The sequence below is a fragment of the Cupressus sempervirens genome, chromosome 8, assembly GCF_028749045.1.
Source record: "Cupressus sempervirens isolate cs-2001-9-10 chromosome 8, ASM2874904v1, whole genome shotgun sequence".
NCBI classification, from domain to species: Eukaryota; Viridiplantae; Streptophyta; class Pinopsida; order Cupressales; family Cupressaceae; genus Cupressus; species Cupressus sempervirens.
This window is the reverse complement of record NC_143125.1, coordinates 530,702,958-530,991,315: the sequence shown is the minus strand read 5'-3', so window position 1 is coordinate 530,991,315 and position 288,358 is coordinate 530,702,958.

Here is a 288,358-nt window from a genome sequence, read left to right as displayed (position 1 = left end):
CCCATAGAAAGTGAAGGCTATCCTTGAATGGACTACTCCGAAGAGTGCTACAGAGATAATATCTTTTAATGGGCCAGATACTTTTTATATAATGTTCATAAGAGGTTTTAGCTATATTTGTGGACCCTTGACTAAAACAATGAGAGGGGATAGGAAATAATTTAAGTGGACTGTAGGAGTAGATAAGAGTTTATTTGTTGAAATAGAAAGTTACAGAGCAACCTATTTTCATATTTCCATATTTTAACAAGGTGTTTCAAGTCGACTATGATGCTAGTGGTACTACAATAGGAGTTATTTTGAACCAAAAAGATAGACCTATTGCTTATTTCAGTGAGAAGTTGAATGATGTCCAAAAGAAAATATTCTATTTATGATAAAGAATTTCATGCTATAGTTCATGAATTAAAGAATTGGAAGCACTATCTTCTTCCTAAGGAGATTTTTTTGTATACTGATCATCAAGCTTTGCAATATTTGAATAGTCAAGGAAAATAATAAAGGCATTTGAAGTGGATTAAGTTTTTGTAGAGTTATACATTTATTTTGAAAAATAGGAGTGGGAAGTCTAATATACTTGTAAATTCTCTTAGTAGAAGAAAATTTTTGCTAACAAAGATACAAATTGAGGTGGTTGGGTCCAAAGAACTCAAGAATTTGTATCCATAGGATCCAAATTTTGGCGAAGCTTAGAAGGCTTGTACATAACCTTTTACACTTGATAGGAAAAAGTGGTTAGATTTCATTATCCAAGATGGCATGTTGTTCAAAGGAAGTCACTTGTGCATTATTGAAAGTTCTATGAGGGAGAATCTCATCAAGGAGAAGCATAGTGAAGGATTGGCTAAACATTATCAGAGAGATAAGACCATTACTTTGTTTGCTGAGAATTATTATTGTCCATAGTTGCAAAAAGATGTGAAGAATTTTTTACAAAGTTGCAAAGTATATCAGATGGAAAAAGGAGTGAAATAGAATACTAGGTTGTACAATTGATTACATTATAGGTAATGAATACCTATACTAGAGAAGCTATGGGAGGATGCCAACTTGGATTTTTTTCTTGGATTAATAAGGACTCAATAAGGGTATGATTTAATTTTTGTGGTGGTTGATATATTTTCAAAGATTTCATGTTTCATTCCCTAAAAGAAGACTAGTGATGTTGTTCATGTGGAAAAGTTATTTTTCAGAGAAGTGGCAAGACTCCATGGTCTACCAAAGAGTATAGTTTCAGATTGAGATACCATTTTTTTTACATGTTTCTAACATACATTGTAGAAGAAATTATAGATAGATTTGAAGTTTAATTCATCACATCATCCATAGATCAATGGACAAATAGAAGTTGTGAATCACAGTTTGGGAAACTTGTTGAGATGTTTGGTTGGAGATAAACCAAAAAGATAGGATTTGATTTTACCATAGGCAGAATTTGGATATAATAATTTTACCAATAGGAGTATTGATAAATCACCATTCCAAATTATGTATGGGAACATTCCCAGGAATGCTTCTTAATTGAGGCAATTGGATAAATGAGAGATAAGTAGTGTTGAAGAAGAAAAATTTGCTAAATACTTGAAGAATATCTAGGAGGAGGTGAGGAAGCACATTATTAAGATGAATACATAGTATAAAGCTAAGGAAAATGTGACAAGGAGATATAAGGAATTTCATACTAGAGATGAAGTCATGATTCATTTGAGAAAGGAGTATTTTCTAGTGGGTACATATAACAAGATGAAAATGAAGAAGTTTGCACATTGCAAGATAATGAAAATGAATGATTCTAGAAGTGCTTATGAAGTGAAGCTTCCTACTAAACTAAATATTTAACCAGTATTTAATATCTTAGATTTGATAGATTATGATGAAGGAGGTGATGGAGTTGAAGTGGCAGAAGTGCAGTGGAGTATTCCAATAGCTAGTTTGGCTACAAAGGAGATTGATGAGATACTTGACAGTCATGTTAGAAAAAGTACAAGGAATAGAACTTATGAAGAATACCTGGTCAAATGGAAAGGGAGGCTAGTAGAATATTAATCATGGATAGTAAGGGAGGAGCTTAACTAGTTTGGTTTTCCTCAGAATACCCAAGACATGACAGGGTCTCTTCTTAAATTACTCTAGGTGTTTGACGTAGGAGCATCCTGGGTGTAAGAAATCTTGCATCAAAAAAAAATATTTCATTTAAATTATTTGAATAAGGGTTTTCTTAATGCAAAGTTATTTTTTGTGGAGGCTTTATACTTAGTAAGTAAATCACACAAGCTTAGAATGTCTTAATTCTAGAGTTGGATGTTCATCTTGGATATATCATTCTACTAGTTGAGGCTCAGTGCCATATCATGAGTATTCATGGATTTACTATGGAATTTTGGTGTACAATTTTGGTATAAGAATTTTAGGCTCATTTTTGAAGGCCTAAACCTACCTGGATGAGGCCTAAACTTCCAAAAAGGGTTATTACATAGACTATAAGGCCTTCCTAGTTACAACCATTATAAAGAAGAATACACCATTACAAAGAATAATACATCTCTAGACTCAAATGTGAATTTCCATATCCTAGCTATTATCCATTAGGATACTCCATCATGTCTCCATTCAAATTGATGATTCAAGACAACTCAAGACTCTCTAGTTATACCTAGTCAATCCATAAGCCATCTTGATAGGTTAAACTAAATAAATACTAGACCAAATAAGACTATAGTTGTCTTGGTAGATAAGTAAATAAACTTCTTAGTGAGACCAAGAACATGACAACACCAAGAACAAGAGAAAATTATAAGCTCACTTTGTCAAGCAATGAACCAATAGATAACCAAGCCTACTCATTTAGGAGGAACAACCAAAAAGTAATTGATCTCACTTAGTGAAAGAAAACTAGAATAGTAACCAAGCTCGCTCAATGAAGGAACACTAGAGTAGTAATTGAGCACTCCACTAAATATTCTAAATCATTTACCAAGTATACCATCTTAAATTGGATGTACTTTGAATTAATATATTTTACTCCTCTTTAGTATATTTTCATTTCATATTCACACCTTAAACACACACTTGATTTCTTTTCTTCTCTTTCTCCTAGGTGAAACTACGATAGGACCTAATAAATCCTCTTTGATTTTCCTCCTTCACATATTCACTACAATAGGACCTAATCTATAAGTATCCTCTCTTTGAACTCAAAATTATAGATTGGATCTCTGGACAACAATCATACACACTTATTCCATCTCTGAGCCTTACTGGTCTAGAACCTAGATAGGAAGACTGTAAAGGTCAACCTTTTAGACTAGGTTGACCCAATCCAAACAAGGTCGACCTAGGTTGGCCTACTCTAGGGGTTTCCCTTGATTAAAGGCTTAGAAAATTTTGACTCCTCTAGTAAAATTATTCTTGTGTAGTTGACCCTTGCAGAGTAATTTCATGAAATATCCTTTACAAAGGCATTCAAACCCTCATTCATACATGAGAGAAGAAAGGAGAAAACACTTACAGACACCCCAATCCAACTTAGAGAAATTATTGTTGGAAACTACAATTGGAACAATTATTGCATTGTCATTGATGTTAAATCTATTGGTGAGACAATTTTCCATTTAATCTAAATGTCATATATATATTATTGATGAAGAGGATTTAAGAAGTTTTTCATAACACAAACATCTAGAGGAAAGGTTGAGTTATGAAAAGGAAACTATAAATGGAAATTTGATTAGTTAGAAATTATAAATTGACAAGACAAAGTGATTGTTTAAATCATGCTGATAGAGGAGAAGACAATAATGTTCAGTCTTGAAAGCATGAGCAAAGATTTATCACTTATGTAGGCTTGACCAAGAAAACATGTAAAAGACAAAGGAATTTTGATGAACATGCTAAGTGATGCTAGTGTCAACCAAGCCATAGTAAGTGCTAAGAACATTCAATGTTGACTAAGCATCAATATCGACCAAGTGAGCGTGTTGGTGCTAAGCAAGAAGTTTTATAGTGACCAAGTAATCCAAGTGTTAAAACTTAGTATTGGTTGATGAACAACATTTTAATTATTTGTGAGGAATTATAATTTCTAGCCGACTTAGTTGATTTATTGGGATATGGAAAATGTGTTGAAGATAAGGATTGATGAGTTGTAACATTTAATTCTAGGAGAGGATTAGGTAAGCGATCTAAGAGATGAATTCAAGGAGAAGTTTCTAAAAAAAGAGAGATGTATAGAATAGCTATTGGATATATTGTATCTAATGGATTGAATTGTGAACCTTAAGATCTATGGTGTTGATTAAGAAGTAAAAGATCAAAACTACTTATTTAAGGAGGTACATAGATTAACTTTAAGTGTATATATGCATAGAAGAGTGTATAGTGCAAAGCAATTGTGTATGTGTGAACGAGTTCTAGAGAGTTGGAGCTATTATTGATTTTGTTGATTGGAAAATCTAAGAAAAACACATAATTAAGTTGAGAAGAAGTGAAGGGTGATTTCTTGAAGGGTTTCCAAGAGAATCTAAGATTCAGATGACAATAGAGGCCATTTAGTAAATCAATATGAGAAGATGAGTAGAGATATGAACATGTAAAATGGTGCAAGAGAACATTTGTGATAGTACATCTAGTAGTGGTAGGAAGATGGAATGCTATTTTACTAATGTAGAATTTTGTTATGAAAGGAAGTCAGGTGGTGATAGGAAGATAGAATATAAAATTATTAATGCAAAAATTTATTGTGAAAGGAAATTTGGTGGTGAGAAGATGGAAATATGCAATATGAGTAAAATGCAAAAGTTTTGTGATAGGAAGTATGACAACAATAGGAGGACAGTATATTAAAATGCAAAATTTTATATCATGTTGAAAATATTTATAAATGTAGGAAAGAAATCTATACGATGAATGTGCCAAATGTAATGAAAAATATTTTCTAATTGAAAGGGAATCCAAAGAGTCATGCAACTGGCAAGAAAATGAATAGTCATTTGTAACTACCCAATGTAATTATAAAGGGCATGATCAATAGAGAGAAATCAAGATAGATTAGAGGGAAGAGGAAAAATGTAAAATTTATCCCACCCTCTGGCTGTTGATAGTCATGGTGATAGTTTTAGTTGTTTTTTAAGTATCTGTAGTAAATTTTAGAGTTCTATGTTATTTTATTCTCTATTTTTTGTTATACTCTCTATGGCTCATGTTCATAGTTCACATTTGAATTTGGTTTATATTGTCCATGTATTTAAATTTCTATAAAGAAGAATATGGTCAATTCAAGTTAAATCTAGGTAGGAAAGTCAATATTGTTATAGGAAGTCAAATGAGTTCCTGTGGCATCTCTACACATTTGTTAATATTAAGAGAGAAAAATAATGTAAATTTGAGTTAAGTAGAATAATCAATCCTGAAGGTGTATGAACCCCTTGAAACAACTTAGTTGAGTGATTAATTTCTTCTTGAGTTTTCCAAGGTGAGGCTGTGCATCATTTTTGGTATTAGAGCTCAATAGAAGATTTGGGAAATAGAAGAGTTTATGAATGGATATTTTTAGTGAAGTTTTTGTGGTTGTAGTTGTTTGTTCAATTGATGCAAGAGGTGGACATGTACGTCTACCATGAGGGACTTATAAGGATTTCCAAGATGTTTTCCAAAAGTCTTGGGGAGAGAGGCATGAAAGGAACTCTCAGGTGTGGCACATAAGTTGTTTATGTGTGTGTCAGATGCAACACTAGAGGAGTGGACTTTTGTTTGGAGGCAATCATTACAAATTTTAGTGATGAGAATCCTAGTTTGAAGAAATGGTACAGTAGAGACATCAAAAAAAGTGAATAGGAAGAGGTAGAGTTTAATGTTTTTGTAGATTTCAGTCAAGCATGTTTCCATGGGACATGGAAACTTTTTGAATTTGGGAGTATGGTGTAGGAGCACATCTGCAATAGGAAGTCTAGCAGTGACAAGAAGATGGCATGTTGCATTACTAATGTAGAATTTTATTACAACATGAAGTGAGGTGGCAACTGTGTGCAAAAATTTTGTCACACTTCTATGAATCATTACATGTAAGAAAACTCAAGAATAAGCCCTCACAAATCGATCCATAGCTCTCTACTCATAGAGTGCAAGGGTTTGCAATGGAGGCCTTCAGTTTGACCTATTTTTGTGCCCATGCAAGTACACCATGAGATGAGAGATTCAAAGAGGAAAAGCAAGAATGCTAGTCTCCATGATCTTCAAATATGCATGAAAATAAGATCTAATCTATGAAAGCAAAATCTAATCTATGTAAAATTTATCCCACCCTCTAGCTATTGATAGTCATGGTGATAGTTGTAGTTCTTTTTAAAGTATCTTCAATAAATTTTAGAGTTCTATGTTATTTCATTCTCTATTTTTTGTTATACTCTCTATGGTTCATGTTCCCAATTTACACTAAAAGTTCGTTTATGTTGTCCATGTATTTAATTTTTTGTAAGGAAAAATTTGGTCAATTTAAGTTAAATCTATGTAGGAAAGTCAATATTACTACAGGGAGTCAAATGAGTTCCTATGGCATCTCTGCACATTTGTTAGTATTAAGAAATAAGAATAATGTAAATTTGAGTTAAGTAGAATAATCAATCCTGAAGGTGTATGAACCCCTTGAAGAAACTTAGTCAAGTGATTAATTTCCTCCTGAGTTTTCCAAGGTGTGGCTCTACATTACGAAGTGAGTTATACTTAATAGATCAAACCTTTTGTTACTTTTTAACCACTTTGAATAGTATTTGAAATCCTTTAAGCAAGGTTGACCTAACAGACATAAGGACTGAACAGTCTATGTAAATCCTTTAACCAGGTGACATTCTAATAGAATGTTCTAAAGTCATCTAATAAGGCCACTCCTAATAGGGTGATTAAATCCTTTAACAAAGTCACATTAACATTGTGTATTGTAACCTTTAATAGGGTTGGCTATTAATAGGGCTCACTTCAAAAGAGTGAAAATTAGTGACATGTTGCTAGTGGTTTTTTCCAAATTGGCTTTCCACATTAAATCCTAGTGTCAAACTTGTGTGAATGTTATTACATTGCTTTATTGATTTAGGTTTACATTCTACAAGCTTTTTAATTTAAAGAACAATGAACAACAAACTAATGTTGCAAATAGTTTATAGTAGAGGCCAAGCAATGAAATGATAATATCTAAAATTGTTTGAGCATTTGTTTATTCAATTGGTACATCTCAACCTTGGATAACTAATTCACCCCCCTCTTAGTTATTCTAAGTATTCTAACAATTGGTATTAGTGCATTGGTGCTTGTAGAGAGAAGATTGAAGATACTCAAAGCTAAAGATCATGGCATATAAGAGAGAGGTACCATATCTGAACAAATAAAATTTTCTTGCATGAAAGAAGTTGATGAGATTACATATAGCTAGTATTGGTGATGTTGCATTAGATTTTCTAGACACTAAATATGTGGACATAACAACAATTCCTCTGACTGTTCAACAATTGAAAGAAAAGAAAGAATATTATTAGTTAATGTTGGGGATTGCTTCAGCCCTATGTTATGCCAAGTTTTATGACCTAAAGGAATGCTGATCCTATGGAAAGACATATTGTTAATTAGTGACAAACCACTTAAGCTATCCAGGAAGGTTGGTTAATACTACAACCAAGATTTCCATTAGGGAACATATTTCAGTGTAGCTTTAGCAGATGAAGGTTTACTATGCTAACCAAGCTCATAGTATAAATCAAGTCATTCAATATTTTCAATGGAAATAGAGTTCAAAGTGATAGTTGAGCTCCTTATTTGAATTGAGCTAACTATTTCTCCTATATCACCTAAGCGTTACAGTGTCACTTGAGCTCACTGTATTTCCCGAGCCTCAACAGAAGATCAAGTGCACTATATTGCCCAAGCATCAATATTTGTGCCAACCTAAAGGTATAATTTTATTCTTATGAAGATAATTCTTGTGTGAGCTAGATTGGTATGAATTTATTGATTGAAGGGTATATAAGAGAGAAAATTTCATTTTTCTAAGATGTAATACATGGAATATATGGAATGAGATGAATACTTAAAGACAAGAAGAAAATATGGAGTAGATTAAGTAAGAAGGCTTCAAGGCTATATCAAGAGAAAAGAAAAGACTCATTTATCATAGTAAAAGAATCATATTATTCAAAGGATATACATCAGAAAATAGAGTTGCAAAGCAGAGATCAAACAATTGATTCATCCTAATAGATGCATCCATTAAATCCTCTAACCAAGTGGACTTAATAGTCATTTGCTAAATCACTTAACATAGTAGATACTTCATTATATTTTAAAATCATTTCACAAGGTGGACCTAATAGTCCTTCATACTCCTAATAGAGTAGATTACTAGAAGTGATCAATTGTAAGCCCTAATAGGCCAACTTTTTTACTATGGTAGTGAAGCATTGTGGGTGTCATCCCCATCCCAATTCTACCTTCTACTTGGAGGGTTTCTGAGGTACCAAATCTTGTGTGAAATTGTTAATGGTGTTGATTTATTTATTTCTTTATATTCATGCATGAAAGTAGATTAGATCATTTAAATAAGTAAGGAAGAAGTAACATTTGAGGGAATGTTTAATTGGTTCTTGATTCAATCCCCCCCCTCTTAGATATTTTTTTGTCATTACATTTCCAACAATTGGTATCAGAGAAAGGTTCTCCTATCAGAGGCTTAACAACATGAGAGTAAAGGTTTGAGGAAATAGAAGTGTACAAGTTAGAGAAAGCTATTGACAATAAAAAATTAGATCTACACATGGCTATGGAGCAAGTCAAGAAACTCAAGGAATGACTGACTCACTCTCTAAAAAGATGAAAATAATTGGCTACACAGATGAATGAAAATATCTAAATTGAAGAAAGAATAAAAGACCTATGCAAAGAAAGAAGTTCAGAAGAAGCAGATGCAACCATAGAAGATCTTCTAGTAAGGGGCCATTCTACAAGAATAAATGAGAAAATTGAAAAGAGAACAAGAAAGCCACTCTGTCAGGCTATGTGAAGTCATAGAAGAAAAGAAAAAAGCATTAAATGACAAAAAAATGAAAGATAAAGATAGAAGACTACTTGCTAGAAGACTAAAGGAAAAGAGCAATGAAGTTCAACAATTATCTCAACATCAAGAAGACATGGCAGATTAGTTAGATGATGCAAAATAAGGAATCACTAATTTGAGAGTAGAAAATGAGACACTCTAGAATGAACTAAGAGCTAAAAAGGAACTCAATGACAGAAGGTTGAGATTACAAGAAAGTGTGAATCAAATGTATGAGAAAATATTGAATAGAGTAAAAGGCACTACTAGCTAAGGATATACTAATCAAGGAGATTCATCAAAACAAGGAGCACATAAGAAAAAAAGGCCTACATACAACAATTGTGGAAAAATAGGTCATACATTAAATATTTGTTGGCCTACATGCAACAATTGTGGAAAAATAGGTCATACATTAAATATTTGTTGGAGCAATACTATGCAACCCAAGTTAAAAGGTCACTATTATAATTGAAACAAGTATGGTCACAAGTAAAATGAATGCAAAATAAAATCAAATTTTGAAGCGAATTACTTTACATGTCACAAACAAGGTCACAAATATTCTATAGTGCCTACCCCTAGGTCGCATTTTTGTTATCATTGTCAAACTCTAATAGACTAGTTTTATGTCGATGGTTAGTAACATTATTTTCAGATTATTAGATAGTTTTAGATTTAGTTTATTATATGATGAGATCATTTGGTATTCTATATTTCATGTATGTATGATAATTATTACAATGTTTGCAGCTATTGATGATGATTAGTTAGATGATTTATTATCATATGTGTTTTCTCATGGATATGTACCCCATACTTGCATGTGTATGGTGTGCATGTTTGTTTCTTGTGTATGGCATTTTTGATGTGGTTAAAGAAGGGAGTCGTAGTCACCTGCTAGTCGGGATCTACATGATGCACCACTTCCTGCCATTACCTGTTTAGCTTAATATATATTATGTATGTACATGGGTGGGTTTTATGCAGGTACTAGGTATTGACTTCCTTGAATTGCCAAGATGAGCATACCCTATTGCATTATCTCAATGGTAAGAGAGGGGAGATAAATTCTCAAGTCCAAATCGCAACCCTTTAAGCCATTTTTCCTAATTGAAAATTAGGACAAGTATCTGAGTCGAGTACCCTTTGAATACATTAGATTAAGTAATTCCTGATATTAACCCCTTAGTCTGATTTTGTATGTGTTTTGCTATGATGAGCTTTTGTATTTTACTTTATTAGTCTTTAGTGTATTTTCTATTAATTAAGTCTAATTAAAAGATTTAATTAATGATGTAATTAAATGGAAAATTAATATGATATTTTAATATTTATTTTTATTTAATTAATTGGGAAATTAATTAAATAAAAATAATTAAATTTAAAGATTAAAGTTATAAGTTTAAATTTAGAATGTGATAATATTTATTTAATTTAATAAGAATATATTTAGAGTACATTTTTAAATAAGTGTTAAATAATATTATTATTTAAGTTGATAAATATTTTATCAATTAAGTTTCAAAAATAAATGTAAAAGTGGAAAAGATATTAAAATATATTAAGATAAAACAAGTGGATTTAATAAAGTGAGTGCATGAGATTTAAAATTAATAAATTAATTTAAAAAGAAGTAACGTGAATATTGAATAAATTAATGTGCATTATTTTAATATTTATTCACATAGGATTATGGAGCTGTTGGGAGTTGTCATGTTGACAACACAAGAGTTTGCACTCTAATTATGCACGTGTTGTCTACACTTAGGAGTTAGCATATTATTTGAGCACATGGTGTCTACAACATTCTAGACACCTCATCATCTTTATCTTCTTATCATGGAAGTTATGTGCTTAGTTTTCATGCTTATCTCCTAGTTCTTTCTAGACACATTCTAGATGCATCATAGAGGGCTTTAAATAGAGACTCTCCTAGTGTGTATGGACAAGCTTAGATGCGTTCGACAAGCTCATATGCTTCTACATGCTCATATGCTTCTACAAGCACTTCTAGTCACTTGGGGGTTTCGGTTGGTTTGATTCTTGGAGGAATGAAAAATGTTGGAGAATGAAGGAATTTTTCTATGGACTTCTAAGGCATAGAAAATTAACATCAATATCCAAGTGCACTCATGATTTTCACATATTCCATTTGCACTCTTTCTCTTCCTAGTTTCATTGTGTCTATTATATGTGTCTGAATATACTCCATGAACAAATCTTCAATCTTGGAATTGGAATCTAGATATGTATGTTAATTTTTATTTGGTTGCAAAGAAACATTAGGAAACCCTAGTTTTATTTATGAAGGAAATTCATCACAAACTACCTTGTCGCTACCCCTTACATAGACCTAAACTCAGACATTCATAACTTTTTATTCAGACCAAATTTATTCAATCACTCCAGTTAGATTTGTTGCAACTTGGCCCTCTCTAACATATTTCAAATTCGGCTCGATCCAAGGTTCATTAGGGAGATATGGCCCCTGTACTGGAACTGTTTTATTCAATGACAGTCAGTCTTCCATTTTCCATAACCAGAAGTTCTTTGTGCTTAAACTTCACAAAAATAATCTATCAAAGCATTGAATGAATTAAAAACTAAACCAAAATAGATCTAAGACATTTATAATCAAGATTTAGAAATTGATTCAGGTTTGGGTTCGAATTAAAATAAAATCTTATTATTATGCATTAGTTTTATATGATTTATTAACTAATCTAATTAAATCAAATTTAATTAAAATTAGTTAATAGTAGAAGAAGTGTAATTAATTATTAGTCAATTTAAGTATATGGATTTTTAAATGAGGGTAAATCAAAAGAAACGAGATATTAATAAGTGGAATTAAATAATTGAATTATTATCAATGAGGATTATTTTAAATTATTGTCCTTGAAGTGTTTAAAGGAAATTGTAAACTAATTATTTGAAAGTTGATAAGTATTATTTTTATTATTTGAATAATGGGAGATGCTCTTGGAATTAAGGGAGTTTCATTTAATTATTAGAAACATTGATTTTAGGAAAATAATGCAATGATTTTATTAAAAGTCAATGAGAATTAGTTTAATGATTTAAATGAGTAAATAATTATCTTCTAATTATTTTAGAAAATTGATCTAAAATAATGAAGGGATAATTCTATGTTTTATTTGAAAAGATGAATAGGTTGACTTGGAGATTAAAAGGAGAATCTTATACACTTGAAATGTACTTGAAAACAAAAAATGAAACCTAATATTTGGCTTAACCATGTGATTGTGAAAGAAAACTAAAATATGTGTTTGTATCTTGTTCTTTATGCTATTCATGTTTGGGGTTTGGGTGGTCCTAGAGTGTTGACCAGTTAGTATGTCTACCAGAGGCTCGAGGGTTATGCGAATGTGATGGCATGTTGATATCATTTGGTCTCGATTCTTTTAAAACCCATACATGGTAATGTGATGGAATGCTCTATGAGATGTTATTGCTTTCTAGTCTTCTTATGTGAAGCTAAGGTGTATGTATTTGAGATACTTGACTTAACCATTTTTGAGTCATCGATCATTTATCCTTGGATTACTTTCCAGTCACCATTATGGGACTGAAGTGTTGATTTATTTCTTGATGATGTCATGTTGTGACATGTTTTGACTCAACCATTTTGGAGTCTTCGATCAGTATGATTTTGAGATTTTTTGGTTATTGAGAACCAATGGATACTTTTGATTATCAGTGATACCTTTAGTTGCCAATAGAGAATTGTTGTGGTCATGATTATCTATGGATGCTTTCCATGTGCTCATGGAGATTTAATGCTCTTATTGTGGATTACCTTTTGGTATTTTTCCAGCCATTTATATAGGACTGTGTTGATTTTGTGATTTATGATTCCATGAGCTTAGGGTAGGTTATCTACTTGTAGTGTTAGGAAGTGGCTTGCAATGGGGGTCGGGGCCCTAAGTGGCTACCAGGGTAACTCATTGTAAGTTTTTTTAATAAGTGAAAATATTTACACTAAATGGGGATTAAATGAACCTAATAAGATAATTGTATGTTCTTGCCCATGCCTCGAGTGCTAGTACAGATTAGGATGGGAGTAGCGAGAATGCTTGGTTGTGACCTTGCATTTCGTAGTATGTCTTATCTGTACGAGAGGATACTAATGGTTGCACAGGGATCACTAGGGGGCTGGGGTCTATTGAGAGACTACCAAAGTAACTCTAGTGTAATCTATGTGATGAAACTTTCCAACTTGCATAGTAGGTTTCCTAGGTGTTTTGTGTGCCTCTGGGATTAGATGTCAGTTTTGTGTTGGAACCTTTGAGTTAGTATACTTTTAGGATTCCTAGACTTAGAGAGTTTTTTTGCTATGTGTTTTGATAATATGTTTGGGACTTGAGATTATCTCCTCAACACGGTGGGAGTGGGCCATTTAGGTTCCACACGGTCGAGTGGTAGTGCTTTTTCACTCTTACCATTTGAGATCTGTCTGTAAACACTGTGGTTGGAGCATTCTTGGTTGGTATTTATCTTCATTCTATTCTTGGATATTATGATGGATGTTATTTATTGACATGTTTCTTTATATTGATGATTGGCATGTGATAGATGATGTTATCTTCTTTGTAGGATCATCTTATGCTTTATTCTTGCATGTTAGATTTCTTTATGCATATGTTGTAGCATGTTATATTTCCTTCTACATATGTTGTAGTATGTTTTAGGAGTGACATTCCTACTATGATAATACTGATGATCTCTTTGGTGACTTGGGATGTTACGCACAGGGGATGGCTAGGGCCCATGATGGTCTAATGATGCTATTGACGATTGGGAGGAACTACACACTTAGATTAGTTGTGTTTAATGATGTATAGAATATGGTTTCATTTACTTTATTGCACTTGTATCACGGTCGATGAGGATGATGTAACTTTATTTTTACATATGTATATTCTTTTAAGCCTTTCATACCCTGTGACATGTATAGTGGATGATTGAGCATTCCGAATAAGCATTTGGAATAAATGTATATTATGGACTTTGGACCTTTAATTATTCTTTCATGTGGATGTGGTAGTGGTTAAACTTAGTATTAATTAAATTAAATGTGACTCAACATCTTGGGATCCTTAAGGAATGTAACCTATTATGTATGTTTTTAGTTGTATGTATGTTATTACTTCCGCTACTATCTATTTGATATGAATGGTTAATCTTTCATGTTTAAAAAAAAAAATTGTTTGGAAAACTTAGTAAAACTTTAGGTTAATTCTTTTGGATCCCTTAGTGGGGCATTACATATTTAGAGTGTAGGTCAAGTACTCAACACAATGGAACTAGACAAGGAGCATAAATTGGTTGGCACTGCAATAAATGGGGAAGATGCCATCATTGTGGAGAATATGGAAACATTGGAGTAAATTGTATAGAGACTCACTTAAAAAAAAGGAAATACCAATATGAGATGTTATATATACAAAAATATAGTTTACTTGGCAAGAAACTACATGAATAGAGATACAAAAAATAATGGTGAAGAAAATAAAAGAAAGTCAAAGATTAAATAAATCAAAACTCAGAGGAATCATAAATAGGTAAGGAAATAAGAGGATAGCACAAAGAAAAAAAATAAAGCTATCACCATCCAATCCAACAAGTTTGGTGAAGCATCCACATCCAACTAGGTAGTCAAGGAGATCACTAGAATTGAGAAGTGAAAAATATATTACATCAGTTCCATGTGTGCAAGAAGAAAATTCAAATCAGCATAGTAAGATGCACAAGGTCAAGAAAAGGGGTTATTCTTTAACTATGTTACAACTTAGTTATAACCAAGCTACCTACTATCTTTGAGGAAGATGGGTTAGATATTAGTTTTAACTGAGCCATGTGATGATTAGTTCATGCCGAGTTTGAATGACTTAAACAAGCTATTCTACCTACCACTGTATAATGCATTTATGAGGCCTTAAATTTTAAAATTTTTGATAAAAGGCAAAATGAAGGGTTTCCTTTCTTACCTTACATTTAGTTTTTAGAGTGATTTCGAGCTCCCAAATGATCAAAAAGATTGGTGTTGAAGTGACATTGCACAAAGAATTTTTAGTTGTTGTGAATTCATCTCTTACCGAGCATTATGGAATCTAGCTCCATTTTGAAGTTGAAGAAGGGTTATGAGATGTTGGTGGAGAATGTAGTCTATGAGGCACCCAAATTAAGCTTTATCCAAAAATTACCAAGAAAAAGGATCTAATGGAAGTGCATTTAGCTATACCACCAAAGGTACTATTGGTCAATGGTATTAGATTATTCTATCATTGCTCTACTCAAGGATTAGGTGCATTTGATATGAATGAAGTGTATAATGCCCTATGTGATAATGGAGTCCTAAAGCACGAACATAGACACTTGGAAATCAAGGGTTCAACACATGTCCTATACATGCTAAAGGATTTTGAAATTAAGTACGTTAGATACATTCTAAGCAGAGTTCATGACATGTCCTTTTGTCTTGAGAAACCTATGAAAATCACAAATAAGATGATTCATTGAGTTGTAGGCTCTCCTATGGTGGACAGACCCAAAATGACCAAAACACTATCACATGGTGAACTGGCCAAGAAGACCCTAGTAGAATGGGATGGCAGAGGAATGAAGCTAAACAATGTCACTGACATGAAAATCAAATTTTGGTTTCATGTCATTACAAACAAGATCTATAGCTCAAAACAATATTCCCTCTAAAGAAATTGACTTGTCTTACAAGGTAGTGAAAAACAATCTATCCTTTGACCTTGTTGAGTTGTAGTTGAGTAAACTAGGAAAAAACATGGAGATCATTCAGGGATCAAAGACAAATGTGTGTAAGTTTGGATCTCTCCTTTTTTGTTTATTTTTCTATGTTTAAAATTTATTTTCATCAAAAGGTAGTGTGGTGTGGAGTAAGGACAGACCAATAATCTATCAAATTAATGATTTCATAGAAGATTTAGAAGAAAATTTTGATGGTACAATGAATGCATATTTTGAAAACTTCAAGGAGAAAATGTAGATCAAGTATAGAATACTTTAGCAATTGGTCGAGAAATATGCTCTAGATATTTGTTTCTTAGTTGATTGTGATAATACTCATATTCAAGTAGTCATACATAGGACTACATGGGTAAAACCATTGGGATATGAAGTGAATATAGATGAAAAAAGAAAAATCATAGAGGATCTTTTGAATAAGTTTGCTGACCCCAAGGCAACATACTTTTGTACTTATGATGAAGCCAAGACCAAGATATCTCTAGAGATAGAGATTCTTCAACTGTTGAAAAGATGGAAGAAGAGGATGGAAATACTAAAGAAGAAATTAAAAAATAAATATGAACCTCTTATACTCACTAAGGGTAAAGGTGAAGATGAAGAAGAAGAGGGATAAGAAACTCCAAAGAAGAAAGGAAAACTGATCATAAGGGCACTAAAGATGTGTTACAAATTAAGGTTGTCGTTGCACCAAAAGGTTAACCTTTTAATGCCTAATAAAACCACTAGATTTATAGAACATAGGAGGTGGTTAAGCCATGTCATGAATCCAAAAGGGGAAGGTCGGTGGTTAGTCCAAAAGTCCCCTCCTCAGTGTTACCCAAGTAGATTCAAACATGTGACGAAGCTTTGATACCACTTGTTACAAACTAGAGTTGTCGTTGCACCAAAATATTGACCTTTCAATGCTTGATACAAGCACAAGATTTATAGAAAATGAGAGGTAGTTAAGCCATGTTATGAATCCCAAAGGGGAAGGTTGGTGGTTAGTCCAACAAGAATGCAACTACCCTTGTATTTATAGCTACAAGGAAATCCAAGAAGATACTGAAACTTTACGATGATGATGAAGAAGAAGATAACACTCCTATAATCCAACTAAAGAAGCCCCCACTATCCTTTGAGTAATAAATGAAGAGACTAAGAGAAGAAAGTGGTATGGAAAAATTTAAATTCATCAAGTATGAATCTAGATGTAAAGAATAATAAAATAGATAGAGGATGCTCTAGTAGAGAAAATGGAAAAATGGAAGTATGATCCTATTGAGCTAAAGGACCAAGCCCCTGATGTTGTATTAAAGGTAGTTACATAGAGATGGACAAATGTTGTAAAAATAAAGAGGGACATTAGAGAGAAAACTCTAAAAGGCATCATGCCTAACTTGTCAAATGAAGAAGTAAAGGAGGCCATGAAAAGTCATTATAACAAGAAGAATCCAAGATTCAAGGCATTTCAAATTTTGACAAATAATATTAAAGATGTTGTATGGTCGACAACAAAGTTGTGGAAAACCATTTTTGAGGAAGAAGGTAAAATAAAGAAGGATGAAGAGAAAGAGGTACATACTATAGAAGAGTAAAATACAAAAATGATGGCAGCTGCTATGATTGCATCTCTACCCTCCACTCTGAACCAGGCCATTGCTAGATCGAGTGTAGAAAAATCAAAGAAGAATGAACAAAGTCTTCCATCCACCCAAGTAGGAATCAAGTTGTAGACTCAATATACCTCTATGAGAGATTTAACCAAGTAGAAACCAAAGGATGGAGACAAGATTTATAAAGTAGGAAAGAAGAAACTAAGAGTTAATCAAGTGGAGAGGAGAAGAAGGATGAGGGAAAGATAAAGCAATCATTGTTTCTCCCAGTGCAAAAGGAAAGGACAAAGAAAAGATCTCTAATGAGATTAACCCTAAGACTAAGATTATGATTCCAAATTGTGATGGAGACACAACCAAAAACTAGAATGAACACACAGGAAAAGGGAAAATATTATTATCAATGAAAAATTTCCCTATGGTTTTACAACAATATGATTTCAGAGAAATAAATCCTCCACACAATACCTTCTCTCTAACTCCACTAAGTGTTGCCTTTACAATGCTAGAAATGTTCTTAAATAAGCCCCAAATGGTTTAGGGTTAGGAATACATTCTAGAATATGCTAGTTGGCATCCACTACCAAAATAGAAGGTTCCTAAAATCACATTAGAATTCGTTGAAAATTAGAAGAATCCATAAATGGTAGTTGAACTTTTGAGAGGCATAACTTTTGAACCGTAGCTCTGATTGACGAACCATTTACATTTCCAGAAAGCTCTCAAAGTGCTCTATAGCCCTATGGACTAGCTTCACTTGTCCCCCATTTTTTAACCCTATACGAGGCCATTTAGTGCCCCATATCTGACTTTGAAGTGCTCTTAGGAGGTCTCCAAGAATCAAAAATTTGTAATAACTTTCTAACCATGAAGCCTTTTGACTTGATTCTTTTTCTGGAGTGTTCTAAATTAAAAATATAGCCACCTCTTCAATTTACACCCTCTAACTCACCATAATTATGGCTCAATTACATAGTCCTATTTTTTTGGCATTTACACGTATCCCAAGGTGCTTAAAAACTCTAACCCAGAACACTAATAGTGGAACTATGAGAGTTGGAACCTTTATTTGCCCCAAATGGGTATCGAAAAATGAAAACACATTAAATAGAAACTATTTCTAAGAATATTTTTGGGTGATACAGGATTGCCCTTACACCACTGGATGCTTCTGCATCAAACACCCAGGGTAGATTGAAAAGTGACCCTGTCACTTTATGGTAGAGGAGAACCCAAATGAGCAACCTTTGCTACTAATATCCAAGTTAGTACTCTATTGGTCATCCTTTCCACTTCACTAGCTACTCCTCATATTGCCTATTTTTGGTACTCCTACCCACATGACTATCTATAATCGCTTCTATCTCCTCCTTAAAACTAGGAATTGGACATGGTTCCGGCATCAAACCCTCATCTATGCCATCATCATGATATTTTGTTAAGTCTGCAATGTTGAAGATAGGAGAAATATGAATCCCATCTGATAACTCCACCTCATATGCATTTCCGGAGTCATGTTTCTTCAAAATTTTACAAGGGCCAAATTTCTTCATTTTCAACTGTTCCTTTTGTAAGTGTACCATAACCATATCCCCTACTTGAAACTCCTTATGTCTCCTCATTTGATTAGCCCTAGCTTTATACTATTGTTTCATCTTAGTAATGTGTGCATGGACCTCCTCATGTAGGCTCTTGATATGTTCAGCAAATTCTTCGGCCTCGGCACTTGTCCTCTCCCCTTGCTCCATCTTTCTCAATTCAAGTGCAGTCCTTGGGCTACTCCCATACACAATTTGGAATGGTGATCTACTAGTACTCTTATTTACAGAGTTATTGTAAGCAAATTTTGGTTGTGGTAGAATCAAATCCCACCCCTTGGGCTTATCTCCCACTAAACACCTTAGCAAATTGCCCAAACTTCTATTTACCACTTTGGTCTATCTATTAGACTGTGGATGATGTGTGGAACTGAACCTCAATTTTGTCCTCAACTTCTTCCATAAAGTCCTCCAGAAATACCCTAGAAATTTAGTATCTCTATCGGAAACAATACTCTTTGGGAGACCATGTAGTCTCACCACCTCTTTGAAAAAAAAAATCTGCAATATGTACAACATCATGAGTCTTGTGGCATGGGACGAAATGTGCCATCTTGGAGAACCTATCAACCACCACAAATACTCAGTCATTACCCCTTTGTGTCGTCAACAATCCAAGAACAAAGTCCATACTTATGTCCTCCCAAGGCTTTGATGGAACAAGCAATGGCTAATAAAGTCTAGTATTGTGACTAAATCCTTTGGTTGCTTGACACACTTGACAACTCTACACAAATTTCTTCACATCTTGTGACAATTAAGGCCAAAAATAATGTTCTCTAAGAATGGCAATGGACTTATCTTGACCAAAGTGTCCTACCATTCCCCCACTATGTTTCTCTTTGATCATGGAACTCTTTGGAATGCATAATTGACTACCCTTGAACAACATACCATCCTGAATCAATTAGTCTAGCCACTTGGTTCTATCAATAGTAATAGGTTCTCTACAAGCCTTCCATGCTTCAGAAAAATTAGGATCCTCAAGGTATAGATGCTTGAGCTCATCAAACCCAACCACTTCAACTTGCATTATTGTAAGCAACAACTATCTCCTACTCAATTCATCTGCAACCTTATTAGACTTTCCACTTCTATGTTTCAACACAAATGTATAGCTCTGCAAGAACTCTACCCACTTCATATGTCTCTAGTTCAATTTACCTTGGCTATTTAGGTACTGCAATGCCTAGTGATTAGTATACAAGACAAATTATTTTGGCAATGAATAGTGCCTCCATTTCTTTAAGGCTTGAACTATTGCATAGAACTCCTGATCATAAACAAAATACTTCTTCTTTGCATCATTCAATTTTTCACTAAAATATGCAATAGGCTTACCTTCTTAGCTCAATATAGCCCCAATAGCACTACGACTAGCATCACAATCTACTTGGAACACTTTATTGAAATATAGAAGTGCCAACACAGGTTGCTCTATCACCTTCTTCTTCAACAATTCAAAACTCCTTGCAGCTATTGTAGTCTATTTGAACTCTTTTCTATCTCTCCTTATTGTTTCAATTAAAGGTGCACATATGCCACTGAAATTCTTAATGAACTTTCTGTAAAAACTAACTAGACCATGAAATGATCTTACCTCAGTAGTAGACCTTAGAGTAGGCCATTCCAAGATGGCTTTTACCTTTTTTGGATCCATTTTGAGACCCTTAGATGTACAAAAAACTCTAAGTAGACTAACTCCTTTTTTACAAAGCTACACTTCTTCAAATTAATAAACATTTTCTCTTCCTTCAAACTTTCAAGGACACTAAAAATGTGCAACAAATGTTCATCCAAAGTCTCACTGAAAATTAAAATATCATCCAAATAGACAATAACAAATTTTCCTAAGAATTTCTTTAGTACCTCATTCATAAGCCCCATGAAGGTGCTTGGTGTGTTGGTCAGTCCAAAAGGCATGACTAACCACTCATATAGACCCTCCTTGGTCTTGAATGTGGTCTTCAACTCATCTCCTTCTCAAATCTATATCTAGTGATAGCCACTCTTGAGATCTATCTTTGTGAAGTACTGAGCTCCACTCAAGCAGTCCATAAGATCATCCATTCTTGGCAAAGGAAACTGATACTTGATGGTTATCTTGTTTATAGCTCAAGAGTTAGTGCATATTCTCCACTCTCCATCCTACTTTGGTGCCATTACTACAAGTATTGTGCATGGACTTAGGCTCTCCCGAATCAAACCCTTCCTCAATAGCTCCTAAACCTCTCTATTTAGCTCCTTAGTTTCAATAGGAGTCATCCTATGAGTAGCCTTGTTAGGAAAACTAGCTCCAGGGATTAAATCTATCTGATGATTGATCTGCCTTACTGGTGGCAACCCTTCTAGAACATTATCAAAGATGACATCTCCATAGTCACTTAAGAGGCCTAAAACTTCAGGTGGAATTTCACTGCTACCTTCCTTATCTCTTCTAGGAATCAAAGCATAACACATACACTAATGTTTAATACCATCCAAAAAAGTTTCTTCCAAGACATATTCTAGCACTACTACATACCTTTTCATCTTCTTTTATCATGGGCTTCAGTTTGTGGTGAACTCCATCCTTGGTTAAAGAGTATTTATTTGAATGACCATCATGTACAAAATGTCTATCAAATTGCCACAGTCTTCCCAACAATAAATGGCAGGCATCCATTGGAATAATATAACTTCATCATGGTAACTCCCAATCTTGAACTTCACTAAACATTGTTCACTAACTAGGACCTTATGATCATCCTTCACCCAAGAAATCCAATAGGGTTGGGGGTGTTTCTCCTTTGGAGCTTTAGCTTAGATACCATCTCTTTAGACACCAAGTTGTCAGTGCTTCAACCATCAATAATCACATCACAAAACTTATGCTTGCACTTGCACTTGGTATGAAACAAACTCCTCCTTTGTCCAAGTTTAGTTTCACCACTTAGTAAGACCTTTTCATTTATGAGAACCTCTCCTCTTTTTGCATCCTTATAATGTGATGATTGTGCATCTTTGTCCACATGAGAAACCCTTGCTTGACTGTTAGCCCTCCTATCTATCCTTCCTTGTCGTTGAGGGCATTCAAAGGCACAATGACCTTCTTCATTACAATGAAAATAGGTACCATGGAAGCCTCCTCTTCCTGATCCTTGTCCATGTCCTCTACCTCTTCCTCTCTAATCTCCAAAGTTTTGATCATGGGAGTAGTTGAAACCCTCATTTCTCTAATTTCTGCTAGTACCCACATCTTCATTTTTCTTTTGGGTCTCATTTCGGCCTCTAGATGACTTGCTGTGGCCCCTTCCTCCTTAACCACACCCTTTTTACCTTCCTTCAAACCTTTTATTTAGCTTCTCTTCAACTCATAGGGAAAACTTAACTGGTATGCCTCTTCAATGCTAGTCATTCTAACCAAACTTAACTTCTCTTGAATGCTAGGTCATAACCCACTGAGGTAATGGGCAACCTTCTCCTTATTAGCTTCTATGTGCCTTGCCCTAATAAGAAGTCAATAAATTTCCTCTATATATTCCTAGATAGATCTTCCTACTTGTTTTATCCCACCTTGTGATTTTATCCTTTCCTCTTCTATTCCTTTCTAGCTGAACCTCTTGCCACCAAATTTTGGCATGGCCTTTCATTTTTTCCTTCGCAAATTTAACCCTCTCAAGGTCTCTGATATCCTCATACTCAAAATACTCCTCTAGTTTATTGATCCAATCGATCTACTCATCTAGTTTAGGGTTCCCAAAAACATACCCACATCAGTTTTAGGTCTTTTTCCAAGCTTAGAAATGGCACTAAAAGGCCTCTCCTCTACCTGATTTAGGACTTCCCCTTCGCATTCCTCTTCCTATCCAATTTCTTCTCCTTCATTTTCTTCCTCACTTTCATTGCCTATGGCAACATTCAGTCCTCTACAGATCTCCTCCTGCAATGCTTGAACCTACCTCTAGAGGGCTCTAACCTCCTTAGGATTAAAAAATTTGACCCTTCCACCATGCTCTCTTCATGGAGGCATCTTCTTGACTCAAACCCATAACCACACAGTCTTGGTGCAAATTGCCTCATAGTCGGTGCTTTGTCTACACACTTAGGAAAACCTACTCTAATACCACTTGATGGAGAGACAACCAAAAACCAAAATGACCAAACCAGAAAAGGGAAAATATTATTATCAATGAAAAATTTCCCTATGGGATTACAAAAATAAGATTCTAGAGAAAGAAATCCTCCACTAAGTGTTGCCTTTACAATGCCAAAAATGTTATTAAATAAGCCCCAAATGGTTTAGGGTTAGGAATACATTCTAGAATATGCCAGTTGGCATCCACCACCAAAACAAAAGGTTCCTGAAATCGCATTAGAAGTCAATGTAAAATTAGAAGAATCTAGAAACAGTAGTTGAACTTTCGGGAGGCATAACTTTTGAACCATAGCTCTGATTGATGAATTGTTTACATTTTTGTAAAGCTCTCAAAGTTCTCTATAGGCCTATGGACTAGCTTCACTCATCCCCCATTTTTTGGCTCTGTACAAGGCCATCTAGTGCCCCATATCTAACTTTGAAGCACTCTTAGGAGGTCTCTAGGAACTAAAAAATTGCAATAACTTTCTAACCATGAAGCCTTTTGACTTGATTTTTTTTTGGAGTCTTCTAAATTACAAATATAACCATCCCTCCAATTTACACCCTCTAATTCACCATAATTATGGCTCAATTACATAGTCCTATTTTTTTGACATTTACACATATCCCAATGTTCTTAAAAAATCTAACCCAAAACACTAATAGTAGAATGTGAGAGTTGGAAACTTTATTTGCACCAAATGGGTATCCAAGAATGAAAACACATTAAATAGAAACTATTTCTAAGCATATTTTTGGGTGATATAGGATTTCCCTTACACCACTAGATGCTCTTGCATCAAATTGTGATCAATCCAATCTCACTTCTTATTAGATGGAGATCCTAAGTGATCTATGGAGAAAGAGAGCACAAAAAAGAAATTTAAAGCCAAAAAAGAGATAGAGGAAAAGTTCTTGAAGACATTGAGGAAACATTTTTGAATATTATGCAAATAGAGGTAAATAATAAGGCCCCCATTATTGAGCAATTAGTTGATATTGTACATAAATTCAATAAGGATATAGATGGCCAAGATAAAATTTTGAAAAGGGAATAGAGAAATTTTGAAAATAAAGTTTTGGAGAATATAGAAAAGAAAATTTCTATTGATCAAGTGGAACCATCCACTCTTATTGGAACTCTCGAAGGAGTTGTAAATAATGTCATTTCCTTGTTTACAAAATTATTTGATACTTCAATTTTCACCAAGTAAATAAAATACAAATTGACCAAGATTGATGGAGATATAAAGATCAGTGCTAGTCAATTAGTGCTTGAGCCAAGTTCCATCTCCAATCATTTTGTGAAGGATAATTTTTTGATAGATTTGCAAGAAGAATTTTTGAGGGAGAAAGTCATAATAAGGTAAACCATATCAGATATCTAGATTATGATACGTCCTCACATGTATGTTAAGCACAAACATTTGGCACATGCAAATATATTAGTACATGATATCAACTTCTCAATTGCATATCTCATAATGGAATTATCAACTAAAATCCATATTGAATTGCACATCTTGAAGGTACTACAAGAAAAATAGGATAAAAATATGTCTTTCATTTTGAAAGTGCATAATAATTTCCTCACCCATTTTTGTATTACCTTATAAGTATATGTTTCGGCATTTGTAAAAAAAACAAAGTAGAAAATATAGTATGTAGGAAAACAAGGAGGAAATATGTAAATACAATATGTATGGAGAAAATTTATAGAGGAACATGTATATGATGAAGATTTTATTGAAGATTAGATGTTCAATCAAACAATTTTTTTTTTGAAAGATCCAAATTCAGATAAGTTGTGACCAAGCTAAAGTTTCTAGTTCAAACCGAGTTACAAAATGAAGCACAACCTAAGGGGGAGTTTATAGGAATTCCTTTTTATCGAGATTTTTTTGATTACTAACATAACTACTCAAGATAGGTGTTTTTGTCACTAATTCCAAAGGGGGAGATTGTTGATCCTATGGAAAGACATATTGTCAATTAGTGACAAACCACTTAAGCTATCCCAGAAGGTAAGTTAATACTGCAACTGAGCTTTCCATTAGAGAACATATTTCAGTGTAGCCCAAGTAGATGAAGGTTTACTATGTTAATAGAGCTTTACTATATTAATAGAGCTCATAGTATAAATTGATTCATTTAGTATTGTCAGTGGAAACCAATTTCCCAATGTGAACCAAGTTTATAGTGTTAGTTGGGTTCTCTATTTGAACCAAGCTAAGTTTTCATCCTAAATCACTTGAGTGTCATAGTATCACCTGACCTCATTGTATTTGCCTAAAGGTATAATTTTATTCTTATAAAGATAAATCTTGTGTGAGTCAACTTGGTATGAAGTTATTGATTAAAGAATTTATAAGGAATACAAATTCACTTGTCTAAGATGTAATACATGGAATATACGGAATGATATTAACATTTAAAGAAAAGAGGTGAATATGGAGAAGATTAAGTAAGAAGGCTACAAGGAAATATAAAGGGTAGAGAAAAGCCTAATCCATTATAGTTAGGTGATCATATTATTCAAAGAATCTACACCAATAAATAGAGTTGCAAAGAAGAGATCAACTACTAGATTCATCCTAATAGGTGCATCAGTTAAATCTTCTAACTAGGTGGAACTAACAATCCTTTGCTAAATATCTTAACAGAGTAGATACTTCATTGTATTGTAAAATCCTTTCACAAGGTGTAGCTAACAATCCTTTACACTCCTAATAGAGTAGATAATTTATTATTACAATAGTGAAGCATTGTGGGTGTCATCTTCACCCCAATTTTACCTTCTACTTGGAGGGTTTATGGGTTACCAAATCTCATTTCAAAATGTTGATGGTTTTGATTTATTTATTAATTTATGTTTTGTCATGAAAGTAGATTAGATAATATAAATAAGTAAGGTAGAAGTAATCTTTGAGAGAAATTTTAATTGGTTCTTGATTCATCCCCCCCACCCTCTCAATCACTTGTCATTAAATTTCCAATAAGGAATGCAAGAATTCAAAGGAAATGTGGGATAAACTAAAGACCATCTATGGAGGAGATTAAAATATCTTGAGAGCAAAATTGGAAATTTTCAGAGGTAATTTTGATGAAATGAGAAAGACAAAAGGTGAGAACATAGCACAATACTACACAAGAATTAAAGAAGTTGTCAATGCTATGAAAGGAGCCAATGGAAAGATTTAAGATGAAATAATAATCGACATGGTATTGAGAACTCTGCTTCCTATTTATGCTATTAGGTTTCTACAATACATGAACTAAGATATACACTAGGTAATAACCTAACTCTAAAAGGTGTAATTGGTAGGCTTACTACTTTTGAGATGTCTAATTTTGATAATTGCACTCCTACTACTTTTGGTTTCTACAATACATAAACTAAGATATACACCAGGTAATAACCTAACTCTAAAAGGTGTAATTGGTAGGCTTACTACTTTTGAGATGTCTTATTTTGATAATTGCACTCCTACTACTATTGAATATGCTTTTAAATCACAATTTGTTATTAGCAAGAAAGGAATGAGAAAACATGTGAAAAATGATAGTGATACTTCTAATGATGAAATTGATGAACTTGAGGCAATGATAGCTAGGAGATTTGGAAGAGGCAAAGCAAAATGCAAAGGTAAAATTCCTATAATCTATTTTTTCATGCAACAAGGTTGGTCATATTACTGCAAGGTGTCCTAGCAAAGAGGAGAAAGAAAAGAGAGAAAGTAAAAAGGAAGAAGAGATGACTGAGACTTCAAGAAGAATAAGCATTATAAGGATAAAGGTAAGAAATCTTGTTATATTGCTAAAGAAGAAATTGATACAGAATCTGAAAGTAATGATGAAGAGATAGTCTATGTTGCTATGAAAGAATATTTTGATGAAGATGAGAAAACTACTTTAATATCTTATATGAAAAAAAGTGATAGATGGATAATTGATAGTGGTTGGTTTAATCACATGACAAGTGATAGAAGTAAATTTGAGGACATTGGACCATAAAAGGGTGGTTGTGTAAAATTTGGTAATGATGTTTCATGTCTTTTAAAAGGAAAAGGGACAATTCAAATAATTGATAAAATTAAATGTGACAATGTTTATTGGGCCAAATGACTCAACTATAATATATTAAGTGTTTCATAGTTAAAAAAATAAGGTAACAGAGCTGAATTAAACCTTAGAAAGGCCAAAATATTTGATGTTGATGATAAATTGATTGGAATTGGTGATCAAACAAGAGGTAACTTTTTCTATCTAGATTTATCTGATGAGACATGTTTGTTTTCACAATATGAAGATATTTGGTTATGGCACAAGAAGATATGTCATGTAAACTTTGAAAATTTGGTTAGAATTGGTAAAATGAGAAGAGTGAGAGGTTTACCAAAATTGAAGAAACCTAGCGATGCTATTTGTAAACAATGTCAATTGGGAAAAATGACAAAGTCTAGTTTCAAGAGAAAAACATATTCATCTATTGACATTTTGGAGTTACTTCATACTAACTTATGTGGACCTATTGGAAATATGTGTGAATCTTATATGTACTCCTCTATGATTGGCTATGAAATATCTGTTGGTAAACACATAGCTCTTGTAGATCGTGGCACTGCTGATCTAGCTTCTCTTGTATTAACTATAGCTCTACTACTAAAGGCATAAAGATATTTGAGTGGAGTCTTGGATCTTGTCTCCTTGCATATCAAATCTATGAAGTGGAAGGAATCCTTGCCTCTATGTCCATGTCCATCAAGATGTCCCTTATGAAGGATCTCCACTCCTCTGTGCTAGTTGCACACATATTTTATTAGTCATATATCTTCTATCATACATATAATCAATCTATTCTATTCTTCATATATGGATCTCCTTCCTGGAACTTGGGATCAATGTATCAAATATGGGTAGTTGGGGGTGGTTAGGTCATCTCTTTGTGCTCTTCTTATCTAGTCCTAGAAGGAGGGGTCTCTATCTAGTCTCATGGTGTGCAAGATCATAATTATATGGATGCTATAGGAGATGGCATCCTCTCTACACTAATTGTCCATCATTTCTCCCCAAGGTGGAGCCTCATCATCATCATCATCATCATCCTCATCCTCATCATCATCATTACTCTCATCTGTGTCTCTTTTTGATACTCTTGAATATGGACCTAGATAACATGTTGGGTAGTCATTTGGGAATATGGGTCTCACACCCTCAATACTGAGATACTATAGATAATCCTTAGATACTCCTTCATCCTCCAATATAGTGGGCACCTCTATATCACTTGGACACTTGGTATCTATTAATGTCTTATCATCTACTATTAGTCAATGTCTAGTCCTAGGGATGTCTATGTATCTAGCTCTATATGTTTATTGAGGAAAAAATGGAGGAGGACCCTACTAAAGACTGGAAAACTGTAACACTCTATCATAATAGTAGGGCACTACTATGTACTCATGTCTTCCCTCTAAAACCCTCTACTACTATATCCATCTTATCTATACTACTAAGTCTAACCATGCTATCATGAGATAGTAGGTTCTCCAAGTAACATTAGTAGATTATAACTAGTCAAATATGATCATCTAGTATAATATGTCTCCAACCTACCAAGGATGGCTTAGTGCATAAAAATACACTCTCGGTGACTTTTTTGGTATCTTGGTTAAGAATCCAGATGATCTAGTGCATGTGAAGTACTTTCTCAAAGGCCTACACTTGTAAGAGTGTAGATGTTGTAAGACTTGCCTACTGATACCTCACAAACTTCCATATCTCATAGTATATATGTGCTATCATGCTCTATCCCCATGCATAAACTATTAAATATCTCTCCATATGTCAAAATATGTGCTCTAGAGGAGTCGGGAACATCATACCCTTTGTATCAGTTATGAGACAAGTGGTAGTCTTGCATAGCATAATCTTCCTCAAAAAAGGTTCTCATCCTAGGATGATGAACTTTAGGCATATGTAGTTTGGTCTTCATCTATCTCTATATTGTATGCCCATGTGGTACTCAAAATCTATTACGATCTCTACACATGACCTTTATCCTTGAGGTCTCTAATAAAATGTTACATACATAAAGATAATAGGAATGGAAAAATTGATCTTAAAAATGATGAATGTATATTCCTAGGATATTCCACCAAGAGTCAAGCTTATAAGTGTTTGAACTCTAACACTAATAAATTTGTGTAAAGTGCACATGTGAAAGTTTATGAATACATAGAAAAAAATGAAGTTTAATGTAAGACAAAACCTTAAGATAACAACTCATTAACATATATGAATGATAGTGCTCTAGGAACTCCACTTTAATAAAAAATTAAAGCTACAAATCCTCAATAGACTAGGAATGCCAAGTTGTAACAACTAGTTGCTAAGCAATAGACCATGGGTGCTGAATAATAGATAAATGTTGCTAAGTCACAAACATAGGAAGAACAATAAATAGGAAGGCAATGCTAAGCATATAGAACCTGAACTAGAACCTAAACAAGAAAACCCAAACTAGAACCTAAACAAGAAAGAGACAATGAGATTGAAATTATTTTTCAAGATGAACATGTCAAAGAACAAAGAAGAAAATAGCCCATGTTAGCAAAATATACTAGAAGACATCTTGCACATGAAAAAATCATTGGGGATAAACAGTATGGTGTTATGAAAAGAAAAAGACTCAAAAGTGATACATGCTTACTTTGTAAGTTTGAGTCCAAATCTATGAAAGATGCCTCAGAGAATCAAAATTGGATACAAGCTATGAATGAAGAAATTAAACACATTGAAAAGAAAAAAACATGGTCTCTAGTACCTAGAACTAAAGAAAAAAATGTTATTGGAACAAAGTGGCTATTGAGGAACAAGGTGAATGCGCAAGTTGAAGTCACAAGGAATAAAGCTAGATTGGTATACAAAGGATATGCACAAGAGGAAGGTTTTGACTATGGGGAAACATTTTCCCCTGTAGCAAGATTAGAATGAGTTAGAACACTACTTGCATACTTGCATACTCTTCTTATAAAGGATTTAAGGTATATCAAATGGATGTCAAAACTTCATTTTTGTATGGGATACTCAAGGAAGAAGTATACATAGAACAATATGTAGGATTTTTGGACCCTAACAAGAAGAATATGGTATGCAAGTTGCACAAAGATTTATATGGTTTGAAACAAGCTCCAAGAGCATGGTATGAAAGATTGCATAACTATTTGGTGAAGATTGGTTTTGCAAGGGCAAGTGATAACAAAACTCTATATTTGAAGACTAGAAAGAACAATGAGGTATTGTTATCTAAAGTTTTTGTTGATGATATCATATTTGGGGGAAAAGAAGCATTATGTAAATCATTTTCTGATGAAATGAAGAAGGAATTTGAAATGTCAATGTTTGGTAAGATTAATTTTTTTGTTCGTTTACAAGTATATCAAATGAAGCAAGGTATCTTCATTATTCAATCCAAATATATTAAGGAGATACTGAAAAATTTGGGATGGAAGATTCTAAACTAGTGGGTACACCTATGATTATTGGACACAAACTATATAAGAGTGATGATTTTTCTGATGTGAACTAGACACAATACATATCAATGATTGGTAAACTATAATATATTGTTCATAGTAGGCTATATATTGCATTAGCTATTGGGAAATTTTATATATTTTCAGCAAGTCCTAAGGACAATCACGTGATGGAAGTAAAGAGAATACTGAGATATCTAAAAGGAACATAAGACTATCGATTGCATTATAAGAAGAATGATAAGTTTGAACTAAAGATATTTATTGAATCTGATTGGGCAAGAAATTTTGATGACAAGAAGAGCACAAGTGGTGGTGCATTATTTCTAGGAAAGAGACTAGTCTTATGGACAGGCAAGAAGCAAAACTACATTTCCCAATCAATAGTTGAAGCTAAGTATGTGGCTGTAGAATTATACTTTTTAAATCTCATTTGAATAAAATAATTGTTGAAAGGAATGAAGGAAGAGATTACTAATCCAACGGTTATCTATTGTGATAACAAAAGTGTCATTAAAATATAAAAGAACCCTATTATGCACACAAAGACAAAGCATATTGCTATCAACTATCATTACTTAAGAGAGCTAGTTCAAGAAAAAGAAGTGAAATTGGAATATGTGAACCCAAAAGAGAAAATTGTTGACATAATCACTAAAGCTTACCTAAGAATTCTCATAAATATCTTAGAGGTAAACTAGAAGTGATTTCCCTAGACCAAGCTACTTAAGCTATAGAGAAGAATTTCATCAAATATGCTGAACAAACTATCTTACACATTGATGTAGACAATTATACTTTAGGAGTTTCCTAAGGTAGCAGTGGAGAAGACTAAAAATATAATAGAATAGTCATATTAAGATGATACATGTAGAATTCATACCTAGCATGAAATTATCTACATAATTAAGATGTATGAGCAAGAGATAGTGTCTTTGGCATTGTTATCAAATAGGGATAGATTACATGAGAAGAAGAAAAAAAATTAGAGGGAGAGATTGAATAAAATATTATAGAGGGATAGATTATCTTCAAAGAGGGAGAAATTGGATGCTACCAGAGACATGTTAAGTAAGAGGGACTGACTACTTAGAGGGAGTTCGTAAAACTTTAAAGAAGTTTTACAAGTTCAAAGATACATTTGAATGAAACTAAGGATATTAATAAAATAATCTAATAGATCGATAATTTTACTCAAAGTCTAAACAAATTTTGATTGTATGGTAGCCTAAAGTATTTCTACAATATTTTTATTGAGGTGTTACCATCAATGCCAAAAAGGGAGATTGTGGCAAACTACAATTGGAACAATTATTGTGTTGTCATTGATGTCAAATCTATTAATGAGATAGTTTTTTATCTAATCTAAATGTCATATCTATTTGATTGATAAAGAGGATTTGAGAATTTGTTCATAACAAAAGAATCTAGAGGAAAGGTTGATTTATAAAGAGGAAACTACAAACAAACATTTGATTAGTTAGAATTTGACAAGATGCAGTGATTTTTGAAATCATGTTGATAGATGAGAAGATAGTAATGTCCAAGTCTTGAAAGTGTGAGAAAAGATTGATCGCTTATGTAGGTTTGAATGAGAAATAAAGAAAAAGACTAAGGAATTTTGATGAACATGCTGAGTGATGCTAGTGTCAACCAAGCCATAGTAAGTGTCAAGAAAATTGAGTGGTGACCGAGCATCAGTATCGATTGAGTGACAATGTTGATGATAAGTGAGAAGTTTTATAGTGATTGAGTAATTTAGTAATGAATGAGTGTTAGAACTTAGTGTTGGCCAAGCAACATCATTTTAATTTTTTACAAGGAATTGTAATTTCTAGCCAACTAAATTAACTTCTTGGGATATGGACAACATTTTGAAGATAAGTATATATGAGTTGGATCATTTAATTATAGGAGAGGATTAGGAAAATGATATGAGAGATGGATTCAATGACATTTCTAAAAAAAGGGAGATAAACAAAATGACAATTAGACAAATTGTATCTAATGGATCAAATCATGAACCCTAATATCTATGATGTTGATTTAGTGTAAAAAGATCAGAATTGCCTATTTAAGAAGGTACATAGATAAAATTTAAGTGTATACATGTGTACATGTGAAGAGCTATTACTGATGTTGTTGATTATTGAATCTAATAATAAGGCTCAACTCTTGGGGTTTCCATTTATTAAGTGCTCATAAATGTTTAACTCCTCTATTAAAATTCTTCTTGTGAAGTTGGCCCTTGTGGAGTAATTTCCTATAAAAGGCATTCAATCCCTCATTTTTACATGAGAGGAGAAAGGAGAAAGCACTTGTGAATATCCCAATCTAACTTGGAGCAATTACACGGTGAAAGCATGGGATAGTTTCTTATTCTTCATTGTATGGGTGCTTATTAATCTTCATGAAATATACAAAGGATAATATATCAAACATGGATTTGCAAAGGGATCTTGAATATGGTTAGAGTAATTTAGCCTTTGGGGTTTGCTATTATTTTCCATCATGCTTTAGATCTAATTCTTTGCACCTTCATAAATTTATATAGATTATATTTACATGCACACTTACATGCTAGGGTTTCACTCATAGATTAGATTCTTAGCATTTTAGCATATTTACATTCTAGATCTACAAATCTAGGATATACACATACACATGATATTTTTCCTAATCGATACTCATGGAGGTGGAAAACACCAAAATGAGGGGTTGACTAAGGAAAATCCTTTATAACAACCCACACAAACAAAAATTGTTACATATTTGCAGGATATCAGAAAAAGGTTTACAAATCTAGAAACTACTTTTTTGGAGCTTTATGGAAAAGTCAATTATCAGTTGCTAGACTAAATCAACCTTGTTGTAAGAAATCTTCCCATGTTGATCTATTCTTAGCCTCCATTCTCCATTTTTGGGGATACTTTTGGGTTTCATTCTCTTTTTCATTTTATTCTAAGTTTCATAGTCAGAAGTTCAGAAATAGTTAAGATCTATGAGTTTTGAAGAAAAAATATATATTTCTCTTCATAGTTTGAGGTGATTACCTTATACTTTATTTTCCCTCTTAGACTATATCTACTTTCATAGCTCTATTGGTCTATTTGTGTGTATTTCATATCTATATTTTTTATATCTTTTGTTTAAATTGTATGAAAGAGAACTTGCTAATACTTCCCTGGAAAGATTCTAAATTTTGTATTGGCATCCCTATATCCTCTTTGGGGTCTTGCTAATAAAATTTAGGGCTTATCAAGAGTTATTCTTACAAGCCCCTCTATCTCTTCTGTTGAATGGCTTAGAGAGAAATTGTTCAACTTGCTTAGTCTTATTTGCATTGTTTATCCGTGGTGCCATTTTCCCCCTAAATATTTTGGTGAACCTAACATGAACACCTCCTTTTGTTTGACCTTGGTAGTTAGATATTTCTTTTATGAACTATATTAATAAATTAAAATACAAAAATATGTTGTATTATTAGGATTAATTTACATTTTACATGTTCTTGAGTAATATTTCTTTTTCTTCAAGATGTGTGATTCCTTTCATGAGTATTTTGATGATGTGTCTATTAGTAAACCTTTAAAGGTGTCTAGTAGTGAAGAGTCAGATGAAAGTAATGAGATCTTCATTGAATCCATTCCTCCTACAAATTCCTCCATATATTTTATAGCCAACCTTTTCAATAGGGTTATATCATGGCTTCCTATGGGTGATATTGTGCATAATATTAAACCTATGTGATTCTTTCAACCCCTTATCACTCTTAAAGGATATCCACCTCAACAACTCATTATCACTCTTAAGGGAGTTCCTCAGGATGAAAATCCTCGTATAGTCCTTAAAGGGAAACCTAATTACACTTTAGCTGCTCATACTTATCAAACACAGAATAATCTTTAGCTGAATATTCTAGTAGCTCCTACCTCTTTACCTCTTTCTCAACCGATGATTCCTCAAGAACTTCTCAACCTAGTTCCTTTGGAAAAGAGTATGATTTATTTGAGTAGTTATGTGCTACACCTGCTAAGATCTCTTTATGGGGTATTCTTCAAACATCCCCTACTTATCATGAAGCTTTGCTAAAGGTTTTATCTACTCCTCTTGAACCTCCACCTAATCATGATAACATTATTTCTTTCTTAGAGTGTATGCATGTTATGCCTTGTCCTCTTCAAATTGTATTTATTGAGAATTATTTGTTGCTTAAAGAAGTTCAAGAACAATATGATGCTCGTATGGTTGTAGTCTTTATTAATGGAAATCGTATTCAAAAAAATTTAATTGATAATGGGTTGGGATTGAATGTTTGTATCTTGGATATGTTGATATCTATCAATGCTGATATTTCTACCATGAAACTAGATAGTCCTCCTATCCATGGATTTAATGACATTGCAAAGAAAACTTTGGGATTTATAACTCTTTTTATTAAAGTTGCTCCTATTGTATTAGATACTTTGATTCATGTGATGTCTAGACCTCTTAACTATAACTTTCTTTTCAAAAGACCATGGTTACATAATATGCATGTTATTCCTCCTACTTCTCATTGAAAGGCTAAGTTTATCTATGAAAACATGATGTATAATCTTCTTCTGAATGATAGACCTAACAGTTGTTATAATTTTTAATCTTCTAAGGTTCCAACACCTAGAGAAGAGAAACTAAAGGATAAAATTGATATTAATAATTAATTAAGTGAAGAACCTTTGTCTTCTTGATCTAAAGATGATTAGGGATCTTTAAATTTTAATCTGATGTTCACTAGGGAATATAAGGTCTCTAATATCTCTGTCATGAAATCACCTAAACAACCTAAGGATGAAAAAATTATTTCAACTTTTCTTTCTAAAGAACTAAGTAATAACTTGATCAACTTCTTCATCTAATGAAATCATTGAAACTATTAAACCTGATGGCCAAGATGTAGTTTCTTATGATGCTCCCTTGACTATCTCTAACATGGCTGATCATTATGGTTTGGGATACCATTTTCTTCCTAAACAAAGGTTTCATGCTCAAGGATATGGAAAAGTTTAACAAGGAGTACAAGTTCCTTTATCTAATGATGGTTATGAACATACTTATGGTCAATGATATAATCCTTATAAGCACCCTTCTTTCTTTCCCACTATGAATCATACTTGTAGTGTCTTGTTGAAGTTATCAAAACCACATCTTATTACATTTTATTAGTCACCTTCTATGGATTTTTTCTCCTCTAATGATGCCCTGGCTAACTTATGAAGCACATATGAATATTTTCCTTCTTTCTACTATTATAAGAGAAAACTTTATTATTTGGATATAAATGGTTATTTTGGGGAAGAAACTAAATTAGAACAACATTTTTATCCTCTTTCTTCCATGGATGAAGAAAAAAGAGAAATCTTTTAATGATTGAGACAATATATGTGCTTTTTGATTAGGATAATTCTAAAAAAGTTATTAAGATTGGAAAATGTTTCGATGAAACAGAACAAAAACAACTAACTAGGCTTATTTTGTAATTTTTTGATATATTTTCTCTAACTATTCTAGTATGCCTGGTACTGATCCTAAAATTATCACTCAAAATATAGTGTTGATACCCAATGCTAAATCTATTAAGAAGAAGATTTGTAAAATGAATCCTAGCATCACTCTTCTTGTTAAGGCTGAGATAGAAAAAATCTTGGACACTAGTTTTATACATCCTATGGATTATTCACCTTGGATTTCTAACATTGTAGTTGTCTCTAAGGGCAAAAATAAGATAAGGATGTGCAATGATTTTCTTGATTTAAACAAGGCTTCTTGAAATATGACTTTCCTTTACCAAACATTGATATGATAGTGGACTCAACTATTGGACATGCATTACTATCCTTTATGGATGGATTCTCTAGGTATAATTAGATTTTTATTTCTTCTTATGATAAATATAAGACCAATTTTATTACTCCTTGGGGAACACTCTATTGGGTAATAATGCCTTTTGGATTAAGAAATACAAGAGCTACTTATCAATGAGCTATACTTTTGATTTTTCTTGACTATATGCATAAGATTGTTTAGGACTATGTGGATGAAATTCTAGAAAAATAGGTGAAACATGATGAAAATGTTCCTACTCTTAGATAGATCTTTGAGAGAATAAGGAAGTATAAAATGCTTGTGAATCCACAAAAATGTACCTTTGGGGTTGAAAGTGGGAAGTTCCTAGGGTTTATTATATCTAAAAGAGGCATTGACGTAGATAGAGAGAAAATTGATTCTATTGTCAATATGCCTTATCCTAACAATATCTCACAACTTTGTAACTTACAAGGAAAGATATAAACTATTCATAGGTTTATTTTTAACCTAGTGTATTATACTATTCCTTTAACTTTCTTTCTTAAGAAAGATTATAATTTCTATTGGAAGGAATATTTTAAGCTCCATTTCAAATAATTTAGGACTTATCTTGTTAATCCTCCTATTCTAACAACTGACTTACCCTAATAAGCCATTTACCTCCTTAATGCAGAAGTTAATGTTTATGTTATGTTTGACCTTCAAAAAATCTCTTTTCAAAAATAGAATTATGAGGATGACTTACTAAATAGGTCATGCTCTTAAAAAATTTTTATTTAAAGTTGATATCTCATAAATCTATTAAAGGGAAAGCCTTGACTGATCATTTGGCTAAGGCTCCTTCTCCTATTTCAAAAATAGTATCTATTGAGTTTCATAATGAATTCACTTTGCCTATCAATATAGATGAGACATGGGATTTATATTTTGATGAATCTAGATGTCAAACTAGATCTAGAGATGGAGTTATATTGATACCCACATCTAGGAAACCTATTCCTTTATCTTACAATTTTACCTTTTCATGTACTAATAATGTTGTTGAGTATGAAACTCTTATTTGTGTTTTGAAAATGACTTTATTCTTACACATTAAGCACATTAAGATATTTGATGATTAAAATCTTATCATATGATAGATTAATAGTACCTATCAAGCTAGGAATGATAAATTTACCAAGCACCAGGATCTAGCTATAGATCTTCTTGAAATTTTTTTTTCATACTCCATTTAGAACCTACCTTGAAAGGATAATTAGCATGCTGATGATATGGCTAGTGCAACATCTCTTATTACTTTAGAGGAGGGTGTGTTAGATATTCAATTCACAATTCATACTATGTTTGAACCTATGATTTTATATGATACCCCATCAAATGTAACATGTCTTAACTTACATTTAGATGAGTGGTACTCTCACATTTATCAATACCTCAAATAAGGATCTTGCTCTAAGTCTAGAACTAGAACTTATAGGAATAGGATTCATAAACTTGTAGCTGAATATATCATCCTTTATCATGTTATTTTGAAGAGGTCTTATGATGGTCCTCTTCTTAGACATCTTACAATATTAGAAATCCCTATGGCTTTGCAAGAAGCCCATGCTAGATCATGTGGGGGGTACTTTGGCAAGAAATCCTTAGTTAACAAACTCCTTTAGATATGATATTATTGGATAACTATAAAACAAGAATCATTCACCTATGTTAAATTTTTTTCATAGTGTCAGCACCATAATAATATTATTCATACTCCTACGCATGTTTTGCATTTTCAAGTTCTACAATGACCTTTTAGCATGTGGGGTTTTGATCTTATTGGCAAGATTTCTCCTCCATCTTGTTAAGGATATACTAATATTCTTACTAATACATATTACTTCACTAAGTGGGTATAAGCCATACCTTTACATTCTACAATTATAGATGAAATTTGTGACTTTATCCTTCAAAACATTATAACTAGATTTCGTCTCCCTACGACTATCATTTCCAATAATGGAGTTTAATTTTTTTTAAAGGAAGTTAATGCATTTTTAGAGAAATATTTTATTCACCATAATTTTTATTCTCCTTACTTCCCTAAATCTAATGGACAAGATGAAGTTTCTAATAAGGTTATCAATAAGATCCTTTAGTAGGTAGTTAATAAAAATGATAAGGATTGACACACTCAATTGATTTATGCTCTATGGAATTATATAACTGGTGATCAAATTGCGACTATAACATCTACCTATAACTTATTGTATGGAATAGATGTGGTAACACCTTTAGATTTAGAGATTCCTTCTTTGTGAGTTTCTTTGAAAGGCATAATTGACAAGGATACTTTTCAATAACATTGGTTACAAGAGCTTGATCTATTGGATGAAAAATTAATCAATTCTCTAGAACACATCATGGATTCTCATTAAATGATGAATAAGAGATATACTAGTAAAGTGATTGAACACTTTTTTTCCATAGGTTATTTAGTTCTTTATGAGAATCAAAGGAATGTAAATGGCTTACCAAGTGAAAAACAAAAGTTTAGTCCTAATTGGTTAGTTCCTTATAATATTAAAAAAGTATATGGATCTGGTGGATACAAAATTGTTGATATGATTGGAATGCCCTTTAAGAAACCTATTAATATCATGCATTTATGTCATTATTATATTTAATCATTCACTTTTATTTATGTTGAGTGTGTTTACATCTATCCTCTTTTGTAATATAAAAAGTGATTGTAAGAATGCTAAGTACATGATAACTTCATTTCTATGTTTCTTTCTTTCTATATTTAATTAATTAGCTATGAAAATTAATCATAAGAAGGAATAGTAATACATGGTCAATAAATCATCAACTAATTGTTTTGGTATACATAGTATGCATTAGATACAAAATGTGCCCTATATAAAAATAGTACAATCAACTCTCATCCATAGGATGGTGAGATACCAATCGCTCTACTCTATGATGAGATGATGGAGTTTTCTAATGGGTAGTCAATAGATATGTGTGAATCCTATATGTACTCCTCTATGATTGGCTATGAGATATGTGCTAGTGCACACATAGCTCTTGTAGGTCATAGCCTTGCTGATCTAGCTTCTCTTGTATTAATTATAGCTCCACTACTACAAGCATAAAGATGTGTGAGTGGAATCTTGGATCTTGTCTCCTCGCATATCAGATCTATGAAGTGGAAGGAATCCTTGCCTCTATGCCCATGTCCATTAAGATATTGCTTATGAAGGATCTCCACTCCTCTATACTAGTTGCACAAATATTTTATTAGTCATATATCTTCTAGCATACATATAATCAATCTATTATATTCTTCATTTATGGATCTCCTTCCTGGAACTTGGGATAAATGTATCAGATATGGGTAGTTGGGGGTAGTTAGGTAATGTCTCTATGCTCTTCTTTTCTATTCCTAGAAGGAGGGGTCTTTGTCTAGTCTCATGGTGTGCATGATCATAATTATATGGATGTTATAGGAGATGGCATCCTCTCTAGTGCTTTTCTACCCTTAGTGGTGTATCTTCCCCACACTAAGTGTCCATCATTTCTCCCCTGGGTGGAGCCTCATCATCGTCATCATCATCATTAATCTCATCTATGTCTCCTTTTGATACTCTTGAATATGGACCTAGATAACATGTTGGATAGTCATCATGGAATATGGGTCTCACACCCTCAATACTAAGATACTATAGATAGTCTCTAGATACACCTTCATCATCCAATATAGTGGGCACCTCTGTATCACTCGAAAACTTGGTATCTATTAATGTCTTATCATCTACTATTAGTCAATGTCTAGTCCTAGGGATGTCTATGTATCTAGCTCTATATGCTTATTGAGGAACAAATGGAAGAGGACCCTGTTGAAGACTAAAATATTGTAACACTCTATCATAATAGTAGGGCACTACTATGTACTCATTTCTTCCTTCTAAAACCCTCTACCTTTGTATCCATCTTATTTGTACTACTTAGTCAGACAATGCTATCATGAGATAGTAGGGTCTCCAAGTAACATTAGTAGATTGTAACTAGTCAAATATGATCATCTAGTATAATATATCTCCAACCTACCAAGGATGGCTTAGTGCATAAAAATACACTCTTAGTGAATTTGTTGGTATCTTGGTTAGGAATCTAGATGGTCTAGTGCATGTGAAGTACTTTCTCAAAGGCCTACACTTATAAGAGTGTACATGTTGTAAGACTTGCCTACTGATATCTCACAAACTTCCTTATCTCATAGTATATATGTGCTATTATGCTCTATCCCCATGCATGAACTATTGAATATCTCTCCATATGTCAAAATATGTGCTCTAGAGGAGTCAGGAACATCACACCATTTGTATCAGTTATGAGACAAGTGGTAGTCCTACATAGCATTATCTTCCTCAACAAAGGTGCTCATCCTAGGATGATGAACTTTAGGCATACTTAGTTTGGTCTTCATCTATCTCTATATTATATACCCATTTGGTACTCAAAATCTATTACTATCTCTACACATGACCTTTATCCTTGAGGTCTTTGATAAAAATCCCCAAGGTGACTATCATCTCTCCCACTGGTAAGTGGAATGAGCATGTAGTCTCATCCCATATCTCCATCATTGCTAGAAGCATACCCCTATGAAATCTCACCCGTGGGTGTTGTGCTACCCAATATAATCTTGTATCCCTAAGTATTTGGTCATTTGATACTCTCAAATTATGGATGTTCTCTCAAGTGTATATTATCATATCCAACATATAGTACCCTCTCATGACTGGTGTATTCTATAGAAGCATAAAACAAGAAATCTATCAGTTCCACATACCAACTCTGCAATCAACCTAGTGTACATCTAGACTAGGTCAACCTCATAGGGACTATGTTAATCACTTCCCTAGGACTAGGTTGACCTCCTCGAGGACTAGGTCAACCTCCAAGGGACTAGGTTGACTTTTCTTTGGGCTAGGTCAATATGACCTTGGAACAACCTGGATCCCCTCAAGACTAGGTTGACCTGACCTAGGACTAGGTCAATCTCCCCCTTTTGACTCTATGAATCACATCTATGACTAAATATACACCTGTGGACAAAGAAATGAAAAGAAATGTATGAAATTATAGATCCCATGCTTACCTCCTCAAGAGTAGAACCATCCAACACATCATATTAGAGCACCTCCATCTGTGTGGGCTATAGTAGTTAATGTTTTTGAATCCTTCTTCTATCTTCTTCTCTCCTTCAAGAAAAAGGTAAAAAATTAAATTTTAAAAGGTATCATGAGCTTATATGACATTTTTTTAATGTTATATTTTGAATATGTTTTATAAAATACTAATTTGCAAGTAATACACCTATTTACTCTTTCCATCATATCTTGACCTTGGTAGCTCCAATTTCTTCATAATCATAGGAGTTGGAATCATGATTTAGTTACCTAACCTTCCAATGCACTCTTAAAACATTTAAATTTCATATATTAGTTCTTTTGGGGCTTCTTGTCATAACCTTTTATCTATAATTTGTTGTGTTTAACGTGATTCCTTCTTTCACCTTTTCTAAATGAGCAAGTTGAAACAAGGGAGACATGGCTATCCACAAGCTTCAAGATTATCCTATAGTAAGTCATAAGTGATTTTTTATTATCATGCTAAAATTTGTTTATTTAGAATGAGGGTACTAATGTTTTCTTGCACAGTTTGAGCATATGGACTTTTCTATATGCTTTTAAAAGGCTATGATTATGTTTTCTTAGTTTAGACTGCATATGCATTTAGTGTCATATCTTGTTGAAGGGGAGGGATAAATGAAATATCTTAAATTGTAAAAACTTGTATTTAAGACCTTTTAAATCTTCTTTAGTGTTTTATATTTCATAGTCACACCTTAAGCACACACTTCACTTTTTTCTTCTCTTTCTCCTAGGTAAAATTGAGGTAGGAGCTAACAAATCCTCCTTGATTTTCCTCCTTCTTCACATGTCACTACAATAGGAACTAATTTGTGAGTATCCTCTCTTTCTAGGTCCTTGAAATCATAGATTAAATCTCTAGATGACATTCTGACACACTTATTCCATCTTTGACCCTTACTAGTCTAGAACTTGGATAGGAAGACCTTGAAGGTCAACCTCTTGGACTAGGTCAAACTAGGTCAACCAAGTCTAGACTAGGGTAACTTAGATTGACTTGATTTGAACTAAGTTGACCTAGGTAAGCCTATTCCTAGGTTTTCCATCGATTAAGGTCTCATAAATGTTTAATGCCTTTGGTAAAATCCTTCTTGTGCAATCGACCCTAATGGAGTAATTTCACAAAATATCCAATAAAAATGCATTCAAACCCCCATTTTTACATGAGAGGAGCAAAGAGAAAGCACTTTTGGACATCCCAATGTGACTTAAAGAAATTTCAAGGTGAAATCAAGGATTAGTTTCTTATTCTTCATTGCAAGTGAGGTTATTATTCTTCATCAAGCATTCAAAGGCGAATATACCAAACACGGAGTTGTGAAGGGATCTTGAAGATGATTAGAGTAATTTAGCCTTGGGAGGTTGGTATGATTTCTACATCATGCTTTAGATTTGATTCTTTGCATCATCATACATTTACATACATTTTAAATACATGCACACTTACATGATAGGTTTTACTCACTGAGCAGAGTCTTAGCATTTAAGAATATTTACATTCTAGATCTACAAATATAGGATATGCACATACACACATACACAAAATATTTTTCCTTACAACTATTCAGCGAGATCAAAATCACCAAAATGTGGGGTTGACTAAGTTAAAGCCCTTTATAGCTACCCACACACACAAAAATTTATTACAAATTGGCACAATATCAATGAAATGTTTACAGATTTTGAACCTACTTGTTAGGAGCTTTCTAGAGAAGTGATCAATTTCATCTCAATTGACTATGTCAACCTGATTGTAAAACATCTTCTTAAGTTGACCTAGTCCTTCAATCTCAATTTTTAGGGAGATTTCTAGGTTTCATTCCTTATGTCATTTTATTCTAAGATCCATGTTCAAAAGTTCAAAAATAGTTCAGATGCACAATTTTTGAAGAAAACTTACTTCTTCCTCTTCACATTTTGAATTGAGTACCTTATCCTTTATCTTCCCTCTTAGCATATATCTACTTTTAGATCTATATTGGGCTATTTGTGTATTTTTCATATCTACAATTGTCATATTTTTTGTTTACATTGCATGAAAGAGAACTTACTAGCATACTTCCTTGGCAAGCTTCTAGATTTTGTATTTGCATCCCTTTATACTATTTGGGGTATTACTAATCAAACTTAGGGTGTATCAAGAGTTATGCTTAGAAGCCCCTCTTTCTCTTGTATTGAGTATCTCAAGGAAAAATTGTTCAACTTTCTTAGTCTTGTTTACATTGTTTAACATTAGTGTCATTCCCCCTTGAACATTGAGAACCAAAAATTCTCCTATATCAACACCACACTCTTTCATGAATATTCTTGGGATGTTCAAAGAATTTAAAACCATTTACTTGTCATTAAGTTTTATTACCCATTAGTTAATTTGTTTATCACTTGTTAGAACCTCTTCACACTGCCTTATCATTTATTTCTGGGTTGGGGTACATGAGAGAAGCCACTCCACATGTCTACCCTATATAACCATGCTCATCATACAATGAGTACCCATAGGCAATGTGAATTCCCAACTAACCCTAAATAAATAATACTTCAACCTTCCTAAACCTTATAGTTCAGGTCTCACAAGATCTCATTATATGTATGTTTACATGCTCATGTATAGACACAACCAAATTCATGAGAATAAAGATCCAAAATAAGGGTTGGATGAGAAATGCAAATAAAACACCGAGTACAAAATACACCCAACCATGCATATTGTCAGGAGTACATATTCAACATGAATGCCAGTGCACATAAGGTAAAACCAAGCTTGGATTGGAAACCTAGCAAACATTACAAATCTAGAACCAAGATATGTTACAACAAATACCCATAAAATCTAGGTGGCATAGAAAATGAGACAACATAAGGATTGCTCAAAAATTAAAATTTTTGAAATCTAAGAAAATTGAAAACTCACTTCCTAAATGGGGTCAACACCTAAATCTTAAATAAAATTTGAGCTATGAGCTCACACAAAATTTTTAATAGCATAACACCACAAAAACTTACAAATAAAAACCCCCAAATCTAAGAAATGTTCATCCCCATCCAATAGGAGTAAATTAATCCATAAAATAGAGGGGAAAACTAGGTCTCATCATCCAACTATTCAGCAATAAAAAATGCAAGCTAAAATGGAGAGAAAACAATAAATTAGAAGACCCCACCTCAGCCAAAAGGGAAATGCAACCATAAAATAAGGAGACCACCAAATTTGATGAAATACTAGACAAAGTGAGTTTCCCTAGCTATGAATCCAATGTGACCAACCTCAAGATGATCCATCAAGCTAATCTCATGCAATAAGTAAAAAAATAGTTTGCTATAAGAGGGTTTGAGAAAATTGCTTTGAAAACATGAAATGATAAAGTGAATAATGAATTAAAAGACATCATTTGCTAACCTAAGCACTTTTCCATAGTGGCTTAATAATTAGATTATTAAAATAATTTAATAATGATATGACCATTTTTCATAGTTAAATTAGGGAATTCCAATTGCTTAGAATTCAACTATAGTAAATTAATAAGTAACTTAAAATAAACTTAAATCAATTCAAAATTTCCCTTCAAATGGTTAATCGCATTAACATAAATTTTTTCACAACAACTATAGATTCCTAAATGCACAAACACACTCATAGGTCTAAACACATATGTATAATGAATTTGGGTTTTACCAATTAACTGAAGGGATTATTAATTTATTGAAATAGAGATGTTGCCAATACATGGATGACATTGGCTTCATATGAAAGACCATGTGCCACTACCAGGAAGATAAGTCATATATAGTAAACAAATGACATCAAGTGTAGATGTACAATACATATATACATATATGTATATATATACAAATATATATGTATATTTATGTATATATGTATATTTATGTATATATATGTATGTATATATACCTATATTTTCAGAGATAAAGATAGTAACTAAGAGGGGAGGGGCGAATAAGTTACCACAAAATAATTCCTTGTCCCTAGATGTTAGATCAAACTTTACATTTATAATGCAATTTTGTCTAGCTTATTTATAACTAAGATCTTATAGTCACTCAATTAACAAAGCAATATTATTCTTTATACTTTATTGATACCCCAGAGGACAGACAAAATTTTTTTTCTAGGATTCTGTGTTGTGGAGTGGGAAAGTTTCCCTCTACTTATCTTGGGCTTCCTTTGGGAATGATTCCTCCTGACTCCTTCTAGAATGGTATTATGGATAGGTTGAGCAAAAAGTTAGTAGGCTAGAAAGGTGCCACTCTTAGCCAAGCTTGCAAATGCCAACTGGTTATATCCACCCTTCAGAACTTTCCTATGTATGCTTTGAGTCTTTTTGTGATTCCAGTGAAATTTGTTGAGAGGATAGAGAAAATATAGAGGGATTTCTTATGGATTGGTGTAGAAGGGAAACAAAGATATCCTCTTATTGCTTGGGACAAAGTTTGTCTCCTTAAGAAATATGGAGGTCTTGGTATAAGGAAGCTTACTCATCTAAATAAGGCTCTTTTGGCAAAGCAATTATGGCATATCTTCAGTAGCATTGGGGAATGGAGAGACATTTTGGTTAACAAGTATATTAAGAGGCCTTCAATTTAGCTCACCCTTTTTAGTGAGGATATTCCTAGAGGATCTACTATCTGGAATGGTTTTTTGAAAGCCAAGGACCTGGCTAAGGTAAAAGTATATTGGAAATTGGAGAATGGGGAGGATATCCAATTCTGCTTTGATAGTTAGCTTATTCAGGGTCCCCTTATGAACAATCTTGTCTATGAAGTTTGGGTGAATCACTATATTCAACATATTGGGCTGAAAGTCAATAACTATAGGAATGACCAAGGTTGGAAAGATCTATCTATTATCTCTGAAGATCTAAATCCAATCATGTTAATGTTAAATTCTATGGCTCTCAACAACAAGAGGGATGAAATGATCTGGGGGGACAATTCCAAAGGAAACTACTCTATTGCTTCAGGTTATATGGCTCTTTGGAGCTTAAAAGAGAAGGGCCTCATACCAAAAACCAATATATTGTATTGGTTGGCCCTGTAGAATAAAATCCTCACTTAGGATAACCTTATAAAAAGAGGATAGATTATGCCAAGCAGATGTGTTTTATGTAAGAACTAGCTGGAAATAGGCAACCACTTGTTCATTCACTATTCCTACTCAAGGGAGGTTTGGGATTTCCTTATCCAAGACTTAGGGATTAGTTGGTGCATGCTAGATAATCTCCTAGATTTTTTCAGCCAATGGAAAAATTTGTTCAATCTATCTGTTTTGCAGGAATTAAGTACCTGGATCTTACCTCACTACTGTTGGAGCATATGGAAGGAGAGGAACAATAGAATCTTTAGAGACAAAGAGAAGGCAGCCATAGTGCTCAGGAAGCAGATTTATAAAAATATAAAGGAAAACTACCTAGTAAGGAAGGGTATCGAAGTAGGTGGTAGAAAAATTAAGAAGGAAAAAGCCAAAATGTTAAAAAGATAGGAAGTCGAGTGGCTTCTCCCCCCAAAAGGATGGCATAAAGCCAAATTTGATGGGGCCTCCAAGGGAAATCCTAGTTCCTTGAGAAGTGGAGGCATAATAAGGAATGAATTTGGTGAGGGAGTAGCGGCCTTCTCTCTCCCATTGGGCTTCCAAACTAATCACTTTGTGGAAGCAAGTGCTGCTTGCCATGTGGTGAATCTGGCTTTTGAAGGTGGAGTTACTAATCTTTGGCTTGAAGGGGATTTGAATAAAATTATTAAATGTATTAATAGAAATTCTCATTATTCGTGGTCAATTGCAAATCTACTTGAAGAGACACATGAGACTCTTGCTAAATTTAATAGAGTCCATGTCACTTATGTTTTTTGGGAAGCAAACCCGATGGCAAATTGGTTTGTAAATAAAGGTGTCAAATCTAACCAAAAGATGACTTGGCAATTGGGAAAGAGTTTTTTAGTGGATGTTAAGAGCCTAATCAAGATGGATAAGATCCAAGGGAGTACAAAGGAGATAAATTTGCAATTATGACTAGGAATGGTTTTTTGGGAAAGGGTACAATCCATAAATGTTGTATTGGAAAGTACAAGAGGTGGATTTTATTACAATTTATTCAACATGCTTTATGGGTCATTTTTGGAATATGCAATCTATGCTACTATAAGGTTAATTTCTTCAATTTTTTTCTTAAACATAGAGGTCCCCATTAGGTGGTGAAGTTATAGTGTGTCGTGCTTATGAGAATTGTGGGAGTGCAAAGTGTTGAAATGGTGGGTGAAAGGTGCAGAAAAGAACTAGTGGGAAAGATGGAAAAATGGACAAGTAGGGACAAAGTGTGGGATAAGTTGGAACTAGGCAAGATTACAAGATATATCATGAAGTTGCATGGTTTTGATCAAGATGTGACTCATAGCATGGTCAGCTCATGGAAGGACGATAGAGTCAAGGTGAATGGGTTTTCATTTTTGATAACGAAGGATGTGATTTTGACTGTAACTGAGATTCTGATGGAGGGTTTTAAGTTTTTTAGGGACAAAAAACTCTCGACTAATGCAGTGAAGGACTTCGTTGAGAATTCTAAGGAGTTAAATGCCCTAAAAAAGAGTGATACATAATATGATCTAGATTCCATAATGAAACTATGGAGGTATGTTCTATGCACTATCATCGAGTACATTACTCTTGACCCTAGGTTTGATCATGTTCATATCAACCATTTTTTTCTTTTGAATCATTTTCAGCATGATAGTAAAGTTTCATTTCCTTTCTATTTGTTGACTTCCATGAGCAAGGCGGTGTCTAGCTTCAAAAAGAAGCCCACTGTTAACCCCGCTTTGCATGAGGGGCTGTTATTGGTTATCTATGAGCACTTTAAGGCTTAGATGATAAGTAACATCCCCTCATAGGCTGGGAAAGAACAAAATGGTAGCTCAAGCTACTCCTCTAACTCAAATGATATTCAAACCATTAGCTCTAAGGAAGGGTGGTTAACTTTCTCTGGTAAAAGTGTTATGCCACATGATAAGAAGTTCCCCTCTCTCATTAACCCTAGTAGAAAAAGCCCAAGGGTTCATGGTTAGAAGATGCTTGGGAATGAGGAGAAGGACTACAGTAATGAAGAGGACATAAAGACTAAAGATGAGGATAAGGAGAAGTAGGAGGAAAAAAAGGAAGATCAAGGTGGGAAGAAATGCAAGCAGGCGAGATTGGAGGATGAGAGGATGACACGAGAACTAGATATATCTTCACTACTTCTCTCCCTTGTCCATCCTCATGTCCATCTAGATGTGCAAAAAAAAGATAGCATTGGAGATGACGGGAGGGAAGTGCTGGCCAAAGATAGGAGGAAAGCCTAGAGGAATTTTAATGTGAGGACAACAAAAATGGGTATTTTCAGAGAAGTGATGAATCCCCAATTTTTTGTGGAGAACCAAGAGGAGCCATGGCTTGAAGAGCTAATTAGCCTTGCAATTATGGCAATCTCTGATAATGCTAGGGAAACTAGGATGAACCTTTTGAACAATGCCCACAATAGCATGATTAACAATTTTAGGTCAATCAAGTGGCTTTTTCATGAGCTAGAGAAAGTTAAGAAAAAGGTGGGTCAAATGGAAGGAGCCAAGAATTTGAAGGGTCTTGAGAAAAGGATAGACGAAGATGATAGAATTAGCCTGGCAGAAAGGAGGATTCTCAACCTAGAAAATTACAACCACAATCTGTTAAGCTAGATGATCTCACTACTCAACTCAATAAATGACAATATCCTATCTTTAATTGGTTTTTTTAAATATAAATTAATTTTGGGGGATGAGTAAGGAAAAGAAAAGGGAAAAGCTAGATTTGATGATGAAAATACCATGGGTATCACTTGCATCTGTCTGGACTAGGATGCTCACAGGACTCATTAGCAGAAGGCTGAGGAGAACCAAATGGCCTACGAGGTTGCCTAGGTCATGCTGGAGCTAGAAAGAAAGAATGAGGATTAGCTCTTTTTTGTCCTTTTGTTTCTAGCTATTCCTTTTTTGTTTGGATTTTTTCCCTGGCTTTTGTCTATTTCATTTTTCAAAAAACTGTATGGCCTTTCCTATGGCCTTTTTTGTTCAGCTGGGCCTAGTGCTTATTATCAACCTTTAGACTTACTCTTTTTTGGTTGGGCTTTTAACGCTTATTATCAACCTTTTTTATGTTTTAAATCTTAGGTTTCAAGGTCCCTATAAAACCTATTTATCTAATTTAAAAAAAAAAGAAATCTTATGAATATTAATCTATTTAAACCTTTACTAACTTACTTGCAGAAACATAAAGCATAAAGAAAATAACATGAACACAGATGACACCAATATTTAAAGTTGAAACACAATTTGGGAAAACCACCATCCAACTAGTTACAATATTTTTCACTCTTCTGAAGTGACTCCTATTAGGAACCAACCTTGTTAAATGTTACAATACATACTATTAAGTATGATCATGTTAGAGGATCTAGATCACCCTATTAGGAGTGATCTAGATAGAGGTCTTTAAACACTTCAAAATCAAAATGTCACCTTGTTAAAGGATTATAAATATGACTATTAAGTCAAATATATTAAGAGATTTCTTCATTGCTACAATGAGTAGAAGGTAACATTAATTTCACCTGATTTATGAAGAAACTATCTTTGCAGATTCATATCTCTATTTTGGCTTTGCCTCTAGATCCATACCAATCATAATATTCTTTGCAACTTATCTTCCACACTTTCTTTCTCTTCCTTTTCCTTCTTTCACATATCCATTTTTATTCCATATTCCTTATATATCTTATTCTCACTATTTGATCTTTCATATATATCATAAACATTGATAATTTGGCTTGAATACCCTTTCAAATAATCATTAAAAATCCAAATAGTCACTCTCAATCGGTTAATTATTAGACAAGTGTATTCTACTATTACTTGGGTCAATATTGGAATTGAACACATAGTCAACACTAGGAGTCCTTCGATGCTTGACCACGCAGTTAATATTGCATGCATGATATCCTTCATTAAATAACTACTTGGTTAACACCAAATGTTCTTCATTAACTAACTATTTTTTTAATAATAAATATGCTTGGTTAACATTGCAAGTTCTCCATGTTGAAAATAATTGATTAATTGTGTATTGTCTTTGATGTTACAAAGAACATCATATCATTTCTAGTCAATGTATGTCAAGCTCACTTAGGCGATAAAGATAGTTTTGTGTGTCTTTTGTGCATTCCATAGTTTACCTAGTTTAGAAGATAGTGTCTACCGAGTTCACTTATTCATCAAAGAAAAGTTTGAAGAAGTTGAGTGTTAACCGAGCCCACTTGGTTAATGAAGAAAATGTTTGATGGAACCAGTGTTAATCGAGCTCACTTAGTTACCAAATGAACTTTGTGAATATATAGTGTTAAGTGAGTTCACTTGGTTAATACAAGAAAATTATTTTTGAGTTAGTGTCTATTGAGCATGGTTGGCTAATGAAGGATTTTCTTGTTTTGACATATTGAGTTTAATTGATTTAGTTATTATTTCCAGGGAAGATGAATATTAAGTATTCTAACTTGTAATCAAGCTGACTTGACAATGCGTAAGATATAAATACAAGGTCAAGTTGAGGATTGAATTTGGTGGAGAAAAAATAATAGAAGATTTGATGATTCTTAGAGGAAGTGAATTAGAAGGATAAGCAGGATATCCTTGTTGAGCTGCAAGGATACATTCGATCAAGAAGGATCAAGTATTCAAGCTAGAATTGAAATCTATAATCAATAATTTGATTGCATAAGAAATTAGGTAATCTCATTGTTAATTTCTAACCATTATAGTAGTGATCTAAATCTCTTAACCAAGTTGGCTTGATAACTATTTGTAAATCCTCTAACCAGGTGATGTTTCTATTTAAAGTGTCTAAAGACCTCTAACAAGGCCACTCCTAATAGGGTGATTAAATCCTCTAACAGGGTCACACCTAATAGTGTGTTTTATAACCTTTAATAGGGTTGGATCCTAATAAGGCTCACTTCATAAGAGTGAAGATTAATAACTAATTTCAATTGGTGGTTTTTACCAAATTTGGTTTCCATATTAAATCTTGGTGTCACTTGTGTTCATGTTATTTATTTAATGTGTTTACGACTAAGTTAAATAAGGATAATCACATAAAACATCTTATGATTTGTATTTTTTGAGTTACTACTATTATTCAGTTATCGCTGAGTTGTAGTATTTTCTAGTGTAAATCGAGTGCATGTGTGTTTGCCAAGTTACAATAGAATATAGTTTAATTAGATTTTTTATTTGTATTGACATCTAAGGGATTCAAGATATGTTTTTTTAGTAACCAATTCACCCCTCCCCTCTCAAGTACTCCTCTTACATTTCCAACAATTGGTATCAGAGCTTTTGGTGCTTGCAGAAAAGGTTTCAAGGACCTAATCTAAAGATCATGATATCATATAGAAGGGAGATTTCAAAGTTGAACAAACATAACTTCAAGGCATGGAAAGAGATCATGAGGCTACATTTGGCTACCATTAGAGATTTAGGGCTAAAGAATATAGATGCCAAATACAAGGCTCCTACTAGAACTATGACTATTGAAGAAATTACAGAGACGAAGAGTCATAATATGATGATGATTGATATTGCTTCATCTCTCACCTATGCCAAATTTGATGAGGTAAAAGATTGTGGAACTACTTATGAAATGTGGATCAAGCTAAAAGCCATCTATAGAGGAGATAAAAATGTAAGGAGAGCCAAAGATGAAAGTATTAGAGGAAAATTTGATCAGATGAAAATGAGAGAGGATGAAAACATTACAGAACATGTTGACAGAATCAAAGCCAGTGTCAGTGCTATCAATGCCTATGGAGGAAAAATTGATGATGTAATAATGTTAAGAAAGGTACTCAGAACCCTTCTTCCTATCTATGTAGTCAAAGTATCTGATATTCAAGAAATGAGATGTGATCCAAATAAAAATATAAATTTGGATGCTCTAGTTGGAAGATTGAAAACATTTGAACTAGATAACTATGATAATTATATTCCTAATTCTAGCAATCTTGAGTCTGCATTTGAAGCCAAGGTATCACTGATGAAGAAAGCTAAAAGATCTAAAAGAAAACAATCTAAAAGTGAAGAGAAAGATAGTTTTGATAGTGATCTTGAAGCTAATGAAGCATTTCCTCCAACAAAGTATCCCAAAGGCAAAGGAAAGTATAAAGGTAAGGTTCCTCTCATATGTTTCTCTTGTGAAGAAGTTGCACACATTGCTACAAGGCATCCAAATAGAGAAGACAAAGATGAAAAGAAGAACACAAATTTAACTTTAAGGACCATAAGAAAAAAGGTAAGAAATATTATTTTATGGATAAATATTAAGATAGCAATGAAGATGATGAAATGGTTTACATTGTTGTAAAATATGAATCTAATGGAAAAGGAGATTAAATGGCACTTATCTCTCATGTTAGAAAAAATGATACATGGATCATTGATAGTGGCTAGTCACATCATATGACTGGTGATAAAAAAAATTTTGAACACATGGAATATTATGATGGTGGTAGTGTGAAATTTGGAAACAATGAACCTCATTGCATAAAGGAAAAAGGTTGTATCTCACTAACCAATGAACTTATATGTGATAATGCTTATTAGGTTGAAGGACTAAAGAATAATCTAATAAGTGTGGCACAATTGAATAACATTGGAGTCAAGGTGGAATACATGAATGGTAAGTCCAAACTAATGAATGGAGAATGAGATTTGGTTGGGTCTAGTAAATAAATAAAAGTTAACCTATTCTACCTAGATCTTAGTGAAAATTCATGTTTTATTGTTCAAGTAGAAGAAGTTGCTTATGGAATAAAAGGTTGTGTCATGTGAAATTTGATAATCTTGTCAAGAGAAGATAGAAGAGTTAGAGGTATTCTTAGTTTGAGGAAACCTGATATGGGTCTATGAAAAAATTATCAAATTGGTAAGATGGGCAAGACAAGCTTCAAAAGAAAATACCATCATTTAGAAGAAGTCTTGGAGCTAGTACATATAGAATTATGTGGACCTATTAGAATAGAGAGCTATAGTAGATATAAGTATTTTATTCTATTTTTTGATGGCAATTCTAGAATGATGACTTTAATGTATCTAAATAAAAAATATGAAGCTTTTCAAAAGTTTAAGTGGTATCTAGAAAGAGTAGAGAAAGAAACTGGAAAGAAGCTAAAATGTTTGAGATTAGATAGAGGTGGTGAATTCATTTCCACTGAGTTCAATGAATTATGCAAGAACCTTATTGATAGAAAAAGAGTGTTGTAATCAAATACTGCAAGGAAGTAATCAATACTGCAATGCATACCTTGAATAGAGTTTAGTTCAAGAAAGACTCAAGTCAAACTCCTTATGAAATATGGTATGGCTTCCAACCCAATGTAAGTTACTTGAAAGAATTTGGTAGAAAATTTTATATCTTGAAGGAATCTAGCAAATGTAAAATTTGATGTCAAAGGTGATGAAGGAATATTCCTAGGATACTCTTGCAGAAGGAAAGAATACAAGTGTTTGAATCTAACTACTCATAAGATCATAGAAAGTGCACATGTGAGAGTTGATGAATTTGTAGAAAAGAGTGAAGAGGAAAGTAGTAACTAGTGCAACCTAACTCACAGTCTAAAGGTTCTAAGTTGTAGTCAAAAGCTACTGAGCTAGTACCTTAACAAACTAAGTTAGATGGACCTGAGTCACAGATAGTGGGACCCAAGATTGATATAGAAGATCATGAAGAGGTTAATGGAATATGTTCTAAATCCAAATTACTTTTTTTAGCAAGATATGTCAAAAGGCACCATGCACCTGGTCATATACTCGATAGACATAGAAGGTCAATCCATACTGATCACTTTCAAGTAGTCTTGAACTCAGTTTGCACTGATGACTTGATAAATACTGTGAAACTTGTCATACAAACTGAATCACTTGTTTACCTCTACATAGCTTGGTAAACACTATCACCTCAAGCTCAATATAAATTGAGTCACTTGGTTAACACTGAGTAGCTCAGTTAACACTAGACTTGCATCACATAAATTTCAAACTCGGTAAGCACTGCACAACTTGATTTGCACTAGTAAACTCAGCATACATTGAGATGCACGGTTTACATTATTGATTTTCACTGTAACTGTAATTGCTCAGTAAATACTAGAATATGTCCAAAGGACTTGGTAGCAACTGTAGAACTTGGTGACAACTGAAATGCTTGGAAAACACTATTAACTAAACAATAGGCTTGGTAGATACTTACAATTTGAATAAGTGTATGTCACTAATAACAAACTTGACTAATATGCCAACAATCTCCCCCTTTGGTATTAGTGATAAAAACACTTATCAGCCAAAACTAAATTCAAAAAGTTTCCTACATACCTTTATCCATCACCTAGTGATTCTTAGCTTAGTAGAGTATACTATTTTTGAGATTTTTCAAAATTGGTTTTGTAAGATATATATCTGTACATGGTAAGGTTCTTTCATATAGTATACTATACATCTTCTTGCTGTATACAACATATATTTATTTTACATATCTTTCTTTGCCATTTCTTTTACAACTTATTACATTTTCTCCCCCATAACTTTTTAAATCTTTGTCCATCTATCTCCTCCTATACATCTTTCTCATATCTTCTTATTCATAGTATATACTCCCCCTATACATATATCTTTCTCCCCCTTTTTGAAATTAATGCTAGGGTAAAATTTAAGAAACCCCCTCTAGAAAAAGATATAAATTATTGGTGAATCTTGCATTATTTTGAAAAACCAAATTATTTTTTTGGGCGAATCTCTTAATTTCTTTATTTTAAATATTATTTACATTGGCGATTATTTTGGAATCATAATTTTTGAGTAGAAAATATTGGTGAATCTCAATTATAATAGGAAGTTTGCTAATCATAGAATATTACAAATCAAAATTGAACATGTTTTATCTCATGGAAAATATGAGGATAATTACATTATATTTTAAATCAATAGTGAAAACTAAATATTGGTAATATATTTTTAAAGTAACTAATAATTATGATAATTATTGGTGAATTAACTTTAATTTCTTTTATAATATATAATATTTAGTTGAATCAAATCTAATCATGTATCGAATATTATGGAGAACCTTTGAGTTTAAATTTTTTAATAAAATAAATTATTGAGTGATTTAAAATATTTTAGAACTAAATTTAATAAAAATGTGGTGATTTAGGTTGCATTAAATTACAAATATTCACCACTAAAAACACCCTAATTAATGCCAAAGATTTATTCTATTTATTTACATGTTAATGCAAAAATGAGATAAAAACTCTAAATGTACCTTGAGTATGATTGCCAAGGTCTTGTCCCAGTCCTCTTGCAAGACCTTACTTTGTGTAGTACAATTTGTACTTCTGTAGACAACTCTATCATATGGTCTGCTATGAAGAAGTTGTTGTCATGAATGAGAGTTTAAGAATGTGCACTTTGTTTCTATAGTGCATTCATGTTGGGAATAATCATATCCTATACATCTATTAATGTAGATTTGATCCTTGCTTCTTCTCTAAGTAGTTTAGCTTGCATATCTATCAAAAACCTTATTTTCTTGAAGTGTGTAGAAAGTGAACTATGGTCAAGTTGTAACTATTGAGTGCTTGCCTTAAGGTCTTTATCTATCTTGGACAACTTGCCCTTTATTTCCTTGGTAAAAATAGAAACATCACATAGCTTACCAAAAAGTGATATACATTTGTACAAGATATTCCAGAGAGCCCAAAATTGTAGAAAATTCTATTTGATAGATAGCTATTTATTGAGAAATGTGCTCCAACACTTTATTTTAAAATTTCTTCTCTACCTTCTATAATAACTTATCCTATCCATTAGTATCTTTATTGAACTTTAGGACTACCTTTACTAATTGATACAAAATTGGCTGTGAAGAATCAATGTCTACACTTGCAGCTTCTATCAAAATACTCTTGGCATCCTCAATAATTTTAAAATCCTTATCTCTTTCCTCCCTTAATCTCTACTATTTGGCTTTCTTCTAGGAGGAGCTCAACAAATGTCTACATTTTGTCTAGATTAAGCTTGGAGATGTCCCAACTAGGGATTACAATTTCCTCATCTATGTCTATTTCTTCCTCCACCTCTTTTCCTTTACCCAAAAAATTTGTGCTCGGTTGAGCTTTGGTCTCAACTGTCCTTGCACTTATTGCTTGTGTGCCCAGAATATAAATAATTGTAGACTTACTAGGACTAGTTGTAAAAACTAATACTACACTTATTGAAGGAATACTAATAGAAATACCTAAAGAATCCAAAATTGATGTGGCAATCATAGATGTGTCCAAAACTGATGTAGCCAACTTGGTAGAAGAGGGAAGAGTCTACAGCTCAATAGATGAAGTAGAGGCCACTTCAATCAATGATGTGCTAAGCTAAATAAGAGCTAAGAGTGATTGGATGTTTGGATTGTCACTACTAGGCACAATTAATCTTGCTAGGGCTATCTCCATGCTTGATGTTGTCACTGGTTTACTTGGAGAGTGATAAAATGAGGCAATGACTAATACAACTATCTTAACTAGATCAGTTTCCTCATCGTCTTGTGTTACTTCCTCGGTAGCCTCTTACTCTTGTTCCTCTTCATTTTCTACATTATCAAAATGTGTTGGCTCTTCATCATGTCCTTCTTTATCCTTTTCCTTATCCTCTTCATCATCATCATCATTTATATTCATAGCGAAATCACTTGGTTCTAGGTCTTTCATGATTGCAGGGGTGATCTTGAAATCCAATGCCTTCCATTCACCATGAACTAGCATGTCTGAACCTTGCTTTGCCTTTTTGCTGCTAGATGCTATCTTCACTCGGTAGGGTTTGAGAGAATTCAAAATCTTTTGCTGACAATTCACTCAAATCTCTTGGATTCTCTGGAGATCACAATTATCAATAGCTCTTGAGAATTTCACAGTAACAATGACTTTGATTCCATGTATTTTATCAAAAAAATTTCCATAAATTCTTTAGTTTGAAAGGTAGATCGATTGGCATCATGTTGATAGTCTGTCATCCACTTCTTTGCATTGAACACTCGGTGAAGTCTTCATGATTCAATAACCATATGCATCTCCATTACTTCCAACCTCACTTTGGTAGAGTCTATGACCGAACCTTGCTAAGTAGAGAAGGTAACTTGGTAGACACTAGTACCCTTTTACTTGGTGATCCCTTTGTATCCTAAATACAAATTTGGATCATTTTGTTCTTTCAATCTAGAATTGTTTTGAATGTTTTCTTTAGTAGCATAGTTCCAGTTTCCCTTGATAACTTAAGTAGAAATGGTAGAGTCACCCAATTCTTGAGTGACTTGATCACCATTTTTTGGACTTGTATCCTTGGTAGACTTTGGAACCCATTGTTGTCTCATCTATTTTCAGATGTTATCAACCTTTGCCTTCTTTTCATCTTCTATTCTACTAGTATTCATACAGTTCTTGGCAAGATGACCAAGTTCTATACAAGTGAAACATCTTTTAGTGGTATCTCTATTCCTCATATGATGTTTTACACAATTTATTCCAATGTGTCCAAATTATCCATAGTAATGACATCTACACCAGGTGTTGTAGTCCTAACCAAATACTGGTTTCACAATTTTCCCATTAGATTCAATATCTTGGTTTTGCATTCTAATGACTTGTGTCCATGTTTCTTACATTTGTGACATTTTCCTTCAAATATTGGTTTCTCTTTGCATTCATTAGCCTTATTCCCATGCTGATTGCAATTGTAGCATTTTCCATTGAATTTTTCTTTTCCATTGCTCCAACATTTTTTATAAGTATGACCTATCTTACTGCAGTGATTGCAAGTAGGTCTTTGATTCTTTTGAGCTCCTTGCTTAGATGATTCTTCTTCTTTTGTATATCCAAATCTTGCTTTTCCTTTCTATCTATAGAAATTTTTCTCATTCAATTGATTCATGTCTACTTGAGATTTCATCATTCTTTCATTGACTTACCTTTCAGAGTTAAGATCATTTCGTAATCTTTCATTTTTAGATCCTAGGCTCATGATTTCTTCATTTGCATTGGAGAGCTAATAAATAAGGTCTCCTTGGTTAAGGGATTGGTTATGGATTTCATTATTCTTTGCTTCGATGTCTTCTTTTATATTGTTCTTCTACTCCATGACTTTACATACCCTTACTAGTTGAATTTCTTGTTCTCTTCTTAGTTTTCTTACTTCTTCTTGTAGGGAACCATCCTTTTCTAGGAGTTCTTTGATTTCTTCATTGGCTTCAGTTTGATTATTTGAATGAAGACCTTCAACCTTTTCTTCAATGTAGAGATGATCATTCATTTAAATTGTAAGTTCTTTTCTTCTTTTTCAAGCATTGAGAGAGTTATTCCTTTTCTTTTTTGAGCTAGGCAATAGCTATTTCCAAATCTAGCTTTTTAGTGTCAATACCTTTGTCAATTTTGAATATCTCTGTGGCTTTCATCTTTTCTCAAGTTGTTAATTTTTTCTTCTAAGAAACACAATGCTCTGATACCAATTGTTGTAAATATTCTTAACAATTCTAAGTTACTAAGAGGGGAGGGGTGAATCAATATCTTCTAAAACTTCTACAATTTTAACTCTTAATCCAATAGTCCAATTAGCATTTAATCCTTCACATATAATCTAATCTGATTGTATGCAAAAAGAACTAAAAACATGAAAGCATTCATAACACTTTGACACAAACATTTGGTGACCCAAAAACCTTCCAAATAGAATGTAAAATGGGGGTGAGGATGATACCCAAAAGCTTTAATACTATGATATAAAGTTGGCCTATTAAGGGTTACATTGATCACTTCTAATGATCTGCCCTATTAGTAGCAATAAGGACTTCTAGGTCCACTTTGTGAAAGGATTTACAAACATACAATGAATTATGCACTCAATAAAGAGATTTACAAAAGAATATTTGTTCTACCTTGCCAAAGTGTTTGACTAATTCACTTGTTAGGATGAAATAGTAGATGATCTCTGATCTACAACTTGGTTTGTTGAATGAGATTCCTTTAAGTGTACAAATCACCTTGCTATGATAGATGAATCTTTACTGCTCCTTATACTATTGTAGTCTTTGTAATTCACATTTTTTGCTCTTCTCTTAAGATTACATATGCACCATTACTACTCACATTGGATGTGACGCAATACACTACATATGTACCAATCCAATTATGCAAATTAAAAAGTCACCCACTATACAAGTTTACAAAAATATTACAAAGTCATCTCAAGTGTAGATACTCGAGCTCTAAAGACTGACTCAGTGAAGTTCTGATACTCGGTATCCACTATTAATGCTCAACATTTTCATATACTTGCTAGATGTAGAAGCTCAGTCCATACTGATCACTTTCAAGTAGTCTTGAACTCAGTCTGCACTAATGACTTGGTAGATACTATGAAACTCATTATATAACTAAATCACTTGTTTACCTCTGCATAGCTCGGTATAAATTGAGTCACTTGGTTAACACTGAGTAGCTCGATTAACACTAGACTTGCATCACATAAACTGTGAACTCCATAAGCACTGCAAAGCTCAGTTTGCACTGGTAAACTTGGCATAAACTAAGATTCATAGTTTACACTACTAATTTTCACTATAACTATTACTACTCGGTAAATACTAGAATTTGTGCAAAGGACTTGGTAGCAATTGTAGAACTTGGTGACAACTGAAATTCTTGGCAAACATTGTTAATTGTAAAATAGGCTTGGTAGATACTTACAATTTGAATAAGTGTATGTCACTAATAAAAAACTTGACTGATATGTCAATAGAAAATTTCATGTGTCTATCAAGCATTCCAAAGTTTTCCTAGTTCAGAAGATAGTGTCTACAGAGTTTACTTGGTTGTCAAAGGAAAGTTTGCAGAACTTGAGTTTTAATTGAGCTCACCTAGTTAATAAAGAAAATATTGAATGGAACCAGTGTTAACCAAGCTCACTTGGTTACCAAAGGAACTTCGTGAATATACAATGTTAACCAAGTTCACTAAGTTAACATAGGAAAATCATTTCTAAGTTAGTGTCTACCGAGTATGGTCAACTAACAAAGGATTTTCTTATTTTGGTCTATTGAGTTCAATTGATTTCATTATTGGTTCTAGCCAATTGGGAAGATGAATATTAAGTAATCTAAGTTGTATTAAAGCTAACTTGATAATGTGTAAGATATAAATATAATTTCAAGTTGAGGATTGAGTGTAGTGGAGAAAAACATAATAGAAGATTTTATGATGCTAGAGGAAGAAAATTAGAAGGATAAGCAAGATATCTTTGTTGAGCTACAAAGATACATTCAATTAGGAAGGATCAACTATTCAAGCTAGAATTGAGATCTACAATCAACAATTCAGTTGTATACGAAATTAGGTCATCTCATTGTTACTTTCTAACCATTGTAGTAGTTATCTAAATCTCTTGATTGAGTTGTCTTAATAGCTATTTGTAAATCCTCTAACAAGGTGACATTTCTATTTGAAGTGTCTAAAGACCTCTCACATGGCCACTCCTAATAGGGTGATTAACTTATATAATAGGGCCACACCTAATAGTGTATTTTGTAACCTTTAATAGGGTTGGCACTTAATAGGGATCACTTCAGAAGAGTGAAAATCAATAACTAGTTGCAATTGGTGCTTTCCCCAAATTGGGTTTTTATGATAAATCTTGGTGTCATTTTATTCGTGCTATTTCTTTTATGATTTAGCAACTAAGTTAAATAACGCTAATCATAGAAAACATATTATGATTTACATTTGTCAAGTTACTATTGTTATTCAGTTATTATCGAGTTACAATAGAATACAATTTAATTAGAGTTTTGATTTTTATTGACATCTAAGGGATATAGGATATATAGTAGTAGTAAATGATTCACCCCTTCCCTCTCATTTACTCCTCTTATATTTCCAACACTCCATTGCTAAGTTAATACTAACATTTGTGTAACATCAAATCCAACATACAATTTCAAGAATTGTCTCCAATAGTATATATACATACATATATACATACACATATACATACATATATATACACACACATATATACATATATACATACATACATCTAATTAAAATTTCATGTAGTGAAACATTTAATTAAATTCATTTAAATAGCTCATTAAAATCATTGCAAAAGTTCATTGGAAGAAAAAGATATATATCTATAGTACATTCACATCACCAATGAATCCAACAATATCCATAATATACCCATAAACAAAATCTATGTCTGAACACAAAAAAAAAAAAAAAGATATCATCATAAAGCATCATGTCACATCACTAGCATCATCATGTAGATATGATCAATACTGAGAAGTATATCATTTAACATCTATGAACTAAGATAATATAAATTGAAATAATGTAAAGCCATCAAAGAATCTCAAATGCAAATATACAAAAATACATCAAAGTATCTCTGAAATTAAAATGAGCCAATTAAAAAAATGCAAACATAAGAGATACTACATCCTCTCCCAATAGGTATAGGCTTACTCCTAGAAACCTATAAAATGACAAGAGTAAAAATTTCTCAATTGTGTGACATCCTACCAAGTAGTTGAAGTCTCATCACTTGGGTCTCATTGGACCCTTACTTATTCTATATACTAACCTATGAGGGTCAACATTCAATGTTGAAGAATTCAAATAGGCTCCAAAAAAAAGCCTTCCCTCCACCTGTAAAGAATGCCAATAAAATACATGAGTCACATCAGGAATGTATGATATCAAAAAAATACATAAAAATAATCTCGGATGCACAATAAGCTAGGTGGAAATGCTAAGCAATAAGATACATGACCAATCCACTCTAGGATCTCAAAAGGTCCAAAAAACTGTGGCACTAACTTAGAGCCATTTCAGAAACAAATGGGCTCTTCCTTGCCCAAAACCCTGTAAAAAACTAGTCACCAATTAAAAAGTTTTGATCGAAGCTATGGCCATCTTCATACTTCTTTTGTCAATCCTAGGCAGTAACCAAACACTCTCTAATATGAACAAATAGTTACTTCATATCTTGTAGCATCTCAGGACCCAAAACTACTCGATCCTCCAATCCATCCCAACTCAAAGGGGTATAATACAATGTACTGTATAAATCCTAAAAAGATGATATGCAAAGAAAACTATGGTACCTATTGTTATATGCAAACTTGGTAAGTATAAAGAGTCCTCCCACTTTTTCTATTGATACATCACATACATATGAATGACGTCCTCTAGAACCTAACTCACTCTATCTATCTTCCCATCTAACTCTAGGTGATATGTTAGACTAAAATTTAGTTGTGCACCCAAAGCATGCTAAGGAGACATCCATAGTGCTGAAGTAAATACCAGATCTCTACCCAAAATGATCCTTCCAATGATCCCATACAACTAAACAATATCCTGCAAGAAAACATGAGTCATTGAAGCAACTATATAAGATGCTCTCATTAGTGAAAATTGTGCTACCTTAGAAAGTTTATCTATTATCACCATAATAGTGTAGTAATGATGTGACTTCATACAAAACTATATGATGAAATCAATAGATATTGTGTCCCACTCCCACTTTGGAATGAAAAGTGGCTATAAAATATCCATAGGATGCTGATGCTCTATCTTCGCTCTTTAGAAATCAAGACATTGAGCAACAAAATCAGCAACATTGTGCCTCATTCATCCCAAAAGTACAACTATGTAAGATTGGCATACATCCATTTGACACAAAGATGGACAAAATACAATGCTTGACATTCCTCTAAAGAAACTAAAGAATGAAGATCCCTTGAAACTAGCAAATAAATGCACTTCAAGTACCACAATAGTCCATCGCACTCTAGTGAGTAACCTAAAAAAATGCCCCTTCAGAGTACATCAAAACTCAATCTTTTCTCTATCCTCTTGATACCAAGTGTTACTAGGTAAATTGTCCAATATATGACTACAAAAATCCACTCCTAATGACATCACTATGAAATCCAAGTAAAAATATGCTAAAAGCTATGATGATTTTCATGTAGCTCAAACATGTGTCCTCAAAGAAAATGTATCCAATTTAAAAGTGCATGCAAAATTTCTACTAACTCTAAATCATGAATGGGGAAGTTAATCTTATGGTCCTTGAGATTTATATACTTATATGTAATCACTCAACCATTCTACATTAAGACTACCCCCACACCCTCTAATGATGCATCTGTCCATACCACAAAATCACTTGTAAGATTAGGTACCACAAGGATAGGTGCACTAGTTAGTTGCTTCTTAAGATCCTCAAATTTTGATTATGACTTCTTAGTCCACATGTACTTATTCATTTTCTACTAAAAGATAAGTGATAGGATGAGCCACATGAGAGAAATCTTTCACAAATCAATGATAGTAATACACCAATCCCATGAAACTACATACCTCAAGAAAATTAGTGGGTGTTAGATAATATATGATAGATTAGATCTTAGTTAGATCCATTTCAATACCATTAACTATAGTAATGTGTCCCAAATACTTCACCTACACCTGGAAGAAATCATAGTTGTCCAAGTTCGCATATAACTAATGGTCACATTAATGCTACAAAACTTAGTGCAAATAGACCTTGCATTCTTCTACAATCTTAGAATAGATCAACATGTCATCTAGAAATAAAAGGAAAAACTAATTGAGGTAAGTATAGATTACCCCATTCATCAAATTAATGAATGTTGATGGCACATTGGTCAACCAAAGGGTGCAACTATAAATCATAATCTCCATAGAGAGTACAAAAAGTTCTTCGATGAATATCAATCTCATGGATCTCAAGACTTAATATCAATCTCTAAGAACACTTGGAATCCCTTCAATTGATCAAACATATCATTAATCCTCAAAAAGGGATATAAGTTCTTCACTATCCCCTTTTTCAACTACTGATAGTCAATATTGAGACCCAAAAAATCCATCCTTCTTCTTTATGAAGATGATTGGGGAATCCCGCAGGGATACAATGGGAAAAATATGGCCCTTGGCCAATAATCTCTCAAGCTATAATCCAAGCTCACTCAGCTCTTGATTAATCATGCGATAAGGTTCTCGAGAAATAGGCTATTCTCCTAGAATGAGATTGATATAGAAATCAATATTGTGTTGCAATGACATACCCAATATATCACCAGGAAACGCATCTGCATACTCATATAGATTATGGATGATAATCAAGTGACACCTCTCAAATAATAATCTCATCAAGGTTATTAAGATAGAAAATAAACATATAACATCCATATCACATACTTTGTTTTAGCTACATAGATTAGATCATTTAAAGTGACACTTGTCTCTAGACCCCTACAAGCTCAACCTACCCACCTATTTCATTAATGCACTATACCAACTTACATTGGTAATCAATAATCGCATGATGGGAAGATAAAAAATCTATACCCAAAATGATGTTGTAAGATCTTAAGGGTAGGATAGAAATATTATCTATGGTAATCAGGTCCCCCAAGTCCAACACCCAACACTAACTAAGGAATTCATAGTCACTTTAGATCTTATGGCTAACTCTACGTACAACCTATCTACCTTTTTTACTGCTACTAGCCCACATCATTTAATAAGGGATGGTGAAATAAAAGAATGTGAAGCATAAAATGAAATATTATAGTGATAGAGAAACCATGTAATGTACCTGTAGTCTCAACTACAGTACCCTGATGCTTATCCTGATGATTGCCAACCATCATAGAAACTCTATGGAATCTACTTGCATCCCCTATTATAGGATATGATATGGATACACACATGACCTATTTTTGGCCTTGATGATGTCTTCTAAGGACATCCCATTGTCTTATGGAAAAACTAACCACAAGAGAAGCATTCCCTAGCACCATAACTGTATCCTTAACTGTGTCCTCCTTGAGGAGCACTAGACTGTTGGACACTCCCTTTTCTAGAATTCTACTTACCATTCTAAGATGGGAAATTGTAATATGACTATTTAATTCAAATATTCTTAGGCCCCTTCCCACCTATGACATTAAAATCGTGACCACTCTTTTGGCCCTATGAGAAGCATCGACCACCATGCTGACTACATCCACCTCTCAAAGTTTTTGACTAGGTACAAGTTTTCCTTGTTGCCTATGTTTGTGAATGAGGTGCACTATACCTTATAGGAGAAGCACTATGACTATGAGTACCCACTCTACTATTTTAACCTCTAGATAAAATAATATCATTGATCCTCACCGTCTCGGTGGATAAAGTTTCCTCAACTGATACATCCAAAACTATTCAATGATAGACTCTTTTAGATGTCGAATGAAGTGTTAAGTGAGGAGTACCTCATCATGGTTATAGATCAAGTATGTTATTAGGTCAAGGAATCTCATCTCTTACTATTCCACTAACATGTTTCCTTGTTTATTCTCATGGGATTCATTTGTACAAGCCTTTCTATATGGAGAAGATAGAAAATTCTCTCTGAATATCTCTTGAAATATCTCTGATGTGAGATCTATCAAGATAATCTAGAGATTCCTCTCATAATTATTTTTCCAAATGGATGCATGGTCTCTCAAGTATCATTAGATAATGGGCCCTTAAGTTTATTTCTTAAGGATGCATAGCTAAGGAATACCCCAAATCCAACAACCAAGTTTTGACCTTATTCTCGCCTCCCTTACCATCACAATATCAAGGATTTAACCATTGGAGGTCTCCCATCATGTTAATCTAGATGGCATCCTCATCATCATGGTCTCTATCCTTTATATGGTACCATCTACCACTAAATGGGAATCTCCACCTTGTGGTTTATCTATCTATGAATGATTGTGTTGAGAGCCCTCAACTTGAGGTCTTAAATGATATATAAGATCCTGTATAAAGAGCACCAAAGCCTCAACTCCAACCCTATTCTCTCCCTCTCTCCACTTCTTCCTGACACTCCTTATATTGTTCTTTCTCTTAGAGCATTTTTTCAACCACAACCTCTACCTCATCCACATGTAGGAAGCACCCTTTTGTTGACCCTATAGGAAATCTTAGTATTGTGAATCAGTGAAAAAAACTTATTAATTCAAAAGGAAAATTTGATCGGTCAACACAAAAACTAATCCACAATGAAGGCCAACAAATTAAGAGAATAAGTCCACAAGTTCAATATGCATCAAAATATGTATAGTTTTCAAGAAATTAAGAGTTTCCAAGCTATCTAGAAGGAAACACATCACATAAGATAAGTGTTATATAAGTTGATAAATAGTTTAAGCCTAGTATAGTACATATAAAGGATTAATAGGAACAACCAAGCATGATTGAGTGTTAGAGGTAATATGTGCTAAGTAATGTAGTTTGGAATGACATAAAATCTTATGTAAATCATTTTATAGAGCATGAAATGTGTTTCTACAATAAAGGTGAATATGAAGGAGTTAATTATTCCTATAATTCCACATCACTAATCCCTATATAGAAAAAAGAAAAAATCTATAATTTGGAAAGCTTAAGCACCAAAAAGGATGAATGTGGATCATTGATTTCATTCTAGAAACTTCTTAGGATGGCTATTTAAGTATGGGCTCATGAATGAATTGTGTAAAGGTTGCATGTGAGAAATTAGTGAGTTGAAGGAATGCATGCATGTGAAGCCAAAAGAGAATTAGTGAGATGTGAAGGATTAAGGTGATTGAGTACTATAGAGACGAGTTATTTATGATCAGTGATAGGTAGGTGATTAGTTATTGGAAAGAGAAGATCCACCATTAGAAATTAGTGTAGACTAGAGGATCTATGTACTATTACATTCTAATTAGTGTATCAATTGAATCTCTTATCACAGTAGTCCTAATAGACCTATTGTAAATCTCCTAATAGAGTGCTCACTTAATTGTGAATTTCAAATCATTTGTAAAAGGTACACTTCAAAGTCTTGTATTCTTACATAGAAGACACCTCATAGTGTAGATCATTAGAAGTGATCAAATTGTATCCCTAACATTGACTTTGTTATTACAGTAGTGAAGATTTTTTGGTTACCACCCCCTTTGCAGTTTTGCCTTGACTTTGGTGGGTTTTTGTGTTACCAAATCTTGTATCATGAGTTGATTACTTATTTATGAGTTTTATCAAAGCTAGTAGATGGTAGATCTGGTGTTACATTTTATTACATGATGTTTCATGATTAAGATTAATGAGGAGTTGGTGAATTATGCTAAGTATGGATTATGTTTAAATTGGTGAAAGTTTTTGATATTCTGATTCACCCCCCTCTCAACATCTCACTTTCCTATTAGATTTCTAGTAATTGGTATCAGAGCTCAATTCTCTAAGAAATAATTTTAACCTCTTTAGAGTCAAAGATCTTAGAGATGGAAGCATACAATCTAGGAAGGGTGATTGAAAACTAGAAGCATGATTTACAAATAACATTGGAACAAGTTAAGGATGCGAAGGAGAAATTAAGAAAATCCAAAAGAATGACACACAGTACCAAGAAGAAAGTGGTAAGGACTTATGTGGTGAAGGTAAATCCAATCAATTTTATGCAGCCATAGTAGATCTATTGGAGAAAAACACTGAAGAGACAACATTAAATGCACTTAGTAAGACTATATAAAGTCATGGAACAAAATAGAAAAGATGAAGATGATAAGGAAACAATTGATTAAGATAAGAGGTAAATAGCTACAAGACTTGATGAAAGGCATGATCAACTAGTTATTAAGTGCCAATCATGAAATTGCAAGAAAGGTGGATGACATTTCAAACCTAAGTGTTGGAAACTACAAGTAGAAAATTTTTATATTGTCATTGATGTCAAACCTACTAGTAATATATTTACAAATAGTATAGAGTGTCATACCTATTGACTAAAGATGAGGATTTAAAAAGAGTGATATTGAGATAAGCTAGTGAAGTTGATGAGAAAAGAGGAGCAAGTATGTTAGAATTACAATGGTCATTTGATTTGTTAGTCTTTGACAAGATGATGTATTTTTAAATTAGTGTATGAATTACAGAAGTGTTGAGTTAAAAAAAGTAAAGCCTAGTAAAATATGGTTGGTCAATGAAGACTAATGAAGAAGAATATTAAGGAACTTAAACATAGCTGAGTAAACAATATTAGCCAAGTGTTAGTTATAGTTGAGAAAAAAGAAGACAATGTAGTGGCGACCTAGCATAGTGAAGAATGAGTGAGCCAATGAAAGCTAAGTAGGATAGAACAATACTGACCGAGCTATACAATGATGACCAAGTGTCAACAAAATAACAGTTTGTGAAAGAATCAAATTTGAGGTCAACATTGTTGAAATTTTGAGATGGTCAAAATGCATGGATGATAAGGATGGATGAGCTAACGTATTAAATACATGAATTGTTTCTTTTTTCTGATCAAAGGAGAGGATTTAAAGAGAGGTTTTTATAACTATCAAGAAATGAGTAGACATAAAAAATGATGGATAGATTCGTTGAATCTAACCTAACCCTAAGATCTACAGTGATTTTTAAGCAACAAAAGATCATATTTTTCTATTTAACTAGGAATACAAAATATTTTCTAAGGGGTTCATTTTTCATTGGCAATGTTGAGGAGAATCTATGAAGAACAAAGAAGAGAAAAGTGGCAGGATTGGTGAAGTGTTATTGCTTGAAGGGTTTTCAAGAAGATTAGAGATGGAGATGATAATGAAGTCTAGTCAATGAACCACCAAAAGAGTTGAATGGAGATCTAAATTTTCAAAGTGATTTGTGCTTTACATATTAAACATGTTGTTACATTCTAACCATTGTGGCAATCAAAATCCTTCATTTAAGATTGACCTAATATTCATTTTTAAAATCCTTTAATCAAGGTGACATTCTAACATAATGATCCAAAGTCCTCTAACCAAGCCACTCCTAATAAGGTGATTAAATCTTTTAACAAGGTCACACCTAACGGTGTGTTTTGTAACCTTTAACAAGATTGGCTCTTAACTTAGCTCACTTCAACAGAGTGAAAAGTGGTAGCATGTTACTTGGTGTTTTTCCCAAATTGGGTTTCCATGTTAAATGTGTGATACATGTTATTTACTGTTGGTTGACATATACTAAAAATATATTTAAGTGATGAATGAATATGTTAAGTTACTGATGAGTTGATATATGGACCAAGTATTTTATGAGTTTGAACAAGTTGTTTTAAGTTCTTAAAAGTTGAACTAGTACAGCTAGACTTGAGGATAATTGATTCACTCCCATCACCCTCTAAGTTATTCTAAATATTCTAACACTAAGATAAAATAATAATAACTTGAGAGATGAAAAATAAATTATTTAAAGAATAAATAGATTTGGAGAGGCCATGAGATAACTTGATGAATAGTTGAATGTACAAAAAAGACCTCATGATACTACTAGATTAGGTTTTACCACATTCATATCATCTATCAAGAAAGGTGAGTTATCAAAGCATGGAGAACAAAGGAATGGGAAACCAAAGAACAAGAAGCCTACATGCTATCACTATGGAAAACCAAGTCATACAACAAATGTTTGTAGGATAAAATTTGGTAATCCTAACCCTAAGCCTAAATTTGATGGTTATCACTTTAATTCCAATAAGTATGGAGACCAAGCATATGAGTGTCAATAAAAAATTAGTAACCAATTAAATCTAGATTTGGAGGTTATCACTATACATGTCAGATGTATGGTCACAAGGCACAAGATTGTAGATCTAATGAAAAACATAATTGGAGACCTAAAAGTCAAGGAAATGCAACTAGGAAAGGTATTGCAATAAATTGGGATTACCATACTTGGGTCACTTGTTATTTATGTGGAAAGAATGGATATATTGCAAAAAAATTGTGTAAGAACACATTTCATAGGAGGATCTAAAAATTAGAACTTTGGTATGGTGTGCTTTCACTATCAAAAGGCTAGTCACATAATTAGAGACTCTAGGAACTAAGCACCAACACCCAATGATGAAGGGAACAATGGAAAAGAAAAGGTTAATGATGAAGAAATATGAAGGTAATAACAATTCAAATGATGCAATTGTGATCACCCTATCCAATAGATAAGGTGATTCTGACACCACAAACTAAGATGAAGAAGTATGGAACTATATTTCACATTGTCAAATTATACATAATTTCCTAAGATTTTAAGCATTAAAGTCCAAATCAACATAAGATTAGATGCATAAGGACATAATTGATAATATAAACTAAGTGAACATTTGGACACTGAGTTGAAAACTTAGTAATGGTCGAGTTTCAATATTGAAGTTTGAAAGGTGTTAAGTGGTTGATTAAATTGTTTAATTATGATCAAGTCATGAAACTAGACGAGTAAGATAATGGAGTTTTTAAGTGTTGTTGTTGAGTTTCATAGTACTTATCAAGATAGCTTATATTGCATCCACTATAGGTAAAAAAACATTAATGAGGCACCAAAATTGCATTTTTGATGTATATAGAAGATTTCAAACATTAATTTGGATCACTTCATATTCAAGATTTCAAGAGAGAATTGAGTCTTAGAAATTTTTGTGCATGGTTGAGAAAATTTGAAAGGATTTGAGAGTGTGTCATTGGTATTGGAAGTGGGTTTGTGACATTTAGGTTGAAGCAAAGTTTTGTGATCAAACCCTAAATTAATATTATGTCATCCATCTCTTCAATTATAGAGAAGAATATGAAATCAAAGGTTAGTAATGTTGAATTGGTGAGAAGGAAAGTATGTAAGCTAGTCAAATTCAAGGTGTATCCTAAGATTGTAGCAAAGGGACATTAAAGTAGAGCCCTATCCTCGATCTTTCTCAGAATCATTTTGATTCATGATGTGAAATAATGTTATATGTGCAAGATTGGAGAGGTTAGAGATTTTGAGTTCATAAATACACATGAGAAGCTAGGTGTAAATGGGAGATTAAAGGATGAACACAAGCATATTGCTAAGAAATGGCTCACACATGTGCTATATTTTCCTAGGGTTTTTAAGATTGAATGGACTTAGATTTTCTTGAGGAAAATTCGTGACATGAAGTTGTGGTTGGAAGGAGAATATATTGAGATAACCACAAAAATAATTCACTGTGTTAAGTGGTCATCCTATTAATAGTACAGTTAAAACAATTTGATGAAAAAGCAAGGATATTTAATGAGGTGAATACATAGACAATATAGAATGAGCATAGGATGACAATTTTAACCATTAAAGATGTAGAGTTTGATTATATTATAAGGGTTATTGTGCACAAGTTTTATTGGTTTAGATAAAAGGACAACATTCTATGTGTGGCTATGAATGTTGCATAGAAGATAGTAAAGAAGGATCATAGATACAACCTTTCCAACTTATAGGTGAGGCAATTAGCGAAGAATATAGAGAGCATTAGAAAGAAAAAGAAAAATATGTGTAAGTTTGGGTCATTACTTGTTTTCATTTTATTTTCTGTTCAAAATTATTTCTGCACCATAGGCATTGTTACATGGAGCAAGAAGAAACTAGTCATACAATAGATAAATGAGTTTATCAATCAGGGCATTTGGTAGATATGATATTTTCAAGATGAAAATCACAATACAAGTAAATGTTTCCAGGATAGAGAAGAAAAGAAAAGGTATGATAGAGAATTTAGAAAGAGCATTAGGAGAAGGAGTTGAACAAGAAATACCATTGCAAATCATCAAGGGTAAAGGTGAATATATGTCTAGTGATGAAGAAGATGCAAATAAAAAAGAAGAGGTGGAAGGAAAAGGAAAAGAAATAGTGCTTGTCAAGCCACATGAAAGTAAAGGTTAGAAGAAGGTTACCATGCCTATCCCTACAACAAAAAGAGACAGAAGACAAAGGACAAAGGAATCTATTATAGTTGTGGTTGAGACTAAGAAAGGAGTTGCAAAATTTTGCAATCCTATTCAAGAAAATAAGTTAACAAAAAATAAATCTACTACAGAGGAGGCCAAGTTGAGAAAACATGTAAAGAAGCAAAGAAGAAAAGCCATAATTCCTAAAGATGATGAAGAAAAGACTGAGGCAAATGACACCAGTCAATTTAAAGTAGAAGTGCATAATGCACCCTATGTAATTGATGATTTTAATGAAAATATCAAGGGGAGAGTAGTTATGGTAGGATTCAAGTTTGTTAAGTATGATAAATCAAATACAATAGATAATAAAAATATTGAAGAGGTAGTTCTTGATATGATCAAAAATCTTAAGTATACTCCATTAGAACTATGTAACTCGATATCTAATGAATTGTATAGAAATATAGATGAAAGATGAAAGTATAGATTGAATACCTAAGATAGAAAAGAGAAGGAACACTTGGAAATGTAATGCTAGAATTGAATAGGTAGAAAATTTCCACCAAAGTCATGAGTCAATATAATAGAAAATTTATTCCGAAGAGAAGAGCATTCTTGGTTTTGAGAAGTAAAATAGAAAATGTAGTAGAAGAAATAAAAGTAATATGGAAGAATATCTATAGACTAATGGTTAATGATGAAAATAAGAATGAGAATGAGACAATTGATCTTGAAAATGTTGAGTTGGACAATGCATAGGACATTTATGATGATCCAATAGACATAGTTCATCTAGGTGAAGAACAGCATGACATAGCTGTAATTTAATATGAACATGAGTTTATCCTAGATAAGGATGTGTCACATGTACAAAAATTTGTGGCTGAATAAAAAAAAAGACTATGTTGACCAAGCTAGGAAAGAAGGAGGAAGCTCCATCATCAAAGTCAACACATGAGATTTTGATGAATCTTAACCTTGTGATAGAACAAGTTAAAGATTACCCTAAGATTGATGCATAAGTGAGCACAAAAAAAGTATATTGAGAACCTATCATTTCTACTATCCATTCTATTTTACTTAGTCCAGATGTTATTCAGGTTAATGTAAATGTAAGTCATGTTGAGCAACAGAGTAAGCTAGCTAATGAAGGAGAGATCACCCAAGGAAAATAATAGAAGGATGATGCCAAAAAGAGAAATGATAATGTTAGTAAAGAAGATGAAAATAATAAGAAGAGACTAGAAGAAAAATAAGATCAATTTTCTTTTGATAAAAGACCAATTACCTGAAGACCTCTAAGTGAGGAAGAAAAGGAGGTTGGACAATAGAGCTTAACCAGTGAACTCAAAATTGGTGATGGGTAAGGAGAAGAAAAATGAATCTATACAAAAGGAGAATACGACTAACAAAAAAAAGAGATTTGAAGAGCCTAAGAAGGCCAAGGAGGCACATAGGCCAAATCAAGAAGTTCCCACACGAGAACATCAAACAACACCAAATTCTAGCAATCAAGATTCCAAAGGAAAGAGATTGAAGAGAAAGATGGAGTCTCCAAAGACCATGAAGGGAAAACGTATTGCTCTTGATGAAATGATTGTGATTCCAAATTGGGACACATGAAAATTATTTTTTAACCAAATGAGTACACTTAGTGACTTGTAGAACATGAAGAAAAAGAAAGAGGAGATGAAGAAAAAGAATCAATGGAGATAGGTATTATAAGATATCAAAGATGTATTTATTGACACTATTGTTGTAGATAATTTAGAAAAAATCCCCCCATCATTAAATAGTTTATCAAGATAGTTGAGAAGATTAATGACCTTGAAATAGATACTCAAGTAGTGGTCAAAAGGGAAGTTTGAGAACAAAGTATTGGAGAAAGTTGCAACTAAAATTGTACTTAAGAAGGTTGAAATCTCCACCCTTGTTATTTATTTGGAGCAATTAGTGAATAATTAAAACACATTATTTTCCAAAATATGTAATTTTGAAATATTTACGATAGAAATCAAGGAAAAGATGGATATGATTGATGTAGAAATATAGAAGTGTGGTCAAGATCTTAACATGGAGCCTAATTCTAGTTTAGCATAATTTTCTAAAATCATATTTTTGTAGGGGAATCAAATAGACTTATTGCATGAGCAATGCAATATCATATTATAGGTCACATCTATTCAACCATTTTTTATTACCTCATTAAGAGGTGATGCAAAGGCATTTACAATTTACCAAGGACTTTATTCAGAGTCAACAATTGTTTATAGCTAACAATATGGTGGATCTCATAGCCACATTGGAGATAGAAAGAAAAGTTCTTAAGACACTCTAGAGAAATTGCAATAAAACAATAACAATTTTCTTAAACACAAAAATTGTGGGTTCCTAAAAACACAGACACACTCACATGTCTAAACATGTGTATGAATAGCCAAATCACTAACTCTATGTGCCACTGTTAGGTATATAAGTCTTCTATAATACACAAATGACATCAAATGTAGATGTGCTATATATAGTTGTGAGTGTATATGTGTGTGTTTGTAGATATTCATATATTGTTAATAACAAGTAGGAAAGGTTACATACTGAGTGGGGAGGGGGGCGGGGTGGGGGGGGGGGTGAATTAGTACTTAGAGAGCATTTTAAATTTTCATTCATTTAATTGATAGTATATAATAATATTATTCTAATAAGTCAAATATAATTGATAGATTAATCACTTATAAATTAATAGTCCATTTGCATGAAATTAAACCATAGTTCATGAAATAAAATTCATACACATAACACAAGGATTTTCACAGAAAATAGTCAAAAAAAAATTCTAATTAGGCATACATTGGTGTTCCCAGAAACTCATTCTATTAGAAGTGACTAATACATGGCTAATTATATGTTTTAGCCCATCAAGACTACTCTGCTAAGAGATTTTATCCTACTTGTCTAAGCACTCATCTTGATAGAGGTTTTAACAAAAGTTCATAGAAGAACTTTATAGTCCTACAAAAGACCTCAAATCTTTTAAAAATTAATTAAGTATTATATAAGATAACTTGACCTATCTAGTGCTTCTCCTTAAGCTTGTTAGATCAACTTGTTTCTTCCCTTATTGGTCAATCTCTCCTTTGATCTCTCTCTCTCTCTCTCTCTCTCTCTCTCTCTCTCTCTCTCTCTCTCTCTCTCTCTCTCTCTCTCTCTCTCTCTCTCTCTCTCTCTTCTTTTCTCACTTAAATCACCAGCTGTTTGATAATCCTAACCTTAATCTTGACCATATAGATCTTAGGTTTAGATCAACTCCAAACTTTTTTTTGAGTAATCTGACTTATACTTCTCTGATAATCTTTCTTCAATAGAGTCTTCTTCATTCTGATAGTGACTTCCTCCATACTCTGATAGTAACCTTAACTTAGTAATTTTGAAATCAATAAGAAAAATTTATGTAGCTCAATTAATCTCCAATTATCTCCCCCTTTAGCTTTAATGACAAAAAAAGACATTAACATTTAATCTGAATTCTTTTCCATGTTTTATAATCTTTACCTCTATCTATACTCTACACTCCCCTATTTTGCATGCTCTAATATCTTCTATATTTTCTTTTATATATCTCTTCTCTTTTGTGCTTTTATATTTCTATGTATTTCTCCCCCCTTTTTTTATGATAGTCAATGTCGATAAACATGCCCAAATAGAAAATATGTAGTAAAAAATTCATAACCATATTACCAATTATTTACAATATATGTATACTTAGAATTTTTAAGGTGCAAGAGTGTGTCTCATGTTCTCCATAATGCCCAAATAATTAGAATATGCTTCTCAAAATATGCTCCCATATTTTAACTTCCACTTACTATAGTTTCTTCTAGAATCTGTATATTGTTCTATGCTCCCAATAAGATCTGTTACATCACATCAATATGCAAACTTATCTTTCCTTGTAACTCCAAAATTTTGGAAATTAGTTTATCTCTTTCTAATAATATTTCTTCTCTAGTAATTAAAACTTTAAGCTTCAGTTCATGTTGGACTACATTAACTGATGAGTCTAGGTTACCGATATGACTTAGTCTTTCTTTTCAAACTCTAATAAGTCAATTATCAATATCTTAAGTCAATGTATAAAAAATACATTAAAAACTATACTTTCTTAACATAGTGTTAACAATCACTCGTAATCCATTTATATTCTCATGTAGCTTCCCTTTGAAAATTTTAAACTTAGCTACCAAGCTCTATTGTCTGTTGTTTTAATTTTCTTGCGATTTCCTTTGCTAATTGTCCTTTCAAATTGTTTCCTATTGCTTCCATTTTATCCAAATATGTTGAGATAATGGATGTTGCACACATTGCATAATATTGTTATATTTTATTTTTTTATGTAATGTCGTGCCTAGATGCACGTGCAACATGTAAAGATTCCCGTGGAATATTCTTGATGAGTTGTATTGTAACATTGTAAAAATATTTTATGTAATTATTGAATATTGGGGAAAATTATTAAATGCCCAATATTAAATGTGGGGTCAGTGGGTTAGGTAGCACATGGTTTTAACACATGGTTTATGTAATACCACTTGGTGGTTTTGTGGGACTTGCTACTATATAAGCAACCACAAGGGTAGTTGTTGTGAAAAAGAGTGAGAGAGAGTGACAAGGAGAAGACAAAACGAAAGAGTCGAGCAGGACAAGGCTTGACAGGTTAGCCAAGGGAGCATTTGTGAAGGTTGAAAGCATGGCATGGGATGTGTGGATTCATGCTTGTTCACATAGTTTGCTCGGTTGTGGCTATGGACATGAAGGCTTCCATGCTTGTATGGCAATGGTTATTTTGTTGAATAATACATGGTGATGGATGCTTTTGGAGGCTGGGTTCTTTCCCTCAATGAGGGTTTCCCAGGGTATATCTTGTGTCACAATTTTGTGGGTATGTTGTCTATTCTCTTGCATGTGGATTTTAATTCCGTATTTATTTTAGATCTATTATGGGTTATGTGGAAACGGTTATATTCTTTGTTGCCAAATTTCCTTACAAGTGATATCAGAGCTATGGTTTTATTATTGTAACCCTAGATTGAATCCATGGGAATGCATGAGAGGATAAAAGAAAGGGCAAGATATATGAATGATATATTGCAGATCTGAGGCTTTTTGGATTTGCTGTTATGATGGGATGTTAAAAGATTTGGGCATGTGAAATTGTTGGACAAAAATATTTTTTCGGATGTTTCATTTAAATAAGGGTTTTGGGGGGTAGCTTGCAAAAATGACCTCCTGGGTAAAAATAGACCTCACCATTGGATCCGGGTCGACATTTTCATAAAATTTGATATATAATATGCCCTAGTTTGGCCATGTTAAGAGGAAACGAAAGATTTTTTTAGTCTCAGCCTGTGATGGCTGTCAAATTTAATCCCGTCAGAATTTTCATCACAGAAAAATAAAAAATAAAAAATGAAAAATCGTACTGAAAATGGTAAAAAGACTGTCTTAGTAAAATGACCATAACTTTCTCTCAGAATATCAAATTTCAGAGTTCTTATAGGCGTTGGAAAGCTAATTTAGAGCACTACAAGATGGTGTAGGTTTGGTTCTATGATTTTGAAATTTTGTTAGGTTTTAAGAGCCCTAAAGTCAGATGTTGTTTATCTTGAGCACGGATTAGGGCATAACTTGGGCATACGGAGTCGGATTTTGGACTTTGAGTAGTCAACGGAAAGCTCTTGGAGAGATCTACACATTGGTTCAGATTTGGTGTAAGTTTGGCATGATTTATTTGTTGATATATTGATCTAAATAGTTTATAAGTATATTTTGACTATGGTAACATTGTGAGTTTATGGCATTGGAAATTTAAGTTTTGATGTCATTGTATACTCAGTTCATATTTCAGATTGGTCTCATGATGATATAGTTATCAGTGTTTGGTTTGGATATGCATGATGACTTGTTGGGTCTGCAAGTTGTGCAGTGTTGTAAGTGGTCTATACTTACAAGTTGCATTTATAGCTTGGTTATGGGTTGTCTTTGCCCATTGATCTTTCATTATTGATGCATATTCAGATTGGTGGCTTGGATTTGGGTTGTCTATGCCCTAAGTCACATGATTTACTATTTTCTTCATGTAGAAGGGATGAGATGTTGTTACCAGGTACAGTCATGGCAGAGGATTGTGGTTGACTATGCTGATAGGTTGGACATATTGAGAGCCAGATGCTCAGTTCATGGATGTGATCATGGTGTCATGGATTTTTGGCATGACATTATTGGTTATACAGGTACATCCTTGATGTTCATTAGCTTGGATTTCTGATTTGGTTATGGTGGTATATCTTCTTGGTTGAGGATCATGGTTATTTGGTTTCTTTTAAGGAGCTCATGATGTGCACTTTGAGTTCTTTGATGGTTTGATGCCTTGGTTTATTCTCATGGTTAGAGGATGGTTATTTTTCATCATGATGTCATGGATAGCTTGGATACACAGTTTAGTGGGAGCTTGTGACAGTGATGGGGTGACAGTGCAGGATTAGTTCCTAGTTTAGTTTATATCTTCTTGGTTTGGAGAGCATAGATTTTATGATGCCATAGGTGACTTGGTACCACGGTTGAGTGGGAGTTGTTGGCATTGATATATTTATTGAGTGTTTGCAGATGTTTGAGGTTTGTCTTAGATCCTGTTGCTGCAGAAGCGTCTTTGACATTTGCATGGTGCACTTGTTATCTTCATGGTGTTTGAAGATGGTTAGATCTTGAGGACTCATGGAGTTCTTGGTTATCTTCATGGTGTATGGAGATGGTTCTTCCTGGTATGGGGAGATGTTTTTTCTTCATGGTGTGTGGAGATGGTTGCATCTTGAGGACTCACAGGGTTCTTGGTAAAGGTGTGGTTTATGCTTTTATTTGGCATGTTATCCTTGGTATGAGGATGGTTTCATTATTATGTCATGGCATACTCTTGATACGCATTTAGATTTGTGACATGTTATGGTGTGTTCATATGGAGCATGTTATCTTTTTAATTGAGATGGTAAGATCATGTTGTCATGTTTATGTTCCTGAGGCCATGGTTGGAACTTTGACATTGATCTTGGTTTAGTTTCTTGGTATTGAGTACACTGATCATAAGCTGGATACTTCATGATATTGCTATGTTTCATTTGGAGTTGGCATGGATTGATTGGTACAGGTGCTCATGGATACTTAGAGATGATGGTGACGTTGATTTCTCTTGGATTAGAGAAGTATTTGTTGGGATGGTTGATGGTTTCAACAGGAAGTCCGAGGGGCAGTCACCTGATATGGACTTGAGAGGAGATTGTTCTTAGATGAGTCTTGGTTGGAGACTTGGGTATCTTGATGAACATTCTCATTCCCCACTCTTGGTCTACTCAGCGGTTTGCTACTTGAGAGGTATAGCCCATTATTTTCTCCCAGTTGCATTATATTTATGCTTGTCTTTCATGGATATGGATCTTGAGCTGTGGTACATAAGTTAGCTCTGGAGGGTTTATTTGAGAGATGTTTTAGCATTGGTTATCTCCATGTGCATATGTTGTTATGTTGACTGAGTTTGGCAGATGGTTTTATATTTGGGCATATTCCTTGGATTAGGAATGGTTATTCCTTGGTTTAGGAATGGTTTTATGAGTTTGATCTTCTTGTGAGAGGCTTACATCCATGATGAGTTATATGGTATGGTTTGGGTGTTGTTGAGGCTTCTTATTGGGGTTTTATGGAGGAGATCATACTTGCATGGTTTACATCTAGAGGTGTGTGTAGAAGGACATGATACAAGTTATGATTTGCATGGTTTCTCCGGTCTTGGTTATTTTCTTGGATTTTCAGTTTTGACTACATTGGATTTGAGATTGGTTGGAGATTGTGATCACTGGTTTATGCTCATGTTTTTCATGTGAGAGATGACATGGTTATTTCGTTATCTCTTTCCTTTGTTGGTTGTGGAGAACTTGGGAGAGCATTGGAGATTTTCTACGAGAGTTATTCTTGTACGATATCAATTTATGTATTGTGGATGTCCTTGATACTACACGGATTCACTTCTTTAAGATGTGTTGAGTGGATTGGTTATAGATTTGACATTATCTTTTGCAATGGGAGCTTCTTGGTATATATGTGGTAGGTATTGCTCTTGAGGCTTGTGATTGCAGGTTGCAAATTGGATATGTCGGTGATATGAGATTCACTTGTTATACCTTTGAGGTATGGATAGTTGGATGGGTTTGGCACTTGCTGTGGGTGCTATTTCAGCTATGGATATTTTGACAACTATGGATACATGTGATTACCTTTGGATCAGGTTATTTGTGCTTGGAATTTCAGTTGGTATAGGATTTTATGATCTTCTAATGCAATAGGTTGGGTCGCTTTCTCTTTGGATGGCTTCTATGTATGTCCAGTGGGAGTGGCATAATAGGAGGTGAGATCATTCATGTTCGAGATGCTAGATACTTTGATTTTGTTGCGTGTACCAGGATGGAGCACTGGGTGTATTTTGATCCATGATGGTGGATGTGCTGGGAGGGATTATTCCCTTGTTCATTTATGTGGCTACGGATTGACCCTATGCAATGTATACAACAAGTGGAAGATTGTTGAGATAATGGGTGTTGCACACATTGCATAATATTGTTATATTTTATTTTTTTATGTAATGTCGTGCCTAGATAGGCGTGCAACATGTAAAGATTCCCATGGAATATTCTTGATGAGTCGTATTGTAACATTGTAAAAATATTTTATGTAATTATTTAATATTGGGGAAAAGTATTAAATGCCCAATATTAAATGTGGGGTCAGTGGGTTAGGTAGCACATGGTTTATGTAATACCACTTGGTGGTTTTGTGGGACTTGCTACTATATAAGCAGCCACAAGGGTAGTTGTTGTGAAAAAGAGTGAGAGAGAGTGACAAGGAGAAGACAAAAGGCAAGAGTCGAGCGGGACAAGGCTTGACAGGTTAGCCAAGGGAGCATTTGTGAAGGTTGAAAGCATGGCATGGGATGTGTGGATTCATGCTTGTTCACATAGTTTGCTCGGTTGTGGCTATGGCCATGAAGGCTTCCATGGTTGTATGGCAATGGTTATTTTGCTGAATAATACATGGTGATGGATGCTTTTGGAGGCTGGGTTTTTTCCCTCAATGAGGGTTTCCCAGGGTATATCTTGTGTCACAATTTTGTGGGTATGTTGTCTATTCTCTTGCATGTGGATTTTAATTCCGTATTTATTTTAGATCTATTATGGGTTATGTGGAAATGGTTATATTCTTTGTTGCCAAGTTTCCTTACAAAATAAATTGTTAATTGTCTTTGTATTGGCTTCTCCTTATCTAATTGAAATTCTGGCAATGCAATTCTCAAACTTTCTTAATGTCTTCCTTAACACTTGTCTTTAATTCTTTTGGACATTCTCTCATCAATCTTCATCTACAGATCAAAAGCTTTATTGAATAGTATTTTGTCTTTCTTGTTTAGAGTTAGTGTTGATTTCTTTAGTATGTCAAACTAGGGATTATTGTTGAGTGGATCATCATCCATTTCATATTCTTCTTCTTCCTCTTATTTTTTCCTTTCTCATTTGACTTTTTTATTATTGTATATTCTTTTCATGAGCTTTACTCTTATATTTATCTTCATCCCCATCTTTATATTTACCTTTCTTCCTGTTGGCTAACCTTTCTATTGTAATAGTTATAACCTAGGATGAGCTTGGTCCTTGATTTTCAATATTCTCATTCTTTTCTTGTTCTTCTTGAGTGTCCAAGTCCTTTGGTTGACTCCCTATTCCTCCACTATCTTTCTGTTCACTTATTTTAGCCTCTATAACTATTGATGCTCCTGTTGTCCATGTTGGTATCAATGCCTACTCCATATGTTTTCTATAATACTTCCTCCGTTGATATTAGGGATTGAGTAGTTAGATGAAGTTGATTTGCACTACTTATTGATATAATTGTAGATTGGTTGATTGTAGCCTTGTCGGATGTATCTACTTCAATGTTTTCAATACTAATAGTGGTTATTATCTTTTTCCAAGCTTCTATTCTCTTTTCCCGATTTTATTTCTCTAAATTTTAATCCTCTTTCCTATATGTGATTTCTTCAATTGTAACTTTATCTTATATATATTTGTATCATTTTCTATACTTGCAACTCCAAGTAGCTCACTTACTAAAAATAAATCATTAACATTTGATTTTCTTGCTTATTCATAAGATTCAATTTGTTCATTTTGCAATCCTTCCATCCAAATTTATTTAGTATTTTGTAGTAAAATAGGTTCTTCATCTACTAGTACCATGATAGTTAGTATCTTTCTTCTAAATACTTTTTGGAACTTGTCCATCCATGTTGGAATTACAAATGGGAAACATATACTTCTGAGAGGCAGCGGTGAATCAGAAGGTCAAAATTCAGCTATTAAAACTTTCACCATTCATTAGATGCATGTAATTTATGAACTAAAAATAGCATGAAAAGTAAATGCATCTAAAACATGTAAGCAATTTGAACATACACACTTAACACCAAATATGATTACCCAGAAACCCTCCAAAGAGAAGGTAAAGTTGGGGTGGGGATGACACCCACAAATCTTCACTACTATAGTAATAAAGTGTAGCCAATTAAGGTTACAATAGTTTGACCATGAAATATGATCTACCCTATGAAAGGCCTACCTTGTTAAAGGCTTACAAGGATTGCTTAGTCTCACCTTGTTAGAGGATTTCAACACCCTGTTAAAAGTGTGCCTAGCTAAAGGACTTTAGAACATCCACTTGGAATGTCACCCTATTAAAGGATTTACAACAACCTATTAGGACTACCCCTCCGAAGAGATTTAACTAAAACCACTTGTTAGGATGTTTCAGCATAGATCTTGTGATTGGCTCTAGTTTCCTGATTAAAGATCAAATCTATACAGTGTCCTTCTTGATCCTCTATGATCTAATGTAATAATTGTTGTATCCTTCTGTTCTTTGTTCTCCTTCAACTAATTTTTCAATTCACTCTCACTGCTAAGTCATGTTGAAATGCACTAAAACAAATCCAATCATTCACCCCTTTGTTACCTCCTATAACATTATGTCTCACACTTTCTATTCATTTACTCACTTCTAATTGTTGGGGCCTCATCTTCCTTATAAAGACTTGGGTGGCTTAGGTTTAGGTAAGAATCTATGGCTAAGATTCATCCTTTTTGCTACTTAATCCTTCCTATTTTCCGATTGATTGCATTTAAACACATAGCAATTATGCAAATAGATTTGTTCTTATCTTTAAAGAATTGAGATCTAACCTTATGTCGGCTTGAAAATGGTTTACATAGTTGTTTGTGCAATCACAAACAAATATGTCCAATCTGTGTTGCTTAGCACTTGAAGATACTGATGCTCAAATAATACTGCAATTTTTTTTTTGACTTGGAACCTAAACTACTTGGCATCTACTATTTACTCAACACTTGAATCACTTGGCATGGTCTATCTACTCGGCACTTGAGTGACTCGGCACTCATTGTAACTCAGCACAGTCTTGTATTTACATATCATACTCGATATGCATTACTAGTTTAGCATAAACTAAGTGAATGTCTTAAGTGCATTGACATTGAATTTTCAAAACCAATTTGAGATCAACAATACCCCCCTTTGACATCAGTGTAAAAAAAACCTAACTATACATAATCAATCTAATCTTCTTGAGTATAATATATTCACAACTTGGCTTATATATGAAACTTCAAATTTTCAAAATTTTGTAATAACCTATATACCTCAAAATTTATAACTCCCCTTGAGTTAATGTACCAAATCTTTTCTCTATTCTACGTGGTTTTGTCTCTACTGGCTGATACTCTTTGCCTTCAATGTAGTTGCAACTAATTCTCTATCATCTAATATGCTTTCTTTTTGTTTTGTTCTAACCTTTCTTTCTCCTTTGTTTATTCTGTTTGCTCCCTCTTTCATTTCTCTCTTCTTGCTTTATCTTCTCCTTTTCTTATTTCCTTTTTTAGCTCTCTTACTCTCCCCCTTTGGTTTATCTCCCTCTTACTCTTTTCTTTCTCACCCCCTTTTTCTCCCCCCTTTTGACACTTATGTCAAAGGGTCTATACACCTAGAGTGTATTTTTCCAAAAACAATTTTTGGACCTCCATAATTATCTTTAGAGTTGCATCAGAGTTGTCACATGCAACATCTAGTGACTTGAGTTGGATTGCCAGCTTGGCTACTAGGTGAACTAGGTCATCTGATGTAGAAAGATGAGAATCTTTCTTTAAATTTTTTTTTTCATATCCTAGCTCTTTATGGAGTATTACCATATGTGGGGTGAGGGAGGCTTTAATTTGTGTCAACTTGGCTCTTATATTATCCTCTTCTACTGTTAACACAGCTAGTTGGTTTTGTGATTGAAGCAATGCATGAAAATGCTTCTCACTCTAAGCTAGGTTTTATGGTAATTGCATACCTGATACATTGAGATTTATCTCTAGACTTAAAATTCTATGTCTTGTTTCTAGAGTGAAGGGTGTTGGGTCACACAATTTAGTGTATAATGAGAAAATATTCTCCAATACTTTTTTCACATCTTCAACCTTTGTGGTTAGTGCAACTTGAGTGACTACAATCTATCCAGATATTTTCTCGTTTACATTATTTTGAAATTTCTTCTTTAAACACTAAAGAAGTTTTGCACTTGTGTCAATATCTTCATTATTTCCCTTCTCAAGAATGTTTAACAATTGTTCCAATAGAGGCTCTGTTTCTTAGGTGCAGACAGGTTGAATGCATCTAGGAAGATTCCCTTGATGCCTTGTAATGCTTGCCTTTTCCTAAATTCATTTCTAAGTATTTATTGATGTTTCTTTTGTTCCGAAGCTTGTTGTAACATGTTTATTTTTTCTAGTGTTATTGTTGCATAATCAAACTAAGGTATCACTATTTCTTCATCTAAAGTTACATCACCATAGTGAGTGGCCTTGTCAACTTTTGTAGAGCATGAGCCTGGTGCTAAAATTTGTAGTGGTATTGCCTTTGTGCTTAGCTTCTGAAGGATTTTTGTAGGAGTTCTTGATGTTGGTAATTTTACCAATGCTTGAATAGCTTCTTGCTCCTTCTCCTTTGGTGTTTCCTTTCTTTCTTCAAATCTTGTCCCATTAATCACAATTATTTGAGTTACACCTAGTGGTTGTGTTGTAGGTATAGATGTGTCTATCTATCTTGTTTGATCTGTTGTTGTTGTTTCCTTTTCCTCTTCTTTGGTAGTCTACCCCTACTCAACCTTGTTTTCTTTGATTCTTGTGTCAACCTTGATAGATGTATCTTTAGTTGCTTGAATTAAGGGTTGATCACTAGTAGCTGAAGGGATGGTAGAAGGTGGTTCTTGTGTGTTCACCTTATCCCTTGTGATGTTAGCTACTACCTTCTAAAGTTCATCAACACTGACCAATATTATATTTTCACATAATCTTGCATGTAGTGTGGATTGGTCAAGAATCTTCTTTAGATCTTCTATAGTTAAGGGATTGATGTTCTGAGCTAAGCTATCAAGAACATCCTTAACAATTATGATTTGTGTAGGTATACTGGTGTCATGTGGAAGGCTTATAGTTGGCATTTGTGCATCTTACACACTCTGTTCTTCCTATAATTCTTTAGTTGTAGCCATGTTTCTTTTGTGTATCTTCCTTAGTATTATCCTTTTCTTTATCTTTCTCCTCTTTATCATTGTTGTCATCACCATTATTTCTTCCCTCAAAGGGATCTTCTTCTCCTACTTTGACAATTGTCAATCCATAAATCAATTTCCACATTTGTGTAGATTTCTTCACAGCATCTTCAATATTTTTCTGAAGAATGTTGAATGCCCTATATTTTGGTGGAAACATTCCACCATATTTCTTGTTGGCCTTGATAATCTACCCTTTTGAAAATTCTAGAATTACTTGGGCTAATGTGGATTCTCTAATTTGTTTCTCTAGGTTTAAATAATAATGTCACTTATTTTCAACAATAGTATATAATTATTTTGGCATAGTGTTATCTAATTCAAGTGGGGTGTTCTTGAACTTAAACATCATTTCATAAATTGATTCTTCAATCAAGTTTTACTCTTCTCTACCAAGTTTTTCAAAATTAATACTTTTCAATCTAGATAAATCTGCATTGTTTCTAACATTTTCATAGAGATTCTCAAGATCAGATTTTGGTGGATGACTTACCACTCTAAATTGGCATGTATTCTTTGATTCTGTCCTCTCATCATTAGTTTCTAGCTATGCAATGTATTTCCTTCTTTGCTTCTTTTTCTCTAGCCCTTCTTGTTTTGTAGCCTTGTCCTTTTCTTTGGCTTTTTCTTGGGCCTTTTTTGTGGTGGCCCGTGTGCTTGCCCTAGTTGTTAGTGCTATTGGCTTTGCTAGGCTTGGCTTAGCAATCTTCTTTGCCTTTCTCTTTGCCACAGGTTGTGCTTTGGCCTTTCTCTTCTTTGGTTCTGCCTGGACTAGTACTTCCTCTACTTCCTTGACACCTTTTACCTCTTCTTCATACATATCTTCTCCCAATCCTTGGGTTAATTTATGAGGTTCTTAGCTAGTTCTTGTTCTTCCTCTTCATCATCTTCTTCTTCTTCACCTGTACCTTCACCAAATTGGGCCTTTATTTTCTTCACCAATTTTTCTTTCTTCTTCAATGTGGAGGTTGTCTTCAACTCCATCTCAACTTTGGATTTCATAACATCATAGTTTCCGAAGATTTAGCTAATTTATCAACTTCTTCAACTAGAAGTGTAGTTATAGTAACATAGGCTTCATCAACATTAATTTCATAGCCTAGGGGTCTTAGCCATCTTACCCTGGGTATGGTAGTATGTACATACATATAGTCAATATCAACAAGAAAGAATATATCATTATAAAACTATTCAACCAAGGAAACTAGTATTTTCATTCTCTATTTCATAGACTTCTTGAAGTCTTCAAAATAGCTTGTCATGATAGTCTCAAAGTTATCTCCCATTTGCTCAATATACTCATTAACTTGAACTGCTTCTGATCTGTTTGTCTTCTAACTTACCTTGCCAAAGGATGGGAATGCATTTTGAACATAGAAAAATATGCAAATTAGGATTGCTCCAAACTTACACTGTGTACTCTTGGTTTTTCTAATGGCACCTAGGTTTTCCACTATTTGTTGCAATTGTAATTTGGCTAGATCATACATATGATCCCTATTTAAAATTTTGTACCCTAGATCTACTACAATATAGTGGATACTATTCAATTTCCTTGAGTAATAAAACTTGTGAGAAATTAACCTTATGGAAAAGTTCAATAAAGGGTCTGTGATAGTATCAGTAGTCATTCCATGTTTGTTCCATTTTGCTCCTATGTTTTTCTCAATAACTTCCTTTGAGTCACTTCATAGGGTCTTCAGCCGATCTAGGGTTGGAAAATCAATTACCCTATGAACTATTCTCTTCAAAATTTTAATGGGACCATCTTCCAGCCATGAGCATCCATCATGTATTCTTCTTAGCACTATCTTGATCCATTCTGTTTTAAACATCGTAGGAAAATCTAGGGCACCGAGTCAAACCCTTTCTTTCAATAATCTTGAATTCTTCTTTCAGAAAGCCATTTTCACACAATTTTTCATATGCTTGCCTTATTTCCATGTCTCCTATTCCACCTATCTTGTAGTTATAGCATTTTCTGACATCTTGGACCATTATGACCTTTGGAGGAATCATGGAAAGTGCGCCTGACAGGTCTTGTTTATATGTAATGTCTAGAATTTCTCTAATGTCTAGTTTCTTTACTTCATTTCTAACTAATTGAGCATTCAAAACTTCTTGAGCCCTCTAAATTCCTTGAACTAGATGCCATTTGACAAGCTAGGGTTTAAGAAATTTTAAACTGTGTGACTCAACTTATGAAGAATGCCTTGGAAATTTGATGAGTTGGAGTTGGATTTTTGTTGAAATAAATGCAATTGCTTTGAAATTGGTCTTTGAGTCACCTTCTACTCTCCTTGTAATTGCTTGAGTTTGAAATGATGAACAATGAGTGAAAATCAACCTTATACTTCTCCAAAACTTTGCATATAATGCTTAATGCTTGTACAACTGTAAACTCAGCATCAACATGATTTCAATTTAACTCAGCATCTACTAGCATGAACATCATTTGATAGCTATAATAAGCTTGGCCTCAACTAATAGCTCGACTATAACTAGTATTTCATTTGGCATTCACAATGAACTTTTCATGCTCGACGACAACATGAAAACTTGAAGTTTTAACCTTGAATTTACTACAACTCCTTGCATCTTTATTCATGCTAATGTAATATTTTTAGTGCTAAGTTCTTTTGGAACTGATGTATGATATAATACTTTTGGATATTAGTCCCTCATACATCCTATTTCTTAGTTTGATGAAGTGTGACCACTTGACCTATTAGGTGAAGTGATCACTTCTTCATTTGATGTATTGCCTCCATCTTTCTTCTTCCATGTCTTGTTCATTTCATTGTTGATGTGTTCAACAAATGCCTTGCCTTTACCTTTATCAAATTCACAACTTGGTGCCTTAGACCTAGTTGGACAATGTTTAGTGATATGACCAGTCTTCAAACAATTGAAACATGTAGTTTGAGTCAACTACCTCTTGTAAATACCACTGAAGTGAGTCCTCATGTAGTTTTCAGGTGCATGTCCATATTCCTTACAATACTAACAACTATATCTTGTGTTTTAATCCAAATCATAAGAGTTTCCATAGCTTCTTATCTTTGTTGGCTTGCTTGATGACCATGTAGACTTAGATTTGCATTCAAAGGCTCTATGTCCATACTTCTAATAGTTGTAGCAATATCCTTCAAATTTTGGTGCATGCATGGTTCTAGTTCTACATTCATGTGTCAGATGACCTTGTTTATTGCACTTATGATAGGAGACCATGTCCTTAGGCTTAGCATTCTGATTTGTATTCTTGCTCCTACACATATTAGAGGTATACCCTTTCTTTCCACAATGATGACAAGTGGGTTTGGAGTTATTACCTTTGTTGTTCCTTTCCTTAGCAACTTTAGATGATTCACTTTCTTTAGTGCTTGTGTAGCCCAATCCTAATGTATCTCTATTCAATCTAGAGGATTTTAGTAATTTCCCAAAGTACTTGATAGCTTCATTTGGCTTGTTAAAACTTTCAGCAAATTTCTTTTCTCTTTTCAGGTTATTTTGCAGTTTTTCATTCTGCAATTTTAATGTACTTATCTCAATGTCCCTGACATTCAACTCATGATGAGCATTCATCATTTGGCTTAAGGTATCCAATTGCATGTTTGAGATCCTAGATAGCTCTATTGACTTTTCTTCCAATTTGTTTGCCAAAATTTTTCAGTCTTCTTCAATCATGGCCTTGTCTTCTATAGCTTTCTTCTTTTGTTCAGTCACCTCACACAACAGTATAGCTTGTGATTCTTGCTCCAACTTGAGATTTCTGATTTGTTCAGCTTGTGTTCTATTTTTCTCCATTAGATCTTGTAAGAAAAAGTGATTAAATGATAAAATATAATAAAATAAAATAGCATGAAATAATAGATTTAATCCAAGAGAGCAAGAACAGTTTTACCATACAAATGATACAAGATCAATGGAGCAATACCAAAGAGGAAGCAACACAAGAGACAAGTATTTGATAAGGGGAAAGCAAAGAAAACCCCTTGTGAGTATTATGAATAAGGCAAAAGCCTAATAATGAGAGAGAGAGAGAGAGAGAAGAAATGGAGAAAAATAGCTCATTTACAATAGCATCAAAAACTTGATGTGAATAATGGAGACGAGATGAAAATGAGAGAGAGAAGCACCTCTTTTAAAGAGATGAGAAAGGATTTGCATGTCTTTGCATGTGTAACTCTTATTTATATGAATGCCACATTCATAATAAGTGTGTGCAAAGTGTCAAGTTTTTCTTAACGAGGAATATCTATTTTACTTATTAAAGAAAATACAAAAATGAGTTGTCCTCACAAGTGGACAATTGGACAAGAATGACATGTCCTTTACATGTGGACTAAAAGACAAATAAATAATACAAAAGAGATACTTTGGTTTATCCCAATAAATAAATAAATACAACCAAGGAAAGATTATTAATTCTAACACACCCCTTTAATCTTTACTTGGAGAGATGTTGTCAAAACCAATTTACAATATTACAACTTGATTTTTTAAAATATCTTCATTGTGCAAGAGGTCTCTTATTATCATGGGTACATCATTGGAGAGACAAGAGAAGTGGATAATTTTTCAAGTGTGTTACATCTTCAAGTGGATTCATGTGGCATAGGATCTTTACAACAAATAATGATATCTTGTATGTGCCTTGATGGATTACCTGAAACATAGAAACAAAGGCAACTATCCACAAGGATAATTTCATCTTATATTCAAGTTAGAAACTTTTTATGTATAAGTAAATTCTCATAGAGTAAATATAAGTGTAACTTGGTACCGCAAAGAAATCAAGATAAATCATATCCTACAAAGAAAAAATATGTTATCAAAACTTTCAAAAAAAGACCATAGAAAAGGCTAGCTAATGAATCCAACATCAACAATGCTTCAATCACATGGATATAGACAGTCCACTAATAAGTCATTTTACTGTAAGTTAAAGGGTGATCAATCCATAACCTGCATGACTCATGATTTAAGCAAAGAATTATACATAACATTATATGGCATGTTTTCAAAGATATCAAAGGGGAGGAGTATGAGTATTAACAATTGACTACCTTCAAATAAGAGTAAAATGCCTTCAAGATGGGTCAAATTAACTAAAATTGGAGGGAAACTCCAATAATAAATGGTATTAACCATAAAGTGCCAATATGGCAATAGAATGATACTAGAAAAGCATAAACTGCACTTATGTGCCAATCAGTAGAACAAAATAAATGTTAAAAGCAATAGTGTATAATAACTCATAATCCCAAGGAATAAGAAAAATAAATAAAATAAATTTACTTATGTGAAATAAAGAATGCACTCATATTTGATAAGTCACAAGAGACATAATAATTTGTATATTTATTAGGATATATATGTGGGCTCCCATATTTACACATGAATAAATATAGCTAAACTATCATGGTATGAAATCATGCAAATAAAATTAAGATCATATATAGAACATAATTTCTAGGCAACATACTAAAGAGAAATGCCAAAGAAGATGAAAGAGAATTATTAACATCAAACAATATTTGCAGTAATTAATCCTCCTAAGTTGAAGTCCACCCATTCTAAAAATTGATCTCTTTGACTAAGTATTTTTTGAAACCATTTATTTTTTCTCTTAACAAATTTATCACTAGAAGAAGAGTCATGATGTATGAATGCATCATTTGTTTCAACATTAGTATTATTACCATTATCAATATTAGCATTATTACCATGATCTATTAATGCATCATTACCATTACCATCATAAGAAAGAATAAGAGGAATAAAGGTAGATATATGAGGAGTAGGGTTTAGAGAAGGAGGTTGGTCCTCCACTAACACAATTCTACTTCCATGAACTTGTTCATTTTGAGCATTAGAGACATCATGCATATTTTTTTCTGCAATACAAACATTTCGTGCTATTTGCACTTTGTTAGTAATAGTATTATAAGCTGGAAAATCTTTGGTATTTTGTATTTTTTCACTCATGCACCTAGTGCATGCAATCTTAGATGGAGAAATACGAGGTAAATTTTCAACCATATTAGATAAGATATGCTCATTTTCCAAATGAGTGAGCCTTTCATGCTCCATATTAAAAGCAATATCTTTGTGCAAAGAGAGTCCAGAAGAGGTGAACCCAGAAAATTTAAATAAGTTATCATCGCCTAACTTAGCATTAGCAACAACTTCATTAGTGTTAGGATCAATAAAAGAGCACATGTCCCTATGAAACTCAACTTTGTAATTTTGACATAATTTTACAACAGAAAGAAGATTGTATTTCAACTCAGGAACATAAAGGACATCATGTAATTTTTCATTTGGAATACTAACATTACCAAATCCTTCAACTTTGCAACTATGATTATCAACTAATTGAATTGAAATATTAGAAAGATCGAGTTTTAAAGAATCAAACACTTCTTTATGAAAAGTAACATGTTGAGATGCACTAGTATCAATAATCCATTCTAAATTTTTACGAATATTGTAACTAACAATAAAAGAATGACGAGATGGATGAGAGTTTTGATTATTGTTATTGATAGGTTGCTTATCTTTTTATTTTTTAAAACAATTATTAGTTACATGACCATCTTTTCCACAATAAGTACAGTGGAGTTTTTTATTAGATTGATTAGAATGAGTATTATTACGATGAGTGTTTGGATGATTATTGTGATTATTATTATTATAAGTATTGGGAGAATCATTATTAGAAGATTTGAAATTTTGATTTTGACTTTTAGACACAAAAGCATGTTCATTAGATCTAAGAGTACCAAATTGTAACAACTTAGCTTCTTCTTGATGTAACAAATTTTAAAAAATACTATAAGTTAATTGAGTAGACAAAGTAGGAATAGAAATTTGAGAATGAACATTAGTAATAAATTGTTGAAATTATCTAGGAAGACATTTTTTTTAAATAATGGTAATTAATCTAATATTAGTGAGAGTAACACATAATCCAATTAGTTGACTTTTAATATAATCAAATTTAAGTAAAAATTCATCCATGGATTTGAAATCAATATACCTTAAGTCTTCCAAATTGTCTTGCAATTGAATCTTGCATGATTTAGATGGCCTGCCATATGTTTGCTTTAAAATATCCCAAGCTTCATGGGCATTAGTGCAATGAGAAATTAGAACATATAAATTTGGGTTAAGAGATATACCAATAAGGCCAAGGGCTTCCTCATTTTTAGTATTCCATGCATTTTTTTCATCTTGTGTAGCTGAGGTACCAAGAACTACAGAAGGGTCAGTAGCAATATCTAAAATATGCTTAAAACGAAATATAAATGAAAGATGAGTTTTTCAAGCATGATAGTTTGAGTTATTTAACTTGATTTCTGAAATTAAAGTCGACATGATTTAAAAATTACGTTTAAAATTTAAATAATAGATTTGAAATAAAAAAGTGAGACTTATTATCCACAAGAATGTTAAATAATTATTAAGAGATTTAGAGAGTCAAAATTAAAAACTAAAATGTTCCCTGCAAAACACTGGTCAGATTGAAAAAATAGGAAAATTAAAAATTTGAAAAACTAAAAAAAATGTGTTACACACAAAGAGCAATAAATTTTTTAATTTAACTCTATTTTCAATAAAATTTAAAGAGTTTTTTCATTTTTATGTTTTCTAAATGCTGTTCAAATTTCAGCCAAACCCAGATCACAGATTGAGGGATATCATAAAAATACGAATTGTTGTCTTAAAACTTGAAAAACAAATAATACTACACATATAGTATAATAACTTTTGCAATACTATTCTAATAAAAATGAAATTTAAAGAGTTTTTTTATTTTTATATTTTCTAAATGCTGTTAAAATTTCAACCAAACTCAGATCATAGATTATGAGATATAAGAAAAATACAAACTGTTATACTTTCCTTTCTAAAACAAAAACAGAAAAAAACCTTGAATTTCAAAAACTTAAAAAGCCTGCAATAGAAATAGGGTTAGATATAATAATAAAAAAATTTTAAAATAAAGAATCCTTTGGCGGCAAGCCTTCCAAAGGAGGTTAGAAAAAATAAAAAATGAAGAACTCTTTGGCAGCAAGCCTTCCAAAGAGGGTGTCATGCTTGACTTTTTCTTTTATTTGGACTTTACTGCTTATCAAGATTATGTGGTTATAGTATCTTTCTGATGATACGTTCTTTTTATCTATTGGACTTGGTGTTAATGTCTAGAGACGTGTTATTTCAGAACATATTGCTATCTCAGGTTTCTATGTTTGATTTCACTATTTTTACAATGTTGTTGTGTAAACATTTTTAATAATTCTGTTAGGAATTATGTTAGAAATATTACTTCAGAATGATATGGTGTGATTAATTTTCAAACATTGCTACGAGTATTCAATTGCCAATGTCAAATTTATGATATGCAAAAAAGAGTTTTTTCTTGCTTAGGCATATTGTTATAAAACAGTTTGATTTGATTCAATAAATTAAAAGAATTATAATCGATTATGTTACAGTTGTGATAAATGATGATAAGTATTACGAAGTTCTCTTGTTATATATATATATATATATATATATATATATATATATATATATATTATGTGTTGTATTTATTTGGAATGGTCTTAAAAAAAAAACTCGTGGCTATACCTTTTTACTATTGGATTTATGGTGTCTCATATTGTTTTGTTAGTTAGGGAAGGAGGTTTTATTAATAAAAACCCTAAGGGGTTTTGGCTTTGTTTTTGGAAGCATATCACTTATGGCGGTGGAAATGGAACCGCCATATCCACGGCATTGTGGTGAACTCTTGTGCAATGAATCTGGTAGTTGTGTATTAATGAGATATCATGGATTTATGGGTTTTGTTGATCTCTTCGTTGTTTTCAATGGGTTATCTTTGAGATAGGGCCGGAAATATGGCTGCAATGCTTTCATTTTTAAGCATCTGTAGCCGTTGATGCTGGTAAATTGGCATTATGGAAGGTCTCGAGGAAAGATATTTTGTGTTTAAGAGATAGAGATTTGAGAAGTTGCTGATAGTCGGTTCATTTGATTCATGGTTCGGGTTTTCTTGTTGGAAATTGTTTCCTCTGTTGTGAGCAAGTTCTTCAATCTTTGTCTTGTGGAAGTGCAGTTTGGACTTGGGTTTTGGACTTTGGCTTCGAGCTTCATTACAGGAGTGTTTTCCATCTTCATTACCCACGTAGGGGCAATTCCTTACCCTACTCTCTTTTTGTTTGTAATTTTATATGTTGTTATTTAGCATTTTGCAAATGGGTATTTGATTTTTATTAAGTGAATCTACATTCAAAGATGGATATGTACAGAGCAAGGCACTATAAGCAATGCCCTGTAGATACCCACCTTTGGATGTGAAGTATGGAATATCGTATTGGGTATAGTGATGAGTTTCATAATTGGGTTGTGCCCTAGCTGTATGGTTCAGTTCATGTTAAACCCTGTCGGGGCCTCAATTTGAGACAGTTAGCTATATGTGGGTTTGGTATTATGGCTACGTTGGGCCTGAGCTTGGATAGAACCCATACCTCAAGATATTGGTATGTGTGGTTCTGCCACAGTCATGTGCACATATTAGGTTGCAGTATCACGTCAGTTTGAGGACACAATTACTTTGTTTCATGAATTAGCTGTCTGGAACTGTTATTTGGTAAGATGAGGAAAAACGTAGTGAACTGTATGAGACTCTTGATGGTAATGACATTAGGATTAACATCTTAGGAGATTATTTTCAAAATTATGATGTTTGTTTGAGCTCGGTTGTATGAAAAAGAGTTTTATAAGAATATGTTTGTGTGAATTGATTGAGTTTTTATGTGATATCATTGAGCAAAATCTGTAGGCATTATGTGTTTACTATTTCATACTTTTGCAAGGATCTAAGGTTTAAGCTATAACATAGAGTCACCTGTATGTTGTTTAAGGCACTGTTTTTGTTTATTCAACTGTATGGGTTTAGAGGAATAAAACTCGAGTTTGACCTTCAGGATTTTAGAATGGGTACTATAAAATTGAAATGATTTTAGAGTCATTTAATGCTTAATAGTATAGTAAAACTATCAACTATTATTATCATGGAAATGCAATGTGATTCAAAATCGTATTATTGTTACAAAGTATTCATTTGATAATTTAAAATTTAGGTTTCGCTGTCGGTTGATATCTAACATGGCAATTCGTCAAACAGTTATATGGAAATTTGTATTTAAAGTATAAGTTTTGTTGTGACAGCATAAACTTCTTTTTATGGTTGAAGAAATTGATTTGTTTTGGTTGTTTTTTTATCAATATCTGAATGGTATGTATTTTTGTATAAGGATTATATAGCTTAATGGTTTTTGGATAAAGGCATGCTAAAAGTTAAATTGCACTTTTGTGAATCATATTTTGGATTTACCATAACATGGTAAAGGATCATTTGGCTGTATTTGGATTTAATTATATTTGAATTTTGTTGTGAAGTATTTTCATAGTTATTATGGATTTTTTGGAATGTTATGTTGAAACAGAATTCTTTTTAATTTATCCTGATGTATTTCTGTTCATAAATGAAATGGAAAGTTGTTTTGTGAAAGGCAGCTTTATGATATAAGTTAACCAAATTAAACTAGAATATCACACGAGCATTATTTATTTGTCTTGGATCTTTCAAAGGAAAAATTTAGTTTACTTCGACAGTAGGAGTAAGTAGTATAGTGTTACGACTGGTAATTATCATTAAACCAGTGTAATAGTTTAGTTATAATTACAAGGGTGTAATATTATAGTACTTATTTCTGTTTTTAAAATAATCTAAGTTTACTTTTGAATGTGACAGTAAAAGATGAGTTTTTTTATCAAAAGATGAAGAATGTAATAACTAATTTGCTATTCATAATTGTGCATTCTTAGAATATCTGCTTTATGTGTATTTTAAGGATAATTGTAACGAATGTATATCGAGGTGGCTGAATATCGATTTATTCTAATTTAGTTGATTAAATCAGTAATAACCTTAAAATAATTTGGGATGGGTTAAATATATATAAAATATATTTGGCCTTACTTATGACTTAAACCTGTATGGTTGAGTACGGAGAAAAAGGCATATTTCTATTCTATCCATGATAAGTATAATAGAAATTACCGTTATGAGTTGACTATGGGCATACCAAACATGGATGCAAAATCTTAGTGCCATAACGATGACACCTTAGTATATATATGATTCATTTATGGGTTATTCTTAGTGCGACTTGAATTTTGCGTTGTTAAGTAAATATTTACTTCTTGCATATTAATTTGAAACTACACTATGATTAAGTGGTTCAGATGTCTACATTTTGGTTTATATATGTTTATTCTAACATGTATGCAGGTGGATTATTCATTTGATTCTGTGTGTACTGAGCCCTCTTGTTTTGTGTTGCATTCTTTTATGTGATCACTTTCAGGTGCTTTGAAATGGCTAATAGGTATCTGAGGATTATTGTCGAAGTTTACTTTATTCAAAAAACTATTCGTTGAAGAATACTCGGAGGGAACTTGATAATATATTTAAAAGGATGAATATGTATCTCATTCTTATTTTGAACTCCATATGTATTTGTGTTTCTATGGAGATGTTTGTAGATGGAATTCTTTATTATTATGAAGTTTTCTATTTAAGTGTGGATCGATCAATGTATGGACACATATATTATGTTGAGTAATAAAAAAAAAATTGTTGTGTTTTTCTTTTTAGTTTTGTTTCATTATTTTCTTCTTTATCCTTGGGTGGTCTTTACAGAGGGTTAGAATGAATAAGAAAGAAGCAAAACTGCAAAATAATAAGATAAGACTTTCAATATTTCAAACTTCAAGATCTTCACAATATCAAGCTCTTCTAATGAACCCTTCACACAAGCTCAAAACAAGGATTAGTAGCTCTAATACCATGTAAGAAAAAGTGATTGAAATGATAAAATATAATAAAATGAAATAGCATGAAATAATAGATTTAATCCAAGAGAGCAAGAAGATTTTTACCATGTAAATGATACAAGATCAATGGAGCAATACCAAAGAGGAAGCAACACAAGAGACAAGGATTTGATAAGGGGAAAGCAAAGAAAACCCCTTGTGAGTATTATGAATGAGGCAAAAGCCTAAGAATGAGAGAGAGAGAGAGAGAGAGAGAGAGAGAGAGAGAGAGAGAGAGAGAGAGAGAGAGAGAGAGAGAGAAGAAATGGAGCAAAATAGCTCATTTACAATAGCATCAAAAACTTGATGTGAATAATAGAGACTAGATGAAAATGAGAGAGAGAAGCACCTCTTTTAAAGAGATGAGAAAGGAGTTGCATGTCTTCGCATGTGTAACTCTCATTTCTATGAATGCCACATTCATAAAAGGTGTGTGCAAAGTGTCAAGTTCCTCTTAAGGAGGAATATCTATTTTTCTTATTAAAGGAAATACAAAAATGAGTTGTCCTCACAAGTGGACAATAGGACAAGAATGACATGTCCTTTACATGTGGAGTAGAGGAAAAATAAATAATACATAAGGGATACTTTGGTTTATCCCAATAAATAAATAAATACAACCAAGGAAAGATTATTAATTTTAATAGATCTACAATTGTTACATCAAATTTATAGGAGTTACCATCTGCAAATAACTTTGTGGTGTCAATCTCTTTGTATTGTGTCTCATTTTCTACTGGGTAAGAGCACAAAGTTGGGTTGCAATTTCATGGAAGTTAAATCCATGGAATTAGACCTCTCAAAAATGGGTACTCAATTTTCTTAGAATCAGGTACCCAATTCTAAAATCTCACTTTGGGCACCCAATTTTTGAAATGTGGATCGAGTGCCCGAGCGTCTTAAAAATTGAGCACCCGATTTTCAACAAATCGAGTGCCCAATTCTGAAAATATCAAGTAACCAATTTGAAAAACTACAAATCCCCCCATATTTGGCATTTTTGTGACATTTTTATCATTTACAAATTGTGAGCCAAATTTTAGAGCAATACAGGAGCCCATTTTTAACCTCTACCAACCCCCCTATTGCTATTTTCTGACATACTAGGTATTTTATTTTGTTTTGTACTATTTTATTTAATTGTTTTTAATTTTATGTTTGATATACTATCAATTTATTATTATTTTTAGTTTTAATATGCACATAAAATTGTAAATTTTCATTGTTAACAGTATTATCTTTAGATTATTGTATCTATTAATTTAAATAATAGTTTCATAGATGTTCATTTAAAAATTATTATTTTAGATGTTTTGAAATATATTTAATATGTAAATTACAATGTTGAATGATTAGATAGATGTAAATTCATTGTTTAAACATGTAACTACATTCAATATTTTATATTTATTTCAAATAAATAGTGATTAATTATAGATTAGTTTGTAAACCATATAATAAATAAGTAAAACTAACTATATTTGTAAGTCTTTAACCTCAACTTAACCATAACTATACAACAAAACCCTAAACATATAACTAAGTATTTAATCACGTAACACCCCGCCAAGGGATCCAAACACAAAACTTAGTATTTAATGATTTTGCTTATTGTATTGTACTTTGTTTCATTGATTGAAAATGGATGATGTAAACTATTTTATAAATGTATATTCTTTCAACCTTTCATACCCTGTGACATGTACAGTGGATGATTGTGCATTCCAAATTAATGCCAAGTGGTATTCAGAACAAATATATATTATTTAATTGGATTGAACTTGTAGTTATTCTTTCATGTGGATGTGTTATTTATTTTACTTCTAGTATAATTATTTAAAAATGAAATGTAAATGTGCTCATTAAGGAATCATTAAAGAATGTAATCTATTATGTTTTTAATGTAAATTATTGTACATGTTATTGCTTGCTTAGTAAAACTTTATGTTAGTTCTTTGGATCCCTTGGCTAAGCGTTACATAATGTGCTCCCTTACCTTAAAACCATATCTTTTTTAATAAAACTACACACTAATCATAAACATAGTATTAACCTTGATGTAAAATCTCACTCTCACCATAATTCTAACCTAACCCTAACACTGATTAAAATTTTAACCAAATTATATAATTAAAATCAACAAATTTAAATCTAAGCCTAACCCTAATCATGTTAATAAACTTAATCCTAAATGTTAAACCCTAATTTTAATTGTAAATTCAAATCTTAAACCTAACACTTGATCCCTAGCTAGGTAACCATAATAGTAGGTATAATGGAAAGAAATATTAATCCTAAGGTTGAAAACTATATTTAATGATTTTCAATTGGGTTGCAAAAATATTATGGATAATATGAATAATATTATTTTGAGAATATATGTTATTAATAATTAGTTCTAAATAATGAAATGGATTGTGTATAAAAATTCATTTATTAATGTAGTTATTTAATAGATATAATTGTCTTAAGTTAAATACTAGATCTTGGTACATTGATATTTTGAGACACTAAAACTATACCAACTATAAACTTCCTCTATCAAACTATTAAATTAAGTATATTTTATCATTGTCCATTACTCATTCAACTTGTGATGAAGTCTACATTCATTACAACTTTAGCTATGAGTTTGAATGATTCTATTAGATGTTATAACCTTTTTAACCCATTCATTACTAAGATTTCAAGCCAACAAAGGTAACATTACTAAACTTTGTTTGATCCTGGATTAACATATAATCCATCATGAGAATGCAATCCCCTAGTGTCACAAAATAAGTGTACATAAAAATTGATCTAGCTACTTGAATATAGAAAAGGGAAACAATTTTGAGAGAAACAACCCTAGAATAAAAAACAATCCATTATGGACAAAAATCCATTGAATTATAGACTAACTGATAACATTAATGATATGCTAATACAACTCTAAACAAGTTATCAACTCTCTAAATTTCAATATATATTCTAGTCATGCCTCTTAGATCAATCTTTAGTATGACATTCTTAAACACCTTTATATCTCACAAACTCATAACATTGGTCATTTTCTTGTAGCATTAAAACATAATTTCATCTTTATATACATGCAATTAACATTAAAAAAGGTTGATCTTAACCATCATATTAATTTTGCAAAAATAAACTACAATAATCAATTTTACCCAAGATATGTAAACTAAGACATGGTTAGGACCCACATATATAATCTCTAGTATGCCATGATCTATCAATCACACTCATGATCTAATGTAACATGACAACTAACTGAGTTGGGGAAATAATACATCAACACACTCCAAGAGACCTTTTGAATCCAATCAAACTTCTCATTGTTTTCTCATATTAATAGCATGATACAATTAAGAAACTTAAATAAGCATTGTGAAATACCACATCAACAAAAAACACATCTCTATCTCATAATCCAAAATAAACTCTACACTATTCATCATGAACATCAAATAGAAATATCTATCTTCAAATAAAAATAGCATGCACAAATAAAAATCATTAAGCTTTCTATCTTGAGATACACATATGATTACTCAACACTTCACTTGGTTAGCACCAAAAAATATTACATAATCGATCCATCATCACTAGAAAAACTAGTCTCTGATCAACATATTGTAACTTAGAACTCAAATCATCATATTAATGTCTTCAAGCAACACTGTGAGTCCTTCCTAGACGTAGACATGTTATTCTTATTTGACTCATCATGACTACTAATCATACCCAAGAGATATGTTTCCAACAATGATAACATCTATATGGTCACATGGAATACACTTTCCAACAATCTTCTTCTATTTTCTTCTTTAAACTCTCATTTTCCTTCACAAAGGATCAGTAATTAGTTCATGAGTTGATCCTTGCCATACATGTCTCTAAGTCTTATTCCTTTCCAAATTTTTCTAATGTAAGATGTCTTACCAAAATCACCTACCAACAATAAACTTATGCCTAATTTCTCATCACTACAAGGAATGCCAGTCTAGATAATATTTTCCATTTTATCTGTCACCTTCTCTTATCATGAAGATTTTTCTCTTTCTTAGTCATAATATCTTTTGCAACAATTGTAATCCTTAACTTTATTTGGTTCCTTCTCTTCTTCTTTTCTCATATTGCTGAAATTACCTAGAAGTGGCTCCTTGATTTCTCCTTGGATGCATCCAATAAAATGGGAACTCCTAACATAAGGAGTCATTCTTCTATACAATACTAAAGAATTGATTAAAATCAACATCATCATCAGTGTTCTTTTTCTATCCTTAATCACACATGGTTTGTCTAAATCATCCTTAATGGTTAGTTAGTGGTCTAGGACAGAAACATATAACTATAATATTTTTTCAACAAGACTTTAAAAACTAAATAGAATAGGAATACAACAACTCTAGCATTCAGTATAAAATATTAATAATAAAAAATCACTACAATATTTCATAAAGTAATTCGATTTAGGATCTAGATCATAATCTAAAAAAACAATGGTTAAACTATTGGGCACTTTCACATCCTTTTCCTTAATACCAAAAACATGTTCCCTTGAGCTTGCATAGACAAAACAAGTTCGTATCCGACATTAAAACCAGATTTATATAGTTGATTTTTTTAAAATATTTTTTTGGAGTATTATTTTATGATTAGACTTAAATTTGGTATAATGTTCAATTAGCCTTAACATTGAAGTTTACTTAAGTGTTTAACTTTATTTATTTAATTGATATGGTTTTAAAGATCTGTACATTTATATAATTGATATTTTAGGTTTAAATTATATTAAATAGTAATTTTGTCATTTTTTGTGTTGTTTAAACATATATGTAGATTATATTTAATGGACATGCCACCACCCTCTCCCCCTCCCCCACCCTGCCTTCACGCCCTCCATCTCCACATCTGCCTCCACCCCCATCTCCACAACTACCTAGTCCTCCTCCACAACACAGTACAGATGATCTGTGAGAGAGCATGAGGCATAATCTTAATGACCTCATACTAGATATTGAGGCTATTAGGCATGAGCCCCACTCCTCTCCTCACCTACTATGCCTTGCAAACATCATGCAATGCATCATTCGGTCTATAAAGCATTTGGATTACAATATTGATTCATTTAGATTGTGGATGTAAAACATGCATGCCTTCTATTTTGATGGCTAATCATATAAAAGGTACATAACCTCAAAAGAGGTAAAGGAAATTTCAAAAGCTATTTTTTAAACCCTAAGATAGGTGAGGAGATTAATGATAGGAAGCCTCATATTTCTATTAGATGGTGCACACATCCACACATAGCAGGACACTTTTTGGAGTGGTGGTGGATGGTATTTGACCATCCACCACACGCTAATCATGAGGTGCCCATGTACTTCCTTAGGAAGCTATTGGTTGAGTTTGAATTGGGTTTGAAACCCAATTATTTTGATATGAAATAATTTTAGGGGGTTGGTGGAGGGATGCCTTAGGATAGGCTTGGGGAAAAGTTGAGTGATAGAACAAGAAATTGTAGGTGACCTCAACCCCTTGTACCTCTTCGTGCACCTGTTGTACTAGCTCCACACCATCACCAAGCAATTTCATCCGCTCTTACCTCTTTAAGTGCCCTTTCAGGCAATTTAGTATAGCAGTGGATGCAGATGACACATGTTTGTCCACTTGGACATATTTGTACTAGCTGTAGAGGCATATGCAGAGGCCCCCAAAGTGATGTTGATGTAGCGCATGATGATCATTAAGCTAAGGGTGCTGATTTTGATGATGACATATACACTACCCATGGTGATGGTAGTGATGAGATTGATGTGTCATCATTTGTTGACCTCATGCAGGGAGAGCTTGGAGATAGTTAAGAGTAGAAGGTAAAATTTTAATTAAAATTTAAATATAAAGTACATAATTATTTACTTTCTACATAGGTGTGTAATTTTATTAACCATATTAATTTGTACTTTTGAAATAATAGAGGATGGATGATATTGTTCCTCCTAGGAGGCAGTATAGTCTTTTTTTTAGACCTATAGATGTTGGTGTCCCTCATACTATATGTACTTTGAATTACATTGTAAAAATGTACATCCAAACTCAAATTTAATAACATGTTCTCATATGTTCTTTTTATCTGATTTTGCAGGGATTGTCGGCTACTACATAGTTTGATGTCAGTGTAGGTCCTAATCTAGTTACCACTGAGGCACAACCTCAAATACATATGGCATGAACTTTTTATTGAAGATAAATAGTTTGTACTATTTTTATGTACATTTTTATTAACTTATAATTTGAATAATTTTGAATCATGTATATATTTTATGTGTTTTGATTTTATGAAGATGAGGTGGATCGTAATCATCCATACAAGAGTCAATATAGTTTATTTTTGACTCCATCTTTTGATCATCGTGCTAGCATACCTTTAGACACATTTGTGACATTGGCTACTACTTAGGTATCATATATATGCATATTTTTATAGTGTATAAAAAATGTAGTGTACAAATTATGTACTTTTTAGTTTACATACTTTGTAATTATTCATGTATATATAATTTTGACTCAATATTTATGTATCCATAATTTTAGGACTATGTCGCCATGAGTGTTGCTAAGAGTACGAGACTAAGCCAGATGGAGGTACCTACATCATCCTTTGAGATCAGTATAGTGATTTATGTGGATACATAGTTCATTATGCTCTTTATCAAATTTTTTAAATGTATGTATTGTAAATTATAGGACCTCACCACTGCTGCATTTGGTAGCTTTCACAGTGCACCTCCTCGCATTATTAAGGGACATCTATCTCATGTGGTATTTATTTTATTATGTAGTGAATATTTAATTTATTTGCAAGCTAGATTTTGAAACCCATTTCAATTAAGCATGTACATAATGCAACAACTCATATTACACATGATGATCCATCTAAGTCATCTTCATGTGGAGTAAAGAGGACATTCAATCAGATAGATTAGGTCTTTTTGGCACCTTTAGATTATATTTTTATGACACATATTGTTTATTTTGATACACTTTGTATTAGGACAGTTAATTGTATTATATGTATTTTTTGACTTCATAGATCATGCTATGACATGTTAAACCATGTACTATTTTTTTATGAATTCTTATCATGCTAGTGTATGTAGTGTATATTATTATATTAAATCATGTTTTAAGTATTCAAACCATTTTCTTTATTATGACATATTTTATTCATTAACATTTGACACATTTTGTAAGTATATATGGTACATGAACAATAATTTTAACTATTTATAGAGCATTAGTACTGATATCAAAAACATTATTGGATAAATATCACATCAAATTTATGCATTGAGATTCATACAAATAAAATTGACCTACTATTATAAATATTTTTCATCCTAAAAATTCAAATTTATAAAATTGAGGTAAAGATTGAAGATTTTTTATATGAAATGATGGATGATACCCTTCCTTTCACATATTTTCTCATCAAGGCTATGTACGTATGAATACTATTATGTACATAGGAAAGTCATGTACCTACATGGTTCCTTGTAACTTTGACTTAGGTTTTCTTACATCCCAAGTGTCATTCTGGCTAGAATGCCTATTTTTCTAGACAAGGCACTTGATGTCTTATCAAGTTGTTACATTTTCTTTACTATATTTCACTGTGTAATTAAATAATAGATTGAGGTAGTTCTAATGTTTCCTAATATATTATAAGGTTTTTTAATGGGTTTTAGTGCCACTTATAATCCATTATGACACCTTATGATACATTAGAATCATTAACATCCCTTTTGTATGTCCCACTATAGTTAATGTGTTCTAAGGGGTCCTAATAGGCCCTAAGATGTCCTAGGAACTCTAAGAACCCATTAAAACCCTTCATAATATATTAATACCACTTAAAATACAAGAAGAAACATTAGGGCTGATTACAACCACTTAGGAACTATTATAATGCCTTTGGACACAGTAGTGTATTGTATGATGGTGAATGTGTTCAGAGGGGTTATAGTTGATTCTTATGTGTCCTAATGGTCCCTAATGGATTATAAGGGTTCCTAATAGGTCCTAAAAGGTCATGGGATCGCTTAAAACACATTATAACCTCTTAAGACACGTTAGGACCCATTAGGGCATATTATAACCCATTAATGTGTCTTATGCCCCTTAAGATTATCTAAGAGGCATTAATGGATTTTAATATGTTGTAAATGGTCATAATGTGCACCCTACAGGGTACTAATGGGTTTTCAAACCACATAGGACCAATTGTGATCTTTTGTGAGATATTAGGACCACTTAGGACACATTACTATGTCTTGCAATGGTTAATGTGTTATAAGAGGTTTTAATGGGGTCTAATGGGTCCTAATGTGTGTGAATGGACCCTAATGTGTCCTAATGAGACCTATGTGTACTAATGGGTCCTAAAAATCCCTAATGTCCCATTAGAACATATGACTCATTAAGGCACATTAGACCTCTAAACAGTGTCTTACAATGACTAATATGCTATAAATGCTCATAATGGGTCATAATTGTTCCTAGGAGGTTGTAATTAGTCTCAAGGACTCCTAGAACCACTTAGGATCCACTAAAACTCCTTAGGAAAAAATAGGATTGAATAGGACACATTACAGCCCTAAAGTGTATCCTATGATGATTAATATGTTCTAAGGGTTCATAAAGTGTGTTAATGGTATGAATGGGTTCCAAGGAGTCATAATGGGTCCTAAGGTTTCTTATGACCACATATGACCCATCAAAACCTCTTGGAAACATTAGAATGTACTAGGACACATTAAAAAATATTACTTTTAGGACTACAATAAGTAATGTGTTGTAACGGGTGCTAAGAGTGCTAATTTGTCCCAAGGTATCCTAATCAATCTTAATGTGTCCTAAGGAGTCATAATGGGTCCAAAGGGATTGTAGGACCGCCTAGAACCCATTATAACCCTTTCTGATAAATTACAAGCACTTATAACCCTCCCCATATCCCTCCCTCCCTCTCTCTCCATCTCTTCCTCCTTCCCTCCCTCTCACTTTACATGGTTAACATGGTTAAACATACATACATCAATTATCAGCATAATAATAGCATATAATAAATACAATGAGTAATGATCTTTACATTATCATGTACAAGTGAAGGGTTTAATATTACAATCAATAGTAATTTGAAACTTAAAACAAACATTAATTTAAACATGCTTGAATGTAAAAGTAATGGAAAAAAGTAGGAGGCCATTACTTAAATTGACAATTAATTTATAATATCAAGTGCACACCTTTAACTTTCAAATAGAAGTAAACTCCTATTTTTAAATTTGTTTGTACAACATATTTCACAATATATGTAAGACAATGTCAATGATAAATTTATAGAAGTGAACTCAAAATATAAAATTGGTTCAACGCATCTCTTCAAATGAGGTCCTATAAAATAAAATTGTAAAACAAAAACACATGTTAATAAATGCATAAATTAATATGAGGTATCTGAACTATGTAAATATGTGTAATTTGTATGTACTTACTATGTGGAATTGCACAAGATGTTGATGTTCGATCCAATTTAACATTTAAATTTGCATAAATTGTAATTGAGACCTGAATAAGAGGAATATATATAAGTTCTCTAATTTGATATTGACAGTGCAAACATACATGTAATTAAATTATATAAGTACATATATAAAAATAACACAATAAATAAAAAATTTACATGTGTTTTATTTAAATGTAGTCATCCCACTATACCATTTGTATCCTCTCTCCTTTGCAATGCATCTATGATTGTCTCATGTTCATCCATTGAAATTGTCCATAATACCTTATTGGCAGGTCTCCCTTTGTATCTTTCTAATTTTATATTCATTTCCACAACCAAATGAGAATAGTGTAACATCTTCTTTTCGGATTGGTAGTCTTCAAATGTTGGTAAATCATTTCTTCTTATTAGGTATCTATGTAGCTAGGTGCTAGCTACAATGATAGACCCAATTGGATACTCAAAACCATCATCGTCTACTTATTAACATATCAATTTTTTCTTAGGTTCCACACATCTAGCTAGCCAATACTCAGTCTGTTCATCATTATCACTAGGTGCAATAATAGCATAAACATTTCCTACAAGATAAGACAAAGTACAAAAACACTTTAATCACATGAGTACATATGCAGATTATATAAATTGAAGCATGAGATCACAACAAAATCTAATTAAATTGTGCATACCAAGTTCTATGAGGTTTGAAATATGATCATAGTCTTCTGATGCAAAAGTAACATTTTGGCCTTCATTTACTATATAATCTTGAAAATGTATGTTAGTAGGTGCTAATGATTTTCATTGCCAATCTTCAACCCATTTTGTATTCTCATATTCTTCCCATTCACCTACAAGACAAAATTGACAAAAACAAACAAGCTCCCTAGTCCATATAGTCCAAATGTTAGAATCTGAACTCCTAAATGAATGCCATTTAGCTGACCCACTAATTGTATCATAGTCATATCTTGAAAGGATATTCTTCTCTTCAACTAGGTAGGAGAAATGTTTGATTGTAGAGTTCTCACTTGATCTTGTGTATAAATATTTGTTACATCATTTGACAATCTCATATGCATTTTAGAATTTATCTTTTTCCTCAAATTTTAATTGCTCTCTACTAAGGGCTCTCTTCATGCATGCACCAACACCGTCATTTTCTCCTTTACCATGTCTAGCCTATAAAAAACTCCACACATGTTGAACGTTAGTTTTTCTATGTGTCCTACTCAACATATAGAACATTCTAGAATTCTTGAATTGTCCTCTACAATTACCTAACCATATCCAATGTTGTGTCATTTGAATTTGTCTCTCTTTTAAACCATCATAAAAGACATTGAAACACTATTGGACAAACTCAAATGAATGGAGTTTATCATTACTCATATAAAAATGGTACTCTCTCAATATTTTTCAATCCTTCTCTGTACTATCAGGTGTATGCCTATAAAATATATGAGCATAAATTGCTTTTGATTAGATAAATACATTTTATAGGGACCCTGGAACCCAAGAGTTAAAACATAAACAAGGCTAATAATAAGCATTAAAAGCCTAGCAAGAATAAACAAGTCTAAAGGCTAATAAAAAGCACTAGGCCCAACCAAACAACAAAGCCCATAGGAAAGGCCAAACTATTTTTTGAAAAATGAAATAGGAAAAATCCAGGACAAAAAGCCAAACAAAAAAGGAATAGCTAGAAACAAAAGGACAGAAAAGAGCTAATCCTCATTCATTCTTCCCACCTCTTGCATGACTTGGGCAGCCTTGTAGCCCATCTGGTTCTCCTTAGCCTCCTGCTAATGAGTCCTATGCACATCCTAGTCTAGACAAGTGTAAGTGATACCCATGGTAGTTTCAACATCAAATCTAGCTTTTCCCCTATCTTTTCCTTCCTCATCCCCCAACATTCCTCTATCTTTAAGAAAACCAATTAAAGATAGGATATTGTCATTTATCGAGTTGAGCAGTGAGATCATTTGGTTTGATAGATTGTGGTTGTAATTTTATAGGTTGAGAATCCTCCTTTTCGCTAGGCTAATTCTATCATCCTGGTTTGTCCCTTTCTCAAGACCTGTCAAATTCCTAGCTCCTTTCATTTGACCCACCTTCTCCTTAAACTCCTCTAGCTCATGAAAAAGCCACTTGATTGACCTAAAATTGTCAATCAAGCTATTGTGGGCATTGTTCAAAAGGTTCATCCCAATTTCCCTAGCATTATTAGAGATTGCCACAATCACATGGTCAATTAGCTCTTTAAGCTGCAGCTCCTCCTAGTTCTCCACCAGAATCTGGGGATTCATCACTTCTCTAAAAATACCCATTTTTGTTATCCTCACATTAAAATTCCTCTAGGCTTTCCTCCTATCTTTAACCAGCACTGCCTCCCCCCCCCCATCTCTAATATTGTCCTTTTTTTGGTCATCTGGTTGGGCTTGAGGATGGATGGGGGAGAGAGGTAGCAAAGACATATCTAGTTCCTACTACATCCTCGCATCCTCCAATCCCACCCACTTGCATTTCTTCCCACCCTAGTCTTCCTTTTTATTTTCTTGCTTCTCCTTATCCTCATGTTTAGTCTCCATGTGCTCCTCTTAATCACTATAGTCCTTCTCCTCATTCCCAAACATCTTTTCACCATGACCCCTAGGGCTTTTTCTACTAGGGATAATGGGAGAGGGTGACTTCTTATCATGAGGTGTAACTTTTTTACCAGAGGAAGTTAACCCCCCTTCCTTAGAGCTAATGCTCTAAATATCATCTGAGTCAAAGGAGTAGCTTAAGCTACCATTTTCCTCTTTCCCATCCTATGAGGGGATGTTACTTATTGTTTGAGCCTTAAAGTGCTCATAGATAAGCAATAACAACCCCTCATGTAAAGCGAGGTTAACAGTGGGCTTCTTTTTGAAGCTAGACACTGCCTTGCTCATGGAAGTCAACAAATAAAAAGGAAATGAAACTTTACTATCATGCTAAAAATGATTCAAATGAACAAAATGGTGAGTGTGAACCCAAAAAAACCTAGGTTCAAGAGTAATGTACTCGATGACGATGCATAGAACATACCTCCATAGTTTCATTATGGAATCCAGATCATAGAACATATCACTCTTTTTTAGGGCATTCAACTCCTTACTCATCTGTATGAAGTACTTCACTGCATTGGCCAAGAGCTTTTTGTCCCTAAAGAACTTAAAACTCTCAATCAAAATCTCAGTTACAGTCAAAATCACCTCCTCCGTTATCAGAAATGAAACCCCATTCACCCTGACTCTACCATCCTTCCACGGGTTGACGATGTTGTTGGTCACATCTTGATCAAAACCATGAAGCTTCATGATATATCATGCAATCCTGCCCCTATTCTAGCTTCTCCTGCACTTTGTCCCTACTTCTCCATTTTTTCATCTTTCCCACCATTCTTTTCTGTACCTTTCACCCACCATTTCAGCACTTTGCACTCCCACAATTCTCATAAGCATAGCACACTATAACTTCACCACCTGATGGTGACCTCTGTGTTTGAGAAAAAAGCTAAAGAAATTAACCTTACAGTAGCATAGGTTGCATATGCAAAAAAGGACCCATAAAGCGTGTCAAATAGACTGTAATGAATTCCACCTCTTGCACTTTCCAATACAACCTTTATGAATCGTACCCTTTCCCTAAAAACCATTCCTAGTCATAATTTCAAATTGATCTTCTTCGTACTCCCTTGGATCTTATCTAGCTTGATCAGGCTCTTAACATCCACTAGAAAACTCCTTCCCAGTTTCCAAGTCATCTTTTGGTAAGATTTGACACCTTTATTTGCGAACCAATATGCCATTGAGTTTACTTCCTAGAAAATGTGAGTGACATGGACTCTATTAAATTTAGCAAGAGTCTCATGAGTCTCCTCAATTAGATTTGCAATTGAACATGAATAATGATAATTTCCATTAATAAATTTAATAATTTTATTTGAATCCCCTTCAAGCTAGAGATTAGTAACTCCAACTTCAAAGGCTAGTTTCACCACATGGCAAGCAACACTTGCTTCAACAAAGTGATTAGTTTGAAAACCCAGCGGAAGAGAGAAGGCCACTACCCCCTCACCAAATTCATTCCTTATTATGCCTTCACTTCCCAAGGAGCCAAAATTTCCCTTGGAAGCCCCATCAAAGTTGGCCTTATGTCATCCTTCTAGGTAGAGAAGCCACTTGGCTTCCTGTCTTTTTAACATTTTGTCTTTTTCCTTCTCAATTTTTCTACCACCAGCTTTGATATCTCCCCCCTTCCTTACTAGGTAGTTTTCCTCTATATTTTTATAAATATTCTTCTCAAGCACTATGGTTGGCTCCTCTATATCTTTGAAGATTCTATTTTTCCTCTTCTTCCATATGCTCTAGCAGTAGTGAGGTAAGATCTAGGTACTTAATTCTTGCAAAGCAGATAGATTGAACAAACTTTTCCATTGGCTGAAAAAGTCCAAGATATTATCTAACATGCACCAGCTAATCCCTAAGTCTTGGGTAAGGAAATCCCAAACCTCCCTTGAGTAGGAATAGTGAATGAAAAAGTGTTTACCTATTTCCAACTAGTTCTTACATAAAATACATCTTCTTGGCATAATCTATCCTATTTTTATAAGGTTATCCTGAGTGAGGATTTTATTCTGTAGGGCCAACCAACAAAATATATTGATTTTTGGTATGAGGCCAAGGGGCCAAGCTCTCAACCATGGAAGCTTCTCTTTTAAGCTCCAAAGAGTCATATAACCTAAAGCAATAGTGTAGTTTCCATTGGAATTGTCCCTCGAGATCATTTCATCCCTCTTGTTGCTGAGAGCCATAGAATCTAACATTATCATGATTGGATTTAGATCTTTAGAGATAATAGACAAACCTTTCCAACCCTGGTCATTCCTATAGTTATTAACTTTTAGCCCAAAATGTTGAATATAGTCATTCACCCAAACTTCATAGACAAGATTGTTCATAAGGGGACCCTGAATTAACCAACTATTAGACAAAAATTGGATATCCTCTCCATTCCCCAATTTCCAAGAAAAAATTTCCTTAGCCAGGTCCCTAACTTTTAGAAAACCATTCTAGATAGTAGATCCTCTGTTAACCAAAATGTCTCTCAATTCCCCAGTGCTATTGAAGATACGCCATAATTACTTTGCCAAGAGCCTTATTGAGATGAGTAAGCTTCCTTATACCAAGACCTCGATATTTCTTAAGGAGATAAACTTTGTCCCAGGAAACTAGAGGATATCTTTTTTTCCCTTCTACACTAGTCCATAAAAAATCCGTCTATATTTTCTCCATCCTCTCAACAAATTTCACTAGAATCACAAAAAGACTCAAAGTGTACATAGGCAAGTTCTAAAGGGTGGATTTAACTAGTTGGCATTTTCCAAGTTGGCTTAGAGTGGTACCTTTCTAGCCTACTAAATTTTTGCTGAACCTATCCATAATACCGTTCCAAAAAGAGTCAAGAGGAATCATTCCCAAAGGAAGCCCAAGGTAAGTAGAGGGAAACTTTCCCACTCCACAACCTAGAATCCTAAAAAAATTTCTCTATATATCCTCTGGGGTATTAATAAAGTATAAAGAGCTATCATCCCAGTTAATAAGTTGACCCAACCCTTTGGAGTAGATATCCAGGACTTCCTTTATAGCTTTTGCCTCCTTAACTGAAGCCTTCCCCCACATGATAGTATCATCAAAAAATTGCTAATGTAAGAATGATCACTTTTAGAGAAATGTTTTATCCCTTTAATTCTACCTTCCTTCTTCTTTCTCTCAATAAGCCTTCCTATACATTCAACTAGGATAATGAAGAGAATAGGTGAGAGAGGATCGCCCTAAAGAAGACCTCTAGAGGGTTTGAAAAAATCTAAAGGAGCTCCATTAACCAACACATCAAGTGAGGAAGTAGAAACAAGTAGAGATATCATCTTACAAATTTTTAAATCAAACCCAAAAGCCTTGAGCACCATATGAACATAAATTGTTACTTGCACTAAATTGTGATATTGTGGTTGTCCTTCATCTTGTGGTGCAAGTGTGTAGTTCTCTACAAAGTCAACAACTAAGAGTATAGTAACAATTGGAAATGTATTCTTACATATACAAAATTGTCCATCAAGCCATCTAAAATATTGAGAGTGTTTAACATATTCTAGTATGATCACACTCTTAAAATCATCTATAAATGCATGACAAATAACTTTATCTATAACTAGATCACACCTTCTTCCAATCTTCCCATCCTTCAATGGATATTCAATAGTTTTGAATCTTTTTACCTCAACTAATTATTGTCCAAAAGTAGTCAAAGCATTTTCATGCAAACATTCATCTAACAAAGAAAGATTGCCACACATATCACATGTACTAGAAAGACATGCATTGAAAAGAAAGTATTGATCATTAGGTGGCTTACAAAACAAACCTGATATGAAATCCTTTATAGTTTGAGGTGATATTTGAATACCACATTCCTACAACATTTCTTTACTATGCATGGTACCACGTATAGATCAAAATACATCATAATGGTAACAAAATTGAACATGAGTTTTACAAGAACATGTGATTCTTTCCTAGTTAATCCTTCCATACCATGGTTTACACTTTTCAAAAGATCTTTGACTAATGGTAATATTTAATACCTTACTATTTACAAAATTTCTAAACAATTCAGTTTGAGTTATGTCCAAAAGGTGTATAGGATGTGGATCATGTATTTTTGACCCAAGTCTCAATTTAAGAACATCTCTTGAATTATGTGACACTCTTGTATTATCATGCTAAAAAATTTCAACATACTTTTGACTTCACTAGTAAGTTTCCCATCACATCTCGGGAGTCTACCACTAGAAGTCCACAAAATATTTGTTAGATCACATTCAAATTTAACCCTTCTCTTTATAACTCTTTCTAAAGTCTTATGATTCACATTAAGATATCCACTTATGTTGCTAATCAATCTTTTTTCAGTTGTTGATTTGTTAACTAAAGTTGTTATTTCTCCACATGCTTCATTCTTATCTTTAGAGTGACTTCTCTTTCTGATAACATCAAATGCACTAGCAATAGTGGATACAACTTGTTTTAAAGACTCATTTTTATTCTTGGGTTTTGCATTACTTTTCGCATTTTAGACATTTTAATTAGTTGCAACATCAACTGATATTGAAACCCAAATTTTTTATTATAAAAAAATGTCTATATAATCTATTAGCATGTGGCCTAATTTGTCTCCATGAAACCAATCCCTCAAGATTATCTAGCACATTATTAGGAAAATAAAAATTATGTTCAACACTTTACTATCATTCTGACATGTTTGTTCAATAGTTGGTGTTTCTATGTCTACATTCATGCAATTTTTATTCTCAATTGACATTTCATTTTCACTATTATTTGGGATTTGAATCTCATTTTCAATTTTTCTTGGTAGTTCTTTCGGGGCATGCATTTCCATTGGAGTTTGTTGTGCATGATTGTTTGACAATTTATTCTCGTGAAGAAAGTCTAAATCATTTAAATCATAACCTGCTTCTAAAAAATCATCAATTTCATCACGAGAAAAACCTTGAGGGTTTGGAGACACAACTGTATTGAATGTTTGATTAAAATGTGCACCTGAATTTCCTTGTATTGGGTTCTCTTCTTTGGCCTCTTCATCCATCATGGTATCCTCAATGTCTTTCTCCTTTAAAACATTATTCAAGTCTCTAATTCTTTCTCTTCTCTCTCATTGATGTTGTGCTTCATTCCCTTTATTTGTTGCAATCTCCTCATCTTTTAGAGCTTTTTTTCTTCTTCTTTCTTCGTTGTTTTGATCCCATGTTTGCACACTTTTTGAATTTGAATCAATAGCTTTCAAATTGTAGAAGAAGACAAGAAAATAGACTAACTATGATAGAATTTGATGTTGCAGATTGAAACTATTTTTCAATCATTTCAATCATTGAAAGTTGGTTTGTGGGTTAGCTTTTGAGGCCCAAAGGGTACATTAGAATTGGGTACCCAATTTTTAAAGAATCAGGTACCCACTTACAAATTGGGTACCCAATTTTAAAAGAATCGGGTACTCAATTTTTGAACAATCGAGTACCCAATTCTTATAATGGTTAACATGCAATTGGGCACTCACTTTTTGAATTACAAATTGGGTGCCCGATTCTTGAGACATGAGCAAAAATTTGGAATGGCCACAACTTTTACATGAGGTTTTTCCTTGGGGAAAGTTATGGCATAGGCTTGGTCCCACCAAGCCATGCCTTTATGAACCATTTTTTTACTAAGGCATTTAATCGACAATTTCAGGGATTGTCATAATTTTTATATGGTTGTCCCCATTGAATTTTTTGATGAAACAAAAACCCATTATAAGTCTTCCTGTTCTAATTTCAAAAATGTAAATTTTATAGTGTTATTAGTTTATTTTCTATTTTTCCATTATTTATTAATCTCTTAAACATTAAAAAGTGACATTCACTAAAACTTTAATAACTTTTTTATTTTATAATTTTTCTTAAATGAATTTATATGTCATCAATCTACATACAATTCTTTTGAGGTTTAAAAAAATTTGAAAAAAGTGAAATTTTGATCAAATTATGGTGTTTGTACACAAGAGGTTTTAAAATTTAACTTTATAGCTAATTAATAATTAATAATAAAAATATTATTCAATAAAAAATTAAGAAAAAATATTGTCATCAATATTAGGTGTATTAGGTAACTCCCTTTAGAAGGATTTACAAATATTCATTTATTTGTGTCAAATTATGGTATTCGTACATGAGTATGGTATGGTCCTGAAACAAGCATTTTGAAAAAGTGGTTTTTAAAGATCCATACCAAAAAAAAAAAATCTATCATATGGGTATGCAAATAAATTACATATTCAAAAAGAAGATCCTAGGCACTACAATTTTTATTGTTGATATTTTTTTATATCTAATCTCTAAATGGCTCAAATTTTGGCATCAATTGACAAAATATTTCAAAAACAAGAAAAACACTTCCACTTTTTGGCCAAAAATGAGACCCAACTTCTTGCACTGACCCTACTATGGCAATCTCTTTCCTTCTTTTCAAGGAACTCTTAAAAGCATCTCTAGCTTCATTCAATTGATGTAGTATGAGATGTATCTCAACCTCCTGGTTCTCAATGGTCTTTCCCAATTTTTAGACTTCCATTTCAAGATCTTTCCTCTAAGCTGCAAAGCTTCTTCTTTTGAGAACTTGACTCTAATACCAATTTTTAGAATTACAAATGGGAAACATATACTTCTAAGAGGGGGGGGGGAGGTGAATCAAAACTTCAAACTTCAACTATTAAAAATTTCACCATTCATTAGATGCATGTAATATATGAACTAAAAATAGCATGAAAAGTAAATGCATCTAAAACATACAAGAAATTGAACATACATACTTAACAGGAGATATGCTTACTTAGAGACCCTCCAAAGAGAAGGTAAAACTGGGGTGGGGATGACACCCACAAATCTTCACTACTACAACAATAAAGTGTAGCCGATTAAGGTTACATTGGTTTGACTATGAAGCATGATCAACCTTGTGAAAAGCCTACCCTGGTAAAGGCTTACAAGGACTGTTAAGTCCCACCTTATTAGAGGATTTCAACATCTTGTTAGAAGTGTGCTTAACTAAAGGACTTTAGAACATCCACTTGGAATGTCACCCTATTAAAGGATTTACAACACGCTATTAGGACTACTCTACCTAAGAGATTTAACTAAAATCACTTGTTAGGATGTTTCAGCATAGATCTTGTGATTGGCTCTAGTTGCTTGATTAAAGATCAAATCCATACAATGTCCTTCTTGATCCTCTCTGATTTGATGTAACAATTATTGTATCCTTTTGTTCTCTATTCTCCTTAACTAATTTTTCAATTCACTCTCAATGCTAAGTCACATTGAAATGCACTAAAACAAATTCAATCATTCACCCCTTTGTTACCTTTTGTAACATTATCTTTCACATTTTCTATTCATTCACTCACTTCTAATTATTGGGGCTTCATTTTCCTTATAAATACTTTGGTGGCTTAGGGTTAGGTATGAATCTATAGCTGAGATTCATTCTTTTTGCCACTTAATCCTTCCTATTTTCTAATTGGTTGTATGTGAACACATAGGGATTATGCAAATAGATTTGTTCTTATATTTAAAGAATCGAGATCTAACCTTATGTTGGCTTGAAAATGGTTTAAATAACTATTTGTGCAATCACAAACAAATATGTCCAATCTGTACTGCTCAGCACTTGAAGCTACTAATGCTCAACACATACTATAATTTTTTTTTGACTCAGCACCCGAACTGCTCGGCATATATTATTTACTCGATACTTGAATCACTCGGCATGGTCTATCTACTCGACACTTGAGTGACTCAGCACATGAGTGACTTGACACTCATTGTAACTCGTCATAGTCTTGTATTTACATATCATACTCGACATGCATTACTAGTTCAACATAAACTAAGTGAATGTCTTAAGTGTGTTGACACTCAATTTTAAAAAATAATTTGAGATCAACACATCCATACTTCTACATCATTAACTAATAAGCCAAGTTGTAACTCCTAAAATACTTATTTCCTTAACTCTTTTTCCCTCATACTTGTTGAGTGACATCTTTCCAATAGGGTGGTATATAGCTCATATGGCACTATTTCCTTCATATCTTCAAGATATTTTCATTCTTCCTTGAATTTTTTAATGATAGAATCCTAAATCGGTCTCTTATCTTCTTTAATCAACTTCACAAATGAGTTGGGATCCATCTTTCCAACTATTCCCCTTTCAGTAATATATTTTGTGAGTTCCCTAGGATCAATAGGAATCTTGTGCTTCGTCGTATTGATTTCCTTCCTGATGAACTTACTTCCTTTTCTAATTCAGCTTGAAATTTCTTCTTTGGTGGTGGAATTTGAACTTGACTTCTAGTCATTATTATTCTCTTAGTTATAACATGTTATGTCTACCAGCTTTTGAATACTTTTCCCTTATTGGTTTTTATAACCCTTTCTTTAGTAGCTTCTTCTTGAGTACTCACTTCCAATTCTTCTTTGCTACCTTCTGTGAGATAGTCACAATTTCTCCTATAGACGACATTTATTTACCTTTTCCTTTCCTTATCAATGTGCCTAACTAAAGCACATATGTAGCTTGCGTAACCTACTATATTGATAGGTTGCTCGATGTCTCCCATGTGGCTCCATATTTTCTCTTTGTAATTTTCTCCCTCTTTTCTATTGGGGCCTTTGAAGCTTTACTTTTGAAAAATTCCTTATAAGTTCCAAATCATTCAACTAAAGTGTTCTTTGATCAACTTAGTATTCGATCAACATAATTAACCAACTCTTCTTTTGATGCGTCATAATCTAGATATGGAACACAAGAAGTTCTTAGCTCCATTAGTTTTATCCTACAATTATTAGTATTAGTAACAAAACATCAAGTGTCCTTATACTCATTAACTACTCCACCTAGGATCCGATAATGTGCTTACATTTTTAATTGAAATTCTTTGAATTACATCCTCATAATTTTCTTAAATTCATCACCTATCTTCTCAACATACTCATTAATCAAATATATAATCGATTTATTTTCACTCCATTGTACATTTCCTATACTGGGGAAAAAGTTCTTAACATATAAATATAGACATATAAGTAGAGTACCAAATTTTATGTCTTTCTCTTGATCCTTCTTCAATCTTTCCATATTTACATTTAACTAACTAACAACTATACTTGAAAGATAATATGATTTACCCTGTGTAGTGATTTCATGTGCCATCCATATGATAGTGCCTGATATGCTATTGGGGTGACTAGATTGATATATTTTATATCCAAATAGCATTGTAGTAAACCTTCTTCCTACATGTTTCACCTTATCCACTATCATAGCTCTTGTCCAAAGTTCTCTTGATTATTTGTCTTATATTAGTCATATTGCTAGCTCCTAATCGACATTCTTTTCCTTGTGCCAATAGACCTGTAACTCTATTGATGATTTATCTTGTAATATCTACCAGTCCATCCATGTCTAACCATAGTGCTCCACCATGCACTTTTCTCAATAAAAATCTTATCCATTCATCAAAAAAAAAAAATTGGCATATGAACCATTTGTGTGAGGCTTGAGTCTTGAGGTTCTTGTATTCATCTTTCAACTTTCCATCCACACATATTTATTTTCTATATATCTCTTCAATTCCAAAATTTCCTAGTACCACAATCTTGTTATGAATAAAATCAGTGATCCTTGGTCAGTGCTACCCTCGATGGTAGTGATTAAAGAGCTCCATTATTATCACCTATGCTTGAATCTTCTAGATAGACTTTGACTTCTGACTCTAATCTCGTTAATGCTCACAACAAGAAGATTCTTGTTTAGGGCCACTATTTCTTCAAGAATATTCCTTGACACAGTGTATACAAAAAATAGTGTGTTGCTCGCTATAACTTTTTCTCAATAATGCATGTAGTAAGTCATTTTAGAGTTTTAATTTTTACACTTAGTAATTTCTTATATAGTAAGGTATTGAGTGAGTTACCATTTGTATGTACTTATAATCCAAAAAAAGAAAATGTTTAACTATGCAATTAATGCATTTGCAATAGTGGCTTTTTTGATGGGATTCATCCCAATAGAGTTTTAACTTTTCTTATCGATAGTATTTTACTTCTTATTCATTACATGTCATTACCTTGCTAGTTTTCCCTAAGAAGTGCTTCTATTTTAGTTTTAAATCGTATTTTCTTGACTTGAGTTTTATGTTCTATTATTAGTTACACTCTTCTCTTTCTTATTGACCCATATGTGTTTGACATTTTTTCCTAATGTTTTGATGTTCACATAGCTCTTGTCTATAGTTTTTTGATATCTAAAGGTTATTGGAACTATAAATGGAATAGTTGTTATGTTCTTATTGATGTTAAACCTTAATGGTAATACATTTTCTAACATTGTAGAGTTCTATATCATTTGATTGATGAAGAGGATTTTAAAAAGATATATAACACAATGAACCATTAAAGTTGTTGAGTAAAGAGGAGTAAGTATGATAGAAATAAAAAGGGCACTTGATTAGTTAATATTTGACAAGATAATGTGTTGTTTGATCATTGTATTAAGTGAAGAAGATAGATGAGTTGAAGTGTAGAAGAAGTGATTGATGGAAGTCAAGAATTTGAGTGAAACATTGAGTTTGGCTAAGTGATAGGTTACTAGGTCAATGATGAAGTTAAATTAAAAAGATTAAAGAACTTAAATATAAGCTAAGAAAAAGAGTATTAACTAAGTGTTGGTAATGGCCAAGAAAAATGAAGAGAAACTAAAAGCTATGACAACATGTAGTATTAGCCAAGCAAGCTAGTAATGACAAAGATGAAGAACATAGTGATGACTAAGTGTCAACATGATGCAAGAATATCTTGGGTCTTTGAGCAATCTTGCATCAACCAAAAATATTTCCAATTTTTTGTACCATTTTATTGTTCATGAAGTAGAAGTTTCTTTTTTTGTTTGCATGTTATATAAATTATCATCATGTCAATGACCTATCCTAGAACATTGTCCTAAGTAAACAAATTATTACGTTAAATATTTCTCAAGTTCCATGTCATTAATTGCAATCCTATTTTTCTAATGTTTTCACCTTGTGTAATGAGTTGTTCAAATTGGCATGGCTTTGGTTGTTTAGTGGCATATTATGCAGTTAGGAGACAACTCCTAAAACATATGTGGACCTACCTTTGAGTGTGCATCATTTTATATGTCTTTTTGTGAGGGTTTTCATTTTCTCGTCCAAGTATGGTCCTAAATTATAATTAACACTGGACTAGCTAACTTTTGGCTTACCTAGCTATAAAAGAAGATTGGTTAGATGTAGGGAAGTAACATTACAAGAAAACGAGAAGAATATGATAGAAGAATTCCTATTTTTTTTCAGGCCTCAACTAGGAAGGTGTCATAGTTGGGAATGTTGTGGTTGTTCTATATGTGAAGAAAAATAATTACAACTAAAATATAATGCATCTAGTCTTGTGTTCTTTGTAGTTTCATTTTTTCAATGTGTAGCTTCCATGTGTACTCTAAGAAGGGGTGTGAAGGTTGAAAGTGGATTATATTCCACATGTTGTTTTAGACCCTCCATGCACCTTCCCCACATCACCTCAAATTAAGAGTTTCCATACGAATCAAGGTTTGAAGCTAACACAATTGAATTAATGGAACAGTTAAAGAGCATTAAAGATAAGAATTTATTAGATGGAATATTTAATGCATGAATTGAGTTTGTAAAGTGATCTAAGGTAGGGATTTAGTGAGAAGTTTCAAGAAGTTTCAAGAAATAAGAAGAAGGAAAAAATGATGGATAGATTCGATGAATCTAATGAAACCATAAGATTTACAAGTATTTTAAAGATAAAAATATGAAATTTGTCAACTTATGGAAGCATAAGTGATGCTTTGGTTTTTGAGTAGAAAATTGTGAAGAATAGAGTTACAAAGGAAAAGTGAGAAGATGGTGATAACAAGATTACTTGAAGTGTTTCCAAGTAGATCAAAGATGAAGAGTGTGATGAAGTCTAGTCAATAAACCAAGAATGAGATAAATGAAGATCTAAACTTTCAAAGTGAGTTGTATTTTATTATATCAAACCTAGTTGTTACTTTTTAACCATTATGGCAATAAAATCCTTTAATCAAGGTTGACCTAACAATCATATTGTAAATCCTTTAATCAATTTGACATTTTTATGGAATGTTTTAAAGACTTCTAACAAGGCCACTCCTCATGGGGTGATTAAATCCTTTAATAGGGTCACACCCAATAGTGTGTTTTGTAACTTTTAACAGGATTGGCTCTTAATTGACCTCACTTCAAAAGAGTGAAAAGTGTTAGCATGTTACTTTTTTTTTTTTCATAAACAAATTAGGTCTCCACATTAAATGTTGGTGTCATGCTTGTGTGAATGTTGTTTCCATGTTATTTACTATTTAAGTATTTTTTAATTTGGCATGTGCTAAACATAGATCTAAGTGTGAATGAATAAGTTTGATAACAGATGATCAACTATATTGGCTGAGTGGATTTAAGAGTATGACTAAGTTGTTTTAAGTTGTTAAAAGTTGAATTGGTACATCTAAACTAGAGAATAACTTATCCCTCCCCCCCTCTCAATTATTCTAATCATTCTAATAATTAGTATTAGAGATTTGGTGCTTGTAAGAAAAGTTTGAAGGAACTTAAGCTAAAGATCAAGATGTACAAGAGAGAGGTACCCAAGGTGAACAAATAGAGCTTCCTATCATGACAACATTTGATGAGATTGCATCTATCTAGAGATGGAGACTCTATAGTATACTACTTGGACAATGAATATATTGAAGTACTCAGACTTATGAAAATTGATCAATTGAATGAGAAACATGAGCAAAATTAAATGATGATATATCTAGGATCTTTCCTAAGATATGTTAAGTTTGATGATGTAAAGGATTGCATTACTGCAAATCCAATGTGGGATAAGTTGGCACAAATTCATAGAGGTGACAAAGTTGTGTTAAGGGATGCAACAAAAAGTTTGAGAGGCATGTTTGATGACATGAGAATGAAAGAAGAAGAAATTGTTGCCCATTACTAAGGTTAAATCAAAGAAGTGCTAAATGAAATTAGAGGTGTTGGAGAAGACATAACTAAAGAGAAATTCCTAGACCTTCAAAGCTACATTGTGATACTGCTACTAGCTCCACTTATGACAACCGATTTAGCCTCATGTCTTCCAATCTGACTATACCTTGATACTGTCCATTTTACCTTCTTAGGGTCTTACATTTGAGAATATCAAGAAAGCATGAAATTTCATATCTTCTTATTAGGGTATTACATGTCAGCAATGCATGGTTAACATGATCATTTCTATGAAGATTTCTACCCTCGAGGGACTTTCACTTTGGCCACACTAGGACTTCAAAAAGGGATGCAGTTCAAATGAGACTTGAAAACCCATAAATCAAGATGAAAAACTGAGTAGGATAAACTTGTCACTTAATGCTTCTTATGATGGTAGTTCACATTTGCATTCTATCCTAGTCACTTCTTTGGCCTTGTTTGGATGCTCCTACTTGCTAGTAAAGTGCATGAGCAATGGTAATTATACCTCAACTTGAATACATTCCTTCACCTTTGTACTTTGACATAACTAATTAAAGTTCTTGAAGCAAAGAAATTTAGGGCATTATAAAGCCATTCTTTGCAACTTTTGGCTAGAAATGGTGTTTCTTCTTGAAAGAGTTGTTAGAAAGTAAAGGCCACCAAGATAATTGAGAGGAGGTGAATTAGTTATGCAATCAAAACAACTTTTATTCTCCTTATTAAATTTGAAACATGTAATGTACAAGTGCAATAAATAAAAGAAGATAACCATACACAACAACACCAAATTTTTCAACTAGGGAAACCCTTGGTCAGAGGGAAAACCCCAATGAGGATGGCACCCACAAAATGATGTACTAATGTATAAATTCCTTGCAAGAGGATGGACATTGTTAGGAGCCAATAAAATACATTTAGTACATATCAGTCCCTATTAGGATATTTCAACCTTGTTAGGAGTTGTGCCAACCCTGTTAGGAGTTATGGAAGGAAAAAGGACCCACTATCCAAACAAATTTAGTGGAAAGACCACCAAATACATTGTCTAACTAGCCTTTGTATAATTCCCTTCTAGAACAATAGTAATTGATCAATTGTCCACTAGCATTCTCTACCAAATAATAGTCATTGTGCTCATTCACTATTCCTCTATTGCATCAAATTCTTCTTAAATATCAATACAATATCTACAAACTTGCATTACATTAATCCCTTAGATTGCTAACTCACATATACTTCACACTTACAATTCACTTTCTATTTCAAAAGAATCTCATACTTGATTTTGCACATTATCACAAGGAATATAACTTTACTTTATACCAAGTCCTCAAAAATAATTTATTGAGTTAGCCTTATGTCTTTCCCAATTTACAATTATAATAGGACCTCATTAAGATTAAAAAAATACACATTACATTGCATCTTTTCATAATTACATAACATTATCGAATCATAGGCCTTACAAATATTTCACATGTGCAACTACTAAATTTGCACACTCATTGATGTCATCATTAGGATATCTTCTACCTTTGTCTAACTTTTCTCAACTATATTCTATACTTGTTAGGATATATAACCTAATTTCTAGAAATCACTTCTGAAAAACTTTGTCTATAAACTATCTTATGTAAATCTCAAATAATTGCTACTAGTCTATGGCTTTTTTTGTGTACCCTTAATGATAGGATTAGGAAGATCTATAGAACATGTCCTCAACCACACTTCATCTCATTTGTAATCCTTGAGTTGCAAGGCCTCAATCTCTATCTACTACTCTATCAATCTTTAGTATGTTGACATCAATGAAAAATAATGTCATGAATGCAACATATGAACACAAAAACACTTTACCAAATGCTAGGATAATCCCCCATAGAAATATCATCAAAATTCATGCTAACAATCTTTCCTTTTGGCATTGATGGCAACATAGATGAAAAACATCTAAGTCCCATGAATATCAAATACAACTCTATTGTTAGTGCTACTCTCATATTTTCAAATCATCTTCATCAATTATCTTGTAATCAATGCATCTACCCCATTGCCATATATTTTCCTTATAAAATATGTTTACGTCATCTTTCCCCATACTCAAGAGTTCATTCTCTCCCTCATTCATAGGAAATGTTTTTCATGCATTTCCTCCTCTATTGACATCAATGACAAAGGCATCATTATGTCAATTTTTTTCTATGTATCCTCAATCAACTCAAGTGTCAAAAGACACTAGTTAAATATCAACTACCAAGAGTCTTTTACAATTTATCTCAAGCACAAAATAGTCCCCCATGGAGGAAGCATCAAGCACTCAGCATAGATAAACAATAGTGCTCTTGTACTACTAGACTGTTGCAATCTCTACATCATCTACTTAGAAGTAGGTATGGGAATATCCCCAACAATGCCTCTCAAACACTCAAATGTATAATTTGGTAAAGGATTTGTAAATATTGTTGGAAATTTGGCTAGATTAGAATATGTGGTGTTGTTATTTATGGAAGCATAATAGCTATATGAAGTAAGTAGGGTACAAAGATAAAGTTTTGGAATGTATACTTAGAAAACTATCTAAGTCTTACATGCTTTATCTATCGAAATAGTTAGAGTTTTGACCAACATAGTTTATAGAAGTCATGTTTTCATGTGTGCACTTAAGGAAAGATAGTATAGAGTATGAGGATTGTATAGTTAAGTCCATAGGACATAACATACATTACTAAAAGAGTTATGATCAAATAACCAATTATGATAGTGTACAAGTAGAATAACGTATAATAGAGAAATGGGTATTTTGGATTAAGAAATTTTTTTAATAAAATAATTAATTAACTAATTAGGGATGACATCCCAGATGTTAACCCTAAGTCAGTGAAAGTTAATTTTATATTTTTTCAAATGTATAAAGACATGAAGGTTAATTGGGTTTTATTTTGCAAATTAGCAAGATATAAAGGAAAGATTACAAATGTGAGATTTTGTGAAGTATGTATGTATTATGTGATATGAAAATTTTTATGTAAAATTAGAGGAATTTAAACTAAGATAAAGGTTTATGATGAAGCAACTAATACAAATTAGATATTGAAGATATCAGTGGCAATGTAAAAGAGTTTTTATTATCTATCTCTTTGTATTGATGACCTACATTGTATATTGTATATTTGGGCAGCGGGCTCATCTTGCATACATTTTGTATTTGTATATTACAACTCCTAATAGGGTTGAGGCTTTTGACAAGGCCTAGTTCTCTAACAAGGATCAAGATACTATAAAAATATAATAGACTCCTAACATGGTCAATATCTTTCACAAGATACTTTTGATTAGTGAATCATTTTGTGGACACCATCCTCCCCAAGGTTTTCCCTTGGCTAGCATTTCCCTTGTTAACAAAATATGGTGTAAACAATTCTCTTATTGCATGAATATGTTTATTATTGAACATAGTTAGTTTACTTTCATATGCAAGTTATATGATTGTTAATAATATCCAATTTTGGGATAAAGTTTGTAAAATGTTGATTCACCCTATTTCTAAAAATTGTTATTAGAGAACAATTCCTTAGATGAGGCTTAACAACTTGCATAAGATCCCTATGGATATGGAATAGAAAACTAGAAGAAGCTCTTCAGAAAATTGATATTCTTGCTAAAGAAAGAGATGATTTGACAGAAAGATATGAGGATGCAAAGGACTATAATGGAAAGCTAAAAGATAAGATTGATCATCTCAAGTCCAAGAAAGACCCTAAGGATCAAATCAAGGATAGTGATGAAGTTTCTAGATTGAATAAAGAAAATGAAATCTTGAAGCATGAACTAAGATATAATCTTACAAAAGTTACATAAAGAAAGATGATAGCAAAAGTGAGTCAGATTTGAAATATGAGAATGCAAATCTAAGATATAATCTTACAAAAGTTACATCTAAACTTGAATCTACTATGTTGCAATACAAAAAAATTGAGAAGTACAATACCATTATGAAAGGAGAGTTGACCAAGTCCAAGTAATAACTTGAGAGATTATATTCTACTAGTGAGAAGATTCATGAACAAATATCTTCCTAGAGACCACCTTATTATAAGATTGGTCTTGGATATTTCATTGGAGAAAAGTTAGCTAAAAAATATGAAGATGGAAAGGAATCTAATCCTTAAATTCATCATCCTAAGGAAGAAAGGAGGATCGGGTCAAATCAATCTGTTAATACACTTAAATAGGTTGAGCAAGTCAAGCAACCTGAACAAGTTGACCAACCCAAGGAATTTGATCAAACTAAATCATCTAATGAAGTAAGATATAAATTAAAAGGTAGATGTTATTCATGTAATGAAGTTGGTCATATAAAGAATACTTCACAAGTAAGGCATTCAAACTAGTTACTAATTGTTATTGTTATAATTGTCATGGTTTTGGTCATAGAGATGTAAATTGTAAGAAACTTAAGTTTGAAAATAGTAATACAAATAGTAGAATTTTTAGAGGTAATATGATGCTGGAGCAACCTAGGTGTAAAAGCAATCTTGCATCACCCAAAAAATATTTTCTTTTCAATCTTTTCTATTTTAATAAGCACTAGTAGATAGGGTGGTTACTATTTCCACAAGCATACTATTTTTAGTAATTTTGTCATACAAGCTCAGAATGTTTAGATTTTCTACTTGAAGGTTCATTTTAGAATTATAAGCCTACCATAAAAATCTCATTGCTCCATCTTAAGTATCAGAGAAGTTATTGTGGATTTTTGGTGAAAAATTAAGGAGAAAAAAATCTTCAGGTTCACCATTAGAGGCATTAGATTGCTCGGACAAGGTCTAAAAACTAGATGGAAGGGTACTTGTGCCATTTTAAGTCTGTAGATCAAGAGCTAACATTTTCAAAAAGTCATTATAATAGCCAATTTGAGCAACAATTCAAGAGTTATCGTCTTCCAAAGTTGGGCTACTCAAAATTTCTAACCAAATTTTTCAAATATGTATTTAGCTGACTCTATATGTATTGTTAGGGTCTGTCACCCTAGGTATTTAGTTTGAGCATCTAGAACCTTCCTAGGTGACATAAAATTGCCTATTTAAGAAAGGCTCAAACATTGTCTAGAATAAATTTGGGTGGTAGTTCGCAGCTTAGTCTTGTACATTATTGTAATATAGGCACCCATGTGTGTTAGCATATTGTAATTTTGAATTCTATAATTTCACATTTGCGGCAATAATAAGAAGTCTACTTTTTTTCTCGCACTTGTTGTTGTTTCTTGTTTTTGTTATGGATTTATGGTACTAAGGGGAGCACCCTTCATCAAGTGGTATCAAAACTAGAGTTCTTGAGTGTGTGGATGGATCACTGACTATGAGGCAATTCGCACTAGGACCATGGTTTGCATTGAGCATGTAGACAAATCACCAATTGTGAGGTAGTTTGCACTAGGGTTTTAGTGGAAGCACAAAAATGCCTTCACAAAGAAAGCATGGTGGAAGAGTTCTAGATATTACAATTAAGGGTTTTAGAGCCCTCCAAAGAAAAATGCAAGCATTGGAAGAAAAATGTGTAGAGGAATAAATCTTCCTATAAGAGATGAAAGTGAGGATGAGGATGAAGTATAAGAAAATGCCAAAGTAGAGGCAGTTCTTAACCTAAAGGAAGAGAGGCTTTGTAAGGCCATCTCCAAGATTGGAAAAAGACCTAAGTTTGAGGTTCCCACATTTTTGGGAAATCTTAACCTAGAGGAGCTAATCGATTGGATCAATGAACTAGAGGAGTAATTTGAGTATGAAGATATTGAGGATCTTGATAGGGTCAAGTTTTTGAAAGCAAAACTGAAGGGACATGCACAGATCTAGTGGCAGGAAGTTCAGTTGGAGAAAAATAGAAAGAGAAAGGACAAAATCACCAGATTGGATTAGATGATAGCTAAATTGAAGAAACCATTCATTCTTGTGGATTATGAGCTTGATCTATTGAAGAAAATACAAGGGTTGAAGCAAGTGGGAAAACTTGTTCAAGAGTATACTGAAGAGTTCTATTGAGTTGTCATTAGAAACAACCATGCATAAGCTAATAAGGAGAAAGTGGGTCACTATCTTAATGGGTTAAGGCCAAGTATTTAGGATGAGATAAGTCTAGTTTGAATGAATAATATTAAGGAGGCATGCCAATTTTCACAAAGAGTTTATGAGAAACTGAGCAAGAAGTTTGACAAGAAGAATAGTGGAAGAGGTCACAGTAGAAGATCTAGTGGATGGTCTTATGGAGTTTGTATTCATGATAAAAAAAATAAGGATGAGGTTGGAAGTAGTAGTTAGTACTAGAGGGGAAAAAAATTCCAATCATTTCTATGATCAAAACAATAGAGATTAGAGAGGAAGAGGTAGAAGATAAGGATGTAGAAGAGGAGGCTATCATGGCAAATTTTTTCACTGTAGAGAAGAAGAGCATAGAAAATTTGAATTTTCCCATCACCAAGGAAGGATAGATCAAAGAAAAGAAGGCCAAGATAGAGTTTCATATGTTGATGAAGATGCCATATCCTCACATTTTGAAGATGTTAAAAGAGGAGAAGTCCTAGTTAATAGAAGAGTCTCGCTAAGTGGTGAGAATGAACCTAATCAAAGAAGGAGCTTGTTTCATAAAAGGTGTAGATGTGAAAAGAATTCTTGTAATGTGATCATTGATGGTGGAAGTATTGATAATCTAGTGTCATAAATGATGGTCACAAAGTTGAAGCTGAAGAGACAAAAACACCTGCATCCATACCATATTTCTTGGGTGCAATATGACCACAAGGTCATGGTCAATGAGATGTGTTTAGTAAAGTTCAAGATTTGAAGCTACCAGGATGATGTACTTTGTGATATGATACCTATGGAAATATGTTATATGTTATTGGGTAGGTCATGGTATTTTCACAAATGTGTTTTTCACAATGAGTGAGCAAATACCTACACTCTAAGTCTCTGACCAAGGATGGAGTGAATCATAAGTTGAAGCCATTGCAGGAGAAAAAAGAAAAGGTATGTAGTGTTCTCAAAATATGTTTTGTTGATGGAAAAGAGTTTCTAAAAGGTATGAAGCTTAAGCATATGTGTTTTTCTATAATTCCAAAAGATAGTAAAGAAGAAATAGAGGAGCTACCTGCAGAAGTTACAAATATGTTGGAAGAGTTTTTTGATATTATATCAAATTATGTACTTGATGGATTGCCCCCAATAAGAAATATTAGTCACTAGATGGATTTGGTTCCAAGAGCTAGTTTTCTAAATAAGGTAGCATAGAGAATAACATTAACAGAAAGTAAAGAGCTGAACAAACAAGTTAATGAGTTGCTATAGAAGGGATTGATTCGAGAGAGTCTAAGTCCATGTTCTGTACCAGTTATACTAGCACCAAAGAAGAATGGAGAATGGAGGATATGCATAGATTCTCATGCTATCAACAAGATCATAATCAAGTACATATTTCTTTTACCAAGGACGAATGATATTATGGACTATTTGAGTGGAGTTGAGTATTTCATAAAGATTTGAAGAGTGGGTACCATCAGATTCATATCATAGAATGTGATTAGTAGAAGACTTCTTTCAAGACAAAAGAAGGACTATATGAGTGGTTAGTTAGGCCTTTTGGGCTAACCAATGCATTGAGCACTTTCACATGGCTCATGAATGAGGTACTGAAGGAGTTTCTCAATAAATTTTTCATAGTTTACCTAGATGATATAATGATCTTTAGTAAGACATTGAAGGAGCATTTAATTCATATTTGAAAGGTGTTTGATAATTTGAGGGAAGAAAAGTGACTGATAAACTTGAAGAAGTGTAGTTTTGTAAAGGAGTTGGTGTACCTAGGATTTTTAGTCTTAGTAGAAGGTCTAAAAATGGGTCTAGAGAAAGTGAAGGCTATCCTTGAATGTCGTAATCCAAAGAGTCTAATAGAGATAAGATCTTTTCATGGACTAGCTAGTTTTTATAGAAAGTTAATAAGAGGTTTTAGCAGTATTTGTGGACCCTTGAATGAAATAATGAGAGGGGATAGGAAAGAATTTAAGTGGACTATAGGAGTAGATAAGAGTTTTAATCTATTGAAATAAATGGTTACTGGGCAACCTGTATTAGCCCTTCCTAATTTTAACAAGGTGTTTCAATTAGATTGTGATGGTACTGGTACTACAATCGGAGGTGTTTTGAGCCAAGAAGGTAGACCTGTTGCTTGGTTTAGTGAGAAGTTAAATGAAGCAAAAAGAAAATATTTTGTTTCTGTTCAAGCATTGAAGAAGTGGAGATACTATCTTCTTCATAAGGGGCCTATTTTTTATAATGATCATCAAATTTTGTAATATTTAAATAGTCAAGGAAAATTGAACCAAAGGCATTTGAAGTGGGTTGAGTTTTTGTAGAGTTATACATTTGTTTTGAAATATAGAAGTGGGAAGTCTAACAAAGTTGTAGATGCTCTTAGTAGAAGACAATTCTTTTTGATAAAAATACAGATAGAGGTGGTAGGATTTAAGAAATGTAGTAATTTGTATCTAAATGATTCTGATTTTGGTGAAGTTTGGAAGACTTGTACAGAACTTGTTACACTTGACATGATAAAGTGGTTGGATTTCATGATTGAGGATAGTATGTTGTTCAAAGGAAGCCAGTTGTGCATTCCCAAAATTTTCATAAGAGAGAATCTCATCAAGGAGAAGCATAGTGGGGGACTACCTAGACATTTTGGCAAACATAAGACCATTGCTTTGGCTACTGAGAATTATTGCTGGTCATGGTTTCTACAAGATGTAAAAAAGTTTGTACAAAGTTGCAAATTATGTTAGATGGCGAAAGGAGTGAAGTAGAATAAGGGTTGTATCATCCATTACATATACTAGAGAAGTTGTGGGAGGATGTTAGCATGGATTTTTTTCTTGGATTATTGAGGACACAACATGGGCATGATTCTATTTTTGCAGTGGTTGACAAGTTTTCAAAGATGGCATATTTTGTTCCTTGCAAGAAGACTAGTGATGTTGTCCATGTGGTAGAGTTGTTCTTCTAAGAATTTGTGAGACTACATGGTCTTCAAAAGTGTATAGTTTTAGATCAAGATGCCAATTTTTTTGGGTATTTCTGGCATACATTATGGAAAAAGTTGAAGATAGATTTAAAGTTTGGTTCATTTCATCATCTACAGTCTGATTAACAAATAGAAGTGGTGAATAGGAGTTTGGGAAATTTATTGAGATGTTTGGTTGGAGACAAGCCAAAGGGTTGAGATTTTATTTTACCATAGGTAGAATTTTCATATAATAATTCTATCAATATGAGTACTAGTAAATCACCATTCTAGATTCTATATGGGAGTAGTCCCAAAAATGCTTTCGAACTAGGGTAGTTGCATAAAGGAGAGATAAGTAGTGCTGAATCAAAAGAATTTGTTGAACATTTGAAGAATATTCATGAGGAGGTGAGGAAGCACATTATAAATATGAATACACAATATAAAGCTAAGGTAGATGTGAAAAGGAGGTATAAGAAATTTCATATTGGATATGAAGTCATGGTTCATTTGAGAAAGGAGCATTTTTCAGTGGGTGCAAATAATAAGCTAAAGATGAATAAATTTGGACCATGCAAGATAATGAAAAGTTATGTTTCTGAAAATGCTTATGAATTGGAGATGCTTGCTAAATTGAGCATTTCACTAATACTTAATATTTTAGATTTGATAGATTATTATGAAGGAGGTGATGGAAATGAAGTTGCAAAAGTGCAGTGAAGCATTCCAATAGTTTGTTCAACTAAAAAGGAGATTAAAGAGATACTAGATAGTCATGTTGGAAAAAGTACAAGGGAAAAAACTTATAAGGAATAACTAGTCAAATGGAAAGGGACGCCAATAGAGGATTCATCATGGCTAGCAAGGGAGGAGGTTAACCATGTTAGTTTTCCTATAAAAACCTGAGACATGATGGAGTCTCTTCTCAAATTACCCTAAGTGTCTGATGTAGGAGCATTCCAAGTGTAAGAGTAATCTTACATCACCCAATAATATTTTCTTTTCTATTTTAATAAGGACTAGTGGACAGGGTGGTTACTATTTCTAGGAGCTTACTATTTTTAGTAAGATTTTTGTGCAAGCTTAGAATGTTTTGATATTCTACATGAACAGTTATTCTAGAATTATAAGCCTACCATAAAAAATATCATTGCTCCAACTTAACTATCAAAGAAGTTATTGCGGATTTTTGGTAGAAAATTTGGGAGAAAAAATCTTCAAGCTCATCGTTGGAGGCCTTAGAGCGTCTGGATGAGGTTCAAAAACTAGATCAAATGACATTTGTGCAATTCCAAGCCTATAGACTAGGAGTAGGCATTTCTAAAAAGTGGTTATAATGGCTAATTAAAGCAATGGCTCAAGAGTTATGGCCTTTCAAAGTTGGGCTACCCAAAATTTCTAAAATAATTTGTCAAAGATGTATTTAGCCAGCTCTATATGTATTCTTAGGGTCTTTTGGCCCTAGATATTAAGTTTTAGCATCTAGAACCTTCCCAGGTGGCATAAATCTACCTATTTAAGAAAGACCGAAACATTGTCTAGAATAGCTCTGGGTGGTAGTTCGCATCTTAGTCTTGAAGATTACTATAATTCTACATTTGTGATAATAATAGGAAGTCCATATTTTGTTCTCACATTTTTTTTTGTTTCTTTTTTTCTGTTATGGGTTTATGGTATTAAGGGGAGCACCCTTCATCATAATAACTGTACAAGAATAAGATCTGAAGAAGGAAATAATGGAGAAATGAATAAACTTATATGTTACAAATATAACAACTTTGGACATATTGCTAGAAATTGTAGAGCACATATAAACTAGCCTAGACCCAAATTTGGAAATAATGCACAGTATGCTAGTTGTGTAACAACTTGGGTCATATAGCAAGATTCTAAAGAATGGATATGAGGAAAAATACAAGGAATCCAAGCTTCATAAGGAGTACAAGAAAGAATGCTATAATAATTGATAGCATAAATGATAGTAAGAAAGACAACATAAGGAACATGTAAAAGAATTTAAAGAGGTATTCTTCAAAGCTAAAGATCCAACTAGCTCACATTTGGTGTTAGAAGAATAGTCAAATAAAGCATTTGGAAGTAGATTGAAGTTGGAAATCGTATTTGATTCATCCTATTTGAATTAAGTACTTTACATAAGAGATCAAGCATTACAGAGGTAGAAGTAATGACAAAAAGTGAGTCAAGGTTTGCACAATTACTATGAGGTAGGGTATTATGTGTTGAAGTTGTGATTAAGTGCATAGATGATTTGGGAGTCATATTTGAGTGCACAAAAGAACTTAAGTCTCCTTGTAATAAAAAATAACTTTTCTTTATTGCATACCTTGACAATTAATGTAAAGATGATTTGGAAGTGATTTAAGGGTTGAAATCAAACTATTGAGTATCATTGGATCATGCAAGAAGTAAAGGAGAGTTTTAGAGAAATTTAAGGTGAATTTGAAGTGTTCTAAGAAACTAATTGAAAGAATCCCTAGTTACATGGAATCAAGGTATTCATCGTGTGCATAGTTCTAATTTGAGTTTTAATATGAAAAAGTGGTGAATCCTATAGTATGTGATATGACTAAGAGGCCTAGGTACAAGTTTAAGAAGCACCCATATATTTCTATGGAGAATGATACCTGTTAGAAGTTGTAATCTTTCCTTGGTGTATTTATAAACCAAGGTTAGACCTCCTTTATTTATTATTATAATATATTAGGATATAAGCCAAGGTATCCTAATATATTTCTTTTTTGTCCTTTTTCCACTACATCTTATTTTGTCATCTAGTGGAATATGTGAGGATAAATATGTATTGTAATTTCTAATTTTAGATTATTCCTCCTTAAGAGGAATCTCACACTTGGACTCACACACTTATGAATGGTGGCATTCATAGACATGGGAGTTACATTCTAACTCCTCTCTCTCATCTCTATTTAAGAGATGGCCCTCCTCTCTCATTTAACAATGAGGTTTCTTCCTCTTCTCAAATATTGTATGAGCTCTTGCTCTCTTGCTCTCTCTTTTTCTTCTTAGGCTTTTCATGCCTCATTCATAATGTCACAAGGGGTTTTTTTTGCTTTCCCCTTTCCAAATATCTTGTCTCATGGTGTTGGAGCTTGGAGCTTTCTCTCTCCTATTTTATGGTAATATTTTTTCATGCATTTATTCACTTAGATTCTTTCCTGGTATTGCTTATTTATAGATTTCTTTTTCCATTTCTAACATGGTATCAGAGCAGTTTAATCTTTGTTTTGAGTGTTTGCATGAAGGTACAATTCGAAGGAGACTCTTGAGAGAGATTTCACTAATTTTTTTTAAAATCTCTTAAGTTGGAAGAAATTGAATTTTTTTTTTGATTTTGGCTAGTTTACCGCCAAACTTGATTAACTTCTATTTGCTCTAATTTTTACAGGTTACTTCTTATTTTCTATTAGTTTTCATCTAACCCCATTTGGAAGGCTTGCCGTGAAAGGGTTTTCCTTATAAGCCACTCTGTGCTCTTTTGATATCTATCTTGCATGTCCTTCCTCCAGCTTTTGCCTTTTATTAGCATTTTGGTTTCCTACATAGGTTTGGCTCGCACTTGTTTTTTTTGGCCTTTTGGGTTTGGCTCTATTGATGAGTTGAATGTCTCTGTTGATTTGATGAATGGAACCCTTGCTGTAGAAATATTTATTGGGGTTCCAGGCCGTGAGGAGTGAATTCTATGAGATGCGAGGGAAGCATTTTGATTCAGAATTCACTTCTCCAGTCAATATTTTGCTCTTTTCTATTTATTTAGAATTTGCAAGCCTTTATCAATTTCTTGCAGGTTGGTTTACCTAATGGAACTGAATTTTTGTCCTTTTGCTGCAGCAATCAGAGGACTTGATCCTTTGATGTTATAGCACCGCTTGGTTTCTCATTAAGCCCTCGTTGTCTCAAACTCTTGTTGCCTCATATCAATTATTTTTTGCACTTTTTGGTGGGGTCTTAGTTAGTTCCATAGATTTATATTGCCTTTGTATCAGCCATGAAGTTTCCCCTCTTTTTCATGCTGTAATCTTTCCATTTTTTCTGCCTGCGAAATGTACAAGCATATGTAAAACTGCCCACAATAGACTTCAATTTCTTATCTTTTTAGTGTTTGCTATTGAAGATTTCATTTTTTGTCCTCTCCACCAATTTCTGATTATCCTGGTTATGGAAGCAGCTTTTGCTCTTTCAAACATGGGTATGTTTGAGGCAGAGATGAGTAGTGATTCTTTTCAGCTTCTTGGATGGCAGAGAGAGGTATGTTACCGTCGATGTTTGCAGTTAGATCGAAATATGGAACTCCTCTATTAGGCATTTTGTTTTCTGCATCAGGCATGCTGTTGTTATCATCGATGACCTTTCAAGAGATTGTAGCCATAGAGAATTATCTCTACTATTTCGGTATGTTTGCAGAGTTTGCAGCATTTATGTGGCTAAGGTTTAAAGAGCCAAATATGCATTGGCCTTATAAGGTGCCTTTCAGAATGCTTGGGGTGATTTTGCTTTGCGTTCCACCTTCTCTTTTGTTGATTTTGGTGGTGGTTATTGCATCACAAAAATTCATGGTGGTCAGCCTTACTGTGGTCCTGATTGGTTTTTTACTGTATCCATGCCTTGAATTTGTAAGAAAGGAGAAATAGGCAAAGTTTGTTACTAATTCAGAGCTTCCTAGTTGTGGGTCCTTACGTTTTCAGTTTCTCTTTTATTGCGGGCTTTGTCGTTCTCCAGCATACTGGAAAGGATCTCGATGGTCAGCCGAGAATCCATCTCTTTGACTCATCTTGTCCTTTCGGTTTTAACCAATTTCTAGCTTTTCTTTCAAGACCTGGATAGCACTGGATAGCAAATATATATATATATTTTAAAAACAAAAACAAATTCATCACTCTTATATCAAAAAACTTTATAGGACATTCGATCCACATGTGTTACATACATATCAATGTAATGTAGCAGAGAGGTATCAAAGAAAGAAGCAACTTATGCATATTTTCTTAACCTCCAGTAGTAGGTGGGGAAACAAAAAATTAAGTAGACAATTACATCTAGAAGCCTGCACAACTAGCCGTTGTCGACAATGTTTAACACTAGTCATTAATATGGATATTATTGTAGAATGATCACATTTCCTGTTCTTCTTCATCGTCTTACTCCCCTTCATCATCAGCGGTAGCATCTTGGTATTGCATATACTTAGAGACCAGATCGTTCATGTTGCTCTCAGCCTCAGTAAACTCCATCTCGTCCATTAGAAATCATTTGAGGTGCTGGAGACTCGATTGAGGCGCTGACTTCATCATTTGCTCCGAGGTCATGCTCAAATGCAAATCAAGGGCTTGGTCTCCTATTTCTTGCAGACCCATTCTTCGATCCTTGTTCAAGCTGAAGTGCAGTTTTTAGGCATTCTGAACCTATTTTGTGGAGTGGGTCAACCTAGGAACATGGCTTTTCTTAGTACAAGGGCTCTGCTAGTTTATTCAAAAGATCTGATGGAAGCATTCCGTGTGTTCGATGAGAAAAAAGATGGGTACATTTCTTCTGACGAGCTTCAGAAGGTCCTTTCCACAATGGGATTGATTCCACTGGAACAAGATATGCATAACTGTGAGAAGATGATTTGCATATTTGATTTGGATTACAATGGACTGCTGGATTTCTCTGAATTCGAACATATGATTTCCTCTAAGCTTTCAATGGGATGAAGGGATGTTTTCTCTTCACATCTTGTTTATCTTGTAATTTTACTTTTTATTCTTAAATGCTCAAGCCACGCATTCTTTCTTTCCCTCAATTTTCTCTGTATTTTATTCATCCCATTATCAGGCCCGTTTGTTGTATAAGAGCTCTCCTTTTCACTGTTGCAGTCAATCATACTATGGGAGGGGCCTCCGGGTGGACTATTCCCACTGGTAATTCACTCTAAACAAGCTGGGCGGCAATTCCACCTTCAAAGTTGGAGATACACTCGTGTTCAACTTTGCTACGAATGCCCATAATGTTCTTCGAGTGACACAGGAAAATTACAATAGTTGCACTACGACTGGTGCCTTGGAAACCTATACTATTGGACCTGCAAAAGCTTTCATATTTGCCTAAATCCTATACCTCTGCCACAAATTCTAAACCCATCATTACTTTAGCCAGGAATCTTACTGCCATGGCTGCACATCTTCTGGGTATCAGAACTTTCATTCCAGCTGTGACTGTCTCTTACTATTCTTGGAGTTCTTTACAATTTCTGAGTTTTTTTTATAGTAAAGCTGCCATTACTAATCTTTGGTGTAGGTCCTTTTCTAAATTATGAATAGTCAATGGCTACTTGTTTCTATTCTAACAGTATTTATATTTTTCCATTTTAATTTTTGATCAAGCATCAAGGTAAGTACCTCAAGTCTATTTTTTTAGAATAAGTATTTATGTTTCATCAATAATTTGGCTTCATGTGAGCTAGATATGACCTTGTTTCATTGAAGGATTTCATATTTTATGTATATTTATTCAAGCATATATGGGGGCCCACATATATGCCCAGATAAATATATAAATTCTTATGATTATGATGATTCAAAAATTGGTATATTCTTTCAGAAAATAAATTAAATACTCATGTTTACCCTCAATGGAGTTTTATACCTGATATCTATATTTAGTTGATCTTCCTTAAATCATTTTACTTAATTGGATTATGAGTAACCTTACACATTTTCCTTCATTTTGATATTTTGATGTTCTCATAGTTGCACTTTTATGCTTTTAAAGCATTGTTCTATGCCCATGTTGGCACTTTCTGGTTTTATACCAATGATCTACATGATTTATATGATATTTTTTTTTGAGTTGCATAGGGAGCTTAATATTTTTTTCAAGGTTAACTATGTAGGTCCCCTCAGTATAACTGATACATAGTTTCCTTATCTAGCCCATGGAGTATCCCTCCATCCTATATTGGTATGCACTCATTTTATATGGAGTTTCCCTCCATTTGATCCTATCTGTTCCATTTTGATAGGATAATATATTTATTGAGTTTCCCTCCATGTTGTTCCATTTTCTGTTCCTCATGAAGAGGATGTTATTATTGGAGTTTTCCCTCCAAATTCAGATGATTTGATCCAATTTGAAGGCAATATGTTGTTCTATCCTCATAATCCATTCTTTTGATTATCCTAACAAATCATGATAATTCTAATTTGATCAGCATGTCTCTCTTTTTACTTTATTTTCATATATTAATGTGATAATGATCTGCATACTTTATTGCTTAGATCATGAGTCATGCATGTTATGGATTGATCACCCATTAGCTTGCAGTGGGATGATTCATTAAGTGGACTGTCTATATCCACGTGATTGATGCAAGATTGATGCAAGTATCATTAGTTGGCCTTGTCTGTGGTCATTTGTGCATTAGTATAATATACTTTTCATGAGAGCATTGATCAAGCTTTTTACTCAATTTGTCCTTGTTGACAATTTTTTGAGCATATACTTTATCTTGATATCAGGTTATCTCCATTGTTTTCTAGTAACATGTTTTACTCATTGTTTCTCTATGAGAGTTTTATTATCCTTATTCAAAAGGATTTCGAATTTGCATATATGATGGCATTCTACTTGTGGATATTTGTCTTGTTGTTCTTTTTTTTTTAGGTAATCCATCAAGGAACCTTCTCGAAGATGTGTCTATGCTTCCACTTGATCACATTCAAAGGACTCATGTGCTTCTCTTGGATCTACAAATGTTCCATATGGCTTGAAGACAATCAAATTATTTCATATTGAATATTAAGTTGCAGATTTTTGTAAATTATGGGTTTAATACCCTTTGATGCAATTACCCCAAGTAAAGAATAAAGGGGGGTGTTAGAAGTTGTAATCTTTCCTTGGTGTATTTATAAACCAAGGTTAGACCTCCTTTATTTATTATTATAATATATTAGGATATAAGCCAAGGTATCCTAATATATTTCTTTTTTGTCCTTTTTCCACTACATCTTATTTTGTCATCTAGTGGAATATGTGAGGATAAATATGTATTGTAATTTCTAATTTTAGATTATTCCTCCTTAAGAGGAATCTCACACTTGGCCTTACACACTTATGAATGGTGGCATTCATAGACATGGGAGTTACATTCTAACTCCTCTCTCTCATCTCTATTTAAGAGATGACCCTCCTCTCTCATTTAACAATGAGGTTTCTTCCTCTTCTCAAATATTGTATGAGCTCTTGCTCTCTTGCTCTCTCTTTTTCTTCTTAGGCTTTTCATTCCTCATTCATAATGTCACAAGGGGTTTTCTTTTCTTTCCCCTTTCCAAATATATTGTCTCATGGTGTTGGAGCTTGGAGCTTTCTCTCTCCTATTTTATGATAATATTTTTTCATGCATTTATTCACTTAGATTCTTTCCTGGTATTGCTTATTTACAGATTTCTTTTTCCATTTCTAACAATACCCTAGGAGCATTTCTACAAGTGCCCCATATCATTTTACATGTTGAGGATGTTAGGGAATACATTTATTATAAATTTGAAAGAATTGATGATAGTGATATCCATAATGATTTAGATTTAGTTTGCAACAATGACCTATCATTAAAACAAGGGTTTGAGAACTTGAATGAGTTAAATATTATTAGGCACATATTTTCTACTGAGTTTGACAACCATGAATGGACCAAAATTACACTTAGTAGAATTTAAAAAGACATGTTTTGGGTAGGTGATATATCTATTATTACTGATAGTGAACTAATTCACAAGCTTACTAGATTAAGTAATGAGGGCATCAATCGCTTTAATAGGAAAAATGTGAATAAGTTAGTGGAGACAACCTTGAAAACAAAGTCATATGGGATAAACATGAGATTGGATATGATGGCTAAGACTAAAATGAGATCGATAAGTAAGATTATTATTTACAAGATGAACTATATATCTAGTTTAAACTCGATACCTGTTGAATTTATCCATACAACTTGCTTGATGATATTAAAGAAGGATAGGGTGAATATATGTGAAATCCTAAGACAACAATTATTAGACAACATTAATAGAATTAAGAAAACAAATAACACAATATTCACATTTGAATCCTTGATAACACATCTATTTTTTTCAAGTAATCATAAAATTTCTTGGAATGCCAAAACATGAATGGGATAGTAATAATTGTACAATGAACATGATCACTTACCACTATAGCAAGCAATCAAAGGACATAATAACATAGGCCATTTCTAGAATGATGAATATTTTCCAAGCTACAATGAATTGAAGTATATAATCCCTCCATATTTTGTAGAGAAGAGTAAAGAGGACATATGTTTAATGGTTGAAATTGATGTGACATACACGGAAGCAATAGTACCAAGGGTTGAATTCATTGACCTTATGGGGTATGCGATGACAAAAGAGTTAATAGAAGGATATGCGAAAATAATCCTTGAGTTAGAAAGAGATATGGAGTGTCCTAGATGGGGCACATATTAAGAAAAAGTAAAGGAAGTTCATAGCAAACTTCACAACAAAGACATTAAGCAAAGAGTAGATAAGATGATTGAGACCATATTGAAATAAATAAAGATGAGAAGAGACAAGTATATGGAAGCTATGGGAATTTCTCTAGAAATGAGAGCAAGTGGGGAATATTAAATATTAAATGAAAAACCTTTAGCAATGGAGATAGTATTTTCATAAGGAGTCATAGTAGTTGGACTGTTAGCAAGTGCACCTTATGCAATAGTTTCACAAGTTCAACTACAAGTTATGTCACCAGTTCAGAGGAAAAATGAGGAAGAAGATGTGAACATTGTTATAGATTAAACAATTATCCTACCCAACACCAAAAGGTCTACAAGATTAACTAAAATTAAATAGGATAAAATGGAATCTTTTGCACACAAAAGAACTAAGGAAATGATAAGTGGGCCCGTGAAGAAAATAAAAACTATCCATGGTACATAACAAAGAAAGGTTCAAATAATTGAATCTAAATTTGAAGAATTGAATGGGAAAAAAATAGGGGCAAAACATGCAAATAAAGTGAAGGTAGGAAATAAATCACCTATAGAAAGGAAGCCCTAGAAGCCTAAAGTAGAGACACACAACAATGAAATCATCAATAATGGTAACTTTGTACAATTGAACAAGTTCTATGATTTGTATGATAGTGTATATAGATTACAGCTAGAAAATGCAATAGTAAGGCACTGATATTATCAAATAAGAAATTTGAAGACATATAGAAGAAATTCCTAAGTTTTCGTATGGTAGGTTAATGAATAGAAAGTGAGGGTAATTAATGAGGACAAGAAGATAAGAAAAAATCAAATAAGGAAACTGTGTGAGTTTAGGAATGATGAACACCTTGACAACATCATGAAGTGTATTGAGCCCTAATTAAGGAATAAAAGAAGAGAAATTTTAATAATGGGAGGTAACTATGAAGAGGTTAATGAGGAAACAAAAGAGGCAATTGTGAAATATATGACCTTATTACCTATCCAAGAAGAAATAAAAAAGGAATTAGGGGTAGCAATCCCTACAATTATTGCAAAAGTCAATAAAAATAAAATAATGTCTAAGGCTACTCCATAGGTAACTATTGGTAATGATAAAATGCAAGTGGAAAGTACAAGAATCATCTTGGATACATAGAGGATCCATTCAAAGATTATGGATCATCCATTGTTGGTAATTTGGTGAGCTACATAAGCTCTGAGATTGAGGAACAAGAAGAAGAAGAAGAAGAGAAAAAAGAAGTGGAGGATAGAAAGAAGAAGGAAGAAGAAAAGAAGAAAGTTAAAAAAGAAAATAAAAGAGAAGAGGAAGAGAGGAAAGAAGAAGAGGAGAAGAGAAAAGAAGAAAAAGAAGAAGAAATGAAAGAAAGGGAGAAAGAAGAAGAGGAGGAAATAGAGGAGCAAAAACAAGAAAAGATTATTAAAGGAATTGGACGACAGATTGCAAGAGTCAATATTCTTGCCACAATTGAAGCATACTGAAACTAAATTTGATAGAATTGAATTTTAGCATGAAACCAACATTCTACTATAGACTCTTGAGAAGACCAAATCTTTACTAGAATCACCATTGGAAAACTTGTATAAAGATGATGATGATTAGATAGGTATGATATCATCTTTGAGTAAATTGTCTAAAAGAAACAAGAAGGTGAAAAGTCTAAAAAGACTTTAGAAGATGTTTTAGAAAAATAGCGTGATTCCATATTAGTCAAGGACTAATCCATATCTAAGAGTGAAGGACTTGGTAAAATTGTTTGATGACAATTTTACTCCTTTAATAGAAGTGGTAGTGGCACATGCAAAAATCAAGAATGATGAAAAATTATTTGCTACAGTATGCACTAATATAAGAAATGAATTTCTGAAACTTGATGCTTGCATCAAGAAACTAAGAAGATGCTTAATAGGAGGGAGGAAATTGTATGAACAATGCACCCTATCATGCAATCATGTTATAGATTTGAATTATGAGCTAAATGGAAATGTGAGTGAGTTGCAGAATCTAGTGAATAAGCTCCAACAACTAGATACAAAGATTGAAGAACTTGAAGCAACCATTACACATGTTCATGATGACATAAGGATCATTGAGCTCAAGAAAGATAGAATTATAAATAGGTTCTTACTATTAAGAGAACATATTACCTTGAAGATTAGTAATGTGTAGAAACAATTAGATGAATATCTTACAACCAAGACATCATATGAGAATTTTTTGTATTCTTATCTTAATGTTGTTGAAGTAGCATCCTATGGTCTATGCACTCTTATCAATGTGTCAAAGGAAGTAAAGGACACATGTTAGGAAGAGTTTGAGAGTCTAAAGTCAAGCTTTGTAGACTATATTTCTAGGATGTCAAACTCATCATGAGGGGGAAGGTAATTCAATTTTGACTTGTGCATAAACTTTGGCACCTTTGTCATTAATGTCAAAGAGTGAGAGATAAGGAAACTTGTATGTGTATATATGTAAGGGGTGTATTGTAGAAAATAATTAGGTGGTATTAGAAAAAAATGATATATATATATATATATGATCCACAATTTTTAAATTTTGTAAAGGCCACAAATTTTGAATTTTTGTTCAAAACTTGGCCAATTTTCCTATAAAATGTCATCAATGCCAAAGGGGGAGATTGTTGGAAATTTGGATAGGTTATAATATGTGATATTTTTATTTATGGAAACATATTAGCTATATGAAGCAGCAGATTATGTAAATAAAGTTTTGGAATGTATACTTAGAAAATTGTCTACGTGTTACATGGTTTGTCTACTAGAATAGTTAGATTTTTCATCAGTTCAATTCACCAAAGTCATATTGGCACATGTACACTTGAGGAAAGATAGTGCATAGTATGAGGATTCTACTATCAAGTCTGCAAGACCATACATACAATTTGGGGAGAATTATGATCAAATTACCAGTTAAAATAGTATACAAGAAGAATAAGGTATAATAGAGAAATGGGTATTTTGGTTTAAGGAACTATTTTCTTTAAAAATAACTACTTACCTAATTAGGGATGACATCCTGTATGTTAATGCTAAGTCATTGAAAGTTAATATTATATTTTATAAAGTGTATAAAGACATGAAGGCTGACCAAGCTGTAATTTGTAAATTACCCAGGTATAAAGGAAAGATCATGAATGCAGAGTTTTGTGAAATATGTATGTATTATGTGATATACAATTTTTGATATAAGATCGGGAGAATTTGAATTGAGGTAAAGTTTTTTGATGAAGTAGGAAGGACAAATATGATATTGAAGATATCATCAACATTGCAAAAGAGATTTTTGTATCTATCTCTTTGTATTGAATAACTATATTGTATATTGCATGTTTGGGTAGTGGGCTCATCTTGCATATATTTTCTATTTGTATATTACATATTCAAATAGGTTTGAGGCTTCTAAAAAGGCCCAGTCCTCTAACAAGGCCTGAGACACTATAGGAATTTAATAGACTCCTAACAGGGTCAATATCTTTCATAGGATACCTTTTATTAGTGGATCATATTGTGAGGACCATTCCCATCAAGGTTTTTCCTTGTCAAGATTTCCCTAGTTTTAAAAAAATGGTGTTATGAGTTCTCTTATTGCATGATTATGTTTATTTTTCAGCATAGTTAGTTTACTTCCATATGCAAGTTATAAAATTGTTAATAATATCTAATATTGGGCTAAAGTTTGTAAAATATTGATTCCCCCCCTAGTAATTCCTATTTCTAATCAATGTATCTTCTATAGGTTCCTTTGTACTACCATACTCAATTCTAATCTCTTTCTCTACAATTTTCTCTCTAAAAACATGATAATAAATATGTGCTTCATCTTGTAGTGTAATATTGAATTCTTTGACATATTTATTGTACTTGTGTTATCAGAATGGATGACAATAGGTCTAATAAACTCAACTCAAATATGCTTCAACATCTACATTATCCATATAATTTGATTTCAATTTTTTGTTGTTTCTACAAACTCTTCTTCTTCTTCTGTACTTTGTGAAATACAATCTATTTTCTTGCTTAGCCAAAAAACCAATCTTCCTCTTAAGAAAATTGCTCCACCACTTCTACTCTTCATATCATTCATACTTTCTACCAAATCTACATTAATATATGTTGGTCTCTTTAATTTTTGTTTTCTATTAGTGTCAAACACTTCGTCATTTGCTAGGTAGAGTCATACGGTCATTACTGTGACCGAGCTACTCTATATAGGTTGAGTCATGTATGTAAACTTGTATATATCAATGTCTATAGGAGCCAACAAAATATGTGGTTGTCAAGTATTTTCAATATAAGCTGAGTGTAATGTTGACCTAGTAGTTCAAGTATGTTGAAGATGAGATATATATAAGGTGTTAAGCATAGTAGAGAATGAGTGACAATAAATTAAATAGTGAGTATCAAGTATCAGAAACAATGTGTATCAAGTACTACAGAATTTACATACCAATAAAAAATGATGTAAACTTTGAGGTTAACTATTTCAAGGTGACATGGATGTGCTATTTAATACTTGTAGATTATTTTGCAAATATTTTTACACATTTTATGATGTGGATCACATATCCCTATTTTATGTGATGAACAAATGAGATGAAGAGGCAAAACATGAAGCATCTAGAAAACTCTTTATGAAATCCTTAACTAGACTAGAACTTTACCTATTTTGATGTATATGAGAGAGTATGGTATGGTAAAGATACCAAGGAGTGAACAGAATATTCATATCATTCATGTGCGAATGTGTAAACATTGTAGAAGAGGCAAAGTGTTCTTTCTTAGAACATAGAAGGCAACCTAGTCAAGAAGTGAAGGACATAAAACTTTTATCAGATCAGATATAAGGATCAGATTGGAAAGAGGAGATCCAATATCATCTTATTAGAGAATACTAAGGATTAGATACTGAATTAATTTTAATTGATGAAGACAGGGTAAATCTCTTAACAAAGTGGTCTTAACAACTCTTTGTAAATCTCCTAACAAAGTCCTTATTGTTTTGGAAGTGTGAAATCCTTTAACAAGGTGAGATCTAATAGTCTCAAAATATTTTAATAGGGAACATCCCTCATAGGATAGATCATTGTATATGGTCAAAAATTGTCGCACTAATAGGTTAACTTTAGTACTATAGTAGTGAATATTTGTGGGTCTCATCCCCACCCCATTTTTACCTTCATTCTGAAGTATTTCTGGGTAGCCAAAACCTTTGTGTCATGTGATAACTTTTCATGCATGTGATTGATAGATTAGTTCTATATGCTATTAAATTTTGATTATATAAGTTGTTCATGCATAAGAAATTTGATATGAGATGGTAAATGTGATAAATGTATTTTAGGATCCTTAAATAGGTTAAAATATTATAGATCCTAATTCATGCCCCCCTCTTAATAACTTAGTGTCCAATTAAGACTTCTAAGAATTGGTATCAAAGATTAGTTCTATTGGAGAAGTTTAATAACTTGGAGTAAAGATCTTGAAGATGGAGGATTTTAGATTGGACAAAACTTTTGACAAGCAATTAATTGACACCAAGTTCCTATTGTAGAAACTTGAAACAACAAGACAAGATATGAAGAAATCCCTAAAAAGGAGAAAGGAATTGTTTATTCAACACAATTAGTTTTCTTATGAAGAAGTTAAAATTGAAGGACTATTTAAACCAATAAATTCAAATGACACAACAACTATAGATCTATTAGATATGAACAAATTCCTAAATGAAAAAGTGAGAGGATTAAAAAGGGAACATGAGATTCAATTAGTAAGGTTATGTGAAATAACTAAGAAAAAGAAGAAAGATGAGGAAGACAAGGTTTTCTATTAGGAAGACAAAAGGAAAATGGTAATTGGACTTGAAAAATGATATTTAATGTACAAAAGCTCACAAACACTAAACTTGATATGATGAATCAACTGGTGCTTGTAAATCAACAGTTGAATGGTAAGGATGTGAAAATTGCACATCTAATATCATAGAAGGATCTACTAAAAAATGAACTAAAAATTTAAAAAGAAAATATGGAAAATTTAACAAGATAAATGAAGTAATGAAATAATTTTAAGAACTTATGAGGCCATTTGGCAACACTATAGGATTAGGATATTCATCTACTCAGCAAAGGGAATCATCCAGAAATGGAGAATTGAGAATTGCAAAGCCAAAGGGAAAATCGACATGTTACCACTATAGAAAACTTGGTAATATTTCAAGCATTTGCCAAAGAAAAAATGGTATGCAAAATCCAAAATCTAAGTTTACTAGTTATTGTTTTTACTGCAAGAAGCAAGGAGATTAAATGCATGAGTGTAGGTCAAGCATAAAAAATGTATCTAGTACACCAAGATTTGAAGGCTATTGCTACAATTGTCAAAAGCATGGACATAGAGTATATGAATCTAGATCACAGATAAAACCTTATTAGATTAATAAAAGGAAAAACCATGCACCTAATAATGCATGTTCCAAATGTCACAAGTTTAAACATTCAAGAAAATATTACAAAACTCAAGTACCAATAGAAAATCACAAAAATAGGGGTAAAGGAAAAGTTGATATTGATCAAATAAGTAAGGAGATAAATCAAACATGGAAGAAAAAGATAGGAGATGGAGGCACTGGAACAAATGGAGTTAAGGTCACCCAATCCAATGGAGAAGGTGATCACATCATCTCAAACTAAGTGAGAAGGGTAAGTTTGGAAATATATATCTAATGATACATCTCACATCAATTCCTAACATAAAATGTGCTAAAGTTCATATTTGCACAAGTAAATATGCATAAGAATAGATTTATGAAAGGATCAGTGCAAAAGAATCATGTACACAAAGAGTGTCAAAGATCGGTAAAATTGTTTATATTGATCAAGCATTGCAATATGGATTTCTTGTAAGGAAACTTGCAAGAAACAATATACTTGTTTCCACATAATGCATAACAAATTTAAAATAAATATGTAATTAAAATCCACATGCAAGAGAATAGACAAAATACCCACACAAAAATTGTGACACAAGATATACCCTAGGAAACCCTCATTGAGGGAAAAAATCCTAGCCTCCAAAAGCATCCATCACCATGTATTATTCAGCAAAAATATCATTGCAACATAACCACGGAAGCCTTCAAAGCCATAGCCACAACCAAGAAATCTATGTGAACAAGCATGAATCTACACATCCCATGCCATGCTTCCAACCTTTACAAATGCTCCCTTGGCTAACCTGTCAAGTCTTGTCTTACTCAACTTTTTCCTTTTTCCCTTCTATCTTCTCCTACAACAACTACCCTCGTGGCTGCTTTATAGTAGCAAGTCTCACTAAACCACCAAGTGGTATTCCATAAACCATGTGCTACCTAACCCATTGACCCCACATTTAATATTAGAAATTTAATTCTTTTCGCCAATATTAAATAATTACATGAAATATTATCACAATGTTATAGTACAACTTATCAAGTATATCCCATGGGAATCTTTACACGTTGTACATCCATCTACGTGCAATATTACATAATAAAATAAAATAATACAATATAACAATATTATGCAATATGTGCAACACCCATTATCTCAACAATCTCCAACTTGTTGTATACATTGCATAGGGTCAATATGTAGTGACATCAAGGAACAAAGGAATAATCATTCCTAGCACATCCACCACCATGGATCAAATTACACAAAGTGCTCCATCCTGGTACCCACAAAAAAATCAATGTATCTAGCATCTCCAACATGAATGATCTCACCTCCTATTATGCCACTACCACCAAACATACATAGAAGCCATTCAAAGAGAAAGCCACCAAACTGTCCCATTAGAAGATCATAAAATCATGTACTAACTAAAATGTCAAGCACAAAAATCTGATCCAAAGGTAATCACATGTATCCATAGTTATTAAAATATCCATAGCTGAAATAGCACCCACAACAAGTGCCAAACCCATCCAACTATCCATACCTTCAAAGGTATACCAATGAATCTCACATCATCAACATATCCAATCTGTAACCTACAATCACAAGCCTCAAGAGCAATACCTACCACAAATATAATAAGAAGCTCCCACTATAAAAGATAATACCAAATCTATAACCAATCCACTCACAACATCTCAAAGAAGTGAATCAATGTAGTCTAAAGGACATCCAAAACACATAAACCAATAACCTACAAGAACAACTCTCATAAACAATCTCCAACAATGTCCCAAGCTCTCCACAACCAAAAAAGGAAAGAGATAAAAAAAAAAAATCATGTCATCTCTCACATGACATGCATGAGCACAAACTAGCAATCACAGTATCTAACCAATCTCAAATTGTAAGTGAAACTAAACATCCAAGAATATAACCAAGACTAAAGAGAAACCTTGCAAATCATAATCTGTATTATGTGCTTCTACACACACCTCTAGATGTAAATTGTGCAAGTATGATCTCCTCCATAAAACTCCAACCAATAAGCCTCAACAACACCCAAACCAAACCATATAACTAATCATGGATGTAAGCTTCTCATAAGAAGATCAAAGTTATAAACTATTCCTATTCCAAAGAATATGCCCAATATAAAACCATTTATGAAACTCAACCATCATAACAACATATGAAAATGGAGATAACTAATGCTAAATCTTCTCTCAAATGAACCCTCTAGAATTAACTCATGTACCATAGCTCAAGATTCATATCTATGAAAGACAAACATAAACATAATGCACCTGAGAGAAACAATGGGCTATACCTCTCAAGTAGAAAATTGCCAAGTAGACCAAGAGTGGGGAATGATAATGCTCATTAAGATATCTAAGTCTCCAACCAAGACTCATCTACGAGCAATCTCCTCTCAAGTCCATATTAGGTGAATACCCCTCAGACTTCTTGCTGAAGCCAAAATCTTGTCCCAACAAATACTTCTCTAATCTAAGAGAAATTGACATCTCCACTATCTCTAAGTATCCATGAGCACCTGTAACCAATCAATCCATGCCAACTCCAAATACAACATAGAAACATTATTAAGTATCCATCTCTACACACCATGAAGATAACCAAGAACCTCATGAGTCCTCAAGATCTAACCATATTCACACACCATGAAGATAACAAGTGCACCACACAAATGTCAAAGATACTTCTATAGCAATAGGATCTAAGAAAAATCTCTACATTTGCAAACATGCCAATAACTCACACTAAACTATGTTATTGAGTAACACATGACATAATAAAATTTGTCCCCTACATGAAGATTATTTAGGTCTATACACACAACCAAAGTGTTAATACCAAGTGAAATCAAGATCTCCAAACTAAGAAGATACAAACCAAACTAGGAACTAATCCTGCACTGTTACCCCATCACTGTCACAAGCTCCCACTAAACTATGTATCCAAGTTATCCATGATATCATGATGAAAAATAACCATCCTCTAACAATGAGAATTAACTAAGATACTAAAACATCAAAGAACTCAAAGTGCAAATCATGAGCTCTTCAAAAGAAACCAAATAACCATGATCCTCAAACAAGAAAATATACTACCATAACCAAATTAGAAAACCAAACCAATGAACATCAAAGATGTGCCTATATATCCAATCATGTCATGCCCAAATCTTTGGCACCATGATCACATCCATGAATTGAGCATCTAGCCCTTAATATGTCCAACCTATCAGCATAAAATAGTCAACCACAATCCTCTACAATGACTATACCTAGTAAAAATATCTCATCCCTTCTACATGAAGAAAAATAGAAAATCATGTGACTGGGGGCATAGATAACCCAAATACAAACCACCAATCTAAATATGCATCAATAATGAAAGATCAATGGGCAAAGACAACCCATAAGTATAGACCACTTACAACACTACATAACTTGTAGACCCAACAAGTCACCATACATATCAAAATCAAACACTGATAACCATATCATCATAAGACCAATCTAAAATATGAACTGAGTATACAATGACATCAAATCCAAATCTCCAAAATATACATTGTCATAAACTCACAATGATACCATAGTCAATATATATCATAAACTATTTATATTTATATATCACCAAATAAACCATACCAAACCTATACCAAATCTAAACCAATGTGTAGAGCTCTTCAAGAGCTTTTCGTTGACTACTCAAAGTCCAAAATCTAACTCTATATGCCCAAATTATACCCTAATTTGTGCTCAAAATAAACAACATCTAACTTTTGGACTCTTAAAACTTGAAAAAATGTCAAAATCGTAGAACCAAACCTACACAAAGTTGTAGTGATTTGAATTAGCTTTCCAATTCCTATAAGAAGTCTAAAATCCAATATCCTAAGAGAAAGTTATTATTAAGATAGTCTTTTTACCATTTTCACTACAATTTGTTTTTATGATGAAAATTCTGACGGGATTAAATTTGATGGCCATCACTAGCTAGAACTAAAAAACTCTTTCATTTCTTCTAAACATGGCCAAACTAGAGCATATTATACATCAAAATTTATGGAAGAATCGACCCAGATCCAATGGTGAGGTTTTTTTACCCAAGACGTCATTTTTGCAAGCTCCCCATAAAACCCTCATTTAAATGAAACATCCAAATAACTCTTTTGTCCAAAAATTTCACATTCCCAAAATCTACCAATATCCCATCATAATAGCAAACATAAAACCCTCAGATCTACAATAAAATACCTATGTAACCCATATATCTTTCCATTTCTTGTATTCTCTCATGCATTCACATGGATTCAATCTAGGGTTACAATAATAAAACCATAGCTCTGATACCACTTGTATGGAAAATTGCAAGAAAGAATATAACCATTTCCACATAACCCATAATAGATCTAAAATAAATATTTAATTAAAATCCATATGCAAGAGAATAGACAACATACCAACAAAAAAATTGTGACACAAGATATACCCTGGAAACCCTCATTAAGGGAAAAAAACCTAGCCTCCAAAAGCATCCATCACCATGTATTATTCAACAAAAATACCATTACAATACAACCTTCAAATCCTTAGCCATAGCCAAGAAATCCATGTGGACAAGCATGAATCCACACATCCCATAGCATGCTTCCAACCTTCACAAATGCTCCCTCGGCTAACCTGTCAAGCCTTGTCTGACTCGACTCTTGCCTTTTTCCCTTCTATCTTCTCCTACAACAGTTGCCCTTGTGGCTGCTTATATAGTAGTAAGTCCCACAGAACCACCAAGTAGTATTACATAAACCATGTACTAAAACCTTGTGCTACCTAACCCATTGAACCCACATTTAGTATTGAAAGTTTAATTTTTTTCCCCAATATTAAATAGTTACATGAAATATTATCACAATGTTACAATACAACTCATCAAGTTTATCCCATGTGAATCTTTACATGTTGCACGTCCATCTAGGTACAACATTACATAATAAAATAAAATAATACAATATAACAATATTATGCAATGTGTGCAAAACCCATTATCTCAAAAAAAGAAACATGTACACAAATAGTGTTGAACATCGATAAAATTGGATATATAGATCGAGCATTGGAATATGGACCAAGTACTTCATAAGATAAACTAGTGTAGAGGCCAAGCTAGATGGAAGAGATCGAGTGGTAGAGTGAAGAGCTAGTTCAAAGGCACCAATGTCCACCAAGATAGCTGACCACCTATCTAAGTACATAACATTAATGGAGACCCTAAATCAATAAAAAGGAAGTATATATAAAATTATAAAGGCATTATTTCATACCTTGCATATAGAATTTTAGAGCATGGAGCAATTTAAGAAAAAATATGAGACAGTAAGATTGATCAAGTGGAGATGTAAGTTGTATTGAGTGATCTAGAGGAAATAAATTTTACGGACCCTCACAAAGAGAAAATGGAAGGTTCATCATCTGTAGGAAAGAGTCAAGGAATAAAGGTTAGTAATATTCAATTGTTGAAGAGTGACAATTTTTCAACACTCGAATATCATGTTATTACTAAAATTGTAATGAGAGGTTACTCAATGAGTGTGTTGTCTTCCATACCACCCAAGGTAATCATGATACATGGTGTGCGGAGCTGCTACATCTGTAATATTGGAGAAGTGGAGATTATGAAATTTAAGAAGCTAATGATAACCTGTGTGATGAAGGAATTTTGAAGGATTCTTGGTGTAAATAAGTATTTACTATTCACACGTACTTAAGCTTACTTAGATTAATGTATATTTAATTATTTATTTATTACTCACCTAGGAGTATGTGTACTCTTGTGAGTTGTCATGTTGACAACACAGGATTTTGCACTCTACTTATGCACATTTTGTCTACACTTAGGAGTTAGCACATTATTTGAGCACATGGTGTCTACAACATTCTAGACACCTCATCATGCTTATCTTCTTATTGTGGAGGATATGTGCTTAGTTGTCATGCTTATCTCCTACTTCTTTCTAGACACATTCTAGATGCATCTTAGAGGCCTTTATATATAGGTTCCACTAGTGTGTATGTACATGCTTCTAATAATAGTGAGCATTATCATATTGATCATACTCTTTGGTCTACTATGTGCTTGTGCTTGTGCTCCTTGATCTTGGGTGAATTTTGCTCTAAGAAAAGTTCTTACATGGTATCAGAGCTTAGGGAGATTCTTTTCACTAGCCATTTGAGACCATTGTTGCTTCAATACCTTCAATCCAAAGATCCAAAGAATTTACAGAAATTGGTAGCATCTAGAGCCAAAGTGGACTGCACCACTACATTTGGTGCGTCGATTTGGTGAATTGACTATAAATTCACCTATGTTGGGCAATAGTCAAAATTGAGGGAATTTTTTTTTACAAATTGGCAACTTGAAGGCTCGATTCGCAAAATTGGTATGATCATTTTAGATCTGTGAATTTAATTTTTAAATCTACCTTCTTTTCATCTGCCTCTCTACAAAAAAAATTGGATTTGCATTATTTTTCTAGAAAAATTGGCCATCAGGCTTGTAGGAGAGATATTTTGCAGGTGAATATTGAAGCCTGCTAGTGCAAATTAGATATTTGCATCATATTCAAAAGGTCAAAAAAACCCCAAATCAGACATCTGAGGAAAAATCTAGAGCCTTTTGATTTTTGGAGGTGCAACAACAATTCAAGAAAAATAATAATAGCAACAATTTTCAAATAGCGATATCTTCCTCATATAGATTGCTTTTTGCAAGCATTTTTTTTTTGTTTTGAGGTAGAATTTTGTGATCTACACATTTGTGTAGGTGGTTTGAAATCTTTGTTCCTAAATTTTTTTGCAAATCACAAATCTCAATTTTTGCCACTTCATATGCTTGGTACGGGCTCATGTGGACTCCAAAATAGGTTCTATTTTTTTTGAAAGTGCATTTTTTTTGTCTACTTTCCAGATTTTTAATTAGATTATAGGTTCTATGGATAGAAATACTACTTTCAAAAATAGGCCCTAAATTGGCATGTGGCTATTGCACTAAGTGCCAAATCATACATTGGGGCAGTTGATTGATTATTTCTATATTTTGGGGGGTGCATACATTTATTGATCTCATGGAGGCTTGTCACATATGTCAATCTAGTATAAGACCAAAGTTGACACCAAGGAACTATTAGAAATGGAGTGCCCTAAGCATTGCTCATCTAAGAGAATGTCAGGAATTGATTCCTTCTCTTTTGTCAAAGATACCACCTTTGTTCAAATATCTTTCTAAAGTTCTTAACTTTATGTATAACAATATGAGTAAGGAATCCTTTACTCCTCTTCTTATGGCAATTTTTCCTCATGATATTTGGATGGCTCTTTAGGAAGCATATGGAGATCCATGTGTTCCTCCATTTCTATAAGACATTCTACATCTAGTAACTCCAAATGAGATCTCACCTCATGATTCTCCTATTGATTCTACTAATCCAATTCCAACCGTAGATGCTTTTGATTCAGTGTAGTAGGAAATTCCACGTCTTCCTACTTCAGCTTCATGGGATGACTTCCTTCAAGACATTGCGAGGTTGTTCATGGAGTCTCACATTGAATATGTGGGAGACACTATTTATGATATTCATCTTCTCTTTGAGGAAAATTCTTCATCTGTTGTTGCAATGACAGATTCATGTACTTCAGCATAGCAGGGTACACTATGTCTTCCAGTTCTAGCCTCAGGTGATGACTTCTTGATGACATTTTAGGTTTTTTCATTGAGTCACACACATTAGGTTTGGAGGACTTCTTTGATGATATTCAGCTTCTCTTTGATGAGGATGATCCTTCTATAGTTCTTGTGAGTGCCCACTCTGACCCTCTTGTCCATTCTTTAAATGATCAATCTTTATAGGTTGAATTGATTGTGGATACTTATGTACAATAGTTGTAGGAGGTCTCTTTATCATTTGAGGAGATTGATGGTTCTTTGAAATAGGTTCTACATTCATCCTTTCTCGATGTGCATGTGTTCTTTTCAGTAGTCTTGGAGGGAGCAACCATTGACATCAACACAAGTACACTTGAATAGGTTTTAGAGATACCTTTCATCATCCAGATTCTTTCCACACATAGGGGAAGCATCTCATCTGTACCTTTTCCATTGTTTCTTCCAAAGGGGGAGGAACATTATATAGTGGTCATGGATCAACTTCTACACTAGAGCATTTCTCACTAATCGAAACACTACTTTTAGGGGGGGACTACCTTGTCTCTTTCTTCTTTTCTTTGGGGGGGACTTTTTCCTCTTTAGGGTTTTGTCCTTCTCCTAATATATTTGATGTAAGTCATAATGAGGGGGTCTTGATTACTCCATCTATCCATGCATCGTATCTTTTTTATCTTTCTTTTTGGGCAAGGGTTTTTCCCATGAGGTTTTCCCTCTTTCTCTACTTAATGAGAGATTGCATATCATTATGTACATGGGTACCTAACATTGCCTAGTAGTCAGGACCCATCATGCATTTCATCCTAGATTTTGTAAACTTAAGGGGGGGTGTTGGTGTAAATAAGTATTTACTATTTACACTTACTTAAGTTTACTTAGGTTAATTCATATTTTATTATTTATTTATTAATCACCTAGGAGTATGTGTATTCTTATGAGTTGTCATGTTGACAACATAGGAGTTTGCACTCTAATTATGCACATGTTGTCTACACTTAGGAGTTAGCACATTATTTGAGAACACGGTGTCTACAAAATTCTAGACACCTCATCATGCTTATCTTCTTATTGTCAAGGATATGTGCTTAGTTGTCATGCTTATCTCCTAGTTCTTTCTAGACATATTCTAAATGCATCTTAGAGGCCTTTATATATAGGCTCTGCTAGTGTGTATGTACATGCTTCCGATAAGAGTGAACATTATCATATTGATCATACTCTTTGGTCTACTGTGTGCTTGTGCTCGTGCTCCTTGATCTTGGGTGAATTTTTCTCTAAGGCAAATTCTTACAAGGATGAATTCAAAATTGTTGAGAAGAAAAAGTTTTTAGTCATGTGGAGCCTAATTAGACTCGAAGGTTTATTTGGTGTAGTTTTCTCCCCATATTATTTCTATGGGGGTTTGGGGGTGGTGCCCTCAAGAAGAGATTAAGGGGCAGCACCTTTGTAGGGTCCTAAAGCAATGCCCCAAGTGCATTCCCTATCCTAGTATAGGGTGGGTCGATAAGCAACACCCCTATGGGGGTTTTCAGGGGTAGCACCCTTGAAGTTTAAGATGACCTTATATTGTAAAAGGTGTTGGCTATTATTTTTCTATTATACTAGCCCTAATTTTGTAAGCGAAAAAAAGCTTGTATAAAAGGCTTAGGGCTAGTGATTTTCTTCATGGTGATATTGTAGTTTCTTACGATAGTATTGAGTTGTAAGGGATTATAGATTATAAGAAAGTTTTAATCATTGGATAATAATAATATTGGACTTGCTATTGGTGGACTTGGCCTAGAGATTGAGTGAACCATGTTAAATCTTGGTGTCTTGTGTTTTCTTTTATACGATCTACTATTTTTTGGTATTGGTTATATTTGCATGTAACTGTTATTTTTGTCTGAGGTTAATCCTAATAAGTGGTAACAGAGCTAGATGGTCATTTTTTTTGGGGGGGTAGACCATCATCATTTTTTTATCGATCCTCCATAGGAAGGTCTCATGGTTGAGTGGGAGTCTCACGGTTGAGTGAGAGCGATGGAAGAAAAAACCAAGAATCAGGGATCTATGACAAATGATGACTGGGATCTTTTGGACAAAAAGGCATTGGGAAGCATTTGATTATGCCTGGCACTATTAGTAGCATTTAATATTACAAAAGTGAAGACAATAGAAGAGTTGATGCAAACCCTAGTGAAACTATATGACAAGCCCTCTACTTCAAAAAAGGTATTTCTCATCAAGCATTTATTTAATATGAAAATCACAAAAGGTGGATCTATTGTGGATCATTTAAATGAGTTTAATGCTACTAGCACTTGCACCAAAAAGAGTTGCAAGGGGTACGCTAATAGGTTTTATTAGAAAAGAAAAATTGAATAGATGTCAAATTCAAGGAAAGATTTTAAATTGTTAGCATAGAATTATAATTTTATATAGAATAGAGGCATATATACATGAGTTACCTCTTTAGAGGTTTAAACATTGTACAACTTTAATGTATATTTGTTGAAATATTTTTTGAATTGTAAATACAAAAGGATTGAAAATCATAAATGAAGCTTCATATTACATAAGGAAGGAATCATTCATTAGAAAGCCAAAAATTCCCATGAGGTCATCCTAACAAAGTGAAAGCTTCCCATGAGGTCACATATTCAATATTACATAAACTTTGAGTATTTAGCATGTAACCATGGAAGTTCTTTAATGAATTGTAGAATTTTTTTTTTTCAATATTTGAAAGATGACTATGAAATAGAAAGAAGAGAATAAAATATATTTGATTACTCTTTTCATCCAATTTAGATGGTTACATGAGAAAAAAAACCTTTGATCAATTATTTTAACTAAATACTATGTAAATGATTAGGAAACTATGTTATAAGGAAAATGAAATTAAGATAAGAAAATGGTATAAACAATTAAATAAATAATAGGATGATTATGACAATTGGCAGATTCTATTTCAATCACATGTATTGATCAAAAGAAGTTAAAACAATATTAAAATTCTCTCATCTATCTCATTAAGTTCTATCCCTTTTCTTTTTGATGTTGAGGGCTTTGTATTTAGGAAGACTTGATCTCTAGTAGGCTCTTTGTGAACCAATCAACTTCACTAATAGACTAAAGACCCTTTGACATAAACACAGATTTCCAAATGAATTCTTTATAAATTACTTGAAAATAATACTAAATTTGTGAAAAAATAGTTGTAATTTTGCAATTGTCAAAAAAAATTCAATATTTTGTCTTTCTAATACATTTTGTCGAGAGGATAGCTTGTGCCATTTAAAAATGGCAGTTGGATGTTTGGTTTCCAATTTTGAATGAGTAGCATGAGATTGAAGGAAAAGGACAAGCCTACATTTATTGACCATATTTATAGTAGATTTGCATGATTTCATATTCATAAGGACAAACCTGCATTTATGGCCACATTTATAGTAGATTTACATGATCTCATTTTTATTTAGTGACGAAATGTAACAACAACTAGTTGTGTAGTTGGAAACTTTTCTTGGGTCGATGTTCACAGTCGAACATTTGTGACTACTCTCTCTCTGATGGAGAAAAGTGTCATGCCATATTTACTTTGATTGCCAAGGTTGACATTGATTCAGATTTTTCATGCTTTACAGAGTGTGCCTGATGTCTAAAATGGCCTCAAGCTATCTTGTTGGGACTTTGAAAGTAAATAGATTTACATTTATTGGCCCTCATAGCTTTGGAGGGTCATCAATAGTGAAAATTCTAACACCAAGCTAATGCTATTCACTAACGAATATTATCTACTCATCAAACATTTTCTGACATAGTTATCTACAAATTACCTAACAAAAGAACAAACAATACCTTGCCTGAGAAAGCTTTAACAGGTGCCCAACTATCCTTTAAATGCACTTCAGAACAATTTCCAATTGTACAATGTTTGAAAAACCATCACACTTAGTGAGCCATTGTCATGTGAGAAATCAATATAGGAGATGGAAAATCCAAATTTTGACAAAATGTTGATAGCAGATCAACTTGCAGGAAACATTGACATTAGAGATGATAAACCCAAATCGAAGAGTAGTTACCCAATATTTCTCACATGTCTATGCTATGAAATTTTAAAATTTACTCAAGACATTCAATTCTAGCAAAAAATGGAGAGACAAAATAAATCATGGTCTTATTAAGAAGAGATAAAAGTGATATTGGCTATAAGGTTGAAATCACAAGAGTGGAAGCAAAATGGAATATAGTTGCTACTTCATTTTCATCAAAGGGACTAAATTAATGTAAAGACACATAAAAATGGGATATAACAATCTATAACTAGCACTTGAATTCAAGATTCAATCAAATGGACATATGTGAAAGGGATAAATGCAATAGACCATATGAAATAAATCTGAGGTGAGCTTTCTAGTCTCAATCATTACAATGGTAGAAACATTTCTAACTACCACCATTCTTGTCATAATGCCTCATAACCTCTATAGCTTGCAAAGTAATTATATGAAGGCTTTCAATGAATATTTTGTGCTCTGACTAAATGAGGTCATGCTTGTAATCACTATTCCTTTCTCAATTGCAATGACACTTAGAATCGCATTAGCTATGCAGATGAAGAAAATGTGGAATTCAACTGCCATGCAAAATAGGGTAATCTCCCCAATTACGAGTCATTGAGAAAGGATACAAGGACATGTAGGAGATGCTAAGACCGATTCCCTAGTAGAACTAGACCTTGTTTCTCATTACATACGATGAGAATGGAAGCTTCTTTATAGACTAATATAAATTGCTAACAATGAATATTGTATTTGGTTGGGTACTCTGAACGACTGAGTGTGTTGGGGTTTGGTTGAGTTTTTTGGATGGTTAAGTGGGATGCACCATTAGTGACACATGATGATAAAGTGAGATAAAACCACAAAGCTTCATCCAACAATACAAAGAAATAGCAACAATTTCATGATTAGATATGATATTGGCAATTTTATGATTAGATAAGATTTTGAGTAAAGATTTAATACACAGATTAGTCACCCTAAACTATGATCTAACCATTTTTAGGATTTTCACAAAGTTTTTTGGCAATGTGAGACAATTTCCAATTGTAGGCAATCCCAAAGGGAAAGCCTATCAGCTAATTATTAGTTAGTTATCTTCTGTGGGTATCAATTTTGATGAAGAAATTAGGGCTCTCTTGATTTTGTGTTCTTTTCCTGAAAACTAGAATGGCTTGGTAATGGTTGTGAGAAATTCTATTTCTAGATCTAGTACCCTAAAATATGATGATGTGATCAATGTTATTTTGAGTGAGGAAAATCATAAAAAAACCTTAGGTGGATCTACATTAGGAAGTGCTTTAAATGTACAAAGTAGAGGCAGAAATATTGAGGGAGGAAATAATTCCAAAAATTGTGGGAAATTAAGAGGAAAGTCAAAGGGGAAGAGGTCTCAATCCATAGGATCAAGAGATTTCTAGTACTATGAGAAATCTAAGCATAAGAAGAAAGATTGTTGGACTTAAAAGAAAAATGAAGGAGACAAACCAAAAGGGAACAAGGAGGAAAATGGCGTAAGTAACAAATCCAAAGAGGATGCTTTTCTTCTGTCTTTAGAAAGTGTTGATGATTCATAGGTTTTAGATTCTAGTGCTTCATTTCATGATACACCTCATAGAGGTTTTTTTTTTATTATGTCCAAGGGGATTTTGTGCTTGTCTATTTGGGGAATAATGAACCCTGTCAAATTGTTGAAAAGGGAAAAGCTAAGATTGAATTGCAAAATGGGAATCATTGGCTACTACATAAGGTAAGACATGTTCTAAGGTTGAGTAGGAATTTAATTTCAATAGGGAAACTCAGTGATTAGGGTTATGTATTTACTTTTAATGATAAAAATTGGAAGATTTAAAAAGATTCCCTTGTAGTAGCAAAAGATGTGAAAGCATGCACCTTATATCTTTGCATAGCTCATATTATTCCTTCTACTTTGATTGTTTTAGAGAAAAATGAATGTTTACGAAAAGTTACTATAGTTCAGCAAGGAGAACAAATGGCTATTGTAGATTATGATACAATGTTGTGGCATAATAGACTTGGGCACATGTGTGAGAAAGGTATGGAAGTACTTCATTCAAAGTAAATTTTACCAGGTCTAAAGTGTGTTAATATAGATATCTACAAAACTTGTGTATGGAAAATAAAAGAGATTGTGTTTTGTTGAGACTAGGAAGGAAAATAAAAGTGAAAAATTAGAGCTTGTGCATACAGATGTATGGGAATCGGCTCGAGTATCTTCCCTTGGTGGATCTCATTATTATGTTACATTTATCGATGATGCCACTAAAAGTATGAGTTTATTTCCTTAAATAAAATTCTAATGTATTTCAAACTTTGAAGAAATGGAAATGCTTGGTTGAAAATGAGACTAGAAAGAAATTAAAATGTCTTAGATATGATAATGATGGTGAATATTATAGTCATGAATTTGAAGATTAGTGCTCCAATAATAGTATTCATAGACAAAAAAATATTCCAAGGACTCCATAGGAAAATGGAGTGGTTGAATGCATGAATAGGACTATAATGGAGTGTGGAAGAAGCATGAGGTTGCAGGCAAGGTTTCCCTTAAACATGTGGGTAGAGGCTATTAATACTATTGTATATTTGATTAATAGAGATCCCTCTACTCCTTTTTGTTATGTTATTCTAGAGGAAGAATGGATTGGTAAGAAGGTTAGTTATTCTTTTCTCAAAACCATCAGTTGTGAAGCATTTTCTCATATAGATTCTAAAAATAGAACCAAGTTGGAAGCTAAGTCAAAGAAATGTGTACTTTTTGGATATGGCATCAATGAATTTGGTTATAACCTTGGGATTTTTTAAATCATAAAATTATAAGAAGCAAGGATGTCATATTCAATGAGAAAGTGTTGTGCAAAGATCTATTACAGCAACATGAGAAGAAAGAAAATGATTATGTAGTGTTGGCTGATACTCCAAAAGCTGATGTTCCAATAATTTCTCATGATGTGCAACAACCACAAAAAAAAAAATGACACACCCTAGTGAATGTTAAATGGTCAACAAGGATGAGTAAACCTCTAGAAAGATTTTCTCCTTCCTTGCATTCTATTTTACTTACTGATGTTGGTGAACCTTAATGTTATGATGAAGTTGTGTAGGTGGATACAAAGATTCAGTGGGAGTCTACAATGAAAGAAGAAATGGACTCTTTTCTGAAAAAAAGACATGAGATATATACAAGTTGTCTACAAGTAAAAATGATTTAAAGAATAAGTGGCTTTATAGGTTGAAAGAAGAGGATGGGGGTAAGAAAATATTTAAAGCTAGGTTAGTTGTAAAAGGATTTGCATAGAAAAAAGGCATTTATTTTCATGAGATATTCTCTCCTGTTGTTGAAATGACTTCTATCCATACTATTTTAAGTATTGTGTCTATTAGAGATTTTTATTTGTAGCAACTTGATGTTAAAATAGCCTTCCTTCATGGTGATTTGGATGAAGAGATATATATGGCTCAACCATAGGGATTTGAGGTAAAAGGTAAGCAGAACTTAGTGTGCAAATTGAAATAATGTTTATATGGCTTGAAGTAAGCACCTTAGCAATGGTATCTAACATTTGACAATTTTATGCATAAGCATAGATTTAGCAAGTGTCACTCATATTATTGTGTTTATTTTAAGAGGTTGGATGATGACAACTACATTATTTTATGTTTATATGTTGATGATATACTTGTAGTTGTGTCTAACATGAATCATATTATGGGGGCTAAAATGTTAGTTAGCACATGTATTTTCTATGAATGATTTGGGGGCAGTAAAAAAAATCCTTGGTATGAAGATTTGTAGAGATAGGAAGAACAAGAAATTGACATTATCTCAGGCTGATCATATTGAGAAGCTCTTGCAGCATTTCTTTACGAAGAACACTAAAGATATCGACACACATTTACCTGGTCATTTGAAGTTGACCAAGGAGATGTGTCCCAAGATACAAGAAGAGGAAGAAAAGATGTCAAAGGTACCTTATGCTTTAGTTGTAGGAATCTTGATGTTTGTTATGTTATGTAATAGGCTAGATATTGCACATGTAGTGGGAGTTGTTAGCAGGTACATGAGTCATCTAGGGCTTGAGCATTGGAATTTAGTTAAATGAATTCCTAGATATTTGAGAGGAACATCTAGTACATGTTTACACTTTGGGGGCTCTATTATTGATTTATAGGGCTATGTTGACTCAAATTTGGCAAGGGATATTGATACTAGGTAGAGTACTATAGGTTATGTATTTACTATTGGTAGGGCAACAATGAGCTATGTTTCTAGGTTACAAAAGTTTAATGCTTTATCCACTATAAAGACAGAGTATGTTATTGCTATAGAGGTAGCTAAGGAGATTATATGGCTTCAATTATTCTTGGAAGAATTGGGACACCCGTAGAAGGATTATTATTTTTTGGTAGATAGTCAAAATGCAATTCATCTTGCAAATAATTTAGCTCTACATTCAAAGACAAAACACATATAGTTGTGGTACCATTTCATTTGGTCAGTTTTGGATGATGGATAGTTAAAGCTAGAGAAGAGACATACAAATGATAATCTAGTAGATATGTTTATAAAGCTTGTGACAAGGGAGAAGCTGAACTCCTCTTAAGATTTGGTTGGTCTTCTAGACTAAACAAAATAAAAGAACAACAGAGTCTAGGGTGGTTTGATATATTCCAATGGGAGCTATAGGTTTAGTCGTGTTATGATCAGTCTCCAAGTGGGAGATTGTTGTGATGTGGAGCCTAATTAGACTTGGAGGTTTATTCAATGTAGTTTTCTCCCCATATTATTTCTATAGGGGTTTGGGGATAGCACCCCCAACATGAGGTCAAGGGGCAGCATCCCAAGTGCCCTCCCTGTCACAATATAGGGTGGGGTTGAGGGGCAATGCTGCTACGGGGGTTTTTGGGGGCAACACCCCCAAAGCCAAAAATGACCTTATAATATAAAAAGCATTGGCTATTATTTTTCGATTATTCTAGCCCTAATATTGTAAGTGGCAAAAATCTTGTATAAAATAATTAGGGTTAGCTATTTTCTTCATGGTGATATTGTAGCTTCTTGCAATGGTTTTGAGTTATAAGGGATTATGGATTGTAATCATTGGATAATAATAATAATGGACTTTTTGTTGGTGGATGTAGCCCAAGGATTGGGTGAACCACAATAATTCTTGGTGTCTTGTGTTCTCTTTTATGCGATCTACTATTTTTTGGTATTGGTTATATTTGCATGTAACTATTATTTCTATCTGAGGTTAATCCTAATAGGGATAACTTGTGCCCTAGAGTTCCCAAGGAATTTCAAGATCGAATGGATCAATATTGTGTCAAGAAGGATTTGCAACATGAAATTTTGGCTACATAATAGACTAGTTGAAATGACGAAGAACATGATTCATAAGGTTACTAGTTATCCTACACTAGATAAGAAGAAGACCATGCAAAGATAAGGTTACTAGTTATCCATCACAAACATTTATAATCCACTGGTTAATTTTTAAGTGAGAGTGATTGTTCACAAATTCTATCAATCTAGTAGATTGAATATCATATCATGTATGGTAGTGTATCAAGCATGGAAGATAGTCATGAAAGATCATGAATATGATCTTGCTGAGTTTCAAAAGCTACAACTAGCAAAAAACCTAACAACTATTAGGAAGACAAAGAATTCAATGTGTAAGTTTGGTTCTCTTGTCATATGTATTTTATTTTATATTCATAAATATTTTCTTGGTATTGGAAATATTATTTGGGAATAAGGAAAGCCTGTCACAATTAGGAGAGAATTTTGAGAATGTTATGGATACATATTTCAAAGAATCTAGCTAGAGAATGAGATTGAGAATGAGGATACTAGAGGAATTGGTAATTAAAATTATAATAATGTATGTTTCTTGGTACACATAGATAACACATTTTTGTAGGAAGTTAAGCCAAGGAAGTCATGTCTAACAACATTTGACTATGAAATTGACAGTGAGACTATAAATGCACACATTGTTGCATTATTGAAAGAAGAAATTGATGTTGATGCTGATGTTGAACCTTTTGGGAAGTATGAAGAAGATAAGGTTAGAATTACCACAGACATCAAAATAGCTTCTATGGAAAATAAAAGGAAGAAAATTATTGAAGACCTAGAGGCAAAGCTAGGAACCCAAGGCAAGAGAAAGGAACCTCTGTAGATAACACAAGGTCTTGGAGAAGATAAAGAGGGTAGTGGTGATGAGGAAGAGGAAGAAGAAGGAGTTAAGTGTAAATCCCTTGTAGTTGTCACACCACCTAAAAAGAAGGATAAAATAACTACAAAGAAGCCAATGGTGACACCCTTCTCTCCTCAACCACCTACTAAACCAAGGATGAGGGTAGCACCTAGTGCTGAGAAGACTACAAAACAAAGAGTAGTAGAGACTACTGACCCTAATGGATCAAAACCAAAGATAAAGATATTAGTCAAGGGACCACCCATAGGGCAAAGAAAATCTATTGATGAGCTACGTGTTGACCTTAGAAGATATTCAAGATTATCCAATTTTAGATTTTTGAAATGTGAGACATTAGATAATAATGATAGTAAAAAAGCTGAGGCTATGATAGATATTATTGTTAATCATAAGCTAGCTCCAAATGAAATAAAAAAGAAAATACCTATAGATTTTTATGATGGACTTAAAAAAAGGTGGCAATATGTATAAGTAGAAGAGAAAAAGATAAGAACTAACACATTAGTCAAGGTTATGCCTAATCTATCACAAGATTAGAAGGAAATATTTTTGGAAAAATAAAGGAATAGATTTGTTCCTAAGTATAGAATATTTATGATATTAAAAAATAAAATTTGATGTCATAATTGAATAGAATGAGTTACTCTGGAAGAGTATTTTTGGTCTCACAAAAAAAGTAAAAGATACTGGCATAGTCACTATTCCAGATAATGAAAGTGATGACATGAGTTTAGTTGTGTCGATTCTATATGTCATCATGTCACCAACTCATTCTAACACCCCTGACACTCCAGAAATACCCTCGAATGCAAACAAGGAGGAGCCAAAGGTAGAAGAATGTAATAAGGATAATTGTGTAGACATTCTACAAAAAGTCAAGAAGGACACCAAATGTCAGAACCTCACATTGAGGTAAGTAAGAAGGAAAATAAAGCATAGATGACTTCTACTATTATTATCTCAAGCAATGATCTATAGACATGACTGAGTGGTGATACTTGCTCACCATCTCCCAAAGTAGTGTTGGGTAGTAGTACTTTAACCCCTTGAGAAAAGAAAGCGTCAAGGGCCTCTCTCTAAATATTGAAGTTAGTCTAGATGAAGTTATTGAGATGTCACAATTGGATTTGGAAAATCTCACTCTTGAGAAAAAAAAATTGATGCAAGGAGTTTTGGCAAAGAAGAAGAGACATAAAGAGCTGAGGCATGAACATCAACAAAGGTAAGTCCTTAATGATGTTAAACATATTTTTGTTGAGGCATTTGATACTCAATGATGGAAAAGCCCCAATCATTTCCCAACTTGTAATTATTGTTGAGAAAATAACTACTGGTGATATAGAATCCAACGAAAAGTTAATGGATCAATCTGCAAAGAAATTTGAGAATAAGGTTGTAGATAAAGCTTCTACAACAATTATTGAGTAGAAAGTGCAACTATAGGAATGTGTATAGAATATAACTAAACTAATTTATAGAGTACAACATTTGTACAATATTTTGTGTCATGCGCCAAGATTCACAAGTGATATTCAAGAAAACATCTAATAGATTCAGAATGACATATAGAGAACAAGAGACACCATTTTGCAGCTAGCTAAATCTAGCACCCTAACCTGTAATAACTTATTGGATGCTAAAGAAAATTGGCTAAGCTATAGGCAACTGATAGTAGCATGAGACCACAATTGATCTCTATTCAAAAAAGTGCATACCTCATTTTGAGGTTATGCAAAGGGAAATCAAATCAGCCCAAGATCTTATCAGTGAAGATCATAATATTTTAGTGACTACAATCTAATTGATTTTGTAGCAAGGCTCTAGTTGCAAAATCACACTCTAGAATAAGAAAGAACCATTTGGGATCACACACTTGCTATGATCACCCAAATTCACAAATATTTTCTTAACAAATATAGTTTGGTTCCACCCATTCAACTCCAGCAACAACCATAAGTGAAAAAAATAAGGGGGAATATAATGATGATTACATATCTTGAATGGAGAAGAGATAGATATAACAAGGGGAATATAATTAGACTTTAGAGTTTAGATTTCAAAAGGTAATCAAGGCAAGCTAAAGTATAATGTTGAATCAATCAGACTATTTAGAGTCTTGTGTATATATTGTTCAATATTTTTTTATTTGACATAAGTTAGTTTTTTGAAGTTCTATTTTTTGAAATTAGTCATAGGCTTTATAGGGAGTACTCATTTTAGCATTGTAATGATGTAATCATGACAAGTGTTTTTTATACTAATGTCAAAGTCGAAGATTGTTGGTCTCTCTAACTATTGTTGTCTATTAGTGTCAAACAGTTAGTCATTTGCTAGGTAGAGTTAGATGGTCGTCACTATGACTGAGCTAATCTATAGAGGCCAAGTCATGTATATAAACTTGTATATGTTGAGCTCTACAGGAGTTGAGAAAGTATGTGGAAATGAAGTATTTTAAATGTAAGTCAAGTTTAATGTCAACCAAGAAGTTCAAATATGTTGAATCTAAGTACATAGAAGGTACTAAGCATAGTAGAGACAGAGTGACAACAAGACAAACAATGAGTGCCAAGTATTAGAAACAATATGTGTTGACCAATGTAGAATTTATATTTGAGTCATTAATGATAAAAACTTTGAGGTAAATAGTTTTAAGCCAACATGGATGTGATATTTAGTACTTGTAGAGTTTTTTAAAAGGAGTTTTATGCATTTTATGAAATAGATCACAAATCCCTATGTTCTATGATGAACAAATTAAATGAAGAGGCAAAACATGGAAGCATCTAGAAAATTCACTTATGGAATCTTTAAATAAGTATAAATTTACCTATTCTGATATATATGAGAGAGTATGGTATGATAAAGATACCATGGAGTGAATAGACTATTCATACAATTCATGTGTGAATGTTCAAACACTATAAAAGAGGCAAAGTGTTCTTTCTCATAATAGAGAAAGTGACCTAATCAACTACTGAAGGATAGAAAAGCTTTATCAGACCAAAGGTAAGGATCAAACTGGAAAGAGGATCTATCCAATATCAACTTATCAAAGAAAACTAAGGATCGGGTACTAAATCAATTTTAATGGATTGAGACAAGGTAAATCTCTTAATAGAGTGTTTTTTATAGATCTTTGTAAATCTCCTAATAGATTCCTTGCTTTGTTGTAAGTGTGAAATCCTCTAACAAGATGAGATCTAATAGTTTCAAAAGCTTTTAGTAGGGTAGATCCCTCATAGCATAGCTCCCTCACATGATAGTGTTGGAAACATAAGAGGAGTAACTAAGAGGGGAGGGGTGAATAAATCACCACAAAAATAAATCCTAGATCCCTTAGATGTTAGAATAAATCAAACTTTGTGAAAATTCAATTCTACTAAAAATTGCCAAACACACAGACAAAATGTTGTAACTCGGTAAACACTAGAATAACTCAAAAAATACATAACATGAAAATTTAAAGATATTATCTGTGGTTAATATTACTTTAACTTAGTTGCAAAAACATAAGAGAAATAGCATGAACACAATTGACACTAAGATTTAATGTAGAAACCCAATTTAGGAAAAATGACCAATTGTAACTAGTTACTAATTTTCACTCTTTTGAAGTGAGCCCTATTAGGAGCCAACCCTACTAAAGGTTACAAAACACACTATTAGGTATGACCCTATTAGAGGATTTAATCACCTTGTTAGGAGTGACATTTTTAGAGGTCTTTAGACAATTCAATAGAAATTCCACCTTGTTAGAGGATTTACAAATAGTTGCTAAGCCAACTCTGTTAAGAGATTTAGATCACTGCTACAATAGTTTGAGAATAATAATGAGATAACTTAATTTATGATGCAACTAAATTATTGATTATAGATCTCAATTTTGGCTTATATAATTGATCCTTCTTGATCAAATGTATTTTTGCGTCTCAACAAGGATATTCTTCTTATCCTTCTAATTCACTTCCTCTTAGCATCATCCAATCTTCAATTATTTTCTACACATGCTTCTACTTTTAATCCTCAACTTGACCTTCTATTTATATCTTACATAGTGTCAAGTTGGCTTGAATACAACTTAGAATAATTAATATTCATCTTCTCAGTTGATTAGAACCAATAGACAATACAATTAAACTCAATATGCCAAAATAAGAAAATCCTTTATTAGTTGACCTTGCTTGGTAAATACTAAATCAAAGTGATTTTCTTGTGTTAATCAAGTGAACTCAATTAACACTGCATATTCACAAAGTTCCTTGGTAACTGAGTGAGCTCAGTTAACACTAGTTTCATCCAAAATTTCCTTTTATTAACTAAGTGATCTTGGTTATCACTCAACTTCCACAAACATTCCTTTGTCGATCAAGTGAACTCACTAACTAGGAAAACTTTGGAATGCTCGGCAAACACTGACTAGCAATGATATGACATTTTGTATAACATCAAAGATAATACAAAATTAATCAATTGTTTCCAACAATCTCCCTCTTTGGAAATGATGGCAACACAACATGTCATAGTGCAATAAAATTTTAGAGCAAGAATAAAGTAAGGATCATATCCTTAGTTTCATTTTGATTCTTGTCCGTAAGAACTCCCTCTATCAATGTGAACTCAATTTGCCTTTAGTTTCTCCCTCTGTCAAAAAAATTCTACTTTCAATATGTTCTTCTGATAGCAAACTCTATTTTTGATATCAAACCAAGTTCATTCCCCCCTTTTGACATCTCTCTCTCTTTTATCTTTATAAAATTTCTATTAGATATGATAGTAAAATTCTCCCTCTTTCACATCTCATACCAAAGACAATATTTAGTTATTTATCAATGTACCTCATGTACTGATTCATTTGCAATGTGTCTTTGTCAATATTGAATTAACTAATTGATCTTCAACATGCTCCAATCGATACATCACTTAACGTTATTTAGTAAGCTTCAAACAGGGGAATGACCCCTAGCTTACCTCTTAGATACAAAAATGCATCCTTAGGTAATGGCTTGGTGAATATGCCTACAATTTATTCTTTGGTATTCACATATTCTAATCTTAGTTCTTCATCGTGGACCAATTCTCTCAAAAAATGATATTTTATAGCAATGTGTTTTGTTTTGGCATGCATCACTGGATTCTTTGATATATTAATTGCACTGGTATTATCATAGTATATAACCACTGGATCCTTGATCTTTATCTTCATATTTGCTGATAGATGTTTGAACCAAACAATATTAGAAAAATTAACTATTGCTTCCACATATTCTTCCTCTATTGTAGACTGAGAAATATAATTTTGTTTCTTGCTTGTCCAAGACACTCGTCTTTTATCAAGAAATAATGCTCCTCCATTGGTGCTCTTTCTGTCATCAATACTTCCTGCCCAATCAACATCTGTGAATACTTTTAAATCCAATTTTTCCTCCCTTTTTGTACCATAAACCATAGTCTTAAATACCTTTCAGATATCTTATGATTCTTTTGATTGTCATCATCTAATTTTCTTTGGGATTTGCTGAGAATCTTGCCACCATACCAACTGCTAATGCAATATCAGGCCTTATATGCATTACATATTGCAATTTTCCAATCACTGATCTATATGTGGTATGATCTACCTCCTTGGAATTATCATTTTTGGAAAGCTTATGTCTAGTAGACATAGGAGTTAGAACTAGTCTTGAGTCTTTCATTCCAAATTTCTTTAGTATCTTCTTGATATATTTAGACTGAGTAGTGTAGATACCATCTTTCTTCTACTAGATCTACAATCCAACAAAAAACCTTATCTCTCCAAACATAGAAATCTCAAATTCTTTACTCATTTCTTCCACAAATGCCTTGCACAAGTCATTATTTCCTATAAATAAAGTGTCATCCATGAATATTTCTACAAGCACAATCTTCTTGTCTAGTCCTTCTTTGATATACAAGCTATTGTTATCATGTTTTCTTTAATAATAAATCTGTATCAAGTAGTTTTGAAGTCTTTCACACCAACCTCTAGGAGCTTTCTTGATATCATATAATGCTTTGTGTAATTTTTAGATCATATCTCTTTTGTTAGGATCTACAAATCCTTTGGGTTTTTCTATGTAGATTTCCTCATCAAGAATGTAGATTTTACATCCATTTCATAAACTTTAAACCCATTGTGAGTTAGATATGCTAGTAAAGTTAGAACACCTTCTAATCTTGCAAAAGGAGCAAAAGTTTCACCATAATCAATACCTTCTTCTAGAGAACAACCTTTAAATACTAACCTTGATTTTTTTTTTGGAAACTTCTCCATCTTCATTTAGCTTGTTTCTGAATACACACTTTGTGCCAATTACATTTTTATCCTTGGGTCTAGGAACAAGAGTCCAAGTTTTTTTCTTCTCTATCTATTCTATTTCCTCATTCATTTCTTCAATCCAACTTTCATTATCCAAAGCATCTTTAAGAGTTCTAAGTTCAAATTCACCAAGTAAACATGCACCTTTCAAATTTTTTATTTTCAGTGTTCCATATGACTTGTTTCCAATGATCTAATCAAGTGTATGATGCCTTCTAACATATCTTGCTAATACAAGTACTTTGGATTTGGAGTTTCTTTCAATGATTTCTTCATGATTTTCTATATTAAGCTCAAGTCCCACTGTTTATGACTCTAGTCCATCATACTTGGTTTACTCTAGTAACAGCTTGGTAGCTTCTGACTATGACTTGGGTCCTTTAGACTATGAATCAGGTTGCATAGATTGCAACTCAGTAGCTTTTGGAGATTTTGGGGACTCTAGAGGTGAGGCTTCTTGTCTTCCAGATAGATTTGGCAAAGTACCAATTTCATAGTAAACAAATCTTTTCTAATTTATAGGCTCTTTGTTGCTTTCTTCTTCACTCTTTTCTACAAACTAATCAATTCTCACATGTGGACTTTCTGTAATTTTATAAGTAGACAAATTCAAACATTTGTATGCTTTAATTCTGAAGGAGTATCCTAGGAATATGCCTTCATCTCCTTTGACATCAAATTTACCTTTCCTAGATTCTTTCAATATATAACATTTGTTGTCAAATACTTTCAAGTAACTTACATTAGGTTTGTAGCCATACAATAGTTCATAAGGAGTTTGATTTGAGTCTTTCTTCAACTATACTCTATTCAAGGTATGCATTGCAATAATGATTACTTCATTCCATTATTTGATTGCAACATTCTTTTCTATCATCAATGTTCTTACATAAGCCATGATGGATCTGTTTCTTCTTTTAGCTATACCATTCTGATGAGCTGTACCAAGGGCTGATACATTCCTCTTAATTCCTTTTTCTATGAAAAATTCATTAAAATCATTAGAAATGAATTCACCATCTCTGTTCATACATTTCATCTTCTTTTGAGTTTATTTTTCTACTCTTTCAAGATAACACTTAATTTTTTGAAAAGCTTCAAATTTTTCTTTTAGATACATTATAGTCATCAATCTAGAATAGTAATCAACAAATAGAATGAAAAAATTATATCCACTGTAACTCTCTATTCCAATAGGTCCACATAAGTCTGTATGTACAAGCTCTAAAAATTTGTTAGAATGATAGTTCTTTCTTTTGAAACTAGTTTTTTCCATCTTACCAATTTGACAATTTTTGTATAGACCCATATCAAGTTTCCTTAAGCTACGAATACCTCTTACTCTTTTGTTTTTTCTTATCTTGACCAAGTTATCAAAATTCATATGACATAATCTTGTTAGTGTAGTTTTTTATTTTTCCTATTTTGCTAGGTTTTCCCTACACTTTTAATAATCTCGCTTAGGTTAAAAAAGCATGTCTTATTAGGTGAATGGTTGTGAGGTGTCACCTTCCTACATGTGAGCATCCATTAGCTATCTTGGGAAGATACTTTTCTATCTTTAATCTGATAGATGGTTGCTCCTCATTGGTTGGTGTTGCCACCTCCTCCCTCTTCCTAGCCTATATAAGCATGCTACCTGGCTTGCATTTGTATCTCTTGTTTTTGCATCTTCTTAATGCTATTTTGCTTCCAGCATTTGCATTACTCTCTTGGAGACTAACTCTATGATGCTATTTTGATTTTGTATAATTTGCATTCATAGTTTAGATATTTACTCTTTGCACTAGTTTTCTAGGTTATTAATCTTATCAAATTCTAACATGGTATCAGAGCTTTTCTATGTGCAAGAGTAGATTTTAGTTTCCTTATTTGAGAGATTCGGGGGGGGGGGGCAAATAAAATTTATTGTAATTTTTTGAAAAATGAAGTATGCTCTTCTCTTGCATCTTTGGATGATCTTGAGAATCAAAAACGGTTTTTCTCTCGGGTTTCAATCTCAAATCTGACAACCAATTTGCATATTTGGAGTTTTCAATCAATTTTGCAGGTTCCAGCATGCCATTGATGGACTTAGGAAGATGATCCAGCATTTGCATGTCATATTCTGGTTGCTGGGGTCATTTTTAAATTTTTGGAGCCATTTTTTACTGTTAAAGGCATTTTATTTACACTACAGCAACATCTTCTATACATCAGCAAGAAAAACGCTTTCTAGGTTTTGTTCGCAGCCCCGAAAAACCATCTGGGTATCTTTTAGATTTTGCATGCAAGCTGTATATTTTGTAGAATCAAGCATGCAAAGCTACAGCCACACCCCTCTCTATTGGCAGTCGCAGATTTGAACGCAGTTTTCAAATGTCTCGTTCTTGCTCATACAAACTTCGATTTTGATGATTCTTGTTATCAACTTGACTATTTTTTTGTGCTTTATCCACTAGTGGAGTTGTTTTTGAAAGTGCATGATTTTTTGAGTAGATTGCAGTGGTGCTATTTTTTTCCTTGATTATTGTGCCCAAGTTTCAATTTTAGCATATGTTCTTCATGAGGAGGCCCTGTCGATTTTTCTTCTGTAACTTGAGCATACAGACATATTTTTTTGATCCAAAAAATGCGTCGAAAAGCTGGTTCTGAGACAGAGATGATGGTATAGGTTTTTTTTATTTTTGCTATAGTTTGGTTGCCTATTTTGGCAGTCAAAGCTAGATGTTCAATTTTTCCTTCTGGGAGTCATATCTCGCTCATTCAGACTCTTTTCTAGGCTCACTAGATATCGTTGGAAAGCTGGTTCTATGAGTTATTTAGTTGCAGAGGTCTTTTATCCAGATTCTACTCTAGGTTCTTTCTCCTTTGAGTTTTGCACTTTCGCACTCTAGCAGATTACTTGGATTCTACAGGTCCTAGAATCTCTTCTTCTGTTCTTTTGGCTCACTCTTCTTTCTGACTTCTGAGCATTGTATGCTTCTATTCTGTTGCATTCCTTTTTTTGTAAATGCACTGAGATAAAGTGCCTACTTTTGCATATTTGGGATCTTGTACACCTTGTGTTTGTTTGTACTCGCACTCAGTTATAAAGTGTCATGGGGGGTCATGATGTTTTGCCATTTTGTGCTCATCCACCTTTGTCAAGTGAATTTTTCTTCCACGACATTAGCCCATGCAGTGTGTCAGTGACACCGCCCTTTATCCTATGCTTGTACTTCTATTGCACTATTGGTGTTCCTGATTCTTCTTGCAGATGTTTTTGGCATTGCATTTCAGTGTTCCTGTCACCCCTCTCCCTATTCAGCATTATGGGGGGGTTCACCTGTTGGCTCTATTGCTTCTTTGGTTTGATTGAGTGATCTATGTATTCAATTCTTGTTCCTATGTACTAGGCGGATGCAGTGGCTAGGCACCTATGCATTTTGGTGAGATGGTTCATCTACTATATAGACACTCATTCATTCCTACCTTTGGAGGCCACCTCTTCGATTGATCAACTCTTCAGGCTTTGTCTTCTCTACCTGGTCATGCACTATTTCAATGGGGGTTCTAGAAGTTTCTTCTGACAGTGTTTGTAGCTTCATGCTTCGGAGATGTTTTATGCTCTTTTTTGTTCCTCTCTTTAGGACATTTCCTAGATTGGAGGCTTAGTTTCCTTCATCTAGTTCTTTTTCTTGTATTGGGTACCTTATCAAACCTTGTTGCCGAGACCCATTTTTCTGCTTTCATAGCTTTGCTAGGTTAGCATCCACCTAAGCTTCACTTATTGGGGGGTGTTAGTGTAGTTTTTTATTTTTCTTATTTTTCTAGGTTTTTCCTACACTTTTAATAATCTTGCTTAGGTTAATAAAGCATGTCTTATTAGGTGAATGGTTGTGAGGTGTCACCTTCCTACATGTGAGCATCCATTAGCTATCTTGGGAAGATACTTTGCTATCTTTAGTCTGATAGATGGTTGCTCCTCATTGGTTGGTGTTGCCACCTCCTTCCTCTTCCTAGCCTATATAAGCATGCTACCTGGCTTGTATTTGTATCTCTTGTTTTTGCATCCTCTTAATGCTATTTTGCTTCCAGCATTTGCATTACTCTCTTGGAGACTAACTCTATGATGCTATTTTGATTTTGTATCATTTGCATTCATAGTTTAGATATTTACTCTTTGCACTAGTTTTCTGGGTTATTAATCTTATCAGATTCTAACAAATCTTTTTTGCCATAACTAGCTTTCATCTACTTGAGCAATAAAACATGAACTTTCACCAAGATGGAGATAGAATAGATTACCTTTTTTGGTTTTCTAGATTCAACCAAATTTCCTTTTCCATCTAGTAGTTTGGCCTTCCCATTCATAAATTCTACCTTGAATCCAATGTCGTTCAACTATGCCACACTTAGTAGATTATGCTTTAGTCCTTCAACCAGATAAGCATTGTCACATCTAAGTTTATTGGTTAAGGAGATACACCCTTTGCCTTTTATGCAACAAGGTCTGTTGTTCCAAATCTCACACTACCACCATCATAATGTCCCATGTGCATAATTTATTTCTCCAGTCACATCATGTGAGCAACCACTATCAATAATCTATGTATCATTTTTTCTAACATGAGAGATAAGTGTCATTTTATCTCCTTCATCATCAAATTCGTCTTTTATAGAAATATATACCATTTCATCTTCATTGTTATTAGAATATTTAACCATAAAACAAGATTTCTTACCTTTTTCCTTGTAGTTCTTGTAGTTTTTGAATTCCTTCTTGCCTTTGTACTTATTGTTTTTCTTTTTATCCTTGTCTTCTCTATTTGGGCACCTTGCAACAATGTGACCAACTTCTTCACAAGAGAAATAGATTAGAGGAATCTTACCTTTGTACTTTCCTCTACCTTTGGAATATTTCCTTACAAGTAGGGCTTCAAAAACTTTATGATCATTTTTTAAACTATCTTCTTCTTCTTCACTTTTTGATTGATTAAATTTTGATTTCTTGTCCTTTTTCTTGAGTGAAAGCTTGGCTTTAAATGTAGACCCAATACCTTTTGAAATAGGGACATAGTTGTCATAGTTATCCAACTCAAAAGTTGTCAATCTTCCAACTAGATCATCCAAAGTTATTTTGCTATTTGGATCACATCTCATTTCTTGAATAGAAGATACTCTAATTGCATAGATAGGAAGAAAGGTTCTAAGTACCTTTCTTACAAAATTTTTGTCATCAATATCTCCTCCAAATTCTTTGATTGCATCATACTTGCTTTAGTTTTCTCAACATATTTTGCAATGTTTTCATCTTCTCTCATCTTCATATAATCAAATTTCCCTCTGAGACTTCGAGCTTTAGATCTACTTACATTATCATCTCCTCCATAGATGTCTTTCAATTTGATCCACATGTCATAATATGTAGTGCAACCTTTGACTTCATCAAATTTAGCATAATTATGAGCAGAAGCAATGTCAATCATCATGATGTTATGATTTTTCTTTTTAGAAATATCTTCAACTAATAATGTTCCAGTAGGAGTCTTGTATTCACTATCAATATATTTACAACTTGAATCACTGATGGTTGCCAATTGTAATCTCATAAGTCATTGTCGCACTACAAAGTTGTCTTGGTTCAACTTGGGAATATCTCTTCTGTAAGATATCCTAATATTTAGCTTTGGTCCTTGAAACCTTCTCTGCAAACACCAAAAGCTTCAATACCAATTGTTAGAAATATAAGAGTAACCAAGAGGAAAGGGGTGAATCAGTTACCACAAAAAAAAATCCTAGATCCCTTAGATGTCAAAACAAATCAAACTCTATAAAAACTCAACTCTTTTGAAACTCGATAAACACATAGTCAAAATGTTGTAACTTGGTAACCACTAAAATAACTTGATGGGTTGTACATTACATCTTAACAAGGATATTGTAGTTATCCTTCTAATTCACTTCCTCTCATCATCATCAAATATTCAATTATGTTCCACACATGCTTCTACTTCTAGTCCTCAACTTGACCTTATATTTATATCTTACATAGTGTTAATTCAGTTGAATACAACTTAGAATAATTAATATTCATATTCTCATTCAGCTAGAGCCAACAAACAATACAGTTAAACTCAATATGTCAAAATAAGAAAATTCTTCATTAGCTGGCCTTGCTCAATAAATACTTACTCAAAGAGTTTTTCCTATGTTAACCAAGTGAACTTGGTTAACACTACATATTCACAAAGTTCCTTTGGTAACTGAGTGGTCTTGGTTAACATTGCTTCCATAGAAAATTTCCTTCATTAACTGAGTGACCTTGGTTAACACTCAACTTTTACAAACTTTCATTTATTACTTGAGTGAACTCGGTAGATACTATCTTCTGAACTAGGAAAACTTTAGAATGCTCGATAGATACAGAAAACTATCTTCAATGCTCGAGTGAGCTTGACATACACTGAGTGGAAATTATATGACATTTTGTATAACATCAAAGATAATACATAATTAATCAATTGTTTCTAATAGATAGATCATTGGATATGGTCAAACATTATAACCCTAATAGGTTAACTTTATTACTGTAGTAGTGAAGATTTGTGGGTGTCATCCCCACCCTAGTTTTACCTTCATTCTAAAGTGTTTCTGGGTAACCAAAATATTTTTATCATGTGATTACTTTTCATGCATGTGATTGATAGATTAGATCTATATGCAATTACAGTTTTATTATATACATTTTGCATACATAAGTAATTAGTTATGAGATTGTAAATGTGATAAATGCATTTTAGAGTCCTTAAAAAGGTTAAATATTATAAATCCTAATTCACACGCCACTCTCAGTATCTTGGTGTCCAATGAAGACTTCCAACAATTTATGGATATTAAGTAAAGTCATTTAATCTATCATACTACAACCCAAAATTAGGTCTACACTTCAAGTATCCTAAAATCCTCTTTATTATTGCATAATGTACTTCTTTAGGATCATCTTGAAATATTAAAACAATGCCAACTATATTAGCTATATCTAATCTTCTATGTGTCAAGTATTGCAAACCTCTAATCATCAATTTGTAGTTCTTCTACTCAATAGTAGGTGTCTCATCTTTTCTAGATAACTTATAACTAATTACCGTAGGTGTACCAATAGGTTTACAAAATTCCAAACCAAATCATTTTAAATAAGTCTTTCAAGTACTTAATATGTGATAGAAAATAGCTTCATTGTTCTGCACAATCTTCAAATCCAAGAAATACTTGATATCACCAATCATGCTCATCTTGAACTCATTCTTCATTTCACTATAAAGTTCTTCACTTACTTCATCATCTCCTCCAAAGATTATATCAGCCACAAATTCTTTGATAATCAAAAAACTATTCTCAATTTATTTTAATATAGGTTACTATATGCAGTACCTTTAACAGATCCCAATTTTGCTAAATATTTTTCCAATCTCGCATACCAAGCTCTAGGTGCTTATTTTAACCCATATAGTGCTTTCTTTACCTTACATTCAAAAATGTTGAATTCACATCCATCTGATACACTTTGAATTTCTTTTTAGCTACATATGCCAAAAACATTATGATTGCTTCTATTCTAGAAATGGGCTTAAATGTTTCTAATAATCATTACCTTCTTGTTGTGAATATCCTTCACATATTAATCTTGCTTTATTTCTTACAACCTCACCATGTTCATTCATCTTATTTCTGAAAACCCTTTTAGTTCCTATAATATTATTATCTTTGGTTCTAGGAATTGACTCCCATAGATCATTCTTCTCAATTTGATCTAATACCTCACTCGTAGATTGAATCCAAAAGTCATATTTACTAGCTTCATCTTTACTTTTAGGCTTGTCTTGAGAAATAAAACATAATTCTTCTCTTTATACCTTATTTCTTGTCATCACACCTTTATTCTTGCTACCAATAATCTAATAAACATGATGGTTCTTTATCATGTTCTTGTTAGGTGTCACTATCTCAATTCTTACTTTAATTCTAGGTTCACTCCTTGGTTCTTCTCTTTGTTCCACTACACACACACACATACACACACATATATATGTATGTATATATATGTATATATCTTTGCTACCAATAATATAATCAACATGAGGTTTCTTTATCAGGTTCTTGTTAAGTGTCATTGTCTCAATTCTTACTTTAACTCTAGGTTCACTCCTTGGTTCTTCTCTTTGTTCCACTATACATACATACATACGTACACACACACACACACACACATGTCATTATAAAAATTTGTGAAATTTTCATAAAACAACTCAATATTCTCTCAATCATCCTTTGAATTATTTTCTTCATTTAAATCATAATCAAGTATTATTTCTTGAATTCCAAACTTCTTATCAAATTTAACATTTGCACTCTCAATAATAGTCTTATTTGTCAAATTTAAATATCTATATACTTTAATTTTCAATCAATAACCAAGAATTATACCTTCATCACTTCTTGCTTCAAACTTACCTATATCATCTTCTCTCTTAATGTAATACTTACTTACAAAAAATCTAAAATAGTTAACTGATGGTGCATGTCCAAACAAAAGCTCATAAGGGGCCTTACTAATACCTTGTCTGCTATATACTTTGTTTATTGCATATACTATTGTGTTAACTGCTTCTCTCCAAAATTTCTTTGATACATCATTCTCAAACATCATAGCTCTTGTTTCTTCTACATTGATATACTTCTCTTTGCTACACCATTATGTTTAGGTGTCTTAGGGGTTGGAAACTATCTTTTAATGTCATTTACTTCACAAAATTATTAAACCCATTTGAGGTAAATTATCCATCTCTATCAGATCTTAAACACTTACTCTTAAATCCATATTCAATTTGAGCTCTATTTTTAAACACCTTCTCAAATGCTTTAGAATTTTCTCTAAGAAATGCTACCCACGTCATCGTAGAATGCTCTTGTATTTATAGGACCACTCAAATTTGTGTGTACTATCTCACTCTTTGCTAATGTTGTAAACTTATTTCCTTGAAATTCTCTTTTTTTTTTAACTTTTCCATAAAACATTCCTTGCATACCATGTTAGTAGGCTTTACTATTTAGGGAAAATCTCTAACATCAAGTGTTCTTTGCACCTTCACAATGTTATCAAAAGTTATATTACAAAACCGTTTATGCCACAACCAACTATTATCAACTTTAGCAACCAAGTATTTAATCTCTGTAGAGTTCATCTTAAAAACATTACCTCTTGATCTTGTCCTAGTACCAATCATCTTACCATTCTTATGCTTGATAATACATGTATTTTCTATGAACTACAATTGATATCCCTTTTCAACCAACAATCCAACACTTAGAAGATTATCTTTAAGTCCATGATAAAAATAAACACAATCAGCATTAGTTTTACCATCAAGAATAATAGATCTTAATTCCTTAATATGACAAGACACATTGCTTTCAATTCTAAAAATCCGTCCATCACAATGATTGAACTCCACAAATTTATTCATATCACCAATTATATGATGTGAACAACCACATTCTATGATCCAATCATATTTTTTCTTTTCAACTTGTGGTACTTATTCCTTTTCTTCTGTAACTTCTTCCTTTTTAGGACTTTCTTCTTCGATTTGCAAAAAAAAATCCTAGTTCATCACTATAATTATCATTTTCACTCAAGAATCTTTCCACACTAGCTTTCAAATCTTCATCATCTACAAAAAGATATTCTCTAGATAATCCTCTTATACTTCTTTACTCTCTTAGGAAATTTAGAAGTATAATGACCAAATTCATTACAACTCCAACATTTAAAACGTTTCTTACCATCAGGTTCTCTTTTCACAAGTAGGGAAATTCCTTCTTCAATATTTCTATCTTCTTTGGATATTTTGTTGTTGCTAGTATTATCTCCACTAATACTTGTGCTCCTTGCCAATTTAGGTCTACTACTCAATACATTGAATGTTATCTTAATTCTAGGAAAATTTTGTCTCTATCTCATACTTATCTCTATTGATTCCAATTATCCAAGAAGAGTCTCTCTTGTGAACTCCTTTGTGCAAGATATGACTTATTCAATCATTTGCATTATTTTATTTTATACAAATGTCAAAGTTTTCAAGATATTTTGTACTATTTAATCTTCATCCTTCTTCCCAACACAAGCTTTAATTCTTGCAACTATTTCTGATATTCTACTAAATACCTTCTTACATACTCATCTTCCATCATCTTAGCTTCTTGAAATAAACACATCCAATTCTATAATCTAGCCTTCTTAGTATGCTTATTTTCTTCATAATTAGATTCCAAGGCTTTTGAATTTCATAAGAAAATCTAAAAGATTTTACCTAACCGTATTCATTTTTGAGAAGGGCTGACAAAATTTTATCTCGTACAAGAATGTTAGAAATGAACATCTCTGTCTGTCTTTCAATATAGTCTTCAAGCTTTCTTCTTCAATCACTTCTTTCGCATTCTTTGTGATCATCAAACATCATGGAACAATGCATAGAAAATGTGTATTCATTTTCTCCTTCCAATTGTCATAGTTGTTTCCATCAAACTTTAGACTATCCTTTCTAAAATGACTCGCCATAGATCTCCTTAAGCTATAAAGATTTTCCTTAATGGATCTGATGTTGTGATACCGATAGTTAGAAAGTAAATTCCACCAAGATAATTGAGAGGGATGGAGGTGAATTAGTTATGCAATCAAAAAAAAATGCTTATCCTTATTAGTACAAACTGATAGGCTAGTACTATTGTGATGCATTTTGAATTTTATGCTTTAACTAGTTATTAATTTTTTTGATTTCTACAAGTCTGAATTAATTGGTTTGAACTTTTTTTATCAAACTAATCTGTTGCATAGCATAGATGCAAGATTTTTAACTTTACATTTTTTAAGATAATGTTTTGCTAAGATTTGATTGGGTGAAATCATTTAGCTTTTATATTGGTCAAGTTTCATTGATTGTAAAACTAATACTTTTTACAAGTTATTTTTTATTAGGGTGAATGTGATCCGTTAATGTTTACTATTTTTTTGAATGTCAGTGTGTTGGTTTAGATTTTAATTTTTTAATATTGTATTTTTTTATAATATAATTTTTTTCATTCAATTAAAAATACAAAAAAAATGATGTTTCTTATATTATATAATCATTTAAGAAATATTATTATATATTATTATTGTAAAAATATTATAATTATAATATAATAATATCACCTGATATATATGCAATAGAACATATATATCAATAATTAAATTTATAGATAAATTTTATATTTAAATTATAATTAATATTTATAGAAAACTATAACTATATAATATTTTTATTAATTAAAATATTTTATAAACTATAATAAATTTATTAAATTAAAACTATATTCTATAAAAACTAAAGGCATGTACTAAGCTAGTATGTGGCACTTGTTAAGTATAAAACATGTAATCAACAAGTGCAAAAACCATAAGAAGATAACCATGCACAATAATACTGGATTTGTTAACTTGGGAAACCCTTGATTGGAGGAAAAACCCCAGTGGGATGGTACCCACAAAATGATGTGCTAATATATAAAATCCTTGTAAAAGAATATAATCTGTTAGGATCCATCGAAATACATTCAATATATATTAGTCCCTATTAGGAGATTACAACTCTGTTGGGAGTTGCACCGACCCTCTTTTAGTTGTTCCAACCTTATTAGGATTTTTCGAAAGCAGAAGGACCTACTGTCCAAATAACTATAGGGGAAAGACCATTGAACACATTGTCCAAATAGCCTCTATATTATTCCTTATAGAACAATAGCAATTGATCAATTATCCATTAGCACTCTCTCCCAAATATTATGATTGTGCTCATTCACTATGCCTCTACTATACCAAATACTTCATAGATCTCAATACTAGATCTACAAGCTCACATCACATTAATCCTTTAGATCACATATTGGCATGTACTTCACACTTATAATTCACTTTCTATTTCAAAAGCATGGCATACATGATTTCACATGTCATCACAAGGAAAATAACTTTCCTTTATACCAAGTCCTCAAAAATAATTTATCGAGTCATCCTTGTGGCATTCCCAATTTAAAATTACAATGAGACTTCATTAATATAAAACTATACATGTTACATTACATCTTTTCATAATCACATAACATTGTCAGCTTGTAGTCTTAAAGAATATTTCACACATGCAACCTTTGACTTTGCACACTTAATGATGTCTTCATTAGGATGTCTTTTACCTTTGTCTAAATTTTCTCAACCTTATTCTATCCCTATTAGTAGATATAACCCAATTACCAGAAACCACTTCTCGACAACTTTGTCTATAGACTTTCTTCTATAAATCTTGAATATATGTTACCAGTCTTTGACTTACTACATACACACATAGCCATAGCATCAATATACTCTTTAGAACATGTTCTTAATCATGATTTATCTCATCTCAAATCCTTGATTCATGCAGTCTCAATCTCTATCTTTTACTCTGGTATTCTTCAATATGTTGATATTAATGAAAAATAATTCCATGAATACAACATATGATCACAAACACTCTCCCAAATTCTATGATACTCCCTCGTAGGAATATCATCAGCATTTGTGCTAACAAAATCCTTGCACCTAAAAAGTTATAAAGTATATTTCCATACTGGATTACAAGAAACCTACCTTTCAATAGTTGTAGAATTTTTCATCCATGAAAATATAAAACTTCTTATAGAAATTTGCAAAAAAAAATTTTTTTAAATTATAAAATTCCAAACCATACTAGATAAGATCAATGAATACCCTACTCTAAGAAGGTAATACACAAAAGTGAAAATTTCTAGTTAGAGGAGAGATGCTCCCAACTCTTATGGATTTGTTCAAAGGAACCTCCCATGACAAGTTAATTTTTGTCTTGCCCTATTTTCCCTGGGACTACCTTAGGGATGGTGGAAACCCCAATTTTCTTCAATTTCTTTACTTCTAGTATGGTTTCTTTAGGAACCACCTTCTTCTTTGCTTCAACAACTTCTAGCTGACAAGATTCTACAATAAATCTAGGGGAGCATTGAAGTTCCAAGTGTAACTTCCAACACCTTTTGATCTTATTCCCACTGATCTAGTAGTTGGTGTAAAAGTTATGAATCTTCTCCTACTTCTTTTCCTTCTTCTTTGGGGAAGATTCAAGTTTAGTAACATCAACATGGTTAGGAGAAATTGTATTCAATAAGTCTTTGGAGGTTTCACTAGTTCCTCCATAACCTAGTCCTTATTTTCAAGGTCTCTACTTTGCCTCAATAGGATGGGACATGCCTTTCTCATGGGTACCTAACCCCTTTTCATTATATCCCATTTTAGATATTAATTTTTTACCAATGCCTTTGGTGTGCTTCTCAAAGCTTCTAATAGAATAATTATTAGTTTCCTACTTATTCTCTAATGTAGAAGATGCCTAGATATCCAACCACTTTGGTTGCTAGGGCCTTGGAACTATCTCAAATACTCCATATGTTTATAGAAATAACAATGGCTAGTATTCTCATTTGAGCCATAGTTGGCCCATTTTCCATGACCACAAGGGAATCTTGGATTGGTTAAGGACTTTGTAGCTAATGATGCATCTATACTCCCACATGGGGTAAGCAGGGAGTACGATGAAGTTTGTTCTGATTATGGGCTCAATGTACACATGCCAACACACTCTAAATGAAGTAGACTTCTCAATATGATCCCTTTGCTACATCTCATGTAATCTTTGGTTCTCCATATTGGCCTCTTCTAGATACCTTACAATTTTAGCATTCCTTGACAAAAGTCATTGATTATCATCCTCAAGTTCTTGGATTCTATTAAACTTCTCTCAGTGGCCTTCTTAGAGTTCCTCTATCATCTCTTTCATTGAAAGGAGGTATTCCTTCAAGGGTGATGACATCATTGCCTTAGAATATTCACCTTTCTCAAATGTCATTACTATTCCAAAAGTTCACCTGTAATCACTTTTAGCAAAACTTGCCAACCATGCTCCGATACCACTTGATCTAATTTAAAATCTAGGAAATTTAATTCAAAAAATGATTGTAAACCAAAATAAAGGAAAGGAATGAAAATTAGCTAAGAAAATTTGAACAAGATAGAAAAGAGAGGCAATTTTGATTATGAAGTTCATTTAAGAGGACTATGTCTTCAAGTGTAGCTAAACTGAGTGACCAATCTATTGATAAGCTCCAACTACAATACAATCTCTAAAAGAGAATTTTAAAAGCTTTTTACAATATTATATAACTTATCTATAAATTTTTTCTCAAAATCACCCAACAAAAAGGCCCTCAAGAGCCACAGGATTGATTTTTTCAAGGAGCATAAAGAAACACTATCTAAAGGCTCTATTACAAAATCAAAGCATCAAAACATTACCATCTCCATTCAAGAATATTTCATAAACTCTTCTATAAGAAAGAAATACTCTAAATCATAATGTAATCATCTCTGGATCACACTTGATCACCAATCAAAGAAAATGAGGATCATACTCACTAGCTTCTCTTAGAATGATTTTAAAAAGGCCTAATACCCTCCTTTTATACACAATTTTAGCTTAAAATAAGCTAAAAAAACCATAACAAAATAATCCCCTATTCTTAGTTAAATATCTTCATATTTACCCCTTTTCTATTTTATAGTTATGCCTTTATTTTATGATTATGGGTTGTTTTAACAATCTAACCTTATTTAAATAAGTTTAGGTAGATTCGTTATAGTTTAAAAAATAACTGTGCCACATAAAATCTATGAATTGTGCATAGTGCAATAGTGATAATAACTTTTACTTACCAAGTAGTTAGGTGTTCAACCCCTACTACTCACCATTTTCCTTATATAGTGCATAGAGAATTGATGAAAAAAAAGCTAGTCATAAATTTAGTTAACCACTCATGTTGTAGCACAATGGTTGGAGTGTGCGTTGTGAAATGAAAGGTCATGGGCTTGAATCCCATGCTTGGAAATTTTTTAAACAAACTCATACATCCCCATTAGAGGTTCCATGTGGCATTGTTTGGTTGTACCATGTGGCACCTCATCATTTAAAGGAAATTTTCCAAATTCCCACCAATAAAGGACATATTTTTCCACATATGATGTCATTGTTAAGTTGGATATTGTTCTTGTTTTCTATGTCATTACTATTTTTTCATATCACCATATTTCTAGTTGTCAACCACTGATACCACATCACCAACTCTACCATGTTGTCATGCTAATGTCATTGGTTAACCCTAGTCAACTTGGTTGACCCAACTTTAACCAATGATAACTTTGCATGTCCTTTGATTTTGATGAAATTGATATTGTCAGAATTATCTTGACAAGGCCTATTCAATGACATCAAATTTAAACAATTTTGAATAGGTCAAATTTTTACCTTTTTGATATCCTTTGTACTTTGTCTGACTTGGAGAGTGACCAACCATGACTTGAAAAATGAGCTTCTTTCAATCCCATTCAAGTTTCATCGAGTTTATTTTGATGAGTTCTTCAATTTGACACTATGTCCCAAAGGTTTTGGTACACTTTAATTTTTAGTGACAGATTCACCTAGATCAAGGATGTTTTAAATGGACCCTTTTCCTGATAAGGAATTTTGCACACAATTAGTAACCAATACTTTATTGGTGGATGGTAACAAGTTCATGAACATCATGGAGGAGTATGATAATCAAGTATATACTCTATTGTTAAAACCTAAGGATCAAAGTGAGGAGAAATACCCTCCAAAGGAAATCCTTGGAAAAGTCAAAGAACTATTGGATAAATAAAAGGGTATAGTGGAAGGAGACTTACCCAATGCTCTACCAGATATGAAAAATATAAGTCATTAAATAGATATTATCCCTAGCTCCAAATTACCAAATAAGCCTTCCTATGAGATGATACCAAGCTAGAATGCATAAATTTCCAACAAGTTGAAGAACTATTAGATAAAGGATCGATTAATAAAACTCTAAGCCCTTTTGTTGTTCCTATTGGAAATATAGATGGAGTAACTGAAAGGGAGGGGTGAATCAGTTACCACAAAAACAAATCCATAGATCCCTTAAATGTCTTATAAACTTAGTTACTATTGTCACTCGGTAGCCACAAAAAAAAAAATGTTGCAACTCAGTAGATTTGTGTTAACTTATTAAGCATTCACAAATATTTAACATGCATGCCTCAAAGAAATAGCATCAACACAAGAGACACCAAATTTAACACGGAAATCCAATATGAGAAAAACCACCAAGTAACTAGCTAACAATTTTCACTCTTCTGAAGTGAGCCCTATTAGGAGCCAACCCTATTGAAGGTTACAAAACACACTATGAGGTGTGACCTTGTTAAAAGATTTAATCACCCTACTAGGAGTGGCCTTGCTAGAGGACTTAAGAACAATTTAATAGAACTGTCCACCTTGTTAGAGGATTTACAAAAATGGTTGTTAAACTAACTCTGTTAAGAGATTTAGGAATCACTACTACAATGATGAAAAAGTAACAATGAAGTGACCTGAATGAGATGCAATTGATCTTTGTTGTTATAGATCTTTGTTCTGCTTCACTATATCCTCTCTGATTGAACACACCTTTGTTGCTCCTCAAGAATATCTGACCCTTCTCCAAAATTCCCTCACACTTTCCTTTTCACACAATTAACTCACTTGCATGCTTGCTCATTACAACTTAGATTTCACAACTAGACCTTTTATTTATACCTTGCAAATTGTCCAGTTGGCTCATTTACAAGTTACAATTACCACCAATCATTATATCAGTCGGCTACAAACTTTACATGAAACAATTAAACTTTATTTCTCAAAATAATGAAATCCTTCATTGGCCAACCAAACTTGGTAAACACTACTCTAGAAATGATTTCTAGTGTTAACCAACTGAAGCTCGGTAAACACTAAGAATTTTGCAAAATCCTTTGGAGACTGAGTGAACTTGGTAAACACTAAATTTCCTTCATTGACCTTGTGAACTCAGTACAAACTGATTTCTATCACAAAATTCTTCAACAATCGAGTGAGCTCAGTAGAAACTATTTCGACAGTGTAACTACCAAGAACGCTCGGTAGACTTTGTAAATTTCTTTGCTGACCAACTGAGCTTGGTAGACTCTGGCTTTTACTTTGTTGACCAACTAGGCTTAGTAGACTCTATCTGATAACTGATATGACATTTGTGTAACATCAAAGACAACACACAATTGAACAATTATATCCAACAATCTCCCTCTTTGGAGTTGATGGCAACACAACATGTCATAGTAGATGAAATTTGAGAACAAGTCTTTTTCTAACAGAATATTTCTCCCTCTTAGATTTTATTCTACAAACTTCTCAAATACAGTGATCTCCCTCTATGAAAGAATTACATAGCTTCTTATCAAACATCAAACTCTCCACAAACAAATTCAAATTTTAGAAAGATATGATAGTATATTCTCCCTCTTTGAAAACACATGCCAAAGACAACACAAACCAAATGAGTAGCAATGTACCTTGAGTACTGATTCATATGCAATGTTCCCATTATTATGTTGCATCGACTAATAGGTCTTCAACTTGATACCTATTGATGCATCACTAAAACTTCATTTTAGTGAGCCTCAGAGAGGGGAATGGCCCCTAACTTACCTCTTAGATACAAGAATGCATCCTTAGGTAGTGGCTTGGTGAATATGTTAGCAATTTTTTCTTTTTTATGGAAATATTCCAATCTAATTTCCTTATCCTACACCAATTCTCTGACAAAATGATATTTTATTGCAATGTGCTTGGTTTTTTAATGCACTACTAGATTCTTAGATATGTTGATTACACTTGTATTATCACAAAACATAACAATAGGCTCTTTGATTTCTACCTTCATGCCTTCCAATAATTTTTTGAACCAAACAATATTAGAATAGTTTAGCGTTGCTACAACATACTCTACTTCTGTTGTAGATTGAGATGTGCAATTTTGCTTTTTTCTTGTCCATGAAACCAACTTCTTTCCAAGAAAGAAAGCTCCTCCACTTGTACTCTTTATGTCATCATTGTTTCCTACCTAATAAGCATTAGTAAACACTTTTAAATCCAGATTACCTCCAATTTTTTACCACAATCCATAATCTTTAGTGCCTTTCAAGTATCTCATGATTCTCTTGATTGCCATCATGTGATTCTCTCTTGGTTTTGCTAAAAGTCTTGCTACAATACCAACTGCAAAAGCAATATCTAGCCTTGTATGAACTACATGCTGCAACTTTCCAATCATTGATCTATATAATTTTTGATCTACCTCTTTTGATTCATCATCCTTGGTAAGATTTAGTCCAATCCACAAAGGAGTTCAAAATGGTTTGTAATCTTCCATCCCAAACTTTTTGAGTATCTCCTTGATGTATTTAGATTGAATGATGTAGATACCATTCTTAGTCTATTGAATTTGAATACCAACAAAGAATTTAATCTCACCAAACATTGACATCTCAAATTCCTTGTTTATATGCTCTAAAAATTCTTTGCATAAATCATCATTCCCTGTAAACAAAGTATCATCCACAAATATTTCTACCAAAACAATCTTGTTATCTAGTCCTTCACTAATATACAAGCTACTATTATCATTAGTTCTTTGAAAACAAATCTAAATAAGATAGTTATGCAATCTTTCATACCATGCTCTAGGGGTTTGTTTCAGACCATACAATGCTTTATGTAATTTGTAGACCATGTCCTTCTTGTCTAGATCAACAAAACCTTTAGGCTATTCAATGTAGACTTCTTCATCCAATATTCCATTGAGAAATTTTGATTTCATATCCATTTGATATACCTTAGATCCTTTGTATGCAACATATGCAAGTAGGGTCCTAACACCTTCCAATCTTGCAATAAGAGAAAAAGTCTCTCCATAGTCTATTCCTTCTTCTTGAGAGTATCCTTTACATACCAGTCTAGCTTTATTGCTTGACACCTTACCATCTTCATTCAACTTATTTCTAAATACCCACTTAGTTGCAATCACATTCTTATCTTTAGGCCTAGGTACAAGAGTCCATGTTTTTTTCTTCTCTATTTTCTCTATCTCTTCATTCATAGCCTCAATCCAACTTTCATTTGCTAATGCATCTTTGACATTTCTAGGTTCAAAAATAGAAAACTTGTCATAGTACCTTCAGATTTGTCTCTAATGATCTAATCTAGTACTTGATGTCTCCTGACATATTTGGCTAATACAGGTTCCTTCACTTTTGAACGAATTACATTGACATCCTCTCACACTTCAACTTTAGGTTCTGGCTATTTTGGTTGATTTGACTATTGCTTGGGTCCTTCAGACTCAGTAGGCATTGGCTTAGTAGCATCTAAATGTGACTCGGGTTCCTGTAGCTCGGTTTGAACTTCTTGCAACTTGATTACTGAAGACTTGGGAGTAGAAGATTCTTGATTGATAGATGTATCTAGTACTATATCAGGTTCAATTTAAACAAATCTCCTATAATCTTCTGGTTCCTTTTTACTTTTTTCTTTAGTCCTTTCTACAAACTTGTCAACTTTCACATGTGCACTTTCTATTACTTTGTGAGTAGACAAATTCAAACATCTATATGCTTTACTGTTGCAAGAATATCCCAAAAATATTCCTTCATCACCCTTTACATCAAATTATCCTTTTCTAGATTCTTTCAAAACATAACATTTTTTTCCAAATACTTTTAAATAACTTACATTGGGTTTATAGCCATACCATAACTCATAGGGAGTTTTGAATGAGTCTTTCTTTAACTATACTCAGTTCAAGATATGAACTATAGTGTTGATAGCTTCCTTCCAATATTTCATAGCAATGTTCTTTTCAATCATGTAGGTTGTTGCGTAGTCCATGATAGATTTGTTCCTTCTTTCAGTTATTCCATTTTGTTCAAGAGTTCTAGGTGCTTATACATGTCTTTTGATTCCCCTTTCAATGAAAAAGTTATTGAACTCATGGGAGATGAATTCACCACCTTTGCGTGACCTCAAGCATTTTAGTCTTTTCCCTATTTCCTTCTCTACTCTAGCCAAATACCATTTGAACTTCTCAAATGCTTCTGATTTCTTTCTCGAATACATGACAATCATCATTCTAGAGTAATCATCAACAAAAAAAATGAAGAGCTTTTCACTAATATAGCTTTCAATTCCAATAGGTCCAGAAAAGTTAGTATGCACAATTTCTAAAACTTCTTCAGACTGATAATTCTTACTTTTAAAGCTAGTCTTTCCCATCTTACCAATCTAACAATCTTGCATAGACCAACATCAGGTTTCTTTATACTAGGAATGCCTCTTACTTTCCTGAATTTACTCATTTTCACCAAATTATCAAAGTTCACATGACATAACCTTCTGTGCCATAACCAACTTTCTTCAACTTGAGCAATAAAGCATGAACTTTCACCATGTTCAAGATAGAACAAGTTACCTTTGGTTTGTATGCCTGATCTAATCATCTTTCCTTTGTCATCTAGTAGTCTTGCTTTTCCATGCATGAATTCCACTTTGAATCCAATATTGATTAGCTATGCCACACTCAACAAATTATGTTTTAGACCTTCAACCCAATAGGCATTATCACATACAAGTTCTTTGGTTAGCAAGATTATTCCTCTTCATTTTATGCAACAAGGTTCATTATTACCAAATCTTACACTACCGCCATCATAGTCTTCAAATTGTTCAAACTTAGTTTTGTCACAAGTCATATGATGAGAGCAACCACTATCTATGATCCATGTATCATTTTTTCTCACATGAGAGATAAGTGTTATTTTATCATCCTCGTCATTATCAAATTCATCTTTCATAGCTATGTAAACAATTTCATCTTCACCATCATTAGAATCATTAGAATCTTTAGCCATGAAACATGTTTTCTTACCTTTTTCCTTGAGCAATTTGAAGTTTTTCTTGCCATTGCACTTATGATCTTTCTTCTCATCTTTGTTTTGCTTGTTTGGGCACCTAGTAGCAATATGTTCAATTTCCTCACATGAAAAACAGATCAAAGAAACCTTACCTTTGTATTTCCCTCTACCTCTAGAATATTTTCTTGCGAGTAGAGCTTCGACCACCTCAAGATCACTATCAGAACTTTGTTCTAATTCTTCTTCACTTTCTGACCAGGATTCCTTTATCTTCTTGCCCTTTTCTTTGAGTGAAATCATGGCTTCAAATGCTAATTCTATGTTCTTGGAAGCTAAAACATAGTTGTCATAGTTATCTAGCTCAAATGTAATCAATCTTCCTACTATTGCTTCTAAATTTATCTTATGATTTTCTTCACATCTTCTTTCTTGAATTGTAGAAACTCTAATTGCATAAATGGGAAGTAATGTTCTAAGAACTTTACTTACAACTATTTCTCCATCAATGTCTCCTCCAGAAGCCTTGATTGCACTTACGACTACTTTGACTCTAAAAACATATTCAGTAATGTTTTCATCCTCTCTCATCCTCATCTAATCAAATTGTCCTCTTAGACTTTCTACTTTGGCTCTTCTCACATTATCATCACCTCCATAGATATCTTTTAGCTTGTTCCACATTTTAAAGGCAGTTTTATAGTCCTTAACATCATCAAATTCTTCATAGCTTAGGGTAGATGCAATGTCTATCATCATGGTGTTATGATTCTTCTTCTTAGCAATGTCATTGATAGATAGTGTACCAAAAGGAGTCACATATTCTTCATCAAGATATTTCAATCCTATATCTCCAATAGAAGCTAGATGGAGTCTCATGAGACCTTTCCATGCTGAAAAGTTATCCCTATCAAGCTTTAGAATTTCCCTCTTGTAAGACATCCTGATCTTTAGCTTAGATCCTTGAAATCCTTCCTACAAGCACCAAAAGCTCTGATACCAATAGTTGGAAATATATATGGATTAATTGAGAGGCGGGTGGGGTGGGGGTGAATCAATTACCACAAAAATAAATCCATATAGCCCTTAAATGTCTTATAAACTTAATTACTATTGTCACAATAGCCACACACACAAAAAAAATGTTGCAACTTGGTAGATGTGTATTAACTTATTAAGAATTGAAAAATATTTAACATGCATGCATAAAAGAAATAACATCCACACAAGAGATGCCAAATTTAATGTGGAAACCCAATATGGAAAAAACTACCAAGTAACTAGCTACCAATTTTCACTGTTCTAAAGTGAGCCCTGTTAAAAGCCAACCTTGTTAAAGGTTACAAAACACACTGTGAGGTATGACCTTGTTAAAGGATTTAATAACCCTGCTAAGAGTGGCCTTGCTACAGGAATTAAGAACTGTGCACCTTGTTAGAGGATTTACAAAAATGGTTGTTAAACCAACTCTATTAATAGATTTAGGAATCATTGGTACAATGATGAACAATTAACAATGAAGTGACCTAAATGAGCTACAACTGATCTTTGTTGTTACATATCTCTATTCTACTTCACTAGATCCTCTCTGATAGAATACACCTTTGTTGCTCCTCAAGGATATCTGATCCTTATTCAAAATTCACTCACACTTTCCTTTTCACACAATTAACTCACTTGCATGCTCGCTCATTACAACATATATTTCACAACTAGACCTTTTATTTATACCTTACAAATTGTCCAGTCGGCTCATTGACAAGTTACAATTACCAATAATCATTACATCAGTCGGCTACAAACTTTACATGAAACAATTAAACTTTATTTCCCAAAATAATGAAATCATTCATTGGCTAACCCTACTCAATAAACACTACTCCAAAAATGATTTCCAATGTTAACCAACTAAAGCTTAATAAACACTGAGAATTCCACAAAATTCTTTGGAGACTGAGTGAACTTGGTAAACACTAACTTTCCTTCGCTGACCTTGTGAGCTTAGTAGAAACTAACTTCTATCACAAACTCCTTCAATGCCTAAGTGAGCTCGATAGAAACTGTCTCCATAGTGTAACTACCAAGAGCACTCGATAGACTCTGTAAATCACTTTGCTGGCCAATTAAGCTCGATAGACTCTATCTTTTGCTTTGCTAACCAACTAAGCTCAGTAGACTTTGTCTAACAATTGATATGACATTTGTGTAACATCAAAGACAACACACCATTGAAAAATAGTATCCAATAGTTCATACTACGTTGGATCCCAACAAAGATTTGAACTAAAATTTTTGAATTGATTCAAGGGATACTAATAAGATCACCAAGTGTATAGTGTTTTTGTGCCTAGGGTAAAATACTTGATGGATTTCGTAGGAGGTCTCTATTTTTATTTAAATATAGACCTAATTTGGATAACACTAGATCATAATAAAGAAAGGGGATGAGCTGAAAATAACCTTTAAAAAAATGAAGGGTTATATAAATGGCTTGTAATGCCATTTGGTCTAGGAAATTCGTGTAGTACCTTTATGAAACTAATGAATGAGGTATTGATGTAATTTATTGGAAAAAAAAGTTATTGTCTATCTTTATGATATTCTTGTGAAAAAACTACATGCAGAGAAGTTCATGATTAACCTTGATCAATGCCACTTCATGAAGGAAGAGTTGGTGTATTTGGGGTTTGTAATATGAAAGAGAAATATGAAAATAGATCCCTCAAACTAGAAGCATTATTGAATCAACATCCACCAAAGTAATCAAGTGATGTAATAAGTTTTCATGGTTGAGCCACCTTTTAAAGGAAATCTATCATGAATTTTAGTTAGATTTGTGATCATCTATTAGACACCATTAAAGAAAAGAACACTACTAAGTTTGTATGCACCAATGAGGAAAATATAATTTTTGAATATCTAAAGAGTAGAGTTTCACAATTTCCTAAATTAGTTTTTCCAATTTTCAATAAACCATTTACTATTAGGTGTAATGTTGATATATGGCTATAGGAGTAGTTTTAAGCAAATAAGGTAGCACTGTGGCATTATTTTCTAAAAGGATTAATGATTCATAGAGGAATTTCTCTACTAATAACTTAGAATTATATACTATGACTATGGTCCAAGGACTCAAAAATGGAGATACTACTTGTTTCCTAGGGAATTTATTGAATTTATTGATAACCATGCTCTTAGTTTTTTTATGGGAAAGAGAAACTCAATTGAAAACACATGAAGTGGGTAGAGAAGTTACAATATTTAGCTTTTACAATTAAACACAACAAATTCATACCAAACAAAGTGGTAGATGCACTTAGTAGGAGAGTCCTAACTATTTAGGCAATTAAATTGCATAGTGTGGAAGTAAAATCACTCAAAGGTTGGTATAAAAATGATCATCGTTTCATGGATTCCTATGGTGTAGGTACTTATTTTGCATACACATATTATATGGAATATTCATAGTTTTTATTACAATATGGTTTTTTTGTTCAAGGGAAACCAATTTTTTGTCCCTAAATATTCTATGTGGGAGACCATTATAAAAGAGAAACACAATGGAGGTCTAGGAGGACATATTGACTTGGACAAGACTCTTGATTTGGTTAGGAGGTTTTACTTCTATCCCAAATTAAAAACTATTGTAAGAAAGTTTGTGCAAGATTTTGGGTATTTTAAAGAGCCAAGGGGAGTTCATTAGATGTCATAGTGTATCAACCCCTTCCCATACCTAATATACCTTGGGAGAGAATAAGCATGGAATTTGCCCCTTGATTTCCTATGACACCTAGAGGATTTGGCATCATCTTAGTAGTAGTTGATAGGTTTAGTAAGATGGCTCACTTCATTCATTGTAGGTCCACACATAATGCCTCAAATAGTGTAGGTTTCTTCTTTGGGGAGGTTTCTATAATGCATGGTTTTCCTATGAACATTGTAAGAGAAAGGGATTCCAAACGTGTTGCCCATTTTTTGCATCATGCCCTATGGAAAAAGATACGAACAAAAATATCCTTTACATATGCCTAACACCCTTAGACTAATGGTCAAAATGAGGTTTTTAATAGGTCCCTTGGAAACTTTTTATGCCTTACTCAAGAGCATGGACATAGTATGGATATGGTAATTAGTCAAGAAGAGTATACTAATAATGATTCCAATAACAATAATAGATAGAAAAGTTCTTTTGAAGTGGTTTGTGGCTATCATACTAGGGGTATATTGGAGTTATAAAATATCCAAGATATGGAAAAGAGGAGTACACAAGGTGAGAATTTTGTAGTCACATTGGGAGAAGTCCATGACCAAGTTAAAGAAAAATTGTTCAAATATATGGAGAATTATAAGATTGCAGCTGCTAAGAAGAGGGAGGTTCAATTTAAAGTAGGTGGTTTGGTAATGGCCCATTTGAAGAAAGAAAGATTTATTAAGGAAAAAATCATGAAGATTCTTATGAAGGATCATTCCTTGTAAGATTATGCAAAAATATAGGGAAAATTCTTGTGAAATTGATCTCCCATCACGACTTGCTATCTCCTCAATTTTTAACATATGTGATTTGTTTTCTTTTAAGGATGTTCTAATTGTAGGTACTAAGGATAAGGAAGGTGAGAATGACTCAAGGATCTCCCTCCAAATGAACCCTTGAAGTTAGATAATATTTTAGATTCAAAGGTGCTTAAGAGAACTAGAAATAAGACTTACAAAGAATACCTTATCAAATGACATGGCTTACCATAGGAAGATGCTATTAGGATATCTAAAGAAGATATACTCCAGCATGAAAATTTAGTTTGCAGACCTATCATCTCACCAAAATTTAGTCCATTTTTATCCATGGTGAGTATGGTGCAATTAACTTCCATGCCTTTTCCAAAGTATTCTTAAGGGGTTTAGTACATCTATGCATTGTAATAAAGTTCATGTGTGTTGCCCCACTTTTTTTTTTCTAACCTATAAGTAGAAATGAGTTTTTTGTAGTAGATAAAGTGATTCTAGTCCTCATTTTTGTTTGATTCTAGGTAAAGATCCTCAAAGGCTATGTGATCTCTATTAGATTTTCCCCCTTTTCCTTCTATTGCTTTATAGTCAGCTGAGTGTTTGTTTTACCTTGTTACTGATCGGGTAAGTTAGTACCTAATTTGATAGAGATCAAAGTTTACTCATTATAGATCAAACATGTTCTCTATTTTATCATAATGTACCATCTCTTGATAAAAAAGCATTAGCAAAAATTTGGAAATTACCTTCTCCTCAGTGGGTTTCCAACCCATGAAGGTGATTTCCCGCAAAAGACTACTTGGAGACATATATAGCTTAAAAGCGTGCAAAGGGTGCAAAATTCTATAGAAAATTGATGTTTGAATCCAAGATGAATTTCCTAAACATGATTTGGATTCATCATTACTCAAACATTAAACCTTGGTGGAAAACCTACAAATGTCTTCTCCACGGTGGGTTTCTAACCCATGAAGATGGTTTTCCACACATCAGCTAAAAATGGAAAAAGGGATGTTAAATGTTACCCAAATACATCCATACACCTTAAACAATCATCCTTAATAGATAAGAATGCAGTTCTCAAAGATTCAACCTATAAGGAAGTGTTAGCAAAAAAATGGAAATTACCTTCTCCTTCGCAGGTTCCTAACCCATGCAAGCGACTTTCTACTAATACAAGAAAGATCGAGCTAACAAGTGAATTTGTTACCCACACTAGATTTGGAGTATGTCAAAATTATTTTAGAATGGATTCAACCATTATGGAAAGAAGATATAGCTAGAATCTCATGCAGTGGATTTTCATCAATGGAGCACCCCAAAGGCCTAAAAATTAAAGGAAAACAAAAAAGTAAGTAATGGGCTTATAGAAAGTTACCATTGCACTCAATAGAATAGTGCAAAGACCCCTAAATGTCCATTGAGCTTTTTCATTTACTATCCAATGGGTATTTCCTTAAATTTTTCCCATGTGGTACAAATTTTGAAGAATAACGGATGAATCAAGACTCTCATATAAAAGAACACAAGTAGTTGAAAGAGTTATCTTATTTTCTTTGATTCCTCATTCTATCAATACACATAGATTTTTTGGAGCATGTGACTATTCTAATTGTCATTTTATTTACCTTTTTTATTCAAGATATTATTCATAAGATTATGGAAACCAAGTTCATGGGTTTCGACGATTTGACTGGAATCAAGTCCCAACTACAAAATTTCATAGAAAACTCTCTCCACTTCTATGAAATGGTAGATGTCCAAAGGAGGGTCAAATTTGAATGGATTCATCCTATTATGGAGAAGCTTCAAGGGTGTGATTTAATTGAGGCTATAGGTTTCTAGTTGAAGTCCAAGCCCCAGAGCTTATTTACTAATGCATTCATCGCTACAATCTGGAAACTAGGAAAATCATTCTACCTAATGATATAGTTTAATTTAAATTGATAGGAAGATAGTGGTAAATTGTCTTCATATGCTAGAGTGAGAGGAGTTCTCTGACTTGACTGTTGGTGGGGTCACCTCAAAATTATCAATGAAGAAGATGATCTGGAGGAAGCAGATCATGAAAACTTGGTTACATAAGCCATGGAGTGATAAGAGAAAAGTTCCTAAAACTTTGTTCAGAACTAATCTTAAGCTAAAAATAATTAACATTTTGTTTCTTCTATAAAAATTGAGAGGTGAAGTAGAAGCCTTGAATTTTGTTGAGCAATATTTCTTTTTGGTTCAATTTATATGCTCAGACACCTAATACATTGATTGGGTTCAAGAGGTAAGTGAGATTTTTTCCAATGCTCTCCAAGTGGCCAAGTTTTACAATACATTATACATGTCTTCCTTCTTAATTTACATGTTGGCTTCATTGTAGTTATGGCTAGGCCTTCCAAGATTCGAGGATTTCCCTGATGATGTTAAGTCTTATGATTTTTACCCATGTCTCCAATTGTAGAATAGTTATGTAGATTATGTTAAGTTGAATGATGTTTTTACCATGAGGATTTGTAGGGAAGTACAAGGATGCATAGAGAGAAGATTCAGCCTTGAAGGAATGGTTGTCATCAATCAGTTTGGATGTTACTATTAGAAAGGACAGGGTTATCATTGCACCAAAAGATCCACCTGTTAATGCCTGATACAACCAATAGTCTTATAGGGCCACAAGAGACAGTTAAGCCATGTCACGAATTCTATGAGGGATGCTAGCCCACTACCAAAAATCCTCCTCCTAGCATCACTCATCGTGGCCTGCAGGATTTAAACCTACGACCAAGCTCTAATACCAATTGTTAGAAAGGATAGGACTATTGTTGCACCAAAAGATCAACCTGTTAACGTCTGATACAACCAATAGTCTTGTAAAACCATAGGAGATAGTTAAGCCATGTCCCAAACCCTATGAGGGATGTTGACCCACTATCAATAGTTATTTTATTTAGTTCTTATTATTTTCTTATTTGCATCTTGCAGCATTTTATGGGTTTCACTTGAAGCTATCAAGGTATCTAAGTGACATGATCATGTTGATCAAGATTATACAACAAGCTTTTTAAGTGAACATCCTGAGTGAAATTTTGAGAAAGAAGGGATATGAATTCCTTATGAAGGTTGGAGCCTTTAGTTGTGACACTGGGTCTAATGCCAAGAACATGATGAAGGTATTTGAGAAGAAATATAATCTTGACATGTATGAAGTATTGAGGCCTATGTTCAACCCAAATGGGTATTCCAAAGATGTTCTACAAATTAGGAGCATGATAAAGCATATCACCACAATCAAATATTATTGGGAAGATCACGAAGATGATTTTGAGAGCTATGATAGAGCCTTTACTAGATCGATAGTTAATCAAGTGAAAATATTTAAGGTAAATATAGATGTAGATGGAATTGAAGATGATAGTCAAAATATGTGTAGCAATACTTATTTGACCAAGCTAAGGAATGCTCCCATATGTTCAAAACCTTTTGATGATTTTGTGGAAGATCTAGATATGATGATGGCCAAAATCTACAAGAGGTCTAGAAAGTGGGTTGAGTGGACCATGACATGGCAAAGTAGGAGCAAAGGCATGCCTTCCCAGTCTTCCCCAAATGTAGCAGCAACTTCATCTTCTCAAAGTGGTGCTTCAGGTAAGATCCTACCTCTCACTCAAGGACCTACTCAACCAACTAGAGGAGGTGACTAGCCTCCAAAAATAAATAGAGCCCGAGAAGAAGAAAGTGGGAGAATTGAAGGACAATGCAGTCACATTGTCTCTCTCACCCCACTACAGTCCAATTCTACCCATAAGGGCCACATTACTCCTACCAAGTAGCCCCCAAATATAAGTGGTTGATCTTGGAGATGGTGGGAGTAGTGAAAGTGAATCTATGGAGTCAGATGAAGTCGAAAAGAAAACATCTAAAGTGGAAAAAAAATATGAAGTGGAGAAAGCATTTGAAGTAGAAAAAGTCTCTAAAGATCCAAATATCATTTCTCTAGCTTCAAAGAATCCTTTCTTTTCAGCTTCAAAGACATTGACTCCTAGTAACAGGAAAATGTTCATTGTAGATACATTAGGTACTGCATCTAAGGAAATTGGCATTGAGTCATGGCCCAAGAATACCTTAAATAGAAAGAGGAAAAGGAAATCAAAGGGAGCCCCAAACAGAGAAACTTTATCTCTAGCTATTCATTCTAGGTTGATATTGAATAAAGTTAAGAAAAAGAAGACTTTGTCAATTCTCGGCCAAGACCCTAATACATGACATTTAACTATGGAGATTGCTTAACCCACCAAGGAGGAGAGAATTGAAGACCTTACTATAGATGACTTCACATTACAATCTCTAGCCCTTGAAGAAGTTAGGCCCTTTGGAAATCAACAAATTAAGTGATAGAGGGGCATCTTGAAGGTCTCAAGCTTGCCAAAGTCAGAATGAAGGTGAAGATCCACAAACTTAACTGCTTCAACAAGCAACTAATTGCCCTCCTAGAAAATATCTTGGGACCCTATAGCCATAGATATTTAGGCCATCATTTTCTAGCTACAAGAAGACAAGTATTTCAAGAAATTGGTAGAGATTGGACTGGAAAACTCAAGCCTAAAGGAATTTCAATTATAGAGTGAGTAGACAATGCAATACTACGGCTTGAAATAGAAAAGGAAAATATCATAGCAAACAAGGTAACTCTGTTCACAAAAAAGGCAAAATGCAAAGAATGCATCTCTCTCTTACAAATGATCACCCAAATGAAGGCTAAAGTAGTAGTTGAAGTCAAAATTATACCAAAGGGAGATGAGCCTTTGTTTGAGTGGCATCAAAGCTTACAATTCAAAGTAGATATGACTTCTTCCATAGAAGAGGGATTAAAGAAAACAAAAAGAAAGGCTAAAGAGGAATAGTACAAGAACTATGAGTTGCTAAAAGGCCTACAATTGGCTCCCAAATGAGTGGACAAGGAAGTCGAGTAGTGTGAATCACCGTTATGAAAAATGCTTTCTCCAACTACTTGGATATGTTAACAAATAAATCCTCTAGTCATCAAAATAGAGTGTTTCATCTTCAATAGCTCAATGGATTCATATATGTGGCAACAAAAGAGATACAAGAATGGTTGGATGCAATCAAAGAATTGGAAAAAGAACACTCCACGTAGTTGATTCGATACACTAACATCTACATCATCAAACACAAAGAGCTCATTTTGATTATTATCACTACAAAAGCCTATAAAGAAGAATTGAAGAAGAAAAATAAAGTGAAATGATATTGTTCTTGCTCCCTTATATTTTGGCTATGTATTTGTAACTAATAATTGGCTTTTTTCCATTTGTCCATTTTGAGAAAGAAGACGAACTGAATCATTCTTTTGTAATGGTTTATCTCAAAGCCCTATATGTACTCATTAGAAAATTAATGAAAGGGTCAGCTAATTTTTTGTGTGAAATACTTCATGTTGTAGAGACAAGTTGAACATTTTTTATATCAGTTATTTATTGTCCCATTTTTTATGATAGTATAAGATATCTCTTCAGTTGAATTGAGTTATGGAATAAATAGAGTTTTGTCCCCTATTCAATTCAGAAAACTAAAGATAATAATAGTTTTATTGAAGGTTAAAAGAGATTTTGACCTACATTATTCCTTAAGGTATTCCCTTGCATGTTAGAGTTACAAACATTCTATTAAGTAGCTAATTCATAGATAGATTTCATTATTGTATAGTCAAATTTTGTGGTTTCATAAGATGTATGAGTTTACAAATTTGATTAGAGTTAAGACATGAATCTTTGCCTAAGTTAGTTCTTATTTAGGCCTAACTTAGTTTACCTCTCCTATTCTCTGGTCAACAACAAACCCCTTTTAGAATTAGGAACAAACAAATTCATTAAAAATCATAACCATAAGGTAAAGGAGTTGTACTTATAAAATTTAAAGGGAAATCAATCGTTTAACTATGATTTCCCAATTGTTGTAATCTTTTATTGTTAATAAATATTGGGCATTTGAAGAGTTAATTAAAGTGAATAATTCGTTAACCAACAATGTGGACTATTTAACAAATTTATGTAATAAGGTCCTTTATAAGACCAAATTGTCATGTATAGGTCACGATCCCCCTTGAAGAAATAAATTTGAAATTGTATTAGTAATTATATATTTTTGGGTACAATTAGGTCTATTGGACAAGTTTGAAAGTATTTAGTTCTATTGTGTAACCTTTGAAGGAAGAATACACAATATTGCAAACTTTGTCATGCAATTTTTTGAAAAGTTTCTCGAATGGCTACTTCATTTAAAAAGTAGTTTCTCTAGTGGTTTGGATGGTTGGGGAAGATGTATATATTCCCTCTATGGCCAATTGAAGAGAATATTTGAATTTTGAATAAAAAAAAGCATTTTTACTATAATTTGCATATTTAATTTTATGTCGAGTAAAAGCATAAACCCGTGTCACCTTTTTATAAATAAAAAGAATCCTAGAATGCAAATTGTTCAACTTTAGTAACACAAAACTAGTATTTGTGTTTATAATTTGAAGATGATGTAAGTTGATGAAATTTGTAAGATTAGATGAATTCTATTCCTTTTTTTTACTATTAATTTATTAATTTTTCAAATTTTGAAGTCCTTATTTTAATTGTAAAAAATCTAGTGTATAATTCCCATCAAACAAGTATATGCAAATTATTGTTTTTTTTTTTTCTTATTTGAGGATATGTTATAGATGACATGTATAGCTAGGTCATAATAAAATACATATTAGTTTTGATTATGAACAACGATCATCCTACCGACTTTGCAACCCTGCATTTGAGGGTACGCCAATTGCATTTGAAGGAACACACCACTACCACCTTAAAGAATTTATTGCAATGTGGAGTAAGAGGATTTAATGAGAAATTCATCCCTAGGAGGTATTTCTCAAGAAATACTACTCATAAAACAAAAAAATTCTTTCTCCTAACTCTCGCTTCTATTAAAAATTATTTTCCCAAGAGTTGAGGAATGAACCTAACATTCTAGATGGAGAAAAATTTGAAGCAGGGGAAGGAGATGATGAAATTTGATGAGGAGGAGATTCAGGTAAGGATTCCTCATCTCTTTCTTATGTCCTTGTTCCTAATTCTCATATGACCAAAACAATAAATAATGAAATGGTTAGGCTCAGAGATGGTGCTATTTTCCTAGCGACCCAAGAAATTAAGAGACTGACTACTAGATCATACCTAAATGATTAGTTACATAACCTTTCGTCAAAAAAACTAGGGCTCAAATTTTCCTTCTACAGGATGACTCAAAGTGGCATATCCCTTATCTTCTTTGAAGACCCTAAATGCCAAAAAATTGTAGTAGAACATAGTTCTATAGAATTCGTAACTTCACATTCTAAGTATTCCTTGATCTCCAAATGTTTTAAATGAAGAAATCATGGCTCTCTTATCATCACATTGGGTTATGGCTAGAAATGTCCCACCATTTATTTAGAATTAATTCCCCAAGTGCTAGACCCTATTGGAAAATTCACTAGGATTGACTAGTCTTCTACAATTCTTGCACATACTGATGTTAGGATCTTGATAGCCATCGACCTAGGTAAGGACCTTCCCGAAGACATTTCCTTTCTTATTCAGGGTAGTAGATATGTTTTTCCTCTTTCTTTCTTAGGAGGTGATGACTTTTATTTTCTATGCAAGAAAGATGGAAATGCCAGGAAGAATTACCCCCTTATACAAAATTTTAAACCCTCCTCTAGTTCTAGAAACCAAAATATCACTAAGGAAATGAAAGGAAAGGATATGTATGGTGTTAAAAGAAGGAAGGAACCTCCCAAGGAAATTCTTGTATGAAGTATTGAAACACAAAATGTTTTGGAGGACCACGGTATGGAACTAGATTCCCTTCAAGTGGCCTTCAAACCCCCAATTGTGAAAGACCCTTCAGTTTTTACCCAAGAACCTCTCAATCTTGTGATGCCCACTTCATCCCTAGAGTCCATAGGGTTTGTTCAAGAGAGACCTAAGCACACAACTATGAACGCTCAATAGATTAGTTTGGAGAAATCAAAGATGTGTCCAGGACATAAATTGAGGAAAGAATAAAATTATTACCTAATTCAACCTCCTCCAGATGAAGTAGAAGCCCTACTTAAAGGAAATGAACCTATAAAAAGGGTTCCAATCCCAATTGAAATCAAAAAACAATATAGTCCTAGGGATATGCTCAAGAGTGATCGGCTTGTTGCTATTATATATTTCTATGAAGTAGATGAAAAACTAAATGGTTTTGACCTCGTAGTAATCCCAACTAGTTCTGACCCTAATGCAACCTTGACCAATAGGCAGAATGAGAGGAAATTAGCCTCTAAGATTAGAATTTTGAGAAAGGATGAGAATGAGGATTAGGATATGGAAGAGTCTAATGAAGACAAATTTGAAACCCTTGAGATAGACATGGAGTTGAAAAATGAGACCTTTGTATTCAATGCTAGAAAGAAAGGATAGGAGCCTAGGAAAAATAGAGGAAAAAGTAGAGGAAGTGTTTGGGATCTAGAGAGAAGGGGAAAAAGTTTCAAAGAGAAAGAGAGCTTGACCCTCGATGTCTTCTACCCTGCCAAGAATTCTAAGATGCAAAAAGATGATTTGCCTAGTTTTAGGAAATTTAGGTGTCCCAAAGGTAAATTGACCCTTCCACCCCAATTATAATGGAAAAATAAATCTCATGGACTATGAGTGGATTAGAAACTCTAGACAGGAAATATGTTATAAAGAGGCTTCTTAGAGCGCATAAGGATGTTGATTTGCTAATGATTCAAGAAATCAAGGCAGCTTTGTTTCAGCAAGACATAGCCCTAAAATGTATTTGGAAGGATGCCAAACCATTTTATACTAGTGATGAGAAAGGAAGAGTAGGGACTTGCATCCTAATCAGTCCTATGTGGAAGAACCTAGTAGTTGAATGGGATTCCTCACCATGCAATAGAGTTATATGGGTGATACTAGACAACCAAGGGAAGAAATTAATAGTGTTCTTGGTATATGCACTTAACGATCATATGAACAAGGTGTACCTATGGAAATGAATGTCCATAATTCAAAATATCACTAGATAATAGCTAAAGACTTGAACATGGTAGAAAACTAGCAAGATAAGACAAGGGGTGTATATTTGAGTAGAAAGTGGATGAAATTTTTTTTTGGAATAGAATGATGAGTAAACATTTATTGTTTTATCCATTGGTGGGAAGGAAAGTGAACACAAGGGGATATTGCATACATGGACCAACTTCTAGAAAGGGTGTAGACATGACAGATACTATGTTAACAAAAATAAATTTAGCTTCCAAGTGTTAGATGAAGGATCTTGTGTGTTGGTGTACCCAATTACATTGTCTAATCATCACCCCATTATTGCCAATATCTTTTGGATTAATAGCCAAAAAGTAGAGGTCTCGAAGTCTAAAGGATTTTCCCTCAATATCACCCTTCTAAAAGATGTTGACCTCAATGCAATCACAATTATGGTAAGTGTTGGACTAACCGCTAGCCTTCCCCTTTGAGATTCATGACATGGTTTAACCACCTCCTGTGTTCTATAAGTCTAGTGGTTGTATCAAGCATTAATAGGTTGATCTTTTGGTGCAATGGGAACTCTAGCTTGTGACAAGTGGTATTAGAGCTTGCTTACAGGTTTGAATCTTCTTGGGTAACAATGAGGGGGGGAATTGTTGGACTAACTGCCAGCCTTCCCCCTCGAGATTCATGACATTATTTAACCACCTCCTATGTCTATAAGTCTAGTGATTGTACCAAGAATTAATAGGTTGATCTTTTGGTGCAACGACAACTCTAGCTTGTAAGAGTAAGATGATTTAACCACTATATGGTAACACATCTAGATGCAATCACTAAATGGAACTATGATAGAAATTTTGAGATAGATCTTCAAGACAATAGGAAAAAAGAAGGCTAGGGATATGAGAAGAAAGGAGACAACATTACACAACACCTTGGTGGAGGTAGAAGAAACCCTGCAATCTAACCCACGTGATTGCTCCCGCTAATATGCCCTGGCTAAGGCAAGAGATGCTCTAAGAAGGATCCAACCAATCAATATTAAAGGGGCCAAGATAGAGTAAGGATCAATTAGATCGAACATAGGGACAAATTTTCTATGTACTTCTTTTAGATTCTTAAAATTGAAGAAGCCAAGAATAAATCTAATCACTTATATAAGAGAGATTGTAAAGGCCTTTCCTCAATTTTATTAAAAAATGTTCACCTTAGAAGAGAAAAATCTGAATATGGAAAGTGAAAGGATGAAAATTAAGAGGTTAATTCTAAGATGATAAAACTAGACTAAATTATAACATCTCTAAAAAAGATACTATTCAAGCTACTACTCAAATGAGTAATGATAAGGCCCCAAGATGAGATGGAATACAAGTGGGATTCTAAAAGATTCACCTTGACTAGATTTGGTAAGACTTATTAATATTGTATCAAGAAGGATTTGAATATGGCTCACTAGGAGGTATTGTCAATTTAGGACTGATTAAACTCATTCCCAAGGAAGAAAAAAAGATCTTGATAAAAAATTGGAGGCTCATCACTCTCCTAAATGATTCCTACAAAATACTAGCAAAAATATTGGCTCTTCATCTCAAAGAAAACCTACCATATGTTATTAATCATACACAAACTAGATTTGTCCAAGGAAGGTATATTTTGGAGAACTTAATTACCTATTGCGAAACTATGGAGTGGGCTAAAGAATCTAGGCAACAAGTAGGAATGTTTTTAATTGACTATGAGAAGGCATATGATAGAATAAAATGGAAGTTCATAGAGTTGATGTTGGAATGTCTAGGATTCCTCAAATACTTTATCAAAATGGTGCTTACCCTAATGAAAGAAGCTCATACTACTACAGAAGTCAATGGCCTAAGATCAAACTCCTTTTGTCTCTCAAGGTCTATAAGACAAGGATGCTCACTTTCTCCCTCATTGTTTGTTATTGAAACTTATAGTCTACATTACACTCTCAAAGATAACTCTCTCACCTAGAATTAGAGGAAAACAAAGAAGAAATAAATATTGTAAAATTTTTGGATGACGCCTCTCTACTCATTAAACTATCAGAGGACAATATCAACAATCTCTCAATCAAACTTGATATATTTTGTAGAGCCTTAGAAATAAAAGTATCTATTGTCAAATTCATTATGTTGGGATGGGAAGAAAAACCACCCTCATGGTATTGTAAATTTGCATTATCCTAGGGTGGACCTACTCATATAGTCATGTATCTAGGGATACCCTTCTCATTCTCACCCAACCTGAACTCAATGTGGGAATGGATTAAGGAGAAGATTATCAACAAGCTTTTTAAATGGAATAAAAAATACATGTCTTCAACTAGAAGAGTTCAAGTATGCCATAAAATACTATCTACATATATTAAATACCACTCCTCTTCACTGCTCCTTAATTAGAGTTAGATCAACTACATTAAAAAGATTATTAGGAACTTCTTGTAGTCTGATGGAAAAAGTAACTAGAAAAGACATGCAAATAAATTGAATTGGTGCACTATGAGGAAGGAAGTAGGTGGGATGGGTTTAAAAGACATAAGGTTGCAAGGAATTACTCTAGCAGCCAAATGGATTGCTAGATCTACAAAAGGAAGTAAATCTTGGAATGTGCTAATTAGACACAACATTGCAAGAGGAGTTACATGTTTTGGAAAAACATGGAAAGGGATGAACATTCATGACCTAATACCAAGTAGATGGAAGATCAAAGTACAAGGATCAATAGTCTTTAAAGCCATTTGGAAACTTGGGAAAAAGTGAGAAACTAAGTAGTAGGGACTGACGTCACCGATAAAGAAACCAAATTGTATGGGGAGCAATCCCCCCAGTGAAACCTAGAAAGAAAATGAAAACCTCTTTCTCTCCTAGAAGGTTTCTTAGCCAAGGCCTGGGACAAGATTTGTATTCATTCCTTCAGAAACCTCATTATAGATGATAATCTTTCCACTTGGGAGAACCTGGCCTCAAAATTCAAAATTTAACCTCCCCAAGTCTCAAAAGAGAATCTTTTGTGTTGGTACAGATGCTTGCCTTTTATTGATAGACTTTCCATCCTTAGCTATCCAGATGGCTCCAAGCTCTAATCTACTAAAGTTAAATATCTATACAATCTGGTCTCTAACAATAATGGAGTTTTTGAGTATCTTAACACCAAATGGGATTGTAATTTACATCCCAAAGATTGGACCAAGCATCTATCAGCTATCTTACAGTAGAGTTTGGAAGCTAAGGTAAAATTCATTATATGGCAAGCCTTACTTCATCAACTTTTACTAAAGAATTTTAATGGTTATCTCTTCACTTGTTCCTTCTACTCCATGCTTGAAACCATGTCCCACTTTTTTTTTTGAATGTGAAATTTTCCAAAGGGCTTTGGAACTAGTTTGGTATCTAGATGGATTCTGAACTTCTTACATTCTTTATTATCACTGGTTACATCCTAGCCTACCCAAGCATCTTAATAAATTCTGGGCCATTTTTTCTTCTTATTTCCTTTGGCCAAGTTTCTTAATTAGGAATGATAATGTATCTAAATATAGGAGTAGAATCCTTATTGAGTCTTTAAGGAGACTCATTAAATGCATAAAATATGTATGTAGGTTACTATAAGCTACAAAGTAAAAGTGAAAAAACCATTGAGGATAACAAATGAATGCTCAAAGTATTAGGATTAAACCTCAGACAGAAATAACAATTACATGCAAATATAAAAAATATCAAAAAAATAATAGTTCACACAAAAAAGAACACAAGACACCAAGATTTAATGTGGTTTTCCCAAACCCTGGGCTATGTCCACCAAATAGCAAGTCTAATATTATTATGATCTAGTGATTACAACTTGATTACAATCCATAATCCATTATAGCTCAATACCGCCGCAAGAACTAATTTTTGCATCACTCACTATGAAACTATCCCTAATCCTAAGCCCTTTTATACAAGTTTTTTTGTCACTTTAGGGTTACAACATATCGGTCATAAATTGGAGAATGTTAGCCCAAACTTTACTGCCAAATCAGCAAATAGTACCCAAAAAATTTTAGGAATTTATGAAGTATGTACAATACTTCCATAATCAGTCACCACAAACTAACAATCTCCCACTTGGGGACTGATTAGACTCCACACTAGAAAACAATCCCCCACTTGGAGATTGATCCTATAACTATGCTGCTATGACATGAGGCTTCCATTGGATCAAACCCCTTGGACTCTGATGTTCTTGTATTCTTATTCAATCTAGAAGACAAACTGAAGCTAAAGAGGAGTTCAACTTCTACCTAGTTACTACCTTTGTAAACATATCTACTAGAATGGCATTTGTATGTATCTTGTCCAAGTTTAACTATCCATCCTCCAAAACTAACTGAATGAAATGGTGTCACAACTGTATGTGTTTGGTCTTTGAATACAGAGCTAAATTTTGTGCGAGATGAATGGCACTTTGACTATCTGTAAACAAATAATTATCCTTTTGAGGGTGTCCCAATTCTTCCAAGAAGAACTAAATCCGTATCATCTCCTTGGTTGCCTCTGTAGCAACAACATACTCTACCTCTATAGTGGATAAAGTATTATACTTTTGTAACCTAGAAACCGAACTCATGGCTACCCCACCAATAGTAAAGACATAACCTATAGTACTATGCCTAGTATCAATATCCCCTACCAATTTTGAGTCAACATATCCCTATAAATTAGTAGTAGAGACCCAAAAATGTAAGCACTTATTGGATGTTCCTCTCAAATATCTGAGAATCCATTTGACTGCATTCTAATGCTCAATTCCTAGATGACTCATATACCTGCTAATGACTCCCACTGCATGTGCAATATCTAGCCTTGTACATACCATAGCATACATCAAGCTTCCTATAGCTAAAGCATAGGGTACCTTGGATATCTTATCCTCCTCTTCTTGCATCTTAGGACATGTCTCCTTATTCAACTTCAAATGACCAGGTAAATGTGTATTGATAGCTTTAGCATTCTCCATAAAGAAACATTGCAACACTTTCTCAACACAATCAGCCTGAGATAGCATCAATTTTTTGTTCTTCCTATCTCTAAAAATCTTCATACCAAGGATTTTATTTTTTTACCCCCAAATTTCATAGAAAATGCATGTCCTCACTGACATTTCAACCCCTTCATATGATCCATGTTAGACCCAGCTACAAGCATATCATCAACATATAAACATAAAATAATGTAGTTGTCATCATCCAGCCTCTTAAAATAAACACAATGATTTGAATGACACCTATTATATCCATGCTCATGCATAAAACTATCAAATTTTAGATACCATGCCGAGGTGCTTGCTTCAAGCCATATAAACTTTTCTTCAATTTGCACACTAAGTTCTCCTTACCTTTGACCTCAAATCCTCATGGTTGGGCCATATATATCTCTTCATCCAAATCACCATGAAGGAAGGTTGTTTTAACATCAAGCTTCTCTAAATGCAAATCTTCAGTAGCTTCAATACTTTAAATAGTAAGAATAGAAGTCATTTTAACAATAGGAGAAAATATCTCATCAAAATCAATGCCCTTTTTCTGTACAAATCCTTTTACAACTAACCTGACTTTATATCTTTTCTTACCTCCATCCTCTTCTTTTAATCTATAAACCCACTTATTTTGTAAAGCTCTTTTACCTACAAGAAACTTGCATAAATCCCATGTCTTATTCTTCAACAAAGAGTCCATTTCATCTTTCATTGTAGACTCCTATTGAATCTTAGTATCCACTTGCACAGCTTCATCATAACATTCAGGTTCACCAACATCTATTAATAAAATAGAATACAAAGAGGGAGAAAATCTTTCTGGAGATCTAATTTTCCTTTATGATCATCTAACATTTACTGATGTGTGAGGTATTTGTTGTTGCAGCTATTGCACATCATGAGGAATGGCTGGAACATCATCTTTTGGAGTATCATCTAGCACTACATAATCATCTTCTTTCTTCTCATTTTGCTACAACAGATCTTTGTACAACACTTTCTCATTGAATATGACATCCCTTCTTCTTACAATTTTATGATTTTCAAAATCCCAAAGCCTATAACCAAATTTATTAATTCCATATCCAACAAATACACATTGCTTTGACTTAGCTTCCAGTTTGGTTCTATTTTAATAATCTATATGAGCAAAAGCTCCACAATCAAAGGTCTTGAGAAAAGAATAACTCACCTTCTTACCAGTCAATGCTTCCTTTGGAATACCACAACCCAAAGGAGTAGAAGGATCTCTATTAATCAAATATATAGTAATATTGACAGTCTCTGCCCACATACGTAAGGGCAACCCAACATGCAAGCTCATGCTCCATACACGCTCCATTATAGTCATGCTCATGTGTTCAACCACTCCATTTTCCTATGGAGTCCTTGGAACAATTTTCTTTCTATGAATGCTATTAGTGGAGCAATAATCTTCAAATTCATGACTACAATACTCACCACCATTATTAGATTTGAGACATTTTAATTTCTTACCAGTCTCATTTTCAACCAAGCATTTCCATTTTTTAAAAGTTTGAAATACATCAAATTTTTGTCTAAGAAAATAAACCCATACTCTTCTAGTTGTATCATCAATGAATGTAACATAATAATGAGAGCCACCAAGGGAAGATACTTGAGTCAGTCCCCATACATTGGTATGTACAAGTTCTAATTTCTCCTTTTTGTTTTCCTTCCTAGTCTTCACAAAACTCACTCTCTTTTGTTTTCCATACACACAACTTTCACAAAAATCCATATTAACACATTTCAGACCTAGTAGAATAGTCTTTGAATGAAGAAATTTCATATGTTTCTCACTCATGTGCACAAGTCTATTGTGCCACAACATTGTATCAGAATTTAGAGTAGTTATTTGTTCTCCCTACTCAAGTGCAACAACTATTCTTGAACATTCATTTTTCTCTAAACGAATTAAATTAGAAGGAACAATATGACCTGTCCAAAGATATAAAGTGCCTACTTTCACACTTTTTGCTACTATAAGGGTACCTTTTCAAACCTACAAATTTTTATCATTAAAAGTAACTATACAACCCTCATCACCGAGTTGCCCTGTTGAACTTACATTCCTACTCAGCCTTGGAACATGTCTTGCCTCATGTAGTAGCCAATGATTCCCATTCTGCAACTTAATATTAACCTTTCCCTTTCCAAAAATCTAACAAGGTTCATTATCTCCCAAATAAACAAGTCCAAAATCCCCTTGGACATAATCAATGAAATAACCTCTATGAGGTGTAGCATGAAATGAAGCACTAAATTCTAAAACCCATGAATCATAAGCACTTTCTAAAGATAGAAGCAAAGCATCCTCTTTGGAATTGTTACTTACCACATTTGCCTCCTTGTCTCCATCTAGTTTATCTCCTTCATTTATCTTTTGATTCCAACAATATTTCTTTTTATGCCTTAGTTTCTCATAGTACCAATAGTCATTCAGTCCTCTTGATTAAGGCCCCCTCCCATTTGTCTTTCCTCTTGATTTTCCACAATTTCTGGAATTACTTCCTCTTTAAGTTGTTTTCCTTGACTTTGTGTGTTCAAAGCACTTCCTAATGTAGATCCACCTGAGGATTTGCTATGAGTTTCCTCACTCAAAATAACACCAATCACATCATCATATTTTAGGGTACTAGATCTAAGAACAGAATTACTCAGAGCCATTACCAAGCCATTCCAACTTTCAAGCAAAGAATACAAAATCAAGAGAACCCAAAGTTCTTCATCAAAATTGATACCTACAAAAGATAATTGACTAGTAATAGTATTAAACTCATTTAAATGATCTTCAAAAAATCCACCTTTTGCCATTTCCATATTAAATAAACACTTTATGAGAAATACCTTGTTTGAAGCAGAGGGCTTTTCATACAGTTTCGCTAGGGTTTGCATCAACTCTTTTGTTGTCTTTTCTTTTGAAATATCAAATTCCACCAATGGTGCCAGGCATAATCAAATGCTTCCAAGTGCCTTTCTATCCAAAAGTTCCTAGTTATCATTTAACATAGATCCCTAATTCTAGGTTTTTCCTTCCAACGGTTTCCATAAATATTTCTAATAAAGATAGTCTTCTATTTGCATCTTCCATAATTGAAAGTTCTACCCATTAAACATGTCAACCCTCAACTTACCCTCATCTACCATCGCTTCCACTCAACCATGAGACTTTCCTGTAGAGGATAACTAAAAGATAGCCTCACTCTAATACCACTTGTTAGGATTTAACTTCAGACAAAAATAACAATAACATGCAAATATAAAAAATATCAAAAAAATAATAGATCAAATAGAAAAGAACACAAGACACCAAAATTTATCATGGTTCACCCAATCCCTGGGCTATGTCCACCAAACAACAAGTCTGATATTATTATGATCCAGTGATTAAAACATGATTACAATCTATAATCCCTTACAGCTCAATACCACTACAAGAACCAATTTTCACATCACTCACTATGAAACAATGCCTAACTCTAAGTCCTTTTATACAATTTTTTTTATGCTTTAGGGTTACAACATATCGACCATAAATTGGTGAATATTTGCCTAAGCTTTAGTGGTGAATCGACAAATAGTACTAAAAAAAAAAAATGGGCCAAAACCCTAAACCCCAAGAAATTTATGAAGTATGTATAGTACTTCCCTGATTAGTCACCATAAACTAACACAAAAGTGCCAAAGGATGAAGATATCCAATTTTAAGTGAAGGCTGATACTTTGGGTTTATTTGAGGGAACTATTAAGGATATGTTGGAACAAATCAAGCTGAGGAAGGAGATAGAGGACCTAAAAAAAGAAGTAGATGAAAGTGATCAAGATAGCACTACTGCCACTATATACAGACCCAGGAGCAACGACACCAAGTTGGGATGAATGATTAACATATTAGCTGAGAACTGTAAGACTAAAAGTGTAATTGTGATTACTGAGAACAAGGAGGAGTTCAATGAAGGCAAAACACCATGCATTATGATAAGTTATATTCCCCATGCACCTGCACTTCCATGGGAACAAATTATGAAGGATCTAAGCACTATGATTAGAGCTAAAGAAGTGAGGTTGTAGTGGTCTAATGGTCCTCTACCTTGAACAACCTAGATGGAAAACTAAAGATGATGTTAGATTTCCTTTTTTGATGCTTTAATCTTGTTTTTTGTTGATATGGCATGATGCTTAATTGTAAATCTCTACAGACCTTAGATCGAAAGATTATTTCTTTCCTCATTTAATACTTCTATTATATGGTAATACTTGATAATGAATTTTATTATAGTTAAAAGAAACAATAAAATTTTATATATTTATTTATTATTTATTTATTTTTATTTATTTATTTTATTTTTTATGTATACTTTCCTTGTTAGAAGTACTCAAGGTCGATCTTATAAAAAACTAGTAGTTTTTTCCTCCCATCAAAACTTCCCTATCAAATCTATAACTTTTTGGAAAAAAATAAACATTCTTGAAGAGGGCTCTCTCCTCTAGATATAACTATAAATTTTTAATTTTTTATGCAATTTACTATATTTTATTTTTTGAGATAGCATCTTCTCAAATGTTAAAGTACATAATTATAATATATTATAAATAATCAAAACACTATGAAATTTATGTAATGATGATATTGAGTTTGAGATCTATAAAAGGTTATTTTAAGTTTTTGCAATTTTTTGAGTTTCGATTGAGAAATGAGATTTGACCAAAATAGGTTTAGAGGTTCTAAAAGGTGACAAAAATTTGTGATTTTACCCTATCAAAATCTTTGTTTAAACTTGTTATGTGGGTAATCACTTTATAATATTTGAAATTTCCTTTCATTGATGTTAGGGTAATGAATTAACTTTCTATAGAAACAATTTTTAGAAGCCCAAATAGTTAGGGAAGCAAGAATCCACTAAATCTTCAAAAATTGGTTGTGGGAAAGAATGAACCCTAGACCCTAAATAGAAACATGTTTTCCCAAAATTCCACCTAGGATTTTGACAAAATTCATGGGGAATGTTAGGTCCATGTGTATGCTATAAAATATAAAAGGGGTTGGGAAGATTTGATTAATCTATGGTTTTGGGAGGAAACCCTAGGCTTTTTATCCCTATATGATAAGCTTGCCTTGTCAACAATCAAGGAAGAAAACATCATACGTGGCTTGGTGAGTGCCAAATTTGTGTTGATAATTTTTTATTTTCATGTTTTTGAAGTGTTCCAACTATTATAAGGATTAAACAAATTGATTATTGAAGGAATTCAAATTGGGATCTGTTGAATAGCCTCATTAAGAATTTAAGATCACTTTTGATGGTTTTATAGTCCAACTAGTTTATGAAGGAACCCAAATGCCATTTTGAGATATTGTTTGAAGGGTAAAAATGGGTGTCTAAATATACCATCCTTTCATATAATTATTAAGGAAATTTGGGAGTAAAGGTTAAAATCTGAGTTTGGAGGGCTAAAATAGCTAGGATGCCTAGTAGGACATTGTCCAATTGGGATAAGATATGAATGAAAACCCCTAATTGATGTGAAATAAGGTTGTGCAATATGTTAAGGTTTTTTTGAGTACTCACAAAAAAACCAAAAATCCACGAGGAATCTAAGATCCTAAAATGATAGGGTTGGGGGTTGAAGAAGGTATTCTTGCAAGGGTATGTGTTAATACTATCACTTGTGAGATGTGGGTAGGATTTCCTAGTGTAGGACCCTTGGAAGGAGTTGGGGAAAGTCTTTAAAAGCCCTAGAAGTAGTTGGGGGTTGGAGCTTTTGGAAAGGTTCTAAAGAAATTAAGTGGACACAAGGAAGAGTTAACCCAAAGGAATAAGACAACTCAAACACATTACATTACTCAACAACTAAAATTCATCAATCAAGGCATAATAAAGTAGTTATTTAGATCAAAATAAAAATCAAGAAAATGAAATAAGCCAAAGTTTAAATTCAACTCTAAAGTCAACTAAATAAGGGAAATGTTGACCAAAGTTAAACATCAACAAAAAAAATGCAATTTAGCAATAAAGGGGCTAAACAAGTGTTAGATAATTGAGAGGAGGCTGAGTGAATCAGTTATATCAATTTATCCTACAAGCCTTTTGAACACTTAAGTACTAATACAACTTCATAATTGTTAACAACAATAACTCGATGATCTCATTCAACTTCATAATTCATTCTTGTAATCAATTTACTTCTAACTATTAACTCATTATTCATGTTATTACTTAGTATCAAAAATATAACTTTAGTTTTTCCTTACTATTACCTAGTTTCTACCAAGTTGTAATATCAAGTTATATCATAAAAATCAACTTATAACATAACAAAAATCGTGAGCCATGAGAAGACAGGAAGCAAGATGGTATTTTCCCCCAGAGGAATGGCACAAAGCCAACTTTGATAGGGCGGCAAAGGGGAACCTTGGTCCAGCTAGAAGCAGAGGCATAATTAGAAATATTTTGGGCAAAGGAATTGGGGCCATTTTGTTCCCTCTTTCTCACTAAACAAACTACTTTGTGGAAGCCAGTGCAGCCAGACATATTGTTAAGCTAGGCTTGGCCTCTAGAATCGAGCACCTGTAGCCTGAGGGCGATTCCCTAAACATCATCAATTGCATCAAAGGTCAATCTGTGCCTTCTTGGAAGATCACCAACATCATAGAGGACATCAAATCTGACTTGGGCAAGTTTAAAAGGACTCACATTAATCATGCTTATCGGGAAGCGAACTCAGTTGCTGACTAGTTTGCCAATGATGCCATCACCAGAAACTTGGTCATGACGTGGACGAATGGAGAAGAAATCCTAGTTACGGTGATTGAGTTGATCTGGTAGGATAGAATCCAGGGTACAAATAAAATCCCATTTTAACAATGGAAGGATTTGCTAAATTGCACATCGGAGGGGGAGTTATTAGAAATCATGTGAAGCCCTTTTCGGGTCATAATTATGCATATGGAATGCACACTTCAAAGGATGGCAAGAACAGAACCACTAAGTATAGTAAAAACATTTTCATTTTAAGCGCCCAAAGGAAAATTGAGCACTGTAAACTAGCTAGTGGTATAGGGTTGGTAGAGCCAAAGGCAACCATTTTTGGAGAGAGGATCAGAAGAGAGCCATGGGGGGAGGCAAAGAGCTAGAAGGAGAAGAAGAAGGTGTGGTGTAAACTCGAAAAAGGAAACATCACTAGGTTCATGGAAAAGCTTCATGGCTTCGAAGATGGGGTGACCAAGATCATGGTGGAAACATGGAGCAACAGGAGAGTCAAAACTGATGGTGTCACCCATCAAATTTTTGAGGGCTTGATCATGGAGGTGATGGACATTCCCCACGAAGGCATGAATTTATACAAGGACAAAAAGATGTCGGCCAATGCAGTTAGCATTTTTATCAAGGATGAAATGGAGAAAGATAATCTTGTCAAGATTGACACCTACTATGACATAGAATCCATCAAAAAAAATTGGAGGTATGTTCTCAGGATACTCATTGAGTATATCATTCTTGACCCTAGATTTGACAGGATAAGAATGCACCATTTTGTTTTGTTAAACCACTTTAGGCATGGTGTTAAAAAATTTCTTCTCTTTTATCTTTACACTTCCATGTCCAAGAGTATTGAGGGTTTCAAGAAAAAACCTATTACCAACCTTGCCCTCCATGAAGGCCTTCTTCTCCTATTTTACGAGTTTTTGAAAACCCAAACTAGAGGAAAATCCCTTGGTGACCCGAGTTGTGCTTCAGAGGACACTGCTAGTTCTGATTCTAGGGATTTTTAGGTAGTGAAAACTGAGGATGACATTAATGCCACCAATTCCATCTCTACCTGCAATCCCCACATTCCCAGTAGAAAGAACCCTAGATGCCTCCCTCCCCCTCTCCCCAAGCCTGAGCCTTAGGAGGTGGATAGTGAGGAAGACAAGGAGACTGACACAGACTCTGAGGATGAGGAAAAGGAGCTGGGGAAGGATAATTTGAAAAAAGAGGAGAAGGGGAGTAAAACAACAAGGAGGAAGAGGCTCTTGATGCCCACCTAGGAAAGCCCAGAAAAAAAAAAGCTGACTAGGCCCTGCCCCAGATAGACCTAAAAGGCTAGAGTGCTAAGAGCCCTGGCCCTCTCCTGTCCACACCACCGCCTGAGGAGATGATTGAAATTATGGTGGAAAAAATAGGGAGGTTATTAGGAAGAATACGAGGAGGGCTTGGAGGAACTTTAACTTGGATACTACAAGTTTGGGTATTGTTAGAGAGCCAATGAACATCCAGGTGTTGGAAGACCTTGATAGAAAAACCCACTATGATGAGCTAATTGACCCTACTCTGTTGGTCATTTCTGACAATGTGCAGGAAACCAGCCTCAACCTCTTGAACAACATGAAGAATAGCTTGATTGATAACTTTCATTCCATCAAATGGTTGTTTCAGGATATTGAGGCTCTAAAGGATAAGAAAAACCAAGATAGTAGCTAGGACATCCACAGGGACTAGGAGACCATAGGAAGGAAGAGAGATTAGGAAGGTAGTCAGAATATCTACAGTAGTTAGAGCACTAGTGATGATCAGGAGGAAAAACTCTCCTTGGTTGAACAAAAAGTCTAGAGGTTTGATTCCATCCACCAGATCATGACAAAATAGATAGTGGAGACTTTGCACACCCTAAATGAGAACATTGTCAATCTGGGGGACTCCCTAATGAGAGTCAAACTTGGTGGGGACATGATGTAGAAGACTAGGCTGGACTTTGGCCAAGAAGAGGTTGCTCGAAAAGACTCCAGGGACCAAGTGAATTAGGTGAACTAGGTGGACTAGGTGGAAACCCGAATCAGGAAGGAACAAACAATCAGAAGGACAATGGAGCTGCAAAAACTCTGCAGGATCTGGATAAGGATAACCATTAGTCTATTTTTCTTTTTGTTTTTCTCATAGTTTTTTTGGGTGTTGGCTTTTGCCTCTTGGCTGTGGGCCTTTTGTTGGTTTTGGCTTTTCGTAGCAGTTTCATGTTAGTAGGACTTTTTTAATTTCTATCTTAATGCTGTAAAAATTTTGGGTTTCAGGATCCCTATAAAACCTATTTTACTTTATCAAAAACATAACAAAAATCATAGATTTGACACCAATTTAACATGGAAACCTTGTAAAGGAAAAAATCACTTGGGATCACCAACCCAAATAATTTCTCTTTTCTCAAGTAATCTCTACTAGAAGTTGACCTTGTTAAAGCTTTATATGCACACTTTTACTATGACATGGCTAGAGAGTTTTAACATAAAGATAATCTAGACCTTATCAAGTTCCTTGATCCTATATAAAGAGTACCCTTCTCTAAATTATATACACATATCACTGATAATTGTTACCATATTGGATTTCAAAAACTTGTTAAGCCCACTTTGTTAAGATATTTTTGTACTAAAATGGTAAGAAAGTAACGATCAAATGATCTGTTAGGTTTAGCACTACCTTGCTTGTTCAAATCTTTATTCTGCTCTATCTTCTTCCTTCTCTAATATTTATTTGGTTAATTCACTTCTTCACACTTTCACTTTACTCTAACTCTTCTTAATCTTCCTTCTTCTCTACTCGGTTTAGCTTTTCCTTCTTTCCTCTTAAATAGTTCACACTTTAACAACAATATCAACAACCAAAAAATTTCTCTAATATCTCCTTAAATAGTAAACTATGTGCTTCTAGGTTCTTTCAAATTTTTTTGCTCAATCACATTTTTTTATCTCATATTCACTATACTTTGTCACTTAGAAAATAGAAATTTTATGAATTTTGTGCTCATCCTTAACATGTTTAAATCTCTATCATTAGATCATAATTGTATTTTTCTAATTGTTGATCTTCTAACAAAGTTTGACTCGTGCCTTTAAACTTAATGAACATTCTTCATTTTCACAAAAAGTCAGCCTCAAATTTTATCTTTCTTAACTTGTTCTTCCAGATCATACTCGGTGAACATTACATTTTACTTAGTTAATACATCACTCAATTAATACATGATTAAATAGTTAACATTGAACTTCAACTTGTCTTTCCCAAACACTCGATTAATATTGTAGTAGCTTTGCAAAAATTGTACTCCTTAATTTGCTTAGTCACTCAATGTATCGTGTATATCTCAATGAATACGTAACCTTCATCATTACATTACATAATTACATGATTGTAAAATAATCAAACCAACATTACTTTATCATTTTCCAGCTCATTCAAGTGCCCATTGAATACCTTACTTATCCACTCTATCATCAACATACTTTCTTCAAACCCACTTCATCAATCAACTGATATAGCACTCTACTAAACTGGCATAATGTCTAGCTAATTAAGACTTTTACATCAATGAAAACATAACAACTTACATGACTCTTTCACATACATTCATAGCATTCTTAGTTACAACATCAGTTGGGGCTAACAATGTTCCCATTTGGCATTGATGCCAATACATAACCATATGATTTTACATTACATAAGATAATCAAATGTATGCATTGACAACAATACAATTTTTCATCTTCAAGTTCTAATTCTAGTTCTCTACAACAAAATTCTTCATTAGGTGTACTTGGTCTATATATTCATTAGCATCAGTGTTCAACATGTCTCCCCCAACAGATATGATCTCTTTTTGCTAAGTAGTATCTTCAATCTTCTATATCAATTTATTGATTCTCTCCCTTTGATTATTCATTCTAATAGTATATCACTCTTTTGTTTAATAAATTCTCATAGATTCAAAGATTCTTTCCAATTTTTATTCATACTCTCTCACTTTGACAATAATGCCAAAGGTAACTATAAGTTCCAATGTGAAACTTATATAAACTTGTAGTTATACTTTTTAGTTTGGATGTATTATTTACATCAGTTTTATTATAATCATTTTTACAACTTTAGAATTGTTTCTAAAGTGTGAACTCTTGCATCAACTCAGTAAAGATATTTATGTTCATCCATGAATTGATGCAAAATTCATCTTCACTTGGTGAATTTTGGATATGGGAAAGACCCCCAGTTTACCTCTTAGATACTCAAAAGAGTCCTTAGACATTGGCTTGGTAAATATGTTCACAATTTTCTTCTTAGACTTCACATATTCAAGCCTAACTTGTGTGTCTTGTACTTGACCTCTCAAGTAGTACTATTTTATTGATATATGTTTTGTCTTTGCATACATCACCAAATTATTTGATATATTTATTGCACTTGTGTTATCACAATAAATAGTAATAGGATTGGTTATCTCTTCTTGTATTCCTTCCAAGATATTCTTAATCCAAACAATATTTGAATAATTAATTGAAGAAAAAGCATACTCAACTTTAGTAGTAGATTGTGAAATGCATCTATGTTTCTTGCTTAACCATTTTATTAGACTTTATCCTAAAAAAAGCTCCACCACTTGTGTTTTTTTCTATCATCAACATTACCAGCCCAATTAGTATCAGTATAGACTTTAAGAGTAAAGTCACCATCATGTTTATACCATAATGGATAATCTTTAGCCCCTTTAAGATATTTGAATATCCGCTTGACAATAGTCATGTGTGTTTCCTTTAGATTAGATGATAATCTTTTAACAATTCCATCGACAAGTGCAATATCTAGCCTACTACACACAACATATTACAATTTACTAATCATTGATCTCTATTTAGTTTCATTTACATTGGTGGTAGTATCTTCTTTTGTCAATTCCACTCCAATCACCATGGGTGTATTGACTAGTCTAGACTCATCCATTCTAAATGTTTTCAAATTTTCCTTTACATATTTCAATTCAGTCACATATACACCATTTTTTGTTTCATGAAGTTGTAAACCAATGAAAATTTTGATCTAACCAAACATTGACATCTCAAATTCTTTACTCATTTGGTTAGAAAATAATTTACATACTAATTCATTTCCACCAAATATAATGTCATCCACAAAAATTTCAAAAATCAACACCATAATTTCTTATTCACTCTTCAAATATGCATTACTATTCTTACTTTTCCTAGTAAATCTAGTTTTAATCAAATAAGAATGGAACTTTCGTACCATGCTTTCAGTGCTTTCTTTTGTCCATTTGTGTCTTGTTCAACTTGCAAACTATGTTCTTATCATTAGGTTCAAGAAATCCTCATGGTTATTCAATGTAGACTTCTTCTTCAAGTATTCAATTTTAAAATATGGATTTCACACCCATTTGATAAACTTAATATTTTTTTGTTAGTAGCATAGGCCAACAATGATCTTACACCTTCCAATATTTCCATAGGTGCAAAATTATCACCATAATCTATTCTTTCTTCTTGGGAATAACCTTTACAAACTAGTCTTTCTTTGTCTCTCACCACTTCTATCCACTTTCTCCCTATTACATTCTTGTTTGTAGGTCTTAGTACTAATTTCCATGTATTGTTCTTCTTGATCTAATCAATTTCTTCATTCATAGCATTTATTCAGTCATCATTTTCAAATGTAACCTTAAGTATTCTAGGATCAAAATCATCAATTAAACATGTATTGTCTTTCAACTTACTTCTTGTCATTACTCTGTCATTTACATCTCCACTGATTTGATCAATTGAATGATTATTTCTCACATATTTTTCTAATGCAATTGAAATCTCTAATTCTTAGCATTATTCTCACTTGGTTGAGGTTCAACTTCCTGCTCGAGTTCTACTTTCTATTGCTTGGCCAATGTAGTTTTTAACTTGATAACTCTCTATTGTAACTTGGGTATTGTATCAAGTATGTATTCATACACATATACAAATCTATTGTAATCTCCAGGTTCATTCTTTCTTTCAATGTCATTATTATCTGTAAATTCACCAATTCTTTCATTTGCACTTTCAATCATTGTGTTAGAAGCTTTGTTCAAAGACTTATATGCTTTACTCTTAGATGAGTATCCAAGGAGAACACCTTCATCTCCTTTTGATTCAAATTTACCATTCCTTGAATCCTTATGAATATAACACCTACTTCCAAATATCTTGAAATAACTCACATTAGGTGTATGACCATACCAAAGTTCATAGGGTGTTTTATTTTTTCCTTTCTTTAACTAAACTTGGTTGAGAGTATAGAGTGCAGTACTTAAGTCTTCTCTTCAAAAAATCAGAGAAAAATATTTTTCAATCAATAATAGCCTTACACAATCCAAAATTGATCTATTTCTTCTCTTACCAATTCCATTATGTTGTAATGTTCTTGGTGCAGATAACTATCTTTTGATACCATTTTCAACACCAAGTTATTGAATTAAATAGACATAAATTCACCACCTTTATTATATCTTAGACATTTCAAATATTTACCAATTTCTTTCTCAAACCTATCCTTATACCATTTTAACATATCAAAAGTGTGTGATTTAACCTTCATGAACATAACAGTCATCATCCTAGTGTGATCATCAACAAATAGTATGAAGTATTTGTCACCATAATAAATTTCCACTCTAATAAGTCCACACATATCAATATGCACTAATTCCAAAATATCATCAAAAGAGTGTGAATTTCTTGAAAAGCTTGACTTTATCATCTTACCAAAGTAACATTCTTTACACATAACATTCTCAAGTTTATACAGATTAAGCCTCTAACTCTTTTGTTTCTACTAACCTTCACCATGTTCTCAAAATTTACTTAACACAGCCTCTTATGACATAACCATACATATTCAACTTTAGAAAATAAACATGTCTCAGTAGTAGGATCAACATAAAATAGATTACCTTTTATTTCCAACCTAGTTCCAATCAAATGTCCTTCATCATTAAAGATTTTGACTTTCCTATTCTAAAATTCCAACTTGTGATCTAAATTCTTCAATTTAGAAACACTCAAAATATTATATTTTAGTTTGTGTACCCAATAAGCATCATCACATATGATTTTATCATTCAACATTAATGATCCTCTACCTTTCATAAAACATGGAACATCATTACCTAACTTAGCAATTCCAACATCATCAATTTCTTCAAATCTGTCAAACTTACTTATGTCATCAGTCATGTGATGTGAGTGTCTACTATCTATAATCCATGTATCATTATTTCTAACATGTGAAATAAGGGATTTTTCACTCTTATACCTTTCTCTATTGGTATATTCCTTGATAGAAACATAAACCATCTCAACTAGTTCTCTCTCATTATCAAAATTGAAATTGGTATACCTTTCTCTATTGGTATATTCCTTGATAGCAACATAAACCATCTCAACTAGTTCTCTCTCATTATCAGAATTGAAATTGGTGTGCTCTTTGTTAGTAGTCTAGCATGATTTCTTTTTATTGTCTTTATATTCCTTGTTCTTGTACTTGTGATTCTTATACTTGTGATTCTTAATTCCTACCACCCATTTTTCTTTAAAAATGAGGGCTCTCTCCTCATTCTAAAAACTTAGTCTATAATGATATTGTTATGCTATAGGATTTTTAGGTACTTTTGCAGCTTTGAAGGACTAGAAGCATTCTTGTATTTTCATCTCATATTTTCTTTCTCATTCTTGCATTATACCATTTTTAGCTTAGTCTTTCTTTATGCTTTATAATAGCTCACATAACTTAGATAGGAGGGTTATGTAATGCCTCATCTTGATTTTTATCTTTAATTTTGCATCTCGACCAATAAGAATCTCCACCAATTACAATCAATAGTTGACTTTTGAGAGGGTTTGAAATGTGTGGAGGAGAATTAAAGTTATTTAAAAAATAGAAGATTCCTCTCACATTGAAAATTGTGCATTCATGTGTAGATAAAAAGTCTTTTTCTTTATTTTTGAAATAGGAATACTTTTTAATGTGTGCACACTTAGGATAAGTGAAAAGTGGGGCTTTTATTTAATTAAAAGAGGGTACATCTTTCAATTAAATAAAAGACTTGGGATAAAGTGGTCAAACCATAGGTTATAATCAAATAAATAGATTTTGAGAATTTAATCAAAGATAAGCAATGAATAAATTAAGAAAAAAATGCTAAAAGGGGGCTCATAGTCTAGATGCCCATTTTTTGATGATTACATTTTCCCCTCTTTGACTAATGTGTGATCAATCTGATAACACATTACACCTAAGAGTGAAGAAGCCAAGAAAGTACAAAATAGATAGATATGAATCTGAATAATGATGTACAGAAATGGATAGTGAATCCTTAATGTATAGCCTATTAGCAGAAGTATTGAACATTAGGAGAGATACACAACATCAATACTCAAGATGAGAACTAATATGTCAAACCAAGTAGACAAAGGAAGTATATGAATCAAGAGAAAATGGAAATGTCAAACATATTAGCCTAACAAATTGATAGTCATAGAAAAGCAATTTGTAGTAATGATAGAATATTCTTACCCCCTCGGGATTGCAATCAAAATGAGATAGAGGAGATGCAAAAATGAGAAAAATATGATCAAATTGAGATAAAGAAAAGTACATTATTATAGATAAGCGATTAAAGACCAAAGAGTGACCATCAAGTAGTGAAAATATGCCCCAATTTGACCAATAAGATAAAGCATTAGAAATAGGTCAAAGCAAGAATAAGGATGAAATTAAATAAATAAGAAGAGAGAAAGAATGTAGAAATGATGAAGAAATGATTATTTCCCTAGAAATATTTAAATATTAAGCCTCATAAAGTCAACAAACTATGCAGAAGAAAGAAGAATTTTAAAACATGATTTTGACCATCAAGATGAACCCAAATTTTGATTTTGATCCTAAAAATGGACCTAGAATATCGTATTTATGTAAGAGGTTCAAAAGGGAAGATAAATGTAATGATAAGATTAACCCTTTTGATGACATGATAGAAAAGAGGCAAATGAAAGCCAAGAGAAGATGACAAGATATGATTGAGAAGAAGCAAAATAAGATGAACACAATTAGGTGATAGGTTTTTGAAAGATAAAGAAGACTTTCTCAACATTAAGCAATGAAAAGCTAAGATAAAATGAACCCTAAAATTCAAGCTAGTATGTAAAAGGTGCAGTTGCAAGGGTTATATAAATAGGTCCTAGTTTTTATCATCAAGTCTTATTATCAGAAGATTATACAATCATTAATAGTATAACTATGAGGATATGAATATGATCTATATTGGATTGAAATATGGGAACCCAACCTCTATATCAAAAATATATAGGTCAAGATGACCACAATTAGATTCCCTAGTTTTTAATTTATAAAGATGGTGTGTGTATCAAGACACAAGAAAGTCAAGATGACCATAATTACACACTCACAAAATAGACAAGGATGAGACATTTAAATTGATCCTAAGTGTCCATGGGACCAAGAAAAATGCTTAAGACACCTAAGATAAAATCAAAGAGAACAACAATGGACAAAAATTAAAGGAAAACATGCCCCATGCCCCCAATCCTCTAGTTCATGACATCTTCAAGAGACTATTAGGGAGGAAATGCTCAACAAAGAAATCATCATAGACAACACACAAAGAGAAATAAAGCCAACAAGCCTCGGCTAGTTATTAGTTTATGTGCATCTGTGGAAGTCACATGACTATCTCTTGTAGGACTCAAGTCTATTGCAACATCCTAGACTGTATCTAAAGTATGTGATAAGTGTTGAGAAACACTTAATGTCAAGGGGAGTGCTCAAAAACATTCTTTTTAGGAGTTGCCATAGAAATCCCAACACAAAAAGGAGACCCTAGATAAAGACAAAGACTACCTATACCCCCTAGACTTAGACTAGGATCAACTCCAAACTAGGAATATAAAAAAGAAAATATTAAGTTTAATGGATCTCAAGTAGCACCTATTTTGAGGTTATCACCACTTTGCAAGATTTTTTTTTTTTTTAACTTTTTAACTTTTTTTGAATTTTTGAGATATTTTATTTTTTGGGTGATACATTAAAGTGCCTATTTCTAGGTTTTCATCAAGATGATCATTTTTTCAAGACATTTTATGCTTTTTAGGATTTTTTTGGACCATATATCAATTTTTTTTGGATTTTTTTAGAATGATTAAGAGAATACTAGCTATCAAGCAAGATTGCATCAATTTGTCCCGAAGTCTAGAAAGGTGTAGAATATGATGGAGTAGAAACCAAGTGGATAAGATGGATAAGAAAGAAAGAATGAAGCAAGTGAAAGTTATCCTCAAGGACTAACTCCTCAAGAGTACCCAAGCTAGGGCAAGATAGCCATATGAAGCAGGTTTTGGATAAGCAAAGAAAGCAATGAGAAAGATAAGAAGTGAAGCCAATAAGAGAGATAGCATATGGGATAATAAATGGAAGACAATAGGAGAGATAGCATGAAATCGTGTAATCTAAAAGAGTAGACATGTCAAGAGGCCTATAGGAAACATGTTTTCCTTTGTGTGATCAAGACCAAGAGTTTAACTAGATATGATAGCAATGGGATAGATAAAGAAGAATAAAGATGGATATGAAGGTTATGAGTGAATGAGAAAGTGCAATAGGTAAGCTCATGGATAAGATAGCCAATACACAAGGATAGCTCAACATTGTCAAGATCAAAGAGGAAAGATGGAACAAATGGATTATGGAAGAACTATGTATAACATCTGCTTGCTAGATTTTTATCATGGTACTTATCCAAGGCACCACAATAAGTGGTTTCCACCAAGGTACATTTTCTTTTTTCTTTTTCTCTTCTTTATTTGAATTTTTAGAAAGAGCTCAAGCTTATTCAATTTGGATAGTGCTCCTATAGGAAAGGTATGTTATGATAAGCCAAGACCATAGATAAGTATGCTCAAAGATGTTAATAGGGTGATGGATAGGAGATGGTAGATAAGGTATATAGAGGACAATGTTTTACATTTTAGAAAGCTAGAAGGAATATGGATAGTAGGTAAATGTAGGCTTGAAAATATTGCATACGGGTAGGTGATAAAGTAGGCAGGATCAACATTGACACACACCATGAAGAGTGATGTAATGATGGAGGAATCATGGAAGAAATAGATTGAGGTTTAAATTATGAGGTGGTAGGAGAATTTTAGAAGAAGATGGAGTGGAAGCCTTTGGAAGCTTGAATGTCAACTTAGATTTATGTTCAATATTCAAGTCTTTCAAGAGAGACTTGAAAATCCATATAGCTTTAGATTTTCCTTTGGATACTTTAGAACACATTTCTTAAATAATGGGTTTGGGACCCATATTCTCTTTGATTTATCTCTTTGATTAGTGGACCTTTGTGGTCTCTTTAAATTTGTCTTCTCCTTTTCACTCACATGCCAATTAGATAAGACATAGTCATCTTCATTTTTCAATGGATTCTTGTATTTCTTATGTTGCACATCCTTATTGCTTCTAAAAGACTTGGGATTTATGGATGGATAAATCTGATATGACTAGTTTAGATGGTTGATTGGATGGATATTTTTCATGGATGAATTTCTTTGTTTATCTTGATGTATAATAGGAGAGCTAGGAGTGGAAAGTGTAGGAGATGAAGGAATATAAGGTTCCACTATGGATGGAATGTTTGAAGACTTTAACTTAGATGGATAAGGACCAAGGATAGGTTAAGAAGATGCAAAGAGATAGTGGATAAGGATATCAACATCTTTAGAGTGAGAAACATGACCAAGGCCATCTAGAATCATGAGTAGCTTTGATAGGAGCACCACCTTTGATAGGATCATTTGAAGCTTGAGCATAGTTTTGAAGTGGATATGGAGAAGTGTCCTCATCACATGATTCATTAGAGTTCTTAGTTCTAACTATCTTTTCATCGATAAGATCTTGGACTTTATGCTTCAACTCTATGCAATCTTCAATTTTATGACCTTTTTTTCTATGATAATTATGAAAGTGATTATCTCTCCACCATGGAGGTTTTATTTTAGGTTCATGAGGTCTAGAATTTTCTAGTAATGTGATGAACTCATTATCAAGAAGTGTGTGCAAGATGGCATCAGAAGAATCTTCCAAGCGAGTAAAGGTTATCTCAAGAGTATGTCTAGGATCTTCTTGTTGTTCATATAGTGAATAACATGCATACATTTCTTCATCATATTGGTCAAAGATATGCTTGTCATGAAATTTTGGCATATGATCCAAGGAGATTCTACTTGCTAGCTCTCTAAGGAGGTCTTTATATCTAGTAGATGAAGACAATTGATGCAGTCTTGGAGTAGAGCATGTAGGCCTAGAAGAAGATGACCCATCTGTATATTGAGAGATTAAAGGAAGATCATGTGATGATTTCATTCTTTCCTTTAACCTTTTATCAATTTTAGACTTTATTTCTATCATGCACCTATTGAGATGAAGGTAAGAAAGATCATCTATCTCTTCTAGTCCTTTGTATTGAGTGTATAGGTCTGGAAACTATTTAGTGGCATGGAAGAACTCATGATCGTCTATTCTTAGTTGAGGTTTGGTAGAAAAATATTTGAAGCCCATCATGGTAGATAGAAAGTCAAGCATGAAGGATACTAGATGAAGCTAATAAGATGACACAAGATAACTCAATGTCCAAACTAGAGAGGTAGAGTATTCACTTGTTAAAGAGAGGTAGCAATGAAAGAGTGACTTGTCAAGAAAAGTGTCCAAGTAGCTTATGATGCTAGTGACTCAAGTTAGGATCTAAGCAAGAATCCAAATAGAAAAGTAGATAAATCATCTGAGAGGACAAGTGAACAACCTCTTCCAATCAAGTAGTGTATTCAAGAGATCAAGGTAACCTTTTAGCAAAAGAAATAACTAGCAAGAGGACATGGACCATGAAGAGAGAAAGATAGAGCACTCAGACCAAAGAGCCACTTCAATCATGTTGAAGCACTAGAGACATAGAAAAGATAATTCAAATGATGAAACTCCCCTTAGTAATCAACAAAAGAAAATATTTGCACCAAATGTCCTAACTTGGTTGACAAAGTTTGACAATACTTGATAGCATAGAAAATTTAATATTTAAAAGAAATTTTTTCAATCAAGATAGTGACAAATGGAGTAGTCTTCAAGAATTCAAGAAAGAGACAAAGAAACCTTTGATGATACAAGAATATGTGAGGTCTAAAAAGGAAAGCCATAGAACTATCATCATGTGTATGTTCAACATATTTCCAGTGGTACAACACATTCAAAGCACATGTAAGTGATTTCTACCTAAAGTAATCGGCTCAATACTTAACACCTTTGCACACAACTTTATGCCTCATTGCCTCACACAAAATGGTTTCCCACCATAGATATTGGCTTTTTCATAGATAGGTTTCCCCATCTAAAGAGATAGATATGGTGAGTCAAATCTTGGGGTGATCTGAGTGGTCCATTAGGATCAATCCTTGTACCAAGATATTAAGCAGTAAAATAGGGTGGCCTCAAATCATAAGGTGTCTAGTAGGGGCTTATGTTCATAGTACCCCTCTTGCTCCCAACTCAGGACACCTAATCATATGATAAGTAATGGACCCCATGGTGACAAGAGTACCTTAAGCATTCCCACCTAGTGATTTCCTCATGGTCAGAATCCCACAAGTACTTCCATTAAATGAAGAAAAGTACTATGACTATCAACATTTTGTGGCTTTGATATCCTTGAGTTTATAGTGGGTTGGAAGAGTCAGGTTCATTTTTCCCCACTTGGGTCATTCCTCTTGATCTCTCAAGAGCAGGCCTGCTAAAGGATTCTAGTCTTAAAAAAATGAGTAACACCAAGAACCAAGGTTACAAGGGTTTGCACTAATGAAATCCAAGATCCTAATGCTTCCCCAAGGCATTCCAAGAAAGTTAATGTACCCCTCAATCCACCTTGGCATATCAAATGAGTCACGATTCCTGATTCACCTAAAGGTGAAGATCATACTCTCCTACCAAGTGACAAGCTTTAGTAAAGCAAGTAATTATGTGTCTATGGAAAAGTGAAATCTAGATTAAAATAGGAAAGCACAATAGACACATGAAAGCATGAAATAAAAATGATTTTTTCATTCTTTTTTTTTAGCTGGGGCATCTCTGCAAATACGTTAAGAGCCCTTTTATTTTTAAAAAATGTTCTTTTCTTTTGTTTTAGCAAGAAAGAAATGAGAAAACCCTACAAAAAAAAAAAAGTTAAAGCATAAAAAATAAGTAAGACCTACAATACAAAGTGGTTAGTTTCCTCAAAAATCCAAGTTGTCTTCCAATCAAGTGTATGCCAAAAAAGTTCAAACTAATCACAAATGCTCTCCTTTTTACTTTGTGTTCTTCACCTACTCAACAAGATTTGATTTGGTTTCTATTATTTCGGCACCAAAATATAAATGAAAAGAAGAAACCCCTAGTAAAAACTAGATATCTTTCCAAAAATGCAAGAAATTCAGCAATATCTCTTCATTTGTGCCCTAGGGACCAATTTTCTCAAAATAGACCAATTTTTGCAAATCGAGTTATTGATCCCTAATATGACATCAAAATTCAAAACACAAAGAACCAACCCCCTATAGAATTTAATGACCTTTCTAAAAATGTAAATTTTCTTGAAAAAATTGTTGATTTATGATCAGAAACAATTTTTTATGAAAAAGAAAAAGAAGAATTCATAACTAATGCATGTAAACTCAAAACACTTTGAAAATTGAACTAAGACATTTTAGACACATCCCCAACTAGAAAAAAAAAATGCAAATCCAAACTCTATGTAGTTTAGGATATATGATCAAATCTTTAAAAACCTATGGTTTTGACCTTCCAACCAATCTACAGAAGGGTTAGCCTTAAAACCAAAGTGCGAAACCTGCAAAATCACTTGATTAGATCCAATATGTTGTTGTAAAAAATTAGAAATGAGATATAAAATTAAAATGAAAGAAAATGGAGCTAGAAACTTGATTCAAACCCCATGATGGGTTCCAAAAATGAGTCACACTTTTATAAACCAGTATTCTTGAGAATACCCATGAATGAGGGCATCTAAAGAGGCAGCTTATAGCTCTCTATCTATGATGTGCAAAGGTGCAAATAGAAGTATCATGGCTCTAAAATGAACCAAGCTATGCAACCCTTGCAAGCTGCACCATAGAATGAGGGATTCAAAGAGTAGAGGCATTGAATGCCAATATCCAAAAATCCTCAAATGGATATGTAATGAATATGCAAAGTAAACTAAATGAGATGCAAAATGCAAGCTAACAAGAAAGATGAGGTATTAAAAAACCCTCCTATTTAAGCTATGTGAGCTATTCTAAAGCCTAAAGAAAGACTAAGCTTAAAAAGTCATAATGCAAGAATGAGAAAGAAAATATGAGATGCAAATGCAATAGTGCTTTAAGTCCTTCAAAGCTCCAAAAGTACTTAAAAATATTAAAACATAAAAATAGCATGATGTAAGAATTTGGTATAGCTCTAATACCATGTAAGAATTTGTCTTAGGGAAACATTCACCCAAGATCAAGGAACTCAAGCACAAGCACAATAGTAGACCAAAAGAGTATGATTAGAATAACGATATGATATTCAATTCAATGTGAAAGTACACTAGGATTGCCTATATATAAAGGCCTCTAGAATGCAACATGATAATTCATACAACCAAGAACATGTCCACCAAGTGTGGGTTATCCTCCATTAAGCACAGGAGTATGTGTGATAATGAGAGGATAAGCCTACAAAGATGTAGCATGCGAAATTATGTTGTAGACACCATGTGCTAAAATAGGAGTGTGAATAACTGTGTTGTCGACATGGAAACTAAGTTAATTATGCAAACTCCAGTGTTGTAGACACCATGTGCTAAATTAGAGTTTCTTACTCTGATGTTGTCAACATGACAACTCATAAGAGTACACAAACTCCTAAGTGTCTTACCTAAGAAATAATAAAATAATGCATTGACCTAAGTAAACTTAAGTAAATTGTAAATAACAAATACTTATTTACACCAACACTCCCCCTTAAGTGAAACTTAAGAGAATGCACTTAAGCTTACAAAAAAGCTAGGATGAAATGCAAGATGGGTCCTAGCTACTAGGCCATGTTAGGTACCCATGTACATAATGAAATGTAATCTCTCATAAAGTGGAGAAAGAGGGAAAATCTCATGGAAAAAACACTCCCCCAAAAAGAGAGATGAAAAGACAAGATGCATGGATGGATGGAGTAATCAAGAACCCCTCATTACAACATACATCAAGTAAATACAAAAAGAAGAAGGAAAAAACCCAATAAGAGGAAAAAGTCCTCCCCATAAAAGAGAAGGAGGAGACAAGATAGTCCCCCCCCCTATTGGCATTAAGTTAGTATTGTCATTAGTGACAACACTTATCCATATTAGTATAGTTATCAAGCTCAACACTTAATTCTCTACTCTCACCAAGCATTCCAATGCTAACCAAGCTTTGAAGAGTTTAGTAGTTTACACCGTGCAGACAATAGCTACCAAGTAAATACAAGCAATGTGAAGACCAAAAATGTCTACCAAACATGCTTCACAGTGTCTACCAAGTAGTAAGTTTGTGTCATGGAGATTCAGTATAAATCAAGCATTGGAAGAAGTAGTGCTTACCGAGTGAAGCAATGTAAACTCAATATGCAATATCTATCAAGTGACATTACATCTACCAAGTCACTAGTGGTCACCAAGTTCAGAACTACATCAAGTATCTACCAAGTGCATGACGATGCTAAGTAATGTAGTAAATGTCGTGTATCAGAAGGTCACCAAGTCAATTCAATGAACCCGAGTTATTTACTATTGGTTGACTTTGTAATGTATTTGTTCCCTTGTGTTTTGGCCAACCTTGCAATTTTGTAAATCTGAAAGGTATATATGTAAGGTGTATTATAAGATATCACATGTATGAAGTAATAGCGAAGTAATATGAAATATTTTTGAGAAGTACATGTGAAAGATTATCAGCAGAAATTCAAGGAATACAACATGGCCATTACAAAGACAGAAAAGTTATATCCATCACATAAGGTGATCAGTGCATAAAGGATCTTATCAACAATCAGTTGTAAGTAGATCCGCTGCTTCATCTTGATAGGTGAATCAAGTTTTTAAATCCTCTAACAAGGTAGACTTAACAATCTTTATAAAAATCTCTTAATCAAGTGCATACTTCATTGTATGTTTGTAAATCCTCTAACAAGGTGGACCAAGTAGTCCTTTGTGCTCCTAACAGGGCAGATCACTAGAAGTGGTCAATGTGAGCCTTAACAGGCCAACTTTATGTTGTAGTATTGAAGTTTTTTGGGTATCATCCCCACCCTAGTTTTACTTTCTATTTGGAAGGTTTCTAGGTCACCAAAATATTGTGTTCTTTTGTGTGATGAATGTTTTACCTTTCAGTAATAATGTATGTAGTAGTATAGATGGATGTGTGGTGAATTTAAAGTAAAGTTTTATTGTTACTAATTCACCCCTCCCCTCTCAGTAACTTATCATATATTGAATATTTCCAACAATTGGTATCAGAGCTTTGTGGTTTTCAGGACAAAAGATTGACAACTTGAGCAAAGATCTAAGGACAAATGGAGATATTCAAACTTGAAAAAGCAATTGAAAATGAAAAGCTAGATCTGGAGATGGCCATAGCTCAACTCAAAGAAGCAAAGGAGCATCTTTGCCAATCCTTGAAAAGAAGGAAGGAACTTGCAAAACAAATGGATGACCATCAATATATTGAAGAAAATATTGAAGACTTTTTCCCATCAAGCAGTTCAGATGAAGATAATGAGGCAATCAAGGAACTCCTAGCAAAAAATGGGTCTCTACAAGAAGAAGTAAGAAAACTCAAAAGAGAACAAGAAATCCAATCAATCAGGCTATGTGAAATTTTGGAAGAAAGGAATAAGGTAAATGGAGACTTGGAGGAAAGAAACAATGAAGAACAGAATCAATCCAATTAGCATGAAGACCTCATTGATCAAATCATTGGAGCAAATGAAGAAATTAGAATTCTCAAAGCAGAAAATGAAAGAATAAGAAGTGATCTAAATTATGAAAGGGAAATCAATGAAAGAATAATAAGAGAACTGAGATGTGAAAAACAAATCATTGAAAAATTGAAAAATGACCTAAATGCTGAAAAAAAAATCAATGAGAGAATGTTGAAATCACAAGAAGACATGAATCAATTGAATCAGCAAAATTAGCAAAATCTTCATAGGCAAAATGGTAAAGTAGGACTAGGATACAATCAAGGACAAGGTGAATCTTCCAAGCAAGGTGCAAAAAGGAATAAAAAACCCTCATGTAGTCATTGTGAAAAAATTGGTCATTATTCACACAAATGTTGGAGCAATGGAAAAGAAAAATTCAATGGGAAGTGCTACAACTACAATCAGAATGGTCACAAAGCCAATGAATGCAAGGAGAAAACAAAATTTGAAGGTAAATGTCACAAATGCAAAAGTATGGTCACAAGGCATCTCAATGCAAATCCAAATCATTCAATCTAGCTAAACAATTTGTAAAGGCAATATTTGGATGGAACTACAATACCTGGTGCAGATGTCATTATTGTGGAGAATATAGACACACTAGCATAAATTGTGCAAGACATCATCTAAGAAAGAAAGATACTACTATAAGGTGTTACACATGCACTAAACTTGGTCATATAGCTAAAAATTGCATGAAAATAGGCAAATTTGAAGATGAAAAGAAAGCAAGGGCTAATAATATAAGGAAACAAATAAGGCAGCAATGAATTCCTAAATCTACTGAGGATACAAAGCTCGAATCATGGTAATGAAGTCACTCAAGAAGTGGGTGACTCCATCCCCTCAAACTAAATTCCTAAGAATGTATTGGAGATGTACTTAGTAGGAAAATCATTAGCAGTTCCAAGAAATATGTGGAATGCAAATGATCCAATCAGTATTCCAGATACATTAGGATCATAGTAAGGTCATCTTTCACCGAGCTACATTGGACTTCATCGAGGGAAGTTGGTTGTAGACCTTACCAAGAAAGGTTAGAAATAAGAGGAATTTGGTTTGTCTACCTAGTTGATACTCTTGCCGAGTTAGGTCAGTGGATGACAGTCTGTCACGCATTTTTTTATAATGTTACTGAGCATTTATGAAAATTTCTCAACAAAAGGGCAATTTTGACTTGATTTTTTTATCCCATCCACAGCATTTGAAGAGTAGAGTGATTTGAAAGAGCATTGTAGTGTCTTCAAGTAATTCAGCAGCAAGATCTTCATGAATTTTATCATCTATTGAGTAGCAATGGCATCTACCAATGGAATAGCACTAAACCAAAGAAGGGTTCAAAAATGTTGGTTAAGGGCATCAAATGGAAAGCAGCAAACTTCAAAATCATTCTAGTCGTTGCTGAATCACTTGATCCTTATAGAGCTCAATCATAAATCCCACCTAAGGTACTCCTAATTAATGACATTCGAACTCACTTTAAATGTTCTATTCAAGAATTAGCGACATTAGAAATGGATACTACCCTAGTTGCAATCTGTGTTGATGGAGCTTTGAAACTCGAGCATAAACATTTGGAAGTTAAAGGATTAAATCATATCCCTCACATGCCTCAAAATTTCCAAGTGAAATGGATAAGATACATATTGAGTCAGTTTTACAATGCTCAATTATGGTTGGAGCAACCCATTCTGATTACAAAGAAGATGATACACAAGGTTACAGGTCTACCAATACTAAGCAAAGCTAAGTCAACCAAAACCCTAGGTCGAGAGGAACTACAGAAGAAAACCCTAGTTGAGTGGGATGGTAGAGGTTTGAAACTAAACAATGTCACTAACATAGAGCTTAGGTTTGGCATCCATATCATTGCACATAAGATATACAACTTGAGTCAATCAAAAAGCATTCCTCGTAAGGCAGTGGACCTAGCATACAAAGTTATAAAGAAGAACCTTGAATTTGATTTGTCAGATGTATTACTGAAGCAATTGAACAAAAACATTGAAAGTGTGAAGACTTCCAAGAACAATTCCTTCAAGTTCGGTTCATTGCTTACCTATTTATTCTTTTAGGTTCAAAAATTCTTTCCATCCAAGGGCACAATTGTATGGAGGAAAGACACCCCTGTTCTTTATCAAATAAATGAATTTATTGAGGAAATGGGTGAAAACTTTGGAAGGGTGTTGGATAATTACTTTGAGGCATTCAAAGAGAAAATGAACAACAGATTTTGAATCCCATCCAAGCTTGTGGAAGACTACAAGGATGACATATGCTTCATGGTGGACTGTGACAGAGTGTACATTCAAGCATTCATACTGAGAGTGGCATGGGTAAAACCATTTCCTTATGAAATTAACATTGATGAAGCTAGAGACATTATTGAGGCTTTAGTAAATGAGCTAGCCAATCCAAATCTTCCTACATTTGGCAATTATGAGGAAGCCAAGAAGAGGATAGAGCTCAGTATCAAGGTTCCTCAAGCTTTCAATAAAGGCAAGAAGAGGATTGCAAAATTAAAGATAGCTAAAGGTCCTCTAATGCTTATCGAGGGTAAGGGTGAGGATGAAGAGGAGAATTGTGATGAAGAAGAAGAATCAAAGAAAGAGGAACTAGCGAAGAAGAAAGGTAGAGTGATTATCACTAAAATTTAGAAGAAACCAACTGCAGTGTTCTCCGGGAGAGGTAGGAAAGGTAAAACTAAACCTGTATTCATTCGCTCTCCACCTACATTTGAGGAAAGGATGAAACAGCTAAGAGTTGGAGCAGGAATATGCAACTTTAAAGTTCTCAAATATGAGAGTCAAACTCCAGCTGAGTAGAAAGAGATTGAGGACTTAGTCATGGAGAAGATGGGTATTCGGAAATACTCCCCTACTCAAATGCAACCTCAAATCCATGCAAATCTTTTTGCCAAAATCCAAGTCAGATGGGAGAACACGGTGCAAACTGTAAAAGACATCTTTGAACAATAGTTGAGATAGTTAGTACCTAATCTAACTAATGTAGAAGTAAAGAAGGAAATAAAAGATCATGAAGATAGAATGATTCTAAAGCTTAACTCATGTTTTATATTAATGAATAACATAGAATCAGTGGTTAAGCATGCCTCAGATGTCTGGAGAGATGTATATCATCTCAACAAGCCATCAGATGAAACTGTTATAACTAAAGATGATGATAGTGATGATGAAAAAAATTCTTCCATCACAGTTACTGAAGGTGAATTACATGCTCTAATGGAGGAGAAGGAAGAAGAAGAGAAGGAAGAAGAGGAGGAGGAAGTAGAAGAAATAGATGAACCAGGAAAGGAGGAAGAAGCAGAAGAGGAAGAAAAGGATGAAGATTATTTGTTTAGAATTGCAGTAGAAGCAATTGCATCTCTTCCCCACACTCCACCACATACTGTCACATCTATGAAGATAGCTTCTACTAATGAGATTGTGAATACAATAGCAACATCAATTGCACAATCTTCACTAGCCACCTCTTAGCTCCAAGTGTCTACAATGTAAGTGTCAAGCACTTCATCTACTGAGCTAACTATTACTTCCTCAGCTACTGAGTTAGATCCCTCTGCTTCTGCATATTTAGTTAGTGCATCAGTAAGTTCTACAATTTTTTCTTCATCAATTCTAGTAAGTTCTAAAGTTTTTTTATCATCAGCATTATCTACATCTACTTCGATTCCAGTTAGTTTAAACACTTCTATGGGTATTCTACCAAGTGTGGCACCATTTTTGGGAAGTGTTTCAATTTTTGGTCTGGTTAGTACTTCTATTGGCATTCAATCCTTAAGCCCTATTCTATTTTTCACTGCTAGCCTTTCTATCTCTACTATTGTGTCTATTCCAAAGGTCAAACCAGTCATCACTGAAGTAAAACCAAGGCAACCATTGAAACTTTTGATCATTGGAAAGGAAATTGAAAAAGACATTGACTTAGATAGAGAAATAATAATACCTAAGATTGATAATGAGATTGCTACTATTGAATAAATGAGGTTAGCCAGTCAACTTATAGAGAAGAAAGCTATGCAGAAGTAGCTAAGGTCTAAAAGGGATAAGGAGTATAGAATAATTGAAAATGCCAAGAATATAATTACAGATGCTATAGGTATTGAAGTGGATTCCACTCAACATATTTTGATTTAGCTAGAAGAGGTTGTACAAAAATATAATGAGGATTCCTCTAGACAAGAGAAGCTAATTGAAAAGGCTGAAAGGAAGTTTGATAACAAGGTGTTGGAGCATATTTCTCAGCAGATAGTAATCAAACAAGTGGAGTTGTCCAGATTTTTGGGTAATTTTGAAAATTCTTTTAATAATGCAGCATCACTTTTTGCCAAACTTTATGATGTGTCCGATTTTACCAATGAAATAAAGGAGAAGCTAAATAAGATTGATGCTAAACTGAAATCTAGTGCATCAAAGTTGCAGGCTGATCCCTCTTCCAGATCCTCTCATCACACCAGGGTGAAATATCTAGCGGAAGTGCAAGTAGAACTTTTAAGAGAAGAATCAAGAATAAGAGAAACCTTGATTGATATTCAAAACATGATCTTGCCCATAATGGATATAATGCAGAAACATATTGCTCATTGTGAGACATTGGTTCAAGATCAGAACTTCTCAGTGGTTGATCGCATGATCAAATTATCAGCAAAAGTTCAAATTGCTCTCTCCACCTGAAAAATTTTGCAAGAAAATTGGGATACCTCTTTTGCCCTCATTATTAAGGTACATCAAGAATTTATCTCTCATTTTGGTGTAACTATATAGATAGTATATGTAGCCCTTTGGCATTACTGTCAAAAAGGGGGAGAGATATCAATATAAGCAAAAAGGAAAATTCTATATATAAAGAGAGATATTAGTATAAGTGAAAGGAGGAGATAGCACTCAATAGAGTCAGCATGTATATGTGTATAGCTATGTACATAAGTATCTTTGTATATACATTATGTGTCATCAAGGAGATATATGTAGAAATATATATGCAGCAGCTTTACAAAGATCAATTTTGAAAAACCAAAATTTAGAAAATCAGTTAGTTAGTTTATGTACATATATTTTGGCTTATAAGTGTTTTGTCACTAATGCCAAAGGGGGAGATTGTTGGCATTAAGTTAGTGTTTCCATTAGTGACAACACTTATCCATATCAGTATAGCTACCAAGCTCAGCACTTAATTCTCTACTCTCATCGAGCATTCCAGTGTTAACCAAGCTTTGAAGAGTTCAACAGTTTACACCGAGAAAATAGCAGCTACCAACTAAATACAAGCAATGTGAAGACCAACAGTGTCTACTAAGCTTCTCAGTGTCTATTGTGCTTTACAGTGTCTACCAAGCAGTAAGTTTGTGTCATGGAGATTTAGTGTAAATCGAGCATTAGAAGAAGTAGTGTTTACCAAGTGAAGCAAGGTAAACTCAGTATGCAGTGTCTACCATGTGACACTACATCTACCAAGTCACCAATGGTCACTGAGTTTAGAACTACATCAAGTGATTAGTATGGACCGAGCCTTCACTTCTACCGAGTGCATGATGATGTTGAGTAATGCAGTGAATGTCGTGTATTAGAAAGTCACCGAGTCAGTTCAGTGAACCTAAGTTATTTACTATTGAGCCGACTTTGTAATGTATTTGTTCACTTGTGTTTTGGTTGACCTTGCAGTTTTGTAAATTTGAAAGGTATATATGTAAGGTGTATTGTAAGATATCACATGTATGAAGTAATAGAGAAGTAATATGAAATATTTTTGAGAAGTACATGCGAAAGATTATCAGCAACAGTTCAAGGAATCCAACAAGGTCAATATAGAGACAAAAAATTTATATCCATTAAATAAGGTGATCAATGCATAAAGGATCTTATCATAAATTAATTGTAAGTAGATCCACTACTTCATCTTAATAGGTGAATCAGTTTTCTAAATTCTCTAACAAGGTAGACTTAACAATCTTTGTACAAATCTCTTAGTCAAGTGCATACTTCATTGTATGTTTGTAAATCCTCTAATAAGGTGAACCTAGCAATCCTTTATGCTCCTAATAGGGTAGATCACTAGAAGTGGTCAATGTAAGCCTTAACAGGCCAACTTTATGATGCAGTATTGAAGTTTTGTGGGTATCATCCCCACCCCAGTTTTACTTTCTATTTAGAAAGTTTCTAGGTCACCAAAATATTGTGTTCTTTTGTGTGATGAATGTTTTATCTTTCAGTACTAATGTATGTAGTAGTATAGATGGATGTGTGGTGAATTTAAAGGAAAATTTTTAAGTTACTGATTCACCCCTCCCCTCTTAGTAACTTATCATATATTGAATATTTCCAACACCCACCCCCCCAACTATAGAGTGTCGATCAATGATAGTTGCTCCAATGTAGAAGTTGATCCAATGCTGTTGAATAATGTTCCTCCCCTTTGGAAGAAACAATGGTAGAGGTACAAATGAGATACTTCCACTATGTGTAGAAAGAATCTCGATGATGAATGGTGTCTCTGAAACTTGCTCAATTATCCCTATGTCAATGCTGATGGTTGCTTCTTCCAATACTATGGAAAAGAACATGTGTAGATCGAGCAAGGATGGATGTAGAACATGCCCCAAAGAACCAACTATCTCCTCAAATGATAAAGAGACCTTCTACAACTACTATACATAGGGATCCACAATCACATCAACCTATGAAGATTGGTCATGTAGAGAATGGACAAGAGGGTTAGAGTGAGCCCTTGCAACAACTGAAGAAGGATTTTCTTCATCAAAGAGAAGATGTATATCATCAATGATATCTCCCAAATCTGCTATGTGTGAGTCCACAAAAAAACCTAAAATATTTATCAAGAAGTCATCCACTGATGCTGGAGGTAGAAGACAAGGTGTACCTTGTTGTTCTAGACCTATCACTGTGGCTATGGATGAAGTATTCACCTCAACAAAGAGAAGACAAATATCATTGATGATGTCTCCCACATCTTCAATGTGAGACTCCATGAATAGACCTAGAATATCTAAAAGGAAGTCATCCCATGAAGCTGAAGTAGGAAGACATAGTGTTTCTTGTTGCACTGAATCAGAAGCATCTATGGCTAGAACTAGATCAGTAGTAGCAACAAGATCATCAGGAGGTGTGATCTCATATGGAGGTGAAGGAAACATAGCTAAAGTGACTAATGATAGAATGTCTTATAGAAAAGGAGGAATTGTTGGATCTCCATATTCTTTCCAAAGAGCCATCCACATATCATAAGGGTGAATGAGCTTTTTAATGAGATGCCAACAATCTGAACTAATATTCAATATAATGATATCCAAAAGTCTATTAATAGGTGGTTGTTCTTCAGAGTTAGAGATCAGTTTGTAATTGGAACATAAATAAAGAAATACATCCTTATGCTTGCTCCTTAGATGATCAATGATTAAAGCACTCCATTTGTGATAGTTCTTTTTTGTCAACAGGGGTCTAATTTTCCAACATGTGTGACAAAACTCCTCCATGAGATCAATGAATGTATGCACCCCCCAAAATGCAAGACAAAATCAAAGAAAACCCCCCTAATGGATGATTCAAGCACTTTATAGCCACTTGCCAATTTATGGTCTATTTCTAAAAGTAGTATTTTTGTCCACACAAGCCTATAATATGATTATAGATCTGGAAAGTAAACAAAAAATTATGCACTTTCAAAAAAAAAGAACCTGATTATGTGTCCAGATGAGCCTGTACTAAGCATTTGAAGTGGCAAAAATCAAGATTTGTGAATTGCAGAAAAATTCAGGAATAGAGATCTCAAGCCACCTGCACCAATGTGTAGATCATGAAATTCTACCCCAAAACAAATAAAATTGCTCAAAAAAAGGAGTCTGTATGAGGGAGATATCATTTTTTGAAAATCACCTTTTATTATTTTTCCTAAATTGTCATCGTCACGCCTCTAAAAATCAATTGACTCTAGATTTCACCTTCGATATCCAAATTTTATGAAACAAAAGTCAATTTTAGGGTTTTTTGACCTTCTGAATATGATGTCAATATCTGATTAGCACCAGCAAGCTCCAATCTGTTCCTACAAAAAATCTCTCCTTCTAGCCTGATGGCCAAAAAAATTCCAAAAAATAATGCAAATCCCAAAAAAAGAGCAAAGATTCAAATGATAAAAATATGTAGATCTAAAATTTAAATTTAGAGATCTAAAACGATCATACCAAATCTACAAATCGAGCCTTCGGGTGCCAGTTTGCAAAAAAACATTTTGCCTCAAAATCAACTTTGGCCCAATATAGGTGAATTTATAGTCAATTTTCACCGAATCGACATTCTAGATGAAATGATGAGGTCTACTTTGGCTCTAGACACTCCCAATATCTACAAATTCTCTGGATATGGGTCAAGGTTCTGAAGCAAGAATGGTCTCGAATGACTATGTGAAAAAAAATGCCCCCAAGCTCTGATACCATGTAAGAATTTGGTATAGCTCTGATACTATGTAAGAATTTTTCTTATGGAAAAATTCACCCAAGACTAAGGAACTCAAGCACAAGCACAACAGTAGACTAAAAGAGTATGATCAGAATAATGATATGATATGATATTCAATGTGAAAGTACACTAGGAGTGCCTATATATAAAGGCCTCTAGAATGCTTCTAGAATGCCTAGGAATCAGCAACATAATAAGTCATACAACCAAGCACATGTCCACTAGGTGTGAATTATCCTCCATTAAGCACAAGAGTAAGTGTGATGATGAGAGGATAAGCCTACAAAGGTGTAGCATGCAAAATTATGTTGTAGACACCATGTGCTAAACTAGGAGTGTGAATAATTGTGTTGTCTACATGACAACTCAGTTAATTATGCAAACTCCAATGTTGTAGACACCATGTGTTGAATTAGAGTTGTTTACTCCAGTGTTGTCAATATGACAACTCATAAGAGTATGCAAACTCCTAAGTGTCTCACCTAAGAAATAATAAAATAATGTGTTAACCTAAGTAAACTTAAGTAAAGTGTAAATAGTAAATACTTATTTACACCAACACCCCCCCCTTAAATGCAACTCAGGGGAATGCACTTAAGCTTACAAAAGCAAGGATGAAATGCAAGATGGGTCCCAACTACTAGATCATGTTAGAAAACAAAAGTTATTTTAAAATAGAAGATTCCTCTCGCATAGAAAATTGTGCATTCATGTGTAGAAAAAAAGTTCTTTTCTTTATTTTTTAAATAGGAATAATGATTTATGTGTGCACACCTAGGGTAAGTGAGAAGTGAGGGTTGTTATTTAATTAAAAGGGGGCATGTTCTTTCAATTAAATAAAATACTTAGGATAAAGTAGTCAAACCATAGGTTATAATCATATAAATAGAATTTTGAGAATTTGATCAAAGATTGCACTATTTTTTGCACTAATGCAGTCTTAGTATTGTTAATTAGTGCATTTAGGGTCAACAATTTTTCTAGTCTCTCTTCCTAATGATGGATTAGAGAGTGTGATCCAAAATGTTGATGCTATAATCACACACAATCAAAACAAGATACTAATTTATAAGTTAAGACTAGTCAAAGAACTGCTCAAAGTGGTCTAACTTAGCCAAAAGGTATTAAAATCAATGAAAATCACCTACAAATTGATCCAAATCAATCCAAAATGTATTGTGAATCATCCAATCACATGAAATGGGGATTTTTATTTCAATTTTGCTCTTGTGGGGGTACAATCAAATCAAAACCATTTGAATTCAATCAATCAAACCATTGAATCTAATCAAAAATGTTTTCTCAATAAGAAAATCAAGCTTATCATCAAACCAAATCAAGCATCAACACTAGAGCATTAACTTCATCAAGTTCATATCAAGTTGAGGGTTTTGAATCAATCTAGACCATCAATCATGGGATGAGTAATTTTATCACAACCCATATCAAAATGCTTGGTCTTATTAATCACTAGGGACATATCAATTTCATTGAACGACATCAAATTAGTATTATCTTTAGATATTTGGCTTCAACAAGATCCACATCAAGTTAATTGTCTGCTTCAAACTTTTTAACTTTTTCTTGATAATAAGTTTTTTCATACCATGTCAAACTGGTTATCAGTCCAAACTCAAGGTTCAAATGAATTAACTAACATGTTCTGATTCATTATTTCACATTGAGATGATCTTTCTATTTTGTCTATATTGGTCTTCATTTGATCAAGTTTGGAACTAGTATTCTCAAATCCTTAATTGATTTTCGTTCAATCAAAGATTAGAGTTACTTTCTCTTCAAAAATAGTTTCATCGCTTCACTTCAAGCTATTCTATGAGTTTGTATCAATCTATTCTCTAAATCAATGCATTGCTCACATATCAATTGAAAGAGGGGAAATATAATCACCTAAAAATGGACTAGTCAAATTGAGAAGCCTATTTCATCAAATTAATCAAAATTGTTTTTATCAACATAGTTTCTCAATTATGTTAGTAATTAAATCAATTCACTAGCATACTTTATCAAAAGTCTTTGAATGAACTAAACAATCATTCTATCTTAATAAATGTTATCAAGTCTATTAATTAATACTCAAGACCTAATTAATTAAATCAATTCCATTCAATTATATAACTGGAATTATTAATTTATTAAATCCTTTAAAAACCATCTCATCATAAGAAGACAAGGAACTTAATTCCCACCAATCAAATGATGCTCACATGGATCAACTCAAATTGATTCTCAACCACTCTTCATCGATGAGTCTAAATCATCCATTGAGTTCTAAGTTCTATAAAAGAACACCATTCTAAGCTCAAAGCATCTAGTTAATTGCATTCATAACTACATGTTTCCATTTTGAGAGCTCGTAGCTTATTGGATTCAACATTATCTTTGTTAATTGCTCACTTTGATTCATTTGCAATAGAATTTATCTTAATTTCATGGACTAGATCATCTAGAATTGCATGATAGTTACATAATTACATTGAATCTATCATTATAGGATTATCTAGTCACTAGTCTTAGTATAATGTAAGAGCAAAAACACTCTTCAAGATCGTATTCTTTCTGTGTAAAGAGTAAAATGCCACTTTTCATTAGTATTTGATATGTTTGATGGATTATTTCATGTTTTACTAATGAATCTAATGGTTTATTGAGTACATGATTATAAATAACATGAAGTTGTATTTACTACACACACTAAGTACGAGTTTTTACTATATTGATTCATCCTCCTCTCTTAGTATAATTGAATTCTCATTAGAAGATAATAGTAAAAAATAATAATTTCCTTGTGATTTCGTATCACAATTTAAGTAAATTATTTATTTATTTTCAAGAAGTGGAAGGTTTGTCTTATTGTTTGAGTGATTCAAGGAAGGTGATGTCATCATTTCAAGCTAAGAAATAATATTTATCCTTGTTAGGGAAAGTGGTACATGCAAAACCTAGAATTGTGGCTATGATCTTTTATATATAGTTGGTCATTTGTTATGGAACTTTTCCCCAATAACATGAGTAATCTTTTATGAGAGTTGTGGGGGGAATGTGTTTAAAAATAATTTTTAGATAAATAAATAAAATGATAGAGTCTAATCATTCTAACATTTGATTGTGGACACATAGAATATGCCCACGATTTAATAATCTATTGCAACATGCAATAGTTTATCACTAGGTCTATGATGCAGAGCAGAGCCTCACCTTAGAAAACTCAGAAGAAAAATAGTCACTCAACTGAGTTGCTTCAAGGGGCACATGCACCTTCGAGGATCAAACTAAAATCAAACTCTGCAATTAACTAACTGATTCTCTTTATACATATTTAAATGAGAACGTGCAACATGAACTTCATGGATGATTAAAAAAACTCCTACAGACTGTTAACAAACTATTTTTTTCCAATACCCAGTGAAAAAAATGACATGTGATAGGAACTTTCTTAACCTCCTGTCTCCCCATTTTGATTTTCTACATCAAATTAACTTAGGCCGACCCGACTTTTCCTAAATGTAAATAGAAAAAATGTGAATGGATTTAACAACTTTGAAAAGAAAACTGAATATCTGAAAATATACAAATTGTTTTCTTAAATCAATGGTAACTATGTTTAACTTCTCTCTGCATCTCTATGCATGAAATTAAAATTTGAAAACCACGTCAGCCAGTAAAGATAACCTCTTTAATATGACTCAAAATTGCAATCTCATGCTTCAATTTGATATTTTTCTCCCTCACATGCAACCATAAGATTTAACATATCGGTGAATAGATGAACACATTCACCCGATTTAAAATCTAAATTCCACATGGCTATGATCAGAAATAAAAGACCCAAAAAACAAAAAAAAAAACAGAAATAATATAATACATAACTCTTTTGTGATCTTAGGAATCGATCACGGAGAGTTTAGACAACTCCCATCAAAAGATGCGACTCTCAAAATCGCTAAAGTTTACACTCACAGTTTAGGAAAATCGTGCTTCCTTCAACAATTTTCAAAACAACAAATTAAATTTTAATTTTTTTCAAAAATCCATTGACATTTTGTTGTTCTAAAACAAAACCAATTAATTTGGAAAAGTCACACTAAAAACACAGATTCACCAAAAATCAGAAGAAAAAAAAACTCAAACTTTCTATTTCTCTTCCACTCAATCCTCTCTCTTTTACATTCAAAAATCTGCCTTTTAAAACACTTTCCCATCTCTTCTCTTGTGAATTTGAAATGTCCACAATAAAACAAGAAACTAAAACCTGTTTTGGAATCATGAAAAATCAGATTTCAGAATCTGCCACTAACTCTTCCAGCTGTTGGAAGTTTCCCAAAGTTATCGATTTCTAGTTAGATTAATTATTTAAAACACACACACAAAAAACTCTTAAAGAAAACTGACTCAAACATAAAACTGAAATTACTTTGTCCTAAGTGGCTATAATTGAAGAGCTTATATGATTGCTACTCCATTCATGCCACCACATCGTAAGACATTATTACAAACATCAAAATTTAAACACACTTTAAAACATAACATTAAATTCCTGCACAACTTTTTAACACATTTTTAATCATGTTAGTTCCTGTAGCAGAAACTATCAAGTCTGCCATTGCAGCAGTCTACACACAAGATATTCAGAAATTCATGTATAATATGCTCCCTTCCTATGGCTCCTTCATTTAACCACCACATAGTCTTCTCTTTTTAAAACCTTTTCGATATTAATGGCATCTTATTATCTATTGAGGGTGAGTCACAATGCACATGAATGAGGAGAAATGGAAGAGCGATGAATATCTATTGAGGGTGAGTCACAATGCACATGAATGAGGAGAAATGGAAGAGCGATGAATATCTATTGAGGGTGAGTCACAATGCACATGAATGAGGAGAAATGAAAGAGCGATGAAACAAAATGTGTGAAATAGTGATAAGTCCTTTCAAAGTTGAGTGCTACCAAAAAAGGATAAGAGGGATAATGCCCAGGGATATTGAATTTGGGCTATGTGGCAATAAGGCTTTCAAAGCTGAGTGCTAAAAAAAAAAGGATCAAGAGGGATAATTTGTAAGCATATTGATTATGGGCTATTTCATTTAACAACCATGTTATGAGAGCCCAAAGATTGTTAACCATAATCGTGTCAAGAATTCTCTTAGAAGTATACATAGCAATGGAAGAATTTGACCCATTCTAACTGAAGAATGTCAAAAGAGTAATTATAATTATTAAAATGTGTATAAAAAGATATAATACTTTCGATTGTGAATATAGTTTATGTTTAATTTAAATACAAAATTTTAAAACTACGAAAAAATTTGCACGGATACAATAGCCACAGCCATATTTTTCTCTATGAATAAGAATTGGGGAGTTCATAACCCAAACTATTTATTGAGAACTGAATAGTGAATATGATGCTATAAGAGATCTATAGGATGAAATGGGCCCCTGCCACTGCAATCGATAAGACTTTCAGCATTGTGGAAGATGAATGAGCAGATGAAAAAGTAGGTTGTAGAAGAACATAAATAGAAAGTCAGTGGTGCGGTCTCCGAGAGCCATGGTTAGGGGTGTGATCTTTCATATCAGTGTCCATGTACGCTTCTTCTTCTTCACTGACCAGTACTACTATTCCTTCACAGATGCATTAAATGTCTATCTTTGTGTTAATTAAATCTGACCTCACATATTGTTCATTTGAGCTATTGTGATTTCTTATTAAATATTAAATATTGGTGTTCTATTTTAATTTAAACTTGTTCTAAAGTTTGACTTGCTTAGGGAAAGGAGTTCAATTATTGCATTTGTTTTTATCATTTTAATTAGATTTTGCTAACTAAAAGTACATTACAAAATAGTTTAACGGGTCAATAGTCATCCATTGGTATATCAACTAGTTTTAAAAAGGTTATTAATTAAATCAATTGTAGAATTCCATTAGTAGCAATATTACATGTACAAATTTTGTGGTGGTCAAACCAAATGACCGACAAGGTAATCAAGAATTTGTATGAGATGTCAACTCAAAATGACTACTCTTTGATCCTTGCATGCATAACCAATCACATAGAATTTGTCACAACTACCCAGAAACCAAACCAATGACTATAAGTACTTTAATTATTTAGAAACTTAGAATTCAAAAAGTTAATTATACCTCCATCCTTCTTCTCTACGTGGGAACTCTATCCCACGTAATTGTACAACACACCATTGTGTTTTGAATGAGTTGAAATCATCAAGTTTATGACACAACATTTATATCTATATAATGCCATGAATATAATTGTAGAGAATAGCAGTTTTGGAAGGGGATTTTGATAAAGAAATCCAATGCATTACCCAAAGAAAGCAAAGTGTTGCCTTATAGTTATAATTAAAGGATGAAATGAAAAATTATCTACATTCGCTTGTGATCTTGCTAAACAAGACAATATAAAATAACAAACTAAACAACCAAAAATGTATTCTAAGTGAGATTTTTTGTTCAATGAAACCATTCTTTTGTGATTATAAATCATTTCATTCAACACTTATTGCATTGACATTAACAAAATCATCTATATTTAACCACTTCTTTATGAAATGAAGTATATACATTTTTTATTTAAAAGAATAATTATTTTTTATTAATAAATAATATATTTATATTACTAATTATAAAATAATTTTGCACCCATTCAAGAAGACTATGTGAAAATAATTGCATTTCAAAAATTTCAAATGAGACAACAATTCAAAATAGAACATAAGTTCTTGAATGGAAAGAGTAAGGGCACTAGGAGGAGGAAGAGGGTTCTAATAATGTGAATTCCCATATACATTAACAAGATTGAAAATATCCATTGGAGTATCTTAATCATTATTAGTATTATCCCACCTTTAATCTCCATTAACATCGTGAGTACAAATAACATTGATCAATCAAATGAATGATATGAAGTTGTGTCATAAACAAAAACTAGAGAACAATTTGAATGATAGCTAGTTGCCTATGACCATTCTCATTGGTTATGGTCTCTTCTCATCATAGGCATAGAAGCCTTAAAAAGAGCATTTGAGCTGTTGCAATCAAGAATTAAAGGAAGTCTAGCAACAATGCACACATTCCTACCCCAAAGATCCAACGCCACTTGAAGATGATGGTGCAACTTCAGGTGCAATCTTGTTGGCTTATACTTCAATATGTAGAAGCGCATTAAGGAAAAGCATGGCTTAAATGCAAGCCACACAATTAAGATCAACAAAATGTATAGAGAAAATAATATCACTTCTAGATCTTTCTAAATTGATAGTTTAAAAAACATCTTAAAGTATGTCAAATCTAAGTAAATTTGAAAGATGTTTTAATTGAAAGATGTTTTAATCATGTGCCACGAAAATGTGTTATATCAATAAGACTTGAAAAAATCATGTATATAGATTCAAGAAACTTGCATATAATTAAAAATTCAAACAAATGCTTGAGAGACTTTTAATGATTACAAAATGAACACCCCCTGAAATTGATTAGTCTATAATTAATTAGAAGACCTTAAAAAAGAATAGACCAAACAAAATGAGCATACTTAAGTTCAAGAATAATCTACCTAATAATATGGAATCTACATTAACAAATCCTCAATAAAGATTTGCAATGATCATCTTTGATTTATTTATTTTTAAATATCGTAAGCAAATACACTAAAAGCCAAGAATAACCTTTGAAACATTTATTATACTCAAGATACAATACAACATTATTATAATTATAAAAATAGTAATAATAATAATAAAACATCAAAAAAACAAAATCCTCATAGAATTATCATGCCAAGCCTTTCCTTACCACTCTCCTATTACATTTTCATATTTATATTATTTCCCTATAGAAATAATTTCATTTTGAACAAACTTGATCAAGACAAGGAAAAAGTAAGAAATTATGTGGATTTTAACACCTCTACTTGTAACTATAGGCTAGAAAATTTATATATTTTGTTTGAATGTGTGAATACATTTTGTCATGATAGTTTACATATACAGTTAACTACTTAGTATATAGAATACACGTGACAAAACTTTATAAACTTTCTTTCAACGGCCACTGCTAACCGTACATTCAGTGGTTGTACTACAGTCGTTCTATTAACATCATTATTGAGGAAAGTATTTATTCAAACTTCACCGTATGAACGTATTTTGAGGAATTTAATCATGAATATGAAATGACTCAAAACCGTCCCCTCACCTTTGAATTACCACTTGATTGCTACGTCGGACCCATTCATAGTCAAATCAACCACTTGTTCATGGTGGTTTAACATTGTCCTTATAAAAAAAACATTTTCATATTCTTAGAGAAATTTTACTTGGATGATATGTATGTGAAAAAAATTGTGGGAGAGTTTACTAATATAATAAAATGTAGTATATTTAATGGTATGTAGTCATTCGAATTGATTCAATAATGATATGGGTAAAGAAAAATGAAGATAATAAAAAATAAATAAAAATGATTTGATAAAAATAAATTCTTATTAAATCAGGAAAAATAAATTGGTTCGAACTAATAGTAGTTATAGTCAAGGTACTATCATCTAAAATTTAAAAAAGACTATTATCCATCAGAAACAACACATAGCATACAAGTTAGGGACCTTAGAATTCAATCTCAGAACTATATCAAAGGGATCTTTCTTGGCATTCATCTCATTTTTCTCTTTGACTAGCTGCCAACCACCACCTCTAATCCTAGTATTTGTAGCTTGCCAATCTAAATTTTTATCATTGGAAAGTAGATCTGAAAAAACCCACAACTTTGAAAATTTAACATTTGCAAGCTTTGTTTGGTCCTCACTGCTAGATTCAATAATCTTGATTATTGTCACAACCTTGTCTTGAGACATCTAAGATAAATTATTTTCCATACCCTCCAGGGTTAAAACACCATTGCTAGTCACTTGCACCTCATCCATTGAAGCTAAATCAATATTAACAAATATCATTTTCTTGTTGTTCAATGTAAGGAAGAGGATCTATGGGTGTAGGCTCTTTATCCCTAGCAACAACATGGGAGAAACTCTATTATTTTTTTCCCATCTTTCTTCGCAATGGTGTGGTGTTTTTTAAAAGCATGCTTTTGCAAAGAAGCTTCTTTTTGAACTCTATCTTTAGCGCATTTATCTTCCATATGTCTAGTTTGAAAATATCATCTACATCTAAAAGAGACCCCTTCATAGTCCAAAGGTTGCACCCAACACCCTCGAGAAACTCCTTAATCAAGATTTTTGTAGGAAGCCCATCATAAACATTCATCCCCACTAAAACACACACAAAGGTGGAATGGAAGAGAATAGATGATCCTTCATCCACAAAAATTCCTTAACAATGTTTTAGTACCAACAAAACATGAACCAAATTGTAGATGTAGTGAAAGATTCAGAAGTGTTACTTATAAAGAAATCTTATAAAAAAAACTTTAGAAGTTGGGAACTTCTCGTTCTTGTTCCATCCTTGATCACACAAGACTAGATTTTTGCCATTAGTGTTTTCAAAAACCATAATAAAACAACTCTTTTCCATGGACATAACCAATAGTAATATGCTCAGAATTAATAGAAGTTATAGTATGCAGGTCATGCAAACATACTTTAAAAATGGTAAATCAATCATATCTCAAAGAAAATATTTAGATTGTGAGTCATCTTTGACTCGGCGTGATCATCCAATGCCATTGAAATCGGCTTGGAGATAGGTCAAATAGATTCATATAAATTCCTATACGTCCCATTGGAAGCACACTAGGTAGAGAGGACTTTACTCCCCTCTACCCTTGCATCTGTAACAACCCATCTACATCCACCTTACCACACCCATCCCTATTGTTGTTTCTACTAGAGACCTTGCACCCCTCCATCTATGGCATCCCACTTGCAAACTCTAACAAGCTCCATCACTTCCCATCACCACAAGTGAACGATTTCCCTAGAAAAATCTAATACCCTATTTTTTGTAAAGACCACATTTCACTTAAACATGCCACATAAAAAAATTAAACCAATTGCAAAAATGTTGAACCAGAAGTCAAAGTTAGAGAACATATTTGTCAATTCAACCAGAATAATTTCATTTCAATAACACATTAATAAATAAATTTACACATGCTATCAATGTACACATTGAACAAGTAAGGTGTCCTATCAATTACATCCAAGATACAAGTGCCAAACAAATTGTCAAATACAACATGTTATCCATGACTATACTTAAATAATCAGATACATTAGGGAAGTCAAACTACACTTCGGCTTCATTACAACAAAATAATACATAATGTTCATTAATTAAGTGTTTCATGCATCAAGAATCACCATAGAAGAATGTTAACCTGCATGTCGAACAATAGAAAATGAGTACATCACATGGTACAAGATCATAAAAAGGAAATCATACAATAAATCAAATAATGTCATCGAACCTCAATCCATATGCATGCATCCCTATCTCCTTATCTATTGAACAACACCCATCTTCTATCATGAGATGGGAGTGTGGCCTAGGTGCACAAAGTGGTTAGCTCCCTTGGGATTCTTCCTAAATTGAGGAATTCCCTAACCCTACCTAAGAAACTTGCCAATGTGGAACTAGTGGATTGGATGGATCTAGTGTTGTTGTGTAATTAATCTATGTGCACATATACCAATGTAGAAACTAAATAGGGATGTGGAAGGGGGTGAAACAATCAACCATGCATAGAAAACACATATGCAATAAAAAAATTTGGCCAAAGCATTTAAACCAGATCTATTGATAGGTAGAATATATCAACGAAAATATTATTCTACCCCTCCATAGATCTCCACATTCAACACCCTTCAAGTATGAATAAAACATTCTAATTTTTAAAGGTAAAAGAAACTTTGTTTAAATAGAGATAAGATCAAACTTCTTGCATATTCTTCTCATAGTGTCATTGTTATACCAAAACATCAAAACTACATATTTATATCATCTCACTATCAGTAGGCCTAACTATGAGTTGGTTTTGTTCAACAATTGAATTATTCCCTAAGTCCTCAACAAGAAACACATAATAGAAATAAAACCAAACACTCCAAGTTACAACTACTATTCAAGTAACATGTTAAGCTTAATTCTTGTTGTGAGTTATTATGGGTGTGAGAAAGCTTCAATAGAACTATGATCTATATGGATCACTACTTTAACATATATAAAGCATTGAAAGAAAATTCTATTAAAAAAGGGGTTTATGTAACACAATGGTATGTCATTTCGACATGATAGAGTTTTAGTCTTATACTTCCAAGAACATGTTTCTAGTCTTAGATCGTGCTTCTAGATTACCTCTTCTTTAAATGGATGAAATCTAAAAAAATATGTCCTCTATTCTTCACACAATAAACTACACTAGTAGACAATATTATTTAATTAAGAGCATATAAAAACTACCCCCTTGGATATGTAAAAGAAAATAATTATTAATCTCAAACATATTTGGTTTCCCTATTAGTTGATTTGTCTCTATGCTCAAATGAAAGTCAGGTTATAGAAGAAGATAACAATGAAAGACATTGAAAATAATATATTTCCAACAAAACATGTCTAAAACAATTATTAAGATTTGGAGATAAGGTATCTACAAAATATCTATAGCATTTACCAATCATTTGGATTTTATACCACTAAGATAACATCACAACTTAAGAGGGAAAATTTCTCAATAATTTAATTGCACAACCAAAATTTAAATATAGAAGGGCTTCCTCTCATTAGATTATAGGACATTGAGTTTTGCCTCTGATATGACCCTTACTTCGACCTGAACTACATCCTTCAACAATGGATCTAGTTTAAGTAATCATAATTTCTACAACATCCAAGCAAGTGAGCTATATCTAAAAATAAATCACAAGTTATAAAAGATAGTTTAAGAATTCAAGTTTCAATTGCAAATGTTAAGAGTTCAAAGTTTTTTTTTCTAGCTTTGTTGTTCAAGTTTGTTACATATTGACTACATGTTGTTTAATGACACACTATGTTACCAAAGTTTTCAAACTTGGCTCTGATATGAAATGTAATACCCTTCTTGAAAGCTCAAAGAAATTAACCTAATAATGACATTAAGTTGACTAAACATGTTTTTTTGTTTGAATTCTATACAACATCATTTATAAGAGTTTGGCAAAAATATAATGATAACATAGTACATTACCAAAAAATGTTACATTTCTCTAAGATTCATAAACAAGAAACCACATATATTAAGTTTGATTAGTTAAGTGTCTAAGTTAATTACAAAAATAATGTAACGCAACCATAAAGATTAGAAGAGTTGGAATATGATTAAGATGATGATTTTGGAGTCAAGTTTGTCATTGATGTCAAATAACTAAATAGGAGGAGTAAGTTTGTCAAATAGGTGAAAAGGAAAAGACAATAGGTAAATATGTAATACACTATCAGATAAAAGAGACATATCAAAAGAATAAAAAAGAGACAAATAGTTATCAAATATCTATATTGTTATCAATACACATGATATGTGAGAATCTATTTGAAACAAAGGAAATATTTTTTATCAAAGAACTATGGGTTATCAACAAATAAAGAAGTAATGAATAGGTCAAGAATTTTAGCTGACAACAGAATAGATTGAGCCTATCATGTTATTATAAGAATCACTAAATATGGTCAAAGGAAAAAAGGTTTATATAGGAAGATGAGCAGAGTAAAAAAATTTATAGAGATTGGTAAAAAAGATTTAGATAAGGATCACAAGAGTTCGACAAATACGATTTCACCTTAAAAATGATAAAAAGTCATGATGTCATCAGTAGATTAAGGAAAATATATTATGGAAGAATCCAAATAGAATCAAGACCAAGATATTGGGAACCCTAATTAGGCCATGAAGACTTGACCAGCATAAGAATAAGATCAAGTAATAGAGCTAAGGTAAATGAGCAAACAAAGAGGAAACCAAAGAGGGGCTAGGTGATTATGAAAATTTGTCTTGTGATTGAGATTAGAGTACAGAGAGGAAGCTAAATTAGTGTTTAAGGGATATGAAAAAAATCGTAAGGAAAGAAGTAGCATGTCATTTAATTTCTTGTAAGAATCTAGTTTCTACAAGTTATTGTAAAATCCCTTAATCGGGTAGTCTCTAACTAGACTTACAAGTTCTAGATTAAACTCATTCTAAATATTCTAACCAGGTGATCATTGTATAAGTGTGACAACATTTCTTAATAAAATATTTCTTAACAAGACTATTAGATACATCCAACAATGTATCAATCACTCCTAATCGGGTGAGCCATTTAGAAGGTGACATATTTAGCTCCTGACCAAGCATACTTTTTAGTTGTAGTGAAGAGTTGTAGGTACCATCCCCACTACAATTTTCCCCTCTAGCCAAGGGTTTTTACGAGACCAAAAAACATTGGGTTATGTGTGGATGAATTATTTTATCATAAAATATTATTTGCTTTATTATTTTACTATTACAACATAGCACTAAACTAGAAAATGGTTAGTATTGGTTAATTTGAGTTATGTTAATAAAGTTTACAGATAAAATTTGAACATCTTGGAATTAGATCTGGGACTATGGAAAGGTATAGAAGGGAAAGCTTGGAAGAAGTATTGGATGCAACTAATTATCAAATATAGGATCTGAAGAAGAAATTGAAATCCTCATTTTAAAAAAGGAAATAATTGTAAGAACAATTGCATATATTAGACCAGATAACATTACGGAACTATTTGAAAGCAGTAATTTTTTTGAAGAATTTGATACAACAATTGTAGATCGGATGGAAAGGAAAATTACCCTAAAGAAGACCTAACTAAAATGAATAAAGAGCATGAGAGCCAATCCCTAAGGATGAGTAAAGTACTTGAAAGAATGAGAATAGCTGAAGGTGCCAAAGAAAGTCTTGAAACATATAAGATAAATCTTGAAAGAACAATTATAGACAAAGATGTCATAATTCAAAGGTTGTGGTAGGAGAACAATACTCTAAATGGAAAAGAAAGTGAAACAAATTATGAGAACATATAGGTACTTACCAAGAATGAAAGTTTGAGACAAGAAGTTGAAAACCCGATGACCAATTTGAAATTTGAAAAACAAGTTAATGAAAAACTCATAAGATTTGAGCTAAGCATGCAAAAAGTTGATAAGAAACTGAAAAATCAAAGAAGACCAAGCGATAAAACTAGCATAGGATATATTGGTAACAACAAATTTGAAGTTGGAGAATCATCAAAATTAGGAATAGAGAACCTGTTGCAAAATTTAAAGGAACCTATTAGCATAAAAGCTAAGAAATCCACTAAGCCTCCTTGCTATAATTATGGGAATCATGGTCATACATCAAATGTTTTTAGAAGTAGATCAATCAATATTCCAAGAGGTACACCATTCAATGGACATTGCTACAATTCTAACAGGTTTGAGCATCTAGCTAAAGAATATAGATCAAGATCTAACAACATATCATCTAGAGGAAGCTTTGTAGGTTAATGTTATACAAGTAATCAATATGGAAAAAGTTGAACATTGTAGATAAAGAGTTTCACTACAAGGATACCAAACAAACTGATAAGCATAATAATAAGAGAAGGGAACATTCATGCTATGTGTTGTTACTTGACAAAATAATCTACACATTATTAATGAAGATTTTGATATGGTTGTCATTGATGGAAAACTACATAGGTGAAGGAAAACCAATAGTCAAACCACTTACGAAAATCACATAATCAAGATGAATCACAGAGAAGAGATAAACATTAACAGATAAGTCTTATAGGAGAACTAAAGTTACTATTGAAAAGAGTAAGGAAGAAGAGTTGTCATATAATTGTATTAGTTATTAGTGCATTGGATATATAAAGAGCTATAGACCTACAAAGGGTACACTATCAAAACAAAGGAGAGTTATTGGTAAGCAATCGAAGAGTTTGATAAAGTAGAAGTATTCTCTTTATAGAAAAAGGATACATTGGATCTAGACGAATGGAAGGTAGAAGGAAACATGTTAAAGTATCATTCAAAATTATTTATATATAAAGGTGAAAAGATTTGAATATGGAATTTGAGGAAGAAATAGAAAATAGGAATAAAGCTTATCAAGGATGAAATTCAAAGTTTAAATCATTAATGGAAGATTCAAAGAACCCTATTAGGTCAAGAAGAAAGGTTTGGGGAAGAGTTAAGGATATAAGAATTAAAAATTTAGAGAGTAAGAAGTTCTAGTGAAATGAGAAGTGAAGAAGTTTGCTTCAAGGAGTAGTTACATGATACTGAAAAGAAAGAATGAAGTATAGAGGAATTGCAAAAAAGAAGAAGGATTTGATAAGATTTAGGAGAGAATGATTATAGAGAAAATCTCTTGTTGATTTATTCCTAACACTTTAGGAGCAAGATTGTTAAATCCCTTAATCAAATAGTCCTTAATTGGACTTAAGAGTTCTCATTGTGGAACTTATTATAAATCCCTTAATTGGGTGAACTGTCTAAGTGGGATAAAGTATATTAACAAAGTATTCTTTAACTTGACTTTAGATACTTCTAACACACTATCTATCATCCTAATAGGGTGAATTCATTCAGAATATGGCATTGATGTAAACTCTTGATCGGGTGCCTTATTACTACAGTGATGAGTTGTGGGTATCATCCCCACTATATTTTTCCCCTCTAAGAAAAGCTTCTCTGCGATATGAAAATAGTATGTTATGTGTTATGCATTAGAATATTTATGTTTCATGTGAAAGGCTTACATTTTAGTAAATAGTATTTAGTTATTATGTATCAATAAACTAATCGATAACACAATAGATATCAATAAAAATGAAATACAGTCTACCATCTTATGGTTAGAAATTTTTATAAGCGTGAAAATTGTTTTGTGTTGATTCAACCCCCCCTCCTTGAGTATCTTCAATAATTGGTATCATAGAATTGGTTCTCTATAGGAAAGTTTAACATCTTGTGAGTAGAATTGGGAGAATGGAAGAAGTAACTAGAGGAAGTCCTAGAGAATGGTAATGACTAGAGACATGATCTAAAGAAAAAATTGAAGATTTCATTCATCAAAAGGAATTAACTATTGGAAATATCACTAATAAGCTTAGATAATCTTGAACAATTATTTGAAAGAAGTGTCAATACAAAGGATGTTGATGCTACTATCACAGATCTATTGAGACAAAACAATGAGCTACTTGAAAAGATTAATCAAATGAAGAGAGAGTAGGAAGGTCAAGTCATGAGGATGACAAAAATTACTAGAAAGAGTGAGGACTACCAAAAATGCAAAAGAAATGCTTGAAACATAGAAAAGAGATGTTGAAGAAACTATTAGAGACAAAGATTCACTCCCGTAGAAACAAAGAAAAAATATGCAAACACAAAATGAAATGCTAGAAGATGTTGGTGCTAGGAACCTACAACTACAGGTAGAAAATCAAAGATTAGGGAAAGAAAATAAAGAACTAAACATTAATCTAAAAGTGGAAAATGAGATCAATGAACAAAGCATGCAAAAGATTGATGAACAATTGATAATTCAGAGGAAATCAAGTGATCCAACTGGACTAGAATACATCGATAATAGTAAACTAGAAATCAAATAATCATTAAAATATAGAATTGAACAATAAGATAGACCCTTGAAAAATTCAACAAAGGCAAGAATCCATATAAGCCTACCTTTTATAATTGTGGGAAATTCAGGCATACTACAAATGTTTATAGAAGCTTACAAGTGAATACTACAAGAGGAACATCTTTTGATGACCTTATTGTTACAACTACAACAAGTTTGGAGATAAAGATAATGAGTGTAGTTCTAAAACTATCAGTAAGATATCTATGAAAACCTTTACTAGAAATTATTACAAATTGAATCATTTTGGATATAGAGCTGAAGAATGTATAACCAAACAACCAATAGAAAGGAAATTGGTAAGAAATAGGAGAGAATAAGATAATGACCTTGTTAAGTGTTTTCAATGTGGAAAGACAAGACATTTGACAACAGAATGCAAAAAAGTCAATGCACAACCATAGAGAGCATTGGGATTACCATATTTCATTTGTCTAAAATTTGGACATACTACCTACAATTGTAGATATTAGTTCACTACTGATGATGAGATTAAAGGAAAAGGAATTGTAAATTAGGAGAAACTTAAAGAAGAAATAAAAAAATATATGGGTGAAAAAGGGAGATTATGTTGCATCAATATCAATACAAGACCCTATGTCAACTAGCGTAGGGAATTCATCCACCAACTAAGAAAGTAAGTATTTTATTAGGGACTTAGAAATTAATTGAAATTATTCATCCATAGAACATTAGAGATATAACATATATCAACATGATTAGATACATTTATGAAGTGGGATAAGTTTGAAATCTTAGAGAAAATATGTCTTATGCTATCAGATGAAGTAGCAACCTATCAGAATAAAGAATATTATCAGAGATTGAGCTAATATTTGCTAGAGGAATTGTGAGGCCTCACCCCGATCCATCATAGCATAATAATTTATTTTTATTTTGGATACTTAATGTTTTGAGATTTTGATACACTTTAGACTAATTTGGATAGTGATTTAGACCATTTGATACTATGAGATGATTTACGTTATGATGCTTTTATATATGATGATTAGGACCTAATCATTATGTTTGATGATTATTTATATATGCACTCAGTTATTTATTTTATTGATGGCTATGGAATCATGACTAAATGTAAATGTTAGATGAGTAGTATTTGTGAAACAAGAAATGATGTGATGATTATATCATGATGATATGAAATTATGCAAGTATTTTATATGCACATTCATTTGGAAATGGAAAAATTATTTGAATTGGAATAAGAAATGTTAAATGCTAATATTCAACAGCGTAATGTAAATTTTAAACATATATATATGTGATTTCTCCTTGGACTACTTGTTGTGGTTTAACAACACATGCCCCATTTCCTAATAGAAATGTGAACCCCCTACTTGATTTCTTGGCTTTTCGGAGTCCTAGTCTAAGATTTGAGCCATTTTGGCATCTTTCCTAGTCCCCTAGTTTGCATTCGAGTCTCACCCAAGTGGTTCATTTATTCAAGGATTAGATATTTAACAACTGGAGGCCTTGTTAGCAAGAAAAATGTGCACTAGCGTACCTAAATAGGTGCGTTGATGCCAAAATATATGAGGGAATGTTTCTGAAAGGCCTTAGCTACACAACTATGGAGCTGTGGACCTCTGCATTAGACCAAAGGGTGGGGGAGGCTATAAAAATCTATTCCCCCTCCCTCATTCTTAACTCCGCCTTATTTTGTCTTTGCATCCTCCTATGACTACACCTCTATGTTACCATAGCTCCACTTCCTTCAGGTCGGCTCCCTCCCTGCACAAGATGTAATACATACTTAGCAAAGCATATTGGTGCGCACAAGCACACCCAACTTGGTGAATGAGTGCACACCAATATTCAAAATTTAAAATTCAAAAAAATGCAAAACAATGATAAATCCTTAAAAAGTATTCAAACTTGGTGCGCACTCGCACACCTAATTTGGTGAACTAGTGCACACCATAGTAACTTAAAACAAAAAAAAACAAACAAGACCCAAGTTGGGTGCACATCAGTGCACCTTCCTGGGTGTGCTAATGCGCACCTTCCCTGCATAAAAACAAAGAAACAAAAACAAAAAACAATACTTAATATAAAACATTAGGTGCAGACTAACACACTTAACTTGGTGTGCTAGTGCGCACTTGATATTTTTAAAAGAAACTTTGAAAACCAACAGAAGTGTTGCGCATCAGGTGAACCTTCTTGATGTGTCTGGTGCACTATATATTTTTTTTTAGAGTTTAAAATAGGTTATTTCATATTTTTAAGTAGTTTGGTTTTTCTAATTTTGTACGACTTAATCTTAAGGTTTGAATGTGTCATATTCCCTTTAATTTTAAACTAATAAGCATCTTTTGTGCAGATATAATGGCATCCTCTTCATCTTCCTTGGGAGAGAAAATGGCATTCAAACCCATCATATTCAAGTTCCAAGGCATTCCAATAAAGTCACATTTTTAGGATGATAACTCAGATATCAAAGATATTGAATTGGGACATACAGACTTGGCGGAATTCTTGAAGAACTGCAACAAACATACTAAGAGGTCACAAATTATTTTTGCACTCATTCGATTAGGACTTCTCAACACAGCTTCACACCCAATGTCAATACAATCTTCAAAGCTTGTCATGACACTTGTAGAACACTTTGTCACTAAGGAGAGGATTGTGAAGTGTGTTCCAAGAGAAATTATCCTTGATCTATACCCAAAGAATATTGAGAAAGTATTCCATCTCCCTAGGGTAGATCAATTCATCAGACTTACATATGAACAGGCAGAAAGGTGGTACCGAGAAAACATTGAGGTAGCCTCAGAGATCATTCAACCATTGTATCTGATAGAGAAGACTCCTCTAGGAAAGAAGACTAACAAAGTTTATATGACTAGGGGATACATGATTGAAGATTTTGGGTACTCAATCATACTCTTGAGTAGAGTTATGGGTTTACCTATAGCAGGGCATTTGAATATCTTCATGGTACACTTCACTGAAACAATTAAGAAAGCATAAACACTACTAGATTGGGCTTCCACTTTGAGTCAAAATTTGTGTGAACAATTGGTAGAGGCAAAGAGCCAAAGGAAGTTTTATATGACATCATACCTAGTATACTTGTTAGCCACAAGAGCAATAGACTATCTAGGGCTATACAAGAGAGGCAACATGCAAGATCCTAATGCATGGCCATATATTGTCTATCCTCAATTGGTAAAGAAAAGACTCTCGGAGTAGAGAAAAGAGTATAGAATTGTTAATGATGCATTTATATTTGCTATAATCATATTTATGGAAGGGGATTATGCAAAGAGGTTATAGATGATTTAGTGGCACAGATAACAGTACTTGGAGCATACTATATTCAATTCTAAAATTTTACATATTTGAGGGTAGCAAGTACAACAATGAAACCCAAGAAGCTCCCGAGGTACCCTTGTGATAGACTAGTTCTCTTGGAGATTTTTGAACAAATATTGTTTGCCTATGACAGGGTTAGAAGCCAACATAAAAAATGTTGGACTTGGCCATTGATTGTAGGACATTTTTGTGTAGATTAGAGACAAGATATCTCCTCTTTTGAATGTGAATGGGATTAGTAACCCTTGGAAGAATACAATTCTCCGTGGCCATGTTTTGACAACATTGGGAGAGTACAATATTTGGCCAGTAAAATGTTTTAGCACAAAGAGACTATTGAAGATCATTGGATGAATGCTACAAATGACTACAATGTTTGAATAAGGGATTATTGTAAGATGACTTTGTACTTGGCAGAGAAGGCCCTAAAAGTAAAGATTCCCTTGAAGATATTATAGCAAGATTCTGAGGAGTCTCTTGATCCTCTATTCAATAGGGACAAGATGGGGGATAGACCTATTATGAATGTTGAGGTTGATAGAGAGGAGAATTTAGATATCAACCATAAGGTGAGGCAAGTCATTAAAATGATGCAGGATTGGATCAAGAAACCATTTAAATTTGATCCAATACCTAAAACAATAATCTTTCATGCACAAGCTCGTCTAACCAAAGGTATAGGGAAGAAAGTCACCATATCTACATTCATAGCTCAGTAACTAGTAAGGCTCAAGACAGTGCATCAACTCAATAGGCCAGTGGGATATTATCAAGCTTAAAAGGGTGCAGGCTGAGACAAGAAGAATAGAAGTTCTACTCAAAGAGTTGAGCTGGGAGAGGGTGAAATCCCAACACCTTTGCAGCAAGGAGAAGAAAATGTTCAAGGGCCAAAAGATATTGAAGTTTCACAAGTCCAGGTTGGCCCTCAAGTGCCACATGCTGCACCAAGCTAGACGAAAATAGAGGTTGAAATTCAAGAAGTTATCCACCTCAAAAAGCAGAACAAGCATCCCCTTTTGTGCCTAAAAATGGAAGAAAGATCAAGACTCTAGTCAAAAAGAGGCAAAGGGTGATTAGGAAAGTAGTTCCTATCCCATCCATCCCTGAACCTATTCCTAAAGAAGATGAAGAGGATGATGATGAGGATAATGTCCCTTTGAATAGGAGGACCAGGCTAGCTAGAGCCACAGAATAGGAAAGAAGAAGAAATTCTAGGGCTACACCATCACCAATCCTAGACGAACCTCTACAAACTACCACATCAGAGGATGAGATGCAACAGTGGATTGATGAATAGGATGTAGAGGGGACTGATGTCTTTAAGATGTAAGATTTTGATTTCATGCCTATTGGAATTGAATTGGTAGGAGACAAGATCCAGGATATACCGACTAACCAACCTTAACAAGAGGATTGGAATTAGATGCCACCACAGTCACAAGGTCCTGAAATTACTCCATCTCTGGTACAAGTCATAGTCATCATAGAAAAAGGTTTTGCTACTCTTTTGTCACCAAATATGGAAGAAGAATAGGTTCGAGAAGAGTAGGAGGAAGAGCCACAACAAGTATGTATCAATTAAGTGTCTGAAGAAGGAAAAATGGTTGAATATCCTCAGCAAGTTTTCCAAGACACTGAGGTGAGAACTGTGGGCTCTACAAAAATAGATATTGTTGGTGAAGAGCCATCACAAAAGGAGAAAACCCCAGAAAGGAGTGACAAGGGCAAGAGGGTAGAAGAGAAAACTCCATCCTCCTCAAAAGGAAATTCCTCAGCTCGGCATGTTCCAATGTGGCTCTGAAAAGAAGTAATTAGGAGCAAGAATCAACAGTTCACTTTACAAGAGGAGGATAGAATCGAATTAATAGAAATGCTAAGGAAACTTGATTAACCTCCTAAAGAAGTGCAACCCTTGGCCTTCATTATGAGTGATTCAAATCAAGACCTTTTTTCTCATGTAGCTCTTCCTCCTCCACAATCAAAAATTAAAGAACTAGCTCCGTAAGATTACCAGATCTAGGAAGTCATGCTCAGGAAACCCACCTTGGAATTAGCAAAGCTAATGGTCACAACTGGGATGAAGGAAGTTTTTAGAAGCTTGGAACAAGATGGGGCAGAGTTGGTGACATTTTGACACAAAAATGAAATCCTGAAAGGGTATTTTAATGAAGTTGTTGGCCCTTTGGACCTTGTTAACCTCGAAGAAACTATAAATGCAACTATTGAAAGAAGAGATAGGGGAGGGGTGAAATTTTATCCATTTTTAAATCCCTGTCAGGAATGGCAGGAAAGTTTTGAGGAGAAAGGTGTGCTTATCATCCAAGCAAATTTGAACTACATGTTATGTAGGAGAATATAGATAAGATGGTAGCAATTTTGAACCAAGATTTTAGTCTTATGGATGAGGTACATACCTGGTGAAAGGATTTATAGGTGTTACAAGTAATAAAAGGCCAGAGATATAGAATGCTCATGGATTTATATACGGTGAAAGAGTTAGATTTAATTGATGACTGGATAGAGAAGATATCAAAGCAATAAAGTAATAGAATCATTACATGTAGAGATCCATTGGCTCAAGGACCAAGCCTGAGAGAAAATTTTGGAAGTAGAGAAATGTTATACTGATTCATGCCTAGAGATTTTTCAAGATGATGCTCGAGAGAAACTAATACGTAGAGGTGGTCATGCAAAGTTTTAGGAAGATTTTTGATGAAGTTTCTACTGATGAAGACATCCAACAAGCCTTTAGGACACAAGAAGCTTTGCTTGAACTAGATACTAAACTTGGGGATTTTGCTGAAACCCGTATAGAGGTAGATAACTATAAGCAAAAAGTCAAGAATAAATATAATGCCTTGGATTTAACGGATGTGGCAAAGGTGACTAAAATAATAGAGAAATTCAAGGGAAAACATCCAAACACAACTCTAGTATGAAGAGGGAAAAAACCCAAAAGCCATAATTTTATTTTTGACACTCAATGAAATTTTGCATTTTTTGGACCCTTGAGGTGCACTGGTGCACTAGGTGCACTACTACGCTGGTGCACTAGTGTGCTTTTTGGCAACAAAGTTTTGGAAGAATTTTGAAGAAGTCAAAGGTGCACTAGTGTACTTCTTCTAAGGTGCATTTTTTCAGAGGTGCACTGACAGTTAATTCCTAGTTCCAAAAATAGAGCTTTCCATGCATCAAAAATGCATTCGTACAATAGTCTAACTCTGACAGACACCCAGTGAAGGTTGAACTTTTATTTTTAATTTTTCTAGACACTTCTACATTAACTAAAGGCTCTCTTGTTCTTATTTTCTTATTATTTCTTTTTTTTATGACATGTAAAGGCTCATGCATCCAATTAATGATATAAAAATGGATGGATTCCTATTAAGCACTAGTTAGATGGTTAGTTTGTATATAATTAGTTTATTTTATTAAATTAGAAGCATATGATTGCATGAAGATATCTCTCACTCTCAACACAAATTGAGGAGATGATTTCTTATAACTACAGGACTGTAATATGTAATCAAGGCCACCATTATTTTTTAATAATATATGCTTTTGGTGCTCACATTTGGAGTGTAACGATTCTTGCCTAAGTGTGTCATATTTTTGTGAATGTATGTTCATGGAATTGTGATTGAGCCAAAAGTTTATTGCTTTATTCTTGGTTGTGCGATCTTTTAATTTTGATGTTTTCTATGGTTTTACGAATTCTGTTGATGTATCTAGTTCGAGAAGAGATCACCCATTTTGTTCCTTTATAACATTTCATTTTACATGAGCACACTTTCTATGGGCTTGTGATTTGATGAAAAGTGAAGCATCTTATGGTTACTAAGAAAATCCCATCGATGATTGCATCTGTTGGTGTTTGAAAATATTGGAGGGTTTTCAATTATCCCACTGAGAAATTGACATATTTAGGGGCAACTAACTCCCATTTTCAACATGCCATTTCTAACAACAGGCCAACTTTAAGGCATAACCCTTCTTCTACTTTAGGCTCTGCTAAACCTAGGTAGGTGGACCTCAGATTCAATTGATATTGTACCAGTGCAAAACATATCCCTGAATCTATTTACTGCAAATGAAACCCCTTATATCTCCTAATATTTATGCAATAACATAGATCTATAGTAGCTAAATTCAAATCTATGACATTCATAAGTTGAGTGAGGGCATTCTATTATAGCTCTTCAACACAAAATATAAAGATTATTTGAATTTGATTTGATTTTATGTGGGTGGGGAAAGTGGATGAAAACCATGTATAGACAACAACTTAATGACCTTGTAGCTGATCAGTGCCTAATCCATTGGGAAAATTCATGAATCTCCCTCATGTATTTTGGATATCTGATACTTATTCATATATTCAGATATATGATCTAACCATTCATCTTGTAAATAGACATCAATATTCGCTCTAAATCTCATTCTTACTTGATATCCCCCTGAATAAAATTGCAACCTTGTTAAATCTCTGAAGCATTTACATAATTCCTTGAATTACAAGAAACAATGAAGCAACATACAACCTTAAGGGATTGCACTTATGATCTAGGCTCTTTGTTCAAAGACCATAAAACATCACAGCTCAACTAAGAAAGGAGACAAGATTTAAATTGAAACTAAACACTTGCTGCTCACTGTATTAATTTCCTTGAAATAACAAATGAAAATACATGAAATGACTTACAAATCACCTAATAAACTAGATTGTACAATAACATATGCTGTCATACAAGAGAGAAAATGGCGGGAATGAGAAACCGATGGGATGGGAAGGGGGTATCATAGCCAAAGCAAAGCTTCATGGTCTAGAACCAGCACATCCCAGATCTTCCATTCAAAGTTCTTCAATTCCAGGGCCAGTTCTACTAAGTTCCTTCACTCTAGAGAAAAAATTTCCGAAGTTCCAACCCCTACCAAAAGAGAAGAAGAAAGCATAAATAGAAAAAAAGCAATTCCCAGATTCATTATGCAGCTGACATGTGTCCATTCAGAATTTCTTCCCAAGAAGCTGAAAAGAATCCCTCGACCTTCTCTCCTTAACTGCCAGGATCAAATCTTTTTATTTTACCTCTCAAGTGCATCAAATATCTCAGAAATTTGATGATGAAAGAATGCAATTGATTTCTGATATTAAAATGCATTCACGGTAAAAAGTGAAAATCAGTTCAATATGACCTCCAAAATGCAAAATAATCTTTTCCAAATTGATTTTACCATATGCAAGCTTCAAAAGGTCTTCAAATCTACCCTCTAACAAACTTTGATGCTCAATGATCAAATCTACTCATTCCATTGAGAAGGCCCTAGGAATCAAAAAATGGCTTCTAACATGAACTGGTGAAGACCTATGCACAATTTGACTTCAGATTCGGAAAGTTCATCTCATTTTGGTTTCGGTGGTATATTGAAGTGCCCATTTTCGACAAAAATCGCCCCAGATATGGCCCTCTGAAGTTCAGGTCCCATTTGCAAGTTTACATAACATTTTTGCAAAATTTAAAACTTTTTACATGGTTTGAACTATATTAAAAGTCTAAGATTTTATTTAAATGACCTGCACGTGATTCTGAGAAAAAATATTAAAATATTAATTTTTTTAAACTTTGATTTTTCCTCCACTTTTCACTTGGGTCAAACTTGGTTTGACCATGCTTGCCACATGTCAGTATGACATTCGTCCACCTTCCACTGTGTCAGTGACACGTGTCATCTTCTTGCTATGTCACCATGTTATCTTCCTTGCAACTCTCCCATAGCGAGTTAATGATAGCCGTTGTATTCACCACGTGGCACGATCTGGTGATCTCTGAGATTTTCCTGCCACATCATTGCTCGATTATTCTATTCGCTGCCACTTGGCGCTACTCGATTCTTTACAAGTGGGACCCACATCGCACTTTGCCTTGGAGTTTGTTTTCGCTAGTTTTTGGAGTTTTCTGGCGACTCGCTATGTCGCTAGCCGAAATTTTGAAATTTTTCACCTAGCGACATAGCGACTAGCCGAATTCTCTAACTTTTTTGGCGCATTTGGATTATGATGATGTCACCAAATTTTTGATGCATGTTCGTTCAAAATTTCATATTTGGCTGCGTCTAGGTCGGGTCCACATTGCATGCTTGAATAGTTTACAAAAGCGTTTGTCTTTAAGACATTAGGCAAAATGTGGAGAATAGTATTTAAAATACAAAATATCCTCCCACACAAGAAATAAGGGATTAAACATTTATGGCTTGCCATATACATCTGCCAAAGCTACTATTTTTTTGTACTTCCTGTGCGTTGAATCATCCTTTAACTGTGGTTTTTCTTTCATGCGTGAGACATCTTCTTTGAAATGAAACACGTTAATCTATGAATATGTGGGGTCTTTTTACTATGTATGGCTTTTTCTTTTGAAGTGGCTTCCTACTCTTTAATGCCTACCTCCTCTTTGTTTCTGTCGACTACTCCTTCATAGTGTGAGTTTTTCTGGCCGACTGTTTTCAATCTTGCACAGGGTCTGTTACAGGTTGTGGCATTCTTCTTTTGTTTGCTGCCATTGACTCCCTTTTAAAACATGGACCCCTGCTCATTTTTGGCATGAGGCTTCTTGCTTGATACATGTGGCTTCCTCTTGGTCAAATTCCTTACCTGCAGATGGCATTGAAAACTTCCTTTCTGTCGTGGCTTCTTTCCACATGATCCTTGTATCCTCTTTTCAGGATTCTAACTTCCATTCAACACATCCCTGCTCCATCCAAATCTAATGCTCTATTTTTTGTTCTCTTTGATTTTATCTAATCATCTTCTCCTATTGCCTATAGGTTTTCTTTTTTCTCATCATAGGTGGATGGATGTGGAATGATATATATTGGACTCTTGATAGATTGAACCATCCATTCAATCTAGCAAAACAATTATGTGCAACAAATAAAAATAATGAGGAGCATAAAACCTCCCTTTCATGGCTTGTAGAATCCAGTCCATCGGCTTCCTCTATTCTTGTGTGGATGGCTTCCTAGTCTCCATTTTGGAGCTGCATTCCTAAACACCAAAGATCAAGCCTCAATTTCCTTTGCTCTGCGTGTTTTCCCTACACATCCCTCCACTTCCTCTTTCTGAACCTGCTAGTGTCTAAAGTTGAATTTATAATATATTTTAACTTTAATAACAACATTTGCATATGGTCTTCTTTTAAACTTTTTCCAATGTGGACTCCTCGTCCTTTGTGTTGCTCTTTGATCTTTATGTTAGCTCAATGTGGTTTTATTAAAATCCCAGCATGGGAAAAGGACTTCTTATCACTTTTAATAAATCTAATTATCAACTCCACATTCTTTGCATACAAGGAAATGTTAACAACCAATATATTATAATATTGCTTTTAAAATCCAATGCTCATTAATCTGCTAAGTCTACACCTTCATAGTCTCGTGACATTAGAAACATGGATGTTTTATATTGCCTCTTTGATTATGAGCAACTTTCTCTTATTTAAAATTGTTTATAACTTTTCCCTTTCAAAAAAATCCTCTATTTGCCTCAAAACCCATCAATCCTGGCAGAATTAGTTGGGCCCCAAAGTGGGTCTGGCTAAAAAAATTTAATTTTCAAACAACTGATCCATCAAATTGACCCATTTGGACATCTTAGAAAGACGAGATTCAAATTCAATCATCGATTCATTATCTAAAACTCATTTTTTAATCAATTTCACAAATTGTGAACTTGTGCCTAGAGGCCCGCTAGCTGGGCTTGAAAATTGATTCAATCAAGTAACCAGGCCATGAAAATCGGCATGAGCATTCAATCCTACACACTCTATCATACTACAAATTCTCAGCCCATGATGAATTCTCAATCAAAAGATTTTAATTGCCGAACATCCATACTTCAATTATCTTGCAGGCAAACACTGTTTAAAAACATGTGTTTAAAAACATAAACTAGGCTCGAGTTTGGCATTATAAATTGGGTTATTGATCACTCTGGGTTCCAAAAACCAGGATATAGGTTCTTTTCCATGAGGAAAAAATAATTCTATGTTTTGGGCTCATGACGAATTACAGGACACATTTGGCGAATTTCCAAAAATATGCACTTGATAATTTTAAATTGGCAAATATGTCAAAAAGTAGTTTTTGGTAAATAGACGGACATAAGAAAGTATGCAATAAGATTTGTCATGACTTGAGAATTGGCATACTTGAAGGATTTTTAGGACACAACACGATGGTAGAATCCATTTAGGCTAGCCAATCATAGGATCAAAGTTATAATGTGCAAAACAGGGGTATGAATCAATTTGGATACCTTAGTCACAACAAAACAATGTAAACTGGGTTTTTAATCATGTTAGCAAATTGATCAAATGATTTCTTCATGATCTCAAAATTGGAACATATGAAGTGTCTAACCCTTGGATCACAATGAAAAAAGAATTTTTTCATTTGGGTTAACCAGGTCAAAGATATTATTGGTCGAACAGGGCTTCCTAGAATTGTGAATAAGTACACAAATGCACAAAATAGTAAATGACCAACTTTGAGGGGTTTGAAACCTATTCAAACGAATTTGAAATGGGCTAAAAATCGGAACACATGTTCTTTGATATGCATACTAAACATCTCTAAAGTGGTAGGTCATGAAACATTCTTGGGTAAAAGATATTTAAAGACAAATTGGGCCTCCTGTCGCTATTTGACACTTAGGCAGAATTGCAAATTTTGACACTAGCTCAAAATGGGACTTCACCGAATGATTCGGGATGGAAAAATAACACTGTGGATCACATGCATATGTCAAATGAAATGTGTTAGGCCACTCAAACACTATCTAGACCTCAAACCGGCAACTGGCTACATATGCATAAAAAGCACTTTAGGGCATTGATTCTTCAAAATTTTCAAAATGTGACTGAAAATGGACCATACAATTTTAAGTCCCAACAACATCAATGGAATCAAGGAAGCACTGCTCCTACTTTCATTGGTTACCCACTGATTTCTTCGAAAGCTTAACTCACAGATGTGTTGTTTCCATAGCTTATGCCTGTTAGGATTTTACTTTTAAGTTATTTCCTTAAGTTTCTTGGTACCTTATCTTCATTATTTGCTTTATTAACCCCTTGTTGAATTAGGAACTCATATTAGTTGCATTGTTAGATTGCATTCATAAAATAAAAAATACAAAATACAAAATACAAAAACATAGTTCTTTTGCATGTCTTATTTTGAAGCAACAAATAGATTTTACATCTTATTTGAAATCATTCCAACCAACAAAGGCCTCCTCATGAACAAAAACATTTATCTTCAACTGAGCAAATTTTAGTAGGTTACAATATTGCCTAGAACCTTAGATTCGATCCACAAGATTGACTTTTCAAGAGAGGAGTTCAAAAGGATTCCTACCATTAAGCATCGTGTAAAAACAACAGCTCCAACAAAAGTGGTGCTAGAAGAAGGGTCATCTTGATTTTTAGAATAGAAGAAAAATTTGCCAAACTTTCAAAATTTTGCACCTTTTACCAATTCAATTTTTTTTTTGAGTTTTTGAGAAATTCAAGTGCGTTGTTGTTCTAAATTCTGAGCTTCGCTTTATTTGTGAGAAAGTGTGCTTCTATAGAGGTGTGCTTTTTTTAGAATTGATGCAAACTAGAGGATCTTGATCCAAAATCTACATTCCAGTGAACTTTAAGATCTTCCCCAAGTACACATGAGTTTCTTGAGCTTAGCCATTTCTTCAAACCTCGCAGTGACAAAGCAATACCTCAAATTCAACCACTTTCATTCAACATTTCATCATCTTCTTCAACTCCACCTCCACAACAGCCTCCTAGTGGACCACCAAATATTCCAACAATTTCACCTCCACAAAAACCACCTAGTGGACTACCAAATATTCCAATAGCTCCACCTCCACAATAACCACCCTTAGGTCCACCAAATCCTCCAATGACCTTTTCTGCAAATGTTGTAGATTCACCCATCAACTTGACAAGTGTACTCGATGATCTTCCAAAGAATCCTAAAAAGTTTTACCCAAGGTTCATCTATGGAGAGACACAAACTATCGAAGATCACATTAAGGTATTCAAGGAGATTTGCAACCAAAAAAAGATTGCTAATGAGAATGTGATTCTTCACCTATTCTCCTATTCTTTGGGGGTAGTTTCCTTTGATTGGTATGTCAGTCTGCCACCTAGATGTATTAGAGATTGGGCTACCTTCAAAAAATTGTTTTTGGAACAATTCAAAACTTTCATCAACCCAGTTGTGCTACATCAACAATTCATATCAATCAAGAAGGATCCAATTGAGATAGTGTCACACTTCAACCATTGTTTTCACATGGCATACTGCAAGTTGGAAGCATCATTTACTATACCCATTGAAGCTACTATTCAAATTTATCTAAACCATATGGACCATCTTATTGCCATTTTTCTAAGAAGAGTTCCACCAACAGATATTGACACATTGGATAACGTTTTTGCAGAAGTGATCACCTTCACTAAGCAAGCCAATCCCAATGGAGGAGGATTGATACTTCCAGCTCAGGTTATTACTATAGTACCAACATACCCTATTGGAGTACCTACGATGCCTAGCCAATTCATACATATGAATCCAGTCCCATTATAGTAGGCACCTACTTTGCAAAACTCTAACATATCCAGGGTATGAACCCCCAAAAGTTTCTTTCTTTGAGCAAAAGGCAATGATTCCCACAAAAGTAGACAAAAGTTTTATTTCCAAATTTGGTCAAATGAAAAATACTATGTCATAGATGAACAACAAGCTGACTCGTCTGAGGTTGTCACAAGGACAAAACAACAATTTTCAAAGAAACGATGTTGGCCCTTACTAAAATAATTATAGCAAAAATTATAATAGGAACTTTAATGGGAACAATAATGGTGGGAATAACAATACAAGAAACAATAATGGAGGGAACAACTTCAACCCCCCTGACCATAATAATGGCTTCCAAAGATAAAACTGACAATGGAACACTCGTTTGAATAATGAAAGCATTCCTACAGACAATAACAACAATAATGTTCAGTATACAAATATCAGTCAATATGAAAATGGTCAAAATGCATCTAACAATGATGGTTCATACTATGAGGGAAATCAAGAAATGGCTTAAAATTCGCAAGTGAATGGCAATGCTCCTCCTATGCAATTTAATGCCATGCTATTAGAATCTTATGATTCTGCATAGAATGTGTAGATAGAACATCTAGTCAATGAAGAATTCTCATTCCCATTTAGCCAGGAACCTAACCTTCAACATGAAGAGATGTTTTCTTTTCATAATGTCAATCGAAATACATACAATCTCAAAAGTAGAAAAGAACCAATGACAGATGGAATTCCCCCAACACTACAACCAACTCCTCCCGATCTGAGAGAGAGTAACAATCTAATACCAATTAAACCATTGTATGGAGGACAACAAAATTAGAACCAAGGAAATGTACCATAAATATTGAAAAATCCTGCTTGGTCTACTGAAAAGTATAGTGTCATAGAAGATTTGAAGTGAACAAAGGCCAACATGTCCATGTTGCAAAATTATCCACAACAATGAGAAGTGCTCATGTAGAATCTAGATCATACAAAGGTATCCCACAACACAAATACTACCCCTTTAATGTTGCAGAGGCAATGCCCACTATGTTTAAAGACAAGATTGAGGTGCCCCCATTTTTGCTTAGCATCAGGATATATGGGAAGAATCTTCACAATTGCCTAATCAATTTAGCAGCTTCATGTAATATCATGCCGATGTCCATATCTTGATCATGTAAGATATGGACTCCACGACATAGACCCCAAAAGATGAGGTTGTAACACAACTCATAGACCACATGATGGTCAATTTATAGTGTCTAGGAGGAGAAGCTAACCCTAGTATTCTCCTCCTTCAAGGATTTTGTCAATTGCATGAAGTTAGCCATTTAGAGTTTGAATGTTCATCATGTCAAGAAGCAATTGATAAGGTATTAACACAAATGATGGAAGTAAAGAAAGACAATGATCCAAAAAATGAACCCACAGAAAGCCAAAATTTTGCAAACATGCCTGACTCTATTGAAAAGATTGAAGAGGAAATTGAAGATCTAAATGCATCGTATAGTGATGCTTCTTTAGATGGTAGAGGTTTGTCTTCTCCCCCACCCAGAATGATCAAAGTTCAAAGAAGAAGATGGTACATAAAAGGCCAAGGATAGACTTCAGTAGCCATCCATCCTAAACCTAAAGTAGATGAAATTAAAGATTTGATAGGTGAAATTCATGACAAACAAGAAAAACATACCCTCCCAGTTTCGAGGAATGATAATGGAAAATCAGTAAGCCCACCCTATGAAATACTACAATGGGTACCCAAAAGACAATCCTTCCAGGCTTAGGTAAAGGAAAAGTTGAGAATAAATAAGAATAAGGTTACAAAACCCAAAGAAAACCTAATTTTGATACTTCACTTTGAAGGTTCCAAATGCAAATCAAGAGCTAGCATAGGTATTTATTTGACATAGGTATTTAGATGATCAATCCAAAAGGTAAGTCTTTCTACGAAGCATATTGATTGCAGTTTAGATGTACTAATAATGTTTTAGACTATGAAGCATTGATCTAAGGACTTCTTTTTGCACTTGAGAAAGAAGTTATAGCTCTCGTGGTTGAAGGAGAATCTCAGTTGGTTATTCGACAAGTGAAATCATTATATTCCTACAATGATAAGAGGTTGCTTGCTTATAGGAAAAGGGTATGGGATTTACTGGATGATTTTGAAGCTATGAACATAAAGTCTATTCCAAGAAAGAAAAACATGGTAGAAGATGCTCTTGCTATTTCAGCAAGTGCATAGCAACCAATTGAAAGAACAAAATTTAAATGATTTTCAGTTGAGTTGGTTGCTGATCAATCTATTCCAAACAATATTGCAAACTTTTAGGTCTTTAAGGATGATCAAAATATACTCAAATGATCAAAATATACTCAAATTCATTATGTGCAGTGGACACTTTAAGGGGCAAGAAATTTATGACACTCTAGATGACAAACCTGAGGACAATGAGCTTTACTATGAAGATGGAATCCTGAATTTGAAAACTAATACTATTCCTAGGGGGATGATCAAGTTGGAGCAAATTTTTGATCGTGACAAATCAATGTTTTTTAAAAGGACTGCTGAAGAGAAAGGGATCAAGGAATGCCATTCATACAATTTAGGTACGGACGATGATCCTAGAATGGTAAGAATTAGGAAAGCATGTAATCGATAAGAAAGGGAAGACATGCTCAAATTGCTTACAGAATACAAGGATGTCATTACTTGGAGCTACGATAATTTAAGACATATGATCCTTAGATTAGTACGCATGATATTCCACTCAAACCCAATGCCAAACCTTTCCATAAAAGGCAGAGACCTATTAATCCTATCCTCAAACCTCTGATAGTGAAGGAAGTCAACAAATTATTGGATGCCAAGATTATTTTTCCTATGCACCACTCTATCTGGATGGCTGATTTAGTTCCTGTATGAAAGAAGACTGAGGGGATTCGACGTTGCGTGGATTTTTGTAACTTGAACCTAGCATCTCAAAAGGACAATTATCCATTACGCTTACTAGGTGAGGTCTTACAAATTGTGAATGGTTTAAAGATGATGTCTTTCTTAGATGGATATTCAGGATATAATCAGGAGATGGTGGAAGAAGAAGATAGGCTAATGACAGCTTTTATAACTAAATGGGGAACATTTGTCTACAAAAGAATGCCTTTTGGACTAATTAATGTAGGGGCTACATTTCAGCGAGCCATGGACTAAGCTTTTAAGGGATTGATAAATAAGTGTATAGTTATCTACATGGATGATTTAACTGTATTTTCAAAGGATCGAAGTACTTACTTAGCTGATTTAAGACAGGTATTCAATAGATGCCGTAAATATAGTATATCTGTCAATCCCAAGAAATGTTAATTTGGGGTCACTTAAGGAAAGCTCCTAGGTCTTATTATTTCTAAACCTACCATCTCCATTGATCTTGATAAAGTTGAAGCCATTATGAAGTTATCACCTCCTCACAGTCGAAAAGAGCTTAAGTATTTCTTTGGTAAGATAAATTTTGTACAAAAATTTATAAGTGGATTTACAGAAATATTCTGTCCCATTAATGATTTACTCAAAAGGGGGCTAAAATAGAATGGGTTCCCAAGGTAGAGAAATCATTTGAGGATATCAAAGTAGCCATTTCCACAACTCCCATACTAGTAAGTCCTGACTGTGAGCTTCCCTTTAACATATATTCCTTCAATTTAGAACATTCATGTGCTAGGATCCTAACCAAAAAGAAGGAAAAGGAAGATGAAAGACCTATTGCTTTTATGAGCCGCCCTCTGAGAAATGTTGAGTTGAATTATTCCAACCTCGATAAACAATCTTTTGCTTTGATTAAAGTAGTAAAAAAGTTCTGCCATTACATACTAAGAAGCAAGGTGTATGCTATTGTTCCTGATCCAACAGTAAATACATTATTGATGTAAAATGAACTCAGTAAAAAATGATGGGAATGGATGGAAATACTTCAAGAATTTGATTTAGAGATCCAACCCATGAGGTTAGTCAGAGGTCAAGGATTATCAAGAATAATAGCTGAAAACCATATTGGGGATGAAAACAAATTTGGATGTGACAGTGAAATAGATATGAAAGATCAAAAGAAGATGGTTGTATCTCAAGTTTTTAGGTCAAGGTGTAGTAATAGATGTATGGTACCAAGATATTGTTTACTATCTTCTATAGAATAAGTGTCCCAACTGGATGAATAGTTCACAATGTAGAGGACATAAAATGAAGTGTGAATCCTATATGATGTATGATAGAAAGTTGTACAAAAGAAACTATGAAGGAATCTACCTAAAGCACTTAGGGCATCAAGAAGAAAGACAAGTTCTGGAATAGTTTCACGATAAGTATGGTGCAGGGCATGGTTTGGAAGAGGTAACTTCTCATATGATTTTAAGATTGGGTTATTTTTGGCCCACGATTTTCAAAGATACTTTTGAGAACATATATTCTTGTCATATTTGTCAAACTAGTGCTAATAGAGAAAGAAATCTGGCAACACCATTACAACCAGTGTACAAGGTATGTCCCTTCGCAAAGTGGGGGCTAGATTTCATTGGTCCAATCAATCCACCATTGTCAACTAGACACACTTTTATTCTCATAGCCACAAATTATTGTACGCGCTGGACAAAAGTATAAACTTTTAGGAATTACCCCACTAAGGTGGTAACAAACTTCTCGAAGGAACACATTGTTACTAGATTTGGGATGCCATTTGCCCTAGTATGCAATAACAGATCAGCTTTTACATCAATATTCTTAACTCAATGAGAATTCAAAAGTTAGGTTATTATCAAGTTTTCTTCAAATTATTACCACAAGGAAATGGGGTAACTAAATCGACAAACAAGAACTTGATCATAGTAATAAGATAGTTATTAAAAGAGAATGCTAAATATTGGCATACATAGCTCAAATATGCTCTATGGATAGATTGAACAAGGGTCAAGAACACTTTGGGGATGTTTCCATATTTTCTCATTTACGGACAAGAGCCAATATTCTCACTTAAGCTTAGGATTTTTGTTTTGAAATTCATGAGTGGGTATAGAGTACAAATTAGATTGATGAATCTTTTCGAGATGGATGAGAAATGGATAATTGCATTGGAGCACATGGCTAAACATCAAGCTATCATGAAGAGGTGGTTCAGCAAGAGGGCCACGATAAAATCCTTTAGAATTTTTGACCTTGTTCTACTTTGGGATAAGGAAAAAGAAAAGTTGGGTGGCCATACTAAGTTTCAATGCTTCTGGATTCATCCTTATCAAATCATAGAAATTCTCAGAGAAAATACTTTTAGGCTCAATTCCTTATAGGGGGAATTAATTCCATTGCTAGTCAATGGGAAATTTCTAAAACATTATTTTGAATCCTAGAAGACCCAAAAAGAAAAAAGTTAGATTGCATCTATGCAAGTGTGTTTATTTTCTGCAATCGTGTTTGTTTTTCAATTGCATGTTTTCTTTCAAAGTTGCATTAGTCTAGAGGGTAGGTGCACTCGAGAGTTTATCTTGACATATCTTACTAACTTCTCTTTTGGTTCTGTTTTAAGAAGAGGTATTTCTTTGTCAAAATATTTTAACAATTACGTATCTTATACCAAGGGAGGAATAGATGTTTCTTGTAGTAATAGGGGACTTTCAATCTTGAATTCAGGATCATAGATTAACAAGTTCTCAAAAATTTGAAAACTTAAAGATTTATTTTCTCAAGTGTTATCAAATTAAGGTTGAAGACAGCAAGGGATGATCCAAACCCCAATTGGCTCAAAAATGAGGGTCTTCTTGAATGAATTGCTAAGATCATTGTTTGGTGTGAGAGTTTCCAAAAGTTCTAAAAGAGGAATGCAAGAGATGTTCAAAAGAGATTGAATCCAAGAAATGACACCAATGTCCTAGCTACATAGTCTAAGATGGTCAGGCTATAGAGGAAAATAAAATGAAAAAATGGTGTTAAGACTAAAGGATTCTAAGAGATCAAAAAAGCAAAAATAGATACACATTTAAAATGAGCTTTCTAGTACCAAAACATTTCTTCATCCAAGAATAAATGGCAACATTATGAAATATATGGAAAAAATATTCAAAAGATTTGCTAGAATTTTTTTTTTAAAAAGTGACAACTCGCTAAGAGCCCTCAAATACTCTCATCTACTCAGGCAAACAATTGATAAATGACCTTCGTGGAGATTCCCAATGGATGAGCCAAATGGGTTGGAAGATTGTTTCCATGTTGTTAAAAGATTTTGATAGACTACATCCTGAGATGTCAAAGGAAATGAATACATGAGACACACACTAAGCTTGGAGGTTTTGGATCGTGAAGTTTTGACTGTGAAGTCATTCAAAATACACTCAAAATGTTTGACATTCAGTTGGTGTTTGACACATGTGGGAGGAATGTTTGCTGATGAAGAAATGCCTTTGTCATTTCTTCCTTTTGTTGGGGCTATTTGTTGTGGTTTGACAATGTACACCCCATTTCCTAAAAGAAATGGGGACCCCCTACTTGAGTTCTTGGCTTTTCAGAGTCCTAGTTCAGGATCTAAGCCATTTTGGCATCTTTCCTAGTCCCCTAGTTTGCATTTGAGTCTTGCCCAAGTGGCTTGTTTGTTCAGGGATTAGATATTTAACAACTAGATGCCTTTTTAGCAAGAGAAAGGCACACCAGAGCACCTAAACAGGTGCACTAATGCGCCAAAATATGTGAGGGGATTTTTGAAAGGTCGCACTATCGCAACTGCTCAACTACAGAGCTATGGACCTTTGCATTAGACCAAAGGGTGGGAGAGGCTATAAAAACCTATTCCCCCTCCCTCATTCTTACTTTTTCTTTCTTTTGTCTTTGCATCCTCCTATGACCACACCTCCGCACCATAATAGCTCTGCTTCCTTCAATTTCGCACCCTCCCTGTGCAAGATGTAATATACACTTAGCAAAGCATATTGGTGTCCACTAGCATACCCAACTTGGTGTACAAGTGTGCACCAATATTTAAAATTTGAAATTTGAAAAAATGCAAAAAATGATAAATCCTTAAAAATTATTCAAACTTGGTGCTCACTTGTGCACCTAATTTGGTGCACTAGTGTGCACCATAATAACTTAAAACAAAAAAAAAAACAAGACCCTAGTTGGGTGTGCATCGACACACCTTCCTGCGTGCATTGATGTGCACCTTCTTAGCACAAAAATAAAGAAACAAAAACAAAAAAAAATACCCAATGTAAAACTTTAGGTTTACACTAGTGCACTTAACTTGGCGCACTAGTGTGCACTTGAAATTTTGAAAAGAAACTTTGAAAACCAACATTGTTGCGCATCAGGCACACCTCCCTGGTGTGCTACATTTTTTTTTTTGAGTTTAAAATAGGTTTTTTCATGTTTTTAAGCAATTTGGTTTTTTGAATTTTGTACGACTTAACCTTAAGGTTTGAATGTGTCATATTTCCTTCAATTATGAACTAATAAGCATTTTTTGTGTAGATATAATGGATCCTCTTCATCTTCCTTAGGTGAGAAAATGATATTGAAACCTACCATATTCAAGTTCTAGGGCATTCAAACAAAGTCACATTTTCAGAATGATAACTCAGATATCAAAGATATTGAATTAGGACATATAGATTTGGGGGAATTCCTAAAGATTTGCAACAAACCTACTAAGAGGTCACAAATGGTTTTTGCACTCATCCGATCAGGACTTGTCAACACAACTTCACACCCAATGTTGATACAATCTTCAGAGCTTGTCATGACACTTGTAGAACACTTTGTCCCTCAGGAGAGGGTTTTAAAGAGTGTTATAGGAGAAATTGTCCTTGATATACCCCCAAAGAATATTAAGAAAGTATTCCATCTCCCTAGGGTAGATCAGTTCATCAGGCTTACATATGAATAGGCAGAAAGGTGGTACCAAGAACACATTGAGGAAGCCTCAGAGATCATTCAATCATCATATCTAATAGAGAAGACTCCTCTAGGAAAGAAGACTAGCAAAGTTGATATGACTAGGGGATACATGATTGAAGATACTGGGTACTCGATCATACTCTTGAGTAGAGTTATGGGTTTACCTGAACTAGAAAATTTTAATATCTTCATGGTACACTTCATTAAAGAAAAAATTCCACTAGATTGGGCTTCCACTTTGAGTCAAAATTTGTTTGAGCAGCTAGTTGCGGCAAAGAGCCAAAGGAAGTTTTATATGACATCATACCTAGTATACTTGTTAGTTGCAAGAGAAAAAGACTATCTAGGGCTATACAAGAGAGGAAACATGCAAGATCCTAATGCATGGCCATATATTGTCTATCCTCAATTGGTAAAGAAGAGACTCTTGGAGTAGAGCAAAGAGTATAGAATTGTTAATAATGCATTTATATTTGCTATAATTTGATTTATAGAAGGGGATTGTTTGAAGAGGTTATTAGATGGTGTAGTAGTGTAGATAATAGTACTTGGAGCATACTATATTTAATTTCAAACTTTTACATATTTGAGGTTAGCAAGTACAACAGTGAACACCAAGAAGCTTCTGAGGTACCCTTGTGACAAACTGGTTCTTTTGGAGATTTCTTGACAAGTCTTGTCTGCCTATGATAGGGTTAGAATACAACATAAAAAAATGTTGGACCTAACCATTGATTATAGGATCTTTTTAGGTAGATCAGAGACAAGATATCTCCTCTTTTGAATGTGAATGGGATTAGTATCCCTTGGAAGAATTCAATTCTCTACGGCCATGTTTTGACAACATCGGGAGAGTACAATATTTGGTTGGCAAAATGTTTTAGCGCAAAGAGACTACTGAAGATCATTGGACAAATGCTACAAATGACTACGATGTCTAAACAAGGGATTATTGTAGGATGACTTTGTACTTGGCAGAGAAGGCCCTAAAAATAAAAATTCCCTTGAAGATATTACAACGAGATTCCGAGGAGTTGCTTAATCCTATATTCAATAGGGAGAAGATAGGGGATAGGCCTATTATGAATGTTGAGGTTTGTAAGAATTTGCCTTAGGAAAAAATTCACCCAAGAACTAAGAAGTCAAACATAAACACAACTATAGACCAAAAATGGATATGATCAATTAATCAGAGTATGTCCTCATACATTGCTCTATTCAGTATATGATGTGCAAACACACTAAGAGTGTCTGTATATAAAGGCCTCTCAGGAATCACCTAGAATGTCTCTAGAAGGAACCTGAAGATAAGATAAGCATCATGACAACTAAGCACATGCCTTATCCATCATTCTAGATGAGTGGATAAGAGTGAGAAGGTTGTAGACACCAAGTGCTTAATTAGTGTGCTAACTCCTGTGTTGTAGACACCATGTGCATAAAAGAGGTGCAGACTCCTGTGTTGTCAACATGACAACTCACAAGGGTGCAAAAGCTCCTAAGTGTCTTACAAAATAAAATAATAAAATAATTCATTAACCTAAGTAAACTTAAGTAAGCGTTGTATGCACCCAAAAATGGTCGCCTAGACTATGGGCCCCATTATTCAATTTATCAATTTATCAAATTTTCTGAATCAATGGTTTGTAATATTTTATTAAATCAATTCAAATCAATTTCCTTGATCAAATTCGATTTATTTCATTTCTAAGATTGATCATTTTATTCCAAGTCTTATTTAATCAAAAGAAAAGCTTCTCTTTTAATTAAATAAAATAAAATCCCCATTTAATTAAAAGAAAACCTCTCTTTTAATTAAATAGTTCATCCACATTTAATTAATTAAGAGAAAAACCTCTCTTTTAATTTAATTAAATATCTTCTATTTAATTAAAAAGAACTTGCTCCCTTTTAATTAAATAAAAATCCCACTTAAATATCTCTTTTGATGAAAAAAAGAAATAAAATAAATTCTTTTTATTTAATTTCTCTACACTTAAAAATGTGATCTAAGTGGAATTTATCTTTCCACTTTCTCCTCAACCACTCCTCTTTTCTAATTGGTGGAATCTTGTCTCACATGGATCACCACTTTCTTCTCAATCACTCCTCTTTTCTCATTGGTGAAATTTTGTCTCACATGGATCAAGCTCTATTATCCCATATTGATTGTGAGAAGCCTCTCACCTCCATAATTTCCTTTATAAGGGAGAGCCCTCTCCTCATGTTAGACACCCATGATTATGCTATCGTTATGCTGCAAGTTTGAAGACCAATTTTTGAAGGAGTTTGAATACAAAAGCTTTTTGTGGAGAACTTCTATTTTCTTGTCTTTTTCTCTCTTGCACCCATCATGGGCTTTTAGCTTAGATCTTGCATTTATAGATTAGATTTTGCTTTCATAGATTAGATCTTATTTTCATGCATATTTGAAGATCATGGAGACTAACATTCTTGCTTTTCCTCTTTGAATCTCTCATCTCATGGTCTACTTGCATGGGCACAAAAATAGGTCAAACTGAGGGCCTCCATTGCAAACCCTTGCACTCTATGAGTAGAGAGCTATGGATCGATTATTGAGGGCTCATTCTTGAGTTTTCTTACATGTAATGATTCATAGAAGTGTGACAACATTTTAGCACACATTTTTGGTGCCCACCGTGGGGCTTGAATCAAGTTTCTAGCTCCATTTGCTTTTATTTTTTATATTTGGTTTTACAGCAGCATATTGGATCTAATCAAGTGCTTTTGTAGATTTTTCACTTTGGTTTTAAGGCCAACCCATATATAGATTGGTTTGTAGGTAAAAAATCTAGTTAGTTTAAAGATTTAATCATATCTTTTAAACCACTTATAGTTTGGTTCTGAAATTTTTTTTGTGGCTTGGGTATGTGCCCAAAATGTCGCAATTTGATTTTTAGAGCATTTTGACATGATTTACGTGAGTTATGAATTTCTCTTTATTTTTCATAAAAAGCCATTTTTGATCGCAAATCAGCATATTTTTTGGAAAAATTTACATTTTCAGAAATCTTTTTGAATTATAAGGGGGGTTCTTTCTTTGTGTTTTAAATTTTGAGGCCGTATTAAGGATCAAAAACTCGATTTGATGAATCTAGCCTATTTTGAAAAATTGGGTCCCTAGGGCACAAATGAAGAGATTTTTTTGAATTTCTTACATTTTTGGAAAGCTCTTTAGTTTTTAGCAGGGGTATCTTCTTTTCATTTTTATTTTTGGGTCTAAAATCATAGCAAAAAAAAAAGGTCTAATCATGTTGACTAGGTTATTCGTATTTTTTTTTTTTTGCAGGGATTTTCATGTTTTTCTGGTTTTTTCTGCTAACTGCTCACTGTTTTGGATTTTTCTATGTTTTTTGATTTTTTTTGGAATAGCATAGTAGAAAATTGTGATTTCATTGGAAAAACGTGCTAAAGTTTTTAAAAATAGGTAAGATCTACTAAGCGCGTTGCGAGGACTTTAGGTATTCTTTTTTGGTTGATAACACTTTGATTTGGAACCTTAAAATGAACCTCTCATGTGTCTAGCTTGTGTGTTTTGCTTATGCTTTTATTTTTCAAACACATGCATAATTGATACTAGGTTGTAATCTCCATTGATTTTTATTTAGCAAGCTTGATTATTAGTGATAGATTTAGATAGCTATATTGGGTTATTGGATTTACTGAATCTG